Genomic DNA, 217,978 nt, shown 5'->3' on the forward strand with positions numbered 1-217,978 from the left:
CATTATGGTTTACATTATTGGAAACGAGATCTACGTTATTGGAAGCTCAAACCAGCAACGGAAAAACAAAGGACGATGCTTCAAATGGAGATGCTATTGGGCACGCCCATTCCGGTGACCCCCGGCCCGGAGTACGGCTTCAGGAGCTGGTACGGCACGATTCCGGCGCCGCACCGGTTCTTCAGACTGGGGTCGGCGTTCCTCGCGCCGATGATCCCCTCGATCACCCTCAGCCGGCCGTTGAAGCGTTCGAAGGCAGCGTTCACCACCGGGTTCTTGGTCCACGCAGCCTCCGCATCCTTTCCCAAGTACTCCTCGTCCGGCGAGTGCGTCGACAGCACGTCCAGGATCGCCATCACCTTCGTCGCTTGGATCATCGACGGGAAGCACCGCAACAGAGCCGCCTCCGGCTTCGCCCGGAACGCCGCCAGGTCATCCTCCTCGGCGTCTTCCAACGGCATGTTGGCGCGCGCGATGGAGGGGTGGTTGGGGAAGTATCCGGCGAAATCGTACTGCCCGAAGTTGACGGCGGCGTGGTGGCCGGAGGTCACCCAGATGATGGTGGTGAGGATACGGACGAGGTCCGCCGGCGTGCTCAGCGATGGCCACCACGGCTCGTGCTGCTTATCGGCGTGGCCCTTGGTGCGCACGTCCGTCCACCACGATTGGAGCTCGAAGTCCGCGGAGACATCATCCGGCGAGGGGTAGTAATGGCCAACATAATCGGCCACCCACTGCTCAATGGCGGACCAGATCAGGAGGCCGTCCTGGGCGTAGGGGTAGTCGTCGATGGTGAGCCGGAGGCCGTGCTCTGCCTCTGGATCTTCCACGGCCATCCCCCTGTGGAGTCAAAATCTCATCTTCTAATCACAATGATCTTAAAAAGTTAAATTTTGGTGGAAATTTGAAATTCGAACCTTCGGATGAGGTCGGCGGGCAAAGCCTCCATGTCGAAGCGCCACAGTTTGTCGTAGGCGGCGGAGCTGAGCTCGAGGGAGTACTTACCCGGCGAGAAGGTCTGCTCGATAACGCCGTTGGCATTGATGAGGGACGAGCGTGCGAGGGCGTTGATCTCCATGGTGTAGCGGAAGTAGGGGTGCATCAGGCGGTAGATCGGATGCATCTGGCTCAGCTGTCGGTTGGCGGCGATGATGTACGGCTCCACGGAGCAGTGAGTCCGAAGCCTTACGCAAAGGTAAAATCTTTAGAATTCCAAATCGGAAATTTCGCCGGAATATGAAAGCAGTACCAGTGGGAGACGAGCTGGTGGTAGCCGCAGTCGTGGGACGCGACGTGCGTCTTGGCCAGACGCCAGAGCCAGGAGTCGGTGGCTTGCCTGGATGGTTTGAACACTTGTCGCCACTGCGGCTGCTTCGGCGAAGCGGGCCTCGTGAGCTCGATGGCGATCGGCCACAGGGTGCTCTCCGGCGAGAGGAAGAACAACGTCCGGGAGGCGTACAGCGTCGTGTCCTCCAGCTGTCGGACCTTGTTCACGAACGGAAGCAGCAGATCATGGTAGTCCAAAATGAAGAGCTTCTTCTGCTTCAACGCCTGCATGATCGATCAAACAAAAAATAAGATGAAAAAAAAGGAAAAAAATTTGATGATTTCGAACTAATCAACTGGAGAAGAGAAAAGTGATTTCGATTGACCTCATCGACGGTCATGATTCCTTTAATTTCTTTCTCAATGAGCTCCGCCGTGATCAGCGACTCCGGCGAACCGTAAATGCTTGGATCGAGCTTGCTTACCAATGGCAATTCCTGTAAAAATTGCCATTTTATTGTCTTTTTGCGATTATTAAAAGGTAAATAAATCTGAATCGAGAAAAATTGGATTCATTACTGTGACTAGTTGAATGCTGAGAGGATTGAGGCCGGCCAAAGTCTGCCTGGAAAATTCTTCATCTCTTAACCAGGAAAACTTATCTCCTGTTAAATTATCAGAGTAAATAAGTAAATATTAAAGTAATATTTTTAAAAAATATATATACAGAAATGAATATGAATTTTCTGACTGTCGATCAGTTCAGGCAGTTCGAACTGGAGGATATTCTGCGCGCCGCCGACGATCGCCTTCACGAGCCGGGGAACGATGGCGGAGAAGATGAGCGTGGAAAGCGTCAAGCCCTCGTTGAAGAGCTCGTCGATGGCGGTGAAGTATGGGAAGCTCCGCGAGTCCACCAGCGCCGCCTCCACCGACGGCAGCAGGCCGTGTAGCACCGACTGCAACGTCTTCGCCCCAAACGTCAACTGCTTCACCTCGGAGAAGCTCTCGTCCCTCGGCACGTACACGGTCGCGCTCCTCTGCTCCGATTGACGATCTGAAACGACGACCAAATCTTCTTCAGTGGACCATCAAGAGCAAGTGATCGAATGAAAAGCGACGAGAGTGGGAAATGTTCGATGAAATGCCTGAGCGAGTTGGCGGCCGGCCGGTGCGGCACCGGCGCGGGTAGGGGAACTCGTCGGAGCCACCGAGGACTGGCCGAACCAGCCCGGGGTTGCTGTCCGGGTTTCCCAGGTCATTGTAGACGTCGTAGTCGTAGATCCTCTCGAACTTCTTCCTCTCGCCGGTACCGTCGCCGCGCAGAATCTCCAGCTCCCGCTGCCGCAGGCGCACCAGCCCCGCCGGCGTCTCCGACGGAAGGTAAGACTGCAAACCACAAAATCACTCAATTCATCAACGAAAATCATCAGAAAAAAACATTTTTTTTCTTGATTAATCTTCTTATTTACCTTGTTGGCGGTGAAGAAGACTCTGTTTTGACTGTTGTCGAATTTGGAGTGCACCCACGACTTGCAATCGAACAGAAGAGGAGCGGAATAATCGCCGTGGATTGTGAGAACGATGTCTTTGAGAAACAGCTCGTTGTGGTGCTCATTCCGGACGACGACGGCTCCGATCTTTCCAAAATTTTCCGGAACGCTAAAAGTTGCTTCGTATGTGATGCTACCGATTCCTATCTTGTCCTTTTTGGCGAACGCCGCCACCGTCTTCTTCTCCGATCCTGTTTCTGTTAATTATAGCCAAACAATATCGTCGTCGTCATCAACAGCACACATGATCATTAATGTCGAATTAATGGATGGTTGAGTTAATCACGTACGGTCAAGGTCAGCGCTGATGAGCTCGAGATGCAAACCGTTAATATCGTGGAGCTCCGGCGTGGTCTCCATTTGCGCAAACACTTCCCTGACCGTCAGCAGTACGGTGGCCTCGGCCTTCACCGTCGCCTGCCGCCTCGAATTCACGATGGTTGGTTGCCCCGACAACGAGAACTCGTTGGGTGCGGCGGCACAGCGCACCTTGTTGTTATTGTTTCTGTCATTCTGACGGCGCTGGCGGCGGCATTGTCGTTGTTGGCTGAAGGCTGCGACGCTGGAGGCTCCGGCGCCGAGGAGGGAGGGGTGGCGCGGGAAGAAGAGGAGGGACGGTTGAAGAACCGCTTGCTTCAACATCGTTGGATCAGTCAAGCGTAGCAGCTGATCGATGATGGAGGCAAATTTAGTGTGGATTATTAACACGAGAATGAGGGCGTTTATATAGACTTGTTAGCACTCGCGAATTGCCGCCAGAGTGTGATGCAGTTGATTATTACGGTTTCGGGACATAACTGAGTTAGTTACGACGCAGCAGCAGAAGAGAGTAAGAGTTCGAATCCTGACGAAGCCAGATAATACCCCTGCATCGTGACCAATTGCAGTTTCTAGATTTATCTCCTCACAGATGGTCGTGGGACCGACCATGTGGGGTCGCTAAGGTGGCGGATTTCATTTTTTTTTCAGAAGAAGAGTTGATTATTACGGGACAAAATTGTTAAAGTGGATAAGGGTCGAATCTTAACAAAGTTGAGATAATACCATCCTCCATAGTGACAAATTATAATTTTTCAATTTACCTCATAAGAGTCAAGCTCGAGGACGTAGTTATGGTATAATTAAAAAGCCCCACCTATCATATAACAATTATAAATATAATATATGAGTTTCGAAACCCTATGGGCAACCTAATATTCTTGGGGAATGTATAACTTTATAATTAAAAAGTAGAGTTTCATTCTAAAAGACAATGAAAAAAGCTATTGAATTAGTGCAAATTATAGAGCGGATCAATGGAAAAGAAAATTGCACATGTTGAATGGATCAGAGAAGGGAGAGTTCCCTTACAAACAATTCATGCTAAAAATGATCATTATTCCTATACAATTGAAACTATTTATGGAATATTAGGCATCAAAATTTGAATATTTTGGGAGTGGAATATTAGACTTCAAAATTTGAATATTTTAGGAGGAGCAATAAGAGACTTTTATTTATCTTTCCTTCTATTTAGTGATAGAATAAAAAATCATAAATTTGTTTATTTTCCCATTAAATCAAATAAAAATGAGCAATTTCAATTCTATAAGATTGAATAAAATTTCTATTGACCATTTGTTAGAAATGCTATATAATTTTTCTTTAGAGTTAAGAGTTGGGATTTCAATTTTTTTTTTTTTTTTTGCTGAAGCTAGCACTCACAAACTTATTTTTTTTCTATTGTTTTGTTAAATACATAAAGTATATTTTTTTTAACATTCTTCATAAAACAAAAAATATATATTACATTATCAAAAAAATGATAATCCCAGTAGCCACATCTCTGGGAGTGGTGGCCCGGTCCGATCCAACGGAAGTTTCCCACCGACCACCAGGGTAAATCGAGAAGCACATACGGCGGCTAATCCAGATGCCCAGCATCCTTTGATTACGTGGAGGAAAATTCCTGTAAATACGTCGTAGCTAAGGATCGAACCGCAGTCCCTGAGTTACAATTCGGATGTCCTACCGTTGCACCATTGCCCCAGGGACATATATTACATTATAAGTAAAAGCAAGAGAGTTGTGATTGATTAAAAAGATCAAATTTATTTTAAACTTGTCGAAAAAAGATAATTAATATTTGTAATTAATTAGTGTTTTGTAATTTATGAATTTTAATATCAAAAAATACTAGTCCCTGTCATGGATTTTAAAGAAAGATCGAATCAACGTGTATCTTTTTCTTTTCTTTCTTCCTTCTCCCGTCGACGTACATTTTCTTCTTCCCGTGTATAATCAAACTGTATCTCTTCTTTTTTCTTAACTGTACCTTTTCTTCTTTTCTTCTCTTCTTCTTCTCCCGTCGACGTACATTTTCTTCTTTTCTTCCTTCTCCCGTGGCCATACCTTTTTTTTTTCTTTCTTTCTTTCTTTCTTTTCTTGATTAAACTGTACCTTTTCTTCTTTTCTTTCTTCTCCCGTGGACCTACCTTTTCTTCTTTCTAAACCTGAGGAGGTCGGCCGACGCACGCTTCTGGATGAAGTCCAACTGCTTCCTTTACCATGGCTAAGCAGACGTCGCCCGATGGTGCTCGTGCATGCTCGGAGCTCGGTATGGCCCGGGAGTGGCCCACGCAGGCGCGTCTTGATGATCTGGGACGGATTGGATACCCACGCTATCATGAGTACCCCTCCAAGTCGAGTCACCAAGCTGTTCGATTAGAACGTCGAGGACAGAAAGATGCAATAATTACTAGACTGATAAGGTTGCAAATTAAACACAACTGAATTTGGTACGAAGATGTCGACACTAGTTGAGAGAGATGACCATGACGACCCCTTTCGAGAAGGGGAAGTCATCTCTTGATAAGAGGGTCTGTTCTTCTAACATTGGTTGGGTTGGAAGTGCTGGTTGACAGGATGATGGTCATGAATAAAGAAATACTGAGTTTTTCAAGATTTTGAAAAGTTCTTCTCCTACAGAAAATTATTACATATCGCCTTGAATTAAATATCATAAAAGGAACCAACATTCAGTAAAATGATTACCTACATCACAGTCAAGCTCAGTTTTCTTTGGACTCAACCCAAAATGGAAGAGCAGGTTTTCGTAGATGAGGTTAGTGATGTTGTAATTAATGGTGATTCGCCAAGAAGATCAGCAATGGGTCGATAAAAGGAGTTTTCCTTGAAGTGACCCAATTCAAGGAGGGGGAAGGTCAGTCTCCCAATTTGTAGGCGGGTAAACGAAGAGGGAGGTCGGAGGAAGAAGTATCGGATCTTCCAAAACTTGTTGGATGTCGGATATATATTTCTTCAAAAATTCAATTGAGTGTTTAGAAGTAAAGTAATTAAAATACTCCAATTATATTTCACTCTTCTTCGGGTAGAATTAGTGAAAATTAATTGATGTAAGGGGAAGTAATTAGTGATGGTTGAATATAATAAACACACTACATAGAAGGCGAAATGAGTGTGGGGCTAGTTGGCACAAGAGAATGTGAAAATACAAGGAAATTTCTTTAAAGAAAGCGGGAATAAGGAATAGGAGGCCACCAATTAGTTGTCCGTAGTAAAAGGTGGTATATCCTTCTACGTGTTCGGTTGGGGTAGTCTTGAACCAGAAAGTTGAACTCGTGATTGGGAGGTTATTGTGAGAGGATTTGATTGCAAAGGAGAAGACGAAAGAAAGTTGTGGTGAGAAGCTTACTAGCTAGGAGTTACAAGTGGTCTCAGAATGTGAGAGGTTATGCACGACAATGTATGCATAGAAGAATGCACGCGAGGAATGTCGGGAAACAATTGAGAATGAAGAAAGATGACAGAGACGACGACTGTAATTTCCCCAAAGGTAAAGGGGGATGTTTTCCTCATCGGTTAAATAATTTATCCTTTCAAGTGGTGAACCGTTTGATCTAGGTTAAAAGAGAGAATATAATTCGTAGTCTCCATTGGATTTTGTTGCAGGATCAAAGTGCCTTGGAGATTCATGCTAAATGAGCGATAAACGAAGCAGATATCAAGTACCCGAGGGAGATTTAAAGGTGTTATAACAGGACGGTGAATGATAGCAGGTCGGTTGCCCCATGTGTTTTCTTACACATTGGATGTAGGGCTGAGCAAAATTTCGGGTAAACCGAACAAACCGATCAAATCGAACCAAATTTTTAATTCGGTTCGGTTTATTCGGAATTTTGGTTTTATTTAATGGAAAAATCGGATTTTTCGGTTTAATCGGTTCGGGCTCGGTTTTTGAAGTTGTTATTCGGTTTACCCGAATAAACCGAGCCGCACTGCACCGCACGGAGCCACGGGCCCACGGTCCACGAACTACGGTCTGCGGCTGTGCACCGAAACAAAACCGAAAGCCGAAACCGCCAGAAAAAAAAAACCCTAGCTCCCGAATTCTTCTCTCGCCGTCGCGACTCACGATTCTCTCCCACCCTCCTCGTCCTCGGCTCCTCGCCGCTTCACCACTTCACAAACCCTAACTCGCGCCCACTCTCCTCGTCGATTCCCACTCTCCTCGAGTGATTCCCGCTCCTCAAAACCCTAACTTCACAAACCTTCACTCGCGATTCGTGCTCCTCAGCGCGTCGGTTCCACTGCTCCTCAACGCCGTTGCGATTCTTGCTCCTCAGTGCCGTCGTGAGTCGCTCCCGGTCCTGCTCCTCACTCGCGTCGCGTCCGTCCCTGATCCCCTCCTTTGTGACGGCCCGCATGATCCCAGTCGCCACCGACTCAGTCCTCCCTCCCCTCATTTCTGATTTTTCCTTAAGCCTACAACCACCGCCCAGGCGCCCACGGCCACACGAATTACAGGTATAATTCCATGATTTGTAATTGTTCAATTAAGTTATTCGTGTTAGAAATCAAATTATGTTATTTGTGTTAGAAAAAATCAGTTAATTCGGTTTTTAACCGAATTAACCGATATTTAATCGGTTCGGTTTATTCGGTTATTATCAAAAAATTCGGTCGGTTCGGTTTGGTTAAAAAAATTCAGTTTATTCGGTTTATTCGGTTTTCGGTTTATTCGGTTCGGTTCGGTTCGGTTTTAACCGAATACTCACCCCTGGAGTTGTGTTTTTCAGTAAGTCTTCTCTATTTCATTATTACAAGTTTGATATCACACTAATTGCCTAGTCAATCGGTCTGTATCTATGTTGTCTGGAAACTTAGAGATGAAAAACGGGAAACGTGGAAACGGAAACGGGGAAACGGCAATAATGAAGTTTCCAGATTTTGGAAACGTACAAGAACCCCCTTCGTCTTCTCCGTCGCACCCACCGTTCCACCAGCCGTCCGCTCTCATGCAGCGCACGCAACAACTGCACCCCCTTCCGCCATGCCCGGGCACTGCAATCCCCCTGCATCGCCGCTACCATCGCTATTCCCGCCTCCGCCGGTGCTGATCCCGCCTCCGCACCGTCGTATATCGCCGCCATCACCCCGATGGCGTACTCCTGCCCCCTCCCTGTCATCTTTTCTACTGCTCTGGCTAGCGCCGGCGCTGTCGCAGGGTGGCTCCGCACCTCCGCGGTGCCGTCCGGGACCGTGCAGAGGAGCTCTAGCGCTGCCGGTGCCCGCTCTGCGGTCGCGCCGCCTGGCCCCGACGCCGCTACAGCCTCCATTGGTCGTTTCTTGTAAGTGGAAACGTTTCCCAGCGTTTCAGAAACAGGGACGGCAGTCTAAACGCCGTTTTCAGACAGCATAGGTCTACAATATCTTTCAATTAGATTTAAAAGGGATACTTATGACGGAGAGGTAAGTAAAATTAAAGTCTCCCGCATGGCATAATCTTGACACAATCAACATAGACTCCACGTAATACCTTCTTGGCTTGATCAACACAGATTCGGCGAGGCACAACTTTTACTCAATCAGCAAGGACTTGAGTTAGTTTGAATCCCAAAATTTACTGTATTTGGAGCTCCTCGATCGGACTAAGTGAGAGCTTGACAATCTTTAGCAGGAGCTCGATAATATTCATTGATAGCTCAGTGATGCTTGTCAAGAGCTTGACAACATTCATAAGAAGTTCAGTTGTATTTTGAGCTCTTCAACCAAGTTTTAAGTTTAAATCCAAATCATTAAGATACACCCATTGGATAGCTAATAAATGAGGGCAATCAAGTTCAACAGAGGGAGGTGAGTTAGTTATGGAATAGGCGTTAACGGTTGTTTTCATCAACGGGTGGTAGTTACAGGTGCAGGTGCAAGAAAAGAGGTGCTAGTTACGATAGTTATAGAAGGCTAGAGTTATACAGTTATCGTCAAAAATGGTGTCACCACTTGAAATAAAGACTACGCATGAAGATAGAGAAGACACTAATATAGGAGAAACACTTCTTCTCTTTATCTATAAATAAGATAATCATTCTAGTGAAAAAGGTATGTGCATTTCATCATATCACTTCTTCTTTGACTATTATTCTCCGTTCTACTACTCCGTTCTCTTCTCCGAGTCTGACTTGAATGTTGAAGGGGGCATGCCAAGATATGCCTTAGCCCCCCTTCTAACCTCCGATTGATATATTTCAGAAAGGAAGCAAGGTGCTTGGGGAGTTAAAGCAAGGTGTTTGATGAGGACGATGACTGAAGGAAGTGGATCTAATATCATTTGATGTAGCTAAATTCGATAAAGGAAGCTCTACAGGAGTTGACCTATCCCTCGATTTTAGATCGGAACATTGAAGAAAGGTGCTCGGTGAGGATGACCCGATTGAAAGAAGTGGATCTAGTAGCAACTGATGTGGTCAAAGTCAACAAAGGAAGTTTAGTAGAAGTAGCCTCAATTTCAAACTAGAACACTTCTAGTTCTATTATATTCAGAAGGCGCAAGATCACATTTTTATCTCAGACAAGGACATTAAAAAGGTAGCAGGAGGTCGGAAAGAGCTTATCGAGCCTCACCTGCAACAATCCATAGCTCCCACCAACTGTATATATACCACACCAACAATATGAGAAAAATAAAAATAAAAACAATTAACGAAAATTGATCAAAGGGTGCACATAAAATTGTCGAATTCCCAAAAGACGCACCCCATATTCAAAATTCTCAAAGAGTGCACTTGTTTTCCATTATACCTTTCCTGTCAACAGCTGGCCCATTACCTTTTTTTTAAAAGCATAGATCGAGCCACAGTTCAATGAAAATTAATTTTGTGGTCCGAATGCACGTAAACATCTCTTCTCTTTTTTATTTTCTCTCTTAGCTTGCGTATCGATTTTTCTTACTTAAACTAAATCAATCAACATAAAAAAAATAAAAACTTAATTATATTATCAAGGAAAGATATTAATGACTCAAATTTATTTTTTTAAAAAAATTATCATTAGACACAGGATAATCCTCTAAATTTATTCATTTTTATTTTTAATTTTAAAATTTAATGAAAAATAAAAAATATAAAAGAAGATTAATAAAAAATTTAAATATTTTTTCTATATTTTAATATCTAATTATAAAAGAATAAAAAAGGTAAAATAAATTATAAAATAAAATTTTAATTATTTTATTAAAAAAATTCATTAAAAAATTATTAAATATTTAAAATTTATATTAAATTAATATTTTGACTAGTATGGTACTGTATTTGAAAATTTCACATCGCAATGTCTCATGCAACGTGATGGATTTGAATGTGGTATTGGATTTTCAAATCCAACACCACATACTCCAACGCCACAGTTTGTGGTGCTGGATTTAAAAATTCAACACTATAGTGTGAATATTTTCTTAAGGAAATGAATTGTTGTGTACTTATTAGTTCTGTAGAACTTGAACACTCTGGATATTAACTTAGTAGAATACAATAGTGTTGATCAGTTGATCTTCCGAAGAACAACACCACATTGATGTTGATCTTCTAAAATCAACATCAAAGTGTACCAATTGACACACAATCATAATTTCAATTATAAGGCTTATGATGAGGCTTGTATACCATATCTATCCTCTCCACTCATATATTCCATTATATGTCAACTTTTTAGAAAATCTAAATCCTTTAGGTATATTAATGAGTTTTGATTGGCCTAGAGAGCTCTAATTGGATCCATTCCAAGTACTACAAATTTCTGAAGTGCCTCAGAATCTATATATGCCTAGAGCTATCAACTTAAAGTCATTAACATTAGTGAGCAGAAGATTTTTAAAATTTCAAACTTTAAGGCAATTGACACATACCCCTAACTTATTATAATGATGTCGAACCAATCATGGACACCATAAATATCTTTCCTATACTATCTTCTTCCATTACATGCCAATTTTTTAGAAATCCAAATCCCTTATGTCCATCAATAGATTTTGACCAAAATTCATTAATGAGCCTATAGAGTTCCTATTGGACTCATTTCAACTCATGTGGATTTATTTGATGCACTAGAGTCCAAATGTGCCTTCTTTTACTACTTCAAGACCTTCCTAGTAGTACTCAAAATGAGTTTAAACTTTCAGAATACTGTAGTATTGTTATTAGAAGATCAACACCATAGTGGTGTTAATCTTCAACACTAGCACCACTATGTGTGAGAAGAACAAACATTGAGGTGTTGGTTTCGAAAGACTAACACCACATTGATATTGATCTTTCAAAATCATCACTAGTTTACGCGTCTTATGACCAGGATTATATACCATATATACCTTCTACACACTTACCACTTCCATCTCATTATAAGTTTTTAGAAATCCAAGTCGTCCAGGTCCATCAATGGATTTTGATTAAAATTCATTGATAAACCTAGGGAGTTTCGATTGGACTCATTCCAACTCCTGTAGTTTCTACGGTATACTAGAGTCTATATGTGTCTAGAGCTATCAACTTGAAGTTATTAAAAATTATGATCAAAAGGTTTTCAAAGTTTTATATTTTAAAGAAATTGACACATATACATAATTTATCATCTGAATGCCAGAATCAGGCATGAACACTATAAATACCTTCACTATACTATCCTTTTTCATTACATGTCAACTTTTTATAAATCTATTAAATCTCTCAAATTCATCAATGAGTTTCAGTCAAAATCCATTGATGGACCTAGAGAGTTTTGATTGAATCTATTCCAAGTGCTATAAGTTTAAAAAGTACCTCGGAGTCTATATATGCCCATAACTATTAGCTTGAAGTCATTAACATCAATGATTAGAAGGTTTTCAAAGTTTCATATTTTAAGGCAATTAGACACATTCACATAACTTATCATAGGGTTGTTAGAACCAGACATGAACACCATAAATACCTTTAATGCACTACCCTCTTCCATTACATGCCAAATTTTTAAAATCTAAATCTCCTAGGTTCATCAATAGGTTTTAATTATATCCCATTGATGGACCTAGAAAGCTTTGATCAGACTCATTCCAAGTGATACAAATTTCTTAAGTGTCCGGAGTCATGTGCCCAAAGATATCAATTGGAGTTCATTAATAGTAGTGATCACAAGATTTTTAAAAATTTAATCTTTAAGGCAATTGACACATACAATAACTTATCTTATGGATATCAGAACTTGGCATGGACACCATAAATACTTTTTTTGCATTGTCGTCTTCCATTACATGTCAACTTTCTAGAAATTCAAATCATCTAGGTCCATTAATGAGTTTTGACCCAAATCCCTTGATAGACCTACGAGATTTAGATTTTTATAAAGTTGATAATTAATGGAAGAGGAAAGTGCATTGAAAGTATTTATGGTATCCATATTGAGTTCTAACATCCTTACTAAGTTATGTCTATGCGTTAATTGCCTTAAAGTTTGAAACTTTGAAAATCTTCTAATCATTGATGTTAATGACTTCAAGTTGATATCTCTAGGCACATATAGACTCTGGGCCACTATAGAAACTTGTAGGCCTTGAAATGAGTTCGATTAGAGCTCTCTAACTCATCAATGAATTTTAACTAAAACTCATTGATGAACCTAGGGGATTTGAATTTATGAAAATTTGAGGTGTAACGGAAGAGAATAGTGCATTGAAGATATTTATGGTGTCAATTTATGGTTCTGAGATTCCTACGATAAATTATGTGTATGTGTCAATTGCCTTAAATTTTAAACTTTAAAAATATTATGATCACTGATGTTAATAACTTCAAGTTGATATCTCTGGCACATATAGACTCTAGGGCACATCAGAAACCTATAACACTTGGAATAAGTTTGATCATAACTCTCTAGGTCTATCAATAGATTTTGGTCAAAATCCACTAATACACCTAGGTGATTTAGATCTCTAAAAAGTTGATATGTAATAGAAGAGGGTAATGTAGAAAAGGTATTTATGCTGAGCATGTTTGGTTCTGACATCCCTATGATAAGTTATATGTATGTGACAATTGTCTTAAAGTCTAAAACTTTGAAAACATTATGACATCATTATTAATGACTTTAAGCTGATATCTTTGAGCACATATAGACTCTGGGACACTTTAGAAATATATAGCACTTGGAATGGGTCTGATTAAAGCTCTCTAAGTCCACCAATGGATTTTAATCGAAACCTATTGATAAATCTAGGGGATTTGAATTTTTAAAGAGTTAGCATGTGATGGAAGATGCTAGTGCATTGAAGGTATTTATGGTGTTCATGCCTAATTTTGACATATGTGTCAAATTGCCTTAAACATTAAAACTTTAAAAACATTTTGATTACTATTGTTAATAACTTCAAACTGATATCTCTGGGTACATATTGACTACAGGGCACTTCAAAAACCTATACCACTTGGAATGAATCTGATCAGAGATATCTAGGTATATCAATAGATTTTGATAATTTTTAAAAAATTAACATGTAATGAAAGAGGATAGTGCATTGAAGGTATTTATGGTATCTATGTCTAATTTTGACATCCCTACGATAAGTTATTTATATGTGCCAATTGCCTTAAACATTGAAACTTTGAAACCTTCTGATATGTTAATGACTTTAAGATGATATTTCTAGATACATATAAACTCAGAGGCATTTCAGAAACTTGTATCACTTGGATGAGTTCAATCAGAGCTCTGTAGGTCAATCAATGGATTTTGATTAAAACTCATTGATGGACCAAGGAATTTAAATTTTTAAATAGTTAACATGTAATGGAAGAAGATAGTGCATGAAGGTATTTATGGTGTTAATACCTAATTTTGACATCCCTACGAGAAGTTATGTGTATGTGTCAATTGCCTTAAAGTTTGAAACTTTGAAAACCTTTTGATCACTAATGTTAATAATTTCAAACTAATATCTCTAAACACATATAGACTTTAGGGAACTTTAGAAACCTATAGCATTTGGAATGAGTCCGATTAGAGTTCTCTAAATCCATTAATAAGTTTTGATTGAAAATCATTGATGGACCAAAGAGATTTAGACATCTGAAAAGTTAACATGTAATGGAAGAGGATAATGTATTGAAGGTATTTATGATATTCATGTCTGATTTTGACATCCCTATGATAAATTATGTGTATGTATCAATTGCCTTAATGTCTGAAACTTTAAAAACATTCTAATTACCGATGTTAATGACTTCAAGCTAATAGCTCTGGGCACATTTAGACCGTGGGGGCACTTTAGAAACTTATAACACTCAGAATGAGTCTGATCAGAGCTCTCTAGGTCTATCAATACTTTTTGATCGAAATTCATTAATGGACCTAGAAAATTTAGATTTCTAAAAAATTAACATGTAATGGAGAAGTTGAGTGTGGAGAAGGTAGATATAGTGTGCAAGCCTAGTCCTGAGCCTCCTAAATGAAATTAACGAATACTGTAGTGTTGATTTTGAAAGATCAACACCACTATGGTGTTGTGGACAAGGGTGAGTAAAAATTCGTTAAACTGAATTAACCGATTGAATTTAAAAGTTTGATTTAGTTATTTTAGAAATTTATTTTTTAAATATTAGTTATTTCAATTATTCAATACGATTTTGATTTTAAAACTCCTAATTTGGTTAAATTAAATAAATTGATATTATCAACCGAATCGAACAGGAGCTACACTACTGTAGTGTTGATTTTCAAAATCCAACACCACTATATATATATATATATATATATATATATATTTTTTTTGATGAAGGTAATAATCCAACACCACATTAATTTAGAATCGAAGGAGAAATATGTTTCAAAAAATATATTTAAGATTATTATGTTTATAATAAAATTTAAAATTTATTTATAGGATTTAATAATTTAGAATCAATTAATATTTTTTATTTGATAGAAAAATAATTATAACCTCATCTGTATTATATGTTTTCTATTTAAAGAATTTATTTTTTATATTTCTTAAATCAAATTTATAAAAGAATTTATCACTAGTCCTATTTATCTTTGCCATATAAGAATTTTTAGGTAATTATTATTTTATAATTAATTAATTTTATACTAAGTTTACCTTTATCAAAAAATTCTAACGATCTATGGTGTTGATTTTTGAAATTTAGCATCACAATGGTGTTGGATTTGTAAATACAACACCCTTGTAATTTATTAATTTATTTTTTTATGAAGGTAATAATTGAACACCACTTTAATTTAGAATGGAAGGAGAAATTAGAAGTGTCAAAAAATATTTAAGATTATTAAATTTATAATAAATTTTAAATTTTATTTATATTATTTAAAATTTTAGAATCCATTAATATTTTTTATTTGATAGAAAAATAATCATAATCTCATCTCTGTTACTTTTTATTTAAAGTATTTATTTTTATATTTTCCTTAAGCCAAATCTATAAAAGAATTTATCATTAGTCCTATTTATCTTTGCTGCTATACAAGAGTTTTTCATCTAAGTGATGAGGTAATTATTTTTTCAATTAATTAATTTTATTCCAAGTTTACCTTTATCAAAAAAATTTAATGATATGTTGTATCATAAGTGCACAATGTTGTCAATTCATAAAATATATATCGTCCTCTGTATTGTGTACTGAGTACTAAAATACTTACAAAAATGATTATCTAGAGAATCGAAAAAAGTGTATTGGTGTAGAGAACCAAAGTGATCGAAAGAAAAAAAGTGAGAAAACTTAGTTCGAGAGGTAATTCTAGGGGTTCAGTTTCATAATGATAAATGTTGACGACTCAATATCTTTTATCTCAACATACATTTATGAAGGGATTCGTCCCATGGTGATCGGGCATGTCTATGGGGTCAAGGAAAGAATGAAATTAAACATAGATATGTCTATCCTAATCGTAATTCATAGAGTGGATTAGGATATACCTTTTAAGTTCTATGACAAATAGTGAAAACCTTGAGAGAGATAACCACTTTCATGGTTGCCTTACTAGGATTGCTTTTAGGGATGTTCTTGTCACGTGAGTTCTATGAACTTCTAGATAATACCCTTACTCAATGATACAAACTCTCAAGTTGGTTTTAGTGACTAAAGAATTAGGATTCACTAATAAGTACGCCCCCTATTCTCCTTCGATCCAATCGTATATTTATATGCAATGGTTACAACTAGGGTTCACCTCTTAATCTATCCTGATGGGGTTACTATCCAAGTCGAATCCAGCAATAATAAGTAGGTCGTGTAAGCTATTGCAATGAGACTTTCCATCTCCTATTACCTCCAATTGCTAAGATCTTCATGTCCTGTCAATATAAAGTGCAAATGAGTAGTCTCCCAAACTAAAATGATGAAAATGCATGATAATAATAGAATTAAATGTAAATATGCTTATGCAATGTCTAAAATAAACATAAAATAAGATATAAAAATGGGATGCGAATCATACATATCAAATACCTTCAAATTTTAATTTACTTATTCTCAAGCAAAAAATCTACAGTTAAAACTTATGTGTGTGAATGATATATCATCATTCCTAGTAAGTTCATCTAGAATTAAATGTAAATATGCTTATGTAATGTCTAAAATAAATATAAAATAAGATAGAAAAATGGGATGCGAATCATAGGTATCAAATACCTTCAGATTTTAATTTATCCTCAAGCAAAAATCTACAGTTAAAACTTATGTGTGTAAATGATACATCATCATTCCTAGTAAGTTCATCTAGAATTAAATGTAAATATGCTTATGTAATGTCTAAAATAAATACAAAATAAGATAGAAAAATGGGATATGAATCACACATATCAAATACCTCCATATTTTAATTTTTTACTTATCCTCAAGCAAAAATCTACAGTTAAAACTCATGTGTATAAATGATACATCATCATCCCTAGTAAGTTCATCTAATCCTATTAAGTAGTATCACTAATAAGCAAAGACACGTGAATAGTCTGAAAGTTTTATGTGCATAGTGCAATATAACTCAATCTTCAAGTATTAATTTTTAATCTAAGTTATTTCGTCATTCTATTATGTTCCCAAAGTTACCCACACAAGAGGCAACCTATCATGGGCAAGGATCATCCACCCGATAATACTTTGCAGTATCCATATAAGGTATCAAATGAGCACTCGATGTCGAGATTAACAAATTGATAAGTATCTAATCGTTATTTATTCACATTAATCTACATGAAATAGATTTTTTTGAGTGTTTCTCCAGTAATCAAAATATATTTGGGGGTCACCTAAGGATACTAAGCTACTAATCCAACGAGATGAATTATAACTTTTTTTGGACACTTCAACTTTTCAAACTAAGTTTTCTTCGAGTATTTTTGAAAATGTGAGGCTAGAAGAATCTATTTAGCAACTATTTTGGAAGCATCGACGTGCCCTCCATAAAATGAAGAATGTCAATGATCAAAGATATTCTCAATTTCATCTTCTGTGGCACATATCTTCTGTAAACCGTATTTGCCCACTTTTTTTATAAAGCATGAGCTCATCTCAAATATAATATTTAACATCAACAAAGAACATCTTTTTCTATTGATAACTAAGTTGCGAGGGTAATATTCCACAAGCGAGGAAATTCATAAAATCTATGTACCATAAGAGCGAACTACCTTGTTTACTGCCCATAAGTGTTCGTTTGGAAAAACGTCATCAATAGATAGTTTATCTCCTTCCTAAATATGTGGGTCATAGGATAATCTTGCAAGTGATATGTGACTAAGTTTTTAGTGCCCTTTTTGTCCGTAATTTCCCGATCAAATTCTCATAACAAAAGAATCCAATGGATAAGTTGAGGTTTCATCCTTTTTGCTTAACAAGTATCTAATAGCTACATGATCTGTGTGAATAATTACCTTAGATCCAATGAAGTACGATTTGAATTTGTCAAAAGTGAAGACAATGGCTAATAACTCCTTTTTCATGGTGGCATAATTTACTTAGGTTTCATCCAAAGTTTTACTAGCATACTATATGGTATGCAATTTCTTGTCCTTTCTTTTGCCCCAATATCACTCCTATGACATAGTCACTTGTATCACACATGATCTCAAAGGGTAAGTTCTAATTAGGTGATTGCATTATTAGGGTAGATGTCAAAGCCTCCTTTAACCTATCAAAAACATTCAAACAAGTTCGTTCAACATTTAATTCAACATCCTTAATTAATAAGTTAGTTAAAGGTTTGGAAATTATTAAAAGTCCCTTATGAATCGCATATAGAACCATACATATCCAAGAAAATTGCATACTCCTTTTAATTTTTTCACAGCCGTAGCTTCTCGATCACTTCTATCTTAGATCTGTCGACTTCAATGTCTCACTCTAACACCCTAACACAATACCTTCCCTAACCATGAAATGACATTTCTCACTTCAAAATTAAATATGCTTCCTTACATCTCTACAACACTTTAGTTTGGTTAGATAAATAAGAGTAAAAATTAGTGTCATATTCAGAAAAGTCATCCATAAAGAGCTCTATTATATTTTAAATTAAATTAGAGAAAATTGCTATCATACAACATTGGAAAGCAGAGGGAGTATTACAAAGACCAAAAGGCATCGCCGATATGCAAAGGTACCATAGAGGCAGGTAAATGTGGCCTTTTCATGATCGTTTTGGATGTATGAGAATTTGATAAAAACCTAAATATACACACAAATAATAAATATGTGAATGTTTAGCTAGTCTTTCCAACATCTAATCAATAAATGGGAGGAGGAAATGATCTTTTCTAATTTCCTTGTTCAATTTTCTATAATCTATGCACATCCTCCATCTTGCAACCATCCTAGTAGGGATCAATTTATTATTTTCATTTGTGATTATTGTTATCTCCCCTTTGTTAGGAACAACATGTACTAGACTCACCCAATCACTGTCAGAGATAGGTTTTAATTATACCCGTGTCCAACAACTTCAAAACTTCCCTTTTTGACAACTTCCTTCATGTTAGGGTTCAATCTCCTTTGGTGCTCATTTGAGGATTTATGATCATTTTCAAGAAAAATTCCATGCATGCACATACGGAAGTGTTAATTCTCTTAATGTCGTCAATGGTATATCCTATGGCCTTCCTATGTAGTATAAGAACCCTAAGCAATTTTTCAATTTCAACATCATTCAGGTTTGAATTAACAATCACGGGATAGGTAGAGTCAGGTCCAAGAAATTCATACTTGAGGGTTGACGAGAGAGGTTTAAGTTCTATCTATGGTGGTTATTCTCCTTCTGTTGGAGTTATGTGATATTAATTGGGTTGACGAGAAAACTAAATATCATGCATGGTGCTTAGGTGCCTAGAATGCTTGGAGCTATGTGATATTTTAGTTCTCATAGAACTTACCATGTTGAGTCTTCAAGGTGCCGATCGACTAATCAAATGATCAGTTGACAAAGCCCCTATAAATCAAGAAGATTTATTTTTCTTGATTTATTGTGTTAGTTCTATGTCTATATTAATTGAATTAAGCTGGTATATGTGCTGGTTTGTCAGTTTTGTACTGACTTCATTAATTTCAATTTTTTTCCAGATGGCACAGATGATTACCACTATAACTCGACGTGATGTGATGCGCAATAAGCTGAGGGAAACTATCCAGTAGATAGAATATGACCGAGTTTATGGAGTTAGTGGACACATGAGGAGATTGGGCAGACTGTTTTGGCGCCTAAAGATGCAGAATTTTCTGATTCTGGATAATTACAGGATTTGGGCTTTGATTTGTTCATTGCCTGAAAACCTGCGACATGTAGCACTTCAGATATGGAGGCTCTATGAAATGTGCATTTCTTATATCCAGTTGTGCACAGAGCTGCTTCACTATGCAGATTGTGAAGAGGATCCAGAAGAAGATTCAAATGAAGACTCTGTAGAGGACACTTCTGTGGGATATTTGGGTTCGTTACAAGATTCTGTATCATGACATCATCCAAATAGCATCACAACTGAAGATGTTTCTGTTCAGCCTAAAAGGATAGGACATGGGAGGATCCGTCTTCGGCAGCTCGGCAGTGCTAGCGCCAGCGGGGCTGGCACCGGCAAGGGGCTGGCGCTTGAGGGGATGGCAGAGGCGGCACCGGAGGGGAGAGACGGTAGTGTGCTTAGGGCACAGATTTGGGAAAAGAAAAAGGATCGAACAGAGAAGAGTTTGGCGGCGACAGAAAACGTAGGAAAGTTTTTTTTTTAGCATATTTTTTTATTAATAAAAAAATAGAGACTATTAATTGGGCCTAGTATTTAGTATCCTGCCGAAGACGGATCCTCCCACATCAGTCAGAGTGATAACTTCCTTATGTAATATTAATTGGGCATGATATTTAGTTTTCTCATCAACCCATAATGATACAATCATAGTATTAATATTAATTTATCCAAATTTTTATCAGCATATCTCGTTGAGTTGGACTTGTAATGGCACCATTAGAATTGGAACTGATACAATCATGGGAAAAGGATACACATATTTTATTGAGCTTTGGCACGATGGATCACCATATAATGCTCTGAAATAATGGATATAATGTTATCATATGATGGATTTACAATATAATGCATAGAGTTTTAATAATCAGAAGTACAATGAACTTGATCATAATAAATCTCAAACACTCCAGGATATTTTCTCATGTCTTGACAATCATGAATTTCATTTTATTTTCCACTCTTATAATATTTGTTCTATGCTATATATATATATATATTCTAAGTATGGTATCATGAGTTTCCAAATTGTGAAACTGCTCCTCGAAGTCCATTCATGAAACCAACAAGCGCTGGTGCTCCCATTTGCAGTCGTTGATTTGTCTGCTAAGCTCACTCATTCCTCTGATGCTTCAATTCCTCTGTTGCTGCTTTGATTCGTTGTTGGTAACATCTTCATCCCTTCCTTTGATCCTTGAGTCCAATTCTCTGCCCTGCAATCGACATTAGAAATCGAATCTAAATCCTTTTGTCACATCGCATGTTGGTTTAGAGCATGTGTGGCCAACTGAGAGAATACCTGTATTATAGGGCACTATAAAAGCACAATCAACACGCATGGTACAAGTGACACCAGATAATTTACCCTGTGCCACTGAGTTTTATGTCCCAGTGTGAGATTGAGGTGAAGCTTTTTGTCCTTGCTAGCCGCAGTGGCGGAGCCAGCCCGGGTGATTTACCCGGGCTGATCTCTGACGGTGGGCTATGCCGACGAGCTCTGAGTTATTTTATTCGGACTGGCTCTTCTATTTTCTTTTAAAAAAAATTCTTATGTAAATTTAAACTGTTTCGCCGCGGAGCACCCGGGCTATAGCCCGGGTAAAGTAAAACGTGGCTCCGCCCTTGTTGCTAGGCAATTATGATGGTGTATTGAAGTATGCCACACACAAAAATTTCTCTCGGTATATTAATTCTAATTTACTGTTGTTTCTTTTACTTTAATATTAACTTACTTTCATTACTTTTATCTACCTAGCTAGTAAACTAAAAGCCTTTGTTTCTGCAAAATGTGTTACTTGATTATCTTTGTGTTTTTGTTCATTTACATGTAATTAATACGGCAGATGGGGTACACAGATACTTGATTACTTTTAGTTTGTTCACAATAGATTAGTAATTGTATGTACTTTATTATGAGCAGTTAATCATATAATTGTATGTACACAGAATACATTATGTGAGAGCATAATCCTAGTATCGAAATGGAGAAGTATGAGTGGTCCAAGGCTAATGTTGCCATATTTGTTGATATCATTTACGAAAAAGTGAAACAAAATAAGTTACAGATATCTACCTTTACTAATATGGTTTGGGATCAACAAAGAGTTATATCAAATTACGAAAAAGAATTATGGTGTAGAAAGGCTCAAAGATAAATGGAATCGTCTACGTACAAGACAACGACTTTTTACTTTATTACTTGCGCATACTAGTGTCACAATGGATCTAGACACCGATAAAGTAAATGCTCCAGAAAAAGTATGGACAGAATTTTATCTGGTAAATGCTTTTATCCATTCAAATATATATATTTTTATTGTATATTTATGGATAATAAAAAATACTAATTTTTGTAATCAATGGTACAGAAAAATAAACTGGTAGATCGGTTGCTTCTTCGCTGAACTTGGTTATATATTTTTTTGATTTACGATTAAATTATTTAAAATTTTGATTTTAAGATTTAGAAGTTGAATTATAATATTAAATATGAAAAAATATTAAAATGAAAATTTTTTTAAATGCTCCGCGTAAAGATAAAAAGTGTAAGATAATATTTCTATATATATATATATATATATATATATATATATATATATATGAGAGGTCAAAAAGGCTGCCCTCTGTTCCTCCCCCTGCTTCTGGAGAGCGGATACTTGCTGACGGAGAGCTTCCACCTCAGATAGGGCCTTATCTCTCTCATCAAGCGCCCGCTCCCGATGCTCCTTTTCTTCATTCAAAAGGGCCTCTAGCTCACGCACCCGAGCGTTGGTCTGCTCCAAGTCGTGATGGAGCGCCCCTTTCTGCTGATAAGCTAAAGCGAGGTCGGCCTCCAGCCTCAATCGAGCCTTCCCCAAAAGCTCGATCTCTTGCCGAGCTTTCCCCGACGCAAACTGGGCTTTACGGGTAGCAGCTCTACTTTCTTCCAACTCCTGCTCTAGCTCCTGAAGCCTGGAAGTCCTAAGCTCAGCGTCTAACTTTAAGCGATCGACTTCTTGCTTTAGCTCAGCTCCAGCTCGGGACTCGGCCGACCCCGCCAAAACCTCCAGTTGCTTTTGCAACTCAGCTACCTGAGCCTCAAGACGCGACTTATCCAAGCTAAGGAGAGGCACTCTACGATGGAGCTCCTCACATTGCCTTACCACCTGGACATATATAGGAAAACTCATAGCGACCAGTCATGAAAAAACAACAGCCCTAAGTAAAAACTCCATACCTTGCCTAAAGAACCATACATATGGCTAAAAATGGAGTCATTATCTAGAGTAGGTAACACCTCCCTAGCATATCTCTGGAAATCCCCCTCAGAAGACTCCTCCACGTGAATGGCTGAGGGAGAGCGGGGAGGACGGATAACCTTGGATTTCTTCTTAGAAACACCAGCAAGAGACGAGGATGCTTTTCTCTTATCAGGACGCTGTTTAGCAGAGGAAATAGGGGACAGGGGCTTCAAAGGAAGAGCCGTCGAAGGTCCCCCTTCAGGACGGGAAACCTTCCCAGACACTTCAACCTCGGGGATATCGATCAGGATGGTCTCAGACTCCCCAGTAACTGCCAGACGTTTGCTCTTCTCCTCGCGGATCCGCCGCCTGGCTCTGGTCTCCCGGACCGCCACAGGAACCGACTCCTTGGGCACCGAAGCCTCGGACACCAGATTCGTCGGAGAAGGGGATGCAGATCCTTCCTCCTCAAGGCCGAAAGAGGCATAGAACTGTCCTGAGCTCCCTGGAAGGGTGGAGGGCGATGCCCCATCCCCCTCAGCAACCCTAACAGAACTCGCAGGCTCCCCAGCAACCACAGGGCTCCTCGGCTCTACAACCTCAGCCTCTAAACCCACAGGCTTACTCACCGTAAGGGGAACACCAGCATCAGGGGTAGCAGCCGAAGCCCCCTCAACCTCGGTAGAAACCCACCAGCCGTCAGTGTCAGATAGGTCCCATTTCAGAGCCTTCCTCACAGAGGCATCTACCAGAATCTCGTCTGCGACCAAAAAACAAAGGAGGAGAATTAGTTAGCCCAAAAAGGAAACTACAGCAAACACAGGAAACTTACACAAGGAGGAAACCAGGGGAAGGCAAGTAGGGCTAAGGCCCGCACGATACAGGAGGGCCTCATTGGATACCAGCTTGTTGGCATCAAACAACAGGGGAGATAACGTCTCCCTAACCCGCGAAGTGGATTGATAAGAACCTAAAGGAGGAGGGGGAGGCAAAGCAGCTTCCCAGGCAGTAGACCAAGTGTAAGGAGTTGGAGGCTTAATATAGAAAAACTTATGGCGCCACCCCTTCTGAGAGTCAGAACAACCAGATAAAAACTTAACTCCTGACCTAGCAGCGAAGTACACCACGCCGGGCTCACTCTTCTTGGGATGGATAAACTGGTATAGAAGGTGGGGAGTAACGGATATCTTGTAAACATGGAAAACAATGAGGGCACCGCATAGTAAGCGGTAGGAGTTGGGAGCCAGTTGGGATAAGGAAATGTTGAAGAAACGAGCCAGGTCATGAAAGAAAGGAGGAATAGGGAAACGCAAGCCGGCCTCCAGCTGGCCCTGAAAGAAGGTTACATAGCCGGCAGGAGGCTCATGCGGTCGTTGAAGGGAAGTAGGTATCCTAATTAGATGATCGCGAGGAATGCCATGGCGATCCCTAAGCCCCACCGCGTCATCAGGGCGCAGTAAAGAAGTGACGGACTCACACCAAGGGATTAGGCCTCCCATTGAGAGTACGAGAAAAGCAGTAAACTAAACACAGAAACAAAAGCGGAGGAAAGAAAGAAGCAAAGGAAGACGATTAACAAGGAAAGAAAGAAAGAAGAACGATGCCCTAGGGCCCGGAACCAGAAAATAGCAAAATAAGACCTAACTCAGATAAGGGACTTACAAGGGGAAGCAGACATGGTCGAAGGAGAAAGAGCCGAGGAGCAAGAAGGACACGAACAAGGCCGGAAAGGAAAACGAAACGCAGGAACGCACGGACGCTAGGGTTCGCAGAAACAAGTGAGGAAGACGACGGAGCGAGGGAAGTTAAGTCGAACGGTCGAACCATCCGGACCATTGATAAATAAAGGAAACCAAATACGCCAATCCAAGCGGTCGGGTATTTGGATCAATAAGGGAAAACCAATAAATCAGAAGGGCTTAAATAAAAGAAGGTCGAAACAAGCCAGACTTAAGTTCAGTCAGTCGAACTACGTCTCCTTCGACTAAACTAGGTCGGGAGGCTTGTGATCCGGATGGAACGACGTGGGCAAAACACGTAGGATAAGGAGAACCCCCAGAAGACACGTGGCAAGGACGGAACATCCAACAAGGAAACCCAATAGTCCTCGGGAAAAGAGGAAGGGGATTTTTAGCCCGAACCCCGGGCACGCACTTGGCCCCGAGATCGGCGCATGAACACCTCACCCCCACAGCCAGGGATAACGCCCCACACAAGCCGCGCGACCAACCCCGCTAAAGAATCGAACGCCTGCACCACTAGCAGACTCAGGTAGGCATAACAGCCCCTAACCCACCTCCCAGCTAGGACATAGGCGGGACCGTCACACCAGGCTAACCCTTTCAGACCCACCCGATACCTCGCAACTAACAGAGAAGTCAAACCACAACCAAAGACCGACCTCAGGACTAGGTCGCCGCAGCATAAGCCGACCACAGTCCCTGGTCGCCGCAGCGTAAGCCGGCCACCTTACCAGGTCGCCGCATCGTAAGCCGACCTCATCGCCAGGTCGCCGTATCACAGGCCAACCTACACATTGGGCTGACACACAGCAGGGACCAGCACCTAGCTGTAGCCGCCCGTTCCTACCTTGAGGGATGGGCTCCCTATTGATCTCCTCCGTCATGAAACACATAAGGAGGTCAGAAGGGACCCGCCTACCTAGGAGGTCAGAAGAGACCCGCCTACCTACGCAGCTAGGGAGACCCTGCATCAGTACATTTTACCCCTACAGGCTGGTCACTCCCGACGAAGAAACGACACCAATGCAGAAAGATCAAAGCTCCTTCGCAATACTTATCCATAAGAGGCGCTTTAGACGACCAAGTCTCACGGCCTAGCTCCAATCAATCGCAACCCTTCCAAGGGGATAAGAGACGCGAAAGGGCCGCCGGATCTGGAGAACTTTTCATACAGTGGACCCCAGAATCCCGCCATCTCGCCCAATCCAAGGCCACCAGATCCGAAGGTATCGCCTCCCCTTGCTCTATATAAGCCTCACAGGTACGATATCCAACCCATCTTGAATCCGAGGGGTACATTTCCACTTTTTCTGTTGGTCTGACTTGAGCGTCGGAGTGGCCACGCCGGGATCCCCCGGCGCCCCGCTAATCCGTGCTTCCAGTGCCCCCTTGCAGGTCCTTTCTTCTCTGCGGTGCTGGTATCGGGTGACGTGGCCTCCCTCTTGTCCGGTGATTCTGCTGTCGTCGGTAAGGATCCGGAACAAATTGAAAAACAACTTCAAGATTCAAGGAAAAACAACTGGGAAAGCAAAGAAAGAAGTGAAAAAGAGAATAAAGAATCTTGGCAATGTGCCTTTAAATCCAACTTCCAAGTGTACATTCAGGTAATATAATAATGTTATCAATCAAATTAGAACAATCCAGTATTGTCAACTTCCAAGTATACATCCAGTATTTTTAGATACACCAGTTTAGTGTGAACATCATATAATATAATGATGTTCTACATGTACAAATGTCGTATTCAAAACAAAACGACTGCACATGTCAAGTATTTCCTCGATCATCATCTGTATTTCCTCGATCAGAGCTTCCTGAGTTGGATCGCTTGATTTGTGTCTCCATTCGTTCAATTTTTGTGTTTTCTGCATTGACTGATGCGCTCCGTGTTACTCTGCCAGGACTCACCTCAATGAAACTGACAGTAACCTGCAACACTGACAATCAGCTCAAAAAATTTCACAATACAGGCAAATCCTAATAGAAATTCTTCGGGTATTTGATTCAAAGATCGAATATATTCTAATGCTCAAACATTGCTAATTTGCAGTGTGAGAGAGGTCATAAAGATAGAGACGCAATGTTAGCTCATATTTAAGTATTCATACATAAGAACCAAGAAGTCCTAGTCGATATCAAAGATGGAGCATAAAGGACAATGTTAGAATCATGGTCGCAACCACAGAAGTAAAACTAAAATCTAGTTGTTTTAAGGATCGAACTATTGAAGCCAAAGTAGAATGTTACAGTTCCCCTAGTGGCACGCTAAAGTGGTGTTGAAGCTAAGAAAACAATACAGTTAGTCTCCATCTGAATACATAAAGGTAGGGAAAGAATCTCACATAAAGCATCCCATAGCTTGACAAGGTGTCCGTTTTTAAGATGATGGGAAGTTGCTTCTTCAGTTCCTTCTTCCCTTCTGCCCTTTCACCTGTTTTATGGGATAGGGATTCCCTAACCCATTCTACTAGGTTTGCCGTTGCTGTCCCGATTCTTTCAAGTTCCTTCGCCTTAACTCTATCATCACTATTTCCCTGAAGAAGCAAACTTAGACATTGAGAAACATAGTGATAGGAACGTGACAAACAGAACTGATTCGCATTTAACAAAGAAAATACTTCAACCAAAGGAATATATTCACAATTCAACGAATTTCTGTTTTACTTGTAGTTATTAGGAAAACAAAAACTAGAAACTATGCCAAGCAAAGTGAGGGCCTCAAAATCAGACAAACAGCTTCAAGAAATGTCGGATAACTTCACAACGCAGTCTACCAAGAAGGTACTCAAAAAGATTTTACGGATTAGATATTGGCGAACTCTCAAGCTCCTTGTTTTCGGTAAAATTTAAAACAGCGATTGCCCGATGGTGGTGCTGTCAATCTTCAATTATTCATCAATTGCCACAAGAATGCCATGCAAAATGAACACATTTCTCTCCCTAACTCATTCATAAGTTTCTCTAATCCGTTGTAACTTCTAAAGAGGGAGATGATATATGACAATTAAACATATCAAGGGTCGGAAAAAGAAACAACATTTAATACATGCCGAAGAAGTATCATCCAAGCAACCTGAAAATAAATAAATCTTAAGAAGGATTTACTTTGTTTATGAAAGCCTAGAAACAATGATGCATCCACGAGGCAATGGAGAAAAAAATTAGAAAAATTCAGTTACCAGGACTGATGATGACAAAAACTAGTATTGGGGAGCAAGAAATTTTGGTTTCGAAAGGCGGCGACGAAGGCTTCCCGCGGCGGCGATGGCTTCCCGAAGCGACGGATGGCACAAATCCGCGGCGACGAAGGCGAAGGAGGCGTCTTCCCTGGCACAGATCGGGCAGCATCTTCCCGCGGCGACGAAGGCGGTGTAGGGTCCCTAAGGATGTCTGTATCTCCACAATAGCATGATATTGTCCACTTTGAGCCTAAGCCCTCATGGTTTTGTTCTTGGGCTCTCCCCAAAAGGCCTCATGCCAATGGAGATATCTTCCATCCTTTTAAACACATGATCTTTTCCATGTGTTTTAGATGTGGGACTATGTTTGCACCTTTGCAACCCAACAACCCCCCCCTCAAACAAAGGACCACAGGCCCCCCCCTCAAACGGAAAGCCTCCGTTTGATGTCCGAATCCTCGATCCACCAGGACTTCCTGCCCCTCGGTCCACCCTGACCTACTAGGACTTCCTGCCCAGCCGCAACCAGGACTTCCTGCCCCTCGGTCCACCCGACCTACTAGGACTTCCTGCCCAGCCGCAACCAGGACTTCCTGCCCCTCGGTCCACCCGACCTACTAGGACTTCTTGCTCAGCCGCAACCAGGACTTCATGCCCCTCAGTCTACCCGACCTACTAGGACTTCCTGCCCGGTGTCTGGTCCTCTTGATTCAAACACAGGAGCCCCCACTTCCTTTGTTTTTAAGGTTCAACCCACATGGTTAGATCCGGATCATGCCTCATCCGGCGATTAGTCCGGTGAAGAGCGGCCTCGCTCTGATACCAATTGTAGGGTCTCTAAGGATGTCTGTATCTCCACAATAGCATGATATTGTCCACTTTGGGCCTAAGCCCTCATGGTTTTGTTCTTGGGCTCTCCCCAAAAGGCCTCATGCCAATGGAGATATCTTCCATCCTTTTAAACCCATGATCTTTTCCATGTGTTTTAGATGTGGGACTATGTTTGCACCTTTGCAACCCAACAGGCGGGTGAAAGATCGCAGAGATCAGGCGGCGCAGTCGATCTTCCTCATCTCCATGGTGATGGCTGTGGCAGGGGAAGAAATGAGAAAGATAAGGGATTCCTCTCCTTCGCTATGGCAGATTTGCAGCCTGAGGGAAGCGAAGGGGGAAATGGGGGAGATTTATAGGAGGTAGGGTTGGAGGACAACGCCATTGTTGTGAGGATGGACGCGGTTGGAGGGAGGCGTGGAGGCCATGGCTGGTTCTGCAAGGTGACACCTCTTCCATCGTTCCTATTCCGTGGTAATCGACTCGAAGCACACAGAGCCGTGGCGGAGAAGCGACTCTAAGGTTCTCGCGGCCGGGCACCTAGGGCTTTCGCGAGAGAGACGAGGGCACGGCTGGAGAGGATTTCGCGAAGGTTTTTGGCGAAGGACGAAGGAGGGAAACCGAAATGTCGAGGGTTTCGGGAGCGGGAGAAAGGCAGACGCGTTCTCGTCACGTGCGATCCGCGTGCGCCTTTTGTCGTCTACTGAGTGCCTCAGGGACTCAGAGAAAGTTTGGCACAGAGGATCCGAACTCGATATCCGGGGGGACAAAGAGCTAGTAGGTACCACTGCACCAGCACATGGAGCCCTAGATCTAGTACGAGTGAGCGAGTCTGGTAGGCCGGAGAAATAGCTTGCAGTTGTTTCAGAAAAATTAGAGAAGGCGTAACCAAGGCATCGCTGCCGCAATTTCATTCAGAAAAATTAGAAGGCGTAACCAAGGCATCGATCGCTGTTGCAATTTCATTCGGTATGTAGACACTAAAAAGCTGGCGAATGTTCCCGGACGCTGCAAAAGGATTTGGTCGAGTTAGGGAACTTTATTTAAAATCGCTTGCATTGTTAAAAGTAAAATTCACAGGGAGTGTGGTGGTATTGAATGCCTCACTGCATGATGATGTTGAAATACAAGGTGCATGATGACCACCGTAGAGAAAGACAAAAATTTCATGAGTCGGGCCGACGATAAAGTCTAAAGGTACATTGTCGTAGCTGTCACCCACCTTCATCCTCTCCTTATCGCTTATGCCCAGTTTACTTGGAGGTGCGGAAAGGGAAACTGAGGAAAATTTTCCTTTGCATGCATGCATCCACTGTTTACTTTTTTTAAATTTTTATGAGAGGAAAGAAAATTAATCCATCTGCTGATGAGTTTGCTGCCAAAATTGGTTCCTTCCAAATCGGGCGGAAAGCAAAGGATGGAAATAAAAAAGACATAAATGTCCTCTTCTCTCTCTTCCGGGCTCTCGCTTCCGCTGCCTTCGCCCGACGTTCTCTTCTCTTCCTCCCGTTCGCGCGAGGGTGTCGCCGGACCGGACCACCGTCGTCGTCGATCACCTGAGGTGCGATCCCGATTCTACTGTCCGCCGCCTTTCTTCTCCACTTGCTGTCCGGCGCCGCTCCATCTTCGCGTAGTCGGCCAGCCATCCGCCGGAGATGGAGAGAGCGACCGACGAGGAGGCATCGAGGAGAGAGCGGCCGACGAGGAGGCATCGGGTGGAAGTCGCTGCCATCTTCCGACGATTCGAGCCCGAAGAAGTGAGATAGCGAGAGAGACGGAGAAGCAGCGGGAGAAGGACGGTGGGAGAAGGAGAAGAAGATGGGGGTATTTCTTCCGGCGATTCGAGCCCGAAGAAGTGAGATAGCGAGAGAGAGACGGAGAAGCAGCGGGAGAAGGACGGTGGGAGAAGGAGAATAAGATGGGGGTATTTTAGACAATACAGATGTGTTTGATTTTCTTTCCTTAAGCAAGGTAAACAAACATCACAAAAGGATAGATTTTATTTACCTTCCTTTCTCCTCCCCTAGGGATTTATTTTCCCTATGAATTCCTTTCCTTTCTCCATCCATTCTACCAAGTAAACTGAGCATTAATGTTTTGCCGCTTAATCTTCCTTCCATTGCTTGTCACGACCTTCCATTGCCGTATGCTTCCCTTCCAACTATTAGCCTAACTCAAGTTAATAAGTCAATAGTTACTCCCTCACCTAAGTTTGTACATTAGCTCACAGGTTATCTATCATATGAGATTAATCAGAGGTGTCACAGTTGCTAGCTTTTCGTTGAGAACCAGACTGCTATTGATTCAATGGGCCAGATTTGGACATGATGTGGCTCAGGATATGAAACCAGATTGACAAAGAACCAGCAAGGCCAGGTACAACTGAGCTCGACATGGATTGGTGTAGGTTAAATAGGTTAAGTGAACACACGTAAAAACTGATGCCTAGATGGATTCTAAAGCAGGTTTGGGTTTATATTTTAAAAACATTGTCAGGATGCATAAAGTTAATACCCTAGGCCATAGTTCTGCAGTTGCTGGAAGGGCATTCTGATGATACCGTGCCATAGTTCTCCAGCAAGTTTGTATGCTGGAGAAATCATACAACTAAGCATTTAGAATTGGAAAAGGCAGTATAAGTGAAACAAAGCCATCGTACAAATAAGCATAAGAGAAGTTACCTTCTTCTCCTGGGATGCTCTGTAGGTTTCAGGCAAGGGAAATGGGTTGTACTTTGTACATTCCGGTGATTCAGCTCCAAACCAGTTAGGAATCTGAAGAAAACCATATTCTAATTTCTTAGCCAAGTCAAAAGAATGTGCAAACTTGTCTATAAGTCTTTTAAATCCAAAGCTATAGCTCACAATTATAGCCAATGAAATATAATTGCATAACACAGTGAGGCTAATTTCAAGAACTAGATCCAAAACAGAAATTAGGTTGGCATACCAAAAAATTAGTAAATTGATCAGGGTCAATGCTGACTCAGCTTGAATGTCAGAAACTCCAGCAGGATGAGATAAAGGATCATGAGGATCGACCATCCCCAGCACCAAGGGTTGGTCCCATTTATTGATACTAGAATCGATGCCAGCTTGTGCTAGGTGCTGTTCCAGTTGTGAATAATAGGTATTAAATGGCGCCACCTGAAATGAAGACAGTAAAAGAAAAAAATAGCAGCACACTATGCATAGCCTACTACTATGGATGACAAATATGAAGTTGCTAGATACAAAGAGAAAAAAAGCGAAAAGATCAATATTTGAGCAAATAGGTTGTTACTCATGCCACAATGGTAACAATCTGAATGAATAAGGAGTTCTTACCCTAGTCTGCACGACACAAAAGAATGCTTCATTCAGTTATTAAAACTTTCAATTTACCAAGTATTTATAGTATCTGCATTTTAGAAAAGGAAGCTTGTATGGAGACCTTCCTTTTAATCAAATTAAAACTTATCTATCTATAAAGTTCCTAACTTCTGAAAGAATATTTCAAAGATGATGCCAAATTGAAAATAAGAATAAAATTTATGAAAGGAAGTGATGTGGTGGAAACGAGAGGCACCACGTGGCAGGCTCAGGACTCGGTCAATGCAAACCACGATCAACCCAATTCAAGATAGAGCTCAAGTCAGGGCGTCCAAACTCAAGGTGAGTTAATCCGACTAGTGCAGAACTCGAGCCAAACCAACTGGTGCTGGTTGATCTCAAAGGGAGGCCTGATTGGAGGCACGGACCGGATGTGGGGCATGCATGTCCTCAAGATATAGGAGGATGTGGTTAGACACGCTAGATATGGTGTAGACATGATCAGAGGATGTGGGGGATGAGAAAGGGATATACGCAGAACGCCCAGTCAAGCCTTTTCCCACTTTGACTAGGTCGTATAAAAAGGTGCCCATGCCCGCTCCCGCTCCCGCGGAGGGGTGGGGGCGAGGATGCAGACACAATATACATTTTACGCCGGTTTGTTCTTCTTTTTTTTTTCCCTTTTTCTACTATTCCTGCTTGATCATCAGAGCCTCACTTGAGCGTCAGAGGAGTTTCGCCAAAGTCCGTCTTGACCTTCCTTCTAATATTTTCCTGATATTAGGATTGCTCATCACTGTCGGAGACTTTCGCCGGAATCACTGATCTTTGCCAGAGGTGGGTCGGTTCTTGCCAAGAACCTCGGAGTTCTTTCACCGCCCACCTACTCTGACCTGGCCTCCTATAGAATACACCAAAAATGTTAGACTATATCAAAATATTTACACAAAGCAAGTAGTGAATAGGTTGGATGCATATGAAGCATAAACCTTCTATCAAGTTCAATCCTCCTCAGAGAGAGGAATCATAACCAACACCTCCTCCATAAGATTCACCATAGGTTTGACACTTCAAAGTGCTTTCCAAATTTATCTCCACCAGCTCGTACCTCTGATTTTCAGAAATGGAAAACTCAGATATAAGAGATTCACACACACACAAACAAAGATAGTATTTTTTTTATAATAACAATCAAATAAAAGAATATATATATTGATAAGAACAAGAATGAAGCCCTACTGCCAGACAACCAATTAATGTCACGGACAAAGTGGATTACTAGGAAAGATTAAAATAAGGCACGACACAATCAACACTTCGATCGTATGTTTCATTCCAAGAACTTTTAATTATAGCAAACTATTATGGTATTCGATCTCCTGCGTGTACTTATAAAGAACATGCAAACTATTGGAATTAACGATTTCTCGTTTTTTATCAAAAGGAAAAAAATAATCTACTGCAATTCTCTATTGACTTTGAGAAAAGTAAACAACAGATTTCTCTTTCCTCCAATTAAATAACCCACTCTCCTCTATTTGTACCCGTTCTCCTAGTTTTATTCTATTCAGAAGGCGCAGGATCGCACTCATACAAGGACGTTAAAAAGGCGGTGGGAGGTCGAAAAGAGCTTACCGAGCCTCTTGGGAGGAAGGTAACTCCGGCGGCAGATGGAAATTTGGGCGGTGGAGGAGGAGAAAGGATGGCGAGGGCCAGAGACTTGCCGGAGGCCGATGTCGCAGACGCCAAGAAGCCATCAATCGATCGATTGCTTCTCCCTCCCTGCGCTCTGAATCCGATCTGGGGATAGGGATTTATGGAACAGGGGAAGACTCACGTGCCACAGTCACGTGAAACATGTAAAATCATTATATCTCAATTTATTCTAAAAAATCATTATATCTCATTATAATCTCTCAAATACTTTTAAAGGGAAACATGTTTTTTTTATACGCTCATCAATTTAAAAATCACACTTCCAAATTTTTGAATTATTTATTTAAAATAAAAGTGATGAATGATTTTTAGAAATTCTACTCTTAAAATACAGTAGCTTGAGCATTTTATCAAATGAAGTCTTACTATATAATATTTATTCTAAAATGTTCTTAGTTAAATTTTTTAGAAGTGCCCTTAAAAATATAAAGAGTAAATCCTGCACAAGATCTGTCGCTTCTTATCGTTGACCCCGATTACAGTTGACATTTATTTCAAGCTCAAACCAGCAACGGAAAAGCAAAGGGCGATCGATGCTTCAAATGGAGATGCTATTGGGGACGCCCATTCCGGTGACCCCCGGCCCGGAGTACGGCTTCAGGAGCTGGTACGGCACGATTCCGGCGCCACACCGGTTCATCAGATTGGGGTCGGCGTTCCTCGCGTCGATGATCCCCTCGATCTCCCTCAGCCGCCGTTGAAGCGCTCGAAGGCCGCGTACACCACCGGGTTCTTCGTCCACGCAGCCTCCGCATCCTTTCCCAAGTACTCCTCTTCCGGCGAGTGCGCCGACAGCACGTCCAGGATCGCCATCACCTGCGTCGCTTGGATCTTCGACGGGAAGCACCGCAGCAAAGCCGCCTCCGGCTTCGCCCGGAACGCCGCCAGGTCGTCCTCCTTGGCGTCCTCCACCGGCAAGTTGGCGCGCGTGATGGTGGGGCGGTTGGGAAAGTACCCGCCGAAATGGTACTGCCCGAAGTTGACGGCGGCGTGATGGCCGGAGCCCACCCAGATGATAGTGGTGAGGATACGGACGAGGTCCGCCGGCGTGTTCAGCGACGGCCACCACGGCTCGTTCTGCTTATCGGCGTGGCCCTTGGTGCGCACCTCCGTCCACCACGATTGGAGCTCGGAGTCCGCGGCGACATCGGCCGGCGAGGGGTAGTAGTGGCCAACATAATCGGCCACCCACTGCTCGATGGCGGACCAGATCAGAAGGCCGTCCTTGGCGTAAGGGTAGTCGTCGATGGTGAGCCGGAGGCCGTGCTCTGCCTCTGGATCTTCCACCGCCATCCCCCTGTGGAATCAAAATCTCATCTTCTAATCACAATGATCTAAAAAGTGAAATTTTGGAGGAAATTTTGAAATTCGAACCTTCGGATGAGGTCGGCGGGCAAAGCCTCCGTGTCGAAGCGCCACAGCTTGTCGTAGGCGGCGGAGCAGAGCTCGAGGGAGTACTTCCCCGGCGAGAAGGTCTGCTCGATGATGCCGTTTCCGTTGATGAGTAACGAGCGGGCGAGGGCGTTGATCTCCATGGTGTAGCGGAAGTAAGGGTGCATCAGGCGGTAGATCGGATGCATCTGGCTCAGCTGTCGGTTGGCGGCGATGATGTACGGCTCCACGCAGCAGTGAGTCCGAAGCCTTGCGCAAAGGTTAAGAACTTTAGAATCTCAAACCGGAAATTTCACCGGAATATGAAAGCAGTACCAGTGGGAGACGAGCTGGTGGTAGCCGGAGTCGTGGGCCGCGACGTGCGCCTTGGCGAGACGCCAGAGCCAGGCGCCGGTGGCGTTCCAGCTGGGCTCGAACACTTGCCGCCACTGCGGCTGCTTCGGCGAAGCCGGCCGCGTGAGCTCGATGGCGATCGGGCGCAGGGTGCTGTCCGGCGTGAGGAAGAACAGCGTCCGGGAGGCGTACAGCGTCGTGTCCTCCAGCTCTCGGACCTTGTGCACGAACGGAAGCAGCAGGTCGTGGTAGTCCAAAATGAAGAGCTTCTTCTGCTCCAACGCCTGCATGATCGATCAAACAACAAATAGGATGAAAAAAAGGAATAAATTTTGATGATTTCGAACTAATCAACTGGAGAAGACGAGAAGAGTGATTGCGACTGACCTCATCGACGGTCATGATTCCTTTAATTTCTCTCTCAATGAGCTCCGCTGTGATCAGCGACTCCGGCGAACCGTAAATGCTTGGATCGAGTTTGCTTACCAATGGAAATTCCTGTAAAAATTTCCATTTTATGTCTTTTTGCGATTATTAAAAGGTAAATAAATCTGAATCGAGAAAAACATTGGATTAATTACTGTGACTAGTTGAATGCTGAGAGGATTGAGGCCGGCCAAAGTCTGCCGGGAAAATTCTTCATCTCTAAACCAGGAAAACTTATCTCCTGTTAAATAATCAGAGTAAATAAGTAAATATTAAAGAAACTTTTTAAATATATATATATACAGAAATTAATATGAATATTCTTACTGTCGATCATTTCAGGCAGTTCGAACTGGAGGATATTCTGCGCTCCGGCGGTGATCGTCTTCACGAGCTGGGGAACGATGGTGTGGAAGGTGTGCGTGGAATCTTGGAGCTGCAGCGGCAAGCCCTCGTTGAAGAGCGCGTCGATGGCGGTGAAGTAAGGGAAGCCCATCCGCGAGTCCACCAGCGCCGCCGTCACCGACGGCAGCAGGCCGTGTATCACCGACCACAACGTCTTCGCCCCGAACGTCGCCTGCTTCACCTCGGAGAAGCTCTCGTCCCTCGGCACGTACACGGACGCGCTCCTCTGCTCCGATTTAGGATCTGAAACGACGACCAAAATCTTCTTCAGTGGACCATCAAGAGCAAGTGATAGATGAAAAGCGAGAGTGGGAAAGTGTTCGATGAAATGCCTGAGCGAGTTGGCGGCCGGCCGGTGCGGCACCGGCGCGGGTAGGGGAACTCATCGGAGCCACCGAGGACGGGCCGAGCCAGCTCGGGTTTGCTGTCCGGGTTTCCCAGGTCATTGTAGACGTCGTAGTCGTAGATCCTCTCGAATTTCTTCCGCTCGCCGGTGCCGTCGCCGCGCAGAATCTCCAGCTCCTTCTGCCGCAGGCGCACCAGCCCCGCCGGCGTCTCCGACGGCAAGTAAGACTGCAAACCACAAAATTCACTCAATTAATCAACGAAAATCATCAGAAAAATAAAAACATTCTTTTCTTGATTAATCTTCTTATTTACCTTGTTGCTGGTGAAGAAGACTCTGTCTTGGCGGTTGTCGAACTTGGAGTGCAACCACGACTTGCAATCGAACAGAAGAGGAGCGGAATCATCGCCGTCGATCGTGAGAACGATGTCTTTGAGAAACATCTCGTTGTGGTGCTCATTCCGGACGACGACCGCTCCGATCTCTCCAAAATTTGCCGGAACACTAAAAGTTGCTTCGTATGTGACGCTACCGATTCCTTTCTTGGCATTGTGGGCGAACGCCTCCACCGTCTTCTTCTCCGATCCTGTTTCTGTTAATTATAGCCAAACATCATCGTCATCATCAACAGCATCGCACACGATCATTAATGTCGAATTAATGGATCGTTGAGTCAATCACGTACGGTCAAGTTCAGCGCTGACGAGCTCGAGATGTAGAGTCAGCCCGAGCAAATCGTTAATATTGTCGAGAGCCTGCGTCGGCTCCAACTGCCCCAACGCTCCCCCGACCGTCAGCAGGACGGTGACCGTGGCCTTCACCGTCGCCGGCCGCCTCGACTTGGCCACGAAGGTTGCCTGCCCCAACAACGAGGACTCGGACTCGTTGGCCGCGGCGGCGCAGCGCACCTTGTCGTTATTGTTTCTGTCATTCTGACGGCGCTGGCGGCGCCATTGCCGTTGTTGGCGGAAGGCTACGACGTTGGAGGCTCCGGCGCCGAGGAGGGAGGGGTGGAGCGGGAAGAAGAGGAGGGACGGTTGAAGAACTGCTTGCTTCAACATCGTTGGATCAGTTAAGCGTAGCTGATCGATGATGAAGGCAAATTTAGTGTGGATTATTAAGACGAGTGTGAGGGCGTTTATATAGACTTTGTTAGCACTCGCGAACTTTTTTTTTTCTATTTTTTTTATTGAATACGAATACATGATGTACAATTTGTTTTACATTATTGTAATTAATTAGTGAAAACAAAAAAATTACATTATTAATGAAAACAAGAGAACTTTAAAGTTGTTGAAAAAGGTAATTAGTTTTTATAATTAATTAGTGTTTTATAATTTGAGTTTTGATTAAAAAAATTTTTAATTAAAAAAAATCCAATGCATGAAGCTTACGTGGATTTGGAGAAAGATCACATCTCATTGAATCTATCGTATGATGTACATAATTTTACCCACTATTACACAAGATTATTTTTATGATTTAAATTCGTGATCATAAAATTATGCGGTCATAGTTTTATTATTAATCAAGACTCTCATTATAAAACATAAATACAATTACAATAAATTTATTCTTTGAAAATTTTCATTTCAAATAATTTTAAAGAAAAAGACAAGATGTCTGTTTTGTTCTTAAAAAAAAAGTCGCATGAATACAAATTTTTACATGTCATCAAATTTTAACAACTAAATGTGCGGTGCTCTAAACGAGGGATTGGATAAGCCTAAATTATTTTAAGCACATTATTTAGAAGAAAGGAATTTAAGGTTTATAGTTAAGGAAAAGAGACGTTTGAATGACTAGGTTGAATGATTAGGGATGAAATGGTAATTGACTCGAATGGGTTGGCTACTTCAAAGATTTGTCGTTTTTTAATAATTAAATGTTGCACTGTTTTAATTTAAATACGAAAGTGATAAAATTAAATCTTTTCTAAACAACAAAACTTTCTGATGGCCTTGTTTTTGGTACAAAATTAAATATACTAATTCGAACTTTCATATTTTAAAAATACTTTCCAAGTCCCATTTATATTATCAAAATATTGTCTGAGTCTAAAACTGAAGTTTTAGTTAGGTTGCAAACTAAAAAGTATTCACAATTAATGAAATCTTTAAACAAACCAACAAATTTAGAAAAGAATTTAAGAGATTACATTAGATATCAATTTAACTAGCACATTAACCACGATAGAGGTGGCATTTGAAGAAGACAAGCTTGAACCGACAATCTTCTTCTCAATTAATTTTTCATGCACAATAACAACGTGACGATGATTCAGCAACAATAAAAACATGGATATCATGGGGAGACAAAGAGCAGTGCACAAGCACATGGAGCCCTAGATCTAGCACGAGTGTGAGTGAGTTTGGCATATGTATTAATATTTCATTTATTTTGTACAATAAATATATATATTCATATTTTATTGTACAACTCGTCATTTAATTCAACAATTAAAGTAATTATTATTTTTAAAAATAATAGTGATATGTTTGGTGGTGGTGTACCTCTGCTCCCCCATGACCAATATATGCCACCTCTTAATCTCTGCTAGAACGATCTCACTCAATCACATGAGAAAAATGATACACATTGTTTGCATTTTATAAACATTAGACCAATAATTTAACTTGATTATTGAAATTAATCGTGCTATTGATTAATTGGGTTAGGTGAACAGCCAAACTCAACAGCTGTTGACAATATTTTTAAATGAATGGATTTGAATAAGCCCTTGTGGATGCTTTAATGCTAACAAATTTGGCTCGCTTAATTTCATAGCCTTTTCTAGTCGAGTTATATTTCAATCTTTGGCCAATATCTCTTTACTTCGACAAGGAAATGCTATGTAAGGAAGTGAAAGACGAGGAAAAGATGGTGCGCTCTTAAGAGTTTTTCTAATATAGTCGTCCGAAGAGATGAAGAGATCTGAAAAGTACTCAAAAGAGAGTTAGAATAGCTCCGGAGGTAAATCTTAGCAAGCCACTCTGATGTTCAAGTTAGAATTTTGCGTGAATAAGGAGTTTAATGACTTGGAAAAATTAGAGTTGATGTGTGCATACCTGTGTCCATAAGTATAGGCAACCTTGTATAAATTGATCTCTGAAATATTAACATTCGTTTAGAAAATATTCTGAAATACTCGTTTCAGTTTTAGAAAGATTTTGATCGCCCATATCTTTTAGGGATATTTTTTAATTTTTCTAGAAGAAACAGTCTTAGACTTCCCTGATTGCCCAAGTTGATCAACTCCTGAGATTAAACATGCTTTAAGGTTAAGACTGGAGGTCGAAATGGAGTCGGCGCGTGGTGGCCGGAGGTCACCTAGATGATGGTGGTGAGGATATGGACGAGGCCTGTCGGCGTGCTCAGTGACGACCACCATGGTTCATGCTACTTATTGGCGTGGCCATTGGTGCGCACCTCCGTCCACCACGATTGGAGCTCAGAGTTTGCGGGGTCATCTGTCAACGAGGGGTAGTAATGGCGACATAATGATTCCCATCTATATATGCAAAACTTGTGATTCGATTCCTCAAATAGTCTATTTTGCTAGGTGAAAAATACTTGTTCAAAAAAAGTCATTCCATCTCGTCTCCATGTCGTGATGCTTCCCGAAGAGAGAGAACATAACCAAGTCGTGGCTTTGTCCTTCAGAGAGAAGGAAAAACTAGCCTAATAGTACCAATAGAAACATCTTCGTATTTCAATATATCACAATATTCCAAAAGGTCTTCTATGTGTAAATATGGATCGTTTGAAGGCGTCCCTCCAAATTGCTTCTGTTGAATGATGAAAATTAATGCAAAATTTTGCACAAAATTTCCAACAACAATCAGAGGTCTTACGATATTGGACCTCAATTTTCTAGTAATGGATGCGGAAAAATCACTTAAGAGTGTGTCTTCATTGTCAGCACCCATTGTATCTTGTAGAGAATCAGTAGATATTAGTACAAGAAAAATTAACAGTAAAGAAAATCTAGATCAACCAAATCGTGGTTGAACTAATATCGATCTTGACACAGTTCTTGACAACAATGCTAAAAACTTGATAAGCAAAATCACAAGTGCACGACTATCGTCAAGTAATAAAAAGATCAAACCCGCAGACACTGTAAAATTGAGTATCAGTTAGAATTACGAAGCATGTTATCTAAACAATCAAAAATCATGAGAGTTGAGAAAGAAAGAAAATGAATCGAGAAAACATAAGAAGTCTTAGGAAAAGTCAATTTTGAGAAACGACTTTAGGATTTCAATTTTATCATGATGACTGTCAACACTCTAAATATTATTTACTTTCTTAGCTCAATATTTATACGCATGCAGGTTGTCTATCCCAAGATACTAGTATAGACTTTTGGAATTATATTAGTATGTCTACCCAAACACGACGCCTACTTTTAAGACGACCTTACTAGAGTGATCGTTTTCTCCGGGAGTCTCCTATCACGATGTCCCATGGTTCTCTAGGTGTCATCCTCTACTTTGTGACGCCGAATCAGAGTCGACCAATTAAGCTCTGTCATAGCCAATGGTATTATTGCGAGGTTTTGGACTATTTTCGTGAATTACCCCTCACATCTTGATCTTTATGGGTCGGAGATTTGAGTTCACTTTTCGATCCTTCTCAGCATCCCATGAGATATGAAGATGCACGGTTAATGTTAAAATCAAGTTTGCGTAATAAAATCGAATCATGGATAAACATATCATATAACAAAAAAGATAAATAAGTATATAAAACGAATATCAACAATACATCAAGCTACTCTCTCATCCTAGAATGTAGAGTACTGCTTCATGAAGATAGAGTTACAAATCGAAAGATAAAGAAAAAGACATCCTACCACTCAAATCTAAGAGAAAAGAGAAGAGGAAGCTTAGAATCTTCAACCTCTAGGATAAACGAAAACATCAACAGCTCCTTGGAACGACTCTCCTAGGGTTCCTTGTCATAAAAAAATGCCTCCTCCCCTAATCATGAGGCTTACGAGGCTTTTTATAGCCCTCAAAATCGACCAAGTTCGTTAAACCTTCCAAAAATATCGAAGGTGTCGCCTATGTGATGCAGCCATGCCCAATGGCATTAAGGAGGTGTCAGAAATCGACGACAAAAGAGAAGGCCTAACAATGTCGTGCCTAGTGGCATGACCTCGACGTGTGGGATACTAATCAAAGCAGTTTGAGCTGGATGAGACACTACTATGCCATGGGGCATGGGGGGTTAGGTCAGGCTTTGTGGTCTCCGTGGTTGCTCTGTTTTGTGTTCAACTTTGGTGGGAGGAACATACTCATGTCGTAGGATACGGTTAGAGCATATTCCTTACTATGGACTCTTGTTCCACTACAAAAATAACAGCCATTTGCGACGAATTTTGCGACGAAAAAATCAAGAATTTTCGTTGCAAAACCATTTTGCGACGAATTTGGCGACACAAACTTTTTCGTTGCAAATAGCATGTCGCAATGGCTGGCGACAAAATATTTTAGATTCGTCGCAAATTTTGCGACAAAAATAAAGTTCGTCGCAAAATTCGTCGCAAAATTTTGCAACGAAAAACAAAATTCGTTCCAAAATTTTGCAACGAAAATACTGTTTCGTCGCAAACTTTGCGTCGAAAATAAAGTTCGTCGCAACCTTTCGGAAAATCGCAGACGATCTACTTGGCGACGAAAAATGTTTTTTCGTCGCAATTTTGCGACGAAAACCCTTGTTTCGTCGCAAATTTGCAACGAAAAAACGAAATTTCGTCGCCAATTTGCGACGAAATATGTTTTTTCGTTGCAAATTTGCGACGAAACAAGGGTTTTCGTCGCAAAATGGCGACGAAAAAACGGAAAACTAACAGAGATTTTCGTCGCAACATATAATGGCAGATTATTTCTTAATATATTTGGCGACAAAAACGTGTATTCGTCGCTAATTTGCGACAAAACTAGTGATTTCGTCGCAAATTGGCGACGAATCTTCATAATTCGTCGCAAATTTGCGACAAATAAATGTTTTCGTCGCCATGTTTACGATGCTACAGTGAAGTTTCGATAAGTTTGCGACGAATCATGGATTCGTCGCAAATCTCGTCGCAAATCAAAAAAAAATTTCACAGATTCCATTCGTTTCTTCGAAATATGAAACCTGTTTACATACATAATCTCTAACCACATCTAAAAATATTCACATGCACACAAAAACACATACACATCCACAAACATTCACATTCAAACATTCACAAATATTCACATCCACAAACATTCACAAACATAAACACATCCACAAACATAAATACATCCAAATCTATCAAACATCAACTACTCCAATCCGGACATCAAACATATACAACTCCAAGTGCAAAGTATCAAATATCAGTACACCAAATGAAACATAAACTCCAAGTGCATCAAAGTACCATAACAACCAAATCCATAATAAAATACATATATAAAAAGTATCTGAATGACCAGAAAAGAAAGCATCACCGTCCATAGTATCAACCTCGGGTAATACTTTCTGCATCACTGATTTCTTCATCATCATTTCTTTTTCTACATAGGAAAACAAAAATATTAGAAATTATTTATAACAAATACAGTATAATATGTAAAAATTTACCTTTTGGCCATCCTTGGTTTCATCAACCCTGTTCAAAATAAAATAATAATATTAATTAGTAAAAAATAGTTACAAATACAAAAAAGTAAAAGCAATATTAAATGTGAGAAAAATTAAAAAGATACACAACTAGGCTATCAAGAAGAATCGTCTTCACCGTCGTCACCGTCATCATCATCATGGGGAACCTGAGGAAGCTGACTCGGAGCAGAGCCTAACTGAAAATGCTGCATAATCATCTGTTGCTGTCTGCGCATTTCACTCATTTCTTCATTCTGTTGTCTGCGCATTTCTCTCATTTCTTCATCCCGTTGATTAATTATGCCTTTTAAATGAGAGACTTCTTCAGTTAGGCTGTTTATTTGTGCCCTCATTGCTGGTTGGGTGGAAGAAGAGGAAGAGGTGGCAGCAACTCGATGAGTTCTGCTAAGAGAACCCATTCCCAATATCCTCCCCCCCTTTGATCCTCCAGTCACATCCAACCAGATACTCAGGTCATTTCCAATGGAGGGCTCTGATCCATCAGCACTTGTCTGTGCTAGCTCGGCCTCATCAAATTTTTCCTGTATTAAATATAAATACATTTAATAAGTTAAACAACATACATAACTATTATAATTCATATAAGTGAAATAATTAAAATTTAAACCTTCATAGCTCTAGCTCTGTCCCCGCTCCAAGTCTTATCTTTTTTTTGAAAAGTGCGGGTAAATGTCTCAATAAATAGTGGCTCCTTCCCCATCTCCTTAGTCTAAAATTAAAAATCATTGTTAGAAATAAAGAAATAAGTTAAATTACAATAATAAATTAGTATATAGAAAAATTTACCAATCTACGCGTGTGTTCCTCGATGTTGATGGAGCCTCCCGCATATGTAGCAGATGAGTCACCAGAATTATATGATTGATTTGTCTTGTTCTGGTGACTTCGTTGTTTGCTTTCCTCGGTATCCCAAACACTTTTGATTTTCGTCCAATTTTCATCAGTGATACACGGTGGTTTTTTGTCTCTGATCTTGGCATGATGTAGAGTATGACGAATATGATCCCCACATTTTTTTTAAAAAATTCTCTTTATTTCCAATTCATGTGATGGATCCCAAGTGAATGCTCGCTGAAATACATAAAAATAAATAGTTAGATATATTAAATTGTATATGATATATTAATTAAATTAATATAAAATATACCTTGAATTCAGTCCACCATAAATCCTTGGTGGGTCCTGGAGTGCTTGTGTAAGTCATTGAAGCCCCTCCCCAATGATTATTAACAATTCGATTAATTTGGCGAATAATTGTTACTGAATTTTCGAAACTATATAAAAAAATTCAAACAAACATTATTATTAATAATAAAAATATATAAATATAAAAAATAATCTAAATATACTTACGAATCGCCATGAGGGACTACGGTCTCCCGATGAGGGTCAGTAGCGGACTGTACCGGAGAAGGGTTGGGAGACTGCACCAGCGACGGCTGTGGTGGTGAAGGTGAAGGTCCTACAGCAGTGGGTGGTGAAGGTGCATGCGAAGGTCCTACAGCAGTGGGCGGTGAAGGTGTATGCGAAGGTCCTACAGCCTGTCCAGATGGTGATCCAGACTGGCCAGATGCTGATGGAGACTGGCCAGCAGGACTACTGCGTCTATGTCCACCTCTGCGAAACTGTGAAACAAAATTGTTATGAGATCAAATAATAAATAATTATTACATTAAGAGGAATATGGAAATACTTACCATCTGTGCTAGGTATGAGGTCAGTAGATGTCAAACAGCTAGAAAATGTAAATAATATGACCTGTAATTAAGAACATATCAGAAAAATTACAGTGCATCAATAGTGTATAAACAAGTAACCAAGTTATATAAATATGGCGAATAAAACTAAATAACTCATAAAATTATCCTTACCATTATTTATAAAAGATCTTATTTTTTTATATAAAATCAAAATCTTCATTTTCATTGTCATTATCATCGTCGTCATCATCTTCGTTATCATCGTCGTCGTCGTCGTCGTCGTCGTCGTCGCTCTCAGCGTCTTCATTAATATTTTCATTAAGTTCACTTGCATCAACATTAATTACAATTCCGCTTGGATCTCGTAATGTTGAAATATCATGTTCTTCAGTCTCAAATGTGTTTCTAACTTCCTCTTGTTGATATGCAATGTCTTCCCAACGTTCCTCAATTTTTGACCGTGCTTTAGTTTTACATACAACCCACCAATCAATTTTGTCACGTCTCAAACTAGGATACGAAGCATAGAATACCTGAATAGCTTGTTGTGCCAACACAAATGGTTCATATCGTCTATAAAACCTTTTATGATTTATTTCAACCAACTTGTACTGTGGATGCACCTTCATTCCTCTAATTGGGTCAAACCACCGACACATAAACAAAATAACTTTCATTTCTGGTCCGGGATATTCTATCTCTATAATTTCATCCAGCAAACCATAAAAATCATTGCTTGCACTGGCTCTGTCATTTTCTGATGACTGAACACATACTCCACTATTCATTGTACTTTTTCCCATTCCATATTCCTGAGTATGAAAAATATATCCATTTATGAAATATGCTGGCCAAGTGCGTACCAATGCTTTCGGACCCCAAGAAAGATGAAATAGAAATTCATGCTCAAGGTGAGCTTGATTGTCATAAACCTAAAATCCAAAAAACATGTATAAAAATTGTCATATGTATATATATAAATGATAGTATAAATTTAGATTGACTACTACTTACATATGATTTGAACCACGGTGCAAATTCTTCATCACAATATCGATCAAAGTCTTGTGCCGACATTTCAGAATATAATTGTTGAAAAATCCTACAATAAAATTAAATGACAGTCACACATGTGCCAAAATATAAGATATTACCAACATAAAAAATATATACTTACTCGAAATATGGCGTGACTTCTGGACAATTCAGTAAAATATATGTCTGAGCTGCACGCAATTCTTGACCAGTTAAATATCTCTCCTTACATTGTCCACTTGGTCGACCAAGATAGTTAAAAATTGAAAATGACTTTAAATTTTGATCAATAGGACCTTCATCATTTCTTCCTGGCCTCTGCCTTTTGCTTTTAACGTGAGGCTCAAAATAATATGATGCAAAAGTTGTTACTTCCTCGACGATATATGCATTGACAATAGAGGCTTCAACATGTGCTTTATTTTTAACCTTTCTCTTCAAATGATATAAAAATCTGCTTATCATATAAGAAATCAGATTAGAAACCAAAATATAAAATAATTAAGATCAATAAATATTTAGTCATTATTCGAAATTTCAAATAGTACCTTTCAAATGGATACATCCATCGATAATGGACAGGACCTCCAACTTTAGCCTCATATGGCAAGTGAACCAAAAGATGTTCCATGGAGTCAAAAAATGACGGTGGAAAAATCCTTTCTAAATTGCACAAAATGATTGGAATATTTTTCTCTAAAGTCTCCATGTGTGAATGTCTCAAAACTGTTGAGCAAAGATCGTGAAGGAAAATACTTAACTCTGAAATTGCAGCCCAGACAAAATTTGGTAACAGCTCCTTAAATGCAATAGGAATAAGTCTTTCCATGAATATATGACAATCATGACTTTTCATACCAATTAATTTGTATTCTTTCAAATCAACACATCTTCCAATATTAGAGACATAACCATCTGGAAATTTCAAAGATTTTAGCCATTCACAAACAATACGTCTCTGCTCTCTATTTAATGTATAAATTGCCTTTGGCTTTGGCCCCCTACTATTTTCATCGACATCAAGACTGGGTCTTTTACAAATCAGTCGCATATCTTTTCTTGCATTCAAATTATCTTTTGTTTTTCCAGGGATATCCATGACTGTATTTATCAGATTATCAAAAACATTTTTCTCAATATGCATCACATCTAGATTATGATGTAGTAAATGACTGTACCAGTACGGTAGCTCCCAAAATATACTCCGTTTAGTCCATTTATGTGTGCTCCCATATTCATAAGGTGTACCATGTGGATCTTCAATAACAGAAGGAAAGTTATAAACTCTGTACCAAAGCTGTTGACCTGATAATCTCATTGGTGGAGGTGTTCTTTCAACTCTATTTTTAGTGAATTCATCTTTATTCCTCCTGAATTTATGATTTGCTGGTAAAAATTGTCTATGACAATCAAAATAGCTGGCTTTCCTTCCATGTTTCAATCTGAATGATTTGGATCTTTCCATACATATTGGACATCCTAAAATTCCTGCAGTACTCCATCCTGATAACATGCCATAAGCTGGAAAATCATTTATCGTCCAAAGCAGTGCAGCCTTCATTACAAACGTCTGATTAGTATGAATATCATATGTAGGAAAACCATCATTCCATAATTGTTTCAGCTCTGCAATCAGTGGTTGCATGTAAACATCAATTAACTTTTTCGGATTTTGAGGGCCAGGCACAACCAATGTTAAAAACATATACGGTGTTTTCATACACATCCCAGGTGGCAGATTATACGGAGTTAATATAACTGGCCAACATGAATAATTTCTTCCTGATTTACCAAAAGGAGCAAATCCATCAGCACATAAACCCAATCTTATATTCCGAATTTCAGTTGCAAATTCTGGATATGTTCTATCAAAATTTTTCCATGCCTCTGCATCTGATGGATGACACATTAGATCATCTTCTGTTTGATGATTTGCATGCCAAGTCATATGTTCAGCAGTTGCTTCTGATGCATATAGTCTTTGTAACCTAGGAGTCAAAGGCAAATAAAATAGCTGACTGTATGCTTTACGTCGTTGTTGAGGCTTATTGCTTCTCTTGTACCTAGCTTGATTACAAAATTTGCAAACATCTGCATCTTGATCTTCTCCCCAATATATCATACAACCATCTCTACAAGCATCAATCCTTTCCACTGGAAGACCTAAGTCTTTCACAAGTTTTTTCATACTATAATAATCAGTAGGCATGTTGTGATCACGCGGAAGTGCCTCTCCCATAACTTGAACAAAATCATTAAAACAATTTTCAGACACATTATGCTCAGCTTTTACATTCAATAATCTTGCAGTCAGAGATAATTGAGTGTGAGTGTCACAACCAGCCCACACAGGTTCATCTGCAGCACTTAGCATTTCTTGAAATTGTTGATATGTCTGATTATTTAAATTCTCATAAACATTTTGTTCTTGTACCCCTTCAAATGGTGATGTATAAGCAGAAAATATTTGTTCATCTGTTGGAGGACAACTAGAGCTTGCAAAACTCGGATCAGAAAATAAATTATGACCTCCTGAACTCTGATATGGATTGAATTGGTTATAAGCACTTTGATCACCACTCACTGCAGCTGACGCTTGTATATTTTGTCCATAATAATCCTCGTCAGGTATAAATGGTTCACCATGGCATGTCCAATTATAATAATTCGGAGTAAAACCAAATCTACAAAGATGTTCGCGAACCTTGTCACATTGTAAAAATTTACCATTATGACATTTTCTACAAGGACATCTTATCTTTTCTCCATCCATAAATTCAACATGAGAGGTTGCAAATTCCAAAAATTGTTCCATTCCAACAATATATTCATCAGTTAAACCTTTACGGTTAGGTTTGTTCTTTCTATACATCCAACCCCTTTCATTCTGCATTTTTAATTTCCTGTTTTCAATTTAATAAATTAATAAACAAAACTATAACATATAAAACATAAACCTAATTACATAAACAACAACTATGACATATAAAACATAAACCTAATTACATAAACAACAACTATGACATATAAAACATAAACCTAACATAACATAACACATACAAAACCTATAATAATTAACATCTATAACAATTATAAAATATATAAAACAATCATGGCCATAATTACTTGATCTATTTAACTACAGTGATCGAAAATTACATAATATTTTTTCCGTCGCCAAATCAAAATATCATGTAACTCCGATCACTATAGTTAAATAGAAAAGATAGTAATCATGGATATATATCAATTAATAATAAAAAATTTATACTTACAACACGTGAAGCACGAGGATGCGTATGACCTTCACAGCTCAAAGTAGGACCTGCACAATCAAATTTACAATGTTATATTATATAACCAAGAAAATTATTTATAATATACTAAAAAAATTAAATTAACATACACTAACCCAAACCCTAAACATCAATCACTAACCCAAACCCTATACCCTAATGATATTCAATAACCCTAACCCTAAACATGAATCACTAACCCTAACCCTAAAATTAATCACTAATCCAAATCCTAAAAACAAACTCTAACCCTAACCCTAATGTAAACCTAACCCCCCCTGCTACTCCACCACAGGCCGGCCAGCGCCCACCATTGGCCGGCCAGCACCCCACCTCTGGCTGGCCGGCGCCGGTCACACCAACAGCCGCCGCCGCCGGCCACACCAACACCCGCCGCCACACCAATGCCCCCTGTCCACTGCCGCAACACCAAATCCCGCCACCCTCCTCACCAACGCCCGCCGCCGGCCAGCACCAGCAACCCTAGCGCTGCTGGCCGGCGAGCTCCAGCAACCCGGCCGACCAACGGACCGACGCCGGCCGCCCTCCACATTCCAGCCCGAACAAACAACAACAGAAAGAACGAAGAAGGGAAAACGAGGTCTTACCTTCGAACAGAGGTGGGGTGCACGAAGGGAAGTCGCCGGAACGTCGGAAGTCGCCGGATCGTCGGAAATCGCCGGAAATCGCCGAAAATCGCACGAGCAGAAGGGAAAAGGAAAGGAAATCGCGAGGGGAGGGGGAAAGGGGATCGGCGAAAACTTTAAAGTTAGGGCTTTTGCGACGAATCCAAGTTCGTCTCTAATTCCGTTGCAAAAATTCCGACGAATCCATTTATTCGTCGCAAATTTCCAACGAATAAGTAAATTCGTCGCAAATTTGCGACGAATCCACTTATTCGTTGGAAATTTGCGACGAATAAATGGATTCGTCGCCAAATCAAGTGGGTCCCGGCTAGATAAGTTACGGCGCGCGGAAATGCCAAACTTTGCGACGAATAGGTTATTCGTCGCAAACGAATTTCGCGACGAATCTACGAATTCGTCGCAAACTTTGCGACGAATTTATGAATTCGTCGCATAATTTGCGACGAATAACATATTCGTCGCAAAGTTTGCGACGAATAACCTATTCGTCGCTAAATTGGGTATTTTATTTTGCCGGGATCGCCCAACTTTGCGACGAACATGTTAATTCGTCGCAAATTAGCAACGAATTATTAAATTTGTCGCAAATTTGCAACAAATTTGGCGACAAAGTTAGGTGATCGCAATTTTCGCGACAAAATTATTTTTGTCGCAAATTCCGTTCCAAATTAGCATCAACTTCATTTTTTGTCGCAAAATTTGTCCCAAATTTGCGACAAATTTATTTTGTCGCAAAAATTTGTTGCTAAATGCCCTTATTTTTGTAGTGTGCTTAATATTAAATAAACTGAGCGGGGTGGGGATGTACCTTTTAGAACTAGAGAAATATCATAAGAACAATGTTGTAAAGTCATCAAAAGAACACATAGATCCAGATCGCAACATGCTTAACTATTGTTGAGTTAATCCCACAAGGGTAGTAAAAAAGATACGACACTTGATCTCTTTTGTATACTAATGCAATACAACAACATTTTCAAATTGACACAGATGATCCTCGGGACCAGAAGATCCATTATATTCTGGAATATGAGTTGTTAGAAAAGTCTAGGTAATTCTTTATTCAAAATGTATTCAGAAAAAAGGGATTTGCCAAGCAGTCATCCTTCTAGTGGAAGAAGGTCTTATCAATTCATCGCCTAGCATGTTATCAGGATGACGGGCTATTGGTGCTGATAAAATGGGTGTATCGTTGATCAACCTCTTGTCTGGTCAATATCAAGAGGTATTGCCTCTAAAACTATACATAACAGTTGTCTGAAAAAGTTTTTCGTGGGACAATGGATGTTGGGATCATCCCGGTACAATGTGCGTGTTTACACATTTCGAAAATATGCGCAGCGAAAATAAATAAATAATTACATCTAATTATTACAACAACACATGCATGCAAAACAGAAAATAACATTTATAAGGCATGACAGGAAATTAAAATTTACAGAATAGTAAATTATTCTAAACGTGTACCTCGCGATGACGTTGAATGATGTTGATATCAATCGAGCAGTCCTTGTCGGAGTCCCGCCTCTACTGATGATCTACGCCAAACTCTTGTCTGGACGGCTTCGGAAGCCACGAGTTGTGTCATCGTCTTCGGTACTAGCCAATGATTGATGGCGATTGAATCAAGAGAAGCTTTATTTCAGAATTCACGCAACAACGTTTGTCATGATCATTCCAGAACTTTCTAACTATTATTGAAAATCATATTCTCTATATAATTTTGATGGTCAATCTTTGACCGCCGATTTATGATAAATAGTCAGAACCTTTCTGACGTCGATGAACAATTCTTCGGAAGCTTCACAAGTTTTCGAGAAGATGACAAATAATCGTCAGACGACTGAGATTGATAGGCAATGGTCGAATAACCTGTCCAATAATCAAAAATAATTTCCGACAATTGTAGAAAGTTCTGACAACAAAATCTAATACAATCCTAATCCTAGGGCGATCTCCCTCTTCTCCCATCAACCAAAACAGGGCAATCCGACAGCGACTCCGAGGTTGTGTTCGTCCACATGACCGAGTAAAGATGGATCTACAATTCGGTGTCTTCTCCTTCTCTCCCACGTGGTCGAAAAATAGAGGGTGGCCGACCCTGCCCATGCCAAGGAACGGTTCGATAACCAGGAGAAATGAAAACCATGAAACCCAAAACCTACATCGCCGGCAACAGATCAAAATCGCGATTTGGAGAAAAAACACTCGCATGATCAGCGAAGGGGCGATCGGGCGTTTAGGGTTTCCTCTCCCTCTCTCACAGGCCGGTGATCTTCGTGGCAACAAACAGAGAGGAGGAGCAAGAGATCGGTACAGGGAACTTTCACGGTTTCCTTCTCCTCACGCGGGCTGGCGACGGTCTGCTCTCGGAGAAGAACAGGACGGCGTATCAACCACAGGCGTCGGTGGCGATTAGCAAGAAGCCGACGCCGGCGGCACCGGGTCGCGATCCGCGACCAACGGAAAGCGGACAACGGCTTGCGGGAAGAAGCCCAGTAGGTCGGCGAGCAAACTAGAGAGGTGGCATAGCGTGGGGAGGAAGGAGGAGCACACGCGTCGGCGGCATTCGCTGGCGAGCTTGAAGACGATGAATAGGGCCTCCCTTTTATTATCGTGCGATTCACATTATTTTGAGGAGCTACAGTGCTCCTTACCACGACTAGGGTTTTTGGTCGGCCGGCTCGCGTGGGTTGTACCGGAGGAAACAAAACCAGACTGAACCGATTTTATTATTACTGTAGTGAACCGGTTCACTTTTGGTTCGCTTGGTTCAATAATCAAACGATCTCCGATTTGACCCAAACTAGTATTGTTCAATTCGTCTTCACAAAATGAATCTTCTCATCGCATCCGTTCTGTCAAAATCTCTTCCATCATGAACCAAACCAAGTTGGTTCAATTTGGTTCAAAATCGAATCGTTTGATTCATTAACCAAACGACCTCTGATTTGAACGAAATCAGTTTCGTTCATTTCGTCTTCGCAAGACGAGTTCCATCATTTTTTTCCTTTGCCTGATCCAACCAGACTTTATTTCTCTCATTCTGAAAATCGGCCAAAGACTTTTAGTAATAATCCTAAAAAGCGGTCGCAGGGTATATATATTTTTTTCAAGGAACGATGAATCCTCTATGGACTATTCAAACACCTTCGGGCACTTTGACTTATACCCAATCATCTCAGGTCCACACCTCCTTGAAGATGCTTGCTTAAGATGTCAAAGTATAAGTCTCCATGACCAAGATGACTTGAATACTGCAAGTCAAAGGAAACTCGCACTTAAACTGTATTGAGATCTTCATTGACATATGTATAGAACCATATGAAGTCTCAAGGTAGGTTATTCCAATGAACTAGTTACCTTTAACCAGCATCCATGTTTAACTCTCAATATCCAATGTCTCCAGTAGTGAAATCGGCTGCTTAGCTAACCAAGGAGTTTAAACGTGCTAGTCTCGACAAAATCGATGACGTCCGTTCTCATCAATTCCTCGACTAGGGATAATTTTAATACATTCATAATTGCACATAAAAAGATGCTCATGAGTTGTGATCCAATCATAAATTCTCTCATGTTATAAATCGTATTGCGGACATTCAGTATTTAAGTTTAAGATCCAATCAAGCACATATGGAATGTGTACTCAAATAGTGAATTGTTATTTATCCGATAAATAGTATAATCATAAGACGATTGTCTTATAACACCTCTCAAATCTAACTATCACGCCCCGGGAGACGACTGTCCGAGAAATTTCGACAGCATCTCCCCTGTAACAATTCACTTTCTCTGAATACAATATAGCATAAGGCCTCCATGGCCACAATAAAGCCTACACGGCCACAATCCACACCTGACAACATATGTAACAGAAACTAAACTATGTGAATAAGATCCACAACTAGTAAATAAAGTATGCACCACAAAACCCAACATGTCTAAGAACATTCATACGACATAAAACAAGTTCTAACACAAATACTGAAAAACCATAGCAAAAACCAAAATGGTCGAGGTCAACTCGACGAGGGACTAGCAGCACGGCTCTCCAGACAGACGTCAACCTGAAAAGAATAAAATCAACGAAGTAAGTTCAAAGAACTCAACGGATATCTAACTGATATGTACAATAAGCTAGCTAGCAGTAATAACTATGCCTGTACAGTAAAAAATACAGAATGAAATACAGTAAAAGCTGTACATACCAGAATCATCTACCTCGATACAACAGCACAAACCAAATACATAAAGCCTCCTATATGTCCATGTCAAACATATGCAACAACCAAATGCAACAAGCAATAATAAATGCAATCCATGCAGTATACACATGATGCAATGTCCTGTCGGAGTACACCTATCCTCCTACCCCAAGTCATATGGGGGAGCAACGCTCTCATCTCCTCGTCATAATGCGAATGAGGGATCCCTGTAATGTTACCACGCTATGGCACTGCTACCTCTGGTGCGGCCAAGCGGAGCCCTGACAGAGCAACTGCACACACCCTCCTGATGTACTACTATCTCATGAGTGGTTGTGTGTGCAGATCCTGTAACTAGCGACGGGCTGAAACTGCAAAGGAGTCGATGATCGCTAGCATGCAATCATGATCTATGCCAGTAACGAAACAGTGTAACAAGGAAGGCATACCATATGTACCAAGTAGTAACTTACCATAACAGAAATAACACATAAATATTACTACTAAATCTAGCAAACTATACATATGAATAAGACAAATCTAAAAAAATAAGTCGAGATACCCGCCTTCCAAATGTAGTCCGTATCAGCAAGGAAAATATCTGAAATACCCCTCATGTGTAACAGGATCAATAATCAGGATCCTACAATTATATTAATCCACTCAGTACCAAAAAAAATTGTATTTTAAACTCTACAACGAAAATCAAACCCTAATCAAAACTAGAGTTAACCTTAACCGGATCAAACCGAATCAGATCCGTCAATAGGTCCAACCAACTCCGTTTAATCCGACTAACCTAACCTAACCAATTGATTTAGTTAAACTTAATCCATACTCAACCTTTAACCAAAAGTGACAATCAGTGCAACTGAATATCAACAATCAGTGCAACTGAATATCACACTTTGCTATCCTTACCAACATCTCGGGAATGATTAACTTTCCATTAACCAACATATCTCTTGGTGCATTCCATCCTATACCTTACGGACCTATAAAATAACACTTCAACATTATGGAAGTTACTGTTCATATCCTCCATGATACGTAACACACTGCAATACACAATTAAACTATTTTTGCATATAAATTCATAATATTTAAATCTAACCAAAAGATCTCCTAAATTTTGTATGTTGGCATCTATCATAGATAAATCAACCCAGTAACCACCGTGTTGATTTCGATTTCCTGCCTGATAAGCAGGGAGAGGATAATATGCCGCTAAAGACTTAAAAGTTTTTAATGTTATGATTCCATCCATAGCCTGTATAGAAGAGAGTAATTCAAGGGCAAAGATAGGGACCCATGCAGACAACCAATTGACGGAACCGATTAGAAGATCGAGAAGAATTCGAGACCAGATTATCGAACAGAAACCCAAACCCTATAAAGGATAACCCTAGATTCAGACCTTACCGATCCACAAACCTATCCTGCAAAAAAATCAATTTAGGGAAAACATAGAAACATAATCATACAACCTATGGATGAAACCGATTCGCAAATCGAGGAGAAATCGAGACCTGATCGGCAAAAGGACTCGCAAACCCTAGAAATTAACGCATGATTCGAAAAGAGGACGAAATCAATACCAAGAAGGAGAGGAGCCGACGCCACAGGTGGCTGGAGAAGGAATCGCGCTCCTCGATTTCCCGTCGAACGCCGCCGCCAAAAACTCCCAATCAATCCCGGCGAGACAAGCCTGGTGGCCGGCATTCCGATCGCCAACACTCACTGCAGAGGAGAGGCGATCGCGCGCGTGCCGTCACAGGGAAGGAGACAAAGAGAAGGGGAGATCGCAATTCCGGAATAACACAGCGTCACAACTATTTTAAGAAGGAAAAACCTTTAACGGGTTAACGGTTTTGAACCCACTTGGCCCCAAACCACTAACCAAAATAGCTATATTTTTTTTTCATTATTATTATTATTATTATTATTATTTTCCCTGTATTTTACACTAACAGTAGATCTCTCACACCTTCCCTAGTTGGGGTAACGGAGGCCAAGACAATCCAGATGAATCTTTATATTGTTGCTCTATCATCGCCTTCGCAACTCTAACCTTCATAGCTTTTTGTAAGAATTTCTCACAGACCGCGTTAATTTGATGGTGTCCTTTTTGCTCACTTGCGCTCCTCTCCATAAATCTAGATTGCCTCCCTAGTAGATGAGATATGTTGGCCTGAGAGGTAACACAAATTAGGGGTTGACCGGCTTTATCGACGCGGCCACTTCGATGCTCAAGTCACTCACCAGTAGAAGGGATTTAGTATAGGCAAAAATAAGAAGAAGAAGAAATGAGATGAGCTTTCTATAGAGGAAGCGAGTTGCCTCTGCTTGCAAGAAGAAAACCATACCAAGGACCTTGCTTCTATGCTGTTCATATAGTCGCAGAGAGAGCATCTCCACCCGAGGCGCCGCACCCATCACCTTCCTCTCATGAGGGTCATTAGGAGACCAAATCCAACAATCGTTAGTGGGTTTTCCATTCACCAAATGCCACGTATTCCCCAGTAGGGATCGGAAAACCAGATCTAACATCCACTACCTCCTTTTCCACTCACCAAGTATCACATATTTTTTGGTAGGAAAATAGGGAACTATCTCTGACATCCACTACTTATTCCACCATTCAAAAGATACCACGTGCCCAATAACAGGCTTATCTAGCTCAGATCATTTAAGGCATGATGCACGGTTGAAGCCTATAATTGAGGCGGAGTGCTAGGCTGAAGTCTATAACTGAGCGTTGAGATTAAATACTCTATTGAAGTCAACATCTAAGCATTGAAGCTAGGGTGCTCGGTTGAAGCCAATATCCAAGCATTGAGACCGGGTGCTTGGTAGAAGTCAATATCTAAGCATTGAGGCGGGGTGCTCAGCTGAATCCTATAACCAAGCATTAAGATCGAATACTCGATTGAAATCAATATCTGAGCATTGAGGCGGTGTGCTCAGTTGAAGTTTATAATTGAGCATTGAGATCGAATACTCGATTGAAGTTAATATATGAGCATTGAAGCCAGGTGCTTAGTTAAAGCCAATATCCAAGTATTTGGATCGAGTGCTCAATTGAAGCTAGCATCTAAGCATTAAGACTAGGAGCTCGGTTGAAGCTAATATTCGAGCATTGAGGCAGGGTGCCTGATTGAAGCCAATATGAGTTAGTGCTCGGATTTTTATGCACTTTATCGATTCAATTTTGGGTTCTTTCATGAAAATAAATTGCTTAATGATTTAATTTGATTATATTTGTGATATATTGCATAATTTGAGGCTTGATTATAATTTTCATGATTTAATGACGAATTTTATATTAATTGAGTTTAATTGGTTGTAGGGCTCAAATTGAACCCATATCGAGCTCAACCATGATCGAATCAAGCCAAGATTGACCCAATTGATCGATCCAACTTCATGAATCAAGACTCAAGCTCGATTAGGATGGAACCCATGCGAACCGGAGCCAATTTGGAGCTAAATTGAGTGAATTTGATTGAAACGGGCTAACTCGGACTCAAGTCAGGCTAACCGAACCCACTGCTACAGTACCCAAGCTTTAATGAGAAAGCTACAGTAACCTAAAAATCGCGGTTACTGTAGCACTACTGTAGCAAACAGACCGCCGTCTTCTTCCTTGCTGTTTTTTTGCATTTTTCTTCGTTTTTTCGTTGCGTTTTTTTAGGGAAGCTTCAGATTTCTTCCTTGCATATTGATTTCCGGATTCCAGAGGCTAATCACAAGCTAAGTTCGGCGTCAATTGGTGGTGATTTCATCCGGTGAGGGTCTCGCCAGAGGGAATTGTTCCGCCACCATTTTCAGCTGGGTTTTTTTCGGATTTAACCAAGCGGAGCAATCAAGATCGCGAGGAGGGGTTCTCCAAGGGTTCTTGAAGGTTTCCAAGCAACACATTGCCAGAGATTTGGAGGATTTAGCTGGATTTCATTTATCCTGATTCGGCTCTGTTCGGCGTAGCGAGGAGGGTTTCTGATACTGCGTTGCTCGGAGTTGATTCAGAGCAAGCTGAGCTGGGATTGAGAGGAGCTATTCTGGGATTTCCGATCGTAGATTGGATCTTGTGTGACGGCAAGATTGAAATCAATTTGAAGGGAAGAATCTGAAGTTTCTGATTTCATTCTGTTTTTGTTGTTATCTTCGTTTCTGTCATTTTGTTCCTGAACTCCGTTAGTTAATCGGATCTGTTTCAAGAATCTTGAATGCAATTTGTTTGGTTAATGCTGTTAGTGTGGTTAGTTTAGTTTAGTTCTGTGCCAAGTCTAGTTCTTTGCCAAGTTACTGTTCCGTGCCAAAAATCACTATTTCATGCCAGCAATTTACTATTAGAGTTTAAGTTTGTTAGTTAAGCTTTGTTGTTTGTGTTGGGGAATTGTAGTGATTAGTTGGATTGCATCTTTGCTTTGCTCTTTGCAATGTTAGGTTAGTTTCTTCAAACTCAATTACTTATCTTAGTCTAGCTTTTAAATTCCCTAAGTTCTTGCATTGCATTTTTTGGATTAGGAGATAACTTGATTTCAATTGCATTCCATTAAATCATTGCCTTTTCATTTACATTTAATTTGAAAGCATCAAACACCCATTTTCATAGAAAACCCCAAAAAGAACGACACAAAAGCTCAATTCAAACAATTTTCTACTAGTCCTTGGAAAAATACGACTCGAGGCCCCTATACTTCATTTATTTGAATTTATTATGGGTTTTCGATAAATTTATAAATTCTAATTTGAAGCCCTATCGTGACATTGCATAGCAAATCTAGGGTTGTCAAATTTTGGCGCCGTTGCCGGGGATTAACTAGTAGGAATTGTTTGATTTGAGCTTATGAATAATTTTTTTTCTTGTTACTTGGATCATTGTTGGTTCTAAAATGTATGGAAATTCTCTGTGGCTGAGACGGAAGGGGTCACTGCTGCTGATGTGCTCTAGGCCTATGTGTCCTCTGAGATCGCTACTGTGTAGGACGTCCTCCAGAAGATGCAGCACCAGTAGACTCTAGTTGAGTCCTCAGAGTACATTCTCTGACCGTATGACCTAGAAGTTTGCAATAGTAATAGATAGGTTGATCCAGTTCGCAATCATCCATCGTATGACTATGTGATCCGCAGCGATTACACTTCTTATTCTGATCTTTCTTTCCCGAATATGACGTACTACGGAACTATCCTCTAGACGGCTGTCCAGTTCTCTGTCGCTTCTGAGCAGTCGACTGAAAGTCCCGACTCCTCATCTTACCACGAGCGTCCTGATTTCCAACCTCTTTATCTCTGGATATTTGCTGCTGGGTTAACTCGATAGCAAGTGCCCGGTCTAAGACCTCTCTGTACGAGCTGATAGAAGACTCGGACATCCTGTCTCGTATATATGCGGAAAGGCCCTGCATGAACTGAACCACGATGTGGTTATCCCGGCATAAAACGTAAAAGAAAGCAGAATAAGCAAAGTAGCAACTTTAAACACGATGTGGTTATCCGAATTGTTCGTAAGATGAATGGAGCACGAGATCTGCTTCTTCAATTCAACTGTCGCGACCAAAATCAAACAAAAACTCAACGAACAGAACAGGAATAATAGCCATCGGGCCGAAAGAAACCCCCCCCCCCCCCCCCCCCAACGACTACGACTACGACGCAGACAACAAGGCAAAGGGCGTGGATATGAAACTTACAAGGGAAGTTGAGCTACAAGGGATCAATTTCGAGCAACTCTCTGGAACTCATCTTGAATTCACCTCTGAATCTCGGCCAAGAACCACCACAACGAGGGAGCGGAAGGGGAAAGGAGAGATCGAGAAACGATGGCGAGGAAACCGAAGGAAAAGGTGCGGAGGGAGCAAGGGAAGTGGAAATCCTGCGCCCTCGGGGTAGTCGAGCTACCGATGACGACGATGGATGGGGAACGTGGTAACGGCCTGACGGGGAAGGTAGGTGCTCTTTTATTGCCGCGATTAACTTTTTGCCCCACAAATAATCGAGATTAGCAATCTAATGGCAAAGTTACAACGAACCCCTCCCTAGTTTATAAATTTCGATTTAGAAACAAGGTCTCTTGTTTCATCGAGGTATGACTTCTAGATGTTACATTATAGATTTGCATTTTATTTTTTTTATGTATGTAATCTAGATATTCAAACTCTTACCACACAATCAAGGTTTGCCCATCGGATAAATTTAAAAGTACAAATGACTCTTTAACCAGTAACTAACGTCTCAAATTTTTCATCTCATTAGAGATAGGGATGATAATTTCCTCCGAATCATATAGAGGATCTGATATCATATCCGAATAGAGAAGGATATAAAGGAATTTTTTAGACCTGATTAAATAATTAGATAATCGAATATAAATATTTATAGATTTAGATAGGGAGACGGATCTGATAAAATCTTATCCATACCTGACTCAAATACTCAAAAATATATATATATATATATATATATATATATACTCACTAACTATTTTATTTTCATTTCATCGACAACTAATTAAAAAAATATAAATATAAATCTGATCTTCTCTTTTTTCCTTCTTGATTTTTCCCTTTTAGCTTATAGATGTTTATTCTATTTTCGTTGAATTAAATTTTTGGGATATGATATTAATTCTAATATACTTTTATTACATGATGGTAGTCGGATAGAATAAAAAATTATTAATGTAGATAATCTTTGGTCCTTTGATGGATATGGAGATAAGGAGTATCCGATCCTCTAATGGGTACGAAGATAAAAATAAAAGTTGAATATCCAATGAGAACGAGAATAAGGATGAAGATGAGAATGAATATAAAAAATGAGAATGAAGATGAAGGATATGAAATTCGATTCAAACCTGACCCATTGTCAACCCTAACTAAAAGAACATGTTCCATAATACGTCACAGTTAAGATTCAAATTATGGGTTAGCTAAACCACTAAACTTTCACTTGTCTTCTAAAAAAACTGATTGATAGTTTAACCGGTAAATGTATTGTCTAAACCTTATCATTATAATTTGTTCTCGAAAAATACTCTCATTCACATTGCTTTGTTTTTGTTGCAATGTTCTTGTTGCCTGCTCAACCCTTATTTCTGAATGTTGTAGGACTAGATTTTCTCGTGCTCTTTACAAGATTAAGTTGTACAATGTGCAAAGTAGACATCTTCGCATGATTGAGATTGCGTTTAATTCAAGTTATCATACATAATTTTAATTATATGATTACCTTAATTATAGATATAAAATATAATTTAATCTTATTTGGTTCAACTTATTTATTTAAAAGGAATAAAATATAACCAATTTAACATTTACTATATTACCCTTGATTTAATTTATTTTTAAACTAAATTAAATTAATAATATTAATAATGATAATAAAATAATAATATATAAAAAATATAAATATAATTTATTTATATTTTTTAAATTTAAAATAAATTTATATATTTTTAATAAAATAATTCATTAAAATAATTATTTTAATAAAATAATTTATTAAATTAATAAATATAATTCATTAATTTTATTTTTGTAAAATTTGTTTCATGTTATATTTCAATTAATTCAATTTTAAAATCGCAAGGTAATATGAAAAAAAAAATTGTGTACTTCCGAAATCGTAGAAAACTTTAAACTATCAAAGTAATCACATTCTCGAATTATAACTCATTTATTGATATGGCAGTGATATTGTATTACTTAAGAATCGATTATAACATGAACAAAACAGGATAACCTTAGATAGATAACTAAAATTATCAATAATAATCTCCAATCAAACGCTCCGTAAATATCTGCCAAAGGTTACAGTAAAATGCTTAGGGGATTTTATGGTTTTACTTTGGCAATAGGAATTTTATGGTTTAGAGTTACTAGCAACGAGCATCTACAAAGAGCAAGTCAATCCAACCAAAGGGTGACAAGACAATCAAAAGATGTTGAGAATAATAAAGAGATATAATCAACATCTTCATTCGTTGACTAATGACATAATGACTAACCAAACTTGAACCTATTGGATCAATCTCATCAATGAATTCCACACTTTGATTTAATAGGAATCACGATCTGCCTGAAGTGAAAGCAGTTCATTGGTCAATTAGCCTTACTGAAAAGATGTACAACTAAAATTAAATAAAAATAAGTATAAAATTAATATTATCTTGTTACATGATCGAAAATTATCATATGATTACGACTCTATTAGAGCCGCCAGCATGGACCGGTTCATGGCATACATTTGCCAAACAAACTATTTTGTAGCTTATGATTTTCTTTGCTTCTTTTTGTCTTGCAGGCGATAGCGCTCTCGTCGCTCTTCTCTTCGTCTCTTCTTCGATAACTGCTCATCTTTCAGTTTTTCTACTTCATATGCTTTCCTTTTTTCTTGTTCCTTGAGCTTCAGCTTCCTCGCCTACAAGAGTGGGGAAGGAATATTAGACGAAACACTTCGAGGTGCTTGTGAAAATTTCATCTACGAATGAGGAGAATCAAACATTTGACACAAAATCAAAGGTGTACAATGAAGAAACATACCTTGTCAAAATATCCACCAGCCTCACTAGCTTGATTTTGATGAAGTTTCTTTTTGTTATGATATTCGTTATCAGATAAGTCAGATCCATTAGCTGTACGCTTAAGTCAAGGTAGTGACAAACGAATATACATATTCAACACAATGAACATAGAGTATGATGAACAACATTTTTTCAAACATTAAACGGGTTTAGGATAGAAGACATGAAGTATGATGACGTTAATACGAGAGTGAAAATCATAAGTAAAAAAAAACGCAATGACTAACAAGCAGCATTATAAAAGGATATTGAGCATCAAACTTTGCACGGAGAGCAAGCTTTTTAAGTCTTCGCTCTTCCATTTCTATGTCATCCGCCTTGCGAATATTTTCACTACCACCATTATTATCTTCTGGAATATCCTTGAACACTTCCCTAGTTTCTAAATCTTCAAAATCACCAAAATTTGTTCCATCATCTCCTATACCTTCCCCTTCACCTCGTTGCGCTGCCTTAGACCAGTCTCCTGTTACAAAGCGATGACGAATAGATTTTATAAGGTCTTTCATCCTTAAGGTGAATGTTGGTGAACTTTGAGCAATCTTCAGCATTGAGATTATCAACACTCAGGTAGTCTCCTGTTACAAAGCGATGACAAACAAATTTTGTAAGGTCTTCATCAGACCAATCCTTAAGGTAAATGTTGGCGAACTTTGAGCAATCTTCAGCATTGAGATTATCAACACTCAGGTTGTCCCCTAATTTCTGCAATCAAGTTTTTAACCGTCAGAAGTAATTATCTGAAAATGAAGTCAATTCATTTGAATTAACACAAAACAAATCAAAATTGACAATAATAAAGAAAAAGAAATGTGCACAAATTTGTATTAAACATCATTGGAGTACCTTTGTCCTCTCTCCTTTTGGAATGAAAAACTCTTCATCATTCTCACTACTGTCATCTGCATCCCTTGAAGTGGTAGACAATACTGGTAGGCTGGGCCCGTATACAAGTTGCATTAAGTTACCATTTTTTCTTGACATTGCCCTAGCAAGCAATGATTCTTTCCACTTTGAACTATGCTCAGCTTCATCACCTGATAATCAAGAGAAGAAAAAGAAAAAATTGAATGGTAGTCCAATGTTATATTTTGTATCTGTTTGTGTAAACACTAAGGGCAAAAAATTGAATGTTTTTTTAACATTTTCACTCATGCAGAGAGGACTAATGGAAGAACTATCTACAATGTGTAGTATATCAAAATAATTTTGAAAAAAAAATCTAATTCTCCATAAAAATGCTATCATAACACCTCTCTAAAAATTTTACATGAAAATGATAATTGAGTTTAATTTGCCCTATGGCATTTAAATTCCTTATGATTGAAATTCTCCAAAGCTAGCTAGCATCTAAAATATCAACAAACACAAAATTGAGATTCAAGACATGAACCAAGTATTTTGAAATTAATTTGACACGAACAATGGTAATTATTTCAACCCGACTGAAGTAATGAGAAGTCATGGGTTAAGCAACATAAGTTTTACAATCACGAAACATTTAGTAAATATCAAGTCTTGGGTGGAAAAGCAAAGTTAAATATGGAAATAAACATTAAAAATGGATAAAATGAAACCAAGGGAAACATATGTTAATTTCAAGTCAATGTTAGAAGGTCAATAGGGTTGGTTAGTGGGTTTTTCAGATATCTCTAATCTTATCCTCATACAAGCAGATGCCAAAATGATTGAATGATTTTATTTTAAATTTTATGTTACGATGATGAGACATTGTTTTAGTAACTTAAAAAGAAAATGTAAATAGCTATCCTAGGAAGGAAAGCCCTTTAGCTCCTTTTCAGAGGTACCTTGCAGTTGATCTTTGGAAACATTCCCAATAAAAAACCCTCACGATAGATACAATCAACTTCAAGTTCTTATTTATCCAATATAGAAAGGGATCTCAGATGTAAAATATCCTATTAGAAACACCAGTCCACTAACCAATTTGATCCGTCTCATACATTGGGTAGATTTCAAAATTCAAAGTAATTTGAGCCTCCACAGAACCTTAGAAGTGTCTGCTAAATACAAGCTCAACTTATTTAGTATCCCAAAATACCACAGGTAATCAATGTTTGTTTTGTGAATCCTTTTAATGAATTTTAGAATTGTGCAAATTATTCTTGTTGCAATACAAAGTGAAATGAAATGAACAATAGAAAATTAGTGTCAGCACAATCATCAAGTTAAAGAGACTTATAATATTTTCTTCTATGTCAATGAGACTTTGGGATTACATTCTCTTCAATTTTTGTACTTCAACCATATCACATAAAATTCATGTTTTCTTCTTTTATGACTTTGGTTTAATTTCTAACACTAGATATATTTTAATGCCTTTTTTGAATTAAATTTACTTGATTAATTTTATTTAAATGAGTTCATTTTTTTAGAATTGTAAAAGACAAGATTCACGTCAAATAGTGTTGAATTGAACCAAATCATCATGGCCCTTTTAAATTTTGTTTTAGGTAAGAAATGTATCTTTTTAAATGTGAACTGTTAAGTGTAACCTTGAACAACATAATCTGACAAGTTTTCATATCTTCTAGTCAGAGGGGAGATTACAAAATAACTTCAAAAAAAAAATATTGTAAGAAAGCCAGATCTTAATAATATTAATCAAAAAATATTGAGGAATTTGATAACAGAATGATATGAGCATATAAATAATATTGTCCATTATTTGGAGACACAATTCTACTACATTGGGCAGCTGTAAGATTAAACTGCCAACGTCAGTCTCAAACTTGGATGAAAACTGTTAAGAGTTGCATTAGCCACAACAACTAGCATTAAAATGCACAAACCTCTATAAGCATGGATTTTAATCATATTTCTGGAGAGATAAGATCCATGTAGCCACCTAAGATTGCTTGGACAAAGGCAGCTTGAGGATGGGTTGTAGAGTGTTTCTTAAAGTTCTTTTTCTTTAAAGTATGTTCATGAGCAACACCTCTTTACCAGAAAATCATTTTCTCAATTCAAAGTTAGGTTATGCATTCCAAAAGCAGCTATTGTAATGCAAACCATAGTTAAGTATTACTTAAGGTATTAGTACATTCAACTATGTTGTGATAGCATTATATTAGATTTCTACATATAAATAATAATTTGATCAGCATAAAGTCAATCATCATCAAGTTCTCAGTTCTAACTATTTAGGCCAAGAATATGGAACTTGAACTCATGAGTATTTTCTTCAAAGCTATTAACTTCTTAAGCCTGACTTGGTTTAATAATCAGTCTTTGAAAGCCACAAGGCCCATGTAACACCATAAAGCTCAGTGCTAATTTTTGCAAGCACTTTAACTTGCATATAATTCTTTAGAATGCTTGCACGAAGTTTGGAATGTTGTTTTTAATGATTTGTTAAAGATTCAACAACTTCTCAAATAACAGCATTAATTTGTTCTTGTGCCTCATCCTTTATTATATTCCACTCCATAACTCTGTTGTTGTATAGTTCTGAGAAAGTTGCAACAACTTGTGCTCCAAAACCAAAACAAAAAACAAAGCATTAAATTTCTTGATACCTGAGTTGAGATCATCATCACCCTCAGTAGATTCTGAACTAGAATGCAATTTATCATCACGAACATCATCGTTGTCAGTGTCATCATCAAACTCTTGCAAATCATCTCTAGAATCCTGAAACAAGGCCAATATGAGAACCTGAAACTATGAAGCAATTATTTAATAATCCCAACAAACACAAAATCCTAGGGGGAAAATCACTGTCCAGCCATATTTGAGTAAATATGCAAGCAAGACAAAAGACTAAATGATGAACAATTTGTAAAAGACCCTGCCACTGATGGCATAAGGAAAACCTAGCTGTTGGTGCAAAAGCTCCTTCAGTCACAGATACATTTTATAACAAGTGATAACATCTGCAGGAATATGATGAATATGAATATGATTACCTGGCATAAAATCCCCCCCCCCCCCCCAAAAAAAAAAAAAAGACACGATTATAGAATCAAATAATATTAAATTCAGAAAGGGTTCCATTTTACAATGTTTCTTTCAACTAATACACACTTCTCAAAATGCCAAAATAGCTCCTTGTGTCAAGTATCAACCAATAACCACAATCATTATGACAATCAAAATGATTATACCGGCCAACAAGAATGAATAAAATGGTGCACACATGCACATCCTCAGAAAAATAAAAACTGGACATCTCATAGCATATTTAACCACCTAAAAGCCTTGTATATATTGAGATAACAAGTGGAGCATTTTGCAGTATCAAAGTAACAAAGCACTTTATAAACCAATTTAGTATCAACAACCAACTCATGATAAGTATTAAAGCATGCACTTCACTCGACAGCATGGAAAGGATTCATACAAGTCCAACGTTTACCTCAAAATAACCAGAAACTTCAAATAGCATAGACCATTTTTATTCATTTGGAGCAAAATCATTTAACTGATTTCTGATTATAGAAACAGCAAACAACAAAATCTGAAGCCATATAAGTACCAGATATTCATTTGAAGTTCAAAGAACCACAAGTCTGTGTTCAGAAGAACAAGATGCAGTAAAACAAAAATTCTGCCAAAACATCATTGTAAAACCAAAAAATAGTGTCCGAGCCAGAAGTTCTCTTGTGCACAAAAAAAAACTTTAATCCATGATTTTATATGCAAACAATAATAGCAGCTGATGGTATGCCACAATTGTATATCATGGATCTACAAAAAAAGTACTTGAATATTATATATCAATGAATATTGCTGCACTAAACAAAACGAACAAGACTGAAAATACAGACTAGTAATTGGGACATTTTACACATTCGCCAATGTCAATGGTCAGCCTAAGTCATTCATGTGATAACCACATGACAGAGAAATTTGACATAGAAGCAACATAAAGAAAATTGAAGAAAACGAACAGAAAGTTAAAAAACCTTTTGTAATAGATAATTTGTCTGACATACCCAACTATGCTTCCATGTGGATGGCACAATAGAAAGAATCACAAAAAAATAAGTGGAAAGATAGGGAGAGAAGGGGAAAGAAAGGGAAAATCATAAAATTACACAGCATAGAACATATATTACCATGTATGACATTTCTCCTCCCTCTCTCCCATCTTTCCATCCACCAAACAAACAAACTCTAGTTAACAAAAAGAGGTTCAATAGATTTAAATATACTAGTGATATAGTCTTGCATAGAATTCAATGGAGTGATATGCTCCGCAAATAGTTGGGACTTGGGGCATACTCAAGAGACAAGAAGCATGTCAGAGTATTATTTGAAATACATGTTAAATGCATAATATGTAACTAACAGTAGAATACCAAACTTTACTATGAATAGAATCAAAATTGATTAGTAAATAAAGGGGGTTTGTGTCTTTCATCATGAACAACTATAAAAGATTAAACAAGCTCTGATTTTTCTCTACATCTATTCTCTAGTTAATCTAATTGAACAATATGAATGACACAGATCTGTGCTGTATCTATGGACCAAACTTTCCTAGCTTTTAAAACTATTATCATCGTGGTAGAAAAAAGATTACGGAAACCAAAGTTACAAAAGTCAATTTGAATTTATGCATGAATGGTCGATGATAAAATCTATACATTTGAAAAGTATTGGGAAAAGAAACAAATCTTACACATGATACCATCAGATATGTATAACGATGTAATAACAAGAATGAGGTCTCTAGACAGATTAACCAAGAATGTAATGCTAAGGGTACATCAAGGACAACCTCAAAGTTTTTATCTTTTTAAGCTAGTCGCGGAGGAACTCACTAGAGACATCCAAGATGCATTGCTATGATGAATGTTAAATCAAAAAAGAAGCAATAATAAAATAGATAAAATTCATTTAAATATAAATGATGGTATAGTAGGGAATCGAGCACGGTAATACAGGAGAATCCATATAATCGATTCCACTAAATGAGATAAACCTTAGTTGTTATCACATTTGATCCAAATTGGGAATCATAAAGAAAGAAAAACACAAAGAAAGTCCCATTACCTGTAAATGATCATTATTTCCAAAGCTAGATGATATCACCTTTCTCCTTAACCTTCCATTATGAAGCTCGACTTCTTCATTGAGATCATGGCTAAATGGATTCATGTGTTCATCGTCTTTAAGATCATCATCCGTGGCATAATCATTCCCTTCATCAGAACCATCAGAATCACTATCTCCTGTGAGATTGTTTTTCCCAGCTTCATCATCCTCTGATACTTCATCACCAGAATGATTAGCATCCTCTTCCAGGATGGATGCTAACAAGTCCCCCACTGTGCCCATCATGGTGCTGTCCATCCAGTACATTACCCTTTGCATGGCCATTATCGGAAGCAGGAGGCTTTTTTCTACAGAAAAGATTAATGAAACTTTGTTCCAACTTCTCATCGATGGAATATTTAGTCTGCTGAAGTGTTTTTACCAATGTTAGTCCAACATCATTAGGTTTTCCTGACAGCAATTAACAGAAACAAGAGAAAAAATGATCACACTATTCTGTTCAAGCTCATAAGAATTGCTAGTTGCAAAAATATCACTACCGTAACCAATTAGATCAAGGAAATAAAACCATCCAACAAGGAGGTCAATTCCATGATGCTACAAATAGATGAAATTCGTGGTACAATACTATGTCACATATTTAATAACTTTCTAAAAATTAATCTCACCTACTACTCGGCTGTATTTCTCCCTCACGCCAGCAACGGAGAGGATGGGGCGGTCGCGCCCTTCCAGTCTCGTAGCGGTGTGGTTGCGAACCTCTGGCTGGGAGAAACAGAAGACGTCGACGCAAGATCACGGAGCGGGGAGGGGGATTGCGAGGTCCGCGGTGACAGAATGAGAGGTGGTTAAGTCCGATTGCTATCAGCCGCCGGCGCCGGAGTTCGGAGAGGATGAGGAGGCGTGGGAGAAGACGGCGGTGGCGTGGCGTCGCGCGTTCTTGGGGTGGGCAACGGTGTCGCGAAGAAGGGCTTTTAAGAGGGGAGGGAGGGGTTTATAGGTTTTTATAAACAAATCGATTCGGTGACTATAAAAGTAAAAAATTAAATTAATTTTTTTTTAAAAAATAATAAATTAATTTTTTTTTACATTTTATAACAAAATTATATATTTTATAAAAAAATAAAAAATTATCGATTATTTATCAATTAATCAATTGAAATTCTTAATTTTAGCTAATATTTTTTAAAAATAATTTAATTAATTAATTTAATAATTTTAATTTATATATATATTACTAAAAATCAAACCGATCTGATATTGATTATAGAAATAAAAATAATACTAAATTTTTAGAGAAATTACTTAATAAATCAATTTTTTTATTCTACTATAAAATAATATATTTTATAAAATAATAAGAAATTGATCCACTATTTATCCAATTGATTTATCAATTGAAATTCTTAATTTTAACTAATTCTTTAAGAAAAATTAATTTAGTAATTTTAATTTATATATATAAGTTTTAAAAATCAAATTCATTCATTGACTATAGAAGCAAAAATAAAACTTAATTTTTAGAAAAATTAATTAATAAATGAATTTTGTTTACATTTTACTATAAAATAATAAGAAAATGATCGATTATTGCTCCAATTGATTGAACAATTAAAATTTTTTAATTTTGATTAATTCTTTAAGAAAAAATTAATTTAATTAACTAATTTAGTAATTTTAATTTATATATATAGGTTTATAAAAACCAAATCGATTCGATCTGACTATAGAAACAAAATTAGAACCTAATTTCTAATAAAAATTAACTAATAAATAAATTTTTTTTACATTTTACTAAAAAATAATATATTTTTTAAAATAATAAGAAATTGATCGATTATTTATCCAATTGATTGATCAATTGAAATTTTTAATTTTAACTAATTTTTTTTAAAAATAATTTAATTAATTAATTTAGTAATTATAATTTATATATATAGGTTTCTAAAAATCAAACCGATTCGGTCTGATATTGACTATAGAAGCAAAAAATAGAATCTAATTTCTAGGGAAATTAACTAATAAATTATTATTTTACATTTTACTACAAAATAATATATTTTACAAAATAATAAGAAATTGATCGATTATATTGATTATTTATCCAATTGATTGATCAATTGAAATTTTAATTTTAACTAATTCTTTAAAAAATATTAATTTAATTAATTAATTTTGTAATTTTAATTTATATATATAGGTTTCTAAAACCAACCCGATTCAATATGATATTGACTATAGAAGTAAAAATAGAACTTAATTTCTAGGGAAATTAACTAATAAATCAATTTTTTGTATTTTATTATAAAATAATATATTTTACAATATAATAAGAAATTGATTGATCATTTATCCAATTGATTGATCAATTGAAATTATTAATTTTATTTTTTTTGAAAAATGATTCATATATAAATAAAATAAAAGAGGTTAGACATCTTAAATGTATAATCAAAAGATCAGCATCATAGCCTAGACAACTCTAGCCGTTAGACACACATATATGACCCATCACACAAGAAACTGCATCAAACCCATGACACCACCAACACCAAGACACCATAGCCTCACATGTCTCCACATCACAACACTTACATGCCCATCTACAAGCCATACAAAGCACCACAGACCATAAAATCAATCTCATCTCAGAAACAGAGTGACCGATAATTTGGATACTACCGTGGCTTGAGATCTACAAACTGATACACATGGATCTGCACATTGCGAAAAATTCAATCAAAATCCGGGATAATGCCTTGATAACACCTTCGATTTTGTGTCACCCATATATAGTATATCAAGCTAGAGATGCCGAGGTAGCATGCATTGGTTTTCCGTCGCCTATTCTTGTAATGTCTTCCAAGAACCTGCTGCATCTCGTCAAAAGAAGTAAAATTTTGCCCAATATCAAGCCAATGCTTGACCTTGCCCCATACCTCACAAACCTTGGGGCATTCAAAAAATAAGTGGTGGTTGGTTTCTTCATGAAGTTGACATAACTCACATAACTTATTAGACACATACTTCAAGCGATCCTTGGTCCTCAAGTGCCCATTTGCTAACATCCATAAGATAAATCGATGTTTAGGCATAACTTCTGGCCTCTACTGTTGGGATGTATACTAGAATCCTAGCTATGTAAATAAACATTCTGAAATGAGAATCACATTTGGTCAATATTTTGAAGTGTCCATTTAATCTATACTGTAGATTAACATGGTGTGCGGAGTCACACACAGAAGACCATGTTATCAGTCCCTTATAGATTATAAACAGTGTTCACAACCAAGATGGATTGGACAAACCATCGGAGTGGTTGTAGTGTAATTTTGTCTTAGTCTGTCTTGACTATAAAATTATACTAGTACACTAAGTGTGTATTGAATAGGACCATCTGAGGATTGTTCGATTTATACTGACTATATAATTGAACCAAACCTCTGTTACTATAGATGTACATGCTCTTAATCCCGATATAATAACAAACACATGTACTTAGTATGTACTTCTTTAATTCATCAAAGGGTGAGATTTAGAACGATAGATCAAAAGGCCCGATGAGTTGGAAAGTAGTATTATGTACATGGTGTGTTGTTGATTATAGAAGGAAACTGTGTCCTATAATCTAGGCTGATGATGTCCCCTTGAGGAGCTCATAAGGATTATCATGTAAACCCTGCAGGTGGACCTTGTCCGCATGATAATGAGGTTGAGTGGTACTACTCTTGGAATAGAAGTTGATTAAATTCGAGTTGTCAGTAACTCATTTAATTGACGGACATACGATATCTTAAACACAGGGAGATTAATGTACTTATAGTAAGAAGGAGCTCATACAATAATATGGGATTGGTGCGGTAGTGCAATAATAACTCTCTAGTGGAATGAGTTATTATTGATGGGCTTGAGTTGGGTGTTCAGGGAGAACATAGGAAGCCCAAGTCCATCAGGAGGCCAAAACCAATTTCTCCTCTAGGTCCCTGCTATAGCCTCTGGATAAAACCTCGTATCCACCTAAGAAAATTATATGAAATTTCGGATAAGAAATTTTAAGAATTTCTGAAATTATTTTTCTGGAGAAAAATTTTGTTAAGAAATTCCAATTAAAATTTCCGTTACGAAATTATTAATTTTCTTCCGCAGAGAAAATTAATTATGATTTTTCTAATCAAATCTGGATAAGATTTGATTTGATTAGAATCAAATCTAGATGAGATTTGATTAGAATCAAATCTGGATGAGATTTGATTAGAATCAAATCTAGATGAGATTTGATTTGATTAGAATCAAATCTGGATTAGATTTGATTTGATTATAATTCGAAATCATGCCAAATTCTCTGATTTGATTGAATCAAATTATACCATGTTTATGGATCAATTATACCATGTTTATGACTCTAATTATACCATAAATAAGGGATGGCTAGGCTATAAAAGAAGGGGCAAGGTTGGCTTTGAGAGAACACACGAATTAATTATTTGGTGGTTGAAGCTCTCGGCAGCCACAGCCTCTTCTTCCCTTTCTCTTTTCTCTAAGAAGGAGGGAAAGTTTGCTAGCCATCGGAGAGGAGAATTCTGGTGGAGAATTCTGGTGGAGATATTCTCGAAGGATCGTTGCCCACACAACGTTCGAGAAAGAGGAGAGGAATACAGCAGAAGATCGAGGGGTAATCTACATCCTTCATCCGAAGAGGTATAATTTAAAGTTTCCGCTTTAATTAAATTATGCTTTTATATTGGATCCTATAAACCAAACACAAGAGCCCAACGATCTAAACGCGTCGGGCAACTTGAGATCGTTTCAGAAAAATTTTTGTTCTGCAAGAATCTACCGAAACGGTTTTTCAAGACTTCCTCATCATCTACACCACCGGACTCCAAACTACCTCCAAACCCCATGGCATTAAAAAATAATAAGCATTAGAAACCCCTTTTTCCCCACCAACAAACTGTTATCTCAATATGCTTTGCCGGAGAGAGCTGAATGGCTGAGTGGTCCTCTGCCGAATGCCGAGCAGAATGGCCGAACCGAGTGCCGAGTAGAGTGCTGAGCAGAGTGGCCGAACCGCCGAGTGCCGAGTCGCCGAGTGGCCGAACCGAGTGCCGAGTAGGGTGCTAAGCAGAGTGGCCTAACCGCCGAGTGCCGAGTCGCCGAGTGGCCGAACCGCCGAGTGCCGAGTCGCCGAGCTGAGTGGCCAAATGCCGAATCGCCGAGCCGAGTGGCCGAATGCCGAATCGCCGAGCCGAGTGGCCGAATGCCGAATCGCCGAGCCGAGTGGCTGAATGCAATCGCCGAGCCGAGTGGGCGAATGCCGAATCGTCGAGCCGAGTGGCCGAATGCCGAATGGCTGAGTGGTCGAGGCCTGCGTTCAACGCAGTTTCCTTAAAACAGATTCGCCCTCACAACGGACGTCTATTTCCCAGGATACGACAATACCGGATCATTGCCGGCGAACTGACTACACCAAAAAACTATCACGGGTAAAGCAAAGGAAGAAAGGAAGAGAGGGATCGAGAATGCTCTTCTTCTCCTCTTCTCCCATCGCTGCCTCTTTTATAACCTCGCACCATATCTCTAATTAATTGGAGATTAATGGTGGAATTGATGGCTTGATTCGAAACGTCTAATTAACTCTGGCCGTTTCAACGCCAGGTAATAACTTTTGTTCGTTTCATTGCAACCAACGTTACACAAAATTGAAAGGAATGGCAAAATGTTGGTTTATCTGCTTGGGCAAATTATGCCCTGACCGGTCCGACATTCGACGCGCGTAGGTCGCGCTCGCACACAAGTTACCTTGCGGGTAGTGCAATCCGGGCCCTGGATTTGCACCCCCCTGCGCACCCATGCGTGAGAGAGAGTCTCTCCCCTTGCATTTGTTCACAACATCAATGCTTGTGATACAATATAAACCAACCAAGTAGCCCTCCAACTACCAATGTGGGACTAAAGTCCTCCATATGAGGGTCTTCTCCATCCTTCCATTTCATTGTTTCCATTCATATTTCCAACAATCCCCCACATGAATGGAAATTGGTATGTGATAGCTTTTAGCAGTAAAGTCAGGCATAGGAAAGGTAGGCTTTTATCCTTTGAACCTTCCCTTATGATAATATGTTTGCTCACTACTAAAAAATCATGATTTTGCGGCAGTTATTTAGCGGCGATTTTAAAAATCGCCGCTATTTTCTGTTTTCCGGCGGTTTCAATTAACCACCGCAAAAATAAATTTTTAGCGGCGGTTTGAAAGTTAATCGCCGATATATATTCTATTTTCCGGCGGTTTATTGTAACCGCCGGTATAATTTGGTCTGAAATAACCGAACCGAATTTTTTAATTTGGTCGGTTCAGTCGGTTTATTCGGTTTAACCGAATTGTTACTCACCCCTACCCACATTTAAGTTGCTATGCAATAGAATGACCCGTACATTATGTGCATGGAAAACAACTTGCTGATAGTTTAACAAAATTATTCCCGTGTCATTTTTAAGCGGAAATAAACTTCTGTAAAACTAAACATATGTTTCCAAAAGCAGATTACTTGATTGTTTAAGGTTTGTAGTGCAAGTACTCCAATTTGAGGAGGAACAAGAGGACCCCAAAACATGGCTAAGCAAAATATATGCTTTGGCGTGTATTTCAGCATGCGGTAGCGCCCATTTCTATTCTCAATGGCATACACAGGAACTATCTGGTACTGCCTCCAACCAACTGAAATGATAATTGGATCACGTGTCTTAAGAATTTTTCTATGCCATCGGTGTCGCTTAAACCGAACCTAAATAGGACTAGATTCTTTCGTGCTCTTGACAAGATTAAGTTGTACAATGTGTAAAGTAGACATCTTCACACCATTAAAGGTGCGTTTGATTCAAATTATCATACATAATCTTGGTTATGTAATTAAATATAATCAAATATTATTTGTATTCAACTTATTTATTTAAAAAAATAAAATATAACCAATTTAACATTTACAATATTACCTTTGATTTAATTTATTTTTAGAATAAATTTAATTAAATTAATTATATTAATATTAATGAAGATAATAAATTGATAATATATAAAAAATATAAATATAATTTATTTATAATTTTTTAAATTTAAAATAAATTTATATATTTTTAATAAAATAATTATTTTAATAAAATAATTTTTAAATTAATAAATATAATTCATTAATTTTATTTTTAAAATTTAAAATTATATATATTTTAATAAAATAATTTATTAAATTAATAAATATAATTTCTTAATTTTATTTTTTTTAGATTTTAAAATAAATTATATATATTTAATAAAATAATTCGTTAACATAATTATTTTAATAAAATAATTTATTAAATTAATTAATATAATTCATTGATTTTATTTTTTAAAATTTAAAATAAATTATCTTTTTTAAATTTATAAATATTTAAATTAAAATATATTGAATTAATTCACTTATTTAAAATCATAAGATAATAAAATATTCATTTACCTTTGAACTTGCAGAAAAACTTAAGTTACCAAAGTAATCACATTTCTGAATTATAATTCATTCGTTGATATAGCAATGATGCTATATTACTTAAGAATCGATTATAACATGAACCAAACAAATTAGATAATTAAAATTATCAATAATAATTTCCAACCAAACACCCTGTGAATGTCTACCAAAGGTTACTGTAAAATGCTCAAGAGGGTTTTATGATTTTACTTTGGCATTAGGAATTTTATGATTTAGAGTTACTAGCAACGAGGATCTATAAAGAGCAAGTCAATCCAACCAAAGGGTGACTAGACAATCAAAAGATGTTGAGAATAATAAAGAGATATAATCAATCAACATCTTCTCATTCGTTGACTAATGACATAATGACTAACCAAACTTGAACCTATTGGATCAATCTCATCAATGAATTCCACACTTTGATTTAATAGGAATCACGGTCTGCCTGAAGTGAAAGCAGTTCATTGGTCAATTAGCCTTACTGAAAAGATGTACAACTAAAATTAAATAAAAATAAGTATAAAATTAATATATTATCTTGTTACATGATCGAAAATTATCATATGATTACGACTCTATTAGACCCGCCAGCATGGACCGGTTCATGGCATACATTTGCCAAACAAACTATTTTGTAGCTTATGATTTTCTTTGCTTCTTTTTGTCTTGCAGGCGATAGCGCTCTCGTCGCTCTTCTCTTCGTCTCTTCTTCGATAACTGCTCATCTTTCAGTTTTTCTGCTTCATATGCTTTCCTTTTTTCTTGTTCCTTGAGCTTCAGCTTCCTCGCCTACAAGAGTGGGGAAGGAATGTTAGACGAAACACTTCGAGGTGTTTGTTTACAATGAACACTTGATCTGCATTTTGCAATAAAGAGTTCTCACCTTCTCATTCTTGATCTCCCGAAGGTTTTGGAGAAGAGAATGAACCTTTCGTTCGTGAGGTTCCATTACCACAGCGCGGCGATTCTCAAGCAACGGCCGCGTACGAGGTGGTTTGTTTTTTGGTTTAGACTCGAAAGGCAGAGCAGCTTGTAATCTTGCTGGGATCACTAGAGGATTGAACTTTCTTGGCCTCCGCTCAATCGGCTGCGGTATTAGAATGAGGAATGATGAAGACATGAAAGTAGATGATTTTACAAATTCAGGTATATATAAACACATGAAGCAGCACCTTGTAATCTGAATCCCTATTGTGTGGTATGGGAAGGTTATTTTTGCGCCGAAGTTCAGCTATTGTCTTCATGCCCATCCATGTTTGATCTCTTGGTTGCAGGGATGTAGTGACAGGGTTATAGAACCGTGGAACCTCTACACGAGTCCATGCCGGCAGGAAAACAATGTCACTCATTAGAATTCTATCCTCAAATGTGCACCTTGCCACCCCTTCTTTCCCACTCTCCCATCGTTGCTTTGGCTTGTCGCCTAATTGAGCCTTGGCAGCCTGAAACATTACATAATCCCATTCAAAGGAGTACTAGGAAAACATGTCTCTGTAAGGATCTGATTGTTTTTTTTTCTCTTTCCATGTTAGACGAAGAGAGATGGATGTCAAGTTACAGAAGTGTCGAGCATATAACAATATAATACAAGAATTCACTCTATGTAGCTTCTAAAGAAGAATTCATAGTATTAATTAGATACAATGACGAAATGCATACAAGAACAAGAGGAATTTGTGGCAATTATAATACAAAAGATCAAGTCAAGGCAATTAGATGTGAAGGCCGATCCTAATAAAGGATAACAATTTATGGCATGCACCCCAGCAGCCAAGCGATTGCCATGAATCATTGATAAGCAGAAAAATAGCAAAACAAGCAGAACAAATCGACGAAATTTAAATGAATACTTGCAGCATGTTTACCTTCTTAACCTGCCCTCTTATGCCACTCACAGTCCGAACAGCTGCACCTTCAAATTTAGCAATTTCCAAGTCAGAAGTGAACATGTTTTTGATGAGTGCTGTCTTCTTGAATATCTTTAATGGATGACCAACAAGTTTGATCTTCTTCATTATCTTTGTTTCATGATTGAATTCTTGCACTGTGCCTGTAGCAGCAATTCGAAATCCAGCCTGTTGAGCAGTAAAACTTTCAGCAAATGGATAAAGTAAGCAATGCAAAGTAAAAGTTGTCTTAATGAGATAGTTCTATCAGCTGATACCACCCACATTTAAGTTGCTATGCAATAGAATGGCCCGTACATTATGTGCATGGAAAACAACTTGCTGATAGTTTCACAAAATTATTCCCGTGTCATTTTTAAGCGGAAACGAACTTCTGTAAAACTAAATATATGTTTCCAAAAGGGCATTACTTGATTGTTTAAGGTTTGCAGTGCAAGTACTCCAGTTTGAGGAGGAACAAGAGGACCCCAAAACATGGCTAAGCAAAACATATGCTCTGGTGTGTATTTCAGCATGCGGTAGCGCCCATTTCTATCCTCAATGGCATACACAGGAACTGTCTGGTACCGCCTCCAACCAACTGAAATGATAATTGGATCACGTGTCTTAAGAATTTTTTTATGCCATCGGTGTCGCTTAAACCGAACCTAAATAAATATTCAAAACTTTGATAAGCATAGAATCAATCGATAAAAGATGTAAGAATCAAGCATGAGAAAATCAAGGATCAGTGCAAAATACAAGCTGCCATATCTTTAAATGAAAGATTCCATAAAGCTTCTACTAAATGCTTAATTACAGAACCTCATATAATTCAAACTTCTAGTCTGAAAATCAAAGAAGGCAAGCATAAAATCGAAGTGAACCCACTAAGGACATCCAAGCACGTTATAGTTAAGCATGACTCATGTATGAAGAAAAAGGTAATGTAGCTCAATGTTCTAGGCATTTGAGTAGAAGTTGCTAGTTCACTGCCATACTAAACCAACCAAAGAATCAACTTTTTTTTTCAAAATTCAAAACTAAAAACTGTGGTAATTTAATCAAGTTTCGCTCAACTAAGTGCATATAATGAATGCTAACAATATAAATATATTAATTTGTTTAATTCCTAACAGCTTAAGCTTTCGAATAAGTGATTAGTCATTCATCTTTTAACATGATACTGGATATTGGGAATTCAAAATTCCACCTGTTTCCAAAAAAACAAATCAATTCATACATTGGGAGGTCAGAACCAATCAAGTCAAGAGAGTATAAACATATAGTAGCTCAAGCTTGGTTAGCCAATCAACTTTATCAACGATTAATACCATACTAGCATATTGTCTCATGCAATATAACTATCACATGATTGTATCCTATTAGTCAATTAAAATATATCAATTAAAAATATATGACTTCTACAATTAGACTTCATAAACCTTGCGTTTGCAACAACATTATTTCTCAATTAATTGAGGAAATCTGATTATGTTTCACAATTTATCAACTCATCACTTTCATCTAACAAAGCATATCCTTTACAAAAATAATAATAATAAAATAACATAAAATACAACAAATGGTAGAACACTTCCATAAAGAGAAGCTTGGCTATCAGGGTGTGGGGAAAGAAACTATTGTTAAGCCTAGCATTCACTATTGAACTAAAAACATGATCATGAGCGCACATGCACACACAGCTCCCACCCCACTCCATTTTAGGTTAAAGATAACAATTATTGCTAAATAAGTTTAAAAGGTTAAAGAATAATAAAACTGAGTGTATAGTAAAACATCTCAGCTCATTAAAAAAATCACAAATGGGCATGATATCAACTTCCAACTTAATAGATATAAAAACCCAGATTTAATCAAAAAGAAAACTTGAAGGCACGAAACAAACCTGCATATATCCAACGTTGTCCTCGCCAAGACCAACACCTCCAACTATGATAGGGTGACAGGGATCAAAATGCTCAACCATCTCAAATGGAATATCATGAATTTCTAATCTCATATAAGTGCCAATTTTGAAGCCCTCCACCTCTATACGAGTTGCATCATCAAGATCAGCAAGCTCAGATATGTTCATTTGTTTGCGAAGTTCAATCTCAGTCTTCAACTATAAACAAATACCAACTTCAGAATGTTAAGCAACAGCAGGCGGAAACAGAAACAGAATAAATGCGTAAAAAATGGCATTCAGAGATGAAAAAATGAATTCTACTCTTGATCTAGGTGTTGTGAAAATTTCATCTACGAATGAGGAGAATCAAACATTTGACACAAAATCAAAGGTGTACAATGAAGAAGCATACCTTGTCAAAATATCCAACAGCCTCACTAGCTTGATTTTGATGAAATTTCTTTTTGTTATGATATTCGTCATCAGATAAGTCAGATCCATTAGCTGTACGCTTAAGTCAAGGTAGTGACAAATGAATATACATATTCAACACAACGAACATAGAGAGTATGATGAACAGCATTTTTTCAAACATTAAATGGGTTTAGGATAGAAGACATGAAGTATGATGACGTTAATCCGAGAGTGAAAATCATAAGTAAAAAAATGCAATGACTAACAAGCAGCATTATAAAAGGATATTGAGCATCAAACTTTGCACGGAGAGCAAGCTTTTTAAGTCTTCGCTCTTCCATTTCTATGTCATCCGCCTTGCGAATATTTTCACTACCACCATTATTATCTTCTGGAATATCCTTGAACACTTCTCCAGTTTCTAAATCTTCAAAATCACCAAAATTTGTTCCATCATCTCCCATACCTTCCCCTTCACCTCGTTGCGCCGCCTTGGACCAGTCTCCTGTTACAAAGCGATGACGAATAGATTTTATAAGGTCTTCATTAGACCAATCCTTAAGGTGAATGTTGGTGAACTTTGAGCAATCTTCAGCATTGAGATTATCAACACTCAGGTTGTCCCCTAATTTCTGCAATCAAGTTTTTAATCGTCAGAAGTAATTATCTGAAAATGAAGTTAATTCATTTGAATTAACACAAAACAAATCAAAATTGACAATAATAAAAAAAAAGAAATGTGCACAAATTTGTATTAAACATCATTGGAGTACCTTTGTCCTCTCTCCTTTTGGAATGAAAAACTCTTCATCATTCTCACTACTGTCATCTGCATCCCTTGAAGTGGTAGACAATACTGGTAGGCTGGGCCCGTATACAAGTTGCATTAAGTTACCATTTTTTCTTGACATTGCCCTAGCAAGCAATGATTCTTTCCACTTTGAACTATGCTCAGCTTCATCACCTGATAATCAAGAGAAGAAAAAGAAAAAATTAAATGGTAGTCCAATGTTATATTTTGTATCTGTTTGTGTAAACACTAAGGGCAAAAAGTTGAATGTTTTTTTAACATTTTCACTCATGCAGAGAGGACTAATGGAAGAACTATCTACAATGTGTAGTATATCAAAATAATTTTGAAAAAAAAAATCTAATTCTCCATAAAAATGCTATCATAACACCTCTCTAAAAATTTTACATGAAAATGATAATTGAGTTTAATTTGCCCTATGGCATTTAAATTCCTTATGATTGAAATTCTCCAAAGCTAGCTAGCATCTAAAATATCAACAAACACAAAATTGAGATTCAAGACATGAACCAAATATTTTGAAATTAATTTGACACGAACAATGGTAATTATTTCAACCCGACTGAAGTAATGAGAAGTAATGGGTTAAGCAACATAAGTTTTACAATCACGAAACATTTAGTAAATATCAAGTCTTGGGTGGAAAAGCAAAGTTAAATATGGAAATAAACATTAAAAAATGGATAAAATGAAACCAAGGGAAACATATGTTAATTTCAAGTCAATGTTAGAAGGTCAATAGGGTTGGTTAGTGGGTTTTTCAGATATCTCTAATCTTATCCTCATACAAGCCGATGCCAAAATGATTGAATGATTTTATTTTAAATTTTATGTTACAATGATGAGACATTGTTTTAGTAACTTAAAAAGAAAATGTAAATAGCTATCCTAGGAAGGAAAGCCCTTTAGCTCCTTTTCAGAGGTACCTTGCAGTTGATCTTTGGAAACATTGCCAATAAAAAACCCTCACGATAGATACAATCAACTTCAAGTTCTTATTTATCCAATATAGAAAGGGATCTAAGATGTAAAATATCCTATTAGAAACACCAGTCCACTAACCAATTTGATCCGTCTCATACATTGGGTAGATTTCAAAATTCAAAGTAATTTGAGCCTCGACAGAACCTTAGAAGTGTCTGCTAAATGCAAGCTCAACTTATTTAGTATCCCAAAATACCACAGGTAATCAATGTTTGTTTTGTGAATCCTTTTAATGAATTTTAGAATTGTGCAAATTATTCTTGTTGCAATACAAAGTGAAATGAAATGAACAATAGAAAATTAGTGTCAGCACAATCATCAAGTTAAAGAGACTTATAATATTTTCTTCTATGTCTATGAGACTTTGGGATTACATTCTCTTCAATTTTTGTACTTCAACCATATCACATAAAATTCATATTTTCTTCTTTTATGACTTTGGTTTAATTTCTAACACTAGATATATTTTAATACCTTTTTTGAATTAAATTTACTTGATTAATTTTATTTAAATGAGTTCATTTTTTTAGAATTGTAAAAGACAAGATTCACGTCAAATAGTGTTGAAATGAACCAAATCATCATGGCCCTTTTAAATTTTGTTTTAGGTAAGAAATGTATCTTTTTAAATGTGAACTGTTAAGTGTAACCTTGAACAACATAATCTGACAAGTTTTCATATCTTCTGGTCAGAGGGGAGATTACAAAATAACTTCAAAAAAAAATATTGTAAGAAAGCCAGATCTTAATAATATAAGAATATTGAGGAATTTGATAACAGAATGATATGAGCATATAAATAATATTGTCCATTATTTGGAGACACAATTCTACTACATTGGGCAGCTATAAGATTAAACTGCCAACGTCAGTCTCAAACTTGGATGAAAACTGTTAAGAGTTGCATTAGCCACAACAACTAGCATTAAAATGCACAAACCTCTATAAGCATGGATTTTAATCATATTTCTGGAGAGATAAGATCCATGTAGCCACCTAAGATTGCTTGGACAAAGGCAGCTTGAGGATGGGTTGTAGAGTGTTTCTTAAAGTTCTTTTAGTAAAGAAAGCACTTTGGAAGTATGTTCATGAGCAACACCTCTTTACCAGAAAATCATTTTCTCAATTCAAAGTTAGGTTATGCATTCCAAAAGCAGCTATTGTAATGCAAACCATAGTTAAGTATTACTTAAGGTATTAGTACATTCAACTATGTTGTGATAGCATTATATTAGATTTCTACATATAAATAATAATTTGATCAGCATAAAGTCAATCATCATCAAGTTCTCAGTTCTAACTATTTAGGCCAAGAATATGGAACTTGAACTCATGAGTCTTTGAAAGCCACAAGGCCTGACTTGATTTAATAATCAGTCTTTGAAAGCCACAAGGCCCATGTAACACCATAAAACTCAGTGCTAATTTTTGCAAGCACTTTAACTTGCATATAATTCTTTAGAATGCTTGCACGAAGTTTGGAATGTTGTTTTTAATGATTTGTTAAAGATTCAACAACTTCTCAAATAACAGCATTAATTTGTTCTTGTGCCTCATCCTTTATTATATTCCACTCCATAACTCTGTTGTTGTATAGTTCTGAGAAAGTTGCAACAACTTGTGCTCCAAAACCAAAACAAAAAACAAAGCATTAAATTTCTTGATACCTGAGCTGAGATCATCATCACCCTCAGTAGATTCTGAACTAGAATGCAATTTATCATCACCAACATCATCGTTGTCAGTGTCATCATCAAACTCTTGCAAATCATCACTAGAATCCTGAAACAATGCCAACATGAGAACCTGAAACTATGAAGCAATTATTTAATAATCCTAACAAACACAAAATCCTAGGGGGGAAAATCACTGTCCAGCCATATTTGAGTAAATATGCAAGCAAGACAAAAGACTAAATGATGAACAATTTGTAAAAGACCCTGCCACTGATGGTCAGACTAGTAATTGGGACATTTTACACATTCGCCAAAGTCAATGGTCAGACTAAGTCATTCATGTGATAACCACATGACAGAGAAATTTGACATAGAAGCAACATAAAGAAAATTGAAGAAAACGAACAGAAAGTTAAAAAACCTTTTGTAATAGATAATTTGTCTGACATACCCAACTATGCTTCCATGTGGATGGCACAATAGAAAGAATCACAAAAAAATAAGTGGAAAGATAGGGAGAGAAGGGGAAAATCATAAAATTACACAGCATAGAACATATATTACCATGTATGACATTTCTCCTCCCTCTCTCCCATCTTTCCATCCACCAAACAAACAAAATCTAGTTAACAAAAAGAGGTTCAATAGATTTAAATATACTAGTGATATAGTCTTGCATAGAATTCAATGGAGTGATATGCTCCAAATAGTTGGGACTTGGGGCATACTCAAGAGACAAGAAGCATGTCAGAGTATTATTTGAAATACATGTTAAATGCATAATATGTAACTAACAGTAGAATACCAAACTTTACTATGAATAGAATCAAAATTGATTAGTAAATAAAGGGGGTTTGTGTCTTTCATCATGAACAACTATAAAAGATAAAACAAGCTCTGATTTTTCTCTACATCTATTCTCTAGTTAATCTAATTGAACAATATGAATGACACAGATCTGTGCTGTATCTATGGACCAAACTTTCCTGGCTTTTAAAACTATTATCATCGTGGTAGAAAAAAGATTACGGAAACCAAAGTTACAAAAGTCAATTTGTATTTATGCATGAATGGTCGATGATAAAATCTATACATTTGAAAAGTATTGGGAAAAGACACAAATCTTACACATGGTACCATCAGATATGTATAACGATGTAATAACAAGAATGAGGACTCTAGACAGATTAACCAAGGATGTAATGCTAAGGGTACATCAAGGACAACCTCAAAGTTTTTATCTTTTTAAGCTAGTTGTGGATGAACTCACTAGAGACATCCAAGATGCATTGCTATGATGAATGTTAATTATAGACCGCAATGTCTAGGTTAATGAGACACGTGAAAAAGTAAATATTAAGTTCGAATCTTGGCAACAAATATTGAAAGTAAAATGTTGACTTAGTAAAGACATATGAAAGTTAAGTTTAGTAGTATAGATGTAGTGGTTAAGATAGGAGATGACAAGGCTAATACAAGCAAGATGGTTGAAATGGAAAAGAGCGTGTGTCACTTTTTTTTTATGATAGTAAGGTACTTCTAGAGGTTAAAAGAAAGTTTTATAAAACAACGATTAGGCCTATTATGTTATATAGAGTTAAATGTTAGGTTATGAATTAAGCACATGAGTAAAAGATGAGAGTCACAGAGATGAGTATGTTAAAATAGATATGTGAACATACGAAATAGATTGGATAAGAAATAAGAACATTAAAGAGAAACTCAAGATTGAGGCTATTATCAAAAAAATCCAAGTGATACATTTAAGATGGAATGAATATATACTTAGGCGATAAATAAATGCCCCAATTATGTACATTAATCGAGGAAAAGGAAAATAAAAAAAGAAGCAATAATAAGATAGATAAAATTCATTTAAATATAAATGATGGTATAGTAGGGAATCGAGCACGATGATATAGGAGGATCCATATAATCGATCCCACTAAATGAGATAAACCTAAGTTGTTATCACATTTGATCCAAATTGGGAATCATAAAGAAAGAAAAACACAAAGAAAGTCCCATTACCTGCAAATGATCATTATTTCCAAAGCTAGATGATATCACCTTTCTCCTTAACCTTCCATTATGAAGCTCGACTTCTTCATTGAGATCATGGCTAAATGGATTCATGTGTTCATCGTCTTCAAGATCATCATCCGTGGCATAATCATTCCCTTCATCAGAACCATCAGAATCACTATCTCCTGTGAGATTGTTTTTCCCAGCTTCATCATCCTCTGATACTTCATCACCAGAATGATTAGCATCCTCTTCCAGGATGCTAACAAGTCCCCCACTGTGCCCATCATGGTGCTGTCCATCCAGTACATTACCCTTTGCATGGCCATTATCGGAAGCAGGAGGCTTTTTTCTACAGAAAAGATTAATGAAACTTTGTTCCAACTTCTCATCGATGGAATATTTAGTCTGCTGAAGTGTTTTTACCAATGTTACTCCAACATCATTAGGTTTTCCTGACAGCAATTAACAGAAACAAGAGAAAAAATGATCACACTATTCTGCTCAAGCTCATAAGAATTGCTAGTTGCAAAAATATCACTACTGTAACCAATTAGATCAAGGAAATAAAACCATCCAACAAGGAGGTCAATTCCATGATGCTACAAATAGATGAAATTCGTGGTACAATACTATGTCACATATTTAATACCTTTCCCAGAGGATCCAGTTTCTTCATCAACTTTAGAAAACTGAACAAGATGATCATTTATGTTTATATACACTGCATCCTTATCATAAAGCAGCTCCCCAAGACCGGACATAGGAGCATAGAATAATTTTTCCTTGTCACGCAGACCCTTCTTTTTGGCAGATGAGGGTAAAGGACAGGGATCAGCCAGGCTAGTTACTCCGGCTGTTGCAACATCACCAACACCAGGAATATGCAGCTGGCATAATTGGCAGTAGCATGTTAGGAGAAGATTTCAAGAGAGAACCGGCATTTACCAAAGCTCAGAAGAAAAACAGCACTAACTATTTGATAGGTAAGCTATGGATGTCAACTTCAAAACATAACTGAATTTGGCCCATTCAAAACATGTAGTATCATGCAAAGTCCAGAAAGAAAACAATCTAATTAGTTCTTCGGATTAATTTGACCAGACAATGAAAGGTAGGTATTATCCTTGCAACATCCTAGATCAGTTCACATGGAACCCAATGTGAGATTGTAAAATCCCACTAGTACTGACCAGGGTAAGTTCTAAACTGGAGATTAATTGAGTTAAATTAGATCATCGTCCAAGTTATAGACCAAATAGAATTGCAATTATTTCTAATTTTTGGGTTTGGAAAATTAACTTTCCTTTCATGACAACAAGGATAACGTCGCTACATCTCACAAATTACAGTTATATTCAGCAAATGTCCAACTCCAAGTAATAAGCGCCATTATTTCAGTTAAAACAATAACTAGAAAATGCGTAAGAAATTTTCTTGTGTTTTTGTTTGTTTACCCAAAAAGGGCAGTCAAATTAATTATTTCTGATTAATCAGAAAGTGTAACTTGATTTGAATGTAATAGCAGCATGAAACCAAAGAATTTAATGTAATTAAAAAAGTGATTAAGAGATTTAGATATTACTAATTGTAGAGTGCTTAGAGTTCAAACATAAGATAAGAGACTAGATCCATGCAGCCAATCACAGGTAACTGGGCCTAAATCTTGGTGATGCTAATGTTGATGTTGACATAAGGAGAATTGACTCACCATCTGAAAGACAGTCATTTTCTTAAGCAAAGGATCATTATTCTGCATCAATATTTTTATTATAAAAAACATTGTGTTGACACTTCCTTTTTTAAATTAAACTAGTTCAACCTGGGTGATGATGACAATTTGTTGTTACAAACACTTTTATGTTAATGATTTTAACATATAAAAGGTAGAAACGAAATAATGAAATATTGTCAAAATATAAAAATAATATAAGTATAAATATATATGAAAAATTGGATACATAGATATATTAGAAGGTGTAGATAGAAAAAAGAAAGGGGTCACAACAAAAAAGAAAATATCGATTCTAGCATATGGATATTATAAAACAAATATGACTAAAAATTACTCAAAAAACTAGAAATTAAATTACAATGGCATCAAATAATTTAAATTTATCCTAAATTCAATTTTAAAAAGTAGAGGAAAAGATAGGGTAGGTCAGTCCACCCATCGCAGCATTCTTGGTCCATGTGATGTGCTTTTTTATAGCTTCAACCATTAACTTAGATACATCTCAGAAACTGACTTCTTCAGATTTTTTTGTTGTTTGAAACAAATAGAACCTAAGCATTAATAAACTAAAAATGTAGAATGCAAGATAGATTTTCACATGGTAGTCAAAATAGGCCAATACCAATACAGAAAGCCCAAGTTGGGTCGGTGTCCGGAAAGGTCAATCTGACCCAATCCATCAGTCATACCATATATAGAAAGAGAAGTTTAAAGAAAGTATATATTCAAAGAAATTACCTAGAGATGAATTAACAACGCTATAAAATAGAATAAATTACTTTAAAGTTCATCAAATTATGAATGAAAAGGATGGAATAAGTTAAAATTTTGCTGAATTAAATTAATTTTGATAAACTCAACCAAACCAGCTAATTCAACCTCCTTACTGCCTAAGATTTGTTACCAGGCCAACCTTGTTGTTGCATGTGCCTCACCACTAATTGGACCGCACACATCATCCATCCTTTCTTCATTTAGTATTGATTGGGCAGGTACTTATTGATCAAGATAGAATATAGTAACCTCTCCTCTCCTGATCAATACTATCTCAAATTCCATGCTCAATTAAATCCATTAATACGAAATAAATGATATTCAATAACTTTTATTGATAAATGCATCATATTTACCACACCACATTGATTTTGGTGGGTATACTTTAAAATTTTTATTTGGCACTAATAAATTTTGATTTGGTGTTTATCAATAATCTAAAAGACAAACATTTGGCAATAATATAATATTATTGGATTTTTCTAGAATATCATTTTAACAAATAACGAAAATAACAATATGATATTATTCACCAAATAGTAACATCAAATCACTAATAAATAACTAATCTAATTAATCAATTCTACTATTTATTACTTATATTACGTTATCATGATATTTATCATGCTATTTCATAGTTTGTAGCAATCCTATAATTGAACCTCATTTGTATCTTTTGCATCAAATTATTTAATTTTCACCTCTTTTATCTTTCATCTTTCTCAATGATTTTGATTGCACAGGTCCTAGTGATCCAATAAGGTAGATACTTAGATATTTTGACGATTTGATCTGGACAACCATATCGATTTTGATAACCATGAATTTTCAAAGATATTAAAAGGAATATAACCATGCAGGAGGGCAAAGTGGGAGTTGGGAGAACTTCATAAATGATTAGCACAATACAAAATCAATGAAGGAATACCTTGGTCCCTCTCTTCATATTGCTACCTCGGAGATAGCCATACACCGTGATGTTCCTGTCACATTTCATATTTGCATGCACTCTTTCAGGAGGGGTGACATCTTCAAAGCGATCTACCAATATATAAGGATGAGAAGATCTCCAAGACAATTGTTGGGTTTTCATGACTGAGATAAATCTTGCAAGATTGTGAGTTTCACGTTTTGGGTACCTATAGTCCATGTAAAAAAATAGGTAGAAGATCAGAAAGAACTAATCAACTATCAGATCATCATAAAAGATAGAAAATAAAATTTAAAAATTGGGATGTTCAAGAAGATTCACAAATTTGAATAATGAATGAACCAAATGATTTGTACACAAAAAATAGATTATTGGAGGAAACTTTCATGTATGATTATATCATAGAGAAAAGGAGGCAAAGCCTTCGAAAGAAAATTACTTTGGGCAACATCAAGTGTTCCTCAATCATTTAGGTAGCGCAAAAAGTTTTGGAACATAAGATGGAACAAGTCCATCTAATTAAGATTCATTAAGTAAATAGGAGGTCTTGTGCAAAACAACAACAACCAAGTCTTCTCCCACTAGGTGGGGTCGACTATATGAATCCTTCTATATCATTGGATTCTATCCCTTACTATATCATTTTCTATACTTAAATAAATTTTATCTTATTTTGTTGTTGTTGACCAAGTCTTTTTTGGTCTTCTTTTTTCTCATTTGATGTGCATATTTATCATAATTTCACATCGCTTAACTGGAGTATTAATTAGTCATCTAAATACATGTTCATGTCTTGTGCAAAAGAGAATATCAAAAATATAGATAACAATATTTTTGAATGGTGTGCAAGTGAATTGCAACTAGTTAAACAATCAAGAACAACTACCAAGGGTTTGCACTCAAAGGCAATTTAATATTCACAAGAGGAAAAAGGAAAGTGAGAGGAGGAGACAATTTGAATTTTCTTACTTTCCATGAATTAGCCCAGATAGATAGAATAACTTTGCACCATCTCTAATCTCAGTCCAAAATCTATGCTTCAATCGCTGTTTTGTTTTCCTCAACTTTTTAACATCCTTGAACTTATCAAGATGTGTGAGAACTCCCATAACCTTTGGGAAACCATGATTTTGCAACACATTAAGGAATTCAAACGTTTCCTGCAAAGGGAAAGAAATCATAATTTAGATTCATCTAGTTAATACGCTTACGCATAAAATCCAATGGTCACAGCATTAAGAAGTCAACTTTAGGCATACATATGAGAAGAATCTTTCTCAATGATAAATAAATTGTAACAATGAACCATATGACGTCATCTTAGGTTCCAAACAAAAGCATATGTGTGGAGCATTACCGTTGCAACTAATAAATTTGGTTTTGTTGCATTGGAACCACAAAAGATATAGTTACCTTATTGTGTATGTGAAACCTGTAAATGCATAGGGTCCTAGAATTAATTGAAATGGTAGCATATCTTAAAGTATCCTCTAGATTAGGCAGACTCGGTAGCCCAAAGCTATAATTGGAGGCAATGAGCACAAAGGAAAATGTTACTAGGCAACAGGAGAGATATAGATTGGACCTCAGCTGAATACCTTTGTATAATGACAGCGCTTTGGGTCTTGTGACTTTGTTAACATGGGCTAAAAGAGAATTGTAGTAGAATCTCTGATATTATCAATGAATACCAATGGCAAATCCTTTAGATCACAGGTCTTTACATCCTGCATGATCTATATGGTGACATAGTCTTCATTCATGAACACAACTGTTAGATCAAATGTGACTATTGAATAGAAACCATACACAAGATTACTTATAAATTTCTCTTTCAAACTTGTATACGATTATAGTATGCACATGACAGTTTTCCCCCTAAATGAGCATGCTCACCAAATAGGAGCATTTCTACCAAGAAGAAAATGATTAAGTGCCTAATTCTTTGGTTGGCTCAGCTTGTTAAGTGCACATGACAGTTTTGCTCGTTAATATTTGTGAACAATGTTCATGAACAAACTTGAACAACTCGTTAAACTAAACGAACAAGCTTAACCACATATGTGTTTTGCTCGTTAATATTTGTGAGCATTCGTAAACAATGGTCATCAACAACACTCATGAACAATATTTGTGAATAACGTTCATCAACTCTTATCAACATGTTAAATAAATAAAAAAACTTTTAAAATGAACAAATAAGTTTGTGTTATCAAACTCAATAACCAACCAAACAAGCTTAAAATATAAAAGTTTCAAACAATTAAACAAACTTGAATTGAGAACTCGATAATATCTAAAAAAACCAAGTCAAGCTTGAATAATCATTTATTTGGCTTGGTTCATTTTAGGCTAGGCTTGGCTCGGCTCGGCTCGGTTACCTTATCAAACAAGTTTGAACATCATAAAGCTTGGCTCAGCTTGGCTTGTTTAAAGCCCTACTTGCCTACATACTCTACAACACCTTTTTCAAGTGTGTGTGTGCTTGATGAAAATTGAGAACATGTAGGGAAATAGATGACGAATGATGATATATATGTTGTGATTAATTGCACCGATGATAAATGATTTAGAATTTAGGTTAATAAACTCTGAGAAATATCAATACAAAGTTTAGAAAACAAGACTTTGTTAGAATTCCCAAAAATCACATGTGACACATATTATTAACAAGTTGTCTTACCTTCAGGATCTTCCTTTATAGGGCTCAGCTCATAGTTATGGTTCATTAAATTTTTGGATGCCTACTTTAAAGCACAAAGACAAATTTTATATACAACTCTTTTATTTTTCTCACAATCTTATATGCATAAAAAATTGGTTACATCTATGGTTGTAAACAAGCCAGGTCGAGTCAAGCTTCATTGTATTCAATCTTGTTTATTAAAAATTACAACAAGCTTGAGACGATTCGAGCTTTTCATCAAGCTCAAGTTATCAAATGAACATAAATGAGTCCTCATCAAGCTGAGTATCAAGTTTGTTTAAGAACATCATGTTCATTCCAACCTAGCTAAATGAGGCAAAATGTGTCACTTTCAAAATTTAAATCCTGGTTTAACATTTGGGGTTAGGACAACTGTGTTCGATCAATAGGACTTCTATATATGAATATAATAGGAAAACAGATAGTCATACTCACCATCTCAAAACCATAAGTACCATCAACTAGCATCAGTGCAAGGTCAGCAATTTTTGCTGCATCTATCATACCATTAATATCATTTGGGCACTCAATAAACTGCACCCTCCTTGACTTTCCTAGAAATTTAAAAGAAATATATTATTATTTCATTTTAAGTTCTAAAAAAATGCCAGATAAAAGGGAAGGTAATGCAACAACTAAGCAAGAAAAAAATATAAACCTGACACGACAGTAATTGGACCACGAACTTCAGAAAGATTGTGCTTAGTGTAATGCTTTACCAAACACTTAATCAGAAGAGATTTCCCAACCTGCAAAATATTTTTTGGTCAATCATGCCTATTTCTCAAACTACCCTCTCAAAGCAATTAGACAAAAGCAACTTAAAATTGTATGGTGATTGAGAGATTAAAATTTGACCTTGGGAGGTCCCTGCACAACAACAAGAAAAGGAGGTTGCTCCCCAGTAGAACGATCTATGGTGGGAACATGAAGGCTGCGTTGTTCTTTCTCAGCAGCTCGAGACTGTAGTCGCTTGGCCTTCACAGACGAATTAAAAGCAAATGCCTACAGGAAGCCAAAAAGATAAAATCCTTTTAATGATTACAGAGAAAAAAATCCCCCAAAAAAAAAAGGGGAAGGGATTCGCTTGGCATTGGCTGTTCCATGAACCTTTGGATTTTTATTCTTTCTATCTTCCTCTGAATTTCCCTTCTTGCTCTTATTTTTGGCAGAAGCACCCGTTTTATGTGATCGATGGGACTTATGCGATTGTTCCTGATCCATTGCCATTGTCAACCTAAGAAACGAGGTTCCAGAACACATAAAAAATATTAATTAAATTAGAAAATCTTATCTAGAAGAAGAAATAGATACAAAACTCTAGAGCCCCAGGACCTCTTCCGACTCACTCTCGGTTGCTGCCGGAAAGGGCACTGGCACGATGGCGTGTGTTAGGAGGGAAGAAGGGTTGCTGATAGAGGAAAACATCAAACCCTGCATGCCCAGCTAAAACCCAATCAACGCAAACAAAAACAATCTCACCTACTACTCGCCTGTATTTCTCCCTCACGCCAGCAACGGAGAGGATGAGGCGGTCGCGCCTTTCCTGTCTCGTAGTGGTGTGGTTGCGAACCTCTGGCTGGGAGAAACAGAAGACGTCGACGCAAGATCACGGAGCGGGGAGGGGGATTGCGAGATCCGCGGTGACAGAATGAGAGGTGGTTAAGTCCGATTGCTATCAGCCGCCGGCGCCGGAGTTCGGAGAGGATGAGGAGGCGTGGGAGAAGACGGCGGCGGCGTGGCGTCGCGCGTGCTTGGGGTGGGCAACGGTGTCGCGAAGAAGGGTTTTTGAGAGGGGAGGGAGGGGGAGGTTTCTATAAATAAATCGATTCGGTGACTAAAAAAGTAAAAATGAAATTAATTTTTTTCAAAAAATAATTAATAAATTAATTTTTTTTCAAAAAATAATTAATAAATTAATTTTTTTATATTTTATAACAAAATTATATATTTTATAAAAAAAATAAAAAATTATCGATTATTTATCCAATTAATCAATTGAAATTCTTAATTTTAAATAATATTTTTTAAAAAATAATTTAATTAACTAATTTAGTAATTTTAATTTATATATATAGGTTTCTAAAAAAAAATCATCTAATATTGACTATAGAAGCAAAAATAAAACCTAATTTCTAAGAAAAATTAATTAATAAATTTTTTTTTACATTTTACTACAAAATAATATATTTTATAAAATAATAAGAAAATGATCGATTATTTATCCAATTGATTGATCAATTGAAATTGTTAATTTTAACTAATTCTTTAAGAAAAATTAATTTAGTAATTTTAATTTTTATATATAAGTTTCTAAAAATCAAACTGATTCGGTCTGATGATATTGACTAAAGAAGTAAAAATAGAAACTAATTTCTAGGGAAATTAACTAATAAATTATTTTTTTACATTTTACTATAAAATAATATATTTTACAAAATAATAAAAAATTGATCGATTATTTATCCAATTGATTGATCAATTAAAATTCTTAATTTTAACTAATTCTTTAGAAAAATTAATTTAATTAATTAATTTAGTAATTTTAATATATATATATATGTTTCTAAAAATCAAATCGATTCGATCTGTTATTGATCATAGAAACAAAAATAGAATATAATTTCTAGGCCACTAGTGTCCTACCCTCTGTCATAGGGTATCCATTTAAGGACCTCTCCCTAACAATCAATAACCATTAGTTATCCCTCACAAAGATTCATTATAGCCTAAAGATTTCCTCGGAAGGTCCGGTTAAAAGTTCACCTTCTGTCACAAGGCACCCGGGTCTACGATCCTAAGAATCCTCAAAACCACAATTCACCCTTATCCTCATAGACTCAATGTCATTCATAGACATATTATTAAACAAGCACAAGGCACAAGTCCATAAAGTAATATGCACACATATATCATTGAACATGGTAAACAACAAATCCAAATGTACAATCATCCATAACACCTCGATTCCTCCTACATCCTAGAATCTAGAGTAACACGAAGAAGATTTGAATAAATACATTTTATATCTGAAAATCCAAGACGGAAAAAGGAAATAAAACTTATCAATGTATGTCTTCTTCTCCGCCTTGCAATCTCCTCGTTGACAGTGGACGGAGGCGATGGAGTAATCCCGAGCGGATGGATGGATCATCGATTCTTGCTCCGGAAGGCAGCTTCGGTGGCTCTCTATCACTCCTAGGGTCTCCCCCCTCTTTTTAAGGCTCTTAGGTGGGTAATTTATAACCCCCCAAAATCCTAAAGTTCGCCACACGGCAGGCACGCCCTTGTCACACGGTCGTGCCTGGGAGGCACGGTCGTGGCCTGTTGAGGCTCTGGAATCTGGCATGGCTGTGCCTGTGAGGCACGGCCAGGGGCAGCTGCGGCTCTGGATAATTGGCATGGCCATGCTCTGGCTGGATGCTGGAGCGAAGGCACGACCGTGCCTGTTTGGCACGACCCCTGGCAGTTGGTCCTCTGGTGGAAAGCACGGTCGTGCCTGGCGGGCACGGTCGTGTGTTGGTTCTGCCTGTGAAGAAGCATGACCGCGCCCGGGGGGCACGGTCCCTGGAGAAATGAGACACGGCCGTGCCTGGGAGGCACGACCCTGTCTTGCCTTGTGTTCAATTATTTCTCCATCTCACCTTTTTCACTCCATTTCCGTCCTGCAAATACATAAACACACGAGCAGACCTCCGAACTAGAAAATGAAGAAAATCATGCATAATGCACAGATAAAGGATGCAATGAACATAGGAAATAGCATGAAGTACAGAAAGATGTGCGATTAAAGTATAAGAAACATATGTATACCCTAAGCACATGACCTATCCAGAGTTAGCTGGGGATTTCGAGCTTAGTTCGAGCCTCATTCATCTTCTGCCCAAATTTCAGGGATTATCTGGAGAAGATCCAAACAGACACTTGCACAAGTGTCATATAGTGTGCTCCACCATGAAGCCACAAGGAATTTTTGAAGAAGATATAAAGTTGAGGGGTTTTCCATTTTCACTGACTGGAGTAGCAAAGGATTGACTCTATTACTTGCCTACTGGACATATCATTAGCTGGATAGAAATGAAGAAGGCATTCTTGGAAAAAAAATTTCCAACATCCAGGACAACAATCATAAGGAAAAACATCTGTGACATTCAGCAAGTGGTGGGGGAGTCCCTTTATGGTTACTGGGAACGGTTCAAGAAGTTATGCTCTAGCTGTCCTCAACACTAAATCAGTGAGCAACTTCTTGCTTAGTATTTTTACGAGGATTTACTTCCCATAGATAGGAGCATGATATATGCTACAGCTGGAGGAGCCTTAGTGAACAAAACCTCAGAGCAAGCAAGAGAATTAATTTCCAACATGGCGGAAAATTCACAATAATTTGGGTGGCACCTAGATAGGGATCGAAGGTGCATCATGAGGGTGCTCGAGTAGGGGTCAAGGTTAACAGAGGGCGTCTCTACAATATCTCCTATACTGTAGTAGCAATGAGCCGATTAAAATCCTCCTTCATCATGGTGATAATCTCACCATGATCTCTTTTGCTAGGAGTCGTGATTCTCTATGGTTTTCTCGAGATCAAATGTTTCAGTTCAGATTTTCTATAAGCAATGTCGATTTATTCCTGTTTGAGATCAAGGATGAGCAAACCACCAGGGAAGCAGTATTCGAGGTGGATAGGTTCCAAACGATCTGATGATGGGCTAGCTGGAGGCTCTCTACAAAACTCAATGAGAGTTAGAATGGAGGCCAGATAAACCTTGGCTCAGCCACTTCGTCGCTTAAGTCAAGCTTTCGAGCTTAGAGAGGGAGAGAAGAGCGGAGAGTAGAAAAAGGTCTAGATTGTTTGTGCACATACCTGTGTCCGCGAGAGCGAGCTTTCTTTATATTACCTTGGAGGAGAGAGGCACGACTCCCATGTTCCCCTATCCACGTCCCCAGTCACCCAAGTTCAGGTTGAGGGGATGCCACGTCACTCCCTCTTTTCTCATCATCCACACTCAAGTGTGTGAGGCGGAAGCATTCGGGAAGCTTAGTGGTCAGGGAATTAAGTCACGCATTTGAGGAAGTAGGAGCGACCATGTCGAAGGATCATAGATGACTGAGTATTAAGGAGTCGGGAGCCATTAAGTGCCATGAAATCGGGAGCGGTCAAGTGTCACAGAGTGGAAGCAGTTGAGCCTATCCTCGAAGTTAGGGCGATTGGGCCTATCCATAGTTAGGTCAGGCTCAAATTCGAGCTTGACTTGACTTGACTCGGGCCCCCATCTTGATTGGGTGTGGTCTCGTCTTGCCTTTGACTTACAACTCAACTTGACTTTTGACTTAACCGTGCCACGTGGAGGTCGACTATCTACCCCATCAACTATATCGACTAAAAAAGGATTTCATGATGGTTAATATCAGTCCTCATCGCCCATCAATGCGATGTTTTTCAACTAATTGTTATTCTTGATGATGAAAATGTTATGGACTATGCACTTGGATTGGGTTATTTACATAGGGGTGAAAAAAAAATCAAATATTCAAATCCGTTGAATCACTACTGTTGTGATCTTCTACATGTACATGCTCCCTGTTTGATCATTTGGGTTATATTCTTCACGTAACATTTAAACCGAATGATTATACGATGAAAATTTTAAAAAGAATTCAACCCACGTTACTATACCTACACAATTTTATTGACAAGCTGCCTAATATGAATATGAATTTTTTTTTAATAATCTTGGTATCCAGACATTGGACTCAATTAATCTTAGAGACGGATGATCCTCCTCTAATTTGTTCATCGGATAAATTTGAAAATGCAAACGACTACTTGTCCAATAATCAAGTTCCTAGAGTTTTCATCACTAGATGAAAATGCTCCATAGTATATCGTAGGTGAGATTCAAATCCTGATTGTTTGGATATCTTATTGAGCATCTTGTCGTTGCACCGCACCTAGGGGCCGAATACAAAGCCATTTTGATCAATATTTGGATCAACATGCATAATTTTCAGCAATAGAATTTGACTAAATGAGCTTCAATTAACTATCACAATGACGTCTAGTGATAGCATTGAGTACTGCATTTTGTGAGCAAGAGTCCAATCTCGATGAAATTGAGATAATACCTTCTCCGTCGTGGTTAACTACAACTTCTCGATTTACCTCCTCATAGATGGTCGTGGGATCGACCGTGTGGGATTGCTGGGATGACAGATTTCATCTTTTGCTGAAGAATACTGCACTTTTAATTTCCATTTATGATTTCAGAAAAATAAAAAATAATAAGAGATATTAATTATCAACTTTTAGCACCATTTCATAATTAAAACTATTTTTATATAAAAGATGTTCGATCTTGTTATTAAAAGATATTTTAAAAAAATAGAAATGATTAAGAATAACGGACTATTTTCATAACCAACTAAGCTAAACGTTTTTGAAAGAAAAGCGAACAAAAAAAAACACTTTCCCTTATTTTTGAAAAAAAATGACAGACAATATTTACTTTATAGCATTTATCCTTTGTTTTTTTTAAAATAAATTATTTTCAATCTACTGGAATTGGAACTGTTTTCATTTATGTAATTATTAGGATAATAGATTAATATAGCGTAATGTCTCCAATTTAACATAATGCTACGTGAATGATTCTGAGATAAAGTAAACTTTTTTTAATCTAAAATATGATTATTTAATTACTAAATCATAAAAGAATAAAAAATTACTTTATTCAGGAAAAATATAAAAAAAACCTTAATATTTTGGATGGTGCATAATTCTCAATTAACCTCATTGATTATCCCTGAAAGTGAACGATTTAACTGTAATGGGTATAGTGCATAATTATAACTATATAGGAGTATTCACTCAATAATAAAATTATTACCACATGACTTTAAAGATCACATATTCGAATCATGAAAGCAATCTTTTATAAAATACAAAATAAAACTGCGTATAATTAATCCAATACGATTCGATCCTTCTTCCAAAGCCCGCATTAGCAGGAAGTCCATAACCAGGACTACTACCCTATACAGAGAGAAGTAACCCTTGATTGATATGCAATGTTAGAAGTAAAAGGTCCTTAATTTCTTTTACACTTAAACTCCCATGAATGGCTAAACCCCAAAATTTGAACACCTGCAACTCAAAACCTTCAAGTTCGTGCCAGTCTATCTCAGCTGGAATGAAAACTCTGTTCTGTGTCCTGATCTGCGGCCTTAGTTTATATTGTATCTCGAAAACATGTTTAGTTTTTCAGATAAAATTATACTTCAGGCCCTGAGGCAAATAAGTTGATTAGACCTCTACATACTCGAACAGATACTTGACATGCTTGAAGAATCTCCCCATCCACGTTCCACACACTTTCATTGTGAGATGAAGCAAAGGTAAAGGCAGGGGTCTGCAAAGAAAGCGAATATTCGATAGAGAATCCTGAAAAAATACCAAGTACTAACAACCCATGCATACCTTATGGTGTTCTACAAATTTGAAGTCAAAAGGATTAGAACCCCTTTGAAGTTTTAACAGATGCCTGCAGTAAACAATTCATCTGGTCAGAAGGATCTTATATAACCAAATCCAGTACAAGTCATGAACTAGTTTATGAAATCAAATGCATTTCATTTGGATTTGATGACTGAACAACTGGGAAGAACAATTCAATATGAAGATAACAAGAATCTAGCTATAATAGGTGCAATGGTAGGTAGGTAGTATACAGGCACTAGTCGCAATTGGCTGGTAGTTCTTGTTGTTGATGATAAATGCTGTGGAGTAGAAAAGTAAATCGACGCGGATATACTATTGTCTAGTTACTTAGAAAGTACAATGGAATGTATGTTGCATTACAATTACCTAAAGCAATTAATAAGCAAATCCAAACTGTATTTCTACAAGTCGGTGTCCCACTGGTTGAGCATCATCTATAATTGTCAATTAATTTTGAGTATAAGCAAGCATCGAAAGGCCGTTTTTTCTTTTTTCTTTTTCAGTTTGAAAAAAATTCCGGAGAAAAGAAATGGGAAGGAAAGAAAACGTGAAGTTCAGTCCTGCTTACTTAAAAGAGATTATAGAAGGGAAAAGAAAGATAAAATAAAAAGAAGATTAAGGGAGCAATAACCTCCATAGCTAGAAAAGAGGCCATCAATCCATTGGTTCCCAGAGAAACCCCACAAAGGAGGATAAACTAAACAGAATCAACTCAAATATCATTAATGGATTATCTAAAGATATTGCTACTGTTAGCTTTTATAGTCACTGCCTCTTTTATGAGATTGATCCATTTGAACTCAACTACCTATTTGGGCTAAGTCGAATATTGATTATACCATAGGATTATATAGTAGAAAAGAGAACACCTAAACAACGAAAAATTGTGAATCTACAAATGAATTCTTAAAAAATTAGAAGTTTTATTTTTGGATCAAGATCTTCAGAATTCCTTCCACCTGGAGACACCTGAATAAAGGTGATGAATGAAGTATAGCTAGGGAAAAACAAGGCTCAGCTTGCATACAATGCAAATGCAAGATCTTCAGCTTGCTACTCAAGGTTGTGTTGTAGAACTATCAACAGTAAAACCAAAATTATCTGATATCGCACTCCAAAAATAAATCCAATCTCTATAATTCCAACGGAAAATCTACAAAAAACTCTAGAACTGGACAATTTAAAAGTGATAAGCATGCATATTATATATTTATTGGACCACAAATAAAAATGAAATTTTGGCAAAAAGGATTGTCAGGAATATGAAAGAATTATAGGTGCCTTGTTCTACTAGTTCAACAAACTCATGAATGATATTGATCGAAACAAAGGATCCCCATCCCCGACTATTCAGTATCCTGCCCTAAAGAAAACTAAGCTGTCTAAGGGTAAAATCTGTGTGAACTACCTTATCATCTGATTGTATAATGAGATCATCAGATTCACCATTCATCCTTTTTTAGAACACAGAGAGTTAGGTACCCTCTAGGAGGTGTAATCATCTCTCACTTCCATCAAATAAGGTGTTTGACGAACCTTACTGGTCCCAGGCTCTCCTATATCTGCTCTCATTTTACATGCTCTCTTAGTTAGTTGAAGCTTCTTTACTTTGCTTTAGCCAGTGAATAGCCTCACGAACATCAAAGAATCTGAAAATCAAGTGTTGTGATAGGCTTAAAACAATCTGCATAATAAGGACAAAAGTTTAAAATGTATTATGAAGATTTTGTTAAGGGAAATAATTTGGATGAAAGTGTATATGCTGAAGTTTGCGGAGCACCAAAATGAAACAAAGCAAATGGTCAATTAAACAATCGACAATTTCCCAAAGGGTGCATCCAAATTTTCAGAATTCTCAAAAAGTGCACCGAGGTTTTAGAATTCCCAAAAGACGCACCTAATTCTCATTTTACACCTCTGTCAAAAGCTGACTTTTTCTTTTCTGTTCCCCTCTCTTTTGCATGCAATATCTTTCCTCTCTTCTCTTTCCTCTTCAATTAAATTAAACTATAATTTAAACGTTAATAAATAATCTTCTAAATTTATTTATTTTTAATTTTAAAACTTTAATAAAAAATATAAAAGAAAGTTAATAAAAAAACAAAAAAATATTTTTCTATTTTTTAATATCTTCTATTTTTATATCCAATTATAAAAGAATAAAAAAATAAAATAAATTTTAATAATAAGAACTGATTTTATTAATAAAAATAATAAATAAAATAACATAAAAAATCACTTTGGTGTTGAAAATCAACACCATTGCTTAAATACCAATACTATAGGGTCTACTTCTAGAGGTCATAACTTTTGACTCGGGTATCAGAACGGGACATTCTACGTGCCAAAGCGAAGCTCGTTCAAAAATCTAAATTTGTTATTGGGTGAAACCCATAACGGCCCATGTTTCGAGCCCAAAAAACATTATTTAAAGTCTTTTCGAAGGCTTCAAACAATTTTATCATTGTTTTTGCATTTGACACATACACATAACTTATCGTAGGGATGTCAAAACCAAACATGAACATTATAAATATTTTTACTACACTACCCTCTTCCATTACATGTCAACTTTTTAGAAATTCAAATCTTTTAAGTCCATTAATGAGTTTCAACCAAAACACATTGATAGACTTAGAGAGCTCTGATCAGATTTATTCCAAGTGTTATAAATTTTTAAAGTGCTCTAGAGTCTATATGTGCCTAGAGATATCAGCTTGAAGTCATTAACAACAAAAGATTTTCAAAGTTTATGATTTTAAGATAATTGACACATACACATAACTTATCGTAGGGATATTAAAATCAGACATAGACACCATCACTTATTGTAGGGTGCAGTGAAGGTATTTATGGTGTCCATGTTGGGTTCTGACATCCCTACGATAAATTATGTGTATGTATCAATTGTTTTAAAGTCATTGAAAACCTTTTGATCATTGTTATTAATTACTTTAAGCTGATATCTTTGGACACAAACTTCGAGGCACTTTAGAAACCTATAACACTTGGAATGGATCCGATCGGAATTATTTAGGTCCATCAATAAATTTTGACCGAAACCTCATTGATGGACCTAGGAGATTTAAAATTTTAAAAAATTGACATGTAATCAAAGAGAATAGTGCAGTGAAGGTATTTATGGAGTCTATGCCTAGTTCTAACATCCCTATGATAAGTTATTTATACGTGTCAAATTGCTTTAAAATAAAAAACTTTGAAAACCTTCTGATTACTGTTGTTAATGACTTCAAGCTGATATCCCTGAGCACATATAGACTCAATGACACTTCAAAAACCTATAGCACTTGAAATGGATCCGATTGGAGCTCTTGAGGTCTATCAATGGATTTTGACCATAACCTATTGATGGACCTAGGAGATTTGGATTTTTGAAAAGTTAACATGTAATAGAAGAGGGAAGTGCAGTGAAGGTATTTATAGTGTCCATGTTTGATTCTGGCATCCCTACGATAAGTTATGTGTATGTTTCAAATGCCAAAATAAAATTGTTCGGAACCTCCAAAAAAGCTTTAAATGATGTTTTTGGGCTCAAAACATGGACTGATACGGGTTCCACCCTTTAATAAATGTAGATCTTTGAACGAGCTTTGATTTAGCGAGTAGAACGTCTCGTTCTGATAACCGAGTCAAAAGTCATAGCCTTCGAAAGCAAACCTTTATAAGTTGTGGTGATGGCTTTTAAAAACTAGCACTACAACGATGTTAATATTTAAGCTATGATGATGATTCTTAAATTAGAGAGATTAAAAGAGAGAGAGAGAAAGAAAAAAGAGAGTTTTTAAAAATGGGGTGGTTATTAAAAGTTCTCTTTATCATCTAGGATCACTTCCTTTTCTCCAACCTTACTACAAGGGCAGCAAAAGTAACTATTACTACTGTCAAATAGGAGCAATTCCAAACTTTCTTAAGAACTCCAATTCATCAAATTTTGCTACAACTACCTAAACTTGTATATTTGCTTCAGTGGTAAAATGTCAGACTCGGCTACTTAATTTTTGTGCACTTCCACCTATAACAAATAATCACCAATTATTCTCTACCCTCTATCTTTCCAATTTACCACCTGTCTATTGTTAATGGTTCACACATACCTGTCAAAGCTTTGGCAAGGTTCCTTAGTAACTTCTCATTAGGATAATAGTCTATATTCTACAATTTGCCATGAATTTATCATTCACTAGTTCTCTTATCAAATCCTAAAATTGTTGTGTGACTTTCCATCTACTTTTTGTGTTTTCCAGGATCTATAAACACAAAAGTTGATTGGAGGTCATGAATTTGATAGTCTACTATTTGAATGAACGCCTCTCTGTTAGCAGTCTTCTTACCACAAAGATCACTCCATCGGTGGCACTGTGGCTCAATCATACTTCTATGTCAATAATTAAAATTTTTATCAATATTCCACACTCCTTAACTAAGTTTCAATATAAAGCATGTGAGTTGGGTACTCGGGTAAGTATCATCATATGCATGATTTACTTTTAGTACTCATGAAAGTTTCACATTTTAGTCTTGTTCATTCTAACATATGGGGATCCTAGTTCTATATCCATTGATGGATTTTACTATTTTTAACCATGATTGCAAGTATGACATTACTTGCTTCCAACTCAATCTAAGGCTCTTGATATATTAAAAAAATGAAATATAAACACAATTCTCTACTTCCAATAAAATTGTGTATAGATTTACCAAACCAAGGCATATCAAGCTTTACTCTTTTGTATGCTTCACAAGGCATAATTCACCAAACCATTTGTGCCTATACATATCTACAAAATGGAATTACCAAATGTAAGGATTGGCATTGCATGCACCATATTGTCTCATATGTGTATGCCAAGCAATGTCAGGGAGAGACGATACTCAACTCATGTCATCTTATAAATCGTGTACCTTCGTTTTGTACTTAACAACAAAACCCTTCTCATGTTTTTGTTCTAACCAAATTGCTAGTTTTTTAGCATTAAAAGTTTTTGGTTGTTTACATTTTGTTTGTCTTTTAGAACATGAACATGAAAAATTTTGCCCTATAGGTACTTGATATATCTTTCTTGGGTACTCTCGCACTACAGAGGGCTATAGATGGTTCGACCCAATGTCTCATTGCTTTCTGTATTTTTGTTAACTGTATTTTTGTTGATGCAACTTTATTCTAAAACTATCCTATATTTTTTAAATTCTTCAGTTTCACAAGACATCACCTTGTGAAACCATACCACTATGACCACCAACCATATTCACACCCCATCAAAACCATTCAACAAACTCGCCCATTACAAGCATATCAACGTGTGGAGGCATCCTCATATTCTCAAGACATTTTAACAGCTTCACTAGCTCGAGGCATCCTCATATTCTCGAGCCGTATTAACTTCACTAGCGGATTGCAGATCCACTGCCAAAAATTGACTTAACTATTTCCCAACAGAAACGTAAACGTAAACGTACTACCACTATATATCTTATTACAAATTTAATCCCCTCCAAAGTTTGACTTCATTTTTCATGAGTTTGTTATGTCCTTAACATTGTGAAAATTGTCGAGTCATATCATGAAGCTCTTAGTGGCCAACATTAGAAACAAGGAACGGATGAGATGCTTGTTCTTCCGTCACAAGGGACATAGGAAGTCGTCATCTTCATGTCGATGCTCACCTTATAGTTTGTTGATAGGTATTCACGATCAAATATTTTCCTAATGATTAGATTGAATGCCATAAATCAATACCAATTGCTAAGCAATACACAAACACACGTAGACTACTTTAAGATATTCTCACCTGTACCTGGTCTTCACTCACAGTTTGTATACTATACTTCTGGTGATTAATCAAGGTTAGCAAATGCTTTAGATGAGTGTCAAGAGTTTCTTTCTATATGACGATCTTTCTGAAAAAGTATATATGGAGTAACCCACAAGTTATGTTGCTCAAAGGAGATTAAAACATGTAGGCTAAAAAAGACAATTTAATGTGGTTAGAAAAGTTCTGCCAAGTTATGCAACTTGGACTCAAGTGTAGCAAAATAGACCATTCAATTTTTGTTCAACGCAACAACACTGCTACTCTAATTTTGGTTATGTTGATGACATATTTATACCTAGAAATGATGTAGAAGGTATGATAGAAGTCAACTATCTTTAAAAAAAATTGTTATTAAAGATTTGGGATGACTATGCTACTTTTTTGGAATCAAAATTGCTTATATAGCTCTGAAGAAATATCATTGTCCCAAAGGAAAAAAGTGATGATCTCTTATAAGAAACTAAAATGCTTAAGCATAATCCTACAGAAACTTCAATTATCCAAAATCATAATCTATGGTCAGAAAAATAAAAACTTTGAAGACCCTTCTCATTTCAATTATCCAAAGTCATAATCTATGGTAAAAAAATAATAACTTTGAAGATCCTTCCCGTTATTGAAGACTAGTAGTAGGTAAACTCATTTCTCTCATAGTTGCTAGTTACTAGACAAAACTTATCCTTTGCAATTGGAAATGCATGTCAATTCATGAATCACCCTGAAAAGTGTCATTGGGAGGCAATTTTAAGAATATTTCAATATATCAAAGGATCAAGAAAGTACTTCCATACAAGAAGAACGGGCACCTAAATGTTAATGGCTTCTCAGTTGTTAATTATGCTAGATTAAAAATTAATAGAAGATCAATCTCAAGATTCTGAATATATATTGGAGGTAATCTTGTAACTTAGAAAAGCAAAACGTGGCAACGTGAGCACAGAACAATGACACGTGCAATTTGAGATGGTGTGGGCAAATCCTTTCATGAAAGCCTTATCTTTAGCATCATTGGATCAACGAATATGCATTATGACAATCACGTCACTATCAACATGGCAAATAATTCAATATTTCAAAAGCCCACAAAGCACATCAAAGTTGATTGCCACTTCATATAGCACACCACACACTTCTTTCAATGAACACCCAGCAAACATTTTTACCAAACCTCTTTATACTAAATTTTTATCTTTATGTGACAAGGTGTGCATAATAGGTACTACGCTCTAGCTTAAGGAGTGTTAGAAATAATAAAATTTAATTACTGAGTATTTAGGAAGAATAGTTTAAATTAGCAAGGCTTTGTTTTACTTAGTTTTTAGAAGAAATAGCTAGTTTTGGCATCTGATTGTAATTCCTTTTAAGATATATAAAATAGAATATTATTCTCAACTCTACAAATTAAATCGGGTATTAGGGTGGGATTGGGGGGGGCTAGGATTGGGCTAGCATGCATAGTTTTAAATGTGACTTCAGTTGGCATGGAGAAACATCTTGTTTCGCTAGCCAACTAGTTCTAATGTTGTTTCAACACAAGACGAGATGCAACAAGGGATTCTATTGCTTTGTGATGTGGTGAGGGCTTCTGCCTCTGAGTTGTATCTTCTTCTGCCTATTAGAGACATGACACTTTATCCACAAATACAGGTAGCGAAAGCACTTCTTATTTCTTTGAGATGTGAACATCAAGAATCATCTCCTTTTACTTCTTAGAGAGGCAGCGACAACAGCTTTTATTCAAGATGTGATGGATAATGATAACAACAATAAGTTCCTTATCTTCTTCCTTCCTCTAACTACTTCATTTTCTGTTGCTACAACACCATTTTGGTACACCTTGAGCACCATTGGCACCATTTCAAAACGCTTCCGATGCCATCAACACCATCTCGCTTCAAGTAAGGATCAAAACCCATACATGGAATGACGCTTAAAACCTTGAGGCCAAGTAACCCAGCTCAGGTTGGAATGGTAACAAAATTAATGGTACAAAGTTTGTCGTGATTGTACAAGATGTAAACATTGAGGAATATCATATTAGGCAACTCAACTAAGGGAACTGGCATGGTCTCTTCGGTGAAAATAGAAAATCATTGTATGAAATATTCTTTCATGCCACTCCTTTCAAGAAAGAAAGTTCTTCCCTATATATATTTCTTAAAGTTAATCTCTGCATGTTTCTTAAGATTCTAATCTATATTTAACCCTTTTTGTTTCACAAAAATATCCACTTGCCTCCATTTTTAATGAAAGATTGTGAATTCTCCTTGATTATTTTGTGTCCAAAAATATATATTCAGTGATTTTGAAGGGGAAAAAATCAATCAAAACTAGCATAGTTTATTTAAAAGACCATTCCATACCAATCGACATGGTTGAAACATATCCTTTTGCTAGCTAGTGACATGATGAAGGGGTCTGAACAAAAACTCTGCAGAGAACCAGAGACTCACAGATATAGGATTGCCAACTGGATTGAGAAGAGGCATAGCAAGGCGACATGGACTTGAGAGTTTCTAGGCAGACTACCTTCTCCATGAGGCTAGGAGGAAAGCATTCCACAGTGAAGTATAAGTGAGGGTTCCATGGTGAGGCAAGACCAAGATTTTGTTAAACAAGAGGCTTCCTCCAGCTTCATCTTCTTCCCCCAACTAAGTCGAGATGACAATTGACTTACCCAGGATACTTCCTTTGTTGATTGCTCCTCCTATATTCTCGATTTCTCCCTCCTAAGCAGTATCATAGGCACCATGTTTAGGCATGCCAGTATGCCACATGCATGGTATTTTTATGACTGCGACCCATGTCCCAACTCAAAAAGATACTTTAAATCTTGGAAACTAGAAACAACAATTATGGACCAAATTAAAAAAATCAAAAGTATGAAGTCTAAGTTCAGCCTAGGTTTGGGATCAAGATTTGGATCTAAACTATTAATCTGAATTATACAAATTGGAAGTTTCACCTGGCAATTAATTGGCGATTTGATTTTATTCAGTCAATTGAATCATCAATATAGTTAGTGCTCGGTGGTCTTGGCTGTTCCATAAGGAAAATCAAAATTTGGATATTTAGAATTAATTTTATAGACACAAAAAACATTCTTGTTCAGATAATCTAAGATAGAAAAGAGAGGTGGCATTAAACCAGTTTGCCAGACAGTGGGGGCAATCTTTATCTAAACATAAGATTTCAGCAGTAAGAAATTGAGGAAAAACTGTTCAACTTACCACAAATAAAGTGGTCGAGAACAATCTTTTATAAGTATAAGATGAAGAAAACCATCAGCGAGGTGTGCTTCAGCTACCAATCCTTCAGGGGCTCTTTCATTTCTGCATGAAATGACTGCGGCACCCACACTAAGGAAACGCCCCCTATATTGTAGCCACCTTGAATCCTGGGAACTAATGTTGCTAATGTCTACATCTGCAGAATCATTAGTATCATTGCAGATGTTGCAGTTTGCTTGGCAAACTACCTTCTTCAAGTTTTCATGAAAACGTTCTGAAGTTTGTATCCCGTTTTTATTAACAACATCTTCTTCAGTCTTCAGAAATTTAATCTCTGCCTCATAAGATCTTGAGAAAAAAAATCAGTGGTCAAATAGTTTTGTGTATGACTGGAAATAAGACACAAACTATCAGTTCTATATTGTAAGGAACCTGTGCTTCAGGAAAGCCATAGTTCCAGCATAATCATAGCGCTTAGGGCCCATCCAACGATAGCCTTCACTCCCCTTGATGACATCACCATAAAAGCCATATCTGGCAATAACTAAATACTCAAGAGGAGCCTTATTTGGTTGCACATAAGTGAAAGAAATGGAATAGATAAATGACTCCAGATAACTGGTTTTCAGAAAGCAGATTAGACATTTCTGTTCCAGTAAATTTCATAAAATTAGTTTAAAATCCAATAAATTACACTTCGCTTCAAGTCTAGAAAGCATGTGGAGATAAGATCTTTCTGTCTTCCACCAGATCAGAGAAATCAAAGAGTCAAGGAAAAATAAGAAATGAAATAGGATCAAAGCACTACATTTTCCTCAATGCACATCTACTCATGTTACAGAAACAAATAAGCAATCAACAACTATTATGATCAGACATCAATTTATTGGCATCCAATGAAATATTTATATTAGGCATGGCAATTGGGGTTTTGACAACTTAACCAATTTTAGCAACTTATCAGGCCATTGTAGTAGGCATGTACACAATGGCATACAAACATATGCAGTTTGCTATTAATATTTGTTCCTATACTACCTAAATGTCATTACTCAAGAACAAAGATGAAAATAATATCAATGTTACCAAGCAATATGCTCTACACCAGTCCTTTTCACACAAGTATTTAAAATAGGACATATGCATACGCAACAAGATAACTAGAAAACACGCTATAGAAAGGGATGAGATAGGATAAACACTACCAGTTCAGCTACAAGTTAAGCAAAATACTTAACCACAAATACAAATCACATCTTTATGGCAGAGGTGGTTAAATTACTGCAGGGTTGACAACCATGTGCTAAAGAAAACTTTGGCCTAAATTTGACCCACACACTGCTATCTTGCTTGACCAACCACCATAATTTTTAAAAAACAGAGGAGGTTGATTAAGGATATCAAATATTGAACAATTTAAACCCAAACTGAGAGTCCATGTTAATGGGTAAATTGTGTAAAACAAATCCAAGCCAACCAAACCTGGTGGGTTTAAGCTAAATTGTCTTAAGATCAGCAAATCAGTCTATCAAATGCAACCAGTACCAACCTAACAATAATGCTGGGCATTCTAATCGCATATCATTTCTAGTTTGTTCATCACAAGGTCTACTAAAGTACCAGTGCATTTTATTGTCAGAGTATATGACTGCATGAGACATTGTAATTGGAACTTCCTCAGCATGACATCTTCAACATCCTAATTAATGAAGCTATTCATTTAATGAAGTAAGAAAACAAGATGTTCAATAAGCTCATGCAAGAAAAACAAATCCAAATGTTATAATCTAGGGCAATTAACCACTAAACCCCAACCTAGATTAGGTATAGGAGTTATGCAAAAACATTGAAAGCAAGAACTAAAGACTATTATCTACTGTGCTTCTTACGATGAAATCTGCATCAATGTACTTGGAAACAAGTTTGCACCAAAAAGAAGAGGAAATAATTTAACATTTTTTCTCCATAGACACTTTACAGTTAGTTTTGCCACCAAAAAGTTTCAATCATTGTGTTCTCTGTAATTTTTTTGCATAGTTGCATATAAAAATAAATTAATTAAACAAAGTGGGTTGAATTACCCTGCAAAAGAAGCTGCATAGTGTACAGAAGGCACTTCTTTAGAAGAAGGGCTAGTTTTCCAACGGACCACCTGAGCTATATCAAGTGATATCCTCTTGCCAAGAATGATTTGCAAGGCAGATGTGACAGGATCTCGTGTACCTGTTGTACTGCAAAACTGGGATCAACTCACTTGTGAAAACAAAGCCAAATGCCAGGGAATAACAACAAGCACTTGCAAGCACACACTAATATCGCCAACAAGAAGGGGTTGTTGATCTGTACCCTTTCTCAGTGCTCCACTTTAATTAACAACCTAAGACAAACAAGTGTGAAAAAAATGAAACAATTGTTGATCCTCATAAATAGAGTTCCAAATTAGCTCCAAAACTACTATTTTTTAGAAATAAAGGTCAAGGAAGTATATTTAAGATGAAATCAGAAGGCATATATATCAAGTGATAGAAAAAAAAAAAAAAATTCATAGCTGCGCCAAGAATCATATGATATCTACATAACCATTAAGATATAAAAATAATTTTTATTTATTTATTTTTGTAACGGTCTTTTAAAATTTTTTATATTAAGTTTTAAAATTAAAAAATAGATAAATTTGAAGGAATGACTTCAATTTTTTTTTATTTAAGTTTTTTAGGATATCAATAATTTGTATATGAAATAACTTGATAAATAATTAAATTTTTTAGTTATTTTTTAATGAAACAATATTTATTTCAATCTCAAAGAAATTAAGTAAATTTTCTTTCATCATGAGCAATTGTAGCTTTTATAGGTAAAGTCAACCGTGTCACGCCTGGGGTGGGGTGTGAACGGTAAGGGTATTTTAGAAATTAAATGATATGTTTTTTTAGAAATTCAGAAAACTGAGTGCGCGTAAGATTTGTCGGCACGATTATAGTTTATAATATTGGAAACGATATTATACGTTCCACATTTATTGGAAGGTCAAACCAGGAACGGAAAAGTAAAGGGCGATGCTTCAAATGGAGATGCTATTGGGCACGCCCATTCCGGTGACCCCCGGCCCGGAGTATGGCTTCAGGAGCTGGTACGGTACGATTCCGGTGCCGCACCGGTTTTTCAGACTGGGGTTGGCGTTCCTCGCGTCGATGATCCCCTCGATCTCCCTCAGCCTGCCGTGGAAACGCTGGAAGGCCGCGTACACCACCGGGTTCTTCGTCCACGCAGCCTCCGGATCCTTTCCCAAGTACTCCTCGTCCGGCGAGTGGTCCGACAGCACGTCCAGGGTCGCCATCACCTTCGTCGCTTGGATCACCGACGGGAAACACCGCAACAGAACAGCCTCCGGCTTCGCCCGGAACGCCGCCAGGTCGTCCTCATTGGGGTCCTCCACCGGCATGTTGGTTCGCGCGATGGAGGGGCGGTTGGGGAAGTACCCGGCGAAAGGGTACTGACCGAAGTTGACGGCGGCGTGATGGCCGGAGGCCACCCAGATGATGGTGGTGAGGATACGGACGAGGTCCGCCTGCGTGTTCAGCGACGGCCACCACGGCTCGTGCTGCTTATCGGCATGGCCCTTTGTGCGCACGTCCGTCCACCACGATTGGAGTTCGGAGTCCGCGGCGACATCAGCTGGCGAGGGGTAGTAATGGCCAACATAATCGGTCACCCACTGCTCGATGGCGGACCAGATCAGGAGGCCGTCCTTGGCGTAGGGGTAGTCGTCGATGGTGAGCCGGAGGCCGTGCTCTGCCTCTGGATCTTCCACCGCCATCCCCCTGTGGAATCAAAATCTCATCTTCTAATCACAATGATCTAAAAAAGTGAAATTTTGGTGGAAAATTTGAAATTCGAACCTTCGGATGAGGTCGGCGGGCAAAGCCTCCATGTCGAAGCGCCACAGTTTGTCGTAGGCGACGGAGCTGAGCTCGAGGGAGTACTTCCCCGGCGAGAAGGTCTGCTCGATAACGCCGTTGGCGTTGATGAGGGACAAGCGTGCGAGGGCGTTGATCTCCATGGTGTAGCGGAAGTAGGGGTGCATCAGGCGGTAGATCGGATGCATCTGGCTCAGCTGTCGGTTGGCGGCGATGATGTACGGTTCCACGGAGCAGTGAGTCCGAAGCCTTACGCAAACATAAAAACTTTAGAATCCCAAATCGGAAATTTCGCCGGAATATGAAAGCAGTACCAGTGGGAGACGAGCTGGTGGTAGCCGCAGTCGTGGGACGCGACGTGCGTCTTGGCCAGACGCCAGAGCCAGGAGTCGGTGGCTTGCCTGGATGGTTTGAACACTTGTCGCCACTGCGGCTGCTTCGGCGAAGCGGGCCTCGTGAGCTCGATGGCGATCGGCCACAGGGTGCTCTCCGGCGAGAGGAAGAACAACGTCCGGGAGGCGTACAGCGTCGTGTCCTCCAGCTCTCGGACCTTGTGCACGAACGGAAGCAGCAGGTCATGGTAGTCCAAAATGAAGAGCTTCTTCTGCTTCAACGCCTGCATGATCGATCCAACAAAAAATAAGAGTGGATGATTTCGAACTAATCAACTGGAGAAGAGAAGAGTGATTTCGATTGACCTCATCGACGGTCATGATTCCTTTAATTTCTTTCTCAATGAGCTCCGCTGTGATCAGCGAATCCGGCGAACCGTAAATGCTTGGATCGAGCTTGCTTACCAATGGAAATTCCTTTAAAAAATTTCATTTAATTTCTTTTCTTTTTGAGATTATTTAAGGTGATTAAATATGAATCCAGAAAAACATGGATTAATTACTGTGACTAGTTGAATGCTGAGAGGATTGAAGCCGGCCAAAGTCTGCCGGGAAAATTCTTCATCACTTAACCAGGAAAACTTATCTCCTGTTAAATAATCAGAGTAAATAAGCAAATATTAAAGTAATATTTTTAAAAAATATATATACAGAAATTAATATGAATATTCTTACTGGCGATCAGTTCAGGCAGTTCGAACTGGAGGATATCCTGCGCGGCGCCGACGATCGCCTTCACGAGCCGGGGAACGATGGCGGAGAAGATGAGCGTGGAATATTGGGGCAGCAGCGTCAAGCCCTCGTTGAAGAGCTTGTCGATGGCGGTGAAGGATGGGAAGCTCCGCGTGTCCACAAACGCCACCTCCAGCGACGGCAGGAAGCTGTGTAGCACCGTCAACAACTTATTCAACGAAAACGTCACCTGCTTCACCTCCGAGAAGGCCTCGTCCCTCGGCACGTACACAGTCGAGCTCCTCTGCTCCGATTTAGGATCTGAAACGACGACCACATGTTCTTCAGTGGACCATCAAGAGCAATTGATCGATGAAATGCGAGTGTGGGAAAATGTTCGATGAAATGCCTGAGCGAGTGCGAGGCCTGCCCGTGCGGCACCGGCGCGGGTAGGGGAACTTGTCGGAGCCACCGAGGACGGGCCGAGCCAGCTCAGGGTTTCTGTCAGGGTCTCCCAGATCATTGTAAACATCGTAGTCGTAGATCCTCTCGAACTTCTTCCGCTCGCCGGTGCCGTCGCCGCGCAGAATCACCAGCTCCCGCTGCCGCAGACGCACCAGCCCCGCCGGCGTCTCCGATGGCAGGTAAGACTGCAAACCACAAAATCACTCAATTAATCAACGAAAATCATCAGGAAAAAAATTCTTTTCTTGATTAATCTTCTTGTTTACCTTGTTGCTGGTGAAGAAGACTCTGTCTTGATAGTTGTCGAACTTGGAGTGCACCCACGACTTGCAATCGAACAGAAGAGGAGCGGAATAATCACCGTCGATCGTGAGAACAATGTCTTTGAGAAACAGCTCGTTGTGGAGCTCATTCCGGACGACGACCGCTCCGATCTTTCCAAAATTTGCCGGAATGCTAAAAGTTGCTTCGTATGTGATGCTACCGATTCCTATCCTGGCCTTTTGGGCGAACTCCGCCACCGTCTCCTTCTCCGATCCTGTTTCTGTTAATTATAGCCAAATAAATAACATCGTCATCATCAACAGCATCGCACATGATCATTAAGGTCGAATTAAGGGATCGTTGATTCAATCACCACGGTCAAGGTCAGCGCTGACGAGCTCGAGATGCAGAGCCTGCCCGAATAAATCGTTAATATCGTCGTCTCCATTTCCGCAAACACTCCCCCGACCGTCAGCAGGACGGTGACCTCGGCCTTCACCGTCGCCTGCTGCCTCGACTCGGCCACGATGGTTGGTTGCTCCGACAACGAGGACTCGTTGACCGTGGCGACGCAGCGCACCTTGTTGTTATTGTTTCTGTTATTCTGGCGGCGCTGGCGCCGCCACTGCCGTTGTTGGCTGAAGGCTACGACGTTGGAGGTTCCGGTGCCGAGGAGGGAGGGGTGGCGCGGGAAGAAGAGGAGGGACGGTTGAAGAACTGCTTGCTTCAACATCGCTGGATCAGTTAAGCGTAGCTGATCGATGATGAAGACAAAGCTAAGTGTGGATTATTAAGACGAGAACGAGGGCGTTTATATAGACTTTGTTATCACTCGCGAACTTTTTTTTTTTTCTAATTTTTTATTAAATACATAATAATATATATTACATTATAAGTAAAAACAAGAGAGTTATGATTGATTATAAAGATCAAATTTATTTTAAAATTGTTGAAAAAGATAATTAATATTTTGTAATTTATGAATTTTAATATAAAAAAATAGTCTGATACATAAAGCTTTAAAAAAATATTGAATCACATTAAAGACATTATACACCATTTTATCTTATATTATAAAAGCTTATTTTTCACAATATGTGATCCAAAAGTATACAATAATAATTTTACTATTGCATCGAGATTTTTCTTCAATTTATGAGTTTCAATATTTGAATATAAAACATAAATACAACCACAATAAATTTATCTTTTGAAAATTTTCATTTTAAATAATTTTAAAGAAAAAACACAAAAAAAAAGTCACATCATTTTATTCTTTGCATACAGATAAGGTTTAGATTTTCTTTTAAGCACATTTTTTCCCACTGAATTGAAAAGGAAAGGGATATTTGAATGGTAGGAATGAAATGGTTGGTTACTTCAATGTCAATTCCAATAATAAATAATTATCATTTTTTAATAAGATGAAGGAATTCAGTCGAACACAAGCATAAATAAATAACTTGAACATGCATAAATAATTTTAAATGATTATGAGTGGATGGATACTAATTTGAACATGCATAAATAAGAATTTAATCAGACCATTAAAAAGTTTATAATTAATTGAAAAATTAAAATAAAATTTTAAATTGAACCGTTTCTTTACATTCAAATGGGAATTGATCTGGATTTATGAACTCCTCCACCATTCGATGACCCATGGACTTAGTTCTCCGGATGTAACGATAAGATATCTTCTTAATTTTTCAGGCATCTAGATGGAGTTCCAACTCCTTGGATAAAATAATTAATTTTAATTTTTTAATTTTGTTCGGTTATATTTAATTTGATTTAAATAAAAAAATTAATTTTTACTTTAATTTAGAACTGAAAAATAAAAAGAATATTTTTGAAATCGATTTTTTTACCAAAGGACACACTTAATATTCCAAAATTCTCAAAAAATATATCATACTTTCATATTTCCTAAGAGGCATACTTAATTCAAAAAATGTCCTTCCTACCTTTTAACATTAAGTTAAAGTAAAAAAAATTGATTTCATTATTTTAAATCAGACTGAACCCGAATCGAATTGAATCAAATTAAAAATTTTCATATAAAAATCATTGATAACTTAAATTGCTCATTTTTTAAAAAAGATTATATCATTAAACTCACTATGATCTCCTAAATTTATCCATATTTTTTTAAAATTTTAGAATTTCAATAAAAATTTAAAAAATAAAATAAAAGAAGGTTAATAAAAATTATAAATTAAAGAAACGTTATTAAAAGTAAAAAATAAATTTTTAAAAATCTTTTTTAATAGTTATATAAGAAAAAATGAAATTAAATCAAAAAAGAAAAATCAAAAATTAAATAACTAAAAATAAAAAAAATACTTTGGTGTTGTTTTGATTAAAGCATCATCATATTGATGTTATTTTGGTCAAAGCACCATCACCTTAGTACTTATTTCGTCAAAATATCACCACTTGGTGCCTATTTCATCAAAATATCACCATCTTACTATTGATTTTGAAAATCAACATTAAAATGATTCTAGATCTTAAAAACCAGCACTACAGTGTTGTGATTTCGCCAACACAGTGTGGTGATCTTTGAACAACATCATAATGGTCTTGATCCTTCGAAATCATCATAATGGTCTTGATCCTTCGAAATCAATACCACTGTGTTGTGATTTCTCTGATACATTGGTTATGGTCTTTGAACTGCAGTACCACAGGTTCTGATCTTTCAAAATCAACACTATAATAATTTTGAATCTTCAAAATCAACAATACAGTGTTTTAATTTCTCCAATCCAATGGTGTTGATTTTTGAAAATTAACATCAAAATGGTTCTAATCCTTCGAAACCAGCATCGTCCTTTTGTGATTTCTCTAACACATTAGTGTTGATCTTTGAACAATAGCAGCATACAAGTTCTAATCTTTCAAAATTAGTACAATAGTATTATGATTCTCTAATAAATTGGTGTTGATCTTTGAAAATCATTATCATAATAGTTTTGATCCTTCAAAATCAGCACTACTATATTGTGATTTTTTCAACAAAATGGTACCGATCTTTGAACAATAACACTATAGTACTCCTGATCCTTCAATCTTTTCGTTAATTAGCACAGATTCATAACTTCATGTAGAAGATACATAATCAAAATTGCACATCATCTCTACCTGACTCTATGTTCAGGTTTCAAAATTCCAAATCCTCTAAATTCATCAATAAGTTTTAGCTAAAACTCATTAATGACCTTAGCCAGTTCTGATTGAACCCAATTTAAGTCTTATAAGTTTCTACAGTGCTTCTCAATCTCACCATGCCCTAAGTTCTCAACTTTAAGCCCTTCTTAGTAATGAATAGTCTATTCTCCATAATTCTATTTGAATGTCAATTGGCACGGACTCATAACATAATGTAGAAGACTCAAAATCAAGATTGCACACCATCTCTACCTTCTCTGTGATCTCCTTTTTCACTTCATGTTTAGGTTTTAGAATTTCAAATCCTCTAGGTCTATCAATGAGTTTCAACCAGAACTCATTGATGGTCTTAGCCAACTTTGATTAAACTCAATCCAATTCATGTAGGTTTCTACAAAACTCCTCAATCTCACAATGCCCTAAGTTCTCAACTTTAAGCCATTCTTAGTCATGCACATTCTGTTTTCCATAATTCTATTTACGTGTCAATTGTTAGAACTTAGAGGTGGCTAGAGGGGGGGGGTGAATAGCCTTCTTTTCGAAATCGAGAGGTTTTCTCCTACAAATTTGTTAGTGCACAGCGGAAACAATAGCAAACAAATCGAAAAATAAGAAGACACAACAATATACGAGGTTCGGGGATAACTTGCCCCTACTCCTCGGCGTGTCCGTAAGGTGGACGAAGCCTTGATCTTCGGTAGATCAGTCCCCGGATGAATCCGGCTAATAACAACCTCCTTCTCGGTGGAGTTACCTCTCCACAATCAATCTCAAGGATGAAAACTTAAGTACAGAGATTAGAAGGAAGTGAAACTGAGGCTACTACAATAAGAACTTACAGCACAAGCCTCACAAGCCTGCCTCAATCAAATACGAAACTCGGACTCCCGAGAGCAAGAAGCTCGTTGCACCACCTCGGGCAGAAGAGCTTCAATGAACACCAAGAGAGTAGGAACACGAGAACAAGCAGGAGCGCACAGCGAAACTAGGGTTTTTCAGATTTCAGCGTTAACCCTCTTCTTCTTCCTTTCTTGCTTTTAAACTTCTTGCTTCAACGGCCTCTGAGTTCACTGCAGGATCAACCTGATCATCCTCTGCAGCTCAGATTCCATTTTTGCCTGAAAGCAAAGCGAAGCCAAACTCGACAATCCTGCACAAACTAAAGCAAGCTCTTGACCTTTCTTATTCTTGATCAAATTCGAACGCCAACCTGCAACTTCATCAGAGATTAGCTAAGCAATAAGAGATATAAGAGATAAGAGACTGTCAGATAAACAGAAATCAGAGCAGTCGATCAGAATAAAGTATAATCGATCAAGTGATCGATCAATTATCGTAAACTCTTCTCAGTAACGTGGGTAATCGATCAACCGATCGATTACCGTCTGCCTTAATCGATCGGGCGATCGATTAAGGCACGGTAATCGATCAACCGATCGATTACCGCGCGTAAATTCCGTTTCTCTTTAAACCTGTTAATCGATCAACCGATCGATTAAACCTTAATTCCCGGAATTCACAGAAGGTCCCGTAGTCGATCACCTGATCGATTGAACTTTTGACTTCGATCCCAGAAGGTTCTGTAATCGATCATCTGGTCGATTACGCCTTTAACTTGGATCACAGAATGTTCTGTAATCGATCATCTGGTCGATTAACCAAACTACCCTTGATTAATCGACTCACTGATCGATTAAAACAAGTTAGACTTTAAGTCCTAAATCAAAACACGATCAGGTTAGCTTGGATCTCACCCATGCTAACCACATTGGACTCTCTAGCCTATTCTGTTAACGATCCGGTCCGGAGGTAGATTATCGAATCTTCTCCAAACAAAGTTTGGTGCAGAGAACGAGCCACCGAGCCCTCTCTGACCTAGTCCGGAGAACGAGCTACCGAGCCCTCTCCGACTTCATCCGGTCCAGAGAACGAGCTGCCGAGCCCTCTCTGACCTAGTCCGGAGAACGAGCTACCGAGCCCTCTCCGACTTCATCCGGTCCAGAGAACGAGCTACCGAGCCCTCTCTGTCCTAGTCCGGAGAACGAGCTACCGAACCCTCTCCGACTTCATCCGGTCCAGAGAACGAGCTACCGAGCCCTCTCTGACCTAGTCCGGAGAACGAGCTACCGAGCCCTCTCCGATCTCATTCTCTAATCGATCAATCTGAATATGAACTTAAATCGTTGTCAACATCAAAACAACAATCAGGACAAAACTGCATCAACATCAATTGGCATGGACCCACAACTTAATGTAAAAGGCTTAAAATTAGGATTGCACACCATCTCTACCTTCTTTATATTCCCCTCTTCCACTTCATGTTCAAGTTTTCAATTCCAAATCCTCCAAATCTATCAGTGAATTTCAACCAAAATCCATTGATGACTTTAGCCCGCTCTGATCGAACCTAATCCATTTCCTATAGGGTTATAGATTTCTACAACGCTCCTCAGTCTCACCGTCCCTAAGTTATCAACTTTAAGCCCTTCTTAGTCGTGCACAGTCTATTTTTCATAATTCTATATGCGTGCTAATGGGTACGAATGCATAACTTTATGTAAGAGGCTTAGAACTAGGACTTCACACCATCTCTACTTTATACTCCCCTCTTTTATTTCTTGTTCAAGTTTTAAAATTTTAAATCTTGTAAGTCCATCAATGAGTTTTGGTTAAAACTCAATGATGTCCTTAGTTAGTTCTGATCAGACTCAATCTAAATCTTATAGATTTCTAAAGTACTCCTCAATCTCACCATGCCCTAAAGTCTCAAATTCAAGGTCTTCCTAACCGTATGTAGTTTGTTTTCAAAAATTCAACCTGCGTGCCAATTGGCACAGGCCTACAACTTCATATAAAGGTTAAGAAATAGGTTAACACACCATCTACATCTTCTCTACACTCTTTTCTTCCACTCCATGTCCAAATTTTAGAATTTCAAATTCTCTAGGCCGATCAATAAATTTCGGCTAAAATCTATCGATACCCTTAGTTAGCTCTGATCAGACCCAACCTAAGTCTGGTGGATTTCTACAATGCCCCTCAGTCCCACCATATTCTAAAGTCTCAAATTCAAGGGTTCCCTAGTCGTACACAACTTTTTTTTACAATGATCCTAAACCTTAGAAATTAGCACTACAGTGTTTTAATTTCTCTAACAAAGTGATGTTGATATTTGAAAACCAACACCACAATAGTCCTGATCCTTAGAAATCAAAACCACGATATTGTGATTTCTCCAACTTAGTGATGTTGATCTTTGAACAACAACACCATAATGGTCATGATCCTTCGAAATCAACACCACTGTGTTGTGATTTCTCCAATACATTAGGGTTGATCTTTAAATAGTAGCACCACATTGTGTTGGAGAAATTACAATAATGTGATATTGATTTCTAGGGTTCAAGACCATTTTAATATTTATTTTCAAAGATTAAAAGTAAGATGGTGATGTTTTTAAGAAATCAATACCAATATGATGATGTTTTGATGAAATAAATATCAAGGTGGTGATGTATTGATCAAAGCAACACCAAAATAATTTTATATTTTTAATTTTTTAATTTTAAATTTTTTAAAATTAAATTAAAAACTTCTCTCTTATAATTAGCTATTAAAAAAGATATAAATAATTTTTATTTTTTACTTTTATTAACATTTCTTTAATTTATAATTTTGTATTAACCTTCTTTTTTTGAATTTATAAATTTTTTATAAAACATTTAAAATTAAAAAATAGATAAATTTAGGAGATCATCATGAGTTTAATTATGTAATTTTTTTAAAAAATAAGTTTTTTAGGATCATCAACGACTTTTATATGATTTGGTCATCGTTAGGTAGCGATCACTGTCAAGTTTGGTCGAAAATCTTTCTAGAGTTCGAATACACACAATCCACGACCTAAATTCTAGGAAATCACCGACGAAATGGCAAAAATTGAAGGAGAACAGCTCACGTATGACTTGTGTGAAGTAGAGTTCATTTTTCACCATTTCTTACTCAACTATTCCAATTCAAGCCATAAATCGATAAAATAGGACCTAACATAGGTTGGCTTAGGATCAAACGTCCTTTTTCGATAGTTTTCGGATGACAATCGATCAAAAATTGGAAGGGGGAGAGGCTGACGATAGGAGTAGAGCCACCCTTGGATTAGGTCATAGCTGAAACGAAAATTTGACAGTCAGCCTTACGGGAATGGCCATTGAGTTTGTGGTGGGGTTGAAAAAATAAAATAAAACCTATTATTTAAAAAAAAAGTGGGGTTGGAGCCCACCCTAGCCCAAGGATGGCTCAACCCCTGCCGTTTCTACAGCCACTCCTCAGTCCCACCATTTCTAAGTTCTCAGTTTTAAGTTCTTTCTAGCCGTTTATAGTCTATTTTTCATAATTTTGTATACGTGCTAATTAGTACGGACCCATAACTTTATGTAGGAGGCTCAAAATCATGACTTCATGTCATCTCTACTCTACACTCCTCTCTTTCACTCCATGTTCAAGTTTCAAAATTCTAAAGTTTGTAGATTCATCAATGAATTTCGATCAAAATTCATTAATATCGTTAGTTAGCCTTGATCATACCAATCCAAATTTTGTGGGTTTCTATAGTACTCCTGAGTCTCATCATATTCTAAAGTCTCAAATTCAAGATCTTCCTATCCATACACAGTTTATTTTAAAAAATTTAACATATCTGTTAATTGGTATAGACTCATAACTTCATGTTGGAGGTTAAAAAGTAGGTTATCACACCATCTATACCTTCTCTACACTCTCTTCCACTCCATGTCCAAATTTTAAATTCTCTAAATTCATCAATGAGTTTAGCCAAAACTCATTGATGACCTTAATTATTTCTATCGGGCCCAATCCAAGTCTGGTGGATTTTTGCAGTGCGCTTCAAGGCTTTTCTAACTATGCATGATTTTTTGTTTTCACAATGGTCTTAAACCTTAGAAATTGTTCTAATTTCTCTAATAAAGTAATGTTGATATTTGAAAACCAACATCACAATAGTCTTGGAACTATAGAAATTAGAATGTTGTAATTTCTTAACATAGATCTTTGAACAACAACATCATAATAGTCCTTATCCTTCCAAATTAATACCACTATGTTATGATTTCTCTAATACATTAATTTTGATCTTTGAACAACAACACCACATTGACACTGTGGTGTTGATTTCTAGGGTTCAAGACCATTTTAGTACTTATTTTCAAAGATTAACAGTAATGTGGTGATGTTTTTAAGAAATCAATACAAAGATGATGATATTTTGATAAAATAAGCACAAAGATGATAATGCCGGGACCAAAATAACATCAAATTAATTTTTTAATTTTTAGTTTTTAATTTTTCTTTTTAATTTAATTTAATTTTTTTCTCTTATAATTAACTATTTAAAAAGATAAAAATAATTTTGTACTTTTTACTTTTATTAACGTTTCTTTAATTTTATAATATTTTAATAAGCTTCTTTTTTGTATTTTTAAAATTTTTTATTGAAATTTTAAAATTAAAAAATATATAGATAAATTTAGGAGATGATCGTGAATTTAATGGCGTATTTAAAAAAAAGAATTAAATTTTTTTAGTATCATCAATGGCTTTAATTTTGTATCAAATTTCTTGATTTTATTATGTTAAATTTGGTTCGTTCAATTTGAATCGGTTTAAAATAAAGAAAATAGATTTTTATTTTAATTTAGAGTTGAAAGGCGGAAAATATTTTTAGAATTAAGTGTACCTTTTGAGAAATATAAAAATATGGTGTGCCTTTTGAAAATTTTGGAACAAAGTGTATCACGTGGTTAAAAAAATCATTTGAAATTAAATACGCCTTTTGACAAAAACAAAACATGCATCTTTATGAAATTGCAGAATTTCGCCCTATCGTAAAATGCCAGTTAAATATCTACCAATCAATCAACAAGACAACAACGAAAAGACATCTTTATCCTAAAACAAAAGAAATAAATACATGAACCGTAAGGTCATACCGAAGTCTTAGTCGATGCGTCGCCTTCCAATTTTGTTAGTCAGTCAATTCAATTTGTGTCCTAAGTGCCCAATTGGATTCGATCAAGTATGGGTGGCTTCTCTTGTTTCACACTTGTAATTATGATGATTTTCCTTGTTCCAACTCAATTATATAACAATGTATTTATGGATCTGTTTAATTAAGTTCATCTAACATGCTATGGTTTAACTATTTGACGAGTCGATTGCTCGAATTAGTGGATATTGATATAATGATAACTCTTTTGTTAAGTTTTTGTTATGTTGGCTATCAAGTTAAGTCGTGTTCTCACATGTGATGATTTATTATTATTATTATTATTATTTGTTGTTGTTGATTAATTGATTGGTAGATGTTCAATTGGTAACTTGTGTCTCCAAGAGCTTGTGCCTTGATCGAGAGATGCAGTCGATACTCAATGTCATATTCACTTAGTTCAGTTATCTATTTGATGAGTCATTTGATAGAGTAGAGTATAAGTAAGCACAACAATCAAGTGAAATAGAAATTAAAGATGTAGACATCGAGCTGCCAAAGTTAGCCTTATAGTTAGTTTTTCAAGATCAATATAATAAAGCTCAAGTCCTTTAAATACATAACTTATGTAATACATAGGATATTACTCTCCCTTCTCTTGTCGGACTAACACGACACTATTCGCTAACAATTATCTATGATATTGCCAAATACACTAATAGCTCCTTGCTGGAATGGGGTTTGGCCAAAATTAGCAGCCTAGGCTTTGTCACAATTCTCGTCCCATTGAAACCAATCGGCTCTTCTGAAAATCTTGAAGAAAATGATACTTCTATCAGTCGAACGGGAAATTAATGAAGCCTGATAAGGTTGAGATTCACCCGATCAATCTCTTCATCTCGAGAAGATTATATGGGGACTGCATCTTTTGAATAGCCTTGATCTTTTTCAGGTTATCTTCCACACCCTACGTGGTCACCATATATCCGACAAATCATTCTTTCCTTACCCCACAAGTGCATTTCTCTTGGTTAAGCTTCATTTGGTACTTTCATAGAGCGGTGAAAGTCTCCTCTAAGTTGGGCACCAAGTCAACAAGGATTTGATAAGGATATCATCGACATACACCTAAACGTTATGCCCCAATTGCTCAGCAAAGACTTGATTCATGAGTCTTTGATATATTGCTCCGACATTCTTCAATCTGAATGAGATAATGACATAACAAAAGGTGTCGTCCGTAGTGATGAAACTGACCTTACTCTCATTAACTATGGCCAAGGGGATTTGATGATACCCTTAGTAAGCTTCCATCATTGATATGAACTGGTGGCATGCGGTGCAGTCTACTAACTAGTCAATACGCTACAAGGGATAATAATCCTTGGGACAAGCTTTGTTCAAATCCTAGAAGTCCACATATGCGCCATTCCCCGAATGGTTTAAGTACCAATACCATATTGAATAACCAACTTGGGTATTGTATCTCCCGCACATGCTCGACTTCTAGTAGTTTTTGCACTTCCTTGCATATGGTCTTATCCTTTTTCAAGGCCAAAATGATGCATCTTTTATTTAATCGGGCAGGCATCCGCCCTAATATGCAAATAATGCTCCATTACTCTTGGATGGACTCCTATCAAGTATTTTGGAGACCAAGCAAAGATATCTTGATTCCTAGTCAAACAGCCGATCAAGGACTCTCTTTCTCAGGTAAGAGACGTTTGGAAATGTGATTTGTTCCAGACAAGAAGGAACCACTCGGACTACTTTAGTTTCCTAGTCAACTACAAAGGAGGGTTCTCTCTCATGCATGGCGTATACTTCATCCATACACTATTCTTGTTAATCTGATCTTGCCATGCCTCTCATTCTCTTCTAGTCAGCTCGGATCATCTCCACATAGCATTTCTGGGCAACTTGTTGATCTCCCCTAACTTTCCCAATTTCGTTCCTCATAAGAAATTTGATCTTCTGATGATAAGAGGAGATCACTACCTATAAAGCGTTAAGTGGTGGTCGTCCCAATATGATGTTCTAGGACGAAGGAGCGTCCACTACAATGAAAGTGGCTAGAATAGTCCTTCGTTTAGGCTATACCCCAAGGATAGTGGTAGCTTAATTTGGCTAAGCAGCCGAACTGTGTGTCTAGAGAACCCAAACACGAACAGAAGAGTATTAACATCTTGTAAGTCTTCTATGGTTATGCCTATATGATCTACAACCTCCGAGAAAAAAATATTAATCGAGCTACCTGCATCAATAAAAACTAGAGCAACATTAAAGTTAATAATTGTAGCTAAATTACAAAGGCGTCGTTATGAGGGGTGAGGATGCCTTTCAAATCTCCTGAACCCATATTCCAATATAGGTTCTAACTTAGCAGTTGGCATGGTGATGGCCATACATTCTACTTGACTATGTCTCTTCCAAGCTTGGTGGGAGGCATGGTCAATGGCTCCTTCGAAAATCATATTGATGACTCCTCGGACAGGTGGATTATCCGTAGGTCGGTGCTCCTTGTTATTGTCCATCTACCGAGTTGTTTTGTCAAGGTTGAGCTGGTCTTGGTACGCCCGAGCGACCTTGCCTTGGAAGGTATCGAGGAGATGGTCATTGTTGATACGAGATGGGAGTTGTAAGTAAGGTCCTCACCTAATGGTGGAAGGTCGTGACTCACTCCAGCTCGTTGTCCAACCTATGGCAAACATTGGTGTTGTACCCAGGTTCCTGATGAAAGCATAATAAGTAGGAGTTGTTAATGGCCCTGTTCGAAATCCAATGGCCTTTTAAGAGATGATGCTCGTCACAAATTTGCATCGCTCTCTCTTTAGAAACCCATAGAGGAGCGGGTATGATTCATAGTGAGACTGAGCAGGTTGTTGAAGGAGTCAGGGTTCCAAACATTGCTATAGGACCTCAGTTGGGCGAGCTCCTCTAGACTATTGTCGAGCTCTCTGAGTCTCCTCTATATTAATGTATTTCTCAGCTCGGGCGAGAAGCTCATCGTAATCCCTCGAGGGTTTCTTTGACAAAGAGCAGAAGAAGTCTCCTTCTTGTAGCCCTTGGGCAAAAGAACTTGTTAGAATCTTAGGCATGACCGATAGTATCTCCAACACAGCTATAGTGAACCGTTGTATGTATTGAGTTTTGCTTGAAATTAAAGAAGTTGAGAGGGATAGGCAAATACCTCTCAAAATTGGAGAAGTGACGCAAAAACAACGTGACGAAATTATCTACGGCTGAATGAACCTCAACGTGTTGAACCATTGCTGAGCTGGTCTGATTAGTATGGTGAGGAAAACTCGATATTTGATCCCTTTTGAATACTGGTACAGTAAGGTTGCATTTTCAAAATGGCACAAGTGATCCTCCAGATCAATAGTGTCATTATACTCATTGATATGAGGTGATCGGAAGTGCCTAGGCAGCTCTTCTTTCAGAATATTTTAAAAGAATGACATTTGCCACACGACTACCCTTCTAGTGAGTAGCGACTTGGTTGGCTCATGATTGATTGGTCATTTATCCAAATGATAGGTCGAAGTGGCTCCTCTTCAAACTATGCACAACTACAGCCATTTCCCCGATCAGAGCCCCCTCCTCTTTAGTGGCAACCATGCGTGAGAGCTGCTTCCACAAAATCGGATCTCTAGTTGTCTCACTGATTGCCGACAGAGATGGCCAATATTGTTCAACTAATTCCTCCGATTGATGTTCCATCATAGTTCTCCTTGTACTAACCATCGTAGCTTTTTGTATCGATTTCTCACAAACGATATCAATTTGATAATGTTCTTCACCCACTCAAGCTCATCCGCTGCTTCCTTTGGAGCTACGATAGCATCTGTTCTCCAATTGGTTAGCTCCCAGGGTCATGCGAGTCAAGCAGGGGCAGATCCAGGCGAGGGCTGAAGCCCTCGCCAGGATCCAAGCGAGTGCTGCCTTCTCCTTCTCCGACACTGGATGGTGCGGCGACGTCAAGCAGAGGAGGTCGTGAGCGGGCTGTGCAGAGGAGATGTGGCTAGGATTTTCTCACCACATCCCTCTTTAAAGGCTCCGCCGTTCCGATTTCTTCACCGATGGAACCCGGCGCGGTGGACGGGACGCGAGTCTTGCGGGCGGAGAGGCGAGCGGCGGACGCGGTCTGCGCGCGAGGAAGGAAAAAGTCAGGAATCCCGGGTTGTGTGGCGTGGGTCGGGCCGGAAAGAAAAGAGAGAAATCCGGTTCACTTGAACCGGGTTCGGGCTCATTACTGTAGCAATCATCTTTGCTTTTGGTTCGCTTGGTTCGGTGACCAAACGACTTCCGATTTGACCCAAACTAATTTTGTTTGATTCGTCTTCGCAAGACGAATCTTTCTATCTATTCCGTTTTATTAGAATTTTCTTCCTTCATGGATTAAATTATGTTGATTTAATATGGTTCAAACTGGTCCACTAATAAAAATATGTTAATACAAATAATAAATGGGCTTCACAGCCCATTCTTGAACAATACATTTGCTTGCATTATATTTTCTTAGTAATAAGATTAATGTGATGCACACTAGCTCGTTATTTTGAGGGACAACAGATTAGCTCCTGGTTTATGTATTGCTTATGAATCTAGTATGCTTGGATGGGAGCCCACCCGGTTATCACCTCCATCGTGGCTACGGATCTGGAGTAAACAGCTGGATCATCAATTTAGAGATGAATTACAAAATCTGGAGATTGACTTTGATTTCTGAAGATGCTTCAGTTAAATGCACACTTTCTATTATCTCAGTCGTATGCTCCGGGTTTCTCTTGTTTTCTTGGTGAAAGATATTGATATGTTTTTGGCTTGTTAATGCAATTGCAAAAAATCAAAGCAGAGATAAGAGAAATATCTAACAATCCCCAAGGTTTGCTCTTGGAGGCTATTCACTCTGCTGGTTATTCTGGTGCATTGGCAAATCCTTTTATGGCTACAGAATCTGCAATAAATAGGCTAAATAGTGCTATTTTAGAGGAGTTTGTTACAGTAAGTATTGAGTAACTTATGTTCTAAAATTTAAAATTTCTAAAATCTGTGATTGAATTGAAATTTGCAAAATTTTGATAGTGAAGCTGAACTTTGTATGTTATTATAGCAAATGTTCATACAAATTTACTACTATACAAAATCTGTTCAAGATACTATGTATATGGATAAACACCTGTTTTAACAGGTGGAAATCATTTTAGTATGAAGTATGGACATAGTAAATTGATCTCCATTAGATAGTTATATCCTGTTATAGATTGCCATCATTACCAACAGGGGCGGATCCAGGATTTCATATTTGGGGGGGGGGGGGGGGGGGGGGGGGGGGTCATATTTGAGGTGTATAAATCTATGGCTTGTGCAATAGGATGACAAATTAACATGGATGTGTGTTGTGTGCATATGTTATAGATTTATAGGTGAAAAATTCTAAAGCGCCATTTAATTTGGAAGCAGGGCAAAGAAGACCATGTAATAAACTAATAATAATTAATAACTATTTTTTCCCTCTCACCGAGGAGGAATATTAATATATAGTACTTAAAACTCAAAAATAGTTTTTTGAGAGGTGTACGTATACTACGTTGATATTATCATCAATAACGCTTAACAGCTCTTTATAAATAAGTTGATGCAATTGTTCAATAATTTTAAATAATCAGATAAATTTAAAATATAATTAACGGAGATAATATTTGGACATGTCGATGAATTAACTTATTTATATAGTACGTATATATATATCATCTAATTTTAAATTTTTAGGGAGTTTATTAGTATTTGTAAAATTATATTTAGAATGCAATCTAATTTAATTATTTTATGTAAATTCCATTACAATTTATTAGCGACTTCATAAACCGAGCAAAAGACAAATAATACATTGATTCTAGGAAAAAGAATCAGTCGTTGAGTTCTTACACTCGTTACCAGCAACGGCCTAGATCTTATAGGGACCTGGACGACGCTTCGGACCGGGATGAAAGGGACTCCGAACCGAGCTGATAACTCGAGAACGAACCGGAACCAGCTTCGTCGGAACTGGAGAAGAGTCCCGCGAGCCGTTGGGGCACAATCTCGGGCGACAACTTCGCTGCTTCGCCCTCCTCCACTGCCGCCCTCCACCGCTGGTAGAAGAACCCCCTATACGCCGGGAGCACCATCCCCCTCACTGCCTCCCTCACCTCCTCTCTCATCCCAGCGTCCACCACCACCCACCCCGCCTGCGCAGCGCACGCCGCCTCCACCGCCTCCACGAATGCCCACATCTGCACCTGCGCCACTCCGGCGCCGACCTCCACTGCCGGAACCTCCGCTGCTACCTTCCCCCATGACACCCTTTCGTAATTCGCTGCATGCTGCCTCGCTTTCGCGGCGTGCCGCGCCACCCACTCCTCGCCTAATAAACCCCTCAGCCGGCAGCGGCGGATCGTGTTCACGATGTACTGGAGGTTGTTCGCCAGGAAGAGGTATGATTGTCTTGCGTTCCGATACGCCGCCGCCTTGCCGTCGAGCTTGCAAAGGAGCACCAGAATCAACCACGCCAACCGACCGGTGATCCCCGATCGATTACCGTCGGAGGAGGAGGATGAGGAGGAGGAAGAAAACAAGGAGAAGGACGCAAGCGTTGATGTCCCTGTTTTCTCCGCCGCCGTCGCCGATACAGAGTCCGAGGCATCGAAAAAGAAATTCGGATGGAGACCAGATTTTTGAAATGGGAACTCCGCGTAGATCTCGACGAGGGTGAAATTGTGGTCGGCGAGCTTATGTAATCCATCACGCGATGAGTGAGCAGGTGAATCCCGCCACCCGGAACGATCACCCAGGGGTCTCCGTGGGCTGGGGGGCCATGGCCCCCCCGGGTCCCTTACTACATCCGCCACTGATTACCAAGCCAAACATGGGTGATACTGATAGTCTTTTAAGATTTCACATACCAATCTTTCAACCTCATGGATTTCTTTGACCTTTTACCCTTTATTTTTTTACCTCTTATGGAAATTATATATACCTCGTCTACCCCCAGTTTACTGGGGAGATTCTGTCCGTTTTGAGATTAGGAGAGGATGAGAGGTAGTTGGTTGAGTGATCTGCATTTTGAGTGATATGTATTTCTAAATTTTTGAATGAGGATTTTTACCTCCCGCATATTTATATATTTACGTTTAAAAAAAATATTGATTTCTCTATACTGTAGTGGATATAGTTTTATGATTTTAGAGTGTTTTGAAATGGTTATTATATTGTAAAAAAATTAGCCCTCGTCAAATATTATTTCTAGATCCGCCCCTGGAGTCAAGGCAAGTCGTCAGTTGAGGGTCGGCGTTGTTAGTGTGACCTCTCCGACAATCAAGTCGACATTAGATCGAGATGTGAAGCTCGTGTGCATGCGTGCACGAGAGAGCAAAAGAGCTCAAAGAAGAAGCATAGCCTTCGCATGAAGAAAAAAAATCATACATTCATTTACTTTTATAGAGTCTTATATAACCACGAAAGGTAGAAGGTTCACATAGGCTACATGAGCCCTAGGCAAACCATGTAGCTGACCACACGAGCGAAGCGTTGCTCACCGACCAACCACACACACAGAGTAACACGTTATAAGGGCGACAGTCATTGGACCATACCTCTAACACTATCAAATTGTTATCCAGATGTCACCCTCAGGATGGGCAACATCATTAGGGGTCGATCTCGCGTCAAAAAATATCGAAGAATGAGATCAAAGAGAACCTGCTCGATAAGGATTCTTCGTGATTCAAAAACCATTCTTCGTAGAAGAGGATGAGGCTTACTGGAGCCTATAGATACAGAAGACATCGACCAACATACAGGACTACGATGGGCCAACAACCCAACAACAAATTTAGAAAAGGATTTAAGAGATTACATTAGATATCAATTTGACTAACACATTAACCACTTGAAAAGTAAGTGATAAAAAAATTTATGAGATTTCGTTGGCTAGCATGAAAGGTATAACGTGCCAACTCCACTTGCTGGCTGTGTTTTGGAATCATCAAATGGGTTTGGGTGGCTGGCATAGACTGACATTTAAGAAGACAAGTTTGAACAAATTTAGTTCTCCAAAACTTGTAATATGCATCAGTAACCAACTATCTTCTTCTCACTATTTCTCATGCACAATAACAACGTGATGACGATTCAGCAACAAGATAAAAACATCGATATCAGCTACCACTACACAAGCACATGAAGCCCTAGGTCTAGCACGAGTTAGTCTGGTAGGCCGATCTCAATAGGGGGAAAGAGCTTGCAGTTGTTTCAGAAAAACTACAAGGCATAACATTGGCATCGTCGCTGTCACAAGTTCATTCGGCTTGTAGACAGTAAAGCTGGCGAATGTTCCCAGACGCTGCAAAAGGATTCGGTCAAGTTAGGGAACTTTGTTTAAAATCACTTGCATTGTCAAAAGTAAAATTCACAGGAAGTGTGGCAGTATTGAATGCCTCACTGCATAATGCTGAAATACAAGGTGTATGATGCCCACAGTAGAGAAAGACCAAATTTTCAAGACTAAGCCCTGTGATGAAGTCTAAAGGTACGTTGTCATAGTTCTCACCCGCACTCTCCCTCTCCTTTATTCTTCCTTCCATTGCTTGTCACGACCCTCTTAGTTATGTACCTCACCCAACTAACTTGTCATACCAACTATTAGCCTAACTCAAAGTTAATAAGTCAATAGTCACTCCCTCAACTAAGTTTTATATATTAGCTCACAGGTTATCATATGAGATTAATCTGAGGTGTCATAGCATCAATGTTTTAAGAACCAGACTGCTATTGATTCAGTGAGCTAGATTTGGACATGATGTGGCTCAAGATACGGAACCAGATTGGCAAAGAACCAGCAAGACCAGGTACAACTGGGCTCAACATGAATTGGTGTAAGTTAAATAGGTTAGGTGAACACAAGTAAACTGATGCCTAGATGGGTTCTAAGACAGGTTTTGGTTTCTATTTTAAAAACATTGTCAAGATGCATAAAGTAAATACACTAAACCATAGTTCTGCAGTTGCTGAAAGGATATTCTGATGATGCTTGTGCATGGAGTTTTATCAGGCTGGATAAAGTGGGAAGTTAGAAAGTACCATATAACCAGTCTTTAAAATGTGCATGAAGGGCAGATGCTAGTTCTCGCTTCCGGGTTTCATCAACTGGTGCATCTCTGATGGCTTGTTGAACATCAAGTAAGTTCGTATGCTAGAGAAACCATACAACCAAGGATTGAGAATAGGAAAAAGTAGTATAAGTGAAACATAGCCACTGTACAAATGAGCATAAGAGAAGTTACCTTCTTCTTCTGGGATGCTCTGTAGGTTTCAGGCAAGGGAAATGGGTTGTACTTTGTACATTCTGGTGATTCAGCTCCAAACCAGTTAGGAATCTGAAGAAAACCATATTCTAATTTCTTAGCCAAGTCAAAGGAATGTGCAAACTTGTCTATAAGTCTTTTAAATCCAAAGCTATAGCTCACAATTATAGCCAATGAAATTTAATTGCATAACACAGGATGCTAATTTCAAGAACTAGACCCAAAACAGAAATTACGTTGGCATACCAAAAAATTAGTAAATTGATCAGGGTCAATGCATATGGCTGGCTCAGCTTGAATGTCAGAAACTCCAGCAGGATGAGATAAAGGATCATGAGGATCGACCATCCCCAGCACCAAGGGTTGGTCCCATTTATTGACACTAGAATCGATGCCAGCTTGAGCTAGGTGCTGTTCCAGTTGTGAATAATAGGTATTAAATGGCGCCACCTGAAATGAAGACAGTAAAAGAAAAAAAATAGCAGCACACTATGCATTAGCCTACTACTATGGATGACAAATATGAAGTTGCTAGATGCAAAGAGAAAATAAGCGACAAGATCAATATTTTAGCAAATAGGTTGTTACTCATGTCACAATGGTAACAATCTGGTAAAACTAATTTATACTGAATGAATAAGGAGTTCTTACCCCAGTCTGCTTAACACAAAAGAATGCTTCATTCAGTTATTATTATTTGTAAGAGCATTGCCACTGAAAAAACTACTCTTTGAGAAATATTTTGAAAGGGGAAATTCCCTAAGATTATTTTGACAGGATTAGAAGTGCCTTATGGAGACTAACACACGAATTCAAACTTAATTGGAGCAAATGATTAGCAACACTAACTACTAAGTGGGACCTGGTTCTGTCAGGGACAGAGAATGGGATTAGTCTGTTCTTGGGAAAAGATGTGGGTTCTATATGCCCATGTATGAAAGAAGAACAGAATGATTAGCCAATATTAGAGCTTTGAATGCAAGATTACAGATTCATTTCTAAATTTTCAGCAAATGAGTAGTTAAGGTTCAAGCTAAGTTTAAACTGCTAAGTGGTCAATGAGGAAACATGAAACTAAGATTTCTAACTTTCCCACTACAGATAATAAATCTCGATCTTTCCACTGAGCACAAAGTCAATATATACCTTTGGTCATGATTCCATAAAACCATTGTCAAGTTGTAGGTTTCCAACAGATTAGACCCAGAAACAATGTGAACTGTAATGTCCAAACAAAATAGTTTGTACTGATACAAGTTTATCAAATTACTTGTAATGCCTTTAGAACAATCAAAAATCTGAACCTAGTGTCATAATCAGAAAACTTTACCAGGATGCATAAAGTCTGCTGACAAAAATAATACTTCAGAATACCAGACACAACATACTATATCAACAATAAAATTGAATGATTACGTAGTATGGATACATCACCTCCATCAATAGCTTGTAGTGTTTAATTATCCCTACCCATTTAAGTCCTTTTCTAGTTATTCAAGAGGTGCTTCCTTGAGAGAGAGAAAACAAAATCAAGCAAAAGAAGCATACTTGTAACTTGTGATTATCGCCAACAAGAAGGGGTTGTTGATTGACTCCCAAGTAAAATACACACTCACGACAGTTTGCAATACACATGCGTTTCGCAGCTGCAATGATCTGTACCCTTTCGCAGTGCTCCACTTTAACAGCCTAAGACAAACAACAAAAAGCGGCAACTGTGAAAAAAATGAACATGAAAACCACATATATTAAAAATTTACAAACCAAAAGCAAATAGCATATACATCAGTAGTAAGACATTACATAAAACAAAACAGATCTTAACAATTGTTGATCCTTATAAATAGAATTCCAAATTAGCTCCAAAACTACTATTTTTGAGAAATAAAGGCCAAGGAAGTAAATTAATATGAAATCAGAAGGCATATCGTGTAATAGAAAAAGATAGGAAATTCCATAGCTGCTCCAAGAATCATGTGGTGTCTACATAGCCATTAAGTGTTCCACTGTTCCGTATGATCGAACTCCAAATAAAAGAACAAGTGGGAATATGAAACAGATATCTAAATTTTTTGCTTTCAATTTACCAAGTATTATAGTATCTACATTTTAAAAATGGATGCTTGTCTGGAGACCTTCCATTTAATCAAATTAAAACTTATCTATCTATAAAGTTCCTAACTTCTGAAAGAGTATTTCAAAGACGATGTCAAATTGAATATAAGGATAAAATTTATCAAAGGAAGCATAGATGAGATTTAAATAAATATTAGGATTAATACTATAAAAAGTCACCTTCTACAAAATATTTGGAAATACCTACTTTGTGGAAAATCTTCTAGAGCTCTAATGCTGCATATGCTACATGCTATAAACTGAGAAGTGATAACCATAATGGTATTGGAAATTCAGGATAGGCATACAACATACCTTGCCAACAGCTCCAAGAAGGATAGTTGCATCCGAACATCCATAAACTGTAGCAAGCCTCAGAGGTGCCAAGATATAAATCACTGAATCATGGCAATTTAACACCTGCAGTGTAACAATTACATTCTTAGATAGGACCTAGTAAATATGATTCCAAAGCATTAAAGCCAGAATGTACTAGAGGTACAATTGTGCTGGCACTTCAACCATAATAACATATAAGAAGCAGTGTAATGGTTTTAGAAGTTGAAAATTTTGAGATTCTCAACAAAGGAAAGAAGTTCTCAGGATATCATTATCCATAACAAATGAAGAAAAAAATTATTGGAAAAAATCAGAAGCAGTGCATTTAGTAAAATGCCCACAAAATTGTTATTAATTAGACCACAGCCATACAGAAGCAAACAAGTATTCATGATATACAAAGAAGCAAAACAAACCAGAAGGCAATTAGCTTGCTCACTAAAACTTTACACCTTCAGTTCATTGTAGCAAAAGGTGGAATCTGCCACCCTAACGGCCCCACACAGTCGGCCCCACAACCATCTGTGAAAAGGTAAATCGAGAAGCTGTAGTTGGCCACTGTGGGAGAGGACATTTTCAAGGCTTCGTCGAGATTCAACCCTTGCCCATTGTAGCAATATCTGTCCTGCAATAGCCAACTCAACCCTACCCTGGGGGCTTTACACCTTCAGTTCATGTTGGTGACGAATGTAAACTTCACTAGTGTAATAAAGTTAAAATTGAAACAGATATGATTAATATGTTGTCTTATCTTTTTACATGCTCTGGTAGATAGAAATGAAATTGAAACTTAAATCCATAAAAAAACTGAGTCGAATTCTCAACCATCCTACACCCTATAGTCAAGTCTGTTATAAGCAAATATACATATATTTTTCAAATCCATAATCAAATATGTATCCACTAAACAAAAGGAGGATACAGAAACACTTTCCAGTCTCCACTATCTTTTTGCTTTTAATCTAATGCAATAGTTGACTACTACCTGCCTGACACCTGATAGGGATTGGTTTGTCAAGCCATTCTCTAAGGTCTAGGTTGATCTTGAAATCTGATAAGAAATAAAAGATTAAAAGTGCAGGCCTTGCCTTTATAGAATTTCCTTTCATATCACCTGGCTGCTTGACAACAGAAGCTTTTGATATACCTTCCACAAAAGTTACATTTAGGGAGTATGCTGAATTAGCAGGAACAGCGACCCCAGAAGGAGAGCTACTGCTTTGGGTCTTTGAATGACTTGCACAGGCATCTGTCATATACACGTCAACATCTGCAGGATTTTGCATGCCATTTTCTTTTGTTACTACCTTCTCAGCATTGTGATCCAGTGAAGCAATTATGTTTTGAACAACCCATTCATGGACTTGGGCAGCAGGAACAGGAACAGCTGGCATGTCTGGATCTGAATTAGCAAAAAAAGGAGCTGCTTGGGTCAAAGAAATTCCTTCAGAAAAATGGAGGAGGAAACCAAGGTGCTCAAATCTTTCCATTGTCAAAACCTGTTAGCCAATTTTTCCAAAAAAAAATGTTGTAACTTAAAAACTAGAAAAAATATTACAACTGCAATATTGAAAGAACTTAATCATTTGCATAAGATGATAGGGGGATATACGAAAATCCCAAGAAAAAGATGCAAATGTTTGACCAGTTCATGGTGAGCAAATGTAAGTATTAGTCTTTATATTTCCACCTACATCTGAAGAGTGTCAAAAAAAAAAAACAAATAAAAGCATTGGTCAAAGCGAAGCTGTCACTAGTTTAGGATTCTGCAAATAAGTAAATGAACATGTAATCTACTGGCATCAAACAGGTTCAGCACTACCCAGATTAAGAATTCTTTATCATTTCAGATTCCACCCCTTATACAAATTTGGATAAAGATGATTTATTCTGCTTCATATGAAGAATAATCAAATAACATTCTAACGACAGTAAGCAGAACGTTTTTGTCCAAAAAATTAATTCAATAGTAGATGAAATAATAAGAAAATGAAACACAACTGAAAGTGAGGATAACGTTTATGGGAGAATGCATTTGACAGAAAAGGGAGGGTCGATCGCAGAAACTTTTTAGGATATTTGAGTGAAACAAACCAGAGATTCGTCGCCATCTCCTTCAACAGTCTCCGCCAAAAGAGCAAGTATATTGCCCATATGCTTCTGTATGTATGACAACTGATGAGCTTCTTCATCTGCTTGTGAAGGAAACCTGCGACTATTACTTCGTACAAGCTGCAATGTGAGGAAAGCGAAAGCTCATTTTCATTAAAACCGGAAGAAATAAAGCAGCCTTTTATCCAAATACTGAATGATGGAAAGACCAGGGATTCAAGACTAGTCGCCAACCTGAAGCGGCGAGAGGGCCGACAGGTAGCCGTCGAAGGCCGAGGTGGAGGGCCAGACATCAGCGACGGCAGCCGAGTCTTTGTGAGGACGGGGGACAAGCCGCTTGTAGGACTGGATGTAGAGGAAGAGGACGAGGTCAAGGACGTCGGCGGTGCCATCCGGAGCCGGATCGGAGGGGAGAACGGAGGCGAGGGTGTCCAAGGCGAGACCAGCGTGTTCGAGAGAGATCTGGAGGGATTCTGCGAGGGCGGGCGCATCGACACGGTGTGGAGAAGGGACGGGTCTCCGGAGGAGCTTGTCGGCGAGCGGCGCGAGGGTTAGGGTTCCGTCGGAGAAGATGAGCTTGGGGATCGGGAGGAGACCGTGCTCGAAGGGCTCACGACGAGGGCGGAGGAGTGGCTGGGGCCCACCGCTGTCGCCGCCGTCCGTCGCGATCGAGGGCTCTACCTTGTCGTCGACCATCGCGGCCGCTAATTGGAGTGGAGCTAGCGAAGAGAAAGAGAACTACTTAAAGCGACGACACTAGTCACGAATCGCGTCTCGAAGAAGAAGAGGATTACTTAGCGTGTCGCCGATTCAGATATCGGTACCGGTTCCAATACGAGATTAGCTGTCGCTGTCAGATCACGATGGAGATTCATGAACCTTTCTATTGATTTTAAGCTTCCCGTTTTATCACTGAAGTTGGATCTCTTACCCGTTTAAATTCCGTGTTGGTGACTTAGACAATACAGATGATCGTCAACTTATGTTATAAGTCGTTGGACTGTTATTTGTTTGAAACGTGAGGCTTTAAGCTGTTGGTTAATACTTTATTATGACCGTCATTAACGCAAAGCCATTGTTGAATGATGCGAAAATACTTGCAAAAGGAGATGAAACGAATGAGATAGTACATAATAATTATAAAATTAAATAAAACTATAATAACAATCAATCAATTGATATACTAATTAAAATTTTCTGTTATATTATTATTTATATTTAAATAAATTTTTATCATTAATAATTAAATCTTATGTATATTTGTTATAATCTCAACATAATCTAACAGAGATATATATTAATTACATAAATATATTCATATTTATCAAAATTTTAGAGGCTATACAAAGAATTTAGCAAATAAAAGTGGAATTTTCTATAATGAATTTTAGTATCAAACATATTGTTGATTCACTGAATTTTTACACAAGGCTCTATAAAGAGTAGTTTACAAAGGAGAATGAATTGTATAAGCCAATTGAGCATACTGTTCATCCATCTTGTTCAGTAGTTGATTTTCAACAAGAAATCAATCAGATTGTTACACAAATATCCATTTTGAGAATAATAATAATAAGTGTAAAAGATTGGGAAATGGACAGGAAGCAAAGGAAAAATGTTATAGGAAAGAAGGAAAAACACTAACCATAAAGAATTGGAAAGCAACAGAATCTATAGAATCTATGAAGATGAGCAACAGGTGGCTTTGGTACCGGCAGGTTCTTGCCCTGGGACTACTATTTGAGTTCCTTTCAATAGGTTTGAGTTCCCGGTTGATTCAGGTTCGTCATTAGCAGCAAGAGATTTTTTGCTCACAATACGGTAAATTTCAGTGAGCGCGGTCACGAATGCACTCTCAACATTGGTAGTTTCGAGTGCAGATGTCTCCATGAAGAAGAGGTTCTCATTCTGGGCGAACTCCTTTGCATCGTCAATTGACACTGCACGAAGGCTTCCGAGATCTGACTTGTTTCCAATGAGCATTATCACAATGTTTCGGTCAGCATGCCCTCGTAGTTCATCAAGCCATCTGGCCATGTGATCAAACGATTGGCGTTTAGTTATGTCATAGACAAGCATGGCTCCCACTGCACCTCTGTAGTATGCACTTGTTACTGCTCGATACCTGTTGAGAATTAAAGGCAGTATTCTCACTGTTAGTGTCTGAGATAAGGTAGATTATTTGATGATCAAGTGAGGTAATATATGATAAAGCATACTCTTAATTGACACATCTTAATATATGACAACAAGATTTTATAACTGTGTATTGATTAGGATACCGCACTGAAATTCAACCTATAAAAAGTCAGTTTATCTAATTTTGGGTTTTAAAAGTAAATTAGATTGTTGAAATTTAGTTATATATGGCACAAACATCCAAAATTCTAACAAGAAGAGGAATTGGTTTAAGAGGCAAAGCAAATAGCTTTATCTGAAATTGCACCCTAAACAAGATGGAGTTCAACTGTTATGAGATTTGATGATCAAGATAGGTAACATATGTTAAAACATATCCTCAATCCACGTACTTCAAAAAAATGCCACCTAAAACTGATTTTGGGATAAAATAGTAAATTATATTATTGGAAATTTAGTTATTGGACATAGAACAAGCATCCAAAGTTCTAACAAGAAGTGGAATTGGTTTAAAAAGGCGAAGAAATTAGCTTTATCTGGAATTTTCCCTAATATATTGGGCTTAAGATGGATCTTTGACTAAATAATTTGGGTGACTTTGACATTCAACGAACTAGATAACCCAACTATATAAAAGTGCATATAGCAAAAGCAAATCCAAACTCTTACCCTAAAAGTCAGTTTTCAGAATATAAATGATAGTCTTAGACTGAGGCAATAGGGAAAATAATTTAAGGAAAGCCTTATATGGACCAAATATTCTCAGAGTAAAATTTGTCAAGCATGAGATCATTAGGAATTTGATGCAAGAGTTATGCTGAATTTCCACAAGTATTTCTGGCTCAAGCAAGTCCATTTCATTGATTAAATTTACAGAAACTGAAATTCCTCTATCAACATGAAATGCAAGAAATTTGCAATCAACAAAATGAAAGGCTTAGTATGTTGAATTGGATAGATTTTTTTCATTATAATAGTTCATAAATCTTTTGTTTTTCTAGATTATAATATATCTACAGGAAGGTTTGAGTTAACTCATCAATGCAATCCACACAAATGAATGGTGACTTGTATGCAAGATCATCCACACCAAAACAGAAGTTAACTGATATTATTCCGTGATTTCAACGGCTAATTTTGCAAATAACGATTGCTCACTACAAAAACAATAGATAATCAAAAGCACTTACATTTTCCACCCTTTCTAATACAAGGTAAACCAAAGAGACCATATGACAAATTTTGCAATTGACTTGGTAAGGGAGTTTCTTTTGGTGGACACTATGAGCTTCATTACTTGGTGTCATTATGATCATTGCCACATCATTAAGTATTTTTAATTTTCTAAGGAAACCATCTAAAGCACGTGCTGGATAACATGCCCTTTCCAAGTTACTTCTCTAGAATCTTCTGATGTAGAATAATATATTTGACTAATGGATAAACTCACTTTCATAATTGAAGGTGCATGCTATGCAATAACATTTGTGAAAAATAGTCACCTTGGAATCAACCACGTAGTTGAGTGACATAACTAGTTCAAGAATGAAGAACTACAGTCTATAACGAGTGAAATGTACAGTGAGCAAAGCTAAAACAACCAATATGTAGTCTACTTGAGTTACTATAGATATTGTGGTTACGTTACCAAATTAACACTAGAAGCCAACAATGCAGAAGAATTTTCAGCAAATACCACCACAATAAGTTTGTCTGAAGAAATGTCTAGGTGAATAATAAGCATTATAGGAAAGGCACAAGAATTCTCGATCAATGAATGTACAGGTATAGCAAAAACACTTATCTTACCATAAAGATCAACGAAGTAAGAGTAGGGAGGGATGTATCACTGCCCACATTCTTAGTGGAGCAACTAGAAATTTAGCATATTGTGTAAAAGTAGAAGGGCGTGCAACATTATAGGTTAGTTCCTAGTGTTGTGACCTTTTTGTGTCATAGATAATGGTTATGCAAGCGTATTGAGGCTTTCCTTCCCACATTGTAATGTAGATTGACTTTCTAATCTATCATCCTGATCACGGTGATAAAGAGGCAGTTAATGCATTAGATATTGAGTAGTTCATACCAAACCACAGTCAAGTAGCCTAATCAGAGTGAAAAAAAAAAAGCAGATAACTAACTGAAAGATAAATGACGAAATATTCTGAAGCATCAAGCATTCCTGCTTCCTCGAGACTCGGACAACACTATAACAGAATTTTTCATACAACATCCAAACTAGATTAACCATCTTGTTCATATTATGATTGGAAAAGATATCAATCACACCGTGAAAAAGATTCTTTTTGTTTTTGGTTGTTGAATTTTTATTTGATTGTTGATCAGGCAAATCAATCCAAAATGAAATAACAGGGAAAACCAGGGCACGAAAAGGGAAAACATCGGCGAAAAAGAGAACCTTTCTTGGCCGGCGGTGTCCCAGATCTGTGCCTTGATGGTCTTTTGGTCGATGGTGAGAGTGCGGGTCTGGAACTCGACGCCGATGGTAGCCTTGGAATCGACGCTGAACTCGTTGCGAGCGAACCGGGCGAGAAGCTGCGACTTCCCCACGGCCGAGTCCCCGATCAGCACCACCTTGAAGACGTAGTCGATCTTCTGGTTGAACTCGCCGTAGTTGTTCCGACTGCCCGACGACATCCTCCCTCCGCCTCTCCCTCGACCGATCACGAAAAATCGATCGGTCAATCGAACAATCAATCCAGGACGAAATATCACCCCGACGAGCACGATCGCCACCGTCACCAACCACGAAGGAGAAGAAGAGGAGGTTCGACCGATCGATCGATCTATGGAGACGAAGAAACGCGGCGCCAAAGACACCAGGACATGGAATTAATAAGAAGATTAAGTTTTGAAGATAATCGAATTTTAAATGTACATAAATTATTCGATAAATAAATTAAAAAGAAAGTCATCTACCTTCCTAATTTAGCGAAATAAAAAACCTAAATTATTATATAAAAAAATAGTCATGCACCTTCATCAATCTTGATAAAGTTCAACATCAATCCAACTTCAAAATTCTCTATCTCAAATCTTTATTTATAAAGATGATTACGAATAATTCACAATCTTGATTTATAAACTTTAACAAACTTGTGTATATTAAAAACATAAATGAGTTTGTTCATAAACATTTAATTCATTTACAATCCTACTCAAACAAACCACGTCTCCACTAGGCTATATCCACCTCAACTCAACTAGAAACGCAACCACTTTTAATAAGCTCAACAACATCACAGATTATTATCCAATCCAATGTATTTTTCACTACTACATCTCCCTTCTACTTCCTTCCAGCAAACACAACATAAGAAGAGAAACCCTCCTCTTTGAACATCCAATCTATAACCGGCACACAAAAAAGAAAAAAGGAAAAAGAAATTTATCTACAGTCTTAAATTATGAAACCGTATGCAAATGGAAATAGCTCAATTTTGAGCTCATGCCAGTAAATACAACACCACCCATGGAAGCTTTGGGCCCTCAAGCAAAGCTCTGAGACGACAGAGAGAGCTTTTGCATGAATTATTTGTTGTTCAACAGCACCTGGTGAGTTGATGCAGGATCTCTCGGTGCATGAATTGGTCCATTCAGCGACTGGTACTGTGACGAGTAGGTCAGTCGACGACGCCAAGCGAGCCTTCTGCCTGCCTTTTCTCGTCCACATAAGCGGCTGCCCTGCCCGTTCTGCCCATCACATAAGGAGGAGGAGCTGGGTTATTGTACTGCATGTTGAGACCCTGGTAGGAGCGAGCAGCAAAGAACTCTGATCCAGATCTAGCATTTCCTTTGAACAATATAGAATTCGGATGTTGGTGCTGCAGACTTAGTGACTTCTCTGTGACTGTTGCCAGTGCTAAGGAACTTGCGTCGTGCTCTTTGTCATTCTCTGTGGGAGAAAAAACAGAATTAGTAACATTAGTTAGTCGTGAGCACAGAATAGTAGTTTGTTGTTGCCAACAGTTCACGTTGTGCATTAACTTTTGACAATGTGTGAAATTTATGAAATAATAGCCAGCAGAAACAGTTATGAAAGCTCTGATGAATCAACAAATGACCAAAGCCAGAAACCATTGATGCATATCGATAAGAAGAGTAGGTATCGATAGGCATATTCACTGGTGGAACAATCTATTGATTTCCATCATGAACATCTATGTAGTGCACTTGAAATAAAAAGGATCACAGTAAATATGAGACCTATTTCTACAAAAGAGATTGCTAAACCCAATTTCTCATGACAAAATTGTCATAAGGAGGTGAAGAGGAAAATAAATCAACACTTTAAATGGAAGCTTGTGACACCAGGGAAGAATGCAACTTACTTCAAACATGCAAACAACTAGAAAGGGAAGATCAAAGTGAATACCTTGAGGATGGCTATCTTCCATATAGCCACCTTTGATGAAGGAAAACCGAGCTTCTTCGGCATATTCAACCTCTTCGGATATATTAGAATCTATAAGATCTTGGAAATTCACTACATATTCTCCTGTCCACTGCCTTCCCCTATGCATCAGAAAATCAGTTCATTCTTAGATTGAATTGCAAAAAAAGGATAGTAATTCAAAGACAGCATTCAAAAGAAAGTAATTTTACAATATAACAATTAAAGGCGGATATCAGCACCAAATGTTTCATGTCATTGTTCAGTGAGAAAAAAAATGTGTACAATTTTCAAGTGAAAGCTGGCTCATGAGACACTCTGTGCGTTTAGAAGAAATAGTTTTGGAACATTGATTTAGTCTTATAACTTGGAAACATTTCTTTGCATGAGAAACCTTGTTAACAACTTGCAGTCTATGCTCCTCTACAATAGTAAATCAAAATTTTGGGGTCGGATTGCTGCTCGTATACAGACCCCTAAACCAAATCATAGTCAGCATCTTTGACAGTCATTCAAAGCAGCCAAATATCTATATTTCCTTTAAAAAAACAACTGAAACCGGAAATAAAATAAGGTTAAGTGACACAGGAACTCATGCTATAAAATAACTATAATAACTTGTACCTGTTAAAAGCTAATACAGCTTCAAAAGGAGTGATCACTGGAGCTAAAAACTCTTTACTGTCAAGAAGTGCAGTTTGGGCACAAGATACATAGACAAAAACATCACACTGTCACAAAAAAAAAAAAAATCAGTTGTCTTAAATAACTAAAAAAAGAAATGGGATAGGTATAAAATTGGCAGTAAATTTGTGGCCAGGTATCACCTCAGGAAAATTTGCAAGTTTGGCGGGGTTTGGTCTACCCATTACTAGTGTGTATGACTTTTTCCCAGCTCTCTTGATCAGTTCTTTCATTTGTTCAATAATGTGAAGATAACCAGCTGGTGCAAATCCATCAACAAGAAAATTTCACAATCTAGAGAAAGCTCTAAGAAAAACCAACGGAGCCACAATTTTCATTGGCCATAATTGAAGACGGATAATTAACAAAAGGGATCCTACAAGGCATGTTAAATTCAGGTTCAAGAACATGAATAAGAAACGGCTGCATGAACCTTCTAGATGGATTTTGCTATTTTTCATGTTCTTGCAAAGCAAGGAAAATCCAAAATCACATGCTATCAAGTAATCTCGAAGTTTAACGAGTATAAAAACAAAGAACTGAAACCTTGCCGATCACAAACATAATGCAATTTTAAGAGAATTTTGTACCATGCAAGTGGGTCATCATACAGCAGTTTGTCCAAAGTATTTAGAGTAGGTTACATGGCTCCCCATCCAGTTCTATGTAGGATTATACCACATAATAATACTCGAATCAACTGAATTATTTATTATTACATTAGTTACAATGGTTGTGCTAGGTCAAAATAAGAATTATTTACTGTGCACTGGAAGGCTACATTTTCTTTCTGATGAAGGCTAAACGAGCTTCATTCAAGGAAATAATACTAAAGACAAAAATCAATGAAATACAAGCAATAGAAAGGTCATGGTTTACCACACAAAGTTGTCAAACAATTCCAGCAGAATCTTTATAATTAGGAGGTTCAGTATGCACAGTTTTGTGGTTCTAGATTTTTCCAAAACTAAGTGGCAATGTTACACACCCGCCAAAGTCAGTCCCAAGCCCAATTGAAATAGAGTGAGGGTTGCACGCTAGGTTGTCATTCACAGGCAAATATTCAATGAATGAATCCATCAAACTATTATGTTAATGGTAGAATGCTCCTTCTAAGGAAAACGTTGCAGAGTTTGATTATAACGTCTTGGTAAGGATCACTACATTTCCATGAAAATTTGAATGTAGTATTAAATATACAAGAGTTCTCACATCATAGGTTGGGTAAGAACAAATATTATAGAAAATCTAATTGTCTAAGATTTGGAACATGAAATCTAGGAACACTCACTGGTAAAACAATAAAAGTAGTAGATACGATGATTATAAAAAGAATTAATATTTTATGTGTACAAGAGACAAAATAGGTAGGAGAAAAGGCAAAGATGATAGAGATTTCAGATTTTAAGCTATGGTATACAGAAAGGAGTAAAACAAGAAATGGAGTAGGTATTATTGTCAATAATTCGTTAAAGAGTGAAGTAGTAAGAATAATTAGAAAGAGGATAGGATTATAGCTCTTAAAATAGTAGTGGCAAAGGAAACTATTAATGTAATTAACACATATGCACTTCAAGTAGAATTACATGAACACACCAAATCTATATTTTGGGATGACTTAGATGAGGTATTACAAAATATTCCGCCAACCGAAATAATTTTAATAGGAGATTTAAATGGGCATGTAGGAGTAAAAAATGAGGAATATGAAAGGGTGCATGAGGGTTATGGGTTTAGAACAAGAAATGAAAAAAAAAACTATATTAGATTTTGCAATAGCACATGACCTTATACTAGCTAATACGTTTTTTAAGAAAAAAGAAGAATGTTTGTTCACATTTAAAAGTGAAAATAATAAATCATAAATTAATTTTTTTTATGGTTAGAAAGAAAAAATAAAAAGATTTATAGAGATTGCAAGGTCATCCCTGGAGAAAACTTAACTACCCAATATAAATTAGTAGTGTTGGATATATGCCTCAAGTATAATATCAATAGAAGAAAAATATACACGACACTCAGCATTAAGTGGTTAAAGTTAAAGAATGGAAAACAAAACATATTTATGAAGAAGATAGAAGTACAAATATTAGGAGAAATATATGGCAACTCGAATACGGCATGAGATAAGATAGTATCAAAGTTGAAAATAATAGCCAAGAGTACTCGGTGAGTCAAAAGGACGTGCACCACCAAATGAAGAATTTTAATAGTGGAATGAGAAAGTACAAGAGAAAGTAAAGGAAAAACGAATAAGGTATTATATACTTGTAAGAATAAGGAAAACTCAAAAAAATATATAGTAGTCAAGAAAGAGGCCAAGAAAGCAGTGAATGAAGTTAAGAATGAAAATTTTGAATACTTATATTGAAAATTAGATATAAAAGAAGGAAAAAAGAGACATTTATAAAATAGCTACAAGTAAGAAAGAAGAAGAAAAGAAATTTTATTCAAATAAGATTTATTAAAGATGAATGCAGTAGAGTTAGTAAATGATGAAGAAATAAAAAAGCGATAGAAGAGATATTTTCATTAACTTTTTAATGAAGGTTTAGGTGACCAACTTAACTTAGGTAATTTAAGTGAGTCAAATGAGTATAAAAATTTAAATTTTTATCTTAAATTTTAAATTTTAAAAATAAAACAGGCTTTAAATGGGAGGTAGAATGAAAAAGTAGTTGGATCAGATAATGTTCCAATAGAGATATGGAAGTGCCTAGGAAAACAAGATATTGATGGTAACAAAGTTATTTAACTTGATATTAAAAATTAAAAAAATGTCCGATCAGTGGAGGGTAAGTACTCTAATTCTATTATATAAGAATAAAGGAGAAATACAAAATTATGCAAACTATAAAAGTATTAAACTAATGAGTCATACCATTGAATTTTGAAAAAGAATAATAGAAAATAAACTAAGGGAAACTACGGTGACCGAAAATCAATTTAGATTTATGCCTGAAAATTTATAACAGAAATTATACATCTTCTCAGACAACTAATTGAAAAGTATGGGAACAAAAGCAAGACTTACATATGGTATTAACCGACCTAAAAAAAACGTATGATAGAGTCCCAAGAGAAATTTTATGAAGAATTCTAGAAAATAGAGGTGCTAGCATAGCGTATATTGAAATAATAAGAATATGTATGAGAATGTAATGACAAGGGTGAAGACTTCAAATGGATTAACCGAAGTGTTCCCCATAAAGATAAGGTTACATTAAGATTAGCTTTAAATCTCTATTTTTTTACACTAAGCATGGGCAAATTCACTGGAAACATCCAAGATATAGTATCACAGTGCATGTTATTTGCAGATGATATTGTTTTAGTGGATGAGACATGTGAAGAAGTAAATGTTAAACTCGAATCTTAACAAAAAATACTAGAAATGAAAAGTTTTAGGCTTAATAGAGTAAAGATAGAATATATAAAATTTAAATTTAGTAATATTAGACACAATGAAACAATTGTTAAGATAGGAGATTATGAGTTATTAACTGAAAGTTTTAAATATTTAGGATCATTTCTATAAAAGGATGGAGGGATTGAAAGAAATGTCTTACATAGAATACAAGCGAGATGGTTGAAATAGAGGAGAACATCAAGTGTTCTTTGTGATCGTAAAGTACCTCTAAAACTTAAAGGAAAGTTTTACAAAACGGCGATCAGACTTACTATATTATATGGAACCGAATGTTGATCTATGACTCGAGCACATGAGCAGAAGATGAAAGTTGCAGAGATAAAGATGTTAAAGTGGATGTGTGGTCATGCAAGGATGGACAAGATAAGAAATGAAAATATTAAAGAAAAAGTCATAATTGCACCTATTGAGGGAAAACTCAAAAAGATATGTTTAAGATGGTACGAACATGTACGTAAACGACCAATAGATACTCCAATTTGGCATTGTGAAACTATAACAAAAGTGCACATTAAACGAGGAAGAAAAAAAAGACTTAATTAACAACAATAAAATAAGATAAAATTTATTTAAATATGAATGATAATATAGTAGAGAATAGAATCCAATGACATAGAAGGATCCATATAGTCAATCCCACCTAGTGGAATAAAGCTTGATTGTTGGTTGTTGGTAAGTGATGGTGTTACAATGCATAAAGTGTATTCAAAAGCCATTGATGGTGTCCTCATGTTTGTTTCTTAAATTTTCCATAACCTCTTCCACCAGCTCTCTTTTTTATTTTTCTAGCTATCCTGTTCTGACCTGAATTACTAATGCAGCACTAAAGTTACTCAAATCTTTATAAGTTGTATGTGAAAATACTAAGGCTGCAACAATATTTAGTCCTACAATCAATATTTAGTCCTACAATTGATAAAATATTACGACTTTCTGTAAATTTTCCATAGTTCACTTTCAATTTATACAAGTTAAAGTTGAAAATGTAAAAATTGTAATTTAATTTATGGTTGTCAAGTCAACAAAGCCAATTTTTCAGTATGTATGAGCCCATAATCAATGTAAAAGGAATTAAAGATGCTCAACTTCAAATAGAGATAACAACATAATAGAAGGTGCATATAAATTAAATGAACATACCAACACCTAATGTGCCAACCAATATGCCGACAATGTTTGCATCCTTTGCTTTCTCAACAAGGTAATATCTACAAAAACAATTCCATACAAAAGCAGTAAAATATATTATAAATGTACATCTTCAGAAGCTTAGAAATCAGCTAGGAGTAATCTATATGAAGAACCTGCGCCTAAGAATTCGTTGTTGATTGGACAAGTCCTTCAGCAAGCATCTTTTATCAGTATCATACCTAACTGAGGGAAACCTCAATTTAGAACAAAAGCTTTAAAAAAAAACTAAATTATCTCTTACCATGGAAAATAAACCATTCTGCAACAGAGTACACTATGCTGAATTGCAATGTGCTATAGAGGACAAGTCATTCTAGCAGTTCACATTTCCTCGCATAAAATTGTTTTTTACTTTGTCTCTGAAATTTTAGAATTACTTTGTCCTTGTAAAGAATTTCTTAATCAAAGTATCAATACATATGAGCACTAACTAACCAAGTTATATTATGTACAAGCACTAACGAAGCAAGTCTATTTCAGCTTCTCTCCTGTTGCCAAAAATAGAAGTAAAAGGCTTAAAGTTTATCCGTGTGACATTTAATAGAAAATATAGATGAAAATTTTGCAACAGCATAAGTTCACATGCCATCCACCAACTGAATTCACAAGCAACTACTGATAAAAGTCGCTCTAATTTTGATACCATATCCAACAAAAAGTTGCAGATAGAAATAGCTCATCAGTTTCAGATAGCAGCAGCATTTCCAGCAAGTCTCAAATGAGATACATGCATGCAACAAAGAAGGAACGTCATTAACTAGTAAAGATATCTCCTGAGTACAAACCGGCAATTAAATATCTAATGCTGAAGACAATGCAGTTGGAAAAAAATTTTCGTTCCTCAAATGGTTGAGATTTGAGATTTGTATCAAGGGAAAAAACAGAGAATACTAAATGACTTACTTATTTCGCAATTGTTGAATGTCAGCATGACATTATTAAATGCGGCGTTATCAGGACCAATCCAGAACAATAAGTAGTCCTCTATTTTGCGGTCTGGAACATTCCATGTCAGACCTCCAAGGCAATAACCAGTACCAGATTCTGTTTTATTTCTGTTGCTAGATTTAAGAATCTTTCTTTCATCTTCATTAACATTGAAACCAGCATCGGACATGGAATTAGACTGTGAAGTGACTTGATCAATCTCTTTTGTAGAATCCACATACGGATTTATCACTAAACCAACAACCTCTGCATAAACAACTTTAAGACTGGGGTTGGACTGACCCAAAATTAATGATTCAGATACTATTGCTTTAAGATCCTCCAGAGCATGTGCATATTCAAGACCATACAAGACCTAAAATTAAATGGATATGAAGTTATTAACAAAAAAAATGGAAATAGTAATCATATAAATGCATTGGGTCCTAATTTCCTTTGGCATGTCCCATGGAACTTGCCCCTTTCTTTTCATGTCTTACTTCATCTCGTAATTTTTAAGGGGCGATGCATAATTGTGAGTTATACATAGTGAGAACTTCCAAAAGTAGACATTTTGCATCATAATGATTGACCAAAATTGTTGAGACAATGAAGAACAGAAATATTCATTAAATCTTAAAACTTACTATCAATACAGACAAGTCTAGCAGTCTTCAAAGATGAGCATCAAATAAAATATGAATGCTCAAATTTTCAATTATAAACTTCCAAATCATCAAATATATTGCAAAGCCAAATGGCTAATTAAGTGAACCGAAAAATATTGGTAATACAGAACATCATTCATCATATTTTTAGGTGAAGTTGTCTTTGATGCAACTACACCATAGGATACTGATAGAATTTGTCAGCATTCCCTCTGCTCAACAATTCACAAAACAACCAAACTGATTTTCTTATCCAGAAAGGATAGTTACTAAAACTACATACTTCAGAGGCCAGCTAATGAAAATTCAATAAGGAAAAAAATGCATGTTCCTCTTTCCAGCACAATTTCATTTTCACCAATATGATTATTCTTTGTAGAAAAGGACTATTACTACATAGTCATAAGCAGTCATTAGATTCAAAGAATTCTCAGAACCTTGAAAACTTCTTACCATATTATTCTAGTGATTGAGGTAAATGCAAAAAATGTTCTTTACTCAAAACATTATGAGTTATTACAGTGATTGAGGAGGGTAGATGTAAAAAAAAAATCTTCGATCATAACATCATGCACAGTAGAACAGATAAAGATACGATTAAAAAAAACTGACAAAAGTAGGCCAGTACCATAATCGACTTGTTGCTAGATGATAAACATTGAATTAATGATTGGGCACAATCTTTTACATCGATAGAAGCCTTCCCAAACACAAACATAGCTGGCAAAGTTGACGTTCTGAAAGAAAAAATATATAGATATATATAAGGAATTACAGATCAAGTGCAACAAAGACTTTAAATAGATGTATAATGAGCCAGTGAAAGCTGTAAGGTATAACAAATGGCAAAGGCAGTCTAAGTATAAAAACTTTTCATTTTTCAACTTGCATTGCTTCCTTAGACATAGTCTTAGACTCAGATGAACAACCATCTGGTGACTCCAGATCTAAATAGAGAAGAGTTTCCATATAAAAGTCAGTATTGTGGAATTGTGGAAACAAAACATTATTCAATGAGAATCAAAGTTCAAGACGTGTTATATAATGAAGTGGCAGAGACTTGACCAGAAGAGATCTAGACATCCTACACAAAACATAAAGAAAAATTTCTGTTGGAGAGCTACAAGAATTTATATTTATACTGAAAAGCTACAAGAAAATCAACTGAAAACAACAGGTAAGAAGACACAAAAGCCGAATGAACTACTATAATGAGAAACTGCTCAAAGGTCTTAACTTTCACATAAAAATTATGAAAAAGAGAGCTTATCACCATCGAAGCCGCCATTAATCAGGAAAAGAACACAACCCTCCGCCATCTAAAACTAGTCAGACAGGAATCAACAAAATATATATATATATATATATATGGACTAGAGGACTCACGGACTCATGCAAGCATGCCCATAGTGCACCACGCACTCAGCATTAACATGTAAGGCTCCAATCTCATCGACGCAGCAGCTTCCGTAGGCTGCATCCGCCATGACATACAAGCGCACGTCCTTCCCGAGGTCGCTCCTAAGGGCCTTTGCCACACGCGGCGAGTCTTTCAGCAGCTCGTCAGGAAACTGGCATCAAAGATCAAACTTGAGGGAATAACAAAATAGAACAACGACCGCTATAAGAAGCTTTACAAAAAAAAATCCTTTCAATTAAAAGATAAAACAGAATCATGACCTGCAACGCAACTCTTGTAAAGTTCCTTCTGCGAATAAAATTCACGGTGCTAGATATTTCATACTTCGATTCGAAATCCATGGCGAACCAGAACCAAAGTGGGTAGGTGGTTCTCGAAGATCTTCAGGCAGAAGTCTAAGGGACGGTGAGTCTAGATCCACACTTCCTTGCTTCCTCTACAAAAGCGGCGACGCTGCGGCAAGGCGTAGCGCCAGACAGCCGGAAACAGGCAGGACTTAGGGTTCCGGCGCCAGACAACCGGAAACGATGCGAGAAGAGGGGACGAGAGGGTTTGGGTATAAATAATATCCATTTATAATTGATATCCAAAATACCTTTTTATTACTTATAATAAATTTGATCAAATAAAAGCTGTTTTAATAATTTTTAAAAGAGAGGTAACCTTTTAATTTTTCTAACTAATTTATTTATAAAATATTTTATTTTAAAATATGAATATTTTTATATGATATAAATAATTTATTTGATAGTTTAAGTTGAATTTGCATTAACTAATTTAAACATACTAATAATTTATTTTAAAATAGTAATAATTTCTATGTGATGTGGATAAATTATTTAGAGAGTCTAAGTTAATTTACATTTATAAATTATTTTAGTGAATATATAATTATTTTTTATATTTTATTATTGATTTATTTATAAATTAATACATATAATATAAAAATGCCATCAACATTATAGACTCTAGTAGTCACATCAACACTACGACAAGTTAAATAAATTATTTTAATAACCTCGATTTTGATACAATTTATTATAATCTTAATCCCATTAAATGTTGATAAAAATTATTAAAACATTAAAAGGATAGTCTAAATCACACGATAATAATTTTAATATTGAATCAAGATCTCCTTCATAAAAAGTATTAAAACATTACTTATTAAATTTTAACATTTCGAATTCTATACTTGTAGATGTAAGTTTATGAAGTTATATATGCAGTAAATGTCATGGGCACTTCGATCTCAATACTACTGATAGATTGAAATGAAAATAGCTGAGTTAGTTAGGCTAGAACAGACTTATAGAAAAGGACAAAGATTTAAATTTTAACAAAGTCGAGTAATATTTTTTCCATCGTGATCAATTGTAATTTCTCGATTTACCTCCTCACATATGGTCGTGGCCTCGTGGGACTGATCGTGTAGGCCGCTAAAGTGGCGGATTCCACCTTTTATAGAAGAAATAAAAAATAAGAATAAAATAAAATTTTAAATATTAAAATAAATAAAATTGATTTCTTATTTAATAATTTTACAAAAGAAGAAAGTTGGGACGCCTTTTAATTTTTGTCCTTTTATTTTTTTACACTTTAACCGAATGCGTGTTGTTACTTTTTCCTTACTCTTCTCCGCCATCCACTGTCCAACAGAACGGGGCCCGCGATTAACAAAGCCCATTGGTCCAAATCCATGGGCTCATCGATCTGTTATGGCCCTCTAAGTGTTCGACGCGTGTCTGGCTTCGTTTGGCTCGATCATCGCATTTCCGAATCTCCATGCACCCCGGGGAACGGTCAAAATTCGCCTATCGTCCCGTTGATACGGAACGAGAGCGACGTGTCGCGGCCACGCTTAAAGCAAGCTGTAGCTTCATCACTCTCTCTCTATAAATATTGAGTAGCCAGAAAGAAAACACTTTTTTTATATATATAATTTTCCTGCAATACTTATTTAAATAATCAAAATGATATTTTAAAAAAGAGGCGGTAATCTTACCACCCAAACCCCGTTCTGCGACTTTCAGTGATCAGTCCTTCGCGAGCACGGCCGTTCCTTTCCGTTAAGTTATTGGAAGAGATCTGTATAAATCAATCACGTCCACTTGACGACGTTTGCCTTATCGTTTCCTCTCTTCCCGCTTCGATCCCCTCCGGCCGCCGCTTGCATTCGCCGTTTCTGGGGCTCGCTATCGGCTCGATCCACTCATTCCCGGTGGCATTTCGCAGGGAATTCAGCGAACTGGGGCAGTTCACGATTCGAGGCGGAAGATGGAGCCACCGCGAAGTGCCGGCATCGGAATCGAGAATTCCGGTGAGTACTCGCCGGAGATCGCCGAGTCGCTCCGATTCGAGGAGGAGATCCAGAACCTGATCCACCCCAGCAGCTTCGACGGCTCTGCGGCTGCCACCGGCGGAGGCTCTTTCACCGCGCTCCTCGGCCTGCCGGCCAACCAGGCTGTGGAGCTCCTCCACGACTCGGGCGCGCGCGAGACCCCTGCCTCGCGGATCTGCCTAGGCGAGCACCCCGTGCATCGGCCCTTCCACCTGCCCTTGGACTGCTCCCCCGCCTTCCCCTCCAACGCAACCCTTGTGGATCGCGCCGCCCGATTCTCGGTCTTCGCCGCCGAGGGCTCCCCGGCGTCGAGCTCCGGAAGGCTCAAAGCGGAGCCGCAGGATTCTGATTCCCCGCCGCTAGATCCGATCCCTACCGGGCCGGCGAAAAGGAAGGACTCCGGCAGGAGCAAGGTAAGGGGGCGGCCTCGCTAGGGTTTCCTTTTGCGGTAATGTAACCTTCCGCTTTCTCCGAGGGCACTGCGACGTTCGTCTAAGCCTTTCCTTCAAATCACAGGCAAAGGTCACAGCTAAGAAGAGTAAGAACGCGAAGGAGAATACCGACGGCGATAAGCTCCCGTATGTTCACGTCCGCGCTCGCCGAGGACAAGCCACGGATAACCACAGCTTGGCGGAAAGGGTACTGCTGCTTAATTACTATCTTAACGATTAATTAATAATTAGCCTAAATTTCTAACCTTGCTTTAATTATTGTAGGCGCGAAGGGAAAAAATTAATGCGCGGATGAAGCTTCTGCAAGAACTGGTCCCTGGATGCAGTAAGGTTGGTAATTTCTCCAACATTTATTGATTTGGTAGCTATAATTACTTGATTACTTAATTGACACTTCCTGTGATTTATACAAACTATAAGCTACCTCGTTCTTGATTATAAATTTAAAAAATGTAAAAGTGAATTCTGCACAAAAGTTTACTTTCTAGAAAAAAAGTAAAAAAAAAAGATGAGGCGGGCAGTGGGAGAGGGGATTGCCTGGTGCTTAATGACTCGGATGTGGTTCGGCTTACCAAACAATGTGTCGGGCTCTTTTTGCAAGTTACCTTGTCTTACTTTTACTTTGGGCCCTCATACTTGGATTCTTCTAACTCTTGTCTGGTGTAATGATAAAAGGTGGGAAAATAGGGGAGAATCAATGGAATCAAACCAGAAAAATAGGAATTGCTTATATGTGTTCATTGGTTGCGTGATTGATTTATGTCTGGTTATTTCAATTGGAGAATAAATGACAAGAACAATGGAAAAGATGACAATTTTGCTTTTTTTTTTATAACAATCACTTTTGGACTTTTATTTATCTAGTCTTTTGCCAAAGATGCCTTTCATAAGTATAAATGATTAATATTTTTTTTAAAAAAAAACTTAGACTCTGAATTTATTTCAGTTTGTAGTAAGATATAACCCTAAAATACTTATTTAAAAAAAAATAGTTAGTATCAGACATATAATTGTTTTAGGATGTCTTAAAGCTAAATATAATGTGAATCTATGAAAGTCTTAATGTGAAAATCACCTGGACGGTTGTGCCATTTTTTTTTACTATGATAGTTGATTTACAAATTGATCAGGACATGGATTTGCAGTATTTAAACCTTTAAGATTCCCTAATCAAATATGTTAGACTTTTATATTATATTATAAATGTCTTTTTAGCCTTGTATCTTTGTAATATTTTTTAAAATTTATACCATTTTGAATTTTGAGACACGTTAAGTTGAACATATTAAACTTCCTATTACTATAGTTTTTTAATCTTGATCCCCACTGTGCCGCCAGCTAATTTGCAGCGGCCATGAAATTACAATGTGACATTTAATTAGTTGTGTGTTGGATTTGTCGGAGATGGAGTATGGTGAAGGAATGGAGTAGCTATGGCAGGTGGGTCTAAATGCGGCCTTTAATTAGCTGTATGTAGCTATCCGCTCAGACCAGCAGTTAGCAAGCCAACCCTCTGGATAAGGGTAATATAATCTAAAGATCAGGCTCACTGGCTTCGAAGAAAGTTCGCAGAAATTTGGCTATTCCATTGTCCTTTTCGTGCCTTGAACAAAGTTCATCCTATTGATAGTAGACATGACTGATACAATCAATACTGTCATCTGTCATAGACCTAGACCAGTAACATCATCTTCAACAAAAGCTAGTTCAATACATTTCCTCAAGCATAGATAAGCCAATCCATCTTTTTCTTGGCAATCAAACTACTAATTATTTTGACCAGCAACTTCACCTTTGTTACTGTAATTAAAGTTTCTGGTCATCTCAAGGCACTTGAAATTGGTTGACCTCTGTTCATGTGATCGCAGATAACAGGTACGGCTTTAGTGCTAGACGAAATCATCAACCACGTTCAGACCCTCCAAAGGCAAGTCGAGGTAAGCAGTCCCCCGATTCTGTCAATAATGTCAGTCACGGAGTTATCTAAAATTCTCTTATTTACTTTTACAGACAAATATTCTTTATTTACTGAAATTAACTGCTCTTTTCTTTAAGATTATATTTCTAAGTAACATTTTCGATTTCTCCACTGCGCTTCTCAGTTTCTATCAATGAGACTGGCAGCGGTCAACCCGAGGATCGACTTTAGCAGCCTTGACAGATATTTATCGGCGGAGGTAACAACCCTTTGTAGCCTTTCACTGAATATTATGCGATAAGGGTCACCCAACTTTATCGTTTTCCTACAACTCATTTGTAGTATATAGTAGGCATTACGAATACACACTCTCTCTTTACAATGAAATACCGGCGTACTTTGTCAAGTGTTAAATCCTTAAAAAAATTGCGTGTACGCGCGTTCTATATGGAAAATGTGATCGCTTGGTCATTCATTGCAGTGTGGGCCTGTAACAGTACGAAACGGCCCAGGGGAAGTGGTCGTGGATCCCTCATTGTGGCTGACCGATGCTACTGCAGAAGCAACCAGACGGCTGCTGGTGCCGCAATTCTGGCACATCGATCTTGTGCCACCTCAACTTCAGCCTCAGCAATCTCCAACGACTTGGGATAGGGATGGCGCAGCCCATTCTCAGCTCCTACCCAACCCTACTACTTCCCTCTTTCTGTATGACCCTGCCAATTCAGGTAATGCCAACGTACCTCGCATGCATGTTAGTCATTTTTAATGCAAGGTCTTACTAATCCATGCACTGTTGATTTAGTTGGACTAAAACATAGGAGAAATCTCATAAAATTAGACATGGGTTTGGATCACTCATGAACAATTAATTATCCACCCAAGTATCCTTGGCGTAGATCTGTAGAATTTGTAGTATAAAACGTGCCGTAGCGGATTCTGAGTTCAATGAATAAGTTTTAAGGAGTACAAACCAACGCTCTCTTTTCTTGTGGATGTTGAAAGCACCTGTCTCAATCAGGTGGCATTGGCGGACCCAAAGCCATAAATGATTGCTTGAGCCAACGAAGCTCTATCCTCTTGTTTAATTTAGTTTCCACTGTTCCTCTTATTAAATCTGGTCCCTATGGTCCCCATGGCGTATAGATTTCCCACATCACTTTGTACAACTGTCCGTGTTTGTTATCTCTCACTGTCTTGGCTAGCAGATAAAAGACGGTGTCATCAAGTTTTATTCCATTCAAAAGAAACATATCAGGAAGAAAAGCATTCTAGCCTGTGAAATCACTGTTCTTCTCCTGTTCCTACATATGTTCAACAACCACAGCGCTGCATATATCCATTTGGTCTCATTTTTCTCCAATCGCGTGGGTAGCAGCATTGACAATGCTAGTTCAATTTCGTTTCAAACCTTGCCAGTTACTGATTTGCTCTGCTATCAAAGTTAAAAAATTAATACTGGTTTTTCTTCATTTAAGAGTAGTAGGGCGTCTACAATGTCGGTTGGTTTGGTATGGAGCCAGCTGGATGCATAGTCCTAAGGATAGAACAAGTCACGCATTGTGGAAATTGTGAAAGGTGGGCTACCTGTTGTTGCGAGTCTGTCAATCATCTGACAGTTTCGAACTAGAAACCAAGGCTGAATATGCAAATTACCCTTTTGATCCATGAACGCTTAAAAGTAGAATCTGGTTGTCGTTTAGATGCCCTTAAATTCTTTCGTGATAAAATAAGAAACTATAAGGCTTGACCTATTTGGAGTCAACCACATTTCAGTCAAACAAGAACCTTATCCTGCCAATGTACACTGTAACGTACATATTTTTTTAATTAATTTTTTATTATGAAAGTGTTTTTTTTTCATTTTCGTCCTCTATGCTGTTTATGCTTCAAATCTAATGGATCTATCTTGTTTAACTATGGAAGTCGCTGAATGCATGTATAGGCCAAACTAATCTATTGTTTTTTCTCCTCTTCACTAATTGCATCTTGATAGTAGTACTTCTAATAACATATTCCTTAATATCACCATTGAGAAGTAGATCTGAGAGATAAATTTCAGAGACTAATTTCATCAATCTTAATAATATCCTCCTCTTTCTTAATGTTGAATTTCATTTTATGATTTTAAAACACATAACATGAAAGGTGATCCTAACTTTTCAATTCTCGTTAATAACCAAGATCTTTGAAGGACCAATCCTTCTTGGTGTGTGTGTGCAAACCAGTGAATAATCCTACATAGAGATTAGAGGCAAGAGGGATGGGATTGTTATAGCAGATCTCTAGTACACTTTGGATGAATACAACTGACTTAATAAAGGTGATGATGTATGTGAGGGCAGAGGCTTTATCAAGATTATTATACCAGATCTCACATAATTTGGATGAATACAACTGAATTAATAACGGTGATGTACGTGCAGATAGAGCCTTTATCAATAATGTAACTATGAACACGATGAACTAGTTTAAAGACTGAATTCATAAATTTCTGACATTTCTCTCCATCTCTCGTTGATTGCAGTACCACCAAACTCAAAACAGCTGAAGACAGAGCTCTAAACTTATTGACTGGTGCTCCGGCAACTTATCATAACAAAACCTATGTACATTGTACAGTACGGAGCTAGGTTTATCAGCAGTGCCATCGCCCCTGACCAGCAATCGCTTACTGCGATACCTAACTCCTACATTATGCGTGTACAAATTTACTATTTCTATTGAACTGCGTTTCTCTCAGTGATTCTCCAAGTTGTTACTGTAATATGACAAGTTATATAGTTCTTTATCAACCTAAGTGTTTGTAATGGGAATTGCCAAGGTAAGAATAAGGTGTGGAAGTCATGAGTTAGAACCATCAATACAATCACCGTGACTTGTTACCAACATAAATACGATCTAGAAGCTGCGGTAGCAACTTTTATAACTGAAGCATACTTGATGAGAACATATTTGTCTACTAGACCAGCACAAATTAAAGCTCACACACCAGATGCAACATGCAAACCCTTTCTGATAAGAAGATACGAGTTTTTGCGAGTGCAAGGAGGATGCCCTACTGCATCATTCCTCCAGCCATTCATACAGCAACACAGAAGACTGACATCTTGAAAGAAAAGGCACTGTATGCAGATCTCATGGTAACCAAGATGATCAAGCTTCATCATATGCCTTTAAATCTTATCGAGCTTTTCTGCCTTGACAACTGGGTTTGCTTTGGCAATTGCATTCTGAGCCTCTTCTCGGTAGTTGAATGAGCAGTCATGCTCGTCCGAGTAGCGATGTACAGCACAGAAAAGGTTTCCACACCGACAAGTAAATCCGGTCAGGCCCACACGTTTCTTGCAGGCTGTGCACCTCTTTGGACCCTCCTTGATTTTTGTTTCTCCAACTTCGTTCGATCCCAAAGCACTAGATGGTTGGAGCTTAAGCGATTTTACTTCAGCAGAACCCACAAATGCATCAGCATTGCCCACAACAACGGGTTCCTTCCCGCTACCACTGCCATTGACAAAGCTATCAATTGAGGATTGCGCCAGCTTCTCCCGCTCCTGCTTAAGAATCATCTCCCTGTGGCATTTGGAGCACATGTTCATGGTCGCAGCAGTTCCAAAGAAACCACAATTGTTGATGCAGAGAATTGGGCATTCAGGGGCTTGGCATCCAGTTTCATCATGGTCCATTTCTAACTCTCCTGCATCACAACAACATGAACTCGAATTAGGGCCAACAATATTACACAAAACCAGACAAATTATGAAAAGATCCAATTTGATATTTCGAAGCATGAAATCCAAAGTGATATATACAAAATTAACATGCAAATGTACAGGTTTAATTAATCTTCAATCATATTAAATTATAATAGAAAGAAATGTGATAATTTCATGTTAAGTAGAACATGAACTGAATTACCACCGCTAACTGAGAACAAAGATTTTCCATCAATTGAACTACCTTCTCCATCACACAAACCTACACTTCGTGATTCAGCACAACTTTGCACGATTTACCAGTACAAAAGACAAATTTGACATATAACACCGTAACATGTTCTATAGATTCACACGAACAACTGAACCAGAACGATAGATAAAGTCGTAACAATCCAAAAAGGTTTATCTGCCAAACAAGAGTTCAAAACTATCTTGCAACTCGCGTATTCGCCACCAAATATACAAATCAGCCGCAAAAGATCGTCACAAAACTTTTGGCATTCGAACAAAATAATTTAAAAAAAAACTAAGGATCAAAACCCTAGACAGCAACCATGGGATGAAAGAAAGACCTTTCGGGATTCAAATCAAACAGACAACAAAAAAAGACACCTTTCCTCTTCGGAACGCCCGACGAACCCTAAAGCCGGAGAGGAACTGGAAAGAGTGCAAATAAATCTCCATCCCACGACCATGCCTATAATATAGAAGGAGACAGGAACAACAAGAAGCAGGGAATCGAAACCCTAACCTTAAGCTGACGGAAATCGCCTCGAAATCGTGCGATCGAGGGATCCCAAAAGGAGAGTTTTGAGGAAAGGAACAAGCACACGGAGAGAGATATGGGGAGGTATTTATTCTGAGTAGACGCAGACTTCGGGGTTATCTTGTCAACCACGTGCTGCATAGAATCGTATATGCGGCAAGTTCCATCCGCCGTCCGCTCGCACCACCTCGCCTCGCTGGTGAAAGATGATTCGGCGCGATGAGACGTTGGCGGTGGAAAAGCGTCCCCGTACATAATTCTCTATGCGGTACGAACGTCGTAAAAGAGTTTGACATCGTGAACTGGCCCAATTAATTCGAACTACGGACCGGTTCCAGTTGCCGGTTTATTAGCCCGAGTCCAGCGGAACGGACCTTTTTTTCCCTTTCTTTTGAGTATTCAAAAAAAAAATATATATATATATATATATATTAAAAATATCTAATTTTTTATAATTTAATTCGACTCTTGTGTGTTATACATTTGCTTAATGACAAATATATTATGTATTATTTAATTTCCCTTTCACGCGTCCAAGTTACGCACTTTTTCATTTTAATTTTGGAGTTTAAAATTTTATGTTTTATCTTCATAATTTATCAAAGTACATAAAAATTAACCCTCATAGCGAGGTCAATAATTAAATAATTATTAATTTGGACAATATGCGTGGATATTCTTAATTTTTTCTTCGTTGAATTTTAATTTTTTTTTAGAGGAAAAATGTAGTTTTTAAAACTTCGATGAAGGAAGTAGGTAAAGTTTGGATGAAATAAAATTTACTATTTATTTATTTTTAAAACCCCATAATTTCATGGATATTTGACATAAGGCTCATTTATTTAAGCACTGAAATACAACCAATTTACCATTAAATATTCTAAAATTGTTTAATGTAGATGAAAATTAAAAGACTCCCCTTATCCATTTGAAAAAAAAAACAGATATTTTGAAAATACCTTTCTTCTATATTATTAGAGCAGCAATGATCTTGAGGACTACTCTAAATAAATTTTTATGAACTACACTGTATTATAATAATTTTGATTAAAATTTTTTTTTAGCTGAATCTAATTCAATAATATTTGATCAATTTTAATAACTTATACCAATTTTGATTAAATTGAAGTTGTTTCTTTTTTAATACAGATGTTCTGATTAATGTGATGCTCTGTTTATTTGGGAAGAGGGAAATAAAATTGACGAAATTTTGCCATGGAAACTTCTTTTTTATTTTCTTAAGATGGATTGTTTTTTTCCCTTTCTTTTATTTATTTAATGAATAGATAGGCAAATTGATTTTTGATCATTTTTTACTTCTTCTGTAAAAAAAAAAAGATAAAATCTACTATCCAATAATCTCATACGGTCATTCTCATAATTATCTGTGAAGAGATAAATCAAGAAACTGCAATTGGTCACAATAGAAGAGGATATTATCTCAACTTCATTGAGATTCAAACTCTTGTCCTCTTTTACAACTCTGCCATATGATAATCAACTCAACTATTCAATTATGTCTTAGAGACTCACTTGGTTGCACAAGCGGCCGCAACCTCACAACGACCGCCCCATGCAATTATGATTTTCTTTTATTTTTTTAATTTTCTTTTCCTTCCCCTACTCTCACATGCAGACAAAAGAAAAATATCTTTTATCTTTTCTTTCTTTTTTTTCTAGAGATTTTTTTTCCCAATGAACTTTTTTCCCTCTCATAACTTTCTCTTTTATTTATCTATCGGATAAATTCAAAATATAAATTATTGATGCTTAGAAGTTGACCTTTAAATATTTATTCCATTTGAAATTCTAACTTTCTATTATCATTCTAATTGCTTTACCAACATATTCATGCCGGCTAAATTGGAGTTGTTTTAAATTTAATTAATATTTAAATGATATTTGATCGATATTAACATAATTTAAATTATAATTAATTAATATTTTTTTATCTTGTTATATATACTTAATAAGAATGTAAATATATTTCCTTTGGAAATCCATAAAATTTTTAAGATTTACAAGTACAATTTTATTAACTTTTTTGTGTTAATGAAATAATAACACTAATGTCTATACATACCTCCATTATTAAAGTCACTAAGATATAGCCTAGACGGTGGACATATATCATTTCTGATGTAACAGTAAGAGATTAAATCTTATAGAAACTCATGATTTAGAATTAACCCTATCATATGTTTCTTACTTGTATATCTGAATTTATCTCTATCCATACCAATAGGTAGAGGTGAATATTCGATTAAAATCAAATTGATTTTTTTTGAACTAATTGAATCGATCAAATTTTCAAATAAAAATTAAACAAATCGAACCAATAAGGTATCGATCAATTAATTCAATTTTCAATTGAATTAATCAAAATAATTATTTTTTTTAATATTATAAGAGATTTACAAATTAATTAAAAATTTATAAATTCACTTAATAATTTATAAATTATTTTTTATTTTGATATTTAATTTTATAATAAATTTAGCATATTTTTTAATAAAATTATATGATTAAAATATTTTTTTAAAAATAAATCATTTTGGGATTCATTATAAAATTTGTTAGATTCATTATAAAATTGAGCTAAAGATTTACTAAAATTATAAATACATATTAAAAGTTTCTGTAAAATTTGATAATTAATCTGAAATTTTGTAATATTACAATTATTAAATTAAATTCCCAAGTGAATATTGTTAATAACCTACAGTAATAAATTATGATGCTTTTTTTTTTGTTCCTCATATAATTTTTGTATATTTCTTTATTTTACTAAACTGATTGAAGCAATTAAACCAACAACGGCCGAATCGAACTTTTAACCCTAATCTTTGTCCTCATCTTGAGCACCGACCCGCGAATCCTCGAAGATTTTATTAGCCGGAAGTCCAATCCGACTCTTGAATCCCCACCACACTTGTTATGTGGAGTTCTCAATCTTATTCGATTCGACTTTGTTTCTTTGTGCATCTTCTCCGATGAAGTAATGAACTAGTTTGGATTCATCACCTCGTTCGGTAAGATCTAGCTAGTTCTTGTTCAAACATCATGCTGATCTTTCGGTTTGTCCGGAAATGCTAGGTGGATTATGGAGCTCATATGGGTCTGCCATTGCCACCGAAGCTTGTTTCTTTTTTTGAATTAATTGCTTCGCCATGTTTAGTTGAGTTGTAGCTACGTTATTGTTGTTTTTGCTGGTGCATATGTATTTTGACTAGTAGATTGTGGATTGCACTAAGTTTGTTGTAACAAGGAGAAGTTTTAGCGGTTTCAAGTTCTTGGTTTTGAGCTTCACTAGTTCCATAAATCTAACCGTATAGAAGCCATAGCCTAGGATAATAAACATTGTGATGTAACAGTAAACATCAGGCTGTATTAAGTAAGCAATAAAAATTCAACTGTAACTACGATAAACATTCTGCGGTGGAAATAAGAGTTAGGACAAATGGAAAACGTTGTGGTTCTTCTGAAGTTCCTACAAAACTTATTGATAAGGTCATTGAGTAAGAAAGCAAAGGGTTTATCTTGAAAGGTCTGATGATATGTTTGATCACTCTTTACACTAACTTTACCAGACTAAATTCTTTTGTGGTTATAACATATGTGTATACAAATCATGAATACCTATTATATCATGCTATACAAACATGCGCCATTGGAGAACCAAACAGAAGATCAGGAAGCAATGCAGTCAGATATTATAGCATGGAATAATAGTTAATACGCCAATCTTTCTCTTTAGCATCTTTCTAAAATACTCCTTTTTATGACATTATATCTCATTATCATAGTAAAGAAAGCGTAAGCACCTTGCTTTTGTTAAAAAAAAAAGATGATAGTTTCTTTTCAATGTTATTTTCTTTAGATGACAGACATCTACCTATTCCAACTCTTGAACATCTTTGAATAAAATTGGTGCAAAGCCAATTCTTTGGCTTACTGTTATTACTAATTATGTCGTCTGGCTCTTGTTCTTCTTTGTTGATCTTTTTTCAGATCTTTGGCTCAATAAATATCTTGTAATGTCAAGACTCTTGTAGGTTGCATCTTTGTTGAAGAATTAGTAGTTCTTTATGTCCAACTTGACTTGAACATGAACTTGCAAATGAACTCATTGCCTGAAGTCATCAAGCATCATCTTCTTAATTGTTACTTTTTGTGTCCCAGCTGCTGTTTTTTGTGCTGTCACATCAGAAAAAACTAGGGCTGGTCAAATAAAAGGAGACTACTAAGTACATAACAACTAACAAACATATGTGATACACAGAGTACGACAAGAAAGAAAACTGCAAAAAGTAATAAAGAAAATTCCAAATTGCAACTGTATGACATTATTTTGATTCTTCAATGGATTAACATGTTTAACACTTGAAACCTGCACTTTTTTGTTTCATAAAATTGAACTATTAACATCCTTTGATGTGTCAGGCTGCTTTGATTCTAGTCTTTGATTCATTACCAGAAAACAAACTTCATCATCTCACATTAAGACATCTAATATTGCTGATGTTAAATAATTACCATGTGGTCATCATCTCACATATTCTTAGATTTTACCTTCAGATTGTCATATTGCCTGATTGTTATTACTTGGACATTAGTATGTAAAATATAGCCTAATTTGAATCATTAATTTATTTATTTTTAATTGCAGAATGATACACAAGCACTAGTTTCTTTCAAATGTATGTTCTTTTTTCTGTCTTCTCGTTTATCTATCCCAATAGTTGGGACTCATGGCTTGTTGTATGAACTGGATATTTTACCACAGTGATTCAGAATCATTAAAAGACATTTCGTAAATAGGAAAGCTAGAGGGCAAACATCACTAACTATTTCTTAAACCCAATGTTCCACAACGTATAAACAATAGTTCTCACTCATCAGATTTGATAAAAAAGAACAATTTCTCACCTCAGTTGGTAACTACATTTTGATGCTTAAAGGATAGCACTAAAACCCACAATTTTCCCAACCTTGATTTATCAATATAGATGGCTATCAACGCTAGATCAACTTGCCCTAGCCTTGTGAACAAGAGGAAAAAGATAGGGAGAAGGGGTGACATTGCGATCCTAGATCTCCTTGTCACCTAATAAAACCACATTTGCATAGGATGGCTGTGATGATGGCTCAGACGGATTAAAGGGGAGAAGGGGAGGGTTGAATAGGCACTAACGTAAAATGAAATTCCTCTTGCAAAATAGGAACAATGAAGCTTGTTAGTAGTGTAAGGTGTTTGTGTGTCGATTTGGTTCATTGTGTTAATATTGTATACACAATGAAAAATGAATCAACACAATAAATTTTATGTGGTTCGGGATCGGGACCTTGCTCTTAGTTCATGACCTATTGATTCGACAAGTGAATCACTTCCACAAATCCACTAAGAATATATTCTTTGCTAGAGGTGGAGAAAGCCTCATACAAGTAATTTTTCTCTTATAAAGAAATATGCAAATTAGTAAAGAAGAGAATAGCTACCAAGAGCTTGTAGAAGAACACCTTCTCTTCAACTTTTAAGCTTTTAAGCATTGTTTAACCTAAGAACTAGGTCACACCAAGATCATACTTTTTCTCTGCAACCTTGCCAAGCCAAACAACCTCCATAGTTTACATAAAAAGGTCTTCAACGATTCTATTTTGCTAGCCACAAAACGACTATAAACAACCATCAATCAACTGATTGGACACAAATAACCGTTGTACAATCAATGACTAGTTGGGCAGTTAATTGGAATTTTTGTTTAATCAACTTCTCAAGCATCTAGTCATTTCTTGAATTTTTTGATAAGTCAACTATCGAGTTGGCTAAACACTCTACTTAGCTAAGGCTGACCTCTAGTCGATTGCTCACTTGCTTTGTACCCTCATATGCCTATGTACAGATCGAGAATGAACTTAATTGGTGACTACAACTAGGAACCTATTTGTTCCTTAGTTGAAGGCTTCCTACAAGTCACTATGTAATTTATGCCCCTACTTAGCATACACATCATCATGGTGATGATGGCCAAAAGTTCAAATTCAAGGTTACATTTCATACATTTTCTCTTATAACTCTCTTGTTGATGTTTTACGTTGCCCTTGAGTTCACCTTGTGTTTAACCCTTAGTACGTAAGATGCACCAAGCTATTTATGTTTGATCCAATGTGCCATCTTTTGTTGTTCAACTATGGTGTCTGCCACCAAGTTGTTGTAGAGTACCTCTCACTAGGAATTTTTGGTCTTTGGATGCATGCTATCGTTCATCGATTACCTACGAGCACACCTTGTTACAAGTTGTCAAATCATCAAACTAGCAACCACTCCATGCTCCTTGCCCTAGATTGCTCCTTGCGAGGATTTTTTAGTATATAGGATGTGCCATACCATCTTTATTGATCATCTTTAAGTACACCTCGTTATAGATCTCTAAGCGATGTATAACTATCCAAACTTGACTGCACCATGTCATCCATCATAACAACTCGACCACATTGAGTAACGAGCTCTTTAAGTTCTATGTGCACTTTGCCAAGTGCCTACACACTTGATGCATATTAGTAACATAAGATAAACTTAACAATCCTTTACCAAACATATCAAACAACTCATACAAATTCGATCATTTGAGAACATTGTTACACAAACAATTTGAAGCTTTAATCAATTAAACACAAATTTTATGCATTTTGAGGAGATATAAGTTAGGGATTTTCACTCAAATTTGACATTAGATTTTGAGGTGATATAGACTTTTGAGAGCTTTGTGATGTATGTCAAATGGGGAAATGTTAGAAAACCTTTATTTAACCTTGGCAAGAGATGGAAAAATAGATTGTTGGTGCAATTCGTTAGGCCTAACTTAAATATATTATCAAACATAAAAAGGAGACTATTAGTGCAATCATGCCCCAACTTGGTCTTGATAGACCGAGGGTTGGTGTTTTAATATTTGAATAATATGTTAGCGCCATCATGCTTGAAGAATGTGATGTACCTTGATGACTAGGCAATGAAATTGGTTTAATTTAAGTTAGGTTGATAGTGAAGTAGGTCAAGATTGATTAGATACTTGACATTGGATAAAATTTAAATGAATCAAGGTTGATTAGACACTTGGAATGATAAAAATTTGTGTTGGCAAATTGAAAAGGTACAATAAGTGTTGACAGTGATGAAATTCTAATAGGTGTTAGCAAATGAAAAGTTCAATAGGTGTTAATGGATGAAAGTTCAAGTAGATTAGGGTTTATTAGATTTTAGGCAAGTGGAAGTCCTAGAGGTTGAACTTCTACACAAGTGAAAGTCCTGGCTGGTCAACATGAACCTAAGGCTGGGTGAATCGAAGTCCTGGTGAGTCAAAGGTAACTTACATCTGGCAGATGGTGAAGCTTTAGAGGCTACCTTCTAGGTAGTGGAAGAACTGATAGGTCAAAATTGATCAATACTAGAGAGGCGAGGACGTCCCGAAGGCATGTGCCTCTTAGCAGAGAAACTTAAGTGTGACAAGGATCTATTAGTAACTTGTACTTTGGATTTTGGGTAGGTTTAATTCAGACCAAGGTTTAAAATATCGAGCCGTGTCGGAGTTTCGGTCTCAGACCGGAACGATACAGTTTCGGTACCGTATCGTACCGTGCCGATATAGTTTCAGTATTTTTAAAATATAAAATATATTAATTAAAATAAAAAAATTTAATCTAAATATTTAAAAATAAAAAAATAATTTTTTGATAATTTTATAGATTTTAATAAAGTCTATTTAAATTATCCCGAACTATAATTTTGAACTATAGCTAGAAATTGATTATTAAAACCTAATTAAACCCTAAATTTTAAAAACAAAAAAAGAAAAATCGCGGACAGCGCCGCGCGATCGGTGCGCGCGGCACTCGCAGAGCGTCGTCGGCGTCGCCGGCCCGGGCGGCGCCTTCGGCGGAGTTGCCGGCCCTGGGCGGGGCCTCCGGCGGCGTCGCCGAGGCCTCGCGATGCCTCCGGAGGCGTCGCTGAGCCCAGGTGACGCCTCTGGAGGCGTTTCTCGGTTAGAATTTCTGTGCCGGCGCTGTGCCGGTGCCGGTGCCTCGGCGGAACGAAATTTTTTGTGCGTATCGCCCGATACGGCACGAGATTTCAATCCTTGATTCAGACAAGGGCTCAAAATCTTAGAGTTGGTCGGAGTCAATGTTTCAATCGACTGAAGGGAGGTTTTAGTTGACTGAAGGGAAGTTTTAGGTGATTGGTGGTTGAGTTGATTTGGTAATTGACTAAGGCAAGATCAGTCGATTGATGAGATGGATCAATCAACCATTGGAACACCAAGAATCCAAGAAGAGAGATTTTAATATAAGAGGGTTGGCTGTGGTTGTTAGATAACTTAGATGCTACTATAGTTTAGTCGATTGAATGGAGGATCAATTGACTCAACTAGCCATTGAGTGCTAAACATCTAACTACATGCAGCTTCAGTTGACACAGCTGATACAATTAGTTAACTAAGGTGAGATATGAGTTCACTGATTGGGCGGATTATAGCAAGTAGCTTATAAAGAAGTAGTTCAAGGGGAGATATTGGTACCGTTCATGATCATTCAAAAGAGATAGAAAGCAAATAACAAGTAGATAGCTAAAGAGAAGTTTCAATCCTGTAATCATTTCTTATTGTTGCATTTCATTGTATATCTTTTCTTATTTCTCTTGATTGTAAGAGGTTTCTCAGTGAAGATTTCAGGTTGATTAACCGAAGCATTTCCCATAAAAATAGAATTATATCAAGGATCAGCTCTAAGTCTATATCTTGTTATACTAATCATAGACGAACTCACTGGACACATCCAAGATACGATGCCATGATGCTTGTTGTTTGTAGATGATATTGTGTTGTAGATGAGACTCATGAAGGAGTAAATGTTAAACTCGAATCATGGCGGAAAATGCTAGAAGTAAAAAATTTCAAGTTTAATAGAGTAAAGGCAGAATATATGGAATTTAAATTTAGTAATATTAAACGTAATGAGATAATTGTTAAGATAAGAGATGACAAGTTGTCTGTAACTGAGAGTTTTAAGTATTTAAATTATTTTTGCAAAAGGATGGAGGGATTGAGAGAGATGTCTTATATAGAATACAAGCAGGATAGTTGAAATGGAGGAGAGCGTCATGTGTTCTTTATGATCGTAATGTACCTCTGAGACTAAAAGGAAAGTTTTACAAAATGATAGTTAGACCTGCTATGTTATATGGAGCTGAATGTTGGGTTATGACCTCAAGCACATGAGCAGAAGATGAGAGTTGTAAAAATAAAGATGTTAAGGTGGATGTGCGGACATATAAGGATAGACAAGCTAAGACATGAAAATATTAAAGAGAAAGTTGGAGTTATACCTATTGAGGGAAAACTCCAGAAGACACGTTTAAAATGGTACGAATATGTATGTAGACGACCAATAGATGCTCTAGTTAGGCGATGTGAGACTATGATAAATGTGCACATCAAAAGAGGAAGAAGAAGACCAAAGAAGACTTGATTAGCAACAATAAAACAAGAAAAAATTATTTAAATATAAATGACGATTACTAGGGGATAGAACTCAATGGCGTAGAAGGATTCATATAGCCGACTCCACCTAATGGGATAAGACTTGATTATTGTTATTTTTGTTGTTGTAAGATGATAAAGGGATTCCCAGAATGACTTGTTGAATTGCCAATGAATAAACCTTTTTCGTTAATGGATAAGTTGACTACGCAATCGACAAGATCAATCGACTGGATCAGTGAACTACTGAAACACTAAGAAACCAAAAAGAGAGCTCTTGATTTAATAGGGTTGGTTGTGATTGTCAAATGACTTAGATGCTATAACAGTTCAGTCGACTAGATGGAGGATCAAGTGCTTAGCTTGCCAATGAGTGCTAGACAACTGGTTGCATGCAACTCAGTTGCTTAACCGAAGTAAGCTATAAATCTATTCATTGGGCGGATTACAACAAGTAGCTTATAAGTAGTTCAAGGGGAGATCTTGGTAGCATTCTTGATCATTCAAAACAAATAGAAAGAAAGTAACAAGAAGTAGCTAGCCAAAGAGAAATTTCAATCCGGTAATCATTTCTTATTGTTGTATTTCATTGTGTATCTTATCTTATTTCTCTTGATTGTAAGTTTGGTTGTAAGAGGTTTCTCCATTTCTGGAGAGCATTTAGGAAGGAAAGGATAGAGTGATTCTAGGAGTGACTCATCAATGAGTTATAGGCTGTGGAGTACGAACAAACGATTTGAGCCACATAAATGATAGGTGTTCGATTTGCTTGTATGTTTTATGCTTGTGTTTTCATATTTTGCAGCATACTAACATAATTGTAGACATGAGCAAAAGAACAAGTGTTATATCTTTAAAACAAATTAATTAAACATTATTTAGTGATTAAATTGTATTTATAATCACACTGGATTTAAATTCAAATTAAATTGGATAAGTTGGAATTGAACTAAATTAATTGATTTTGCCTTGGTTTGGATAAGTTAGGGTTGAACCAAATTAGATAATTTAGGTTTTGGGTTGGTTCGATTATATTCTTGGTTTACATAGTTTAGAGTTTTCAAGACGTTTACATATTTTAGAAGTTTAGGATTAGGGTTTACTCCAAAGTGTTTTCTTTTTGTCGGATTCACTCCCTCCCTTTCTCGCAATTTTGCCTAGTAATTGTTCTTCTCTCTGTTTTTTTTTTGTAGAAGCAATTGCGGCTCTTCTTGGAAGTCGCTGCCATCACGATGGAAGAAGCACTTCGTCTCTACCTATCCTAATTGATCCTTTCGCTTCTAAGGGATAATATAATATAGGAGTTTCAAGAATCGAGAAAATTATTTAGTTTACCTTTTCTAGAGGCACGATTATAATTGTTAAGAGAACATAAAAGTGCTTTGTGGTGATTAATGAGGATGTAGATTTCTTCAATTGAGGTGGGTTTTCCTACTTCTTTCTTATACTTACCTTGTGTATGATTCAATTTTTATAAAGGTTGATATAATTATCGAGGGATTAGGAAAGACAATTATTTCCATATTTATATTTACTCTTGTTGCTTGATATATATCTTCTCATTGTTTGTCCTTATTTGATCTTATTGCTATTCATCCCTCTGCGTTGCTTCTTAAAATTTGTTCACGACAAAAATAATTAATAGGAAATAAAATATAAAGAGGGTGAAAATCAATAACAATCTTATAAAGGAGAATGAACTACCCTAAGAAACTATGAGAAACTCGATGTATAATTATATTAATAAATAAATAAAGTAATCGATAAATCGCTTACATGTAGCTTCAATTTCAAGCTTTAAAATGAGTTGCATGTTATTTGTACTAAATTGAAAAAACTATAAATGAAATAGCAGTATTGTAGAATTTCACCTCTGCGATCTAAAAGGAGTTGTGTAACCTTATACTAAATTATCAAAATGATGGATGCAATACTTGTGGCATTAAGTTTCGACTTTGCCTCTTGGAAGAGCTATAAAACTACTTGTAGTTTAAGGCTTTAGTTCCGCTTTTTGAGAGAGCTACGTGACTACTCATAGTATAGATCTTTGGCTCTACACTCTGAAGTAGTTGCACTACGACTTATGTTAGATTACTAAATAACTAAATTACTTATGCTACAAAGCATTGGCTCCACGCTCGAAGAGAGCCCTTGAGTCTTTTTCATGTATGTGTGGGTGTCAACCATTCTATATGAGATGATTTTCTCATTGGGTGGATTGTGGTTGTTCATCCTATTCTATGTGAGATGTTTTTGGATGGATTGTGGGTCGTTCACCCTATATATGTATGTATATATGTATACACATGATGTATTTCGTATTGGGTGTCTTACAGGTTGTTCACCCCACGTATATAAGATACAATTTTACTAGGCAAAATGCGAGTCGTTTGTCATATATAGTATATATTTATAGATTGATTGATACTTTAAATCAAGAATATTGGTAAGAGAATAAAAGAGAAAGTTTGAGAAATGATAAAATCGTATAAAAGAGGTTTAAGAGAAATTTATGATATGAGATTAATGATTTTAAGTGTTATATATATATATATATATATATATATATATATATATATATATATATCACACATACATCTTTTATTAGGTAGATTGCAGGTCATGTATAATTATGAATTGATTAATAACTTAAATCAAGAATACTGGTAAGAGAATAAAAGAAAAAGTATCAAAAATGATGAAATCGTATAAGAGAGGTTAAAGAGAAATTTATGATATAAGATTAATGATTTTAAGTGCAGAAAATTATGACCTTGACTATCTATTGTTCTCTGGACTCTTATGAAATGCACCATTTTACATTATGCATTTCGTTCTTATACCCACTTTACATTTTTATGCTCACTTTTGAAGTTTTTGACCTTCAAGTTATCGGTTGAGTTTTATGCATAGTATTGGTGGAAGTTATTTAGAGGTATGCATTTAGTTATTTTAGTTAGTATTGTATATATATTGCTAACATTATTGCAGTTTATGCGTGACAAGCGAAGTTAACTTTGCAACAAATCTGCTCGTGCGGGGCATAACAACGAGTGATATGTTATTCACCCTCCTCCCCCTTTAGCTTCATCAACAATCCCTTAGATGATACAATTGGTGCTACAAAGAACATTTGGTAACAAATGGGTTTACTCAAAACTTTTGATGTAAAATATTTTGAGTTGTTTTCACCAATAGCTCTAATGAATTATGTTTGTTAATCTGAACCTAAGGACCGAAAATGACTTAGATGATCCAAATCCCTAGTAGATCGTTATCAGGCTGAGATCTTTTGAATCTATGCCGAGACATTACGAACCTACACATCCTGATTCTACGCTCCCTCACCATTGGTGTATAGGATTTCTAACCCAATGACCTTAACTAGAAATGGACGGAATTTACAATTTACTTGGGCATTTTGAACTTAGATATTTCCATGTAGATAATCCTTTTCGTGCCCTACCATTTGAGAAAATTAAAATTTCAACTATATGAGATTCTTTTAACTTCTAATACTTTGCCATTGTAATCCATATGGCTCTTGTTCATGTTATAGAAGCCACTCCACTACTTCCTATATACATATGCAACATATTAAGAATAGCATCGCATCAATTATATAGCTACCTTTTGGATAATTTTATCATGCATGATATTAAAATGATAAAATCTCAATATATGATATTGGTAGTTAATACATATGATATATAAATTTCAAATATAGTATTATAAAATCTTTCTATACTATGTTATCATCTTTAACCTATAAATCTTAAATCTCTCGTCATTCCTATATAGGATTTCAATCTTTACTACCTTGGATTGGACTAATGCAACAAAGTAGTAGTTCCAATTTCAATGCAATCATAGTGCTTGATTTTTATGATTCATCTTGTATTTATGCATAAATCTCTTATGGGATTGTTGTTCTTCCTATTTTGTGTGGACAATATGTTGCATATTAGTAGTGCCATTGCAAGGAACTTTCAAAGTTTTAGGTCTACAGGTCTAAGGTAATTCCTCTAATATGAAAGATTTGTTAAGAATATTACCAGCTAATGGGATTACTTATGCAGTAAGTTTAGTTTCACATTGATATTTTGGGTACAGTGTGTTTGCATTAAGTCTAATATACATGTACTTACACCTTTGCAACAAAGGATAATATGGTGCTTTTATTTCCAAATTTTTTTGCATGCTTCAGAGCCTTCACCTCATTTATCCACATCATTTATTCCCAAAATGCAACAAGTTGCTGTGCTTGCATTTTCCCCATGTAATGTGTATTCTAACACATGTTGATTGTCTCATGTAGCAGAAGACTTTGGTCGTTTGCAACAGTGGCAAGACTCTCTTGTAGGTTCCAGGGATGATTCCATTACTGCAACTGTTATCATAATAGATAACTGCAGCTGAGGCTCCATTGCCATGAGGGTAATGGTGAGTTAGTTCCTCCAAACCTAGAATTGGCAGCTTCAGTGAATGATAGGATCAATTCCTTTGGACCACAGACCAAATGCTTAGGGGAAAGAGCGATGGAGACTAGCCATGCTTTGCTTGATCTCCTAGAATGAATTCCAATGAGTTCAGATTTTTTACAAGCTTAGAAGATTCTTGAGGTGCTGCTACTCACTACTAACAAATGTTTGATGGGCCACTGGCCTGCAGATTCTTCTGCCATTGGTTTCTCCTCTTCCTGATTCATAATCCTTCTTCATCACTGCCAAATCTTCTTCCTTGCAAGTACACAACTATCTCATTGCCTCACTTCTACTATCTCATTGTGTGCGGTTATCTTGAAATAACCACCATTGTCTATGAAGTTGCCCTCCCTCGAGTCAACTAGGCTTTGTTGTTATTCAATGTGGCACCTTCTTATAAGACATCTCAGGTTTATCCATGTGACATCATCTTGTGTGGCACCTTTGTAGATTTTGATGGACACAAGAAATGAAACAAATGGACAAGCAGTGTGGTATTCCTCAGAGCACCATATTTATGTCTTGTTGTTGAAACTTCATCAACCACCATAAGCTCATTACTAGTTGATGTAGGTTTTACCTCTCATATCCTACATGTAGATTCTTCTCTTCATTGATGTCAATGAGAGAGTGAGCTCCAAGAACCCTCCACCATCAGACAACTTCATCTTCATTTTTTGCTTTTAGTAGTGGTCATTCATCATCTTCTTTGTTTTCTTCAATCTCCTTTTCTTACACTCTATCATAAACTTCTTATTGATGTCGATCTTTTTCTTGCATCATCTTCTTTTAGATGTCAAAATGTGCAAGTGCACATTTTTTACTTCTCGCCTCTTGAAATCCCATCATCCTTTGAAATTCAATTTTATTTCTGTGTTGCATATGCATCAGTTAAATGCCACTGCAGGTCTGAGTAGAAAAACATCATATTATTTTTAACAAGCGGTCAAGTTGCACTTTCCATCTTCCTTGAAGACTCGAACAAAGAAAATGCTAAATTATTATTTTGTTGTCTACTAAAGGGTAGAGTTATCCTCTCTATCTGTCCTTAAGCATTTTCAGGTGTTTTCTGTTCTCTCAATCTATGCATACTGATGTAATTGCTGCTTTATGGAGAAACCTGAGATGTCTCTTTATTTTAGTTTCATGTCATCATGTCTCTTTATCCTTTTTGTTTCATCAATGTGTTGGCTTGCCGGAGATTGAAGGAATTGTCACAGATGTGCGCTACAACTATTTCTTGAGATACATCGGTAGGAGGTTGAAGGGATTAAAGTTTTATTTCACCTATGCACGAATATGTTTTTTTACTTCAATATGAGCATATTTTAGGTCTAGGTTTTCTACATTGAGTCCTATATATAGATGTAATTATCTGTTAAACAATAAAAGGCAATACAAATATTGACCATACCCAAATTCTATGGGATTCATTAAAGGAAATCGAACAACTTGGTTCAAACCTATTGACACATCAATGGATCCTAGTAACGAATTGTGATTTGATGCTAATGACTGATGATAAAGTTCTCGATTAGTTGAGAAGCATCTTTATCTCACTGTGACAAAACCAAATCTATTCATTACTATTTCAGTTGTCAGCCAAGGTAGAAGCAATAATAATGTCATCTGGATCTCCTCCACATTTTTCATTATCTCAGTGGTGCTGCAAGCAAGGGTTTGCTTTAGTATAGAATGAACACTAATTGTGTATGCTGGTGCTTGACATATTAACACTAAAGTGCTGTTGAAGAACCAAACATATACTTTAAAATTGCTTGTCACTTCATTAGAGCTGTTGTGATGGCTACAGAAGATCTCTATTCTTTTTACCATTTGAAGATTAACTTGCAAACTTCGTCACTAAACCAATTATTACAGCATGTTTTCTACTTTGTGTTTCAAATATGGCATGATTGGCGTCCATGTTCCATCTTGAAAGAGGTATCATGAAGGGGAGTGTTAAAATAGTTAATACTATAGGAATCTCGCATGAATTATTTAATTTTGTTTCCTATTACACAGTGTCAACTATAGCACCTCATTTTTATTGAATGATGTAAATTTATTCCTCACTTCAGCACCTCTTTTGATTTTTTGCGCCAGTAAACTGTTTCTCGAATGAAACAGACATCAAGAAAAACTTTCCCAAAACAGATGCTATAATCCATGAAAAACGTTCATCTTACTCCAGCTCATTCTATGTGATTGAATTCTCTTCAGCTAGGAACCAATTGCTTCTGTAGCTATATATGCTTTCATAAGTGTGGTGCAATATAAAACATTTAGAAAAATAAATAAGAGAATTAGAGTTCTAATTTTAATGAATATTTTAATGGTCAACTTCTAAGTATATATAAATTATACTTCAAATTTATTCGTCAATTATTTTCATAATTAGTCTGCTGAACATTTTTGATTGATTGAATGAAGCTGATGATTCTTACACGTTAGGACAAATTGCTTTCATTTAAGTGTCAGCCATCTAAAAAGTATATAGTCCTCCTATCACATTTAGGGAAAAAAAGTCTCTATTGAGACTGTCACACATGAGAAGTATGGGAGTCATTCAATGCTAAGTGTGGGAGTCTCAGACAATGATTTCTTGAAGCCTCTTGGCCAGAAATCCTTTACTTGAGTTGGAATTTATCTGTATTTATATAAAAAAAATTCACCACACTAAGTAGTGAAGAAGAGAATACGTAACTATGTTTTAATTGAAGCAAAGAAAAGACAGCACTGATTATGTTATGACTTGTTGGGAATTGTAGCTGTTTTCACATTTATACCAAGCTAGATCATAGATTATGGATTCTTTAAAGCTAGAAAAATGATAATGCTATTGGTCAAACTTTTCACTTATTCTTAGAGTGAGATAAAAACAGTTGGTTATGGGCAGAGATAGGTAGCCTTCTGATAAAATTTGTGTGGTTGTGGGCAGGAAAAAGTTGCTGGCTGGTTATAAATGCTGTGTGGTTGTAGAATTTTAGGTTCTAGGAGTTCAAAGAAATGGAATGGTCTCTCCCATGTGCTTTGTATCTTTATTGCTGTTAGCTTGCTAAATAGTAATGCGATACTCTTTAGGACAAAACTCTCCACATGTTATCATAACTAGGGCCATGCGATTGGAATATGATATGGGATGATCTCATTCACATTCATTTCTTTCATTCAAATGCGAGCAAAGTTTTGAGATAAACTACAATGGTTTTCAAGTCTCTTGATCATGTGGAATAAATCTGTCACCGAGTGCATACATCTGAGTTAGAATCTTAACAAGAGGACTCTACCTATTGCAGTAAATTATTGTGATACTTTGTTCTTTGTTGACTTCAGAACTTACATTGAGGTGGGGATGAACGGAAACTACTTGAACTAGTAACAAATGTAAGGGATAGCTTTTGTACTGCAGAGCAATGCTCCTTTGCCCTTGAGTAATTTTCTTTTCAATCAAGATCGCGTCGACTCTCTGGACAGTTTTGGTCAGTCCATTAGTGAGCTCAACAATGTTACAGGTAAATCTCCCAGTAATGAACTAATAAATCTTAGGATCTTGTGACAATGAGTGCAAATTCATTCTTCATGTCAGCTAAGTATTAGTCGCAGTCAATTTAACCAATACAAACAATCAGGTATGAAAGCAGTAAACCACAGGTACCAACAATGCAAAAGAAGACATACAACTAGTACTAATCAGAGGCTGGCCATTTCCTTTGGTCAGGAGGCATTTCCCTACTACTGTTCAGTAATGAACAGTAGTTGTATTTATGACATACGTCCAAATGAGCAAGTTTCTTGTAGGTTGTTTGATAATGATGGAAACCGTAAACGTATACACTTGATGAGAGTACTATTGCGGTACTGTAGAACAGCTGGAATGAAAGATATTTAATGTTCTACCCTTATTAGCTGTTATGAATTATGATTTTGAACTTATTTCATTGGCTTAGTGTAGTGCATGATATTTTCAGTAATTAATACAAGTGAAACAAGCACAAGGTTGAATCTATAGTCGCATGTATAATGCTCTTGATTTTGCTTAGCAATTTTATCAATAGGCAGCTCAAAGTCCTTTGTTCTTTTTGTCTTGGGGAGGACACATGGCAAAGTGAATGGTTTCTGGTCACTGTACTTCAAATTCTGAGGAAGAGTTCAGAGTACGAAGCGCACAGTAACTCTTAGCTGCACCTTATCTGAGCCACCTTAAAAAAAGGGGATCATAAAGAAGAAAACTCCCTTCTTTTTTTCCTTTTTAACTTTTTCGCCGCTATAGTTTTCTTTTCTTTTTGTTTTTAAGCTTTCATGCATCATTTCTGCCCCGGGCCGTACGGGGTGCAATGAGTTTGACAGTGAGAGATCATGTAAAAGCCAAAGTCTGGCGTTTGACCACCACTAGCCTGGACAAATTAGACGGGTGAGATGGGGTCATGAGTAGTTAAACGAGCACAAGGCTGGAGTAATTATTGACTCCTTTAGTCCTTTTCCACTTCATAATTGTTCTGCACACTAATTACTATTTGGTGAAGAAAGCCAGTGGGAGTAAACTCATGCAATATTTGTCCTGCCATGCACTTTTAATTAGCTGAAATGTTTCACATGTGGTTGATTTGGACATATCTACATATAATTTAATTTAGGCTTGTTTAGTCCTAATATTTGTTTAATTTCTTTGCTACTATTGTTTACATCATTTTGATACAAGCATAGTAATGTTCCTTTTTCTATATTTTTTCAGCTATGTGTTTATGTAGCACATTGGCTCCTCTTCATTCTCTTAGATACACAAGATTACGTGGCAGTTGTTTGCTTTGCTGTGGAGGTAAGCTTTTGAAAAATGTATGGGCGTCTTTCCTTTTACTTTAATTTTGGTGCTTTAGCAGAGATAAGACCCGCAACCATCGTCCTTTATAATTCTAATTGATGCAATTTTCCAGGAATATTATTCCATGATTTGATCTGAGAGCAAGATGCATGTTGCCTGTGAACGTCAAAGCTTGCCTTTTCTTGTGGTCCTAAGAACAACAAAAAAGAATTTACTCAAAGAAAACAATAAAGAAAGAAATAAGAGTAGTAGAAATGTTCTTTTGTCATAACTCTTCAATCCCACTATTCCTCTCTCTGTGGTCATGCATGCTCTTCCTTTCTTCTCTCTCAAGCCTCTAAATCAAACCTTATTCCCCCTTTGAAAGAGACACAAATGCACACCACTTGGAGAATCTCCAAAAACATCTCTTAGTAGCTTTCTTTCTTTTCAATCTTGTGAGAGAGCCTTAATGATCATTTTTGCCTTTTCCTTCTATCCACTTTATTGTTTGTTTGCTTTTTGCAGGAATTATATATCAAAATAATGTATAAGCTGAATATTTTATGAGATTATGCTAACTTTGATCCTTACTCGGATTAGATTGTTTCTTATTAATTTTATTCAACTTTTACTTTCAACAAAATATTTCATACTTTCAATATTGTAACAAATCTCCATTTTGTAGCCTTAATGGTCAAATCTCCATTTTGACACCTTATTAGATTCTTTGATGATCAAAGATCTCATATATTGATATTTTTATCAAATGAAAACTATTCAAATTGTATCAAATTTGACTTTTAAAAAAAATAAAAATGTGTAAAATTGTTAAATTAACTATGATGTGATATAAAATTCAGAAAAAAGGTGTCATTTAATTGGTTTAGTTGGAAATGTAAATAGATTTTTTATAAAGCAAAAAGTATGTCATATATTTGTTAAGAAAAAAAGTTGATGATAGATTTAGAGTTAATCTTTATTTAATTGATTCCCATCTGGATTAATTTAATCGATTGAGATGGTTGATTAGTTTGCAAAGATTGGTTTCAATGTTTACTTACATATATTATCTTATTTAATTAGATATCTTGAGCTCAAACTTAAATTCCTTCACATTGTACTATTCCCTTTCAGTGTCTTTAATACAGTTCTGAAAAGTAACCTCCTTGTGGTTAGCATCTAGTTACTTCAGTCAATTGTGGTTTAAATGTGCTTATGATCACAGAATCAAACACATTCCAAACAAATAATTTTATATTTATTTATGACTACCCGTCTATATTCCACCTAATTATTTGAATAAGTAAAATAAATAACAGTATTTTGGCATGTTCCAAAACACAAGAGAGTCAACATATCAGAACCAACCAGAAAGAATGTATAGTAATTTTAACTGCACTCACAGTGAATTTAATTATTGTTTGTTCCCTTGGCCTTTTTAACCATCTTCACATCATCTAGTATCACATTTATTTTATGCCTTCTAGTAATGTCATATATTCATCAACATTTTTCTTCAATTCTACTTTGCTTCAGGCACCATTAAACAACTGCAAGATGAGGCTAATAATCTTGTGTAAATTAAAGATTAGGATAAAAAATATGCAACCTTTTTTCTCTCCAACTCTCTCTCTCAACATTCAACACTATTGTGCTCGCTGGATTTCCATGAGCAGACAGGGCGTTGTCCCGTTTGTATTGCATCGGAATGTGAACAGGAAGAAGGCATAACACTGTTGTCATTTAAGAGGGTGGCTGTGCATGTGTGCCACTCTCCTTGACAAGGTCAAAGCAACAGTGTGGCCTTCTACAGCGACTGTTTCTCTTATTCTTCTCAATGTTTAATAGTTAATGATGGTGCATGGACATGGCACAGAGATATATAGAGGATGATGCGCGACACAAGGTTGCACTGTTTAGAGAGGCCTTAATGCTGTTAGCAGACAAGGGGAGACAGGGGGTTCTGCTGTCCACATGCGTCCTATCCTTACTCTTTCTAGTAAATTTAACCCCTCGCTGTCTCATCTCTCAGCGTGTGTATTCAGTATTCATGTGCGGTAAAAAGATGAAACGTTCACGGTGTCCCTCCACGTACGGTGTGTCTCAAGATACGTGGAAAGATGACAAATTACGGTATTGAATGGTTTGACTGTTGTGTTTTAAGATATAAGATTCCAATTCCGTCCGACTCATTCTTGGTTTCCCTTTCTTTGCAGGATCAAAGCTTTGATTCAGATATTATCATTATTATTAACTCCTCATCAACTACCAGCAGGTTTCAGAATTGGTTAGTCAACCATACAACCATATATGTTTGAACTTTGAAGGGCTTTTCCATACCTGTGTGTGTGATAAAGAAGTAAGTCAACACTTGAAGGCTTTCAAATCCGTTATGCATTAAGAACGCGTGTAGTGCTCGGAATTCAAAGCAGTGCGTATGGGTGTCTTCTTCGACGTTGGTTCCTCATTTGTCTGGTTAAAATTCGACAGGAGCAGCAACACCAAGACCAGGTAGATGTCAATGTTTCAATGTTTGTTTTATGATTCCCATGGCTTCATGTTCTCTATGACTAGCTCATTCCCATTTCCCCACTTGACCTTTGCATTTCCTATTGAATTAAATTAATCAACCAAGTCAAGGCATGCATGCACGCACGCACGCACGCACGCTTCTATCTTGTAATATTCAATGCCCTTTAATTGTAGTGTAGATTAATTCTTGACCTTTTGGTTCAGTTGTTCTAGGGTTTTAAATATTGTTATCCTTGTAGAATTCAAGAGTATAGAAAAATGATGAAGTATTAGTTCATGGTAATTTGATGTCTTATTCGTTAATGTAAATTGAGTCGACTATATTTTCAGGATATATATATTGCTAGAACATTCAAATTTCATATTATTAAAATTTAATTGATTATTATGTGCACTCATAAGACCTTCAAAATATTCATTCGTAGTGGGACTTTGATATTAATTCTTAGTCTTTTTAATTGTGATTATTACTATTTAACAAACTATACTTAATAGATAATTGACAAAGCATTTCCACTAATTAATGGCAAGCTCCGACTTGGCTAAGAACAGTGAGCTTTGTATCGGTCTTATCGATTAGCGTTCTTGGCGCCTTTCCTTTCCGTAGGTATTTATTTCCATTCCCTCCATCCACTTCTCGTGATAAAAGAGCATAAGAGATTTAGCGCCGCCCTCGGGCTTCACGCAAGTGTTAAGGAGTAAGGGAGATCTTCATAGGATCGTAATTTGATCTTCTATTAGAACATGTATTGGCATCGAATTTGATAGAAAACTCGGATTGGATAGTCATGAACAGAGGTATTTATGGATGGGAAAAGTTCACGAGTTTGTTTTCACTAGTAGAGTGCTCAATTTGAGGTTGAAATGGTCTGATAATGAAGACTACGGAGTGGCACTTTTGGGATTTGCTCTTGAGATTAGTAGGAAACTTTCGTGAGACTGAGTCGTTCGCCTTCAAAATTAATCGAATCATGAGAATTAGAAACTTAGATTATCATAAAAGAAAAAAAAAGAGAAAGATTTAATATCTAAAAATGATAATCCCAATCAGTCGCAATGACTCAATCCCTGGGGGTGATCGGTCCGGTCCTACAGAAGTTTTCACCGACCACCAGGGTAAATCGGGAAGCGCACGCAGCGGCTAACCCAGATGTCCATCATTCTTTGATTGCGATCCCCATTTGAAGGAAAATTCCTACAAATACGTCGTAGCTAGGGATTGAATCGCGGGTGCCTGGGTGACAACCCGGATATCCTACCGCGGCACCATGGCCCCGGGGACGAAAGATTTAGTATCTAGATATTATTAGGGATGACGATTGGAGTGACTTTATCAAAATTTATATGGATATATATTGATTTGGTTTGATTTTTTTTTAAATTTGGGTATCCATGCCTTGACTCAATTAGTATCGGAGACGAATGATCTTTTCCTTGGTTCGTCCACCATATAAATTAAAAGTGCTAGCGATTCCTTGTTCAATAATCAATGTTTTGAATTTTTATCTCATTAGAAGAAAATATCATATAATACATCATAGTTAAGATTCGAATTGTAAATACTTGAATATCCTACTAAACGTCTTATCGTTGCATCATGTTCTAAGCGAATAGGTAAATTTTTTATGCCTAGTTAGGTCCACTCACCTCAATTTAGGCAAAGAAGTGATGTAATGACAACCATGGAAAGGTGGAACTAGAGTTTTTTAAAATTGGAACACATCCGCCAATTAACCTGAGAATTAGATTCTTAATTGCAGTTTTCTAATTTACCTCCTCACAGATGGTCTTGGGGTCAACCATGTGAGATCGTTGGGATGACGAATTCCATTTTTTGTTGAAGGGAATTAGATTCCCATCGGCCCCGATTGTGGAGAAAATTAGTAATGTCAAAAAAACCCAATAAAAAATAAAAAACAGTTAAAGTTTCAAAAAACTTAATTCATAGTTGCTATAGTATAATATTAATTAATGTTATTAGAGATGAAATACTCTATAGTAATTAGGAACTATAGTTATTAATTACAAATAATATTATTAGTATTAATAGACTTGAATAGTCTATATGTTTTAGGAGAGTTTATATATATATATATTTTGAGGCAGAATAAAATATTATTTTGATAATAAATGAAAAAAGGCACGATTCAATAAAAAAACACCCTTTTAAATTTTGTTTTATTGTATCAAATTTGTCATTATTATATATAAACAAATGAAAATCTGGAAATGGCAAAACAACAGCAAACAGTGCAATGTTCCTGTAAGCAAACAAGAATAATGTGCCTATGCCCATTCCCTTCCCCATCCCTAGCTATCTATCACCAAGAATATATATATATATATATATATATATATATGCTTAACAAAATCACTGATGAAATAATTATTAATTTCCACTTAAACAGCCCCATAAATAGAACACTAGCTAGTTAGTAATTAGTGCCATGGTTAAGTTGTTAACCCAAACGTGGATTACTTTAATTTGTTGGTTTATTAATACATAAAAAACAAATCAAGTTGGAACATATATAAAAAGTATTACAAGAAACTGTTTTGGACCAGTTGTTCACCACCTTGAATTCCACCAGATGATGATCTTTGTTACCATGAACTCATAAGACCCGGAGAGAGAGCTATGGTCCATGTTCACGAGTTCTTTCCTCTGCTACAAACTATGCACAATAGTGATGGCTAGATCAGATAATAGATACACATCTGAAAGCCAGACAAGAAGAATAATATCTATCTCTAGGTTTTAGCGTGTAGTAGTGCTGCAAGGCACAAAGAGACAAAAAGAAAGCATGAAGGGTGTGTCAGATCAAATTTCTTAATTTTGATTATGGATCTAGTGCCTTAACCCTCACTCACTCTGCTGCTGTTGTTACTGCTCTCCTGCACCTGCACTGACTGCCCTCAGCATGAGAGCCTGAGCCATGGATGAATGGATTCATTGTGGTCTGAAATGACTTGTCGAAAAGCCCTCTTTTGACTACTGCCCTCCCTATCTCTCCAATCTCAGGCACATTTATGAAGCCCTTCTCATAATTATATGTTGCTATAAAATAGACACTCGAATTGATACAGATTCTTTCTCTCTACTAGTCCTTAAAGCAGGCTAATCATTTGAGTTGAATATTTCCTAGTATATGTTCCATCCATCAACTAACACTAAAAAAATGGAAAAGTAAGCAAAGCGCAAAAGCAGCAGGAAAGAAAAGCTGGGGTTGGTGCAGGCAAAAGGTATATGCAGCAGTTAACTGAGGATGATTATGATTCTACACTTATCAGACTAAGATTTTGCTGCAGTGCAGGCTTCATCTCGTGTGTTATCAAACTGGATGCAGCAGCAGCAGCAGCAGCAGCACTGCAGCAGCTGCATGACTCATCACTTCAACTGGAGGAATGAGAATAAAGGCAGGCAGGGAGGGAGGGAGGGTGAGGAAGGAAGGAAGGAATGAATGATGCATTTTGCAGCAAGTTAAGGAGGAAAGATTCAAGGAAATGTTTGTGTGTGTGTCCCTCTCTCTTTCTCTCCCCCTTCTCTCCAGTCTCTCTCACTTTAGCCATTGCAGCTTCTAAAGCACACCAAGAACAGCAAAAAGGAAGGGGATTCTTTGTCTGGGTGAAGGGTGATAAGAAAGCTGGAAACCCAAAAGCAGAGGAGGGGAAAAGGCTACTGTAATTGGTTGAATGAAATAAGTTCATGCATTTATTTTTGATTAATTAACTTTCCAGGTTCACTCAATTTTCTTCACAGTTTTTTTTCCTTTTAAAGAATTTAATTTAATTGTGGAAAGTGCATGCATGCTTTCTATCGAGAAGAGATCTATGATGATAAATCCTTGCTATGAAATACTAACAATAGTAATATGTGGGGCTTCAAAGAAATTAAGATAAATTCTTGCCCACTTCATCATTCTCCTCTTTTAATTAATTTGTTTTATAATTCTAGCAACATACACTACTATTATTATTATTTCACCTATTTTTTATTAAACAAATGTTTTTTTAATAATAATAATAATAAATTGGAAAGAGAAGTAAATTTTTAAGCACAAGAGCCTCCATTTCCTTCAGCTAAAATTAATTTTACAAGAGTTCTCTAGCTATTCTAATTACTAATGAAGCCATGCATTAAAGCCAACTCAACTCTCTTAAACCGTTAAAACATTAATTCCACTGCTTCCTTAATTATGTATTAATCAATTGGACTTCATGTTAATTATATATACCGCGGCGGCGGCGGCGCCGCCGCCGGCTGTTCCCCGGTGCTGTCTTGCTCGATCTCCGACGAGGGCTCATCGTCTTCATCGAAGACGTCGATGCCGTAGGCAGCGTGCCCCCCGCCGAAGGCCTTGATGTGGTCCTTCAGCGATCTCTTGTGCTTGAAGTCGGATCCGCAGACGCAGTACCTAGGAATTCACCAGAGATGATCAGTGAGAATGAGATTTCGATCGTCAATGATCGGAAAGGAAGAGAATAACCAGGAGAAATGATTACCAGAGCTTGCCGCAGTTCTTTTCGTGGGTGCGCCAGTCCCCACGGACGGCGAAGGCCTTGCCGCACTTGCGGCACATGAAGGGCTTGATTCCGTGCTTGCGCTTGTAGTGGGTCTGGAGGGTGCGGAAGTCCTTGAGCGGCTTCGCGCGCGGGTGGTCGATGTTGTTCCGGCACCCCGCCGCGCAGCAGTAGCACGGCAGTCGGAGCATCGCCGTCGGCTGCGTCCCCCGCAGCGACTCCGGCCCCTTCCGGTACTGCGACCCATGCCCCCACATATGCATCTGCACATACAGACAAACTCATGATGAAGAAGAACTGCGTGGATCAATTCACAACAACATGTTTGATGAAACAAGTGAATGCAATGCTCCAAATCCAACGAGTTAATACTCAACATTTTCAACCCTAAAAAGATTTGAGCAGTGGCAGCAAACTGTTTATATTTTGCCTGAAGGCGAAGAATCTAATATGATTACTGCCCTTCAAAAAGAGAAGAAGAAGAAGAAGAAGTGAGATCTTTACTTTAGTAGCTTAATGGAGAAGATTGAAGCTGTTCAGCTCAAAAATCCAAAGAAAAAAGAAGTTATTCTTTTAGATAAGAGAGAGAGAGAGAGAAAACTGAGACAAGGTCAGAGAACTTTTGGGTTTTCAGAGAGTTATTTTTACTGTAATTCTCTCCGTCCATCATTTCACTTCTCCTTCAATCGAAAGATGAAAAACACAGACGAGCTTAGTTACAGCTCCTTCTCTGATGATCACATGTCGTTGTTACTTTTTTGGTTTATCAGAGATCAAATTAAATTAGAGAAAAAGAGAAAGAGAAAGAGAGAGAAGTAATCATACTCCATCCATCTTGTCACTTCTTGTTCAATCAAATCCATGCCAAGAACATGAAGAACAAGAAAGGAAGAAGTAAAAACACAAAACTTACTTGCATGTTGTTGTATCTGTTGAAGGTTTTGCAGCAAACAGGGCATGAAAACTGAGTCGGTCCAATGAGGATCTGAGAAGGGGTAGGGATCCAATACTGCCCCCTTGTCAGCTTCCCGATCGCAGGGTACTGCATCGTAATTCCCTGCCGCTGCTCCTCCTGATCTCCATCTTCCTCCTCGTCTTCCTTCTCCTTCTCCTCGTCATCATTCGCGCAATTAGGATCAACAGCCGCCGCCGCCGCCGCACCCGACGCTGCAGCCGGGGAAGGATCGTAACCATTCGCGGCGTTCTTTGGCACCCTCGCGTCGACTCTGGATAGGAGATCCGCTGCACTTGGACTCGGCAGCCCAATTTGCAGCTCCACGACCTCCTCCTCCTCCTCCTCCTCCTCCTCGTCTTCCTCGTCCTGGTTCGCTTCCTCTTCTACTCCGCCTCCCATGAGGCTGAGCAAGGGAAGCGCCTCGCGCAGCGGCGGCGACGACGGCGGCTGCAGAGGAGGCGGGAACAGGTAGCTGATATGAAACTGAGAAGGAGAAGAAGACGACGAAGAAGAAGATGGAGGAGGGAAGTAGTTTTGGGACATGTAGTGGTTGAAGTAGTAGCCTTTGAAGATGTTGTTGAAGGGATCTGCCATGGCCGGAGAGCTTGGATCTGTGATGAACTGCTCTTGTGGTAGTATTAATAGGGAGATATTGGGAACTGAAAGAACACAAAGAGAGAAGAGAAAGAGAAAGAGAAAGAGAAAGAGAGATGTTTCTAGTTCATCGGATTGTGTGACACATCTTCATATGAGATATATATTATTCAGCCAATTCACGTACTCATTCTTCATCATTAAATTATATATTTTAATGTATCGAAGAAAAAATATTAGTCTTTTTTTTAGATTTTATTTTCCTAAACTAATAATACTCGATCGAATACATTAGACTTAATCATGTCGACTATTCATTAGACACTCGATTAGAAAAAACATTTTAAAACACTTTTTATAAGTGGGTTTCCCTTTGACTCTAGTGATGGGAATGTTCTTCAGTAGTCAAAAACAAACCACTGGAGCTATGGATTTTCACCCTTCAATTTGATTTTAAAAACACCTTAAAAACAAATGCAAAGGAGATTGTTTTTATTAACACGAATTTATTTTTATATATTTTTCTCAAAAAGAAATTGTTGGTGTGTGATGGAAATTGCAAACTTTGGAACGTGGAACTGTTCCCGGCATGGGCTTGGGAAGCCACGCCTTTGGTCGCCTAATTAAGCTTGACTCTTAAAACCATTAATTATGATATACACATCGAGATATATTATTGTGTTCTAATAATACTTTATAAAGTTAATTACGAGTATTTTTTTTAATTTTAGTTTTATTTTAAATTTACAAGCATTCAGTTTGATGCATGCGGTGATAAATAAGGTCTATGTGGTGAGCCCTTAATTTGGTTAACATAGATTTTATAGGATGTGTCAATTATCGAGCCAACTTGATCAGTTAAGTTGTCGACCTCCTTTGTATGAAGGTTGACTCATCAGTCTTTTCGATGAAGGTCGACTTACTAGTCTTCCTCAAGAAGGCTGACTCATCAGTCTTCTATATGAAGATTGACTTATCAGTTTTTCCCCATGAAAGTCGTTTGGCTAGTCTTTCCATGAAGGTTGACTCATCAGTTTTCCATAAAGATCGACTGATCAATCTTCCTATAAAAGCCAACTCACCAATCTTTCATGAAGACCGACTCACCTTATCGAGCCAACTCAATCAGTCAAGTTGTCGACCTCCTTCGTATGAAGGTTGATTTACTAGTCTTCCTCAAGAAGACTGACTCATCAGTCTTCTACATGAAGATCGACTCACCAGTTTTTCCCTATGAAGGTTGTTTGGCTAGTCTTTCCATAAAGGTTGACTCATTAGTTTTCCATAAAGATCGACTAATCAATCTTCCCCATGAAGGCCGACTCACCAGTCTTTCATGAAGACTGACTCACTAGTCTTCCTCCATGAAGGTCGATTGATCAGTCTTTTTATAAAAGTCGACTTACCAGTCTTTCATGAAGCCTGACTGATCAGTTTTCCTCATGAGGTCGATCGATTTACTAGTCTTCCTGATGAAGGTCGATTCATTAGTCTTCCCTATGAAGGCCGACTGATCAGTCTTTCTTATGAATGTCAACTCATCAGTCTTCCAGATGAAGGCCGATTCCCTAATTTTTCCTATGAGGGTTGACTCCCCAGTCGACTTTGCCCGATTGAATTGACACTACTCTTACCTAGTTGGTTCAGCTCCACCGACTCGACGCCTCTCGACTTAGCATACCAAACCCTCCAGCCAACCACCTTAACCTGCTTTATAGCAGCATGAGTAACACATGGACTGACATAACATGTGGGATGATATATCATGTGAAATAATATGGTAACATAACGTGTGATTAATACAACATGATTTTTTATAGCTAGTGCAAGACATGAATGATGTGATCTTCCTCTACAACGATGTGATACTTTCTCTACTGCGGATGTGATATCCCACTCCTATTACATTATATAAAAGGAGTTTGCTTTCGTTGGTCAAGGTACGTGCACACACACATGCTATTCTTTACATCCATCTATTCTCATCTCCTATTCTTCTTCCTCACCTTCGGTCGGCGATCTAACTTGGGCGTCGGAGTTGTAAGCCAGGGCATTATATTCCTGACCTCAATTTTAACTCTCTTTCTCTCTGAAGCTTCACAAACTCTCCAGTTGGTCTAGCTATCCTATTCAATGACTCCGATACCATAGAAGTCAGCTATCTAATGACTCATCTCGTGACGATCTCAGACAGGAACACAGTTCATTTTTGCTTTTTATATTTGTGTTATTTAATTTGATGAGAATGTTCTTTGTAAACCAACTTACGATCATCATCCTCCAAGGTCCACCACCACTCATTTTAGACGGTCAAACTATATCTAATGCTCCTTGTCCTAAAGTCCTCTGAGTTTCTCTAGAGTTCTTTCACTCGTTACAAGCTACCAAGCCATTAAGCACATAATACTCCCGAGACTATAGTGCAACGACGAGATACTTTCACAATTAATCAGATATATCTATAGGTTAATTTTTAACTTTTGATGCATTATGGATTAATTTATAGTACTTTCTAATTTACCTAAGAGATCCTCTAAAGCTCACTATTTGTTTTGTTCTCAGCTGTAAACTTTTCAAAATGATATTAAGTATATATATATAAATCTAAGCTAATTTTACTATTTAAGTTGACTAAGTTATCCATCTTAAATTGGCTAAACTAATACTTTAATTGATTGAGATTGTTAAAAAATCTATCTAAAAAGCATTAAATTAATTTTATGTAAAAAAGCAAAGAATCACAAAAATAAATCACATGCAATTGTATATTTTTTCTTCAATTTTAATTAAAAGTTATCATGATTTATATTTTTTAATTGCAAATTAATTAAGTGACATACATGTCAAGAATAAAGAATTCTAATGACTCTATAGTTCTAGAAATACATTTTAATTTGTTTGATGTGGAAGTTCCATGGTTGTTTCAAAGGTGAGCTTGCTCGATCGAGGAAAATGTGACTCGATCGACCAAGGTGCTAGACTTAGCTTGCTAATGAGTTGAACGATAAATTTTGCCCGTATTTAACTTTTACTCGAATCGAATAATTACCACAAAGTCTCGTTATCGGTAAAGAGGAATATCAAAGAAAATCCAAATGATACAAGCATCACTAAGATGTATTAAAACTTGAAATTAAAACAACAACAAACGATATATAGCTAGCTGCCATTTCATCATAAATAAACCTCCATGTCCTTGCTCCTCTTTTTATGAAAAATTTGGTGGCAGGTTATAAGGGCCCTCCTCTGGTGCTTAATAGTGGATGAGGACAAACCCTTAGGGCACACCCTTGCACTTGGCCCACTCCCTCTGATGCATGCCCTGCCACCAAACCAAAACCCTAATCAAAGTCTCATGCACCACTAAATGCGAACAGTGGTTATGTTCTCCAGGGCTACAGGATCACCACAGCAACTCATCAGGTTCCCATGGCTCCACCATGGCCGACACAAGGTGTTCGAGGTATAAGCAACAGTGGAATTATCACTGTAATTATTACCATTTTGAAAGTATACAAGAAAACCAAAACAAGAAGAAGAAGAAGAAGAAGAGGAGGAGGAAGAAGAAGAATTAAGAAGAAGAAAGAAACAGTGAAGGTATTCAATTGGTAGCTATCAGTGTAATAAAGAGAGGGCATGAGAATAGGGAGCATTAACATGCATAGAGCAAACCCTAAGGAGGGAGGGATCAATGATTTTATCTCTCTTTATTTCTTTGTTTTAATTGCATTTGAGGTTGGATGGTGATGGCATCATTAGGTCTAATTAGTGATTAGGGTAACTTGATTGGATAAGACTCCCCAAATATGACAACAAAGAAAAAGAAAAAAAATAATCTAAAATTGATATGTCATTGTCCAAATGACAAAAGGCAATAAACTCATTGAATATCATTTCTTATTACATTATTTTTAAATAAATAAATAAATATATATATATATATATATAAAATAAATGATATGGTATTTTTTAAAAATATATATTTTATCTTCTTTATGCTTATCTCTTTCTATTTCTTCTCCTCCATAATTTTCATCTCCGTTAGGCTTAAATGGATCCCAACATCAAACTCCCTCGATTGATACATTTGGTGAAAAATTTGATCTGATCATCAACCCTCTCTCTTATTTAGAATACACAGTGATCGTCCCCAGGGCCATGGTGCCACGGTAGGACATCCAGGTTGTCACCCAGACACCCGCAGTTCGATCCCCAACTATGGCGTATTTACAGGAATTTTCCTCCAAATGGGGATCACAATCAAAGGATGCTGGGCGTCTGGGTTGGCCGCTGCGTGCACTTCCCCGATTTACCCTGGTGGCCAGTGGGAAACTTCCGTGGGACTGGATCGGTCATCCCAGGGATAGTCAATGAGGCTAACTGGGATTAACATTTTTAGTCCCCGGGGCAATGGTGCCGCGTTAGGACATCCAGGTTGTCACCCAGGCACCTGCGGTTTGATCTCCAGCTACGGCGTATTTGCAGAAATTTTTCTCTAAATGGAGAGTGCAATCAAAGGATGCTGGGCGTCTGGGCTGGCCGCTGCGTGCACTTCCCGATTTACTCTGGTGGTTGGTGGAAAACTTCCGTGAGGTCGGGCCAATCACCCCCAGAAATAGTCAATGGGGTTAACTGAGATTTATCATTTTTTTTTTAAGAATACACAGTGATCATTCTCGGGGTATAATTGAATTGGTTATTACGGGACAGACTTACTGAAGTGAGCAAGGGTCAAATCTCGACGAAACTGAGACAATTCCCTTCCCGTAGTGGCCAGTTAATCACAGTTTCCAGATCTACCTCCTCACAGATGGTCATAGGGTGACAGATTTCATCTTTTGCTAAAGTAGAATATACAATGATCGATTAAATTATATATATATATATATATATATATATATATATATATATATATATATATATATATATATAGTGATCTACTGCGCGAATCCCCGTCCGCGAACCGTGCGCGACACCCGACCCACGCCCACTGCCGCCGCTGCCGTTCCGCCGTCCGGCCACCTCCGGCGACCGGACCGGGCCCGATCGACGCACCACTCGCCGGCGCATCGACCGGCGTCGGTCCGGCGGCCTCCGGTGACCGGACGGCCGCGAATTCGGCCGGAATCCGCAGCTCTGCCACCCACAGCCACTGCCGCCGCGATTTCATCGCCGTCCGGCCATCTCCGGCCGCCGGACCAGGCCCGATCGACGCGCCACTCGTCGGCGCGTCGACCGGCGTCGGTCCGGCGGCCGGAGATGGCCGGACGGCGGCGAATTTGGCCGGAAACCGAGACCACAGTGACTGGCGCCGTTTCCGGCCAAATCGCGGCCGGAATCCGGCCAAATTCCGGCCTGAGACTGGCCGGGGAAGGACCGCCGGCGCCGGGCGGTCCTTCCCCGGCCGGTCTCCGGCCGGAATTTGGCCGGATTCCGGCCGCGATTTGGCCGGAAACGGCGCCAGTCACTGTGGTCTCGGTTTCCGGCCAAATTCGCCGCCGTCCGGCCATCTCCGGCTGCCGGACCGACGCCGGTCGACGCGCCGGCCAGTGGCGCGTCGATTGGGTCCGGTCCGGCGGCCGGAGATGGCCGGACGGCGATGAAATCGCGGCGGCAGTGGGCGTGGGTAGGAGAAGGTGCGGACGGGATCGCGTAGGGAAGGTGCGCGGCTGATCAATTTTCTATATATATATATATATATATATATATATATATAGAGAGAGAGAGAGAGTTAAATTCAATAGTGCTTAACCCATCCACTCAAGGGCAGAGCCAAGCATATTTCTACTCGGGCTTTAGCCCGGGGGCCCAACGGGCTTAAAGGAGAATTATCATTTAAATTTACTATAGAAAAAATGAAAAATAGATGTGAGAGAGGAAGATAACTCGGAGACTTTCAATTAGATTAGGATTAGCCCGGAGGCTATAAATTTTCTGACTCCCCGCCATTGCATCCACTATTGTCCTTGATTTTGAAGAATAGAATGGGGAATATACATTGACTTTGAGAACAACCACATTGAATTAATTTACAACAACATCCATGCTTTTAAGAGCTAACAGCTATATATTCTTCCTTTTACTTTTCCATGAAAGGTCCTTCCTCTTGTAGCTCCCAAATTTAATGCCCCATAACTATTAAAAGTAACAAGGAAGAGGCTGTGAATTGATGGCACCAACTATAGCTTGCTGTCTTTTTTTTCTCCCTTTTTAAAATTCAAGTAAATCGGTAGCGCTAGTGATTCGGTGTGGCTTAGTAGTCCAACTGTCCTAGTAGTTCAAACTCGATAACAAATTTCTTGCTAGTCTTGAGATTTGAATCCTTGGCACATGGGGCATAGCTTGCTACCTCTTGAGTCTTGAGAGCTTCAAATCGGTGTATCAATGTTTGAATCAAATGATGAGATTGAAAGAGAAACTTTTAACCCGAACTAAATTTCATAGCTCATTAATTATTTAATTTTAACTGAACTAAATTTATATGTTCTATACGTTTGTAACTTTGTTGGGCTGATGAACCTAGAAAGCCCAAATTGGGCCCACACGAGCTTTTATCAAAAAATAATAACAAAAGCCCGAACTGTCTGAGCCCACGTGCAAAGCACATGAGTTTTCTTTACTTTTCTGGTTATGTCATTGCGAATGGGCAAGGCTCAATTTATCAATTTAATTTATGATGTAATAAATTATATTAATTAAGAGCAATGATACACTATATGAAAAATATAGTATGAAAATATAACATGATACACTCTATTAGTGGATCCCATATCCATGTAGTAGGTCCCACATTCATGTAATGAAGTGTGTCATGTTGTGTTTTCATGCTACATTTTCATGTTGCATATAAATTTTTCATTAATTAATATAATAATTTATATATATATATATATATATATATATTACTAATTTAGTTAATTAAATCAGAATTGATAACTTTACTTAGTATTTAAACTAAAATAAAACCTATTTAGATCAATTTAATTTCAATAAGGTGCTGCTTTCATATTAATGAAAAATAGAGGTGTTGTGTCAAAAGATTGGACAACGCACAGCTATTCGTATTAGGGGTTGAGTATTCGATTTAAAATCGATTAAAATGAATCAAATTGAATTAATTAAAATTAAATTAAATTAAAATTAAATTAAATTAAAATTTTTAAAACTAACTGAATTGATCAAATTTTTAAATAAAATTAATCGAAATAATTAAAATTTTTAAATATTATGAAAAATTTATTAATTAGTTAGAGATTTATAAATTTATTAACTTAAAATTTATAAATTATTTTTTATTTTAATTAATTTGATTTATTTAATTTATTTAATTTATTTAATTTAATTGAATAAAAAATTTTAAAATCAAAATTAAATCGAATTAATTTATTTTTTTAAAAAATAATTACAATTTTAAAATAATAAAATTTTAAATTCATAATCGATCTATTCAATTAATTCGATTTAATCGAATTTATACGGACATCCGCATAAACTGGACGAGAAACCCTAGGTTACCGTATATATAATCCGCGCCACATCCTCGGTCTCCTCGATCTCTCGCACTTATTCCCGTTTGTTTGCTCGATTCCTTCGTCGCCACGAAGAGTGAGGGAGCGTTTTCCTCTTGCCGATCCGGGGTGCCGGAAGCCATCTCTGGTTTGTGTAGTTCTTCTTCTTTCTTTCCTTAAAATTATATGCGATTTGGGTTTAGTTTCGTGATTCCGGATCGGTAATTATGCCTTTTGCTGCAAAACGATTGTATTTTGTAGAATTTTTTTTGGCCTATGTGGGATAGCTGGATCTGAAGTAGGTTCTACCCATTTTGTTGTGATTCATGTCGGTTCCTTATCGCTGGATTGAGATAGCTTTGTTCTCGTATTTTTCTTGTATAGTAATTTTTAGATTTTGAGCATCAGAGTATTTTTCTTGCAGTTTGAGCTTACTTGATTTATTGTGGCATGTCTTTCTAATCTGTCTATTTTGGCATATTTAAATAGTAAAACAAAGTAGAAATTTCCCCTCGTCTTGGCTGCCAATTCATTTAGTTGCATTTGTATGACTGTGAATACAGTTTGTTTCGCTGAAGTTTATTATTGAATGCCGTCGTTTGTTTATCCGAGTTTGAGGCATTGAGACATTTTGCATCGATCATCATTTCTTCAATATTATGAGGAGTCATGTTTTTGTGGCATCAAGTATCTCGATCAATTGTGCCCCACCTATACGATCTGTTTGTTTAATATTTTGTATAATGTTGTCCTTTGATGGATTTTTTGATCTTTATGCTCGGTCCTTTTCTTCCAAAACCAAATTTTCTTTTTGTTTCCTTACATTTCTGTTTAGGTGTTCATATTAAAGACCTCACTTTTTTGTGCTTAAGATTGTTAACATTTTACATTAAAGTTCGTATATCTATTTTGGTTCTTTGTAACGTAATTGGTTTACCTACGGTTTGTTCAGAGTTTGTCATGCTGATGTTTTACAATTTAACTCAATGATAGTTTCAGAATTTCAATGATTTCATTGTTAAGATCAAAAGGAAAAAACCACACTTTAATGGATAGAGGATCTGAAGTAGGCTCTACCCATTTTGTTGTGATTCATGTTGATTGCTTATCCCTGGATTGAGATAGCTTTGTTCTCATATTTTTCTTGTATATTAATTTTTAGTTTTTGAGCATCAGAGCTTGCTTCTTGCAGTTTGAGCATCACTTGATACTTGATTTGTTTTGGCATGCCTTTCTAATATGTCTATTTTGGCATATTTAAATAGTAAAACAAAGTAGAAATTTCCCCTCGTCTTGGCTGCCAACTCGTTTAGTTGCATTTGTGCGATTGTGAATACAGTTTGTTCCACTGAAATTTATTATTATATATTGTTTTTTTAATCAAATTTTAAAGCGTTGAAACATTTTGCATCGATCATCATTCCTTCAATATTATGAGGACTCATGTTTTTGTGACATTAAGTATCTTGATCAATTATGCTCCAACTATACCATCTGTTTGTTTAATATTTTGTATAATGTTGTCTTGTGATGGATTTTTGGATCTTTATGGTCGGTCCTTTCCTTTCAAAACCAATTTTTTTGTTTCCTTACATTTCTATTTAGGTGTTCATATTAAAGACCTCATTTTTTTGTGCTTAAGATTGTTAAAATTTACATTAAAGTTTGTATATTTTTGTTCTTTATAACATTATTGATTTTTTAAGGGGAGTCTTGCGCAACGGTAAAGTTGTTGGCATGTGACCTTGTGGTCATGAGTTTGAGTCACGGAAACAACTTCTTGCAATGCAAAGTAAGGTTGTGTACAATAGATCTAATGTGATTCGACATTTCTCTGGACCCCACATTGGCAAGAGCTTTGTGTACCGGACTGTCTTTTTTATAATCATTGGTATACCTACTCTTTGTTAAGAGTTTACCATGCTGATGTTTTACAATTTAACTCAATGATAGTTTCAGAATCTCAATGATTTTCATTGTTAAGATCAAAAGAAAAAAAACACTAGTGGATAGAGGGTGATTGATCTCAATAATATACAAAGTATCCATAGGATATAGGCAAAACAATGTTATACCCCTTGTGCGGGTGGTTGATTTTGTAGCATAGTAACACTACAAAAGAAGGGATATTCTATTTCTAACTTTTTTCTGAAGAATATATGTATGTTTGTATCTGTGTATATATTTAAGAGTTTTATCATGATAAATTAGATTAGATTATGTCGATGTTGATATCTCAATTTATACTAATGAGGCCGTTGCTTGTCCTATGTGTAGATTTCATTCTCAGCAAGTCATGGCTGATCAAGTTAACCACCCAAATATCTCTCAACAAATCATTGGCCAATCCCAGCTTGGTTATGGATTTTCTCATGATGTGCACAGTGTCGCTGGTAGCTTCAAGCCACATTTGATATACCAGAGCTATTTCCCAGCTGTGAACTACATGAATTCCCAACATCAAAGACCAGTTATGTCGGCGTGCAGAACTTCATATGATGTATCAGTGATGTCATCTTCTTCACCTATTTTCGTGAATGCACCTGCAGAGAAAGGGTTTGCTGGTTTTGCTATTGATTTTCTCATGGGTGGAGTCTCTGCTGCAGTCTCCAAAACAGCTGCTGCTCCCATTGAGCGTGTGAAACTTCTAATCCAGAACCAAGATGAGATGATAAAATCCGGTCGTCTTTCTGAACCCTACAAGGGCATAACTGATTGCTTTAGACGAACAATCAAAGAAGAAGGTTTTGTGTCACTGTGGAGAGGCAACACTGCAAATGTCATTCGTTATTTTCCGACTCAGGTCAGATATACTTATTTATTCTAGTGACAAATGGAGATACCTAGATGCAATTTTATGGTGTCTCATTGACTATAACATCTCTTAATTATTTACTTTTTATTTTATGCACAACACTTGACACTTTTAATCTTTGATTGGAAATGGAGCTAGAAATCATTTAGTTTGTGTCATGTACTTGATTCGTGCACACAGGTGGGAATCCAATTTTATCTTCACCATGAAATTATTTGTTGTATTTGTTTGCTTCTTCTACATAAGCAGTGAATTAGTACTTGATTCGTGTACAAATTGTTGCACTTTGGCTAAGTAGCATGATGTGCCCTATGAGATTGTTAATTGCTCTGATTTGCAATGAATTAAATTATCTAACTTAGATACTTTATTCATGAAGTTAACATTTTCTATTTATTCACATATGTAAGACTGATTCCTTATTGGTGGTTAATGATATATTCAAACGTTAGCATTTCATCAGTGACAGTGCCATGTGCATGAACATCTATGTTTTTTTTATTTATACATGCTTACGTCCTTCTGCTATCTTGTCAGGCTCTGAACTTTGCTTTCAAGGATTACTTTAAGAGGATGTTCAACTTCAAGAAAGATAAGGATGGATACTGGAAATGGTTTGGTGGAAACCTTGCTTCTGGTGGAGCCGCCGGAGCTTCTTCTTTACTTTTCGTCTACTCTCTGGATTATGCCAGAACTCGTTTGGCAAATGATGCAAAAGCTGCTAAAAAGGGTGGGGAAAGACAATTCAATGGCCTCGTTGATGTTTACAGGAAAACCTTTCAGTCTGATGGCATTGCTGGCCTTTACCGTGGATTCAATATTTCGTGTGTTGGAATCATTGTTTATCGCGGCCTCTACTTCGGAATGTATGATTCATTGAAGCCAGTGATTCTCACTGGAAAATTACAGGTATACTTAGCTAGTTGATCAGTTTTAAGATCTTTTCTGTGCCGGACAATTTCATTCTGATCTTTTTCTATTGAATGCTTACAGGATAGCTTCTTTGCTAGCTTTGCCCTCGGCTGGGTGATCACCAATGGTGCTGGACTTGCATCTTACCCCATTGATACCGTTCGCAGAAGGATGATGATGACCTCCGGAGAAGCTGTCAAGTACAAGAGTTCCCTCGATGCCTTCAATCAGATTTTGAAGAAAGAGGGTGCGAGATCTCTGTTCAAGGGTGCAGGCGCTAACATTCTCCGAGCCATTGCTGGTGCTGGTGTGCTTGCCGGCTACGACAAGCTGCAACTGATAGTTTTTGGAAAGAAGTATGGCTCTGGTGGCGCTTAAGTCATGGCATTTTCCGTGATCAGACGATGACGAAAAATTAGTTTAGTTTTCAATTACCATCTTATTTGTTTTTGAATTGTTAGGTTCGAATATTTTCGGCAGCGTTTTCTGAAAAATTAAACTGCAACTTTGAGGATTTTTTTCAACATTAAACATTAATTATGCTTGCTTCAGATTTGCTGGTTGATCCCTCAATCAATGTGCTCTGTTAAAAATATAGTGTAGGTATTACATCTGTTTAATGAGATTTCTTCTTGAATTTTGAATTATATTATGGAAAAATAATCGTTCATATTAAGCACTTGGTATACTCAGTTGGACTTGGAATCAGAATTACAAGTTCCTTATAATTTATATTGTAATTTTAAAATAAATATGATCTATTAGGTTACATTTTGTTCATAATTAAGAAATAATTTCCGTCATATATGGATTTTTTTTGTTCAAAGTGGTTGTTTGATGTCGAAGATCCAGTAAATCTATGTAAATGAAAAATAATTCATGAAAGAATGGTTTTTAAAGTAAGATTTTCAATCAGATTAATAATAGAAAGTATTGCAGTTTAAGATTTACATTGACTAATGATGTGTAGCAACCCATAAAAAAATTTACCAACTTATTTCGCTTGTAAGTTCGAATAAGTCTATTTATTTGTATTTTTTTTAGTTTTCCCAGTATTTGGCATGGTAGATGTTCCTATTGAGATCAATTTCAGAACACGTCGTCGACTTCTCAGCACCAAGATAGAACAAGGTCGAAGGAAGGGAGGTCACCAAACTTACTACTCTTGCGAAAAGAGCAACCGTGAGAAGGAAGGCTAGGAATGCCCTGACGCGACTACTTCGATGTTTAAATCAGTAGGTGAAAAAGAAACAGAAGAGCAGAAGAACTGAGGAGGAAAAAGAGGTTTAGTGTCTCTCTGTGCGTACCTCTTTGTGGAAAAGGATGAACCTTATATATGAACTAGGTGTCGTGTTTCATCTTAATTAAGAAAGGCGTCTCATCATTGGTAATGATCTTATCAGAAGAAATGAAGTGGTTAGAAGAGAAGTCTCATCATTGACATGCAATTGAAAGGTCATTTCACGCGTATTTGTCAGAGTAGGGACCATGATTAGTAGCTGGAGCATGTCAGGAGGAAAGGATGGTTAGTTATGAGGATGACCTTTCTGTACGATGGGAAGAGGAGCATTTAATGGGGGCAAGGCACCGGGAGCTGAAGGTTGTCTAAATCGAGTTCGAGCCGAGTCTGTGGGGGTTGATGCAACCGAGCTGACTGAGAGTAATCGGATCGTCATGAGGAGTCGGCTCGGGCCTAGGAGTCGGTCTCCACGGGGAGTCGGCTCACACCTAGGAGTCGGCTTGAGCATAGGAGCCGGTCTTCATGAGGAATCGGCTCGGACCTGGGAGTCGGTCTCCATGAGGAGTCGGCTCAGGACTAACGAGTCAAGCCGAGTTTGGTGATGTAGGGCGTTTAGGGGTCGGGACCGCTAACCAAAGACGGACTTAAACTAGCCATCGAATTGGCTATTAAGGGCCGACACGAAGGTAGGGTTTGGGTTCGATAGGATGCCGAGTTCCAAATCTCACCACCCAACACGTCACACCCGGATTTGATTCCCCAGGATCCGTTCCTCACGACCATAACAGTAGATGGTTAACATTTTTGTTTCTGTAAACAGTAAATGTAAAATTTCCAGTTACCTATAAGTTTCTTTCTCCTTCCGTCGTTTAACTATGAATCCTTTTTTACAAATTCCTTCATAATTTTGGTTCGGTGCTTCTTATATTAAAAAAAAATCATATTGAATCTATTGTATATAATTTTATTTTATATTTTGTAAAAGATTATTTTTGTGATTTGAATTTGTGATCTCAAGATCAAATGATAATAATTTTACTTTGTATCAAGATTTCCCTCCCTAACTTCTGCCTTAATTATATTGATAAATAACTATTTTAGTATTTTAATTTATTTTGGACAAAAGTCAAAAGAGTTTTTTTTAATCATTAAGATAGTTTTTTATGTTGATTTTTTTTTTTATCAAAAGGGCATCCCACCCTTATAAAATGATACAACTGTCTTCCATTAGACAATATCATTATTATCTCTCTCCTATTTTTCCCTTAAATCGGTGTGTTGTAACAATTATTAATTTGTAGTTACTACAATTAAATTGTCACATCGTTATAATAACTATAATTTCATAGTTACTATAACATGGGAAAAAAATTAAGACTAAAATTATTTGAAAAATTTAAACGATATTTTTTAGCCTAAATCCTGATCATTATGAGTTTCACCTTGTAATCAATTGTAAAATTTTGAATTAGTTTTGATTTGATATATTGTGCATTCAGTGGTTTAATTTGAATCAAAAGTTATAACTTCTTAAAATTTAGAGTTTAACATTCATGTTTTAGCAACTACAAAATTGTAGCTACTATAACTGTGTGGTAGCTTAATTGTAACAACTACGATTTTGTAGCTGTTACAATATGATTGTTAAACTCTAAATTTTGAGAGAACTATGAAATACACAATATATCAAATCGAAGTTTGTTCAAAGATCTTCGATTTGATATATTGTGCATCCCGTGATTCAATCCGAGTCAAAAATTATGACCTCTCAAAAGTCAAGATTTAACATTCATATTGCAGTAGCTATGAAATCGTAGTTGCTACAACTGAGATGTCACACAGTTGTAATAGCTATAGTTTTATAACTGCTACGTAGTTATAATAGTTATGATTTCATAGCTGCTATAATTGTGTGACAATTCAATTGTAGCAGCTATGGGTAGACCGTCAATTTAGGTTAAGCCTATCGGGTTGGTCCGCCTTGCCATACAATTTAGATGTGTTAGGTTGAAATTTTATCAATTTATTTTAAGGTGGGTTAAGGTGGATTAATCCGCCTAGGTCTGCGGGCCATGTGGGTTGGCCTGTGGCAGACTTGGGTTAGCCCGCGGGTTGAGAAATTTTTTTTTTAAAATTTAAAATTAAAGTAGAAAATTCAATGAACATATGGTCTTGACCCGTCTAAATTACAATCCAAACTTAAAATTTTCAACTTGATCCGTTTAAATTATAATCTAAATTTAAAAATTTTGATATTTTCTTTATTTTTTGAGAGGCCCGCGGGTTAACCCGCAACACACTTTGAGTTGAGTTGGATTGGAGATATTTCAACTTGTTAAGTTGGTGAATCGGCCTGTCCCGCCATACCATATGATGAGTGTTTGATGGGTTGGCCCACTCCGCTATGGGTTGGCCCGCCCTGCTATGGATTGACTAGCTATGGGTTAATAACTGCTACAATTGTGTATCAATTATGGGTTTGCTATAATTGTGTACTAAATATGAAGCTCTAGTTATGGATTAATAACCGCTACAATTGTGTATCAATTATGGATTAATAGCTGCTATAATTGTATACTAACTATGAATCCCTTTTGTCCTATAAATTCCTTTATAACTTTGCTAAATGTGGCCTCTTGTGGTTGAACAAATCTGAATAAAAAATTATGATCCTTTAAAGTTTAGGGGTTAACATTCACGTTGTACCAGCTATGTAGTCATAGATGTTACAAAAATATAAAGTAGCTAAGAACTCATAACTATTATAACTGTATGATAGCTTAGTTGTAGTAGTTACGATTTCGTAACTATTACAATATAAATATTTTAAATTTTGAGTGATTATAACTTTTGACTCAAATTGAACCAAGATACGTATAATGTATCAAATCAAAACTTGTTCAAAGATCTTCCATTTGATATATTGTGAGTGTTATGGTTCAATCCGAATAAAAAATTATGATTTCTTCAAAGTTAAAATTTAATATTTATATTATAATAATTATAAAATTGTAGATGCTATAATTTAGTTGTCAAGTAGTTATAACAACTATAATTTCGTAATTACTATATAGTTGTAATAATTATAATTTTATAATTACTGTAATTGTATGATAACTGAGTTGTCTATGAATTAATAATTATTATAACTATTTATGAGCTATAGGTTAATAGTGGCTCTGTTATTAAACGGAAAAAAAATCAGAAAGATAATAACGAGAATAAACGGTTACGAAATGATCTTTGATAAAAAAAAAATAAACATGGGAATTTATTTTGTATGTGAATTGATTATGGATTTATGGGCGGCCATTGATTATTATGCCCCGAGAGCTAGCCGTTGCGGACGATTCCCACGGGCACGGCTATTTATTTATGTTCACGAAAGCTCCGGTTTTATTTCTCTTTCTCATGATCTCATCCCTGCTTCGATTCTCCAGCTGATAAGGAGGAGAATCACCTCGCCGCCGCCTCAGAACACCAAGGATCTCCGGCGCCGTCCCCTTGTCTGGCAGGTTAGTTCTTGCTATCCCTCTTTCTTTCTTCCCCCTATGTCTCGATGCATCCCAGAGAAATCCTTCTCCGAAGCTCCACTCCATTCGTCTGAGAAGGCAGTATGCCCTCTCCGCCCATGCCCTCCGATCTGAAGTGGCGGTAGAGGCAGGGGACCCCGATCCTGCACCCTGCTTTTGGTAACGCCTCCAGCCCTACCTACATGATGATTATGGAATCGATGTGCAATCTTTCCTCCCTTTGTTATCTTTCACATTTGCTGATATTTTGCTATCAATAATTAGAGTGGGTCGAAAATTACTTGTGAAAAGGGTGCTCAATTCTTGCAGTGAAATTCCTACTTCTGTCTGCAGATATTGTAACTTACAAGAAGCAGAAAAACTTGTTAAGATGTGGGAGGGTAGATTTAGAGTTTGTTTACATTCTTTTGAATTTCTGTTGTAGTTCTTCATCATGATCAATAATTTATTGTGTGCATTTACAACAATCAAAAAAAGATTTGATCTTATTTTTATTTAATGACTTCCAGTTAGACGGAAGTCATAGTGACTTCAGAAAATTGAAGTTGCATCTTTACTTAGAAAGCAAAATCTTTATGCAAAATTCCAATTGGTATTGCTTATGTCAACTTGCCCTTATCTTTTGTTTGCTAATGCCTCTCAAAGTTACCTTTACTTACCAAATTCCCATAGTTCAGTAAAACTCTAGGAGGGCAAAATCAAATTCTAGGTACTCTACATTCAGGGGACATTTCATTTACCTGATCAAAATTCCAGAGAATGTTGTAAATAACAGGTGAACTATAGGAGGAAAAAATCAAGTAAAATTTCCCCCTTTAAGCTCTGGTGTCTTTGCTTTTGTTTTATTTCATGAACTTTCTAATCTATGATTATTATCTTGTTATCTTTGTATTGGTATTGCCTTATTACAATGTACTATTCTTGCAGCAGACATAAGATATTGATGATGCTTGGTCACACGGATAGGCTTTCTAATTTCAGTGGGGTCAATTGACTCCCCACTGAATTTAAATGAACTATGTAGTAAAGATATTCATTAGAATTAATATAAGATTAATAATACTTTAATTTAATTGCTGCCAACTACACCTGCAACACTGAAGATATTGATAATGTAACTTCAGACTTGGACAGGTAGATCATTAGTAGTTAGTGAGCTCAAATTGAGGAATGCAAAAATCTATTGTTAGAAGAAGATGAACCTCAGGTACGTCAATCTTTTGTAAGTCTAATATCCATTCTTTCTTATAGGATAAATGCATGCAAAGATTTAGTTTTGGAAATGTTAGCTATGAATTGGCAAATGAAGTTTGTTATTTTATGTCAAAGAATGCAACATTGAGGGACCAATTTATTTAAGTAAAATGAGGTGGTAATTATGTGATAACCTCCGATCCTTTTCTTCATCAAGGAAATTATTCTTCCTTACTTGAATCCCTTAGTCTCCCATGACCCTCCATGGTACACTAGCATGGGTCTTTGTTGATGCAATCATGCCCAAGGAATATAATTTTGATGTTTGACAAACCATTAAGTTTAGGCTATCTTTTGACAATATGGTAAGAAATCATTCATGTAATCTTAAGAGAATTCTAAATTTATGTCTACCACATGAATGTCATATACGATACAAGTGTCATAATACACATGATTTCTACTCTTTTATCAAAGATCAAAAAGAGTTCAGCATATGAACCTTTTTCTAGATAGGAGTGGTAAAATACATGATGTAGTGAAACACATTTAGGGCAACATCGATATCTATCCTCTGTCGATATAGCATGAAAAGATGACTTAGTCGCACCTTGGCTAAGCTACGGGTAACTATAGGAAGAATACATCCAATAATGACCTTATAGAGGACATTGTCAGGAGTAGACAAACCATCTACCGAATATATTCTCGTTCCAAGAGGTCTGGGATGATGATATAGTGATTCATATATCGAGTTAACAGTGAGATGATCAAACGACTCAAGGAGGGGCTCATGATATGATGGATAACAGACAAATAAGCTATTTGAGGGTCTACATCCTAGAAATGTCAAGTATCTTAGGTGTGAAGTCTAGGTTGTGTTTAGCTACGTGAGTCCTATAAATGTGTCCATCATTGACAGGTCAGATGTTGCCATAAAATTCAGTTAACAAGTCGATATTGATATTGTGATTACAATATACCAACTTGTGTAACTGATAATATGCTATGATTTCAACCACATCCAAACAATAGTTACGAAAAACTAAGTCATGCATGTATCGTGCAAGAATGATATGAAAATCTACACTCACTAGATGTTTTATCTCTAGATGCACCTACCCTAGAAGTACCCTCGTCTTCTTTGATCTTATGTTTTTGTTTCGGTCTAATGAATGCATCAACAATGTAAGTAGTATATTTAAACACAGAACTAATGAAATGAAAATATGGGAAGATAAACAATTGTTATCAAGGCGGCATTTTGATGGATCAAATGGAGTGACGGATCGAAAGGGAAGTCATTGCTCTCTGTTTACTCATCGGAAAGGAGAAAACCACTCGTCGGAGAGAAGGCCGAAAAGGTAACTAAACCATAAGTTTAGAAAAACAAACGACTGAGAGTTGAAATGGCACCGACTGGTAGATTTCTGGTCGGCGAATCATCAGAGATAACTTGACTGATTGAGTCAATAGAGAATGGAGACGGTGTCGGAAGAGGTTGGCAAAAGAGGAGACAACATCGGTCAAGAAATCGATCGTTAGGGTTTTGGAGAAATTGAGCATGGGGTTCAAGCGGGGTTTTAAAAAAATCGTGATAGGAGGCCGTCGGGCATTAATTATCAGCGCCATCAGTTTAATCGACTTATAGTGAGCAATCGAGTCTCTGATCCGTTTTTGTGTCTGATCCTAACCTCATCAGACGATTGATGTATGATATCAATCGTCTAGTAAACTCACCGCATCAAGTTATAGACGTATAAGTCGACTGTGTTTCTGACACAGTCGATTGATTAGTCTGATAATGATTTTCTAGCCTTATTTTAATAGTTTCTGATAATGATTTTCTAGCCTTATTTTAATAGTTTTGGGAATCTTTCCTCTCTCAATTCACCATCTAACATGTTGAATCAGGTATGGATAAGTTCTATTCCACAAGGAAGTGACTTATGTTGGGTGTTTTAGTGATCTTTCCTCTCTCAATTCACCATCTAACATGTTGAATCAGGTATGGATAAGTTCTATTCCACAAGGAAGTGACTTATGTTGGGTGTTTTAGTGTTGGGATGTCCAATCATGATATTCAGATGAAATATACATGAATTATGTATTAGTCTTCTTCATGATTGGTTAAATTAATGATTTTTGAAGAATTTTCAACTTTTAACTCAAAGTAATGCATCATAATAAGTATTATGAACCAAAGAGTTGATCCTATCTATATTTCTCAATACACAAGCAATGTATTTCTTAAGTTCTTGGGAAATGCATTTGAGTTCATGCTTTCCTTTTTTTTATGTCTTCATTGTACTTGAGTGATCATGGAGAATTGTTTATTTATTCTACTAAGCACATTCTCGATTCTCCTTAAATAGTCAAATTTAGCTTTAGGAGTAGTTTGGTGAAAATATCGACTGTATTTAATTTTGACTCAACATAGTTGAGTACAATATCACCTCTAACTACATGTTCACGTATAAAATGATGTTTTAGTTCAACGTGTTTTATTCTTAAATGATAGACTGGATTTTTGATTATGTTTATGGTATTCATATTATCACAAAGGACTTGTATATTTTATGTAGATGAATACATAACCCTCTAAAGTATGAGTTATCCATAACAATTGTGATATGCACTCTCTCATAATGATATATTCAGTTTCGATTGTGTAGAGTGTCACGTGTAGGATCGTGAATGCGCGCTAGAGGGGGGTGAATAGCGCGGTTGTCGCTTTTTCGTTCGTTCTATCAAAAATCACTACGCAGCGGACATTAGACAAGAATGGAGGAACACATAGATTTTTACTTGGTTCCTAACCTCCCAAAGTTAGTACATTCAAGGCCTATGTACGAGAGGTGCCCGTCCAGTAGTGGTCTCCTTTTCGAATGTTCGTTCGGAGGCGGAGAAACCCGTCTTACAGTCCAATAAAGATAATAATGAAAGACAAAATAAGACAAGTAAAGAAATAACGAAATAAGCGTCGAAGCCGATACAGAAGTCCTGAGCACCGCACACTCCTCCTGGAGCTTCCCCGGTTGCACGAGCCTGGCCCCGTTCGCATTTAGAATCACTACTAGTTAAAGAGGATGACTTGTAGTTGTTGTCTATGGTTGTGCAAGTTCACCCTCTTTATATAGTCTCTTCCAGTCACCTGGATTCCCTTTCCAGGCGACTCAACGCAGATCGCCAATCCACTATCTTTGCAGCTGACTCGGCGCTTCCGGTCGACTGGATTCCTCTTTTCGATCGACTCTGTGCTAACGTGGAGGATCTAGATGAGCTTCGACTTCCGCAGCATTTATTCGAACCCGAGTCGCCTGGATTCAACCATCTGATCGCCTGGAACATCCGGTCGACTGAATTACGGATAAAGTCGCATGGATTCATTTAACTCAGGTTTGACCTGAGTTGACCCCGGACTTGGTTCAGCTGCTTTTGTTTGCTTCATTTATGTTTTCTCCATCTTGCTTTCAGCTCTTGGTTCCTGCAAGACAAGTATACAAACAACTTAAACTTTACCCTGTAAGTCTAATTTCGAATTTCTACTGAAATCCTGGGTTAGTCTGACGTCTACTATTCCCAAACTAGGAACGTGCCCTTACCCACTCCATTCAGGAGATTTTGCCAAGTCATTCAGACTTGTTGGACTTCTCGCTTAGCCATGATTCTCGGCCCCCAAGATTTGCTACTAGACTACCGGTCTACTAAACTGCCTAAACTTCCACCAAGCCTCCGATTCTCCTGACCCTACTCGCTTGGATTTTTACCATGCTTCTCGGTCCTCCTGACACTGCCTGGACTTGCACCTGGTGCACTTGATCTTGCTAAGACTTCTACCTGATCCTCTTGGTTACTTCTGCCTGATCCTCCAAACCAGGACTTGCCTTTGCCTAACTTATAATTAAGACTTTCCTTTGCCTAGCCTACAACTAGGACTTTCCCTACCTAGCTTCACTCACCAAGACTTCCTTGCCCAATCTTCGAGATCAGGACTTCCACTGCCTAGTCTAATCGACTAGGACTTCTTGCTAGTTATCTGGTCAAACTGACCTGACTAGATTTCACTCACATCCAAACATCAAGTCCTGTTTGGATCAACCCTTGGTCAAACTGACCAGACCTAAATGTATTGTCAAACATCGAAACTCTATGGCCAGATCTAGTGCACCTTCCACCAACAATCTCCCCCTTTTTGATGTTTGACAATTTTTTAAGTTAATTTGGGTCAGATTTTAACAATCTGAGAAAAATCTAAATTTTTAACTTAAGTCCCTTCTCCCCTTTTTACACATCAAAAATATTGAGTAAGTTTAAGTGCATTTTGCACCAACAATTAGGGTAATGCCTATGGTCACAACTTAGTCTTGACAGTTCTTGAATGACCATAATAAATAATTTTGAAAATAATTTTTCACAAAAATTCTCATAATAACTTGTCATAAGTTTTATAAAACATTTTCAAAATAATTATCTAAAAGCTTTTCAAAATAACATAGTTTTTGAAAGATAACATAGTTTTGCAATAAGGTTCTCAGAATAATTGTTGAAATAATTTCTTTTGAAAGAGTGTTTCCGACATAATTTTTGAGATGATAAATTTTGAAAAGATTTTCAAAATAACTTAGTAAAAGAACTTTTAAACTAATTTTTCAATGGGTTTTCAAATGAGTTTAAAAATATTTCTAGTATGTTTCAAAATATTTTTCAATGTAGTTTTTAAAATAAGTTTTGAATCAATTTTTACTGTACTTAGATTTTAAAAGTGTTTTGTAAAGGATATTCCAAAATAGTTTTCAAAAGTGTTTTCAAGATAGGTATTTTTAAAATAGATAGTTTTTGCAAAATTAGTCATAATCTCCCCCTTAACCTGACACGTCCTTAGGGTTCTTTGTTCACCACAAAGCAATCTCTCTGTGTGTTTTAGGGTTTGACCCAAATCAAAAGGATAATGAATAATAATTTTAAAAAGTTTTCAAGGATTTTTAAAAAATTGTTTCAAAAAAATAATTTTGAAATATGTTTACCCTTTTGATTTTGGACCTCCTCTTTATCTAACACTTCCTTAGGGCTCCTTATTGACCACAAGGCAAATTCCCTATGTGTCTAAGAGGTTAATCCAGATCAATAGAGCAAATAGCTTATGATTTTCAAAATATAATTTTTTATTGAACTTTTAAGTTTGGACTCCCTCTAAATCTGACACTTTCTTAAGGCTCCTTGTTGACTATAAGGCAATCTTTCTATGTGTCTTAGGAGTTGTTCCAAGTTAAAAGCATAATTTTCAAAATATTTTGTAAAATAAGAGTCTTAAAAAGAATATTTTTAAAATATTAGAAATTTTAAACTGAGGTCTTTTAATGATAAAAAGTCTTTCAAGAATGACCTCCTCCTCAACTAAATACTCTCTTAGGACATCCTTGTTATCCACAAGGATCCTCTGCCTATGTGTCTTAGAGTTCTGGACTTAGTGTTGACCTAGAAGTTTGTGTCTAAGTGTTGGTCAACTAATTTTTCAAAGATATAAAGTTTTGAAAATTATAGTATAGGTACACACAACAAGCATAAATTTCAAGTAAATATCAAATTTTTTAAAAATAGTGTCACGCCCCGGGAGATGGCTGACCGACAATTTCGGCAGCATCTCCCCTGTAACGCTGACAATTACTCTGAATACATATATATACAAAGAGGCCTACAAGGCCACAAATAAGCCTACACGGCTACAATCCATAAACAAAACAAAACCACATCACAAGTACTAAAACTGAAATAATATCCACAACTGGTAACATATCACAGGCACACCAAAACCACAAGATGTATTCGAAAATCTACATGATATAAAGCAAACTCTGAAACATAAGTACTGATAATAATAACAAAACCAAAAGTGCCGAGGTCATCTCGACATGGGACTAGCAGGGCAGCTCTCCAGACTGACATCAACCTGAAAAGAATGAAATCAACGGGATGAGTTCAAAGAACTCAGCGGGTATATAGTGGACATGTATAATAAACTATCCCTAGCAGTAATAGTCATGCATGTATAATCTACTGAAGGTAATAAGATTGCATAACTGAAAAACAAAAAGAAGTGTACATACTAGTACTCGAAAACCATGTAAAATAGTCCATAACAGATATATAAGCCTCCTGTAAGCGCATGTCAAACATGTGCAATAACCAAATACAGTAAACATAACCAAAGGCAAGTGTAATCATGCAATATGCAACATGTAGATATGACATGTCCTGGTCACCCTGATGCCCGTCTGATCCATCACCCATATGTGAGGTCGCGTGGGAACTATGCCCGTCTGATCCATCACACTCAAATGGTGAGGTCGCGTGGGAACTGTATCATACCCGTCAGATCCATCACCCATATGTGAGGTCGCGTGGGAACTATGCCCGTCTGATCCATCACACTCAAATGGTGAGGTCGCGTGGATATAGTGGTGACCTCTGTGCACTCTGACGTCACTGTTATTGCGTGACCGAGTGGACAGAATGCTGACCAGCATGTAATAATGCAGAGATGCTACGTAACCAATATGCAACAGAAATATGATGACATATATCCAATGAACAGTAAATCTATCAAGATGCTAATATGCCAAATGAATAGCAGATAATATCATGGTACCAATAACAAGAGGTGATAACTGCTCAACCTAGATATATGTAAGCAAACAAAATTACTGCCAGTAATAGTAATCTATACATATCACAATAAAATACCCGCCTTCAAAAGATTGTCCGTATAAGAAAAAGAACCTCCGTCAAAAGTCTGGTTCAGTGTCCTCCGAACAGATTGTTGGCCCCGATCCAGATTCAAACCCTAGCTTACGGCTGAATTCCAAGAATTCCACCGTGATTCTGTTCCAACCGTCGTGCTCCCATCAATTTCAGAAATCCAAGGAAAACCAAACCTAAAACCTATGAAATAGAAATTTCCAGCATACCGTTAGCCCCTTTTGGACGGCAATCAGCTAGCTCCTAAGGCGGCGCGCGGCTCTGCTTCCTTGGTGTTGGCTGACAGAGGGGCGGCGGCCCGAGCACTGCTAGGGCACGGAGGAGAGGGCGACGGGTTAAAGCAGGAGGGAAGAGACAGCGTCATCGGCGCGAGCAGGAGGAGAGGGAGAGGGCGTCGTCTGAGCGGTGTCGAGCTCTCTCTCCTTGGCTGTCGGCGACGAACCGAGCAAAGGGGTTTTGTTCTCCCTCCTTGTTGCGGGCGACGAACAGAGAGGGTCAGGGAGGAGTCGCGGCAAGGGAAAATGAAGAAGAGAAGGAGGCACGCGCCGTGCGTTTTCCGTCAGAAGAAGTAAAGGGCGCAACAGGTGGGGGAAGAAGAAGCGTCGGGCGGAAGAGGAGAAGTCGCGATTGGGGGGAGGTTTATTGGATTCCTAATGGGTTAACGGGTTTTAAACCTGTTAACCATTAACCCCTTTTTTTTTATCGTATTTTACAAATAGTTTTTATGAAAATAGTTATAATAATTTTTGAAAAAGTTTTTCAAAACTTTGTATTTTATTTGTCCTTATTAGCTCACCCATTTTAAGTACCTCAGTACATGGCATACAAGGGTTACATTAAGGATTATGTGAGATGAATTGTCAATTTTTATCTTTATTAATTTTTCAATTAAGTTCTAATGAGTGTTTGACCTTGTGTTAGATTCGAGTTTAACCGTCAATCAATTAAGTCCACATTTCAAAAGTCGACTTCCAGGTCGTGACAAGGCAATGACCTTCTTGGTTATTGGAACAATGACCACTTCCTTAGACAAAGTCTATTTAAGAAATTATGATCTTAACCAATTTCTTGAGAAATTTTGGTCTAACTAGTTTAGGATGTGACGAGGTATCTTCGGTTAGTTCCACTTAGCTAGGCAGACCAAGAAAGGTACTTCTTACCCCACTTGACTACCTAGACCAAGCTTCTTTAACGTACTATCATCTCGTCCCATTGCATTTAAAATAAAACAGATATGTTGGCAAGTATGCATGAGTCAAATAATTCAAGTAATTTTTTAATTTCTAATAATGTATTAAATTCTTGATTTGATATATTTCATGTGGACCCGCGAATGTGTCAATCCACTTTGATACACTTTGAATTTTATTTAAATTTTATTTCATTAGGTAATATTTTAAGTTAATTTCATAATTAAAAGTAAGTTATAATTAAGTTCATGGCTTTTAAAGTTTTTTTAAAATATGTTTGAGTTTGAATTTTTAATATGTTTAAGTTTGAATTATTAAATAAGTTATATTTGAATTAATTTGTTTAAGTTTGAATTATTAATTTGTTTGAGTTTGAATTTTTAATATTTTTAAGTTTGAATTTTGAATTTAAGTTTTGAATTTTGAATTTGTTATTTGAATTTTTTATTAATTTTTAAGGTTGAGGATTCAATCCTAGATTATGTTTTGTTCCATAATTAAATAGAACATGATGATAATTATTAAATTTGAGATTTTAAGATTTAGATTTGACTTGTTAAAAGTTATAGATTTATCTTCTAGAATATTAGGATTTAATTTTAAATTTTTAAATTTAATTTCTTAGAATTATTCAATGTTTCATAATTAAAGGGTACACAATTATAGTTAAGTTTATTATGTAATTTCATATTTTTAATATTTAAATTTGAATGATTATCTTTAAGGTTTGAATATTTATTGTAAGAATTTTTAAGATTTAATTTTGTATTTTTTGTAATTAAATTATTAATTTTAGGATTTATCTTAATGGATTTTAAATTTTTTTATTATTTGGATTATCTTAATTATTTAATTTTGAATTACTAAGTAAATTTGAATTATTTAACTTATCTTGATTGTTACTAATTTTATCTTGTTTGGTTAGATTTTTATTAATTTTCGGATTTATTAAATTAATTAAAGTTGAATTATTTAATTTATCATTATCTTAGTTGAATAAGTTAAAGAATTAGTCTAATTTTTTATTTATTTGTATTAAATCTAGATTAATTAAATTTGAATTATTAATTATTAAATTTGTTAAATTTGAATTAGTTAAATTATTATTTAATTCAGATTTTTTAATTGATTTATTTAAATTAGATGAATTTTTATTGTTGATAATGTCTAAGTTTAAATTTTTTAATTTATTTAATTTAGAATTATTTAATAAAATTTTAGATTTATTTAAATTTTTTAAATTTGAATTGTTCAAATTTGTCAAATTATTTAAATTTTCTTTTGAATGGGTCAAATTATTTAAATTTTCTTTTGAATTATTCAAATATGAATTGTTCAAATTTGAATGAGCAAATTATTTAAGTTTTCTAGTTTATCTAGATTTGAATTTTTTTATTATTTAAATTTAAATTTTGTAACTTATTTAGATTTAATTTTTTTTATTATTTAAATTTTCTAAGTTATCTAAATTTTTAACAAAATTATTTAAATTTTTAAAAAAATTAAATCTAGCATGCAACCTAGGGGCATTTTCGTAATTTAACAAACTTACCGGTATTGCATCCCCTAATTCTGATTTCTTCTCCGTCGTCTTCCTCTCCGATGCACCGGTTCTTGTAGTGTTCGCGTTTTTGGCACTTGAAGCACTGGATGTGATCTTTGTTCCTCCGGGCTCTTGACATCGGTTGCTCTTTTACTGCCGGTGGTGCCGTCTGATTTTTATGAGTAGGACATTGATTTTTGTAGTGTCCTCTCTCCCTGCACTTAAAACAAATTATATAAAATTTAAAATGAACTTTTAAAATTTTACCTTGCTCCCCCTCCATCTTTGCCTTCTTGCTCCCGTGGCGGTGAGTCCAATCAAGAGCAGGCCTGCTCTGATACCAACTGTAGGATCGTGGATGCGCGCTAGAGGGGGGTGAATAGTGCGGTTGTCGCTTTGTTCGTTCGTTCTATCAAAAATCACTACGCAACGGATATTAGAACAAGAATGCAGGGACACATGGATTTTTACTTGGTTCCTAACCCCCAGGGTTAGTACATTAAGGCCTATGTACGGGAGGTGCCCGTCCACTAATGGTCTCCTTTCTGAACGTTCGTTCGGAGGTGGAGAAACTCGTCTTACAGTCCAATAAAAAAATATAACAATAAAAGACAAAATAAGACAAGTAAAAAAAAACCAAACACGTTGGTCGCCGATTTGGAAGTCCTGAGCGCCGCGCACTCCTCCTGGAACTTCCCCGGTTGCACGAGCCTGGCCCCGTTCGCGTTCAGAATCACCACTAGTTGAAGAGGATGGCTTGTAGTTGTTGTGTTCTGGTTGTGCACGTTCATCCTCCTTATATAGTCTCTTCCAGGCGATTGGAATCTTATCCGGTCGACTGCCGATCCACGATCGCAGCTGACTCGGCGCTTCCGGTCCGATCTTCTGGTCGACTCTGCTATGGAGGATCTGGATGAGTCTTCGACGATCGAGTTGCCTGGATCCGAACCCGAGTCGCCTGGACCATCCGGTCGACTGGATTACGGATAAAGTCGCCTGGATCCAATTGACTCAGGTTTGACCTGAGTTGATCCCGGGCTTGGTTCAGCTGCCTTTGTTTGCTTCACTTATGCTTTCTCTATCTTGCTTCCAGCTCCTGGTTCCTGCAAGACAAGCATACAAACAAACAACCTAAACCTTACCCTGTGGGTCTAACTTCGGATTTCTATCGAAATCCTGGGTTAGTCTGACGCCTACTATTCCCACACTAGGAACGTGCCCTTATCCACTCCATTCAGGAGATTTTTCCTCCAGACTTGTTGGACTTCCCGCTTAGTCATAATCCTCGATCCTCAGGATTTGCTACTAGGCTACCGGTCTACCTGACCACCTAGACTTCCACCAAGCCTCCGATCTCCTGACCCTACTCGCTTGGATTTTTGCCATATTTTCCGAGTCCTCCTGACACTGCCTGGACTTGCACCTGGTGTAGGTCCCCAAGGATGTCCGTATCTCCACAATGGTATGATATTGTCTACTTTAGGCCTAAACCCTCATGACTTTGTTCTTGGGCTCTCCCCAAAAGGCCTCATACCAATGGAGATATCTTTTATCCTTTTAAATCTATGATCTTTTCCATGTGCTTTAGATGTGGGACTATGTTTGTACCCTTGCAACCCAACAATCCCCCCCTCAAACAAAGGACCACAGGCCCCGCTCAAACGGAAAGCCTTTTTTTGATGTCTGAATCCTCGACCCACCAGGACTTCTTGTCCCTCGGTCCATCCGACCTACTAGGACTTCCTGCCTAGTCGCAACTAGGACTTCCTGCCCCTCGGTCCACCCGACCTACTAGGACTTCCTGCCTAGCCGCAACTAGGGCTTCCTGTCCCTCGGTCCACCCAACCTACTAGGACTTCCTGTCTGGTGTCTGGTCCTCTTAATTCAAACACAAGAGCACCCACTTCCTTTGTTTAAGGTTCAACCCACATGGTTAGATCTGGATCATGGCTCTTCCGACGGGTTAGTCCGGTGAAGAGCGGTCTCGCTCTGATACCACTTGTAGGATCGAGTGCACGTGAGAGGGGGTGAATCACATGCTTTTTAAAATTCGTTCGTTTAAAATTAGAGTTAGAAAATTTGTGCTTTGAAAAGCGTGCAATGGAAAATGAATACGAAGCGATGAAAGAAAATACGTACGAAGGACACAAGTA

At 37.2% G+C, this 217,978-nt stretch overlaps 13 protein-coding genes, 1 long non-coding RNA gene and 2 pseudogenes across 15 annotated transcripts; 2 read left to right on the plus strand and 14 right to left on the minus strand.

The window, feature by feature from the left end:
• Positions 1-46: 46 nt before the first annotated feature.
• Positions 47-3,461, minus strand: LOC141833652 (linoleate 13S-lipoxygenase 2-1, chloroplastic-like). Its single transcript, XM_074721135.1, has 9 exons — positions 3,110-3,461; positions 2,739-3,016; positions 2,415-2,655; positions 2,018-2,323; positions 1,846-1,931; positions 1,653-1,763; positions 1,250-1,551; positions 918-1,184; positions 47-840 (listed from the first exon to the last, which is right to left on the minus strand). The coding sequence occupies exons 1-9, from the start codon at positions 3,459-3,461 to the stop codon at positions 81-83; spliced, it is 2,703 nt and encodes a 900-aa protein (XP_074577236.1). The 3' UTR covers positions 47-80.
• Positions 3,462-34,365: 30,904 nt separating this feature from the next.
• On the minus strand, positions 34,366-37,823 carry LOC141833654 (linoleate 13S-lipoxygenase 2-1, chloroplastic-like; annotated as a pseudogene).
• Positions 37,824-43,520: 5,697 nt separating this feature from the next.
• LOC141833894 (uncharacterized) lies at positions 43,521-45,062 on the minus strand (the record flags this gene model as incomplete). Its single annotated transcript, XM_074721399.1, has 4 exons — positions 43,521-43,946; positions 44,033-44,134; positions 44,573-44,699; positions 44,779-45,062. Coding segments are annotated over 4 exons (939 nt in total), but the record flags the coding sequence as incomplete, so codon positions are not given.
• Positions 45,063-45,322: 260 nt separating this feature from the next.
• Positions 45,323-49,053, minus strand: LOC141833653 (uncharacterized). Its single transcript, XM_074721136.1, has 4 exons — positions 46,709-49,053; positions 46,303-46,614; positions 46,140-46,227; positions 45,323-46,057 (listed from the first exon to the last, which is right to left on the minus strand). The coding sequence occupies exons 1-4, from the start codon at positions 49,051-49,053 to the stop codon at positions 45,323-45,325; spliced, it is 3,480 nt and encodes a 1,159-aa protein (XP_074577237.1).
• A 14,490-nt stretch (positions 49,054-63,543) lies between these two features.
• Positions 63,544-66,546, minus strand: LOC141832899 (uncharacterized). Its single transcript, XR_012602170.1, has 3 exons — positions 66,432-66,546; positions 63,739-63,929; positions 63,544-63,597 (listed from the first exon to the last, which is right to left on the minus strand). It is a non-coding gene; the product is annotated as an uncharacterized LOC141832899 (long non-coding RNA).
• Positions 66,547-76,888: 10,342 nt separating this feature from the next.
• Positions 76,889-94,002, minus strand: LOC141833631 (uncharacterized). Its single transcript, XM_074721115.1, has 20 exons — positions 93,762-94,002; positions 93,629-93,690; positions 93,390-93,516; positions 93,138-93,284; positions 92,938-93,028; positions 92,715-92,833; positions 90,542-90,732; positions 89,570-89,780; positions 86,785-87,022; positions 86,139-86,587; positions 84,099-84,213; positions 81,410-81,600; positions 80,925-81,268; positions 80,635-80,728; positions 80,220-80,438; positions 78,742-78,978; positions 78,290-78,499; positions 77,597-77,866; positions 77,308-77,511; positions 76,889-77,213 (listed from the first exon to the last, which is right to left on the minus strand). The coding sequence occupies exons 3-20, from the start codon at positions 93,507-93,509 to the stop codon at positions 77,064-77,066; spliced, it is 3,600 nt and encodes a 1,199-aa protein (XP_074577216.1). The 5' UTR covers positions 93,510-93,516; positions 93,629-93,690; positions 93,762-94,002; the 3' UTR covers positions 76,889-77,063.
• A 5,137-nt stretch (positions 94,003-99,139) lies between these two features.
• On the minus strand, positions 99,140-111,083 carry LOC141833895 (ceramide kinase-like; the record flags this gene model as incomplete). The annotated part of the gene is made up of 5 exons (XM_074721400.1): positions 99,140-99,685; positions 99,754-99,817; positions 108,839-109,186; positions 109,271-109,372; positions 110,920-111,083. Coding segments are annotated over 5 exons (816 nt in total), but the record flags the coding sequence as incomplete, so codon positions are not given.
• Positions 111,084-111,808: 725 nt separating this feature from the next.
• On the minus strand, positions 111,809-115,312 carry LOC141833434 (linoleate 13S-lipoxygenase 2-1, chloroplastic-like; annotated as a pseudogene).
• A 14,368-nt stretch (positions 115,313-129,680) lies between these two features.
• LOC141833896 (exocyst complex component EXO70H1-like) lies at positions 129,681-131,553 on the minus strand. Its single transcript, XM_074721401.1, has 2 exons — positions 131,529-131,553; positions 129,681-130,615 (listed from the first exon to the last, which is right to left on the minus strand). Exons 1-2 carry the CDS (start codon positions 131,551-131,553, stop codon positions 129,681-129,683), a joined length of 960 nt encoding a protein of 319 aa, XP_074577502.1.
• Positions 131,554-131,800: 247 nt separating this feature from the next.
• On the minus strand, positions 131,801-138,339 carry LOC141833444 (uncharacterized). 2 transcript variants are annotated; one of them, XM_074720892.1, is made up of 9 exons: positions 137,871-138,339; positions 137,619-137,756; positions 136,613-137,023; positions 135,501-135,605; positions 134,619-134,759; positions 133,317-133,481; positions 133,050-133,142; positions 132,847-132,958; positions 131,801-132,109 (listed from the first exon to the last, which is right to left on the minus strand). In XM_074720892.1, the coding sequence occupies exons 1-9, from the start codon at positions 138,330-138,332 to the stop codon at positions 132,066-132,068; spliced, it is 1,671 nt and encodes a 556-aa protein (XP_074576993.1). In that variant the 5' UTR covers positions 138,333-138,339; the 3' UTR covers positions 131,801-132,065. The 2 variants fall into 2 exon arrangements, with proteins under 2 accessions (XP_074576993.1, XP_074576992.1); XM_074720891.1 differs by having other exon boundaries at positions 133,317-133,520.
• Positions 138,340-139,146: 807 nt separating this feature from the next.
• LOC141832833 (ras-related protein RGP1-like) lies at positions 139,147-142,595 on the minus strand. Its single transcript, XM_074720206.1, has 2 exons — positions 142,195-142,595; positions 139,147-139,761 (listed from the first exon to the last, which is right to left on the minus strand). Exons 1-2 carry the CDS (start codon positions 142,431-142,433, stop codon positions 139,317-139,319), a joined length of 684 nt encoding a protein of 227 aa, XP_074576307.1. The 5' UTR covers positions 142,434-142,595; the 3' UTR covers positions 139,147-139,316.
• Positions 142,596-143,110: 515 nt separating this feature from the next.
• On the minus strand, positions 143,111-153,022 carry LOC141832832 (uncharacterized). The gene is made up of 10 exons (XM_074720204.1): positions 152,770-153,022; positions 152,476-152,660; positions 151,718-151,826; positions 150,398-150,797; positions 149,608-149,677; positions 149,444-149,511; positions 145,017-145,132; positions 144,814-144,920; positions 144,172-144,311; positions 143,111-143,691 (listed from the first exon to the last, which is right to left on the minus strand). Exons 1-10 carry the CDS (start codon positions 152,848-152,850, stop codon positions 143,420-143,422), a joined length of 1,548 nt encoding a protein of 515 aa, XP_074576305.1. The 5' UTR covers positions 152,851-153,022; the 3' UTR covers positions 143,111-143,419.
• A 1,504-nt stretch (positions 153,023-154,526) lies between these two features.
• LOC141833014 (transcription factor bHLH48-like) lies at positions 154,527-160,036 on the plus strand. Its single transcript, XM_074720393.1, has 7 exons — positions 154,527-155,263; positions 155,367-155,489; positions 155,567-155,632; positions 157,171-157,239; positions 157,405-157,479; positions 157,702-157,948; positions 159,748-160,036. The coding sequence occupies exons 1-7, from the start codon at positions 154,787-154,789 to the stop codon at positions 159,783-159,785; spliced, it is 1,095 nt and encodes a 364-aa protein (XP_074576494.1). The 5' UTR covers positions 154,527-154,786; the 3' UTR covers positions 159,786-160,036.
• A 79-nt stretch (positions 160,037-160,115) lies between these two features.
• LOC141833016 (zinc finger A20 and AN1 domain-containing stress-associated protein 8-like) lies at positions 160,116-161,778 on the minus strand. Its single transcript, XM_074720394.1, has 2 exons — positions 161,691-161,778; positions 160,116-160,917 (listed from the first exon to the last, which is right to left on the minus strand). The coding sequence occupies exon 2, from the start codon at positions 160,904-160,906 to the stop codon at positions 160,397-160,399; it is 510 nt and encodes a 169-aa protein (XP_074576495.1). The 5' UTR covers positions 160,907-160,917; positions 161,691-161,778; the 3' UTR covers positions 160,116-160,396.
• A 25,354-nt stretch (positions 161,779-187,132) lies between these two features.
• LOC141833164 (uncharacterized) lies at positions 187,133-189,235 on the minus strand. Its single transcript, XM_074720548.1, has 3 exons — positions 188,496-189,235; positions 187,565-187,845; positions 187,133-187,476 (listed from the first exon to the last, which is right to left on the minus strand). The coding sequence occupies exons 1-3, from the start codon at positions 189,129-189,131 to the stop codon at positions 187,287-187,289; spliced, it is 1,107 nt and encodes a 368-aa protein (XP_074576649.1). The 5' UTR covers positions 189,132-189,235; the 3' UTR covers positions 187,133-187,286.
• A 7,416-nt stretch (positions 189,236-196,651) lies between these two features.
• Positions 196,652-200,917, plus strand: LOC141833632 (ADP,ATP carrier protein 1, mitochondrial-like). Its single transcript, XM_074721116.1, has 4 exons — positions 196,652-196,787; positions 198,917-199,442; positions 199,992-200,363; positions 200,448-200,917. Exons 2-4 carry the CDS (start codon positions 198,936-198,938, stop codon positions 200,742-200,744), a joined length of 1,176 nt encoding a protein of 391 aa, XP_074577217.1. The 5' UTR covers positions 196,652-196,787; positions 198,917-198,935; the 3' UTR covers positions 200,745-200,917.
• The last annotated feature ends 17,061 nt before the right edge of the window (positions 200,918-217,978 follow it).

The sequence above is a fragment of the Curcuma longa genome, chromosome 8 (assembly GCF_044706935.1).
Source record: "Curcuma longa cultivar G26 ecotype Majalengka, Jawa Barat chromosome 8, ITB_CL_G26_1.1, whole genome shotgun sequence".
Lineage (NCBI taxonomy): Eukaryota > Viridiplantae > Streptophyta > Magnoliopsida > Zingiberales > Zingiberaceae > Curcuma > Curcuma longa.

Coding starts and splice junctions, on each gene's coding strand:
- LOC141833652 (XM_074721135.1), bottom strand. CDS start 3,461: ATGTTGAAGCAAGCGGTTCTTCAACCGTCCCTCCTCTTCTTCCCGCGC. Junction 2,656..2,738: donor TCTTCTTCACCGCCAACAAG/GTAAATAAGAAG, acceptor TGTGGTTTGCAG/TCTTACCTTCCGTCGGAGAC. Junction 1,932..2,017: donor ACTGCCTGAACTGATCGACA/GTCAGAAAATTC, acceptor ATAATTTAACAG/GAGATAAGTTTTCCTGGTTA.
- LOC141833653 (XM_074721136.1), bottom strand. CDS start 49,053: ATGCAGAATGAAAGGGGTTGGATGTATAGAAAGAACAAACCTAACCGT. Junction 46,228..46,302: donor GAAGTCACGCCATATTTCGA/GTAAGTATATAT, acceptor ATTTTATTGTAG/GATTTTTCAACAATTATATT. Junction 46,058..46,139: donor CACCGTGGTTCAAATCATAT/GTAAGTAGTAGT, acceptor TTTGGATTTTAG/GTTTATGACAATCAAGCTCA.
- LOC141833631 (XM_074721115.1), bottom strand. CDS start 93,509: ATGGCAATGGATCAGGAACAATCGCATAAGTCCCATCGATCACATAAA. Junction 93,285..93,389: donor GAAAGAATAAAAATCCAAAG/GTTCATGGAACA, acceptor GGCTTCCTGTAG/GCATTTGCTTTTAATTCGTC. Junction 77,512..77,596: donor ATAGGGATTCAGATTACAAG/GTGCTGCTTCAT, acceptor CTAATACCGCAG/CCGATTGAGCGGAGGCCAAG.
- LOC141833896 (XM_074721401.1), bottom strand. CDS start 131,553: ATGTCTTCTGTATCTATAGGCTCCA. Junction 130,616..131,528: donor TTCTGTATCTATAGGCTCCA/GTAAGCCTCATC, acceptor CTTGGTAATCAG/TGGCGGATGTAGTAAGGGAC.
- LOC141833444 (XM_074720891.1), bottom strand. CDS start 138,332: ATGGTCGACGACAAGGTAGAGCCCTCGATCGCGACGGACGGCGGCGAC. Junction 137,024..137,618: donor GAGATGGCGACGAATCTCTG/GTTTGTTTCACT, acceptor ATTGGCTAACAG/GTTTTGACAATGGAAAGATT. Junction 133,143..133,316: donor ATCAATTTACTAATTTTTTG/GTATGCCAACGT, acceptor GGTTTTCTTCAG/ATTCCTAACTGGTTTGGAGC.
- LOC141832833 (XM_074720206.1), bottom strand. CDS start 142,433: ATGTCGTCGGGCAGTCGGAACAACTACGGCGAGTTCAACCAGAAGATC. Junction 139,762..142,194: donor GACACCGCCGGCCAAGAAAG/GTTCTCTTTTTC, acceptor AATTCTCAACAG/GTATCGAGCAGTAACAAGTG.
- LOC141832832 (XM_074720204.1), bottom strand. CDS start 152,850: ATGGATTTCGAATCGAAGTATGAAATATCTAGCACCGTGAATTTTATT. Junction 151,827..152,475: donor GGGCATGCTTGCATGAGTCC/GTGAGTCCTCTA, acceptor TTTTTCTTTCAG/AACGTCAACTTTGCCAGCTA. Junction 143,692..144,171: donor GGAAGATAGCCATCCTCAAG/GTATTCACTTTG, acceptor TTTCTCCCACAG/AGAATGACAAAGAGCACGAC.
- LOC141833014 (XM_074720393.1), top strand. CDS start 154,787: ATGGAGCCACCGCGAAGTGCCGGCATCGGAATCGAGAATTCCGGTGAG. Junction 155,633..157,170: donor TGGTCCCTGGATGCAGTAAG/GTTGGTAATTTC, acceptor ATGTGATCGCAG/ATAACAGGTACGGCTTTAGT. Junction 157,480..157,701: donor ACAGATATTTATCGGCGGAG/GTAACAACCCTT, acceptor CATTCATTGCAG/TGTGGGCCTGTAACAGTACG.
- LOC141833016 (XM_074720394.1), bottom strand. CDS start 160,906: ATGGACCATGATGAAACTGGATGCCAAGCCCCTGAATGCCCAATTCTC.
- LOC141833164 (XM_074720548.1), bottom strand. CDS start 189,131: ATGGCAGATCCCTTCAACAACATCTTCAAAGGCTACTACTTCAACCAC. Junction 187,846..188,495: donor ACAGATACAACAACATGCAA/GTAAGTTTTGTG, acceptor CTGTATGTGCAG/ATGCATATGTGGGGGCATGG. Junction 187,477..187,564: donor AAGAACTGCGGCAAGCTCTG/GTAATCATTTCT, acceptor GTGAATTCCTAG/GTACTGCGTCTGCGGATCCG.
- LOC141833632 (XM_074721116.1), top strand. CDS start 198,936: ATGGCTGATCAAGTTAACCACCCAAATATCTCTCAACAAATCATTGGC. Junction 199,443..199,991: donor TTCGTTATTTTCCGACTCAG/GTCAGATATACT, acceptor CTATCTTGTCAG/GCTCTGAACTTTGCTTTCAA. Junction 200,364..200,447: donor TTCTCACTGGAAAATTACAG/GTATACTTAGCT, acceptor GAATGCTTACAG/GATAGCTTCTTTGCTAGCTT.